Here is a 263,887-nt window from a genome sequence, read left to right as displayed (position 1 = left end):
ACTGAACACCACTGAATGCATTTGGTCCTCCAGCAATACTGAAAGCAAAGCCTTTTGTTTTCCCAATTTACAGATGAAGAAGAGGCAAAGAGAAGTCAAGTAACTTGCCCAGGGTTTCCTAACTAATAAGTGGCAGTGTCAGGATTTATACTATTTCAAGTCCTTGATCTTAATCAACTGTGTGCTGCTTTGTTAAGTTTTGTGAAAAACATTTCATCACTTCCTCTCTTTTCTGGATGAGAGGATTGAGACTCAAAGATTCAGTGACCAGAGGATGGGGGAGGTACAAAGTCTGACTCCAGAGAGCTTTCCTTAAGGTGTTCTGACATAAACATTGCTGCTGCTGCTGCTGCTAAGTCGCTTCAGTCGTGTCCGACTCTGTGCGACCCCATAGACGGCAGCCCACCAGGCTCCCCCGTCCCTGGGATTCTCCAGGCAAGAACACTGGAGTGGGTTGCCATTTCCCTCTCCAAGGCATGAAAGTGAAAAGTGAAAGTGAAGTCGCTCAGTTGTGTCCGACTCTTAGCGACCCCATGGACTGCAGCCCACCAGGACTACCTTGCTCGGTCAATGTTAGTATCAGGGATCAGTCACGTTGATGGCATGTGTCTCTGATATGATGTAACGACAAGGGCACTTCACGTCCTCAGAACCCATAATCCAGTCTAGTCTGAGCAAAACACCAGGTTAATTCACACTGAGGGATGTTCTACAAAAGACCTGACCAACACTCCTCAGAACTATCAAGATCGGGAAAAACAAGAAAAGACTGGGAAACTGTCAAAGACCAGAGGAGAGTTAAGGAGGCCTGGCAACTAAAGGTAGTGTGGTATTCTCGACAGGCGTTTGGAACAGACAGAGGATCTCAGTGGAACAGTGAAATCTGAATATGCTCTAGAGTGTAGTGACTAGTAACATATCAAGGTTGGTTTCTGGGAGGTGACAAATTACCTGGGTAATGAAAGCCGTTAAAAGGAGAAACTACGTGCGTATACACAGAGTCTCTGAACTGAGAAGGACAAATATTCTGATATTGCTTATATGCAGAATCTTAAAAAGATACAAGTGAACTTATTTACAAAACAGAAGCAGACTCCAGACTTAGAGAACGAATGTTATGGTTACCAGAGGGGAAGGGTGGCGGGGAGGGATAGTTCGGGAGTTTGGCTTTGACATAAACACACTGCTATATATGAAATGAATAGCCAACAAGGACCTACTGAATAGCACAAGAGGAAAAAAATATCTATATCTAAAAGACATCAGCAGCTGTTCGGCTGCTCTAGAAATCAAAGAAACGTAAATAAAAATGATGAATGTCTAAATAATCAAGAAACAAAAATTCTCTTTACTATCTTTGTAACTTTTCTGAAAGTATCAAACTATTTTGAAATAAGTTGTTTGTTGAAATATATACATAGGTACTTACATATATACTCAAATAGATAACAGATGACCTGGGAATTAAGTCACTAGGGAGTGAGTGACTAGAGTGCGGGTCCTTCCCCAAAATGGTTATTCATCTACAAACCACCAGGTGGCGGTAAGGACTTAGGTTAGGCCTTGGCCACACCAAAGGAGGGAATGGGATTATTTCTAACCTAAATGGCATCATGCCTGCCTCCTTCCAAGGCTGGAAGATTTCTCAAGGCTTTATGTGGAAAAATATGTAAATGCTCAATCTGGAACTGTGACTTCCTCTCTAATTCCATGACCCTTCTAGAAATATTTTTTTTTTAAATTGAAGTATGATACTGGGGCTTCCCTGGTGGCTCAGCAGCAAAGAATCTGCCTGCAATGCAGGAGAGGCGAGTTCTATTCCTGGATTGGGAAGATCCCCTGGAGAAGGAAATGGCAACCCACTCCAGTGTTCTTGCCTGGAGAATTCCATGGTCAGAGGAGCCTAATGGGCATGCAGTTGCAGAAAGAGATGGACAGGACTTAGCAACCAAGCAACAACAGCATAGTTGATTTACAATGTTAATTTCTGCTGTACAGCACAATGATCCAGTGATCTATATATATATACATTCTTTTTGTATATTCTTTTCCATATGGTTATCACAGAATTCTTTTCCTTTTGGCCACATCATTCGGCTTATGGAATCACTCTTTGGAAGAAAAGCTATGATCAACTTAGCATATTAAAAATCAGAGACATTACTTTGCTGACAAAGGTCCGTCCAATCAAATCTATATTTCTTCCAGTAGTCATGTATGGATGTGAGAGTTGTACTATGAGGAAAGCTGAGCGTCGAAGAATTGCTGCTTTTGAACTGTGGTGTTGGAGAAGACTCTTGAGAGTCCCTTGGACTACAAGGAGATCCAACCACTTAGTCCTAAAGGAAATCAGTCCTGAATATTCATTGGAAGGACTGATGTTGAAGCTGAAACTCCAATCCTTTGGCCACCTGATGCAAAGAACGGACTCCTTGGAAAAGACCCTGATGCTGGAAAAGACTGGAGGCAGGAGGAGAAGGGGATAAAAGAGGATTAGATGGTTAGACGGCAATACTGACTTGATGGACATGAGTCTGAGCAAGCTTCAGGAGGTAGTGAAGCACGCAGGGAAGCCTGGTGTGCTACAGTCCATGGGGTCACAAAGAGTCAGACACGACTGAGTGGCTGAACTGACCAGGAACTGAACCTGGCCAGGGCCACCTTGGTGAAAGGGCCAAGTCTCCTGACCACTGGACCGCCAGGGAATTCTCTGTCACAGCTCACTGAATACAGTTCCCTGTGCCATACAGTAAGACCTTGTTGTTTATAGAATCTCCTACGTAGGCAAAGAGGCCCGGCCATGACAAATGGAACGATCCATCTGCACAAGTGAAAAACATCTTCAGTGGGACTTCCTGGTGGGGCAGTGGCTATGACTCTCAACTCCCAATGCAGGGAGCCCAGGTCAGGGAACTAGATCCCACAAGCTACAACTAAAGATACAGCATGCTATAAGGAAAATAAAAAATCCTGCATGCTGCAACTAAGACCTGGCACAAGCCAAATAAATAAATATTAAAAAAAGAAAAACATTCTTAACGATTCCTCTTCATTCCCAGTCAGAGCATTTCACAGATTGGAAAGTAGCTGGTTTCAGAGATCAATTTCTGAAAGTCTCTTAGAGAATGACACTTAGACCAGCAGTACTAATGTTTAGCTGTCATAGGCTCCCCACACACTTCCCTGCCTTTGCTACCTGCAAGCCGCACCCTGCTGTCAGAGGTCTTGGTTGTCTTATGTTCATGGTATGTGTTAGTTGCTCAGTTGTGTCTGGCTCTTTGCAACCCCATGGACTGTGGCCTGCCAGCCTCCTCTGTCCATGGGAATTCTCCAGGCAAGAAGACTGGATTGGGTCGCTTGCCGTCCTCCAGGATACCTTCCTGACTCAGGGATCGAACCCATGTCTCCTGCGTTACAGGCAGATTCTTTACCTCTGAGCCACTGGGGAAGCCTAGTATGTTAAATAATTCAGTGTAAAATAGGGTAGTCAGGCTCTTAGTCACCGCCCAGAGAGGTGGTTTGGGAGTTGAAAGGCTGGGGTCTAAAATAGAATATTGCCAGTGAGGCAAGGGCAGCTCAGAGAAGGTGACTGGTTTGCTCAAGAACACACACTAGTTGGTGTCAGAGCCCAAACTTGAGCCCAAATCTGCACCTACTTCTCGTTTGTTCTATGGCCTGCAGTAAAAGCATTTAATTCCTCCTGAACTTCAGTTTACTTTCCTACAGAAGCTGTGATCCCTTGGTTTAGTTGCTAAATGGTATCTGACTCTTCCAACCCCATGGACCAAAGCCCACCAGGGTCCTCTATCCATGGGCTTTCCCTGGCAAGAATACTGGAGTGGGTTGCCGTTTCCTTTCCAGTTATATGATCCCTTATAACTCTAAAACTGTGTGACTCAAAAGACATTCTAATTATCTTTCTTTGAATATCCTTAATGTAAAAAGTGACTCTAAAGTCTTAATTTAGACTTAATTTAGACTTGAAATGCCTAATATTTGTCACTTAACATATGTTCTCAAATATTTTCAGGGTATTTTGATGAGTGTGCTAACTCGCTAACTAGATTCTATGTTTTCCCTGATATCCAGGCGCATTGTAGTCTCATATAGGCCCAACATGGTGTTTCATACTTTGAAGGTTATAATTAATTTCTTAATTGATCATAGTGCTCTGATGTAATAATACATAATGAAAAATTGTAATATATATAATGATATATATAATGCTGTATAATAATTAATATGATGGCATATATAATATCATTTGTTAAACTCTTCCTATGTACCAGTCACAGGGCTTCCTTGGGGGCTCAGTAGTAAAGAATCCGATGGCCAATGCAGGAGACGCTGGTTCAATCCCTGGGTCAGGAAGATCTCCTGGAAAAGGAAATGGCAACCCACTCCAGAATTCTTGCCTGGGAAATCCCATGGACAGAGGAGCCTGGCGGGCTACATTGCATGGGGTCGCAGAGTCAGACGTGACTTAGCAACTAACAGCAAGAGTAACATCAGTGTGTCAGGCTTTGTGCTAAATGCTTGACATTTGTTACCTCATTTAATTCTGACCACAACCCTTATTGGTATATTTCTATGCTTAATTTCAAAGAAGGAAGCAGACCTTTGGATAGGAAAAATGACTCGCCTGGAGTCAGACAGCTGGAAGCTACCAAGATCCGTCTGTTCTAGAGCCAGGATCTTAACCCCTGTGCCAGAGGGCCTCAGAGCATCTTGGCTCTGAATGGAACTAGCACTACTTCAAGAGTGGAGATGAGAACATGAATATAATTACTGGTAAAGCAGGTTCTGACCATATACCCTGAGGCCCTATCCATCACCACTCCCTGCTCCCTCCCTCTAAAATAAATGGTAATGACGCAACCCAGCTTAGGCTGCAGCAGAGACAATAGTTAGCTACCAGCCAGCAGCCATTAGCCCTTCCTCCTCTGCACCTAAATCCAAATTCGTTGTCCCACTTTACAGAACTGTGAGCTTCAGGGAAAACCTAGCTTTTCCCTAGCCCCTGCAGGCAGCGGAGGTGGTAACCCTTGACTTAGTTTAAGATGATTCAGTCCTCTTTACCAAATTGCTCTTTTTAGGTGTGGCAAGTAATGCAATTCTATCCAGTGAAATTTGAGCTGCAGTTTTTAAACCTTCATTTATGTCAGTGTGACTCTGGCCCCTGAGTACTTCAATTCAGATTCCAGCTTCACCATTTTCTAACTCGATGGGTTTGGACAAGTTTACTAACGCTTTCCTGGACTTCAGGTTCTTCGACTGAAAATGGGAATAATTATGGCACTCACTGAGTCAGTGTCAAGGCTCATAATGTTCCGTGCAGGGAACTGTACCTAATGCATAGTAAGGGCTCAGCAAGCAGCTATTGTATTTGTTCTCCTTTGTTGCACAACTAATTGCCCCCAGATTTAGAGGCTGAAAACAGTTGATCGGTGGATGAAGAATCTGGGAGCGACTGGGAGGCTCTGGCTGCCTGACAGAGGTGCTGGTCAGGGCTGTGGCCGTAGCCTGGGAAATCTTCCAGGCTCACCCCTGCGGGCCTCATCACATAGCTGCCTGTGACACAGCAGCTGACGTCCACCATTTCCACAGAAGCAGGCGATTCAAAAGAGACAGCACCCAAGACGGAAGCCACAGTCTTTTTTTATCTCCAAAGTGGCACCCTATCACTTCTGTCAAATTCTACCCATTAGAAGCAAGGTAGTAACTCTAGCCTATTTTCAAGGAGATGAGATGGCACGAAGGTGTGACTTCTAAGAGGTGGGACTACTGGGGGCCATTGCGGAGGCGATGACAGCTCCTGGTTGGTTTTTCTGCTTGTTTTACAGAGTCTACACTTTTGTTACTTCTCCTTTGTACTTGCCCTTTAAGTGATACAATTCCTCTATTAGATCCAGGTTTCAAAAAAAAAAGATCCTCCATGACAGTGCTTGTCTCCAATTTAACTCTTTCATGTATCAGAGTAATAAACAGATTTGTTCTTTGTCCCTTCTAAAGGCTGCCATGGGTCCTCTTAGGTTTTACAACCAGCGTATGTTCAGCATTTTAGAGCTACAAGCATAATTGCCTCCTCAGTCTCTTTCTACTCCAAGCAGTAAATACCCAGCTGCTTCCCTGTCTCTGATTTCCTTCTGATCTCACCTTCTTCCCTTTAGGGAGAAGCAATATCCTCCAGGGCCCCTAACACTCCCATCCTCCTGGGAGTGGAGAGGAGACTTTGTCCCGCCAGCTCTGGCTTCCCAGAAACTATTCTTTCAGTATGCAGTGAAAGCACTTTTCTTTTTTGTCACAAGCAACAGGTGGGATCTTGGTTCCCCAACCAGGGATGTAACCCACACCCCTTTGCAACGGAAGCTCAGAGTCTTAACCACTGGACCACCAGGAAAGTCCAAAAAAAGCTTTTAAAATGTGCATTCTTTTGTGGTTAGGGATAAATTGGTAGATTGGGATTGACATATACACACTACCATATATAAAATAGATAACTAGTAACAACCTACTGTATAGCACAGGGAACTCTACTCAGTACCATGTGATGATGATTATGGGATAAGAATCTAAAAAGGAGTGGAGGACTTTCCTGGCCGCCCAGTGGTTAAGACTCCACGCTTCCGTTGGAGGAGGCACAGGTTGATCCCTGGTCAGGGAACTAAGATCAAGTAACATGCCCAGGGTTGTGGCCAAAAAAAAAAAAAGAGAGAGAGAGAGAGAGAAGTAATACTATTTTATAAAAAATAAAATAAGAAAGAGTGGATCTGTGCATATGTATCACTGATTCACTTTTTTGGACACCTGAAACTAACACAACATTGTAAATCAACTTTGCTCCAATAAAAGCTAATTTTAAAAACAGTAAAATGTGCATTCCTTTAATCTAATGTATTCTGTTTATAGAAATGTATCCTAAGATACTAAGAATGCCCACAAAGAATGGTTTTCCATTGCAGTAATTTTTTTTTACTGCAGTAGGTCTTAGTTGCAGCATGTAGGATCTAGTTCCCTGACCAGGGATCAAACCAGGGCCCCCTGCATTGGGAGCTCAGAGTCCTTAGCCCCTGGACCACCAGGGAAGCCCCCATTGCAATAATTTTTAATCATTGTGAAAAAAATTGGAAACCAAATGCATCAATAAAAAGTGATGTGCATGTGTGCGAGCTCAGACACTTCAGTCGTGTCTGATTCCTTGCAACCCCATGGACTGTAGCCTGCCAGGCTCCTCTGTCCACGGGGATTCTCCAGGCAAGAATACCGGAGTGGGTTGCCATGCCCTCCTCCAGGGGATCTTCCAGACCCAGGGATAGAACCCATGTCTCTTATGTCTCCTGCATTGCCAGGTGGGTTCTTTACTATTTGCACCAAGTTGAGTACATTAAACCATGTGCCAAGGGCTATAGAATCTGCAGTGATTAAAACACAATTATACTGGGTGAAGCCATACGCAGTTGTTTTTGTAGTTCAAAACTGGTTAAATTTTGGTAATTCATATGGTTTAGCAAAATAGAAGAATATTTTTTGATATACAAATAGATTTACAGCCTACTGAGTGAAACTGAGTACCACAGTATTTATGGAACGATCTCATTTTTGTGTTGACAAACACACACAAATATATTTGTAAAGAAAAAAACCGGTAAAGCACACATCAAAATGTTAACAGTAGTTGTCTTTGGGTGGCAGAATTAATTGTCCTTGTTCCAAAAATGAAGTTTCTGCTTTTTTCCAATCAATACTTCCTACTGGTGTAATGTTTACAGATTTGTAAATGAGTAAACTAGAACCTCAAAAAAGCATAAGATGCTAAACTCCAAGAGGCCAACCCTGCATTCTTATTTTTCATAGTAATGGGTAATGCATTAAGCACAGCAGAAGCTAAACCGCTTTTCCGCAAGGAGCGGATGTGCCAGGCCCAGTCTGCAGGAGCGGAGTGTTCCCGTGCAGGGATGGCCGAGCCTCGGATGCTCCAAGGACAGGCTTCTTCTCTAAGTGACTGCTCCCGGTTTGGGAAAGCAGAGAGACAGAAGAAGTGTGCATGTCCCGCAGGACTTCTGTACCGCGTTTGCTCTCTCTTCTTCCAGCCATAGCCCGGGTTTTGCTTGGGGATTCTCTCCGCCATAGCTTAGCCATAGCCTAGGGGTGGATGCGTGACCCAGACTTGAACTAACCAGCGAGTCACATTCGTGCAAGGTGAGCACGTGACCCGAGAGAAGCAGCGCAAAGATGAACTCCAGCTCCTCGGCGCCCTCTGCCGGCCTTTCTGTTGAATTTTTCTTTATTTTAAAAATTAAAATTTTAAATTGACATATAGTTGGTGGCGGGTCTTCCCTGGTAGCTCAGTTGGTAAAGAATTCGCCTCCAATGCAGGAGATCCCAGTTTGATTCCTGGGTTGGGCAGATCCCCTGGAGGAAGGCGTGGCATGCCTGGAAAATCGCCATGGACAGAGGAACCTGGTGGACTACAGTCCACGGGGGCGCAAAGACGCGACTGAGCAACTAAGCACAGCACACAGCCGTCGGCTCAGTGGCCAAGAACTCGCTTGCCAATGCAAGTTCAAACCCTGGGTTGGGAAGATCCCCTGGAGAAGGGAATGAATGGCTACCCACTCCAGTATTCTTGCCTAGGAAATTGGAGCCTGGTGGGCTGCAGTCCATGCGGTTACAGAAGAATCGGACACTGAGCAAGTAAAACAACAACAGACAGTCAATTTACAATGCTGTGCCTGTGGGATTTTAAATTCAGTTATATTGCATTACTTTCTTCTCACTCACCCGTATTTTGTGATTATTCCACTTTTATTCATTTTCTGTTCTTATTCCATGGTTGTATTACTTTTACTACAATGATCGATTCCTGCCTAATTAATCACATCAAAACTTAGTGGCTTGAAACAATAAAGATCACGTATTATCTTTCTCACTTTCCTTGGGTCAGGAACTCAGACAGGGCTGAACAGGTATGGCTTGTCTCTTTTACATGATGTCTGGGGCCTCGGCAGAAAGACCCTGAGGCTGGGGACCTAGAATCATCTGAAGTCTCATCACGCCCTTGTCTGGCCAATGACACTGAGGTCAGCTCAGGGACCGATGGGCAGGTGGTGGCTGGTATCTGCCAGAACACAGCATTTTGTCTGCCAGGCCTTTCCAGGTGCACTTCCTCTAAATGGGAATCAGAACCCCAGACAAGACCACATACGACCCTTGGTTGTTATGCCTCTGAAGTCTCTCTCTATATTTTTTAAAACTATTTAAAAAAATATTTATTTTAATTGGAAGGTGATTACAATATTGTGCTGGTTTTTGCCATATATCAACATGAAGCCTCTGAATTTTCTTAATTAAAGTACCCCCTCCGTTTTCTCCATGCCATGGCCTTGTTGAATCTCAAATGTTAGAAAGACACATAAGAAACGCTTTTATATTCCCTAGACTATTTCAGTATGGCTTGCAGAGAGTCTAACAGGTGGCACTAGTCTTTGCTAGAAAGGCTGCAGATGTGACCTGAAGTCTAGTGGAGTCGCCTTAGGTCATCCTCAGATGTCAGACTGCAGCCTTTGACGTTTCATCCCCACAGCAACCCCTGTACTCTGAAATACAGACTTTTGATAGAGACATGTTTTCCTCCCAGACTTTTGAGTAACCCTATCCATGTAAAGTTATCTTTGGATCAAATGAGATCCAGGAGAAGGCAGGAACCCAAAATACTGAATTCTTTCTGCAGAGGCCATGGTGCCAGGGGACGCCCTGTGACACTCCCTTAAGCTGACATGTAAAGTGCTTCTAAAGCAAAAAGGCTGCAGAATTCTCTGCTTGAATTATTGTTTCAGAATATTACTGAGGTAAGTATGATAAAAGGGGATTCACCTTTGGTGGGGAGCCTTGTACCTCCTTCCTATCTGAGGATTTGCCCACTGCATTCCCTGAAAGCTCAGTTAGTAAAGAATCCTCCTGCAATGCAGGAGACCCTGGTTTGATTCCTGGGTCAGGAAGATCCACTGGAGAAAGAATAGGCTACCCACTCCAGTATTCTTGGGCTTCCCTTGTGGCTTAGTTGGTAAAGAATCCGCCTGCAATGCAGAAGACCTGAGTTCGATCCCTGGGTTGGGAAGATCCCTAGGTTGGGGTCCCTGGGTTGGGAAGATCCCCTGGAGAAGGGAAAGGCTACCCACTCCAGTATTCTGGTCTGGAGAATTCCATGGACTGTATAGTCCATGGGGTCTCAAAGAGTCGGACACAACTGAGCGACTTTCACTTCACTTAGTTTCCTAGGACAGCTGGAACAATGTCCTAAAACAACAGAAACAGATCCTCTCACAGTCTGGAGGCGAAAAGTCAAAAGCAAGGAGTCTGTACTGCCAGCTCTCTGAAGGCTCCAGAGAAGGATCAGTTGCACGCCGCATGCTCTCTTTTTTTAAAAAAATAATTGCATTTATTTTTATTTTTGGTTGTGCTGGGTCTTCAGTGCTGTGTGGGCTTTCCCTGGTTTCACAAAGTGAGGGCTGCTCTCTAGCCGTGGTGCATGCGCTTCTCTTGCTGTGGAGCACGGGCTCCAGGGTGCGTGGGCTTTAGTAGTTGCCGTTCTCAGTCCTAGAGCACTGGCTCGGTAGGTGTGGCTTAGTTGGGCTTAGTTGCTCCACAGCTTGTGGGATCTTCCCAGACCAGGAATCGAACCCGTGTCTCCTGTGGATTCTTTACCACTGAGCCACCAGGGAAGCCCCATGCCTCTCTTTAGCTTCTGGTGGTGTCCAGCAATCTTCAGCGGTCCTTGCTTGAAGACACATCACCCAATCTCTGCCTCTGTCATCACACGGCCTTCTCTCCATATATTTCTGTTTTCTTTTCTTATAAGAACGCCAGTCATTGGATTAGGGCCCACCCTAATCCAGTATGACCTTATTCTAACCAATTACATCTTCTTGTTGTTGTTCAGTCACTAAGTCATGCCCAACTCTTTGCAACCCCATGGACTGCAGCACGCCAGGCTTCCCTGTCCTTCAGTATCTCCCTGAATTTGCTCAAACTCATGTCCATTGAGCTGATGATGCCTTCCAACCATCTCATCCTCTGTCGCCCCCTTTTCCTTTATATCTGCAAAATCACTATTTCAAGTAAGATCACATTCTGTGGTTCCAGGTGAACAAGAATCCTTGGAAGACCCTATTCAGTTCAGAGCCCTGACCCTGAGTCCGATTAGAATGCAAAAGAAATGGAACCCACCCACTTTTACAAAGTCTCAGAACACCTGATATGCACTTGTCCAGTCTTCCTGTCAGGCACACATGTGCCTGGGCAGGGCTTTGCCAGTGGACATCCCCACAGGGGACTTTGTATCTGGAGCTGGAGTTCTTTTGTAAAGAATCACAGGAAGAGAAATTCTTCTAGCTGGTCATGTGTATTTGTCAGCTTCTATAGGTAACAAATATTGGGCTTCCCAGGTGGCTCAGTGGTAAAGCATCCACCTGCCAATGCAAGAGATGCAGATTTGATCCCTGGGTCGGGAAGATCCCCTGGAGGAGGAAATGGCAGCCCACTCCAGTATTCTTGCCTGGGAAATTCCATGGACAGAGGAGCCTGGTGGGCTACAGTCCATGGGATCAAAAAGAGTTGAACACGACTGAGCGAGTGAGCAAGCACAAAGGCATGGGTAACAAGTACCGGTGCTTAGTCCCTCAGTCGTGTCTGACCTTTTGTGACCCCGTGGACTGTAGCCCACCACCTCCTCTGTCCATGGGGAGTCTCCAGGCAAGAATACTGGAGTGGGTTGCCATGCCCTCCTCCATAGGTAGGGGATCTTCCCAACCCAGGGATCGAACCTAGGTCTCCTGCATTGCAGGCAGATTCTTTACTGTCTGAGCCACCAGGAAAGCCTCAACAAGTACCACCCCCACCCAATTAATCTCAGTGGTTTCCAACAGCCCCAAACATGGGTTTCTCATTCATGGTTCTGTGGCTGGACTGTTGGTAGACTGTGCCTTGGCTGGTTTCTCCCAGGAGCCCACGGGCTGGGCTCCAAGATGCTTGCTGGGATCAGGAGTGCTCCATGTTTTTCCAGAGCTTGGGCTGGAGGAACAGCAGCTCCCTGGAGTAAGCTCTTCTCTACAAGAAGGCAGGAGATCAAGAGCAGGGCAGACACACTGCTCAGAAGGGCACACAGTCAACTTTCCCAAATTCCATGCAACAGTGCAGGTCGTACAACCAAGCCCCAAGTCAGCAGGGCAGGCAGGCATAGGGTGGAAGAGGGGTGAAGGAATTCTTCCTGGAAAAGAACAGAATTGGACTTCCCTGGTGGTACAGTGGATGAGAATCCACCTGCCAATGCAGGGGGCACGGGTTCAATTCCTGGTCTGGGAAGATTCCACATGCTGCAGAGCGACTAAGCCTGTGTACCACGACTGCGGAGAGCTTCTCTGCTGGCTCAAACAGTGAAGAGTCTGCCTGCAATGCAGGAGACCGGGTTTCATCCCTGAGTAGGGAGGACCCCCTGGAGAAGGGAATGGCAACCCACTCCAGTATTTTTGCTTGGAGAATCCCATGGACAGAGGAGCCTGGCGGGCTACAGTCCGTGGGGTCGCAAAGAGTCAGACACGACTGAGCGACTCACACTTTGCTTTCACCACAACTACTGAGGCTGTGTGCTGCAGCTACGTAGCCTGCACGCTGAGCTTCTAAAATTCATGTGCCTGAAGCCTGTGCTCCATAACAATGAGAAGCCTGCGCACTGCAACCAAAGAGTAGCCCCCAGCTCTCTGCAACTAGAGAAAGTCTACATGAAGCAATGAAGACCCAGCACAACCAAGAAAAGAAAATAACAGAATCTACCACACCAGGGCAGCAACATAAGATGCTAGATGGCAGCAGTGTCCTTTCTGGTCTGGTTCTGGGCTGTGATCCTGCCAGTATTTCTGGACCAATTTCTAATTTTGGTTCTCAAGCCAGTTCTGTGAGCCTCTGGTTGGTTCCTCTTCACTTTCAATCAGTGGCGTCTGTGTGGCTTGTGGCTCAGGGTACTGGATGAACATCCAGTTAACTCCTCCCTGGCCTTAAACATGGCTTGGTGGTCACCAGCCTAGTGTTTCTCAGTCCCAAGCCCACTCATCTGCCCACTCTGGGGATGGAACTCTGAAAATCAAATTGCAGACCTTGCCAGCTGATTTTCTGCTGGGTCCAGCCCATCTAGAGAAAGGTTGGCAGGGAGGAAGAGAGGAGGGGTATCTTTCCTACTGCTTGAAGCCCTTGTCCGAGTTGTCTTGGAACTGCGGTTTGTCCGAGCCTCCAGATTTCTCCAACACCTCCGAGCCTGCTCCCTTGTGTCCTGTGCTGTGTTCCAGCAGTGGTGGGGCAGTGCCCCCTCCAGGGGGGTGTTTTCTGATGCAGTTTATTGGTGCTTGGATCATCGCTAATCATTGCTCCACGTTGCAAGCCTCCACTCAAGTTTGTCATGTCCCAGCTAAGTACAGCCCTGGACCTTCTTCCAAGCCCTGCCTCTGGGTGGCAAGGCATGCCCTTGGGGCCTCCAGCGTCCTGGAGCATTTCAAGGAGGCATCAGCAGTGCGTAGTCATCAGGGACAGAACGCAGTCCTGTGGCATTGCTGGGCGTTGTCCCTGCCGGGACCCTGATCGGTCCTGCGTGCAGACCACAGAGGCGTCTGTATCCAGAATCTCCCAGGAGAAGCTGGTGAGGTTCCAGCAAGGCCCCCGGGGATTCAACAGGGCTTCACACGCATCCCTTCCCACTTAATCCCTTTGCACAAAAGCCCTAGTCTCTCTCCCTTTCCTGATAGAGCCTTGATGGGCCAATAAAACTGGACAGTAAATCATTATCCACTGAAAAACTAGTTTCTCTTGCCCTGGAAGGACTCATTCTTCATCTACTACTGGAAAGGGAAGGGAAATATTCAGAAATATTTGCCCCGAGGGAATGTGCTTGGGGTAGGGGTGGGGGGAGACTCCCTTCCTAGACTGTGTTGAATCCTTCCAAAACAGGGAAGAAAAACAAAACTGTTAGATTTTCCTATTTAGAAAGTTCATATGCTGCCCCAGCTTTTAAACGAAAATAAACTTAAAAATACAAACAAAAAGTCATGAACTTCAAATTAACATTAAATCAACGTGATGGATGATGCTTTACCAACACTAGATTACTGTGAGTCACTGGTGTGTGGTTTACTGGGAGAAAGCTGTTTTTTCAACTTGACTCTTTTTTTGGATAATGGGGCATTATTTGAGTCACTGACATTTTCACTGTCGATTTTTTTTTTTTGCTTTGAATAATAAACTCCTTTTTAACCACCTATCTATTATTTTAATGAGTCAATCAATTTAATTGTGCACTCTGCCAAATATAATCAGAAAATATTTTTTAAAGTATTTAACGAAATTCTTTTATTGTGTTTACTACATTTAACTGCTAATGCATATTGTTGCAAGTTGGGTGGGAAGAAGATGAGAGCTGCAAAGTCCATCATCTTGTAAGACCGCACAATTCTCTTGCCATCTTTCTCTCTTTGAACTCTGGTGAAGCATTTGTCTTCAATGATATAGCACACTGATTCATCTGCCATGAACATGACCTTAATCCAAATGGGAAAGCAGGTTTAATATGGTGAAGCAGCAGTTGGTTCTGGTGTGGCCATCTAGGCGATCCAAAAGTGAAAACAGAACATTCAAAACTTTTGGTAGAACTCATAAACCCCCAGGAATATGCCTGTGGACCCCAAGTTGAGAAGCACCACCCAGAATTCCATAGGGGAAAGAAAAGAGGGATTGCTCAGTGGCTATGTGCATGAGCCTGGGAGATTCTCTCTGCTGACCAGCAGAAACAGGTTGGGAAGCGCCCAGTAGGTGGAAGGATGTGGGGGTGAGTTTCCAGCCACACGTGCAGACGCCTCTATACATCTGAGGAGGAGGCAGCCTCCTCCAGAAAGCCCGCTGCAATCCTGGCCAGAGTAACGTTCCTTGTGGAAGTAAGCAACATAAGATACACGATTGCCTTTCCACTGTCCTTCCTCGAAACTCAAGCTGTAAATTTCCCCAAGAAGGCTGAAATGAGTATGGTCTGAAAAAAAAGAAGGAAAATAAACAGTAAATAATAAAGACTGCTTTGACTGTCCATGACCAATACTTTCCAGAATGACAGGCAAACACATATGTCAGATTTTCTGGTTCAGCTCCGGTTCGTTCTTCCTTCTATGAAGTGTCCTCCCAGGAATTCCCCGACGGTCCAGCGGTTATGACTCTCTGCATTCACTGCCAAGTTCCTCTGGTTGAGGAGCTAAGATCCCATAAGTCGTGCAGCCAAAAAAAAAAATTGAAAAATACTTCTTGATTAGAAAAGTCAGATTCATCATAAAAAATCTGGAAAACACAATAAAGTGAATAGGAATCAAACATTTCCACAGCTCAGAGATAATCATCACCAACTTTAAAAAGTTTTTTTTACTTGAAGTACAGTTGATTTACAATATTAGTTTCTGGTGTACAGTCAAGTGATTCAGTTATGCACATGTATATCTTCTTTTTTTGGATTCTTTTCCATTACAGTTTATTACAAGATATTGAATATATTTCCCTGTACTATACAGTAGATCCTGTTCATCTATTTTACATATAGTAGTTTGTATCTGCTAATTCCAAACTCCTAATTCATCCCTCCCCTGCCCTTTTCCCCTTTGGTAACTATAAGTTTGTTTTCTATGTCTGTGAGTCTGTTTCTGTTTATCAAATAAGTTCAGTTGTATAATTTTTAGAATTCACATACAAGAGTGATGTCATATGATATTTGTCTTTCTCTGTGTGACTTGCCTCAGGTCCATTCATGGTGCGGTAAATGGTAGTATTTCTTTTTTTTTAATAGCTGAGTAATAGTCCATTATAGGGCTTCCCAGGTGGCTCAGTGGTAAAGAATCCACCTGCCAAAGCAGGAGACACAGATCTGATCCCTGATTGGGAAGATCCCCTAGAGAAGGGAATGGCTACCCACTCCAGTATTCTTGTCTGGAGAATCTCATGGACAGAAGAGCCTGGCGGGCTATAGTTCATGGGGTCGCAAAGAGTCGGACACAACTGAGCATGCTTGCAGGCATGTATATATATATATATTATATATCTCACATTTTCTTTTCATCTGTTCAGTTGTCAGTGGACATGTAGGTTGCTACCATTTCCATGTCTTGGCTATTGTAAATAGTACTGCAATGAACACCAGGGTGCATGTATCTTTTAAAATTAAAGTTTTCTCCAGATATGGGCCCAGGAGTGGGATTGCTGGGTAATTTGGTAACTCGAATTTTAGTTTTCTGAGGAATCTCAATACTGTTTTCCACAGTGAAGGTGAAGTTGCTCAGACGTGTCCAACTCTTTGCGACCCCGTGGACTGTAACCAACTAGGCTCCTCCGTCCATGGGATTCTCCAGGCAAGAATACTGGAGTGGATTGCCACTTCCTTCTCCAGGGGATCTTCCTGACTCAGGGATTGAACCCAGGTCTCCCGCATTGGAGGCAGACGCTTTAACCTCTGAGCCACCAGGGTGGGGCGTTTTCCACAGTGGCTGAACCCAATTACCTTCCCACCAACGTTATAAGAGGGTTCCCTTTTCTCCACACCCTCTCCAGCCTTTATTACTTATAGACTTTTTGATGATGGTCATTCTGACTGTTTGGAGGTGATACCACATTGTAGTTTTGATTTGCATTTCTCTAATAATTAGTGAATATTGAGCATCTTTTCATGTGCCTGTTGGATACCTTCTTCAGAGAAATGTCTACTTAAGTCTTCTGCCCATTTTTCCATTGGGTTGTTTGCTTTGTTGTTACTGAGCTGTTTGTATATTTTGGAAAGTAGGCCCTTGTCAGTCGCATCATTTGCAAATATTTTTTCCCCCATCTATAAGTTGTCTTTTCATTTTATTTATTGTTTCCTTTGTTGTGCAAAAGCTTGTATGTTGAATTAGATTCCACTTGTTTATTTATTTCTTATTGACTTGGGAGACTGACCTAAGAGAACATTGCTATGACTTGTCTCAGAAAGTGTTTTGCCCATGTTTTCTTCTAGGAGTTTCCTGGTCTTATCTTTAAGTATTTAAGCCATTTTGAATTTTTGTGTGTGTGTATGGTGTTAGGGAGTGTTCTAACTTTACTGATTTATGTGTGGGGTGTCCAGCTTTCCCAATACCACTTGCTAAAGTCACTGTCTCTCCTACATTGTATATCCTCGCCTCCTTTGTTGACGATTAATTGACCATATGTGTGTGGATACCACTAACTTTCCAAAGTATGTTCCTCCACTCCTTTGTGGTATGAATTTCCTTTCCTAGAATATAGTTATAAATCATACCATGAGTACCATTCGCTAGAACGTCCTCCTACCCCCACCAAGCACTATTATGACATAAGCGTTTCTCCCATGATTCACTAGGAAAGCACTCACATTTGAAAATAGATTTTGGAGATTCTATCTTTGTCAGTTCATTACGTAAATGCCAAAAAATGTTTTCATTGAGAAATAATCATAATCGCACAAGAAGTTGAAAAACAGCACAGAGCGTCCCATGTACTCTTCACTAACTTCCTCTAAAGCTGATATCTTATGTAACTACCAGACGATATCAGGAAACATATTGACATTGGTACAAATCTACAGAACTTATTCAGATGTAACCAGTTTTTTTCATGTGCATGTTATTACTTCAATTTTATTTGACAGAGAAAACCAAGACTCAGACTGGTTTAGTGTCTTCCCGAGCTGCCCTGCTCCTGAAGCTGGCCTACAAACCCAGGTCTGTCCGATTGGAAGTCTGCATATTTCTCACTTATTCTGAGGAGTAGAGGGAGCATCATGAGACAGATAATTTTTAGCAGCTGAGGCACTGAAAACTTAAAGAGCATCTCAGAATTGGTCTTAGTAACAAGGAGATCCAGGCTTGGTTCTGCCACTAACTGTAAGATATTGGCTTCAGGGTTCTGGTCGTGAGCTGTTGTAAGATAGATACGATGCCCACAGAAGGACAAGTGTATCTCACACACACACAAACACACTCACACACACACAGTTATTTTAATCCCTAAACATCGTAGCCCTCCCAAAAATGTTCTGGATGGAAAAATTTTAATAGAAACTCCTGAGTCTGGAGTTAAGAGGTTTAAGTAAATTGATTATAGTACGGTTACATTTTTTTTTTAATTTTATTTATTTATTTGGCTGCTCTGGGTTTTAGTTGTAGCATGTGGGATCTAGCTCCCTGACCAGGGATCAAACCTGGGCCCCCTGCACTGGGAGCTCAGAGTCTTAGCCACTGGACCACCAGGGAAGTCCCAGTACGGTTACATTTGATGTGAATTCGGATTGTGGAAATCTGAAATAATGGAAGAATATGAATAAAGCCTGATTCTATGTCCCATAGTAGAAATACAGAATCCCACCCAATTAAAATATTAGTATTAGCCAAGAATCCCTTCATTTCAAAATGGATGGGACTGGAGATTGTACACCATTCATGACTTGGCCACAGGGTGGCGCTACTTCAACGGGTAAGCAAACGCATGGTCTGGGTTACCAGCGTAGAGACCACCGCGGTGTGTGCGGGTGTAGTGTATTGGGACTTTGGGTTCAAGTGGTCTTAAAAGGGCTGAAGCTGAACAATACATTGATGTTGTAATCACTTTTGTGGAAAGGTTGGCTGAGATAGATTGCTATGAAGAAGGACAGTCACTGTGTGTGTGCGTGCGTGCTAAATCGCTTCAGTCGTGTCCGACTCTCTGCGTCCCCACGGACTCTAGCCGGCCAGGCTCCTCTGTCCATGGGATTCTCCAGGCAAGGATACTGGAGTGGGTAGCCGTTCCCTTCTCCGAGGGATCTTCCCGACCCAGAAACTGAACCCGCGTCTCTGTCTCCTGAATTGGCAGGCAGGTACCGCTAGCGCCACCTGGGAAGCCCCAGTTTATGGGCCAGCGTTCTGCACAATAATAGAAACGGTGCGGAGAGCAAAGGTCCAATGAGAGCACAAGGCTACAGTGGTCGTAAAATTTGTTTTCTGAGAACCACGCCCCCAACTTTAGAATGACTTATGTGGGGAAATAATTCTTCGAGTGCTGAGTGTTAAGTGATGTGAGTCTTTAGCAACCCATCATTCTTAGGAAATGTGATAGATCAGATTCTAATACCTAAGTGTGGATCAGCTCAGCTAGAAGGGAAGTTCTGACCTAGGAGTCTGTCCCAGAAAACCTAATTCCCTTCAAGATACAAGAGAAGAAGCAAGGAATTCCAGTGGTTGGGACTCTATGCTTCTACTGCAGGGGCCATGGGTTCGATTCCTGGTCAGGGAACTAAGATCTTGAAAGCCACAAAACCAGAAGAAAAACAAAAAGCCTAAAGACCACACGAGAAGAAACAGGTTTTCGCTCCATTTTGCGCTTATCCCCCTTCCCTCTGCCTGGTTCTGATTCCCACCCACCATTCACCTCCATGACCGATCTTCTGTCAGTGTCTTTTCCTTACCTCAATAATGAGGAAACTGAGGCTCAGAGAGGTTAAATAATTTCCTGAAGATCTCACAGCTGGCAATCAGTAGAGTTGGAATTGAACCTAAGTAAGCTGAGCACCAAGAATTGATGCTTTTGAACTGTGGTGTTGGAGAAGACTCTTGAGAGTCCCTTGGACTGCAAGGAGATCCAACCAGTCCATTCTAAAGATCAGTCCTGGGTGTTCTTTGGAAGGAGTGATGCTAAAGCTGAAACTCCAGTACTTTGGCCACCTCATGTGAAGAGTTGACTCATTGGAAAAGACTCTGATGCTGGGAGGGATTGGGGGCAGGAGGAGAAGGGGACGACAGAGAATGAGATGGCTGGATGGCATCACTGACTCGACGGACGTGAGTCTGAATGAACTCTGGGAGTTGGTGATGGACAGGGAGGCCTGGCATGCTGCGATTCATGGGGTTGCAAAGAGTCGGACACGACTGAGCGACTGAACTGAACTGAACAGGTGATGCCAAAGCCTTTGTTCCTGTACCACTTGGTGCCTCTACACTGTGTTTGTGCGGTTACCTCCACCAGCAAAAATTCAGCAGGAATAAACAGGTTGTCTGTCTGTGACGGAGGTGGAGGGAAAGTATTTCTCAGTGAGATATCATTGCTCTTTCGTAATCTATTTCAATGTGCCAAGCGTCCTTGGACGGAATGATTTTGACGACAGTTTAGGCGGAAGCGGTCACTCCTCTTCTCCAGACGTAATGCCACCATCTGTAGTTATCATAGCAATGGTATGTCTGTCAGCAAACCTCTCAGTCACTTGTGAGATTTTATTTTAGTTAAGTCAGCAGCCTTTTAGTTTCCTGGAGTCAAGGAGAGGTTGATGTAGGCGGGGCAGAAGGGGTAGAAGATTGTGACACAGCAGCAAGGGCTGAAACTGCAAATGCTTCCCCACTCTTTGGGAAATTGTAATGTTATTTTTTTCCATCCATTCACCAAACACAGATGAGGAAAGAGAAAGCATGCGACCCTGGATAATTTACTCATTGCCTGATCACAAGCCAGCACGTGCCTTATAAAAACAGCATCATTCTGAAACTGGGGTGGCTGTGTTCCTGATTGAACTGAAAGTAGAAATGCAATTGATTCTCCTAAGTATGATCATAGGGGATGTACATAACACGTTTTTCTTCTTAAAATGCTTTCACATCTGTTATCTTAATTTATCTCTGCACAACATCCTTGCCTTGAACACACTTATTATAGCACTTATCACCCTGTAGTTAATGTTTAGTGTTTATGTCCATCTATCTTGCTGGTTTATGACCTTCTTCAGGGCAGAGACCCTGCCGGATTTATCCATCTAAATAGCTCGAGCACTTGGCAAAGTATTAGTTAGGGCTTGTGCGTGCTCAGTCACATCTGACTCTTTGTGACCCCATACACTGTAGCACGCCAGGCTCCTTTGTCCATGGAATTTTCCAGGGAAGAATACTGGAGTGAGTTGCCATTTCCTACTCCAGTGAATCTTCCCAACCCAGAGATCAAGAACCTGCATCTCCTGCATTGGCAGGCGCATTCTTTACCACTGAGCCATCTGGGAAGCCCTAGTTAGGGCTTGTTTCATTGCAAAAGATAGAAACACACTGGGTGCAATTTAAGTAAAAGGGGGGCTTTGTTTCAAGGCGCCCCAGGGTAGGTGGACAAACACTGCTTGGCCTAACAGGAATCAGGCTCTCTGGCTATTCCTCATCTCTTGCCTCAGTAACACCTCCTCTTTGAAGAAGTACCTTTCACTCCTTCCTGGTTCCTTGGCTGAGAACCTGGCTGCCAGCATCTCCAGAGTGGTGGTGTAACTTGTCCAGTCCTGAACCAAGAGCCTTATCACCCTATCCCAACCTCACCCGTCTCCAGAAGTCAAGACTCTCATTGGTCCAGCCTTGGCGACATATTCACTTCTAGCCCAATCAACCGCAGCCAGAGGGGTGTGGTCCAATTTAGGAAGGAGATGGTTGGCATGGTAAGGCGCTTGGTAGCTGCAGGAAGGAACAAGGCACAGTTTCCTAAAAAAAAAAAAAAAAGAAAGAAACAGTCGGGGGCCTCATCTCGGTATACACTCGATGCTCTATAAATGCTTACCGATCCGCCTGGCTCTAAACGTGGCGGAACGCTGGGCTTCTAGTTCATCAAGCCTGCGGAGCTCTTTTTGGATGCCGGGCTTCCGGATGGCTCTTTCTCACCGCCATCCCCGTGGCCTCGCTAACTCCAGCTCCTGCTCTTTATCTAGATTCGGGTTCGCCGCTTCTTCATTAGATGGTCTTTCCTGACCCCGCCCAGAGTATCCTGCTCTATTTCTTTAGAACACTCAACACCTTGCAGTGACTTGTTTAATTCCTGCCCTCCCCCCAACCCCCAAGACTGTAAGTCCCAGTGTTCCCAGAGGTCCCAATAGCTCCTGGCCCAATGGACAGCCCCGCAACTTGGAAGTGGGGGCAGCAGGGGCGTTCATGCCCTATTGTTAAGCAAACCTCTGACCCATGGGAGGTGGGAGAAGTGAATACATTCTTGCCCTTTTACCCTCCATGGACCGTCCTGAGATGAAATTTGTGTAGCTTTTGAGAGGATGGCCCTGGAAGATTAAGTACCCTCACGTTGACAGTGTTTCCTCCTTACCCACCTCTCCTGTGAAGGGACAAGGATTTCCACTCTCTGGAATGTCACTCCCTTTTGAACTAGTAGCCAAAGCCTTCCCCTCAGGCTCTGCTTTCTGGGGAACTCAGACTACGTGGCTAGCTCTAGCTGCCATACATGCAAAAATTAAGTGTAGTGGCCTTTGGTTAGCACAGTGCTTAAATAAAGTTTCAGAACCCATCGGCTCCATCCCTAGGCCCTGCTTTTCTCCATTCTAGTTGTCGTTTTTTTCCTTTTGGCCACGCAGCACGGATCTCAGGTCCCCTACAAAGGGATGGATCCTGTGCCCCCTGCAGCGGGAGCTCAGTGTCCTAACCACTGCACTGCCAGGGAACTCCTTAGTTTTCTGCTTATTCAAGATTTCTCTGAATGGAGGCAAGGTTGCCGCCTGCAGCTCCTGCTTGTTCTCATGCATCAGAGTGCTTCTCTTACCTCCTGGCTTCAGGCTGAGACCAGAGTTGACCCTCATGGTCTGGGATGGGCCCAGGTAGGGTCACGTGTTTTCCTCTGACCCCATCACTATGGTGGGTAAGGACCAAGATCCTTCTCTGGGTATCCTCTCCTTTTAAGTTTCCGGAGCAGTGATAACGTGGCAGAAGGGGCAAGATAAGTTCCGTAAAATACCGTATGGGCTGTGGCAGTGGAGAAGGGAGCACCACAGATGCGGATGGCAAGGAGTCTATGACCCACTCCCTCTCCCTCATCCAGTACACACCCAGGGGAGGAGGAGAAGAGATCTGAGTGATCAGGTCCCCAAGCAGTCAGGATGGGAGGCCAGAGCTGGGGTGGACAGGCTCACTTCTACAGCGGGCTCTCCCCAGGGCAGCCTCTGCGGTCGGGGCCCTTGAATATAGCTCAGGCCTCTGCCCCCAACCATGAGGTCCAAGCTGGCACTGGTGGTCTGTATTCTCCACAGCAGCATCAGGGCCTGTCTGCCCTAAAACTCTCAGATTGGAGGCTTCCCAGGGACCCAGACATGCCCTCCACCAAGGGCTGAGTTCACGCAGGGTTGTGGACCCCAGGTAGAAGCAGTCTGGAGGCTCCTCATTTACTACAAGCTTTCAGCCAGGTAAACCCTCCCCTTCCCCTTGGGGAGACACTATCCTAGAGAAGTCTCCTTCTAGAGGTCAGCCAGGACTTTCCAGACACCAGGCCAGAGGCTCCTTCTGGGCTGTCTGCTCAGTCATGGGGTCATCACCCTCCATCGTGAGAGCCTTCTGGGCCTCAGTGCCGCATCTCTAGACACTCTTATTCCCACTGCGAATACAGTAGACACCGGGGCCCTGTGGAGTTGGTTCTCAGCCCCTGGTGCCTGCTGAGAAGTGTCAACACTCAGAGCGCTTACCACCCCAGGAACCGTCTAAGAACTTCACGATTATGGATTCATTTCACCCTTATGGGAAGACCCTGAGAACAATGTATATTGACCATGACTGGAAACCAATTTGAAGGAAGAGATCAGCAAAAGACATTTTGGTGGCCTTTAGGCCAATATGAACTGAGGATTAGATGATGTAAAGAATTATTGTTACTTTTGTGAGATATGATAATAATGTTGTGATTCCTGTAGGAGAAAAAAGTCATTTTTTGGCGTAACAAATAACTTAGAGGTAAAATTTGATGATGTCTATGCTTTACTTTAAAAATTCAATTAGATGACAATTAAGTGAAACAAATATGACAAAATATTAAAGACTGTTAAATCTGGGATAGTGATTCAGTTCAGTTCAGTTCAGTTCAGCCGCTCAGTCGTGTCCGACTCTTTGCAACCCCATGAATCGCAGCATGCCAGGCCTCCCTGTCCATCACCATCTCCCGGAGTTCACTCAGACTCACACCTATCGAGTCAGTGATGCCATCCAGCCATCTCATCCTCTGTCGTCCCCTTCTCCTCCTGCCCCCAATCCCTCCCAGCATCAGAGTCTTTTCCAATGAGTCAACTCTTGGCATGAGGTGGCCAAAGTACTGGAGTTTCAGCTTTAGCATCATTCCTTCCAAAGAAATCCCAGGGCTGATCTCCTTCAGAATGGACTGGTTGGATCTCCTTGCAGTCCAAGGGACTCTCAAGAGTCTTCTCCAACACCACAGTTCAAAAGCATCAATTCTTTGGCACTCAGCCTTCTTCACAGTCCAACTCTCACATGCATACATGACCACAGGAAAAACCAGAGCCTATAGTGGTATATGGGTGTTTATTATACTTATCTCTACTTTTCTGTACATTTGAACATTTTATAATAAAAACACTTGGGGGTACTTCCCTAATGGCCCAGTGGTTAAGAATCTGCCTTCCAATGCAGAGGATGTGGGTTGGATCCCTGGTCAGGGAACTAAGATCCCACATGCCGAAGGCGGGGCACTTGAATCAGCAAACCACAGTTAAAGATCCTGTTTGCTGCAACTAAAACCTGACGTAGACAAATAAATAAGTATTAAAACATTTTTTAAAATAGGAGGTAATTAGTAATCTCATTTTACAGATGAGAAAGCTGAGGCGTGGAGAGGTCAGTAGAGAGTGGCTGATCTGGAATTAAGCCCCACCTCACACACCCTGTTTCTCAACACAATGATGCATGCTCATGTTTGATAAATATTTGTTACAACAGTGGTCTTTAGGGTTTGGGCTGTTCCACCTCAGATGTGTTCCTGGAATGCATGTTCTACCTTGGGTCCCAGGTCACACATCCAGAGCTTTCCAAGTGGCCTCTGGATTGACTAGGCTCCTACCGAACTCCTAGTCTCCTAACAGTTTTCCACAGGGCAGCCAGAGGGACTTTTCTGGACTGTAGCCTGCTAGGCTCCTTTGTCCACGGAATTTTCCAGGCGAGAATACTGGAGTGGGTAGCTATTCCCTTCTCCAGGGGATCTTCCCGACCTAGGGATTGAACCTAGGTCTCCTGCATTGCAGGTAGATTACTGTCTGAGCCACCAGGGAAGTCCCCCAATTTTTTGTTTTTTTTATTATAAAATGTTCAAATGTACAGAAAAGTAGAGATAAGAGTACAATGAGCACCTATATATCCATACTTCTCTGGATATACAATATCTATATATCCATACTTCCATGGATATACATACTTCTCTGGATATAGAATTTAAAATTTAAAATTCAAATAATGACAAGAAAAAAATTTACAGAAAATACAGTAAAAAATGATTCTCTCCTTCATAGTCCAGTGGTTAGGACTTGGCACTTTTACTACAAGGAATCCAGGTTCAATCCCTGGTGGGGGAATTAATATCCCACAAGCCACATGGCATGGCCAAAAAAAAAGGTGATTCTCCCTGCCATTCAGCCACTGGGTTCCTGCATGGAGGCCAGCACTCTACCTAGTATCCTTTCAGAGCCGGTCTAAGTGTGCAATAGAAGCAAATAGGAACAGTGGAGGAAAGGCAAGACCTTCTGCTCCATCCCCTACCCTACCCTCCTCTAACCAGGGGAGCTCTGTTTTATCTTCTTTATAGCTTGGCCTGTTCTATAAGATTTTATTTGAAGAAGGGGTTCCTAGTGCTAAAATAAGGTTGGAAGTCACTGGCTAAACTGACACAGCAGCCCTTCCCCTGCCTGGTCCTCCTTTACAGCCAGTGGGCCCCCTTCCCACCAACTCACGTTCAGCCGCACCGAGGGACTCTCCCCCATTCATGCCCTGCGCTTTCTTATCTACCGCTTTGCACACGGCATTGCCGGAATGACTTTGTCTCTGGTTGGTGAGTTCATCCTTTAAGATCCAGCTCAAATATCACCTCCTGCATTAGTCGTCTGTCACCTCAGTCCATGCTCGACTCTGTGCAACCCCATGGACTGTGGCCCTCCAGGCTCCTCTGTTCATGAGATTCTCCAGGCAAGAGTAGTGGAGTGGGTTGCCATGCCCTCCTCCAGGGCACCTTCCTGACCCAGGGATGGAACACGCCTCTCTTATGTCTCCTGCATTGGCAGGTGGAGTCTTTACCAACTGAGCCACCGGGGAAGTCCGGTCATCTATCATGTTGTAACGAATCACCCTAAAACTCTGTAGCTTAAAACAATAAGTATTTATTATCTCCCCTCCATTTGTGAGGGTCAGATCTGAGAGTTGGATGATTCTGGCTCAGGGTCTCCCATGAGGTGGTAGTCAAGCTGTTGACAGGGCTCCGGTCTCCGCTGAGGGCCTGACTGCCTGCCACACTTGCCTGGCTGTCGGCAGACAGCCATGGGTCCTGGGTCCTTTCCTCAGGGCTGCTCATAGCCTGCCAGCCAGCTTCCTCTCGAGTGAGCGATCCAAGAGAGCAAGACAGAGGGGACCCAGCATGGAAGCCACGATCTTCCATAACCTGTGCTCAGAAGTTTCCTATCATCACCTCCACTTTATTCTATCGGTCTCACAGACCAACCCCAATGCCGTGTGGGAGGGAGCTACAGGGGGTGTGGATATCAGGAACGAGGCTCACTGGGGACTTCTCGGAGGCCGCCTCAGCTCTCCCATGTGGTCCTCGGGCGATTGGCACTTTGAATAGCCTTCTGTGAAGCTTGTGTTGTGGATGGTGGCGCTAGTGGTAAAGAACCCGCCTGCTAATCCAGAACATGTGAGGGACGCGGGTTTGATCCCTGGCTCTAGAAGATCCCCTAGAGGAGGCCATGGCAACCCGCTCCACTATTTTTTGCCTGGAGAATCCTGTGGACAGAGAAGCCTGGAGGGCTCCAGTCCATGGGGTCACAAAGAGTTGGACACGACTGAGGTGACTTAACATGCACACACCAGTCTCACTCCCAGATGGCAAACTCTTGGGGGACAGTTACTAAACAGTATTTTTCTTCCCCTTCCTTTTTAGGCCCACATATTCTCTAACAGAGTACACATTCAAAAAATGTCAACTTAATCCTGAAGGCATGCATAGATGAATGAATGAATGACTTAGTAACTCTCTGGATGGTTAATTCAAAAGACTAGAGGAGACGGCATGAACATGTGATTAATTTCCCCCATTTTCTGCCACAAGATACCTAAGATGTTGGTTGCTTAGAGCTTGCTTTCTTTTCCTCTGGTTATTTTCCTTCCCCAACACCTTATGGTTACAGCATCAGAGGGCTTGCTCAACATCTTGCTGTAACAATGGTTCGCCTCTCATAACAGCTGATTGGATCAGGGCCAAGCACCTGACCCAAGATGGGCCAATGGGCTCCAAGGAACTTGGAATGGGACTAAGAGAGGCCAAGCTTCAGTCTGGCTGCTTCCTTGCCAAAAGGGTTCTGGAAATCTGGAAACTGTTGGCAGTAGCAGTTCTTTGATCCATGGACTGGGGAGCAGAGAAAGCCAGTCTGCCCCAATAGGAGAGTGAGAAGGAAAAGAGAGGGGCAGGGTAGCCAAGTTTGCAAAAGCCCACAGTTCCTGCTTCCTGTCCAATCTGAACCTGGCTGCAGCTCTAGCTTGATCCCCATGAGACACACGTATATATTTTAAAAAATTTGTATACACTTTCAAAGGTTACTTTCTATTTGCAGGTATTACAAGATATTGACTGTAGTCCCTGTGTTACAAATACATCCTTAAGCCTATCTTATACCCAATACTCTCCCATCCCTAGATTGCTCTCCTCCACTTGTATTCTTATAATAAATGGGGCTCAAGCAATGCTGTGCTAGAGCTGGTTCACACTGGCTCCTGAAAGCTAATTGTACATCTTTCTCCATGGGAGCCCCTGGGGAGCTTGACTTAGACCATAGCCACAATAGTCACACCATAGAAATCAGAAGATGCTACAAATAGTATCCCGCAGTAATAAAAACTGGTTATTAAATATTAACAAGCACATCACTGGGTTTAGATAATTCCAGGGGGCTTCTGTAAGGTATAGCCCAAACAGTCTTTCTGACTAAAGCCTCTGCTGGACAAGCTCCTACTCAGGCTCTGTGGCCCAATGCATCTCCCGTGCGAAGGCTCTTCTGGTGTTTGTGGCAAGCTGGTTCTCCGTGTATTCCCAGAGCCTAGGAGACACTGTGAGACTATCCAGAACTCTGAGGGCTACGTGACATAGGCCAGGCATGAGACAGACACCCCACCTAGGCAATAATCGCCTATTGCCCTTGGAGTGAAGTCCAGGCTCCCCAGCAAGGCCGACTGTTCCTCTAAGCCGTGGCCCTTGCCCTCCTCGCATTTCATTCCTGCCCACTCCATCCCCACCCCTTCACCGCGCCCTGGCCTCCTCAGCTTTCTCAACCTCTAGCATAGAGTCTCTTGGAGAAGGAAATGGCAATCCACTCCAGTGTTCTTGCCTGGAGAATCCCAGGGACAGGGGAGCCTGGTGTGCTATCTTCTCTGGGGTCGCACAGAGTCGGACACGACTGAAGCGACTCAGCAGCAGCAGCAGCAGCAGCGTAGAGTCTCTACCCTATGAGCTGTCAGCCAGTTGGAGAATATGATAAAGATCACAGACCTTCGCTTTGAAGGAAGCATGCATACAGACACAAAGATTTGCCTATAATTTCAGGGCTTCATGGACCAAACAGCTTCTTTCCCTTTTAAAAAATTTTATGTGGTTGTTTATTTAATTTTGGCTGTGCTGGGTCTTCATTGCTGCACAGATATTTTTCTGCTTTTGGACAGTGAGAGCCACTCTCTAGCTGTGGTGTTCAGGCTTCTCTTGTTGCAGAGCACAGACTCTAAGGTGCAAAGCTTCAGTAGTTGCAGCCCTTAAACTCTAGAGTGCAGGCTCAGTAGTTGCGGCGCACGGGCTTATGTGCTCCGTGCAATGTGGGGTCATCCCAGATCCAAGGATCGAACCCATGTCTCCTGCACTGGCAGGCAGTTTCTTTACCACTGAGCCCCTAGGAAAGCCCCTTTCCTCTGAAGCCTTTCCTGACTCCTACACCCCACGTGCTCCACTTTATCCCAAACATAGCTCTATGTCAGCACCTTCAGCGCTCTTAAACTAACATTTATGTTTAAAAAAAAAATATTTACTTCTTTGCCTGTGCTGTGTCTTATCCGTGGCACACAGGATCTTTATCTTTATTGCAGTATGAGAACTCTTACTTGTGGCTTGTGGGACCTAGTTCCCTGGGCAGGGATCGAACCCTGGCCCCCCGCATTGGGAGTACCGAGTCTTAACCACTGGGCCAACCACCAGGGAAGTCCCACTTATGTTTAACTTGGAGTCTTGTGCTTCACTGGCTGCTCCTTGGGGAAGCATCTGTCCCCGTCTTATTTAGAGTACATGAGTGACCGGGGGATGCCTGAGGTGTGCCCTGACACCGAGTTCTAATCATGAGATCAGGGTGTCGCTACGGACACAGCCCCCTGCCTAAGCACAATCGTGTGTCCTTTGAGGCTGGCATCAAAACTGCTAAAGGGAGAAGATGCCAACCAGAGTCAGGCCAAGGCACCCATGGAGGGTGGAAACCAGGTGTCTCTGTGGCTGGTGTATTCCCAGCAACCAGGGCTCTGGGGGCGTGCCTTGGGCAAAGGAAGGGCGCCTCAAGTGTGGTCCCACGGGGAGAGCCTGAACTCTGGGTCTCAGAGATCCGCGTTCAGATTCTAGCTCTGTCACTCATGGATTTTGGCCATGAGCAGGTCACTTTGTCTCTCTGAGCCTGTTTTCTCACCTGTCAAACCCTATTTGACTGAGTCACTGCTGAGATGAAAAGAGATGGTCTGTAGGTTGTGCCTGGGACACAGGAGTTGGTCAATAAAAGTTAGCGTCCTCCTTTCCTGTATTTCTGTCACGTTGGTCATATGTAATAGAAATCAACTCTTAACTAAAGCCAAACGAGGAATTTATTTGTAATTGTGGCAGAGACTGCTTCAGTTCAGTTCAGTTCAGTCGCTCAGTCGTGTCCGACTCTTTGCAACCCCATGAATCGCAGCATGCCAGGCCTCCCTGTCCATCACCAACTCCTGGAGTTCACTCAGACTCACGTTCACTGAGTCCGTGATGCCATCCAGCCATCTCATTCTCTGTCGTCCCCTTCTCCTCCTGCCCCCAATCCCTCCCAGCATCAGAGTCTTTTCCAATGAGTCAACTCTTGGCATGAGGTGGCCAAAGTACTGGAGTTTCAGCTTTAGCATCATTCCTTCCAAAGAAATCCCAGGGCTGATCTTCTTCAGAATGGACTGGTTGGATCTCCTTGCAGTCCAGGAGACTGCTTACTGTCCCCCAATTTCTATTATCCCTTTCTCACATGGTAAAGTAATTTTTAGCTAGGAACATAGTTGCTTGGCTGAATACTGCATTTTCTCCCCCAACCTCCCTTGCAGATTGGCGTGACCCTGTGACAGTACTCTCTAGAGAATGCGATGTGACCAGAAGTGATTTGTACAATTTCTAGGTCATGTCCTTAAAGGGAAGACACATGCTCACCTCTTTCCTCATTTCTTCTGTCCTTCAGGGATGTGCTGGCAGGAGGCGGAGCAGCCATACTGACCTACGAGGTAGCAGCTGAGTGTTGAGGATGCAGAGAAAAAAGACAGAAAGAGCCTGGGTTGCTAATGAGTTATTGGAGGGAGGCAATGCACCAGCTCAGACTTTTAAGGGCAAGAGAATTAAACTGTTATTTGTTCAGCCATCATCAATCTTTGGATTTTGTTATAGCAGCCAAACCTATACTCTATCTAATACTCAGTGCTTTAGACTGTATACCCCTAAAATTTGTATGTTAAATGCTAACTCCAATATGATAGCATTTAGGGGGGGAGCTTTGGGAGGTGATTGGGTCATGAGGACTGAGCTTTCATGAATGGGCTTAGCGTCCTTATAAAACAGACCTCAGAGAGCTCCCTGGCCCCTCCCATCATGTGAGAACACAGTGAGAAGACAGAAAGTAGGTTCTTGCTAGAGACAGAATTGGCCAGAAACTTGATCTTGGACTTCCCAACCTCCAAAACTGTGAGACAGAAACGTCTGCTGTTTGCAGGACACTCACGCTATGGTAATTTTGTCTTAGCAGCCAAATAGACTGAGATACTCAGTAAACCATAAGGAACTCATGGTATCCAAAAAAGAGCCAGACAAATGTTTACCTGGTTTTGACTTTAACTATTGTCAGTTTGACGGTTGTCTTTGTGACAGTTGTCTTTGCGACTACTCAGTCGACTCTTGCGTTACTTTGATACACACACATCGTTTTGTTTGTTTTTTAGTATATCCTAACATTTGGCACAAGATAGTCCAGGCTCTTCTTGTAATTTCCATGCCTTAGCCTTGGACTTCTTCATTTGAACAATGAGTTTCAGTGGTTTAGTGGAGAATGGTGATTGGAAACCATGACCTGGGTGTTCTGTATGCTTATCGATACCAAGCTGACACTGCTTCTTGGCTTTCTGGTAGATCAAACTAGGCAATATACATGTATATGTGTGTGTGTAGGCATGTATAGGTTAATACACACATCTAATGCCAACTCTTCCATCTATACATCCTTTTAAAAACCATGAATTTATACCAGCATTTCTAAATCCAATTCAACACTCAGCATTTAGTCTTTCCTTCTTTTATTTTCTTTTTAAATATGGAATGCTTCCTGAACTGTCATATCATCCTTGCACAGGGGCCATGCTAATTTTCTCTCTATTGTCACAATTTTAGTGTATGTGCTGCTGAAGTGAGCACGCCCTCTTTTCCGATAGGACATTACTCTCGCCTCTGGTGGTGAGCAGCTGGATCCCATTATCTTCACTCTGTTTCCGTGTTTGCTTGCTCCCCTGTTGGTACCAATTCCTTGACCACTAGAACTCCCCGGCCCTGCTATGTTCTCAGCTTGGCCGAGGGAAATGGGGATACACCAGATGCACATCTTAAAATATTATCCATCCCTTTGCTTTCCTCCCCCAACCCCCCTCCCCATCAAATAGGCTCCTTGTAACAATTTGGGCTCCGTTTAGCTTGCTTATAGGTACTTATTTCCCAGGTGGCACTAGTGGTAAAGAACCCACCTGCCAACGCAGGAGACATAAGATACTCGGATTCGATCCCTGGAGGAAGATCCCCTGGAGGAGGAAATGGCAACCCACTCCAGCATTCTTGCCTGGGGAATCCCATGGACAGGGGAGTCTGGCAAGCTATAGTCCATGGGGTCACAAAGAGTCTGACACAGCTGAAACAATTTAGCTCACACACACACACACACACACACGCACACACATAGGTACAGAAGAAAGTAATCTCTAGGCCACAGGGAAGCTGAGATTGGATTTGCCTTCTGCATGAAGAAAGAAGGTGCTCATCAAAAGGACTGGACTGCAGGACGCCTTTGAAGGAGGACACTGGAAGCACAAAGCCTGGATGCTTCTCTAGCCTGAGCCCTACTGGGCAGACGGGCGCTCAGGTAGCTGCTCTTCAAGAGCATCCAGCTATCCTCAAGTACCATCACCACCACGCAAAGAGCATCCCTGCCAGTATCACGCTGGCAGCTTTGTGTGTGTTATTTCTTTTCAGTCCTCACAGTAATATTAGGGGGAGGCACCATAATGGTCCGTATTTTACAGATGAGGATAAGTCTTGGAAAAGCGAGGGAACCTGCCCAAGGTCACGTGACAAGCATCAGGGTCATTACTTGAGCCCTTGAAGTCCAGCTCCACCAGTGCCACTGTTCTGCCCTGAGCCCTTGACCTCGCACTTCAGTCTTCTCTTGACCTCCACCTGTCGTTCTGACGCTGCCCATGCTCTGACTAGTTCTAGCTTTGTCCAGGAAATTGAGTCCTGGGTGCACAAAAGCTGTCAGTGCCAAGCTTTTAAAAAAATACCACTGTGTGATATTTAACAAGTGCTTCCCCAAATATGTAACATACATGTGTGTGTGTGCTAAGTTGCTTTCATTGTGTCTGATTCTTTGTGACCCCATGGACTGTAGCCTGCCAGGCCCCTCTGTCCATGGGGTTCTCCAGGCAAGAATACAGGAGTGGGTTGCCATGCCCACCTCCAAGGACCTTCCTGCATCAGTAGGTGGTTCTTTACCACTAGCACTACCTGGGAAGCCCGATGTAACCTGCCTGTGTAAGTCATAAAGCAGTAATAAAAGAATCCCCATGCCCCAAACCTACTGCCAACTTAAACATACACTAACAAATGCTTTTTAATTAGGCTTAATCTTTTATATTTTTAGAGAGCCTTTGTGTTTTCAAAATGCAAAAGCTTTTTCAATTTAATCTCCTCACTGCAAAGCTGCATATCCCCTGTGGATTAGCCGGCTCCCTCCCTCTGTCATCTTTTCTCTGAGGGGTGAGTCCTTGGCTGCTGTGTGTTTTTCAATCACATTTCAGACAACAAGGCCTATGGGTCTTGTCCAACTTTACTTTCAGATACATCACAAATCTGGCCACCTCTAGCCTCCTTCCCTAATCCAAGCCACGGGCAAGGCTGGATCCTGGCAGTAGCCTCTTAGCTACTGTCCATCAGGTAACCACAGTGAGCTTTAAAAAAAAAAAAAAAGGAATCAGATTATGTCTCTTTCCTGCTTGGTCCTGGCCCCTGGGACATGTTTGCCTGCCGACTCAATCCTGAGTCCTTGCACTGACCTAGAGATAGGGTCAGAGCCACGGTCTTTGCCAAGGCTCACAAGGCTTACTTCCACGGGTTCCCCTTCACCCCCCACCCCCAACTCTGATAGCTGCACACATGACACCCTGTCCCTTCTGCCTGGAACGCTTTTCCCCAGGTATGAGCACAGCTCCTTCCTTCCTCCTATAGGGCCGCTGCTCACTGGCATCTTTGCTTCCTTTGGTCACTTTTTTTTTTGGCCGAACGGCATGTGGGATCTTAGTTCCCCGACCAGGGATTGAACCTGCACCCCCTGCACTGGAAGGGCAGAGTCTTAACCACTGGACTGCCGGAAGCCCCACCTTTTATCACATTTTATAAGCATAAGATAAATTCACAGAAAATAAAACCTACCTAAGCACATACTTAAAAAAAATTAATAGGATGTACTATAACATAAAGGGGAAATAAAAGAAAATGAATGTTTAATCATTTAATATGTATTTTAACACGTAGATCTTCTGGCAGCTCTCTGCACTTATACCTAGAGTTCTTATAAATGTGACAACCACAAAGATGCAATGTGTTGACTCAAATTCCACAGAGATGTGATTTCTTAAAACAGTGAAAAATTCTTGGTGGAGTCCCAAGCAAGACAAAATGTAACCTTCTCTCTGTGTATTAGATACATAGTTCTTGAATTCCTGAAGATGCAGTGAGTGATAAATCTGTGTACAAAATACTTTCTGCTTATTTATAAAACCATTTTAGGTTCTAGGCTCATATAATTATAAGCAGAGTTTTCAGCTACTTAGATGTCTGCTGGGACATTCCAGAGTTCCACAAAGGAAGCTGGTTTTCAATCTCTCATTCTTACATTTGTCGTGTGCACTGCAGGATGTCTGGCATGCCTGCTTGTTCTTCAGTTGCTAAGTCGTGTCTGACTCTGTGAACCCACTGACTGCAGCACCCCAGGCTTTCCTGTCTGTCAGTAACTCCCAGAGTTTGCTCAGATTCATATCCATTGAGTCAGCGATGCCATCCAACCATCTCATCCTCTGTCCACCCCCGGCTCCTGTCCTCAATCTTTCCCTGCATCATGGTCTTTTCCAAGGAGTCCGTTCTTCACATCAGGTGGCCAAAGTACTGGAGCTTCAGCTTCAGCATCAGTCCTTCCAATGAATATTCAGGGTTGATTTCCTTTAGAACTCAATGGTTTGATCTCCTTGCTATTGAAGGGATTCTCAAGCGTCTTCTCCAACATCACAGCTTGAAAGTATCAATTCTTCGGCACTCAGCCTTCTTTATGGTCCAACTCTCACATCCGTACATGACCACTGGAAAAACCATAGCTTTGGCTCTATAGAACTTTGTGGGCAAACTGATGTCTCTGCTTTCTAATACACTGTCTAGGTTTGTCATGCCTTTCCTTCCAAGGATCAAGTGTCTTAATTTTATGGCTGCAGTCACCGTCACCATGATTTTGGAGTCCAAGCAAAGAAAATATGTTGTTGCTTCCACTTTTCCTCCATTTGCCATGAAGTGATGGGGCTGGATGTTATGACCTTAGTTTTTTTTAATATTAATTATATGTATTTATTTCTATTTTTGGATGTTCTGGGTCTTTGTTGCCAGGAGGGCTTCTCTCTAGTTGTGGCGAGTGGGGTGACTACTTCCTAGCTGCGGTGCATGGGCTTCTCACTGCGGCAGCTTCTCCTGTCGCAGAGCATGGGCTCTGTAGAGTGTGCGGCTGCAGTAGCTGTGGATTTCAGCTCTAGAGCACAGGCTCAGTAGCTGTGGTTCACGGGCTTTGTTGCTCTGAGACCTGTGGGATCTTCCTGGGTCAGGGATCGAACCTGTGTCTCCTGCATTGGCTGGTGAGTTCTTTACTGCTGAGCCACCAGGGAAGCCCGATCTGTTTTTTTTTTTTAATGTTGAGTTTCAAGCCAACTTTTTCCACTCTCCTACTTCACCCTCATCAAGAGGCTCTTCAGTTCCTCTTCACTTTCTGCCATTAGAGTGGTATCATCTGCATATCTGAGGTTGTTGATATTTCTCCCGGCAATCTTGATTCCAGCTTGTGCTTCATCCAGCCGGCATTTCACATGATGTACTCTGCATGTAAATTAAGTAAGCAGGGTGACAATATACAGCCTTGACATACTCCTTTCCCAATCTGAACCAGTCCATTGTTCCATGTCCGGTTCTAACTGTTGCTTCTTGACCTGCATGCAGGTTTCTCAGGAGACAGGTAAGGCGGTCTGGTAGTCCCATCTCTTTAAGGATTTTCCACAGTTTGTTATGATCCACACAGTCAAATGTTCTAGTGTAGTCAATGAGGCAGAAGTACATGTTTTTCTGGAACTCCCTTGCTCTCTGCATGATCCAGTGAATGCTGGTGCGCCTGCACTGGCCAGCTAAACACCTGGTGTGCAAGCGGCCGGCTCCCCGGTTACTGTGACTGGCAGAAAAAGCCCGGGAAATTGTCAAAATGTCCACTAGGTGGCGCTATAATCCAGGGTGAGACCCATAGGTGGGCCTCCGCCCCCCCGTCCCACCATTTTGATTTTTCCTTTCTTCAAGCACCACCCCCTTATCTTGAACAGTGGTCTCTGTTTTTTGTCTGTGTCTGAGACTAGGGTAGGAGCTGCGGGAGGGCAGGGCTTGTGTTTTTCGACGCTGCATCCCCAATGCCCAGAGCAGCGGCTGGCACGTGGAGGGCACTCAGAGAGGGAGTGGGTACATGAGCGCTGCCCCAGACCACTCTGATTTCCATCCCTGGAATTCGACATTAAAGTGGGTGCAGAATCGGCTCAGGAGAGAGGCTGGGCAAGCTGTCACACATCCACCAAGCGCAAGGCCTGGGTTTTGAAAAGCAGGCGCTCTCTGTCCACACGCAGAACTGCCAGGCTGTGCTGGTCACACGCTGAGCTGTGTCCGACTCTTTGCGACCTCATGGACTGCAGCGCCAGGCTCCCCTGTCCTTCACCATCTCCCGGAGCTTGCTCAGCTTCACGTCCATTGAATCAGTGATGTTATCTAACCGTCTCATCTTCTGCTGCCCGCTTCTCCTCTTGCCCTCCTCCGGCTGTGTACCCCTCCTGATACACTCTGGGCAGGGCTGCGTGTGTGACAGCAGAAAGGAGTCTCGCTTAGGAGCCAGAGATCCAGGTTCAAGGTGTTGTTTGGCCACCCACTTGCTGTGTGACATTGAGCAGGCCACTTGGCCTCAGCCCCTTTATCAAAGGAAGTGGTGGAACCAGTCAAAAAAGCTAATTTGATGCCAGGCCAGGTAAACAGACATATTATTGTCTGTCTCAAGGCAAGAGATTTCGACTCTGCCTTGAGGCAGCCAGGAGGACCCAGGTGGGCCCGGGAGAGCCTGGAGCAAATTCTAAGAACATCCAGCCAGGGTGTGATGACCATCCGCTCCTCTCCGAAGGGCAGTCAGAGCCCAGAGTCCTGTTGGGTGTCCCAAGGGTGCCTGGTACTCCTCACCAAGGGTCGGGAACTGGAGGGGAGGCTGATGTCCACACTGCAGTAGTCAGGAGAGAGGGACTCCTCATGGTGACCTCTGTCTTAGGTTAAAGATGAAAACTTCTACAGAGGGAGTCAGAGGGAGTCTGAGGCTGGGTACTAAAGACAGAAGGGCTTTCTGGAAGTTGGGGTGTGGATGTAACATGAAAGACTCTTTGTGACCCCATGGACTATATAGGATTCATGAACTATACAGAATTCTCCAGGCCAGAATACTGGAGTGGGTAGCCTTTCCCTTCTCCGGGGGATCTTCCCAACCCAGGAATCGAACCAGGGTCTCCTGCATTGCAGGCAGATTCTTTACCAACTGAACTCTCAGGGAAGCCCAGATGGAACATGGGCACTGTGAATGAGCAGAAGTCAGCAGGAAAGGAGTCCAGAGAACTTCTGGCAGATTTTTAGAGTATTTTCATACCAACATGTTGGAGAGACGGTCCCTGACTTGTCTTTAAGCTTGGACACCCCCCTCCCGTGGCCCCTGACTGTCTGCTCTTAAGGCAAAACTGCTCCTGTCTCTTCTTTTCTCTTGCCACGGGGCCTTGAAAATCCACGAGAGGCTTTCCTCAAGGACAGCGTGGAAGAAGCTGCTCTGATCTAGCCCATCAGCCCTTCTGGGGCCAGGCCTGCCTGGATATTTCTGGCTCTCCCAAAAGAAAACAAGCTCTTGCCCAATAATATAAGCAGGCAAAAATCTTTACCCAACAAAACAAACAAACCCAGTTCCTCTAGGCCATGCCCAGCCTTCCTAATATGGCATCTGGGATAGGACCCTTGGCATCTGATCAACATGGATAGTCCCACTCCCAGGAGAGAAAAAAAGGAACTAACCCCAGGTGCCAGATAAAAGCCACATTCACACTGGGTTGGCTTCCAAGGTTGGATGGGCTCTTCACGGGTAGGGTTCAACATACCTGGATGAGATACAGAAGGCTGAGTTAAATTTGAATCTCAACTACAGATACTGTTTTAAAAGTATGGACTGCCCTGGTGGTATAGATCATGAGGATTCACCTGCCAGTGCAGGGGACACAGGTTTGATCCGTGGTCTGGGAAGATCCCACATGCTGCAGAGCTGTTTAGCCCGTGTACCGCGCCTACTGAGCCCAGCTCGGCAGCTACTAAAGCCTGCAAGCCTAGAGCCTGTGTTCCGCAACAAGAGAAGCCATCACAATGAGCAGCCATCACGCCACCTTGAAGAGTAGCCCCGTCCGCCCCACCTAGAGAAAGCCCACACGCAGCAATGAAGACCCAGCGCCACCGAGAGTAAAGTAATAATAATAAATAAAGGATAAGTACATCTCACAGGCCATTTGGGACATACTTATACCAAACACTTATCCATTGTTTATCAGAGATTCAAATTTAATTGGCTTCCAGTATTTTTATTTGCCGGATCCGGCAACATTTTGGGGCTGCATGTAAATACAGTGAAGAAGAAAACTGGGGTCTGACTGGTGTCTTAAAAAACAAACAAAACACCAAAAACATTTCAGGTAAACAGCAAAGGGACTCAGCCACACATACACACGCTCAGTCGTGTCTGCCTCTTTGCTACCCCATGGGCTATACAGTCCATGGAATTCTCCAGGCCAGAACACTGGAGCCTTTCCCTTCTCCAGGGAATCTTCCCAGCCCAGGGATCAAATCCAGGTCTCCCACATTGCAGGCAGATTCTTTACCAGCTGAGCCACAAGGGAAGCCCATACACGTATCCATTCTCCCCCAAACTCTCTCCTATCCAGGCTGGCACATAACATTGAGCAGAGTTCATACAATAGGTTTTTGTTGGTTATCCATTTAAAATGTAACAGTGTGTCCATGATCTTCCCAAAGTCCTTAACTATCTCTTCCTGCCAGCAACCATGAGTTTGTAAGTCTGAGTCTCTTTCTGTTCTGTAAGTCAGTTCATTTGTAATGGAAGAAGCCCCTGTCAAAGAAGGACTTCGTGCAGGTAACTCTGAGAGTTAGTACCTGATGTCATTTACATATGAAAACTCAGCCTCTTTGCACTAAAAATAGCTTTCACCATTTTAAAACCTACCCTGGAAGTTTGAAGTCAGTTTCAGCCTTTGGGAAATATGTTTGACTTTTGTTACAGAAGGAGTTTGAACCCGTCATTGCCCTCTGAGGAGTCATTTCCAAGGACGAAATCATAAGTAAGCTGTAGGGACCCAGCACTATCTATAATAATTGTAACATGTTCATAGCAGTGCTGTACATAAGAGAATTGCCGAATCCTCCCAGAAAGATTGAAAACCAGAGAATAACTCAGGTTCAATACCTGGGGACCAGTTATGTGAGTTTCTATGTGCCTAATTCTAGGCAATTAGGCAGTCATCAAAACCAATGCTTATTAAAGCTGTTACAACACAGAGGGTGCTTAAAATTTGATGGTGAGAGGGGCCAAAACAGAACACGGAATTAAAATAAAAGCTTGTTACTTGTCGAGAGAAAAGACACTGGAAGGAAATAATGCTAATTTATTAGGATTGTTTTATAGGATTTATAGGATTGCTAATTTGTTAGTGATTGTCAGGTAATTTTTTCTTCCATAGTTTCTTTTTCCTAAAGGCCCTTTAAAGAGTGTATTCATTTTATCTCATTAAAAAAGACCCTGATGCTGGGGAAGGCAGGAGGAGAAGGGGATGACAGAGGATGAGATTGTTGAATGGCATCACCGACCCAGTGGACCTGAATTTGAGCAATGTCCGGGAGATGGTGAAGGACAGGGAAGCCTGGCGTGCTGCAGTCCACAGGGTCACAAAGAGTCGGATAAGACTGAGCGGCTGAACAGCAACAACAGTTCATTTTATCATTAAAACAAAACAAAACTGAAAAGTCTTCCAGGATCCTCCCTGTCTTCCCAGATAGACAGGAAGAATCCAGAATCTACCCAAGGTTATCTCACAAAGGTCTACGCTGTGATTCTCTCGTCTTTCCTCCCTACCTTCCAGTGAATCAGGAGTACTTAAGAAATGCCTCTCGGGCACAGCCTTGCAAACAGAGTAGTTGGAATATTGAGCTGAGAATACCTAAAGTCTGCCCTTGAGGGGCTTAACAGCCACACTGTTATGCAGCACCTGCTAATTAACCCCTAGATTTGCCTCCTCCAGAATGCCTGCCAGGATACCCTCTTCCTATACTCTCTCAGGGCTCTACGTCCTCACCTGATTTCCCAGGTGAAGATCATGAGCTTCTTAAGGTCAAAGGCTGTGTCTCTTTCTGCTGACTCCCTACTGCTGCTGCTGCTGCTGCTGCTAAGTCGCTTCAGTCGTGTCCCACTCTGTGTGACCCCATAGACGGCAGCCCACCAGGCTCCCCTGTAATTGGCCTCAAGATAGGTGTGAGTAGGGCTTCCCAGGTGGCGCTAGTGGTAAAGAACCTGCCTGAGATGTGAGTTCGATCCCTGGGCCAGGAAGATCCCCTGGAGGAGGGCATGGCAATCCACTCCAGTATTTTTGCCTGTAGAATCCCTTGGACACAGGAGCCTGGTTGGCTATGGTCCACAGAGTCGCAAAGAGTTGGACACAACTGAAGCAACTTAGCAGCAGCATATGTGTGCTAAATGAATGATTCCTGTATCCTACAAATGCATGGAGATGACTTGGAGCGTACTTCACCTTCTTTGGTTTGTCATTTTGATTTTCTTAGCTGCTTGCCTCTTCCAGGCCTGGTCTAGCCTCCAGTTGCTACCTATCCAAATATGAGAAAGGTTAAGACTTCCTTTTGTTGTAAATGTGTTTATGGCCTCACACATCTGAACACTCAGTGCCTTTTCATTCATTTGCTTGAATGGATCCACGAGAAATCTCAGACAATTAGTTTATTGTTATATGACTCTATAAAAGCAACTTTATACATGCTCAAATTTAGCGATTTTGGGGATAAAAACAGTGCTTGTTTAAGTATAAAAAAGAAAAGTGGAGAATTTATAAACTGTGTAACTGTTTAGAGCAGGGGTCAGCAAACCTTTTCTGGAAAAGGCCAGATGTAAACATTTTTGGCTTTGCTGGCCATGCGGTCTCTGTCACAATCACTCAACTCCATTGTTGCAAGAAGGCAGGCACGGACAAGACAGAGAAGAGTGGGTGTGCCGAGAAACCTTGGTGTGTGCGCGCTGAGATCTGAATTCCGCGTCATTTTCACATGTCATGAGTTCTGCTTTGGATTTCTCCCTCCCCTGCCCCCTATCAAACATTTAAAAATGAAAGAACCATTCTCAGCTCATGGGCTGTACAAAGACCAGTGGCGGGTTTACTGCATGGGCCTTGAGGTCAGCTCCAGCCTCATCAGTCACTTACGCTTATCTTTTTTTTTCTCTTCTTATTTATTTTTTTAATTGAAGGATAATTACAATATTGTATTGGTTTCTGCCATACATCAACATGGATCAGTCATAGGTATACATATGTTTCCTCCCTCTCACCTTCCACCCTGACCTTTAAAAAAAATATATTTTATTTGGTTGCATCTGGTCTTCACTGTGGCATGCAAACTCTTAGTTGAGGCATGTAGGATGTAGTTCCCTGATCAGGGATTGAACCTGGGCCCCCTGTACTGGGAGCTCAGAGTCTTAACCAGTGGACCACCAGGGAAGTCCCTACACTGACCTCAGGGCAATCTCTTAAACTTTCCACTGCTCACCTTCCTTGGGTGTAAAATGGGAGAAAATAAATGTGAACCTAGCCTAGGGCTGTAATGAGGATGGACTGTGATTCCGCCTGCGCACTGTAGGAGCCTATAAGCACGTGCTTGGTAGCTATTGTTCTTTTAAACTGTGAAGAATACCTGATTTAAACTTTTAACTGTACCTGATTATAAAGAATGATGATAATATTGTGATTCATGTCTTTCCCGTATTTTGATATAGTGCTAAGTCCCCACATGCATCCAAATATTTGGAAGAAGACCCTTTCTCTGTCTCTCTTTCTCTCCCTGCCTCTCAGGAAGACTCTTATTTCTGGCGTTTCTTTATGTTGGTCTTAGAGGCAGATGATTTTAAAAGTATATTCTTCATTTCAGGACTTCCCTGGTGGTCCAGAGGTTAAGAATCCGCCTTGCAATGCAGAGGATGTAGGTTCGATCCCTTGTCAGGGAACTAAGATCCCGTGTGCCGTGCGGCAGCTAAGCCCATGAGCCCCAGAACCACAACTCGAGAACCCATGCACCACAAAATATCCTGCATGATGAAATGAAGATCCTACGTGCAGCAACTAAGATCGATGCACCCAAGCACATACATCAATTAATACTTAAAAAATAAAAGTATACTCTCCGCGTCATCACATAGTATCACCCACGTTAGGTGCCACTCATTTATCTTTTGGTCTCACTCTCTTTCCATGTTCCTCTCTCCCTCATCAAGAATTCTGATCCATTGGTCTGGGGTGGGGAACAGACAGAGGTATTTGTTTTTAAAAGCTCCTCAGTGATTCTAAGTGCAGTCAGGGACCCACTGGTCTGCATTTTATTACAGTTTCTAATGTCTTGCTCCTCTCGGTGGCCTGGGAGCCAGCATCAGGGGCTAGACCTGCAGGGTCTCAGGCACCACCCTGGGCCCCCTGAACCAGAACACGCACTTGAACAAGATTCCAGGGGATCGTCGGCTCAGTTACTAATAAGTTAAGAAGCACACAGCTCTTGTGTTGTGCGTGTATGCCTCCCTTTAAGTAACGGATGTATACTTGGAAGTGGTGTCTAAGACTCGATGCTGTAGACGGATTTGTGTTCTAGATCCGAGGTGGGGCTGGGAAAACGTCAACTGCTGAGGCACATGGGTTTTGTACTTGTTTATTTTTTTCCTTTTTAAATCTTGGTTTCTCGTAAAGCGAGGTCCCTTTGTCGTCCTCTGTCTGGCAGAGTGCAGGGGGCGGGACTGTGCCAGGAAAAGCAATTTAGGACCCAAGAGGCCACCAGGGGCCTCTTTCCCCATGACCCCAGAGGGTGGACGTCACCGGGGCTCATGGGGCTGTCAGGGGTGGGCTGTGGGTGGCATTTCTTAATATAGTTAGTCAATAGCTGTGTTTTCTAAGTGCCACAGAGGACTAAAAGAATGTCACTTAAATGTCTGGCGTGGAGGTTACTGATGACTTTGAGAGGGACATTTCCCAGGCCTTAGAAGGAGACCAGATGTCACAGAAGGGGCCGTCATGGAGACAGATCCCTGTGCTCAGGCCTGGTCACTGCTTTTCCACCACTTTGGCTCTGGGCATGAGTATAATCGTGTGAGCAGAGAGCTGGCATCACCCAAGGAGACTTTGACCTTGCAGTCCTTGGAACTTGGCCTTTCTCCGGTCAAAGGAAGAGCTGAACACTGCAGGCTTTCTTCTCTTTCCTCGGTTTATTGGCCTGTACGAAGGGCATGTTGCTGCAGCCAGCCGTGTTGCAAAACTCGATAGTATAGCCTTGTTTTTCTGGGCATTTCCTTCCTTCTTCCCACCTTAGGTCTTGAGAAGAGGCTTCCTGTCCTAGACCTCCCTGCCTCTTCCCAGGGAAACAGGGAATGCGGGGAGAGCACAGCACGAGGCGGCAGGTCGCACTCTGCCCTTACCCTGTGACCTTCGGCTAAGCATTTTGCCCATCTGAGTCCTCATTCAATATGAAAATGGGGAGAACACATCCCTTTTTGTAGGTGGCTATAGAAGTCTGTGAAGCAATGTATTGAAGAGTTTCTTTGGGGACTTCCCTGGTGGCTAAGAATCTGCCTTGCAATGCAGGGGATGAGGGTTTGACCCCTGGTTAGGGAACTAAGATCCTACATGCTGCAGAGCAACTACTGAGCTGGCAAGCCACAACTTGCCAGGCTCTGCAATGAAAGATCCCACATGCCGCAAGAAACTAAGACTTGTTGCAGCCAAATAAATATATAATTTTTTTTGAAAGTTCTTTGAAAACCAGGTTCACGGTTTCAGTAGCTGTGCATAGTCCAAATGATCATCTCTTGGATTGAATCATCTCTCTCCAACAAGACCTGCGATGTCAGCTTAAATCTCTTCCATGCCACTTTTCTTTTTCTGGGAATGACAGCTGACTTTAGAGTCTGATCAGTTCTGCAATCTTCAAGGAAATCAACTCAGGCAAGATTACTTACTGGTGTTAAAACTATTAGGAAGTCTATCAGCAGGGGGATGGACAGCACAACTGTGGCATATTCATCTGCTGAAATAAGACAATCATGGGGAAAAACCCTGATACCCATAATAATGTGCGCGCATCTCACAGACAATGCTGAGCGAAAGAGCTCATACTATAAGGTGCTGATTATACGAAGTACATCAAGATTGCCGGGAGAAGTATCAATAACCTCGGACATAAGATATGCAGATGAAAAAAAAAAAAGATATGCAGATGACACCACCCTTAGGGCAGAAAGTGAAGAAGAACTAAAGAGCCTCTTGATGAAAGTGAAAGAGGAGAGTGAAAAAGTTGGCTTAAAGCTCAACATTCAGAAAACGAAGATCATGGCATCTGGTCCCATCACTTCATGGCAAATAGATGGGGAAACAGTGGAAACAGTGGCTGACTATTTTTCTGGGCTCCAAAATCACTGCAGATGGTGATTGCAGCCATGAAATTAAAAGACACTTACTCCTTGGAAGGAAAGTTATGATCAACCTAGATGGCATATTAAAAAGCAGAGATATTACTTTGCAACAAAGGTCCATCTAGTCAATGCTATGGTTTTTCCAGTGGTCATGTATGGATGTGAGAGTTGGGATAAAGAAAGCTGAGTGCAGAAGAACTGATGTTTTGAACTGTGGTATTGGAGAAGACTCTTGAGAGTCCCTTGGACAGCAAGGAGATCCAACCAGTCTATTCTAAAGGAGATCAGTCCTGGGTGTTCATTGGAAGGACTGATGCTCAAGCTGAAACTCCAATACTTTGGCCACCTCGTGCGAAGAGCTGACTCATTGGAAAAGACCCTGATGCTGGGAAAGATTGAGGGCAGGAGGAGAAGGGGACGACAGAGGATGAGATGGTTGGATGGCATCACCGACTCAATGGACATGGGTTTGGGTGGACTCCGGGAGTTGGTGAGGGACATGGAGGCCTGGCGTGCTGTGGTTCATGGGGTCGCAAAGAGCCGGACGTGACCGAGTGACTGAACTGATATGAAGTACAGAAGGGGCAAAACTTACCTGTGTGAAGAAAGTCAGAAGGGTTTTCCTTTGCTTGGGGGCTACTATCTGAGAGGGGCATGAATGGGAGCCTGCTGGGGAACTAGGAACGTGCTCAGTCTTCATTTGAGTTGTGATTATGTGAGTGGGAACATGCATCAGTGTCTTAGCACAGCAGGAACTTCATGCATTTTCTGATAAACATAACGCTCTCTATTATGTGATTTAGTTGAAAGCTTTTAACGAGTCTTATCAAGACTTTAGATCTAACTTCTGGTTTCTGAGAAATGTAGGGACAGATGGACGAGCTAAATGGTACCTCGAGGAAGCAACTGGACAATTCCAGAAGGGTGGCCCTTCTGCAGGACAATCAGTGCAGTATCTTTCTCGAGGGTAGTTAGTTGAGGTCAGAAGAGCTCAAGAAACATCACGACCAATGGCCTTGGTCTGGATCCTGGTTTGGACAAACCAGTTGTAAAGGAAACTTTCAGAGGCGCATGCTGTGTGCTGGGTTTAGTTGTTCAGTCGTGTCCGACTCTTTGCGATCTCATGGATTGTAGCCCGTCAGTTTCCTCTGTCCATGGGGATTCTCCAGGCAAGAATACTGGAGTGGGTTGCCATGACCTCCTCCAGGGGGTCTTCCCAACCCAGGGATTGAACCCAGGTGTCCTGGATTGCAAGTGAATTCTTTACCGTCTGAGCCACCTAGGAAGCCTGCTTTACAGTATACAATTAATTAAAATATCAATATCTGTTGAAATTTTTTCTAAAAGAAAAATCTGTTAATTTTTTGATAGAGACTACAGTTTACCTTCTATGGAAATTGTAACAATTCAGCTCATATGCATATAGGCACATCAGAGGCTCAGTCATGTCCAACTCTTTGTGACCTCATGAACATGCCAGGCCTCCCTGTCCATCACCAACTCCCAGAGTCCACCCAAACCCATGTCCACTGAGTCGGTGATGCCATCCAACCATCTCATCCTCTGTCGTCCCCTTCTCCTCCTGCCCTCAATCTTTCCCAGCATCAGGGTCTTTTCCAATGAGTCAGCTCTTCGCACGAGGTGGCCAAAGGATTGGAGTTTCAGCTTCAGCATCAGTCCTTCCAATGAACACCCAGGACTGATCTCCTTTAGAATGGACTGGTTGGATCTCCTTGCAGTCCAAGAGACACTCAAGAGTCTTCTCCAACACCACAGTTCAAAAACATCAATTCTTTGGTGCTCAGCTTTCTTTATAGTCCAACTCTCACATCCATACATGACTACTGGAAAAACCATAGCCTTATGGCACCCCACTCCAGTACTCTTGCCTGGAAAATCCCATGGACGGAGGAGCCTGGTAGGCTGTAGTCCATGGGGTCACTAAGAGTCAAACACGACTGAGCAACTTCACTTTCACTTTTCACTTTCATGCATTGGAGAAGGAAATGGCAACCCACTCCAGTGTTCTTGCCTGGAGAATCCCAGGGATGGGGGAGCCTGGTGGGCTGCCGTCTGTGGGGTCGCACAGAGTCGGACACGACTGGAGCGACTTAGTAGTGACTAGACAGACCTTTGTTGGCAAAGTAATGTCTCTGCTTCTTAATATGCTGTCTAGATATGGATCAAGTTTTTGATGTCCTTAAGGAATTTTTTTTCCTGGTTTTGTTTTTCATGTTTTAAAGTATGATAATGCTAATTTGGTTCTATTGGAAAATGTTATTTTCAAAAGATTTTTGTTTTGTTCAGTCACTTAGTCATGTGACTCTTTACCACCCCATGGGACTGTAGCACACCAGGCTTCCCTGTCCTTCACTACCTCCTGGAGTTTGCTCCAACTCATGTTCATTGAGTCATTGATGCCATGCAAGCATCTTATCCTATGTAATCCCCTTCTCCTCCTGCCCTCAATCTTTCCCAGGATCAGATCTTTTCCAATGAGCAGGATGTTCACATCAGGTGGCCAAAGTATTGGGGCTTCAGCTTCAGTCCTTCCAATGAATATTCAGGGTTGATTTCCTTTAGGATGGACTGGTTTGATTTCCTTGCTGTCCAAGGGACTCTTAAGAATCTTCTCCAGCACCATAGTTCTAAAGATGTTTACTGGCAAAAAATTAGGATTCATTTTCAGGTTGGTGAAGGCGAGTCAACCTATAGGACCGCCTTGGAAATTTCCCTTTCTGTAAATAAACCTTTCAACAAGGAAATGGACGTTTACTGGGCTTCTGCTTATGCCAGCACTTCATGCATTTTCTCATCTCATAATAGCCATGTGTTTTTCCTTTTTATAATTAGGGTTAGTGGAAAAGTAATATAAATTATTAAAAAAGCAACATAAATTTGATGAAAAATATTTTAATCACTTAACAAATAGGCAATGAAACATGATTCCCCTCCCTGCAGGAAACTCTTCTTCCCAGTTCCTCTTCCAAAAGGCAGCAACTATTATTGGTTTCTTGTGTATCTTTTCAGAAACGAAGCTTTCTTTGTTCACACAAATATCTCTATGAATTGTGGTTCCTATATCAGTGGTATATTATACTTGGGTGCTTTGACTCAATATACCTGAGACTCTTACATATTTGCTCTTATGAAGGCCACCGATGGTCTCCCTGTGGTCAGATCCAAGGCCACCTGTCAGTCCCTCCCTTACCCCACGACTTCCAGGGCTGGTACTCTCCTGGGTTTCCTCCTACCTCCTCAGCTCTTTTGCTGGCTCCTTCACGCCTCCCTGACCTCCGAACGTCATACTACTGGCCGCATCCTTGAACTTTTCTTTGCCTACACTCACACCCTGGATGATCTCATCCGGGCTTGATATCACCCCTATACTGACAACTCCCGATTTTATATCTCTAGCCCGAGTCATGGCCTGAACCCCAGGTTTCTTATCAGATTGCCTGCTTGAATCACCATCAGATGTTTGACCAATGACTCAAATGGAAACTGTCCAAAATGGAACTCCTGACTTAAGCCCCTACCTTGTCACCTCCTGCCATCTTCCCCATCTCAACTCCATTTTTTTTCCAGTTGTTCAGACCCCAAACCTCAGACATCCATGAGCTCCTTCTTGCTCTCAAATCTCATATCCCACCTAATAGAAAATCCCATTGACTCTTCCTTCAAACAATATCTGACCAGTTCTCACCATCTTCACTGCCACCATCAGTCATTACCTAGATTATTGCAATAGAACCCTAACTGGTCCTTCTGTCCTCTAGCCTTGCTCCCCTGCCCAGTCTCTCCTCCATACAGCAGCAGAATAGTCCTGGTTAAGCAAATGAGGTCCTGTATTCCTCCGAGGAATCCTGTCTCTCTTACAGTGAAAGGCGACGTCTTTGCAGCGGTCCGGGAGCCCCATGTGATCTCTTGGTGGACTTGCCACCTGTTCCTCCTTGCTGCTGCTGCTGCTCCAGCGTGCCTCGCCTCCTGACTGCCCCTTGTCAACACCTTGTCTTAGACTGTTTGCCGTTCCTCTGCTTGCGAGCTCTTACCTCAGATATTTGCATGGACTCACTTGCTCACCTTTGCCACGCTTTTGCTCAATGTGACCTTCCAGTGGGATTTGCTGACTACTGGATTAGGATGGTGATCTGCCATCTCCCATCTTTCTTGTATGCTTTATTATTAATTTTTTGTAGCATGCATCACTTACTAACATAGTAGGTCATTTATAAGAATATAAGCTCCATAAGGACAGGCGGGAGTCGGGGGGAGGCATCCATCTGCCTCCCACTCTTGCCCTGTTTTCATCATTGCAGTTTCCCTAATGCCTAGCATAGTTCCCCACACATAGTAGATGCTTCATGAATATTTACTGATTGAATGATGGAACAGATATCATCCTATTGGATTGCTTAAATGGCCACAGGAGTCCACTATATGGATGATGTAACGACAGCACAGTGGTGGCTAATACTCACAAGGCATGTCTGATAAGGTCCTTTATGAATTCAGACTCATTTATACTTCTCACCAACCTTGTGAGCTAGGTTTGATAATCACTTCCACTTAATAGATGATGAAACTGAGGTTTAGACAGTTTTATCGTCTATTCCCCCAGTCCCACATGATGGGATAATACGTGATGATGCCATTCTGGCTGTCTTGAATAGCACATTTAATTTCTGTGCCAGACTGTTGCAGAATGGGTTTACTTAACCAGTTTCCTACAAATGGACACCATCTTTTGGTTCTCAGAGAGGCAAGCAAAGCTCAGAGAGGTTAAGAAGCTCGCACAAGGTCATACAGCTAGAATTTAAGTCCATCAGTTGAATCCTGGGTTGGAACTCTCAATCACTACACTGTCTCACCTCCCAAAGTCGCCTTCTCCCTGAGGAAAAGGATTGGGGTTAGGAGGACAGTCCTACAGCATATTCAATAGCAAAGATATTACTTTGTCGACAAAAGTCTGTATAGTCAAAGTTATGTTTTTTCTAGGAGTCATGTATGGTTGTGAGAGATGGATCATTAAGAAGGCTGGGCACTGGAGAGTTGATGCTTTCTAACTGTGGTGCTGGAGAAGACTCTTGAGAGTCCCTTGGACAGCAAGGAGATTCAACCAGTTAATTCTAAAGGAAATCGACCCTGAATATTCATTGGAAGGACTGAAGCTGAAACTCCAATACTTTGGCCACCTGATGTGAAGAGCTGACTCATTGGAAGAGACCCTGATGCTGGGAAAGATTGAGGGCAAGAGGAGAAGGGGGCAACAGAGGATGAGATGGTTGGATGGCATCACTGACTCAATGGACATGAGTTGGAGCAAACTCAGGGAGATAGTGAAGGACAGGGGAGCCTGGTGTGCTGCCATCCATGCGGTCTCAAAGAGTCAGATGTAATGCAACGACTGAACAGCAACAAGGGCAGTGGCCAGCTTCTGCCTCTTGGCAGTCTTCTCCCCAAGGCAGTCTCCTGCAGTTCCTCTCCCAGCTCTGAAATCCTCTCCCTGATGGCCCTAGGCCATGAACACACATTTAATCTCTCTTATTGGCTTGTCTGCCTCCCAAAGGGAACGTAGATGATTCTAGGCCTCCATTCTGGAGTGGGACACCTCAGAGAGGTCAGGGACCATCTGGAGGGCCTTACCTGATGTTCATTTAGTCACTTTTATTGAGCACATCTGCGTAGGGCACTGCTGGAGGCAGTTTGGCTTCCTTTAGAATCCAGAAAGCACCAGCCAGTATTATCTACTGCTATGTTACGGGAACAATGGTGAGCAGAGAAAAACACAGTCCCTGCCCTCAAGGAGCTCACATTAGTCAAGCACTCCACTCAAAGGGCTGAGAAGGCGATGGCACCCCACTCCAGTACTCTTGCCTGGAAAATCCCATGGACGGGGGAGCCTGGTGGGCTGCAGTCCATGGGGTCACTCGGAGTCGGACACAACTGAGCACCTTCACTTTCATGCATTGGAGAAGGAAATGGCAACCCACTCCACTGTTTTGCCTGGAGAATCCCAGGGACGGGGGAGCCTGGTGGGCAGCCGTCTATGGGGTCGCACAGAGTCAGACATGACTGAAGCGACTTAGCAGCAGCAGCAGCAGCCACTCAAAGGGGCAGCTGGATGGCTGAGATGCTAGGAAGGGACACCTGGGCTGAAAGCTGCTGGGTGAGTTAATAAGCAAAGAGAGGGAAGAACACTGCAGAAAAAACGACTGCATGTCTAAAGGCTCCAGGGACTGCAGGGACCACAAGAGGCCAGGGTGGGAGGGGAACGGTGAGAGGAAGGCGGTGGGAGATGAGGGTGGGAGGTCTTGACCATCTCAAGGAGTTGTGATTTTATCCCAAGCACAGTGGGAAGTCAGCTGGATGGGGTAGGGGGAGGGCAGTTAGGAGCCTGATTGGACTGATCAAATCTGACTTGCAGTCTGAAGTCTCTCCTGGCTGAGGTGCAGCGAACAGACTGGCCGAACTGAGGGGACAGACACGTGGGCAAGGGTTTGGGGGAAGGGTTGACGGGCTCCATGGCACTGAAAGAAAGGAGCAAGGAGTGAATCTGAGGAATATTTTGTCTGAGGTCTTGCCCCTCCCTTGTGTCAGCCATACTCAAAGTCTGCTTGATTGAGCAGGGGCGGGGACAGCAGAAAGGCCCACTGCCTTGGTCAAGGTGGGACAGCTCTGAAGGATGGTTCCAACCCTGGAGCTCCCTGGGGGATGACCAAAATCTTAAAACAGAGGTATAAATGCATAATTTCCGATTCTCGTGGAGACGAGGTTTGAGGCCAGGATCTGCCCAGGGTTCCAGAGACGTGTGTGTCGGTGGGTCCCTGCTCTTACCAACGCACGGGAGGATCTTGATTTTCCTGGGCAGGGGTCCTGGCCCTCAAAACACATTCCTCTCCTCTCACATCCCTCTCATCTCAAGAATGGTGGTGGGTCATGGGGGTGAGGGATCTCTTGACCTTGGAATGCTGGTTCAGGCTTTTCCACTTATCTGCTCTGTGACCTTGGCCAAATCCCTTTCCTTCTCTGGGTCCATTGCTTCATTGATAAGACAGGAAGTTGGAGTAATCAGTGACTCAGACTTTGAGGATTTGTTGAAAGGTATGGTCATGATGCATGTGATTTCTGGCAGCTTCAGGGGTTCCTGAAGTCCTGGGGTGGGGCAAGGAGGGGACTTAATTGGACCTCAAGTTAAGAATCCTTACATATACACACTACTATATATAAAACAATCAAAAAGGACCTACTGTATAACACAGAGAATTCTCCTCAATATTCTGTAATAACCTATATGGGGAAAGAATCTGAAAAAAAAAAGATATATTAATAGTATAACCGAATCACTTTGCTGTACACCTGAAACTAACACAAAACTGTAAATCAATTATACTCTAATATAAAATAAAAATTAAATTAAAAAAAGAATCCTTGCATGAAGCAGCCGAAGAGTCACAGATCAAAGGGTCAAGGTGTGGTACAGACCCACACACACAAACATTGCTCAGTCACAAGGAAGAATCCTACCATTTGTGACAAGACAGGTGAAGAGTTGACTCTGGCTTAGAGCGTAAAGCATCTTCCTGCAATGCAGGAGACCCGGGTTAGACCCCTGGGTCGGGAAGATCCCCTGGCGAAGGAAATGGCAACCCACTCCAGTATTCTTGCCTGGAAAATCCCACGGACGGAGGAGCCTGGTAGGCTACAGTCCATGGGGCCGCAAAGGGTCGGACACGACTGAGAGACTTCACTTTAACTTTAAAGGTTATTATGTAAGTGAAATAAGTCAGAGAAAGGCAAATACCATATGATTTTACTTATATGCTGAATCTGAAAAACAAATGAACAAAACTAGAAACAAACTCAGAGATAGAACAAACTGTGGTTGTGGGGCGGGGGTGAGAGGCAGGAATGGGCAAAATAGGTGAGGGAGATTAAGAGGGACAAACCTCTAGCTATAAAATAAATAAGTAACAGGGCTGTAATGAACAGCACAGGGAATATAGTCAATAATACAGCTGATAATATTGTAATCACTTTGTGTGGTGACAGATGGTAACTGGAGTTATTGTGGTGATCATTTCATAATGCATTGAGTCATTATGTTGTACACCTGAAGCTAATATAATACCGCAAGTCAATTATACTTCAATTAAAAAAAAGCAAGAGTTCTTGATGAGACAGTAACAAGCTCCATTTCTGATGACCTGCTGGGAGGACCAGTCTAATACCCTGTCCTGATCCTCCCCACAATCTTTTAAGGCAAGCATTACATTTTCAACCCGGAGATCAGAGGCAAAACTTAAGTGACTTGTCCAAGCTGGGAGGAACTGAACTAGGACCCCCCCCAAGCCAGGTCTTTCTGAAGCCAGAGACTGTTCTTCCCAATATAGTGAGCAGCATTGTCCCTTCTGTCCCCACTCTGCGCAGACCCTCTCATAACACCACACACTCTAGGCCTCAGAGCTGCTACTCTTCTGAGGTGCTTTCAGGAGGCAGGGCTTACCTCCTAAGGTAACAGGGAGGACCTGAGGCCCAGAGAGGCTAAGTGGCCTGCAAGGTCACCCAGCCAGGGTGTTAGGGGAGGGGAGATGGGTGAAGGGTGGAGCTAGCTGAGAGTGGAGACAGAAGACCTCTGTGCTTCCTCCTGGAATCTGGTGTGGACAAGCTTCACCTAGTTGCAGCTGGGAAGGCCTGTAGGAAGAGGGATGGGGAAGCTGTAATTAGGGGAAGAAGGTAGGCCCTTAGGGCTGGGCCTTAGAGAATAGGCTCCAGTCTGGTCACCCCTAACAACTTGGTTCTTCCAGTTCTCCCTTCAAGCCACCCTCAATTCTCAGGCCTGTCAACCTCATCCTTATTTTCCAAGGTCAGCTTAAATGATTTCCCTGAAAATTGGAGACCCTTTCCACCCCACCCCACCGCATTCATTTTTCCTGCGGTGGCCTGGGGAGTGATGCCCACTTTGCCCAAACTCTTTGAAGGTAGGATGCTCCCCTGGGGCCCTACAGGGGAATCAAGGGTGCTAGCCACCCTGATGCTTGAGCGGCTAGTTTCTCCCCTCCTTGCCTCTCCATTGGAGGGAACCCAGAGTGTGTCTAGTGGTTAACCTCCTTAAACCTGAGAAGGCCCTTGGGTGTTTATGTCCCCAACCCCAGGGGCCCCCATCCTGGGCCTGGGTCTGTCTCCTCTGGGGAAGACAGATGATCTCATCGAGTGTCTGCATCTGCCGCGCCAACCCCCGCCCGCCCCCCCCGCTTTTCTCGCGCCCTCTGCTGCAGTTGGGGCTGAAAACTGCTCAGGGTACTGAGATGCTTTTGATGAATGAAATTCAAGTGGCTCGATCACTCCGAAAGGACAGGCAGAGAATGCCCACACCGCGACTCCTCTCGTCCCTTTAAAAAGTAGAAGCATTTGGCAAGGATCGCCCTAAATCCAGCCCTGCTCCCTCCGTCCCCCAATCTTCACCGCTGAGCCTTTCACACAAACACGCACCAAAGAACCAGACCCGGGGGGAAAGGCGCGGCGCCTTTAAGAGGCGGCGGGCAGTGCTGCCCCCTGGCGGCCGACGCGCTCGCGCTTCCTCCGCCCCGGCGGGGTCCAGCGGGCCGGCTGGCCGGGTCAGCGCGGCGGTGGCGACGGCGGCGTGCCGCGCGCCGGGGCGAGGACCGGGACAAGGAGGAAGTGGCGGCGGCGGCGGCGGGTGAGGACGGCGAGGGGTGCGGGCGGCCGCGTGCGCCCTGCTGGGGTCCGAGCGCGTCGGGAAGGGCACGCGCTCGGCTCGGATCGGCCGAACGCGCCGCCGGGTGCTCGGACGGGAGGGCCTCCCGCGATCGTGAGCCAGAGGGAGGGCCGGGAGGAGGGACTTGGGGGCGGCGCGCAGCCCGAGCGCGGGGGCCGATCGTCGGTGGCCGCCGCTGGAGGGCGTGCGGCTCGGCTCCGAGCGCCGGGAGGGCGGCGCCGGCGAGGGAGGGCCTGCCTCCTCTCCTCCCCGGCCCGGCCCGGCGCTCGCGAACTTGCGCGCCCGGAGCCCCGCAGGCGGCGGGGGCGTGGGCGGCGGCGGCGCGGGCGGCCCCCGGCACGGTGGCAGCCAGTGGAATGCCGCGCTGAGCGCCGCTCCCTCCGCCCGGGCGCCCGCCCCGCCCCGCCCCTCCCGGCAGGACTGCGCGCCCGGAGCCCCGTTCCGCGTCCCCGCCGCCGGGAGGAGGTGCCCGCACGCTCGCGGCGCGCGCCGGGCCGCCAGACTCGGCCTGTGGGCGATTTCCTCCGGACCCGAGCTCCCCGCCCGAAGAGGAAGATGCAGACCTTTCTGAAAGGGAAGAGAGTTGGCTACTGGCTGAGCGAGAAGAAAATAAAGAAGCTGAATTTCCAGGCCTTCGCCGAGCTGTGCAGGTAAGGAGGGACGGGGCTCCGGCCCCCCCACCCCCCGGGGACCCCCGGCCTGAGCCCCAGGTTCAGCCTCGGGGGGCGGGGGGCTGTTTCCGGAGGTTAGAGCGAAACGGGAAGAAACGGTGCGTGGGGACCCTGAGTCCGAGTAGCCAGGTGGCTGTGGTGGCCGCTGGCTGTGTTCGAGGGAAGCGGTGGGCAGTACGAGCGGTGTGGCACGGACCAGGCTCTCAGGTGCACAGGGACCCCGGGTGGGGAGACCCCTGGCTCCCCCGGGCGTGGTGGGAGCGCTGCTGAAGGTGGCAGAGGGACCAGGGAAGTGGGGGGAATCCGCGCTGTCTGCCTGTGGCTGGAGGTTACTTTTGGACTGGAGTGGCCCTCTTCTTTCGTCCCCCTTCTCTTCGTGGAGGAGGGCACCCATGTTTGTGTGTTTGCGGACCACCTACTAGGTGCCCCGCCGGCGCAGCTCTCTTTGCAAGAATCTGTCATTGCATGTCACTGGATTAAGCCTGTTTGAAGCGAGTAGCAATACTTGGCGTGTAGGTGATTTGCTGTCTCATTAGAGCCTCGCACCAGCCTTGAGAATTGGTTGGGTTGGTGATTCTGGGCCACGTGTCTGAGAGAGGGGAATCCATCCGCAGAGAGGTCGGGCACCTGACCCGGGGTCCCACAGCCAGGGAGTGGCTGGTGCAGAACGTAAACGCTTGTGTAGAATGGCCTTCTTCCCTCGAGGTCCCCACCCCCCACCCCATGCAGTTCCTTAGTGGTGGAGACTCCAGGTGTTTTAATAAGATGGGATCACATTCTTAGTCCATTACAGATGCATCCAGTCTTGGGTCGGCTTTGCCTCACCTTGTTCTCCTATGGTGGCTTTGCCTTTGAGAAGCCCCTAGTTAAATCCGGTTCTCAGTGAAAGCCTAAGAGAATCTGGCTTCCCAAGCCTTTTGCAAACTCCAGGTGGAAAACCTTTTGTTATGCCGTGTCTCCACTTGGCAGATTTGATTCTCAAAAATGGGCCCCCCTTGCATTTTTGTCCCTTTTGGGTCACCAAACATAATGATGAATTGAACAATTGAGTTTCCTTATCTCCTGGCATACGGAGCGAGTGGCTGCGGTCTGAGCTGGCCTGTGCAGGCTGGCACAGCACCTCTATGCCCCTCTCATGCCTGTCCCCAGGGCCTGCTGCTCTTTGGCCTGTTCCAGCCCTGCAGGCGCTCTGCTCCCCGCAGCCAGAGGGGCACACCTTGTCTAAAACAGCTCCTGGTTGCGCATCCCTCGGTCTGGGTATGGAGTTGGCTGCCTTCTCTCCTGCTGGCTTCCCTGGGAGAAAGCACGCTTTTCATTTTCAGGAGGGCATGCCAAATGACCGGGGAATTCACAAGGAAACGGGGAGGAACTTGCAGCCAGAGCCTTGGAAGTGTGAGGACTTTTGCAGCATTAGAAAAGGGCGCTTGAACACACACATGTGGACGATGTGCCCTAGACACTGAAGACATGTGCAAAACCCCTTTGACGTGTTCTTGAAACCTGGTTTGGTGGTAGGTGCCCGAGCTCCCCCTGCAGTCATCTGAGACTTGGGAAATCCCCACTGATACCTTGCACGCTTTTTCCTGAGGTCTTTCTCTATTTGTGTCGTCCTGTGCCTGCAGCTGAAGCACGAGGCTTGTCATCTGGTTGGTATGTTTTGCTTGGTAATTAGGAGACTCTCGCAACACAGTTCCAACCGAGACTGAGACTCGTGGCTGGGTCCTCAGGCTGGACTTGCAGACTGCCTTTCCCTCCTCAGAGACCCTCCTGCCCTTAAACACTGGGGGGTTCAGGGCAAGCTGTGATGTCAGCCGTTCTGGGGAAGCTCCAGCATGGAGTGTTCATTTCTCTGAAAGAGTGATTGCGTTCAAAGTCTAGTTGCCTTCTTCTGGCCAAAATATTGACTTCAAAGAGAGGAAGGGAAATATCTGGGTCATTCGAGAACCTCAGGAAACCCACTTTGTGTTTTCATCAGGGGAGCTTTAGCTATTTTGTCGCTTAAGCTTAGGAAGGAATGGAAAACACCGAAAAGAATTTTTCTGTTTCTTCTCTCCTTTATTATGGATACTTTCAGGGTGGCGCCCCCTGGTGGCCGCGTTTCTGTACTGGGTGCAAAGTACTCCCACCTAGAGTGGCCAGAGTCCTTTGCCCGCTGGTGGGTGTGATGTGAATGCTGGTGCAGTTTCAGTGGCCGAGAGGGGCTGTGGATGGACATTGTCACGTGGGGTTCCCATTTGGATGGGTGATGAATCAACCTCGAGTTCCATAGTGAAAAAGTCCAGAGATGTTTGAAAATGGCTTGAGGCCCTGCTGCGAATGTTTGGGGCAGTATCAGAGCTGGAGAGGATGACTTGAACGCAGCAGGATGAGCTGTTTAGCCAAATGTCAGGCCTTGTTTAAAAAAAAAAAAAATCTTAGGACCGGAAGGGAGATCTTGTCTGCCTAGCCGCTTTGTTTCACAGGCACTAGATGGGCAGGCTCCATACTTCTGTTCCTTTTGTTCAGCTGCTAGAATGGGTGGACCCCCTCATCATCGTCACGGGGGTGCTGCCGTTTTGTCTCGGAGATTCTTCCTTGCGGTCCTGAGCTGTGGCCTCAGCAAGCATCGCCCCCTGCAGGTGTTTGTGGACCGTGGACCGCTGGAGCAGGTTCCACCAGGACACCTTAGCAGGGGGGAGGGCCTCCCCTTCACAGCCTGGTCCTGCCTTGTTGGTTAATAAGTTCTTTGCCCACATTAGGCCAGGGCTCTGGGAGGCTCCAGGAGGAGGGAGCTGAGAGTTTCCTGTTAACAGCAACTTGGCCTCTAGGGTAGCCCATACCTTCAGGGCCTACATTCCTTTATTTTAATTTCTTTTAATTTTAAAAATTCTATACTTTTTGACTGCGCAGCAAGACATGTGGGATGTCAGTTGCCAGACTGGGGATCGAACCTGCGCCCCCTGCAGTGGAAGCACTGTGTCTTAAAGGAACGTCCCTCTGGCTCCTTGACAGATGGGCCTTGAGTTGGCTTGTTTCTTGCGGGATTGTTCGTTCCAGACATTTGCCTGTGAGTCTCCCCCTCTCCACAGGGATGGCTCTGCTTGTGTCCCCTCGGCCACCCGCCTGCCGGCCCCTTCCCCTCACCCTGGAGCAGCCTCAAGGCTTCCTCACACCCAGAAGCGACTTTAGAGGGGAAGCCGAGAAGTAAAGCTGTTAGTTGAAAATGTTGGGTGATTTTTTTTTTTTAATGCTCTCAGTTCTCCACGGTGGCCCGTGCGGACGTGCTGGCTGACCTGGTTCGCTGTGTCCACGTTTTCTGTGTCAGCCCTCCAGCGCCTCGTCTCACCGTTCCTCTTTCCTGCAGCTGAACTTGTGGTACAGGCTGTGGTGGAAAGACACACGACGTCACGAAGCATTTTGGTGTAAAATGTGTCCTCTGTCCATCTTTACCTTCACGTCAGCTGACCCGAACGCTTTCCTTCCTGGAACCTCATCTCACATCATCCTCCCAGCAGCCCAGGGTGGCAGAATGGGGAAACTGAGGCCCAGACCATATGAAGGACTTGGATTCTAAGTGAAGGGCTTCCCTGAGCCCAGACCCCAGGCCTTTACACCTGAGGATGTGGCTGCCTTGTTTATTAATAAGTTCTTTGCCCAGGTTAGGCCGGGGGTTCTGGGAGGCTGCAGGAGGAGGGAGCTGGGAGTTTGCTGTTGACAAGAACCTGGCCTCTCGGGTGGCCCATACCCTCAGGGCCTATATACCTTTATTTTTAATTTTTTTAATGTTTAAAATTTTTTGATTTCTGGCCATGCCACGAGGCATGTGGGATGTTAGTTCCCTAACCAGGGATCAAACCTACACCCCCTGTGGTGGAAGCGCTGTGTCTTATCCATTAGACTGCCAGGGAAGTCCCCATTCCTTTCTTTAAATGATTCTAGGTTCGTTCTTTTTGCTGGGAGGATTTAGTGTGGTTCTATTCTGGGATTCTTTGGGGAGATTCATAGTGGGGAGGAAGGAGAATCGTTTCCAGGGTTAAGTGATGCTGGTCTGTGAGTGGGTTTTTTTTTTTTCTCCCGTTTCTCTTAATGATTGGATCTGGCACCACTTTGAGGGCATGGGGGTGGGAGGAGGTACTGACTTAAGTATCCTTTGCAGCTGCACACTGGGACTGTCCATACTTAGCCTTTCAAATAAACACGTTCCACCAGCCTGCTGCGGGGGCGAACTGGGCTTCCTGTGGGAGAAGATGGACCGCCAGGACCGCTGCTGTCTGTTGATGAGCCTGCCCGGGTGCCAGGCCTGCCTCGACAGCGGGCCACCCATGTGACCTGGGCTCGTGCCTCGGTGTCCTCATTTGTAAAGTGAGGCTGATGACAGTATTCGCTCAGGGTTTCTGGGGGACCCGGACTGTGCCTGGAACTCTGTGGGTGGTGGTTGCTGCTGTTTCTTTTTAGTTGGTCCTTGGGGAGTGGGTGAGTGAGTGGGCGTCTGCCCGCAAATGTCTGTCTATTCCTGGATCTTGGGCATTTGCAGATTGAGTGTTCCTGGTTGGGGCCGTTTTAGAGCAACCCTGAAGTCTGGGAGGGAGGCTGACTGCTCATCCTGCCTGGGTGTGGGTCTGGGGCAAGGCTGGGGGTGCGGGGTGGGGGAGCCTACCCTGCCTGCTGTCCTGCCAGTATCTCCCTACACACCCAGCCCTTGGGGATCTTACAGCCCCTTGGAAGACGGGGCTTCTGTCTTCACCTGTTTTATGCACGTGGAGCCTGAAGAAATTATGTTAACGCAAGATGATACTTTTGTTTTTTCAAGTTTGGAGATTCAAGAGGAGTTTGTACTAGGTTTCCTGAAAATGCCAAGTCTCCATGCCAATCATGCTACTGTTATTATTAGCTCACATTTATTGTTTTATCTTTTTGAATATTTAATACATGCCTATGTTACAACCTAGAGGACTTAAAATACATAGTGAAAAGGACTCAAAATACACAATGAAAAGTCAGTCCATTTCCTTCTTGTTCTTGAGTTCTGGTCACTCAGGGACACGCGCTGTCGGCAGTCTCTCTCTCTCTTGAGGTGTTTTTTTTTTTTTTTTTAAATTGAATGATTCTTGAAATTCTGTGGTACTTTACAGTTTTCCAGAGTTTCACACATGTGATTTTGTATGTGTGTGACAGGCGCTAGGTCATGTCTGACTCTTGCGACCCCATGGACTGTAGCCAGCCAGGCTTCTCTGTCCATGGGCTTCTCCAGGCAAGAATACTGGAGTGGGTTGCCATGCCCTCCTCCAGGGGATCTTCCCGACCCAGGGCTAGAACCTGGGTCTTCCGCATTGCAGGCAGATTCTTTACCATCTGAGCCATCAGGGAAGCCCCACATGATTTTGTATAATAATATAATAACCTTTTTAAAAAATCCCCTATTCCTATGTTGCCCTCCCCCCCTCAACCCCAAGGGTTTTGTGCAAAACACAGGGCCTGCATGCATGGATCTCGCCCACACGTACTGTTCTGTTCTTGGCTCCTTTCATGAATCGCTGTGTCTTAGAGAAACTGCCCGTCACTGGTTCTCTGGGGACACTTCTGTATCACTTACCTCCTTTCTTTAGGGCTGTGGGTTCCAGGTGTTAAAACAATGGACCCTGTTTCTTGCCCTGTGTTTGGCGTCTGCTGGTGTAGATGGTAGGCAGGGCGTGCTCCACCCCCTGGTCTGGGTTCTCATTGTCAGATAAGTGAGGGGGTACAGGCGTTTGACTCTTTCGGGGCAGGTTTGAAACCACTCACCAGGACAGGGTGCTGCTCAGCAGTGAGAGCGAGCGGAAGGGCCTGTCACCCACTCCCTCCCCGGCACAGTGCGTGGACATTTTTGATCTCAGCCACACACATGGGTGAGAAATGATACTGTTGGTTTATGACGGGAGGACTGAGTTCCCGTCAGCAGGGGTGGCCGTGCTTGCTCGGGCAGAGCTCTGCTCACTTGTGCATCAGGCTGGGGCCTCCCTCCCAAACCCTGGGCCCTCCTGCCTCCACTCCACGGCTTATTTCTCCTGGAGGTTTTGCAGGCTTGGGGCATTCAGCAAAGGCCCATGTAGTGAAGTGGCGCATGAGAGTTGGCTGTTAAAGAGGGTTTGTTCCTCGTTGTGTTTTGAGTTCAGTTGGTAAGCTGGCTTTTTGTGGGAATATTCTGGTACCTTTTTTAGAAAGCCAGATTCATTTAGAAAGCACGTGGTCATCCAGGAGCTGAGCACCTACTCCTTGCCTGGCAGAGCTACCGTGTGGGTCTCAAACACCATCCCTCTGGGTGTGGGAATCCGGTCCACGCAGCCGTTCCTGCTCTGCTGGCCGGCCTGGGTGTGTGCGGCCTTGCTGGGAGGGGAGCCCAGGCAGGGTGGGGCGGCTGGTCCCAGGTCCCACTGTGGGATGTGGCGGGGCGGGGAGTCTCACTCCTAGACCAGAGCCCTCTCCCCACCGCCTGCTTTCAAACAACGCTTCCTCCAGAGCTGTGAATGAGGCCATTCCCACTGGGCTGTTTGAATTTCCCCTGCTGCTTTGTCTTGCCGGCTCAGCAAGGCCCTGAGAAGGCAGCTGCCCCTGAGGCCCAGGGCCTCTCCCTCCAGCCGGGCCCACCCATTGTGGTGGCGGGGCAGAGGATCGTGACAGCCCCTGGGGGTGCCTTGCACCTCCACCGCCCATCCTGAGGGCTCTGGGGTGGATCTGACGCTGGCTGTGGGGATTTGAGAACCACTCCCGTGAAGGACCCTCCCACCCCACAACTCCTGCCCCTTCCCTCCCAGGCCCATGAGTGTGGGGTGCCCACCCTGTTAACCGGCCTTGGAGGTCCCCGCTGGCAGAACCCGCTGGGTCCACTCTGCACAGCCACCAGCTGTCCCGGGGGAGCAGCGGGACACACAGGCCAAAGTCCTCCCAAACACAGCTTCTGAGAGATGCTTGGTTTTCTTTTCCCTTCACTTAGGATCTCGAACCCTTAGTGCCTCCTGACTGGCCTCATTATTTCTCTCTGCTCCTTGTCCTTCTCCTCCTTTGGCAGGTGGATTCCATAAAGGTCGAGACTTGGGCAGTTCTGTTCCCTGGTGAAGCCCCCCAATGCTTGCTTGTACCAGTGCGCACAGTAGGGGCTCAGAGAGGGCATCTGTTAGTGGATGAGGGAACCAACCAGCGGATTTTGAACCCTTTTCCAGGCCGCTGTGACTCAGCCAGAGTTGCTTGTGACTCTGGAGTGCCCTGGGCCAGGAAGGAAACCCCAGGGTGAAGATGGTGGGTCCCAGGTCAGGTCATCGGCTTTATTCCTTCATTTTTTTTTTTCCTTTAATTTATCTTTTAATTGGAGAGTAATTGCTTTACAGAATTTTGTTTTCTGTCAAACCTCGAATGAATCAGTCATAGGTATACATATATCTCCTCCCTTTTGAACCTCCCTCCCATCTCCTGCCCCATCCCACCCCTCTAGGTTGATACAGAACTCCTGTTTGAGTTTCCTGAGCCATACAGCAAATTCCCGTTGGCTATCTATTTTACATATGGTACTCCTTCATTAAAAAAAAATAGTTTTATTTATTTACTTGGCTGTGCTGGGTCTTCTTTGCGGCATGGGCTTTCCTCTAGTTGTAGCGAGTGGGGGTTCCCCTCTATTTACGGGGTGCAGGAGGCCTCTTATTGTGTGGCGTTTCCTGTTGTGGAGCGTGGGCTCTAGGCCGCGAGGGCTTCCATACTTGCTGCCCGCGGGCTCAGGAGTTCAGGCTTTAGAGCACAGGCTCAATAATTGTGGTGCACGTGCACGGGCTTAGCTGTTTTGCGGCGTGTGAGATCTTCCTGGATCAGGGACCAAATCCGTCTCTTGCATTGGCAGGTGGATTCTTTACCACTGAGCCACCAGGCACACCTTATTCCCTCATTCTTTCATTCACTCAGCAAGTCCTGAGCCTCCACCCTGGCCCGCCCTGTGCTAGCGCTGGTCCCTGCCCTCCTGTGCCTAGAGGCTTGGTAAGGAGATGAAGGGAAACCAGCACAGACACATTTGAAGTGCTGCAGGGTGGAGCTAGAGCCAGGAAGCCTGCAGATGGGAGAGCCGTGGCGGGAGCAGCTGCAGCCACTTCAGCCCTGTGTGGCCAGAGAAGGCCTCTCTGAGGAGGTGACGTTTAGTAAGAGCGAGTGCCCATTCCTCTGGGAGGTAAAGAGCTACAGGGCGGGTGGGGTCTGCTGCCTGGAGGTCACTTGCCTGGCCTGCCTCTGCTGTGGCCCTGGGTGCCCTGAGGACCAAGGGCAGCCATCTAGATAAGGGCAGGTCTGTCGTGGTCAGAGGAGGCAGCAGTGTTTCCTCCAGTGGCCTTGTTCCCTGACAGTGTCAAAAGGGACCAGGTGGGTGGCCCTAGGACCTTCCTCCACCTGAGGCTGTGCTCTGGGGGCTGGACAGGAGGACAGATGCTCCCCTCTGGCCCGGTTCAGTCCAGCCTTTGTGTTTGGGAATGAGCTCTCCTGGGCCTTGAGGGTGGGCTGGGGTGAGGGATCATGGGGAACCCTTGGGGGTAGGCCCTAGGCCAGCCGAGCTTTCCTGAGGATCAGCTTAGGCCTTGGGTCCCCAGGGAGCAGGGGAAAGGATGCTTGTTCTCTTTTACACTTGTTTACCTTCCTCTAGGGGTTTCCCTGATGGCTCAAGGGGTAAAGAATCTCCCTGCAGTGCAGGAGACGTAAGAGACACGGGTTCGATCCCAGAGTCAGGAAGATCCCCTGGAGGAGGGCATGGCAACTCACTCCAGTATTCCTGCCTGGAGAATTCCATGGACAGAGGAGCCCAGGGGGCTACAGTCCATAGGGTCACATGGAGTCGGACGCAGAACTGAGGGACTGATCACAGCACCTTCCTCCAGGCCAGTGTTTGCTGACCTTGCCCAACAGAAGAAGCACTTGGGGCACCAGTGAAGAGCATATCCTTGAGTCCACCCGTCCCCTGCTTAAAAGCCTCCAGGGAAAGGGCCTGGGAGCCTCCTCTTAACAAGTGCCCTGACGATTCTTCTGGGAAACAGACACTGTCACTTCCGGAAGGGTGTTACTAGGCCTCACCCCAGAGCCATCAGGCATGTTTGGCGCTGAGTTAAACAGGCCAGAGCAGCCTCTTTACTGTGGGGCTTCTCTGGGAAAGGGGCCTCCAAGAGGGCGTCTGGGATGTAAAGGTTCTTGGGCTGGTTTGTCCTTAGAGCCGCTGTGTGGGACTCATGTTCCCTGGAGCCCACCTGGGTAGCTCTGGTGTGGCACCTGCCATCCACTGCCTTGTCTGATCCTCATCACGTGGGAGGAGGAACGGGGTGGTGGCACCAGGCTGCCTGCCAGCGACCCTACCTGCTGATTGCTACCTTGTGGGCAGTGTTCTCTCCCCCCGATGCTGGGAAAGATTGAGGGCAGGAGGAGAAGGGGACCACAGGGATGAGATGGTTGGATGGCATCATCGACTCAATGGACATGAGTTTGAGCAAGCTCCGGGAGTTGGTGATGGACAGGGAAGCCTGGCGAGCTGCAGTGCATGGGATCACAAAGAGTTGGACACGACTGAGCAACTGAACAACAACAGCTCTCCCCTTTTAAAAATGTCTTGCCTCCGGCGCCTGTTTTGCACTGAAATTCCTTAGAGGCGGATCCCGGGGCTGGGGAGGAGCTGCTATGGTCTTTGCTCAGGAGACATTCCTGGGGACTGGCTCCGCCAGGTGTGTGCAGATTATCAGGCAGGGGGCCGGGAACAGAGGCGGGTTGGGGGGTGGTGCAGCCCCTGGTCTGCAGAGCCCCGTGCTCTACAGTGTTGTCTGCAAACCCACTGGCTCCTCATCTGCCTGCTCGGGTCTTAGAGCCTGAGACATGAAACCAGACCTGGGGGCTCATCCAGGATGCCCCGATGCTGCAGAAGGGCTGTGTTCAATGCCTTCTGCTCCCTCCAGTGACTCACACCCAATTTCCAAGCAGAGGTGAAGCCTGCCACAGGCCGGGCACTGTTGAAGATGGGGAATCTCCTCTCCAAGACGGGTAGTGTGTCTCCATACGCTGGATGAGAACACGGGGGCATAGGGAAAGGCGAGATGACTTGCCCGATCACCCGGCTGTGAGTGGCAGGGCTGGGACTCAGCCTCGGGGCCCACTGACTCCTGAAACCATGCTGTTTCCACCCTGCCAGTTGGCATTCATCTCATCCGGGTACCACTGGCTTGAAACCCAGTTTCAGAAGAAGATCGAGGCGATCTTTTCTGAGCATCCTCTGAGTGTAGTGGTTGGGCCCCGAGGCGTGGTGGGTGGTGAGATGACTGTACAGTCAGAGCAACAAGACTTGCTCAGTTGGCTGTGGATGACTGGCGAGTCATTCCACCTCCCTGAGCCTCTGTGCTTCCCTCTGTAAAGGGGGGCATTAGTACACCGACCTCCAGGGCTACTGAGCATGGCGTGCTTCATATGTGCTGGGACGCGCCCTCCCCACTGGCCCCCCTACCCAACCAGGCCAGGGTCTGGGGCCTCTGACACATGTCTGGCCAGAGCCCCCAGCCCAGGGCAGACAAGGTAGCCCCCTGCCCCCTCCTCCCTCCTTTTCTGATGTGGGGGTCCTCCAGCACCCGTGACCAGAACACAGCCTCTCAGCTGTCTGCTTCCTGGGAGGGGCTGGGAGTGGTAGGTGGGTGCTGAGTGGAGGCCACTATGGGAGTTTTGCTTTCATTTCTACCTCAAACCCTTATCTATCCAACAGTCGAGGGCCGGGGTGTGGAAAACCCTCGGGCCCCTCCCTGGGGCACCCGTCCCGGTGTAGGTTGCTGGGTGTCCCCTTCCCAGAGGGTGAGTCTGGGTTGCCCCGGGTGTCTTCTCTTTGCAGAGCACCCCATTCATTCCTTTGTGCAGTCACACGGTATGTATTTATTGAGTGCCTGCTGAATGCTGGACACTCTTGGGCACTAGGATCCATGCAGCAGTGAGCTCCCCAGGGCAGCCTGGGGCTGCGGAAGGCTCTTCCTTGCTGTGCGCCGGGCTGGGTCTGAGGGAGGGAAGTGTGGGAGGGAGGGGCGTGCAGGTTGTGTGGGGCTCTCTTCCGTTCTCCCAGAGGGGATCGGGGACCCTTGGAGAGAACGGGGGCATGTTGGCACGTGTCGGGGTATTTGTGAGTCCCCAGAGGCTGTTGCGTTGGCTCTCATCCTCCCGGGGCCCTGGGCATCTTTCTGAGGACCATTCAGTGCTGTGGGCCTCTTGGGTTCTCTCTGGATGGAGTTTCCTCTTTGCACCCCAGCCCGGGTTACGAAGGCCCAGAAAGATGCAGAGTGAGCCCTGAGTTTTAGACCCAGTAGATGGGGCAGCTTGGATTTGAACCTTGCCTTGCTGACACTGAAGCATATTTTCTTTAAGATTTTATCCTGAAAGTCCTAGCACTCAAGCCCGTTTCGAGGGCTCCTTGAACAGAAAAAGAATGCTGGCCATTTCATCAGAGATCTTTTCCTGCCTCCGCGTAGGCAGGTCTGGGCAGGGACACCAGGATCCTATCAGGAAAGAGTTCTGCTTCTTTCGAAATCAGCCTGCAAGCCCCCCACCCTCACCTTGACCTGCACGCAGGCATGTTGCAGCCTGTGCTCACGAGATTGTGGATGCTCAGACCTTTGCTGCCTGACCCTCTGGGCATCAGAGCCCCTGCTGGTGAGAAATGTACTTGTTTTTCTTATTTCTTTGGAGGTGCTGCTGTGGCTGCCCTGGTGGGGAGGGGACAGTGGGCTCCTTTGCGTGAGGCTGTGGACATCATGGCATTGTTTCCAGTGTTATGAGAATAGCTAAACCCTCGGAATAACAGTAGCTCCCCATCCTGGAGCTCCAGTCACCAGCCTAATCCTGTGCTTTAAGGCTGTCATTCCACGTGTGGAAACAATCTCAGAGAGTAACTGACCTTCCCAGCATTTTATAGCTGGTCCCTCCTAGGGGTGTGAGTTGAACAGTACTTCCTGTGAATCCAGAGCCCAGACTCTTGACCATTAGAGTTTATTTTCTTTGTAAGTACAGGCAGAGGATGAGACGACGGCTTTCCTTTTGTCTGAGTTCTTTTCTAATGACCTGTCCTTAGGACCCCTCAGTTTTAAACTTTTCTCCTTTTCATTTTCAGTTTCATTTGGATGCATGGCTTGCTGGGAATCAGGAAATTTAGGTGTTGGCTCGGGTGATGTTCACTCAGGCTGGGCCTCAACTGAAATACCTTTCAGCAGCACTGTCATCTGTCTGTGGATGTTGAGTTTGGGTCTCCCAGTATGTGATGTGCTCTGTCCAGACAGTGTCACTCAGATTCCCAGGATCCCCCCATTCCTGCCTCTCAAACTCCTTCCTTGAAATGCTCTGAGCTCATGTGGATGAGGCCCCATGGCCTTGTTATTCTCATCTCTCAGATTTGCTCAAACTCATGTCCATTGAGTCAATGATGCCATCCAACCAGCTCATCCTCTGTCACCCACTTCTCCTCCTGCCCTCAGTCTTTCCCAGCATCAGAGTCTTTTCCAATGAGTTGGCTCTTTGCATCAGGTGGCCAAAGTATTGGAGCTTCAGCTTCAGCATCAATCCTTCCAATGAGTATTCAGGATTAATTTTCTTTAGGATTGACTGGTTTGATCTCCTTGCTGTCCAAGGGACTCTGCAGAGTCTTCTCCAACATCACAATTTGAAAGCATCAGTTCTTAGGTGCTCAGCCTTCTTTATGGTCCACCTCTCACATCCATTGCTTATGATGTTGACTCTGGCTTGGAGGGTAAAGCATCTGCCTGCAATGCAAGAGACCCGGGTTCAACCCCTGGGTCGGGAAGATCCCCTGGAGAAAGAAATGGTAACCTACTCCAGTATTCTTGCCTGGAAAATCCCATGGATGGAGGAGCCTGGTAGGCTACAGTCCATGGGGCCGCAAAGGGTTGGACACGACTGAGCAACTTCACTTCTCACATCCGTACATGACTACTGGAAAAACCATAGCTTTGACTAGACGGACCTTTGTCAGCAAATTGACTTATACTTCTGTTTAAGTTGCCATGTGTGTCCCTTTCTGGGGTCGCCTTGGGGAACCTCGGTGCTCTTTTTTCACTGAAGCTCAAGGGTTTCAGAAGCACCTTGGGAAGATCCCCAAAGCCCTGGAAGGCTCTTGGGAACATTCTTGTTGGAGCCAATCCTTGGCTTCAGAAGTGGGAAATGCTTGTGAAGGAGCTTCAAGAACTTGGAGGCAGAGGTCCTGTCTCTGTGACTTTGGGCCAAGCCACTTAACCTCTCGGAGCCTTTCACTTCTATACCCGAAATGGGAATTTTAGTACCAGCTTGCAGCAGAAGAACAGATTGGCTGAGCTGAGGCAGCTTGAGTTCTTTTTAGCAGAGCCTGGCCCCTGGTGGGCAAATGGTAAATACTGTTATTCGTGTTAGAGTCAGCCATTGAAAGTTGATGGACCTTATGTTTGAGCCTATGTGTGAGCAGCCCTCATATCTGGGAAGAAGATGGGCAAGCCGAGTTCCAGAAGCCTCTTAGGTGGGGCCGTGCTAGATTGCTTATGATGTCCCAGGGACAGTGTGTGTCTTGGTCAGTGATGGGATGTGAATGCTGACACAAACTTTTACTGCCTGGGTGGCCCCTCCCTGGTTTCATAAAGGAAATCAACTCTGACTATTCATTGGAAGAACTGATGCTGAAGCTGAAGCACCAACACTTTGGCCACCTGATGCGAAGAGCTGACTCATTGGAAAAGACCCTGATGCTGGGAAAGACTGAGGGCAGGAGGAGAAGGGGGTGACAGAGGATGAGCTGGTTGGATGGCATCATTGACTCAATGGACATGAGTTTGAGCAAACTCTGGAAGATAGTGGAGGACAGGTTAGCCTGGTGCGCTGCAGTCCATGGGGTCGAAAAGAGTCGGACATGGCTTAGTGATTTAACAAACAACAATTGGGCCTTGATTTCCTCCTTGATAGGAGTCAGCCTGATGCCTGTGCCTAGGAGGGGCTCAGCACACAAGCTTCTCCTTTCTTGTTTGGGCCAGAGACCATCCCTGACAGAAGCAGGGAGGGCTGCTTTTCGCTCCCTGAGCTGTAGTCAGGCCGTCTGTGTCGCCCGGTGATGGAGAGAAACCCCTCCCTTGCTGCTGAGATGCAGTGGTTCACCATCGTACAGCAGCAGTCTCCCCGCCCCTCGGAGCCAGAAGGGGCCCTTGCAGGTGAGGATTTGCAGCTCAGAGCGCCAGGCCATGCAGGTTCGAGCACACAGGGGGTCAGCCCAGCGTGCTGGGCCCTTCACGAACTGGCTTCCTTTGGCCCCCAGGGAAGTGCAGATCGAATGCGAGGCCAGAGTGTGTTCTGTTCTGTTCTGGGTCTTGGTTGGCAGATCTCTCCTTGACCAGGATGAATTCTTTTGTCCACAGGTCCAGGTAGTTGGTGTCCCCCTGCTGCCATTCCTGGTGGTCTTTCCTCCAACCTTGCCAGGAATGCCAAAGGGGCGAGCTCTTTGAGATGCTCCACTGGGAAGGGTAGGGGGGTGGCCAGGTGGGACACAGATGGTTCTGAGGGGAGGGGGAAGGATGGGGACTCCCCTGGGGGTGAGCCTGGAGGACTGGCCAGGTGCCTGCACGTCTGTCTGCATTGGTGGAGGACACAACAGGGCACTCTTCTTTCTCCATCAGCCGACGGACATGGAGAGTTATTGGGGTGAATTAATGATCTGAGCAGAAAAGCAGCTCTCTGACTGATTCCTACGAGTCGCAGCAGTGTCTGGGTTTCAGTAAAAACCTCAGGGCCGACCAGGTTCAGTCATAGAGCGGCTCCTGTAAGTGTTAGCACCGTGCGGAGGCGGCCTCAGGTCCAGGTGGATCCAGGGGCTCTCATGGCGTCCGCAGGACCTGGTCTCTCTCCTCCCCAGTCTCCCTCGTGTGGCTTCGTTCTGAGGCCCAAGTGATGCGAGATGAGTCCTCACAGCTGACCTTTATTCTGAGTGCCGAGGTCCTCTGTGGTATCACCTCTGATCTACATTACACCCCTTGGGGGTGTGGGCTTGGAGTGCCCCTGTTGCCTAATAGAAGGAGTGGAGGCCCCGAGGGGTTAAGGAAGTAGCTCAGGGTCACAGCTAGTGGCTGGTGGGGCTGGGGTGCGAACCTGGGCTGGGGGCTTGGGGGCCTCCCCTCCACCTCAGAAGGGTCAGCCTGGGCCACACCCTCATCCCTGAACCAGTTGTGGGGGCCGGGGAATGCCCGGTTCCTGACCCCATGGTCGGCGTGTGGGCAGGGTGGACCCCACATAGGAAGCTGGGTACTTCCTTGAAGACAGCAGGCTGGCCACTGGGCAACCAGTGGAGGTGGAGGTGCTCCCTGGTTCTGGGCTCCAGGGCGGCTGGTGGGAGGGTAGGGGCTTTCTGCCTGCCCGAGAGTTTGCACTCAGACTCCAGGGTCAGGGCGCTGTTCCCAAGAGCGGGGTGACGAGTATCCCTGCAAGTGGGCCCCTGGCTTCCGCTTTCCCTTCAAATAAACCTGAGCCTGATTTATCTCCACGGTCGGTTGGACCCAGGCAGATTCTGAGGGCCCTGGGCCCAGGGTCACACTGGGTCGTCCTGGAGGAAGGGCTTATGTAACCCTTCCTTGAGGGATGGAGTTCAGGGTGTGGGGCAGAGCTGCCTGGAGTCCAGGGCGAGGGCTGGTGTCTTCCCTGTTCCAACCGTCCCCATCGGGAGGAACTGTGGGGTTTTGACACCGAGTATTTGGGCTGAAACAGTCTTGTGTTATGTAAACATGTTGTCACCCTCTTGCCGTTTGGCCCTGTCCCACACTCACTGGGGAACATTGAGCTGTCTTTCACCCGGGGAGCCTGCAGGACTTCGCCCCTGTGAATTAGTGGGTGGGTGGGGGGTCAGTCCTGCTGAGGGGCGCGTCAGTGCAGGACAGGGCCCCCTGCCGGGCCCATCACGTCCCAGCAGGCCTGGCGGGAGGAGTTCCACCGGGAAGGAGAGGGGTTGACTGGTGACTGGTTGGTGGTCCCACACCCAGGCCCTTCAGTCCCGAGGGCCCCCAGTGAAGGGGTTGGGCCAGAGACTGGGAGAAGGCTCAGGTTCTGGGGGAGGGGGTCTGGTGAGGGTCTGGTTTTCGTTCCACATGGTTCCTTTCTGGAAGGACCCTTGAAAAACCAGCAGCCACCCTGCTTAGAGCCCTTGTCCTGCCCCCAGGCCCTCTTCTTGGCTGTTGCGAATTCTCGTGGGCCGGTGGTTCTTTCTCGGGGCGTAGCCTTTGGTGGCGGGTAGATAGTGGCGATGCGGGTGGGAACACAGGGGGCTGTCCCGGGCCCTGCCCTTTGCCCTGGCCACTGTGGGCTGCAGGCCTGGCCTGACTTTTGTCAGCAGGGCTTTCCGAGACTGTGCAAGGAGGGAGCGGGGTCAGGAAGCTCAGATCTCATTCATTTTCACTGTGAGCTGTTTGGCCTTCACCAGAGTCCCCTTCTGCGGGCCCCTAGCTCAGAGGCCCTGGCGAGTGAATTTGTGACCCGAAGCGTCCGGTTTAGCTGGCGGGACTACCAGCCCGAGCTGACAGCTCGGCAGGTTTGTTACATGAGGCAGCGAGGAGGGGTCATTTCAGTTTATCAGCTGATAAAAACAGCACTTGAAAACAAGCTAAGCTCGAGAAGGTCGGTCGTCTGCATGAAATTCCGCAGTCTCTTTTGGGCAGGTTCGCATCTGATTTGTGAATACCACTAAAACACTCTTATTACGAAGGAATAACGAACCTGATCAAAATTTAAACCACAGCAGGGAGCGTGCCGTGGAAAGCCAGTCTCCCTTAGGTCTCACCCCAGGCCCTTGAGGCAGCCATGTTGCCTTGTTTCTGCCTGTCCTCTGAGACATGTTATGTCTATACAAGCCTATGTTTATGCGTGCACACACACACACGCACAGCCCTCTTTTTTGTTTCTGAAACAGAGATGATCCATTATCCATGCTTTCCTACGATTAATGTGACTGGAGGGGGGAGGGGAGGAGAGCGATGGTAGAGCTGAAGCATCGTCAGCAGTAGGAGACGGAGGGCAAGCCGCAGCTTCACTCACACCTGACGCTGATGGAACACGCTTGCATCTTAGAAGATCTGCAACTTAAAAGTTCATATGTAGGGGACTTACTGTACCCTCACGTTGGGGGTTAGGGCTTTGACATGAATTTTGTCGGGAACGCAAGCACTGAGCCAGTAGCACCCCTCCTGGCAGGGGTTGTACAGGGGCACATCCACCTGAGGCTGGGGTCCTGCCCCGTCTGCATATATGTGGCCCTTAGTGCAGATGCTACTGGGGAAGAATGCTGACAGTTGTGCTGGGCCAAGCCCACCAGCTGGCTTCTGAGCCCAGTCCCAGTGCCCCGGGCATGACTGACCTGGGCAGGTGACAGACCTCCCTTTCCTCACCTGTAAAATGGGTGAGCATCTAATTGGGCAGTTTAGGGGGTCAGAGGCAGTGACAGCTGACTTGATGGAGGTGGTCTTTGACACATAATGGGGGGTCTGATTATAAATAATCTCCTCTCCAAATAATTTTTTTTTTCTGCTGGTAGATAAATAACTGGAAATCATCTTTGACTTCAAAATTGGTCAAAGAAAGGGATATCTGGTGTGGTTCCTTAAACTGGGAAGGACCTCTCTTGGATGATAAACTCCCGGCCCAGCACTCTTGCTGGGGGCACGTTGAGAGCAGGTGAGGGTCCTGTCGACGGCCTGGCCGAGTCTGGGTTTCCTCCTGTGTCTTTCTGCGGAGCCCTCCCATGTGCTTCTGGGAAGGGCCCCCCACCAGCCAGCCCCTCACACATGCTGAGCCCCAGCTGAAGGAAATGAAAGCATGTCATCTTTTTTCTTGGAACTTTTGGTCCTCTGTAAAGACCGTGTAACATCATGAAAGCAAAATTTGAAGAGACAGATCATTCCTCTAGTCCTAACCTAACCACCTCTAGTTCCTTTCTGTATCTAAAGTTGCAGAGTTTAGAACACTGTATGGGTAGCATTTTGCTTTTTGCTTTCCGCAGGCAGCCTTATAGCTAAACAAATTCCATGTTGCTACAGTCTTTAGAGGGATCTTTAACAAAATTTTGTGAACTTTTATTATGACCATTTCCAACATGTGTAAAAGAAGAATAAAATGACTCCCCCCAATACCAAGTATTAACCATAAGTTATGACTTCTCTTGTTTTATTTATTATTATTTAGGAGAAAAATCTCAGACATATTTCTTATGTAAATAATTCAGTATGATCTTTAAAAGCTAAGGACTTACATAATCCATATGATAATATATTTATAGTTTTGTTTTCCTTTTCGTACATGAAATATCTTAAAAGATGATAAAAGTGTCAGCTCACCACCATCCACTCTACCCCACCCGTGCTGGAAAAAGAGATAGGGACTTAGAACGTAATCCCGGTGATGCTATCACACCTGAAAGTAAAGTACGATAGAGGATGATCCTTTTTCATTGCTTCGTGATAGCTCTGTTGGGCGTCTATGCTGTGATATATTGAGCTGTAATCTTATGATTGACTATTTAGATTATTTCCAGTTTTCTTGCTGATGTAGATAATGCTGCGATGGATATCATTGTGAATATAATTGCCTTCCTACTTCGTATGTGTAGTTAAGATTTTTATCAATTCCATTACGTGTAAGAGTCTTATCAGTTATCATTGAATAACAGACCGTCCCCAGAGTAACCACTGTGAGTTCACTGTGTGGTGGGGTGGCGGTTTGGGCCAGGCTTCCCTTGTGTGTCTGCGGTCAGCAGCCGGTCAGTCAGGGTCTCTGCTCCTGGAGCTTGACCACTGGTCAGCCAGGGCGGTGGGGGTGACCTGGCCACGTGTGTCTGATCCCCTAGCAGGCTGCCTGGGTGCGCTCTGGTGGGCAGGGGTCCAGGACAGTGGGTGCTTCTGAGGCCCCAGAGGCATGGTCTCTCCACCATGGTCTGTTGACCAAAACAAGGCTCAAGGCCCACCCGGGTTCAAGGGGTGAGAAAGTGAACTTCGCCTCTTTTTTTTTTTTTTTTGAGGCTGTCACGTAAACCTGTTTCTGTGAAATGGTTGCTTCTTAACTTTTGTTGGAGGTTGTGCAGACCTTTGAGGTCCTGATGAAAGGTGTAGAGCCTATTCTGAAGAAACCACTCTGCACTACACGCTAATATACATCCACCAAAATTCAGAGAAGGCCGCAGGTTCTCCGAAGCAGAGGTCCTATGGATCCCAGGTGAGAAGTCCTTGTTCCACACCTGTGGCCTAGGTTTTCAGGAGAGATGGCATGTGAGCATCCTTTAGAACATGGTTTCTACAAGCTAATCCTCCAGGGAGCAATTCCGAGGTCACATGAATTTGGGGAGCAGTGAATTCCTGGAGATTTAAAATACACAAGAGTGTATGAAAAATCCTAAGATGTCTTGCCAGAAAGAAACCTTTTGTCTTCGTTTGACTTAACACTTTGCACTCGACATCAGAGAAGACATTTTAGGAGACACAACGTGGTCCAGTATCCACTCTGTGACTTATTAGCTGTGTGACCTTTGACAGAGAGCTTCATGGTGTGTGTGACCCTTGGTTTTCCAATCTGTGAAATGGGGACAGAGATGTGAATGCCACTCCATTGGCCTGGTCAGTGCAGCAGAATCCTTGCAAAGGATGTGGATACCGGGAGGGGTCATGGACTGGGAACCTTTGTGCAGATGAAGGTATGATCTGGCCTTAGTGTCAACCAGGCAGGCCATGGACCCTTGTTTAGGATCCAGGAGGTCCAAGCTGTGCTGTGCTAGGCAGGGTGAGGGGTGGCAGCTAGCTTGGGGGCCCTCAGGGTGCTCAGTCTGGAGTAGACTCTCTGAGGAATGAAAGTCTATCCTTCATTCATCCTTTATGAGTGCCTACTTTATGCCCAGCTCAAGCCAGGCATTCTGAGGCCTGGTCCTCTGGGAACACAACGTCCGTATAAGGAGGGGAGGCTGGTGTGACTGGCTGACCTGGGGAGCCCTGCAGGCAGGACTGCAGGGTGTGGGTGGGGGGCGTCTGGGCCCCTTTCAGAGACCTGGCCCCCCACCTGACGAGCTTCTTGTCTCAGCTGGAAGAAAACAAGGTTTGAACCTTGGTCAAAACAAGGTTCTTGAACGTTCCACCTGGGAGCGCCCTCGGCATGTCCGAAGGGGAAACTGGAGTGAATCAGGCTGAGGCTCTTGCTACCCCACCCCGCCCGTGCACTGCTGGGGTCGGTCACTTCCGGAGTGCTTCCAGGCCACTTGCCTATTGTCGGCCTGCTTCTGTGTATCTTCACCAGGACAGCTCCCGTGGTCCCCCCGCCCCGCCCCCAAGTCAAGAGTGTGTTCGCAAACATGCCGGGCCTCGTGGGAGACCACGAGTGTGTGAATCTTTCTGTGGCCAGGGTGGACAGGACCCCGTCCTTTGAGCTCTGGTGTAAGGGGGGAGGTCTGTGTGGGTAACAGACATATCAACCAGTGAGTTAAAGGGGTCAGTCCGGGGGTGAACAGGAAACGAAGTGAGAGCAGTGATGTGAAGGGGTGCGGGGACTGTCCCCAGAGAGGTCAGAGAGGGCCTTTCTAAAAGAGAGACTCCTCCTATGACGTGACTGATCAGAGACGAGTTATAATAGCTGCAGAGAGGCTGGAGCATCTCAGGCCAGGGGAGAATCAAGTACAAAGGCCCTGGGATGCCTCAGGGCAATGGGGAGGAGGGCTGGCCAGAGCTAGGTTTGTGACGTGTGAGGGAGGGAATGATAGGGAGGGAGGCGGGGGCCACATTCTTCAGGGCTGCCCAGGCCATGCATGGGGTGCAGTTTGACTTTTGTTTATGTGAGAGGGAAGGCACCCATCAAATCACCCCACAAAATAGTCCTTGAACCCCTTTAAAAGCTTCGGCAAGTATTCTGAGCTCTAGGCCAAGGTGTTGAGGCTGTGCACGTCAACTTGAGGATGTTAAATGTCAGCTGCAAAGCATCGCTTGCAGCGGCCCTGGGGCTGTGCTCCGTCCTCAAGTGGGTGATGGCCTGCGTGTGTGACTGTGTCCTGGAGCAGGCTGTCCTTCTGGCTGGTTGGTCACAGGGACCCGTCTGTGGTTGGGGACAGCCTGGGCTCCTCTCCCTCCAACTGAATAACAAACTGTCCAGAGTCGGCTTTGGGAAGGAGGGACCTCGATTTCAAGCTGCTTCTCACCCTGTCCAGCTCTGTGATTTGGGGCAAGTTGTTGAGCTTCTCCGAGCCTCAGTTTCTACATCTGTTGGATAAACAGAGCACTTTTTAAGCTTCAAGATTGGTGTATCAGTTGAAGTAATGGGTATAAAGCCCCGTCGTTCATTGCCGGGCACATTAATTTATTTATAAATATCAGCAAGACTCCATCACAGGTCCGTAACAAATGGGAGGTAGATGGTGTTATTATTGTGGGGGTGGGGTTAGCAGGTGGTGCTGTGGGTCTGGATCAGAGCCCATACTCAGAGCTGGGAGCACCGGAGCTCAGCTGGGCGGGGGAGATGGGAGCGTTGAAGGGTTAGACTAGTCACGTTCAAGTTTGGAACGGTAGTGGTGGAGGGGGACAGCTTTCTCCATCTTGGAAGACCCGGAAGGCTTGACCCTGCAGATGACCTTTGAGGGTCGGGGCAAGCTCAGTGGACAGATGAGTGAGCTGGCACGTGGGAAGGTGTGATGCTGTAAGATCAAGGGTTCTCACACAGGGGCTCTGGACGTGTTGGGCTGGGGACAGAGGGGGCTGCAGGGAGCCCCTGGAAGCCGGGCTGAGCATCTGGAGAGCACTGAGATGGGGTACAGGGGAGGGAGCACCCTGATTCTCCTCTCTCTGAGTGGCAGGTATGTATGGCAGTATAGGTGTACAGGTTGGAACCTGGCGGTGCCCCCTTACACGCGGAGCCTGGCTGTCCCTCTGGGAGGTCACTGCACGTCTCTGAGCTTCACTCGGGGTTGGTGAGAGGCCCCCTCTTGCAGGGCCAGCGGGGGGGATGAGAGGTTCGTGGATGGTACTTAGCACACGGCAGGCTCTTGATGATGAAACGTGGCTTTTAAACGGAGTCCTTGAAGCCGAGCCTGTCTGACAGCCTCTTGTTGGTTTAGGGGAGGGGTGGTGCGCGGGGTGGAGGGACATCCCTCTCAGCCTCCTGAGCTGTGGGCACGGAGCTGATACAGCTCTGCTACTTGTTTCCTTTCTTCCTTGTTCTCAAGCGGCTACAGGGCAGCTCCCTTCCTCTGTCTGCCTCAGTCCCTTGCCTAGCAGCCCCCCACCCCCCACCCCCACCCCACCAGCCAGTGGAGAGAGAAGGGACCCCCCCCCCCCAACCCGGGCCCTCAGACCTGAAACAAGGAGGCCCTCGCCGAAGTTAAGTGGCCTCTGCTCTAATGTGAGAGCTGGGTGACCCCCAGAGCCATCCCTGGAGGGATGGAGGAAGGTTGTGGATGCTGGAGGGGGCGTCCTAGGAACCCAGTGCAGTCCAATCCGTCTGGACCTTGGAATTTGGGGTGGGCTTGAGTTCAGACCAAGTGGCTCAGGACCCGGTGAGCCCCGCTGTGGCGGTTTGGGCTTGTCCTGAGGACTGTGAGAGCCCTAGTAGGCGTGTGAGCTGGGCAGGTGGAGGCCAGCTCGCCTGGAGGACATGCAGGGAAGTATCTTTTTTTTTTTTTTTTTTTATCTTCAGAGAATATAAATGTACTGAAACAGCCAGTATAGTCACAATTCAAATCAAGAGGCAAGCGAAAAGGTCTGGTCCTAGCCATGCCCTTTCAGCCCTATCTTTTCTCTTGGAATTGTTACTAGTTTTTGTTTCCAGGATATTTCAGCAAATGCAAGCAAACACGTTTGCATACCTATATCCGTATTTACATTTGTGTACTTGAACTGCAAGGAGATCAAACCAGTCAATCCTAAAGGAAATCAACCCTGAGTATTCATCGGAAGGACTGATGCTGAAGCTGAAGCTCCAGTCTGTTGGCCACCTGATGTGAAGAGCCGACTATGAAAAGACCCGGGGAGAGATTGAGGGCCAAAGGAGAAGAGGGTGGCAGAGGATGAGATGGTTGGATGGCATCACCGACTCAGTGGACATGAGCTTGAGCAAACTCTGGGAGATAGTGAAGGACAGGAAAGCCTGGTGTGCTGTAGTCCATGGGGTTGCAAAGAGTTGGACACGACTTAGCAACTGAAATTTGCTATACATATTTATTTATTTGAAAGTCTTGTTGTTTTGACCCAACCCATGTCTAGGCAGATCCAAATCCTTGTTCTCAGATTTCTGTAGCTCGGGGTTCCTCGGCCTTGGCATGGTTGACATTTCGGGCCGGATCCTTCTGCTAGGGGCTTCCCTTCTGATCCCCTTCTGTTAGGGGCTGTCCAGTGCATCATGGGAGGTAGCGGTGTTCTTGGCCTCCACCCACTGGGTGCCACCCCTCCCCCCTTGTGACAACCAAGGATGTTTCCAGGCGTGGGCACATGTCCCCAGGGGCAAAATCGCTTCCAGTGAGAAGCACTGCTCGGCTGGCTTTGTGGCCCCCCAGCCACCAGGTGTGGGTCTGGCCTGCCCTGGTGGCCCCTCTGGGGGCTCCCTGTCCTCACACACACACAATCGAGGCCCACGTGGCAGTGTGCTTGTGGGCACTTCACGTGGCTGGTTCTCTGGCCTGGGGGCCATGGCTCTCCTGTTCCCTTGATGGAGACCCTGAACCTGTCCTTTTATGCTTCTGAAGACCTCGATTTTCTCATCTTTGAAATGGGGCTGACACAGCCTTTTCCTTCCTTGGGTGCCGGTGCAGACTGGGGGGGCCAGAGTGTGATGCCCCTGCCCCCCTGCGCCAGGCTCATCCTGGGTGAGACCTCCATGTGACCTCAAGTCCCTCTCAGTTCCGGGCCTAGGTTCTCATGTATAAAACGGGAGGACCATCAGAGGCAGAGGGCCCAGGGCTAGAAGGCACCGCCTGAGGGGAGAGGGGAATAGTAGGCGTCAGCTTCGGTCGGAGCCTGCAGTGTTTTAAAACCCTGAGTCCCCGAGAGGGTCATGGGCTGAGGATGGGGAGGGCCGGGCTGCAGGCTGAGGCCACAGTGCACACAGGCCTGGCAACTATGCCAGGAGGGGCACACCGAGAAGCTCGGAGTGGCCCCTTCTCCACCATAGCCTCCCAAGCCCAGCTAAGCCCCCAGGGGGCAAGAGTGTGGAGTTCGGACCCAGGCCAGCTGGGTTTGCATCCCTGCTCCTCTCCCACTAGCCGAATGGCTCGTGGGGCCTTTCTGAGGTCAGGTTCCACGTCTATAGAGCCAGCAGTGCTGTTCTGGGGCTTCATGGGAGGTGGATACCTGTTGACTGGCTGCCTGGTCATCATTCAGTCCCCAGCACGCTATGGGTTACACTCCATCATCATGCCCGATTTACAGGTGGGGAAACTGAGGCACAGAGTACAGCTCCTGGCTGTAGGAGGCGTGCAAAGACTGAAGCCGTCCAGGTTATTATGAACTGGCTCTTCCTGGGATTTGAGTCTGAACATCAAAGATGAAAGACAGAGAAAGATGAAAGGAAAGATGTGCCTCTGGCTTTCTTGGGAAAGGCCCTGAGCCAGCTGTGGGGGGGAGCCAGGCTGGTTCTGGGCTGGGTTTCCTGGGCTGGTGCTTCCCCTGGGCAGCTGCAGGCCCTTCTCGGGGAGCTGCCTGGCCCTGGTGCCCTGGTTGGCTTCGTTATTTTTTGCCTGCAGGGGCCTGCATGATCTGTGCCGGCGATAAAACATTCCTCGGTTGACGCTGTAATCACACTGCAAGGGACACTTGAAATTGCGTTCGCATTTGGGAAGCTAATTTTAAAGAGCGTTTTTCCTTCATAATTATATGCAATCAGCCAGCCAGTGTTGATGGGGGTTCTCTTTTTCCCTCAGCCAAGAGACCATCTGCTTTTCTCTTCCTGCCCCTCCTTCTATCATGCAACCGCCTGCCTCCCTGGGAGGGGGACCCCCAGCCCTTGGCTGCCTGGAGACCCAAGTGAAACCTTTCTTTGGTGACTGATGGAAGAGAAGTGGAGGGTGCTGTGGGCTCTGGGTTGGGTAGCTGGATGGGTGGGAGTGTTGGCTTCCAAGAGTGAGGCCCAGGTTGTCGGAGAAGGTGAGAGAATATGATGCTTTGGTTTGGGTGTTGTAGGAGCCAGAATTCTTGTGGGTGCAAATGACAGGAAAACCCAGTTGCGACGAGCTTAAGCAAAGTGAAAATTTCTTGGACCAGGCGAACAAATGGCACAGAAACAGGCCCTCCGGGCCCCAGACGTGCCTCCTGCCCTTCTCGCTCCTCAGTGATGATCAGCCTCCATGATGTCTGCTGAGTTCTTTAGCTGCTCTAAATTCCTTCCTACCTCAGGGCCTTTGCATATGCTATTCCTGCTGCCTCACAGGCTTCCTACCCACCACGTCTGGCTGCTCCTCGGCGTTTTGACCTCCGCATAGTACCCCCTTCTCTGTCAGTCCCTCAAGCCTTCCTTTCAGAACGCGTCACACCTTGTTGTACTTAATTCTGTGGTTTGCTTGTTCAGCCGCTCTTCTGTGCTGGAGCTCCTTGAAGACAGGAGCCATTTCTGTTGTCCTCACTGTGATGTGTCCACCATGCTAGGGGCTCAAGAAACAGGCATGAAATAAACGAATGAGGAAAAGGCCACCTTGGATGGAAAGGGGGTTCTTGAGAAAGCAAGTCATCGGGAGGAATTTAGTTTAAGAAAAATCTTGGCTAAGAAAAGGCCTCGTCTCCCTACCTCCTGCAGCTTAGACCCATTCTTCTCCATCCTGAGTTCTTACCCTGCAAATTAAGGTCATCCCTGGAGAATTGTCCAGCAGGTTAACATCCTGAGTCAGGGAAGTGGGCCGCCGCCCCCAGCTCAAGCCACCCTGCCAGGGTTGGCACAGGGTGGGTTGTTAGCATGGACTTTAGTTCCAGGGGCACCCAGGTCAGGAGAAGACACTGTTTCCTGGCCCTTGCAGTCGGGGTTTGACTCCTCAGCACCTCTGCTGCCTTCCTCGTGGGCTGCCCTCGGAGAGGGGCCGTGCGAGGCAAGAGGCTTCGGCTGCTGTGGATGGTGGGCAAGGGGTGGGGTGTTCACATGAGGAGGCTGACAGCGAGGGCAGGTTGGGGGGAGGGCACGGAGCCAGCTGTGCTAGGAGCAGATGGGTGGGTGGGGAGTGGGCACCTGCTGCAGAGGTGTTGAATGCTGGGGGGCAGGGATGAGTCACAGCCTAGATGTAGAGGGTCACAGGCCAGACCCCTGGGGGTGGGCAGGGTCGGTGGGTCCGCAGCGGCCCTCAGGACCGAGGCCTGTGTCTGGGGTGGGGAGGCTGCCCTTTGCTGACCCAGAAGCCTTCTTCCCCTATGGCCGGATGGGCTTCCTCTTTTCGGAGTTTCCCACTTCTGCCCGGGGCCCAGCTCCCCTTAGCCTCAGATTGGCCACTGCCGTGACATTCTGCATGGGGCTGACTGAGGGATTTCTTGGGCTGTTTGGGGCCTGTTGCTGTGGCTGCCAGCTGCAGGGCCTGGCTGGGTGGGAGACCGGGCAGGAAGGAGGTGTGATGCATGCCTGCCGTCTGGGAGGAGGCTCTGGGGCTTCAGCTTTTGGTGCTGGGGTCCGCTAAGGCCCCAGGCTCGTCTTCTCCTCCCTGGGAGGCCCAGAGGACCAATTGCTTCTTTTCACTGGGGGTTAGAAATGCTTAAAGATGGGGAAGACCTCCTGAGATGTTAGCCCGTCCCCTCCCGCATGTACCCGTCTCCCTTCCGTGGCTCTGGCATCCAGCCTCGACTTGAATCCCTCCCACCCCTGGGCAGTCACCACCTACCTACCTGCCTGGACAGCTTTCCTTGGGAGGCTGGCTGCCCCTTCAGCAGCTGAGCCTAAACCGGCTCCCTCCTGCTCGGGAAGTGTGGCTTTGAGCTGACCTTGTGGTCAGAAGGAGGCGTCAGCCCCTTGGAGAGGGGAATGCAGGCCTCCCCTTGCTCCTGGGGCCTCGAGAGACCCAGGCATGTCCAGTCCCCAGTGCGCAGAGGTCTCGGGATGCCTGCAGCTACCCAGGAAGCCCCTTCTGGGCTGTTGACCCACGGGCCTCTCAGGGGAGATGGCACCCTCTCCTCCAGCCTCTTGGGGGTCAGGGGTCTGAGGAGGGAGTATAGCCCAGACTTGGGGCAGTGGCTGGGTGGTGGTGGGGGGCACAGGTGAGAGGCAGGTCCGTCCAGAACAATTCCTCCCCCTGGAAATCCCAGAAGCTTCACCCCCGACAGACCTGGCTGGACTCCACCCTCACAGGTCACTGGACGGGTATGGTCTTTGCTGACAGACCAGGCTTGAGACTGTGGTTCCGCTCTGGCTGATTTCCTATGGGTCTTTGGATGAGTTCCTTTTCTTTTTTCTTTTTAACACATAATGTATTTTTTTTTTTCATCTCTGTAGTTGACAAATAAAATTGTAATATATTTTTTAAAAAGGTGATATGACCTGAAAAAAAAACAAAACAAAACCCAGAGTAGAAATTGGGATGTATCTGAAGTCTCTGGTGTGGTGACTCGGCGTGTGTGCACGCTGGAAGGATGGACCGGGTCTGCCCGTCACATGCTTAATTGCTCCTCCTCTTCCTTTGCGGGGTGAGAGCAGCTAAGTTCAGCTGTATGAGGTTTCAGTCGCATAGCGGTTGTCAACTGCCGTCACCGCGTTATTCATTAGACCCTCAGCCCGTTTTCTTTGAACTGACACTTTGTCTCTACCAACCTCGCCCATTTGCCTCATCCTGCCAGCCCCTGGCAACCATTATTCTATTCTCTGTTTCTTTGAGTTTGATTCCCGCCTCCCCACCCCCCCACCCCCCCACCCCCCTCCCCCCGGCAAGATTCCACTTAGAAGTGATACTCTGCACTATTTGTCTCTCTGTCTGACTTTTTTCACTTAGCATGATGTTTTGGGTGAGTTTCTTGGCCTCTTTCAATGTCCGCACTTGCAGAAACAGGACGGTCACAGCTTTGAAAGTTCTGCTCAGTGGCCGTCATTGGGCGTCTCTTAGGCCCCTCCTGGCCCCCGCCTCCTCCCCTGCCTCTCCCCTGACTCTCCCCCTTTTCCCCTGAGTGGGGAGTGAGGGGCTCAGAAATTACTCGTGTTGCCAGTCCTTTGTTTGGGTTGTATCCAACCCCTTGGAGCCTTCCCTGAAATTTGAGGGTCTCAGAGGCCCCAGATGAAGCCCCTACCTGTTTCTAGAGTTGGGTGCTCAGGGCATCTGAAGGGGCCAAGGGGCAGGGCCGAGTCTTTTCTCGGCAGCTTGAAGCTGTGGCCTTCAGTGGAGCCAGGTGGCCTCGGCGTTGGGGGTAGGAAAGCCTCGGTGATTTGAGCACCTCTCTTAGGCCTAGAGGTGGACCCCAGGGTCAGGAATGTCATCCCTTCCCCCAGTTTATACAGCTAAGACTTCCAGGCCTGGGGCTTGAGGTCTCTGACACCCAGGGCCTGGGCCTTCTTCCCATCAAGAACCCTGTATTGATGTTTGGTTATACCCAGTGCCCCCTTTAGAGTCCCATGGGCAGTGTAGGGGCTTAGCTCCAGTTTCCCCCTTGTGACTGTCGAGGCCCCCAGTGAACCTCTGGACAAATGTCAATTTGCCACAGCCCACACATGGACACTTTGAGGGGGTGTCTGGGATGCAGGGGATGGCAGAGCTGCAAGAGCCTTGATGTTGCGATAATGTCTGGACAGAATGTCCGGCTGCCCTCAGGTGTCCTCAGAACCTGTGAATATGGTCCCTTATGTTGCAGAGGGACTTTGAGGTGGGAGAGAATCCTGGATTACCTGGGAGGGCCCGGTGTAATCTCATGGGTCCTTATAAGAGGAGGGTCAGAGGGAGATGTGACAGTGGAAGCAGAGATCGGAATGATGTGGCCACAAGCCAAGGAATGCAGACAGCCTCTAGAACTGGAAACCGCAAAGGCGTGATTTCTCCCCAAGCTTCAGGAAGGAACATGGCTCAGCTGCTGACCCATTTTAGACGCCAGATCTCCAGAGCTGCAAGAGAACACACTGGGGTTGTTCTCAGCTCTACTTTGTTATTTGTTACAGCAGTAATGGGAAATGAGTGCAGTGTTCCAATGCACTGCCTTTTCCGGAACCTCCTGCTGGGAGGGACCGGGTCAAGGTCAGAGCCAGGCTTTGGCTCCTACCCTTAGTCACAGACCCATGGATAAGGTTGGTATTTGACTCCCAGGGCCTGCTTTCCCACTCCCCATCCTGCAAGTAGATAGGGGTTGGGAAAATATTTGATTCAGGTGCTGTGGTTTAAGTTTTCAGTGATTGGGGGTGGGGCCAACCTCACCGTTGCTTTGATGTGATAGCAGCCTTGGTGCTTGAGGCAGAGGGGCCCAGGGAACCCCAGTGTCCAGAGGCCCTGGGGTTGCCCTAGCTGGTGCTGGTTCTTTGCAGCCACCCTCCTGGCTGTGCCTGGAGCTCAGCCCAAGCGGCAGTCTTCAGAAACCTTCCCCTGTCACTGCCATCTCCCAGAGGCTTGCTCTGTTCAAGGGCCCTGTGGCTCCCAGCATCTCTAGGCAGGGCTTGTGGCTTGCGGGGCGAGGGGGGCCCTCTGTTCCCAGGCCAGCCCAGCGCTGGGTGGAGAAGGTCAGCAAATGTTTAATGACAGAACTCTGCGCCCCTGTGCTTGGAGGCTCAGGACAGCACAGGGCACAGATACCTCCCCGTCCTCCCTCCTCCCTCCGATCCTCCCCCCACCTCCAGCCACAGAAGGTGGCCCAAAGAACCCTTCTCTTGGTCTTGGATTCCAGCCCTCAGGCCTGGAGGGAGCTTTCAGTGGTAAGGGAATACTAGCAGCAGGATCTGGGTAGATGGAGATACTTAATCTGCTGTGGAATGCAGCTTTTAAAAGAGTGTCGGCATCCCAGAAGCAGGTCTGGCTCAAGCTTGTGCAGTTATTTTGAGCGTGTGTGGTACCTTGAGGAGAGTTGCTGAAAACAATCCAGACCTTGGGCAGGCTTCTCCCTCCCAAAGTGAGTCCAAAGGACAGAAATATGACGCAGGGATTCTTGCCTCCCTTCCTGCTGGAGCTTACCTTGATCACTGGGCTGATGTTAAAATGACTTTGCATTCTTGGAAATAAGAAACTGCTCAGCAGAGAACCGACTGAGTCATTATTAGCCCCACGGCAAGTGACTGCCGGCCCAGAGCTGGGGGTGGCGGAAGGCGCTGGAACCAACCCTTCCTGATGCCCCTGTGGGTCTCCTGTTCCTGGTAACACCCTCCTGCCTGCAATTTAGGGCCCCTCCCTGATTATGAGAAGGAAAAATTATAGCACCTGCGTGCAAGGGGGTAGTCAAAGATCTGAAAAGAATTTCAAGTAGAGGATTTTTACACTGAAAAGTGAAGGTGTGTCAAGCGCCATTAAGGGAATTTCAACATTTGTTTTCAGATGAAAAGTCAGGGCTGTTTCCAATCTGAAGCAAAGACGGTTTGGAGGCAGCGGGGCACATTCTTGGGTTGTCTCCGCCCCTGCCTCAATTTCCCGACCCTGCAAATTGAGGAGTGGGCGTTTAGAGCGTCTTGGCTCCATACTGTCATGTGTCTCTGTAGCTAAGCCCTTTGGGCCCGGGCGGTTCTGCTTTCTTCCTGGAGGTGCGGGAAAGTGAGTCACTAACCCTGCCTCTCACCCATCTCCTGGGTTCACGAGGAAAAGCCACTTCTGGGGATCCCGTGGGCTTGTTCTAGGTCTGAAGGAGCATGCTGACTCATTCATGCCTCTGCGAGGACCCTCTGGCCCGCCTGCCTCCTCCAGGTGGGGCACCTCGTATTGGGGAAGGGCTTCAGTTACCCGAGTAGGTGACTGTCCAGTCTTGAGAACGGTTTTACACTCCCCCTTACCACTCCCCGCCCCCCACCCCCACTGCCCCCCAAGTAAAAAGACGTATGCTAGCTTTCAGTTCATCTGATTCTTTCTTGGAGCTGTCCAAACAATTCCAGTGTTTGTCCTGGCTGTAAAATTCTCTTCATATGTTGCCTTTGTATTGGGCCATTTCAGTTTCTGGCGCTGCTAAGAGAAGGGAAATCCAAATTATGAAACCATCGGTGAGTGAACCAGGTGAGTGAACCAGGCTGCAGCCGCGGAAGCAGACAGGCAGGGGTGCTCAGGGATGGAGTGGAGCCTGGTACCCTCATTCGGGAAGTACTTGCCAGTGCCTGCTGGGCATGTCGGGGAGGGGTCAGTGGTGGGCAGGAGCGGCTGGAATAAAGCACAGACTCAGATTTCAGGGGCTCATGGCCCCAGACTGAGCACAGAGTGGCCTTAAGTGTCCATGGCCTTGTGGCCAAAAGGCCATCGTTTCTGCCCAGGGAAGGGGCCAGGAACAGCCTCTCAGCATGTATGATGTTTGAGCTGCCCCTGATGGACGAGCAGGAGTTTGCCTAAGGATGGGAGTTTCACAGCGGGACCAGCTTGTGCAGACTCAGAGTTAGGTCAGGCCTGGGTGTTTTTACAGCACAGGGTCTCTCTTGGGAGAGTTTGATGAAAGGAGGGGCTTGCGCTACTCTCCCAACCCTTGTGTACGGCACCTCCAAATGCCTGTGCTAGGGATCTAGGGTGCAGATAGAGGACACAAGCCCTATTTCCTCAAGGAGCGTTTGTCTGTCGGGATAGGCCTGGTTAGGCTGCAGTAACAAGCCTCTGGAGAGGTTGGCGACAGCAGGCTTATTTATAACTCATTCAGAGTCCACTCTGGGCCCCAGTGACTCTCCAGGGCTGGGGGCCTCCCGGGGGTGTGGCCTCCCTGGGGGCGCTCAGCGCTGGTCCTCTGCATCTCGGCATCTCTCATATTCTCAGCACCATGGCCAGATGGTTCTTCGTTTCAGGGGCTGTTCTGTACATCGTAGGGCCTCTGCCTTCTACATGCCAGGCGCACTTGCACCAGGTGTGACAATCAAAAATGCCTTCAGGTGTTGCTAAATGTCCCCTGGAGGGCAAAATTGCCCTGGTTGAGAACTACTCCTAAGCTGAAAGTCTTCTTAATAAAAAGTCTTAAAAAAAGTTTTGTTTTTTTTTTCCCCCTGGTTCCCAGACTCTCTTCACGGCCACCCAGCCAGGTTTCTCTCCAAGAGTGCATCTGGGATGGCTTTGGGGGCCATCTGTGCCTCCATGCTCCCACAGTTTCTGAGCAATAGAAGGATAGGCTGGAGAGCCAACCACCAGCCATCAAATGGTTCTATTTGGGAGTGACATGGGTCACTTCGGTGCACATTTCCTTGGCCAAAGCAAGCCATGTAGCTGTGCCTAGCCTGGTGAGTGTGTGTGTGTGTGTGTCCAAGGGAGTGAGTGCCCAGGAGGAGAACTGTCATACTGGTGGACACCATTAATATCCACCTTACTAGCTGTTAGCTTAGTAGGGGTCAGCGGCCCAGAGCCAGGCAGCCTCCACGTCAGTGCACCGTGCTGGGGCGTGGGGGCTCCGAGGACGGTGGGAGCCCAGGAGGGACCCTCAGGAGCTGACCTGGGCCGTGGGTTAGGTGGTGATGCTGGTGTGGCATTTGGGGCCGTGGGACCCGAGTGTGCTTCCATGCACAGGTGAGAGAGGAGGCCCGGCCGCCCATTGGGGGAGCCCCGAGTCCTCAGGAGACATTTCGAGGACCCTGCCTTCTGCTGGCCAGGGAGAGATGGGGGTGTGGGGGGTTTGCCTGCTGGCCTCGTAGTGCTAAAGGGCGTGTTATTCGGGGATCCTGAAATCTGGTAATTACCGAGCTGGCTGGGGTGCGAGTGATGCCTGGGTTTGCACTTACATAATTACACACTTCCCATCTCCAAGTGGTTTTTAGCTATTTCTCCATGCCCACTGGGGGTGGTGGGGGAAACCCCTGTTTCCGGGTTGATCCCCTCTGCTGTGAGATCGCTGCCGGGCGGCCTGGCCAGCCTCCCTCCGCAGCGGGGTTCTCCAGCCTCCGCCATGCCTTGGGGGGAGGCCGGTGGCTGTGGCTGCGCCCGTTGTGAGAAAGTGTTTCTTGATGAACCTGAGGGCCCCCCTGTTTGGCAAACTTCGCTCTTCTCCTGCCGCTGCTGTGTTCTCTCAGAGCTTCTGAAATTCTCCTAGCTATCACAGAACTTTTCTTTCCTTGTTGGGCAGAGGACACCTCTGATGGGGTGTCATCCCCTCTCCCTTGCTGATTTTTCTCCCTTGCTTGTGCTCTCTTGCCTGCAGCCCTGGGTCTTATACCTGCCCTGGAAAGGTCTGGAAGGATTTGAAATTCCCCAAGGGTATGCTCTCCTTGGATGTCTGGGAACGGAGGTCCCTTTTGCAAAGCAGATTCTCCCTTCGTTGGATAGCCAGCTTTTGGGAAAGCAAGTTTATGAGTGGTGAGGTAGGCCTCTGTCCAAAACTTATGAATCCAGTATTTACCAAGGAAATGTCAGTTTTAGAGCTGGGATTTTCTTGAGGTACAGGTTTTAGGTAAAATTCTTTTATTATTTTTTATTGTTACTTTTTCCTATAATTTTAGAAGTGTTCATAGTATCTATGCTCCTTGTCGAAAACTTAGAAACTACCAGAAAATAAAAAGAAGCACACGTCACTTTACCGCTGTGTGTGTGCACGCTAAGTCACTTCAGTCGTGTCTGACTTTTTGCGACCCTATAGACAGTAGTCCACCAGACTTCTCTGTCTGTGGGATTCTCCAAACAAGAATACTGGAGTGGGTTGCCATCCCCTCCTCCAGGGGATCTTTCCCACCCAGGGATCGCACCCGTGTTTCTTACATTTCCTTCTTTGGCAGGCTGGTTCTTTATAGCTAGCACCACCTTAACGTTGCAGTTCCCTCCATATCTGTTTCTCAGATACCCAAGTAGTTAAGTGGGCTTAGATGTCCAGTTAACTGGATGCTCTGATGCCTGGCAGGCCCTGGAGAGGGTGACATGGCAGCTCCCTTTTGAGCAGCACTGGGAAGCTTTTCTAGATAAATCCTGAGCTCCTCTATTCCGCTTCATCAACTGGTTGATTGACCTGTGTCTACATCAGGCATCTTTATGCCGGACCTTGGAATGCTGGCAACTGTTTTGTTTTTTAATTGAAAACGTGCAGTTCTCTAGTTTGGGGGCAAGCCTTAGAGGCACATGGCACAAAACTCAAGAAGTGCATGAGGCTGCACAGTGAGAAGGAGGTCTCCTTCCCCTTACCTCTCAGACACCTTTGTCCTTACTCTTGACCAGAGGCCGGGCCACAGCTGTTTTCTGGTTCTTTCAGATTCGTTCTGCATGGACACAAGCATGCCAGGATGTTGTTCTGAACCCAAGTAACCATGTGCGGCCCACAGGGTTTGCATCTTGCTTTCTGATAGCAGTATCTTGGAGAGAATGCAGGCCTTCTGGGGCCCGGAGCACTTCCTCGTTCTTTTAAACTGCTGCGTGGTACTCCTTTGACCGCTTGCTATTTGATAGCGGCCCCTCTTGGGGGGTTTAGCTGCTGCGAGCTTTTGCTCTCTCGGGCAGTGTGGCAGTTAACATTTGCAGCCCCAAATGCTTTGCTTGTCCAAGAGTGTCTGTGGGGCGAGGCCATGGGGTTTTCAGGAGAAGCAGTTTCCTCAGTTGGTGGCAGCCTTGCTTTGTCTCCCTTCTCTCACTCCTGTCTCCCTCCCTCCTGCCCCGCCTCCTCCCGCTTCTCCTTTGGTGTCACAATTTAATTTCTGAATTTTCTGGTTAGGACCAGATTTCAGGAGCCTGCTGCTTGGGAAACGGGGCTATTGATACCTTTGTGCTGCAGAAATTCCAGGTGCAGAAGTCTGAATCCCGGCAGGCTTAGACCTTGTTCTCCCAAGTGTGAGGCGTGCTACCACCGTAGGGACGTGGTTTTCCGCACGCCTCCTTAGGCCCCCCTGTTACACTGAGGCCCTGGGGCATGGAGACGAGACTTGCCCCCCTTGGTGCCTCTGAACCAGCTGTGCCGTGACCACGCGGTGTGGGGAGACCGGCTGCTCTCCGGAGGCTGCTGGGTCTCAGCTTGCTGGTCAGAGTAATGGGCAATTGCTGTGGAAGGCGCTGAGAATGCTCAGTGGGCCTTCCCTCCTTACACCGTGAGCGTGTCTGGTGTACGTGTGGCTGGGTGCATGTGGAAAGGGGAGCCGAGCCCCCTCTTTCTGCCAGAAGCGCCGTTTATCCTGTTTCTGACACTTTAAGCTGCAGAGAAACTGCGCCGGCTCCTGGGAGCTCGGCCCCGCTTGAGGCTTTCAGTCTGTCCTCAAGACCACTTTTTTTGTTGTGGTTTGTTTCTTTTATTTTATGTGTTCCATCCATTTTCAAAATTGGAGTCCTGTTTGTTTCTTAGGACGGGGGAGGAGGGTGGGAACTGTCTGGGCTGTGTGATGTGGACAGATTGGAAGTGACCGTAGCAGCTGGCTTCCTAAGGACATGAGAGCCGCATGCCGGGGTAATCTGGATGTGGAGAGAGTCCCCTCAGAGGGAGAAGCCAGGCCGGGCCAGCGCCTGGAGAAACCCCGTCCACCTGGCGCAGGTTATGTGCACAGGAGCCCGTCTCCTCCAGGCTGTCCGTCTGTCTGTCTGGAGTCTCATCACCTGAGGCTTCTTTCTCCCTCAGCTGTTGGAGGTTTCCGTCCAGGCTGGGGGCAGGGGCTGAGCCAGGCGAGGAGACTCAGAGCCTAACCTGGCCAGTCACAGTCACGTGGCAAGTGATGGTGGCAAGTTACTGTTCCCGGTGCTTCTGGGGGGCCAGGACCGTCGGGGATAGAGGCGGGGATGCTGGGACTCAGAAAGGAACGGTGCAGGTTGCAAGCCAATGCCTGGAGGCGGCGCAGGTTCCGCGTGACACCATCCATCCCCTCCCACGGTCCCTGCTGCCATGTCCAGCCTGACCCCTCGTGAAATCAGGGAGACAGATGGACTTCGGCTGCAGTTCCTTCCAGGACTGCAGAGCAGCTGGCAGTGGGGACCCTGAAAGCATCAGCCGCTGTGGTTTTCAGCTGGGGTTGCTCGGGGCCCCGGGCCGTGGGAGGTGCTGTGGGTGGAGGGGTGGGCAGCAGGCGTGTCCCGCCGTGTGACTTGGTCACGCCTCTGCTGCATGTTACCATCTCACGTGGGGGCCTCCTTGTGCACTGCTGCTTGGTGCCTGGTGCTTGGAAGATGCTGGGCAATGCTTGTGGGAGCCGTTAAATGACAGATGCCAGGATTGGCAGGTGTCCCCTCCGCTGTGCTCTGTGAGGTGATGGGTCTGCTCGCCGTGGCCCAGAGGTTTCCCCAGGGCTTTGTGCCTCCCTCAGGCAGTGAGCCCCTTGGCGACCCGAGCCATGCTGTTTCATTTGTGTTGTCCCCTGCGGACCAGGCTGGGCACAGGAACTGACCTCATGTGCTAAAGTTCAGGGGGCGTCTGGATGCCGGGCAGGTGCAGTTAGTGAACTTGACCCCAACCCTGCTCCAAGGAGGCAATGTGGGCAAGGGAACCACAGATCCTTACCTTACCTGGTCACAGCCTCCTCTGAGCATCAGGGGGGTGTGCGGTGGCGGGGGGGGGGGGGGCTGCTCAGCCTCTCTTCTCAGGAAAGTGCACACAGGCTTGGCTGTTGTGGTGTCTGAGGTCCATGTGGGCTCCTCTCCCACAGGTGACAACCCACTGATGCTCCATAACCACAGACTGGGAGGGAAGGGTGCCCCAAGTTCACCCTGCATGCATGGGCGGGGAGAGGGCATCGCGAGTCAGGGAAGGCTTCCCGGGACGGTATCTGTCAGAACCGAGCCCGAAGGGCTGGGATGGAGAGTGAGGCCTGAGGCTTAGAGATGCCAGCCGATCCTGTGTGCCCCAAACTGCTTGCAGTAAGGAATGTGGGTGGGCGAGTGAGCAGGGAGCCTTTGTGTGCTTCTGTGGGGATCCGGACCCCAACCCTGGCTCTGCGGGCTGGAGTGAGTCAGGGCACGCAGTCCTGGATTGTGAGGGAGACGTCAGGGGCAGGGGGACAAGGTCCAGGCCTGGGAGGATACTGGTGAGGGCCGTGGTGGTTGAACCAGGGTCAGAGGGTGGGCGGGGTGTCAGGGGGCTGAGATGGCCAGCGGTGGATTAGCAGCCGGGCAGGACTGGAGGGCCTGGGGGCCTGGTCCTTGTGGGAGGGTGGGTGGGCTGGAGTGGGATGGGCTGAGGCAGACCTGGGGGTGCCCAGATGGGAGTGGGGTTGGGTGGTTGGCTTAAGGCCATCAGTGGGCGGAGGGTCTTCTTCTGGTGGTTCAGGCTGGAGCTGTGCCCACGAGGCCCAGGCTCCGGGATTGGAGTGGGGGACGGCTGGCTGTGGGCCAGATGGGCAGATGCCAGCCAGCCTCCTCTGGGCACCCAGCCCTCTCTCTCAGCCAGAAGGTGGCTCCGAGGACTGGCTGGGGGTTCATAAGCGTCCCCCTTGAGAGCGAGGTCATCCCGGGAGGTGTGGCCGCCGCCCTGCCTCCAGCTGGCTGTGGTGGAGGTGCTGGAAGGGCACTTACTCCCTGCCGGAGTAACCTGTGTTTTCTTTGATTTTCTCCGCAGGAAGCGAGGCATAGAAGTCGTGCAGGTGAGTACAGACCGTGCCCTCGCCGCTGTGCAGGTGGAAGGGCCCGCAGCACTTGCCTTTCCCGCTCTCGGAGGAGTCTGGGCGCTTGGCCTCTCTCCACCTGCTCTTGTTCTAACTTCTCTTTCTGTGGAATCAACGTGATTGCTGCCCAGGGTGGACAGGAGTTGGGGCTGGCTGTCTGGAGGGGTTGAGGAATTGCTGTGCTTTGTTGGTGGGGGAGCAGTGGGACCATAGGTCGGGGTGGGCAGCGTGAGGGGGCATAGCCCCACGTCCCGGTCCTGGGTGCTGTTGTGGCCCGTCTGTGCCATCCTCAGGGGAACTCCAGCCCCTGGGTGTCTGCCTCAGCTGCTAGCCCTCTGGAGATGAGCCTTCTCCTACCTGGACCATTCTTGTATCATGACCCAAGAGGTGTCATCTCCATAGACCTTTCTTCTCCCCGCCCCAGGGTGCGTCCCCTCCCCCTTGTCAGTCCTCCTCTGCTCTCAGTGGCCGCATCTGATCTTCGAGATGTTCCCCTGGCCCCTGGGGCATGGACTGAGCCAGCAGGGGCTCCTGACCCCCTGTGTCGCCTCACTCTGGGTTGGACTTGGGTCACGAGCTCACTGGGGCGTCCCTGATGGCTCTGCGGTGAAGAACCTGCCTGCAATGCAGGATTCGCAGGACATGCTGGTTCGATTCTTGGGTCAGGAAGATCTTCTGGAGGAGGAAATGGCAACCCACTGCAGTATTCTTGCCTGGAGAACCCCATGGACAGAGGAGCCTGGCGGGCTACAATCCCTGGCATTGCAAAGAGTTGGACGTGACTGAGCACACACACGCACACGCACGTGAGATGAGCTCATTAGCTGGAGAAGGAATGATGGTTGGAGAGGGAAGCTCTCCCGGGGTGTGGAGCTTGCCCGGTGGGCCCCGAATGGATGACCGGCTTGGACAGCAGCAGTGATGCCAGGAGGCTGGGTCTGTCTGAGAGTGGGGAGGGGTAGGGACATGCCAGGGGTGCCCGCTGACCAGCTCCGTTTGTCCTGACAGTTATGACTCGTGGGGGGATGAGAAGGGGGCCATTTCTCTCTGAGGGGACATGAAGATGCCCTCAGATGCTTCATGAGGGGCAGGCTGTGATGTTTGCACCAGAGGTTCTGCCTGGCACCTAACAGGTTCTTGGTGAGTCCTGAGGGTATCCTGGTTGGGCTTCCTGTCCCTTCCCAGGGTGAGTCTGCCTGTGTGTGCAGCTTGGCTGGTGGCCCTTCTTCCACCTGGGGCTGCAGAGAGGGGAACCCAGACTAGGGCTTCATCAGGGCTGATGGGAGCCTGCACACCCACTAGAATATCTGAGGAAGGCTTTTATACAGGCTGCTGAGAAGTTCTCAGAATCCACCTTGTTAACTTCAGCCCCCATCCCCCTCCCCACACCTGGCAGGTTCAGGGGGTGGTGCCCACAAGCCGCTCTGCCCCTGGGACCCACAGGGTGTGGGTGGTGGGTGGGGTGGGGCTGGGCACCTCTGTCTGGCCGCTGTGGTGGCCGGCTGCTGAATTCTTCCTCCTGGCCTCCCTCTTCATAGCTTGTGGGTTGAACTTGTCACCCCAAGGCTGAGGTTTGTTTTGGAAGAGGAGGTAGTTTCTGAAAGCTTCTCAGCAGCTGTGTGTTTTTCATCCTGCCTCATCTTGGCTCTGCTGTTCCATGATCTGCGCCGAACGCTTCTGTGGACCTCAGTTTCTCCATCTATCGAAAGGGAGAGGTCCAAAGGATACTCAAAAGTAATGCTTTCAGTGCCATTTTTGATTGATTAGTAGTGTCTGCTGGAGGGTTTTAAAGCCTGTGAATGGCTGAGGACAGGGGTGGATTGGTAATGCCTGCCTGGGGTCCAGCAGTGGGCAGAGCAGGTGCAGCTGTATTCATGTCCTGGAGCCTGGTGTCTCCTGCTCCAGGACACTTTGGCTTAATTTCTTCTCTTAGTCATCTTTGATGGTTTCCTTGGAAGCCCCCGATCCTTTGTAGATGCTGCGTACTCACCACCAAAGCCTAGACCCGTAGTTGAGGCTATAGCTGGAGGTCACTGTGAAGGGCCAGGTACTTCCTGGAGGTTAGCTACAGCCTCCATCAGGGTCCACGCGGAAATTTCTCTCGGGAGCCGTTTTTAGAGGCAATGAATTCATGTGCTCATGAACAGTCGCTGCTTAAAAGGTGAAGAAGTGGGCTCTGTCCCCAGTCCCTGATCCCTGTTCATACCAGATCCCAGACTATAACCCAGTGCAATGCCACCTCTCCCATAGGAAGGGACAGGAGGGGGCCAGGCGGAGGGAGCCCCTGGAGCTTCAGGATGTGAGGGCCAACCCAGGGGTCAGTGTGTTTGCTTTGCATGGCTTCCCGGGAAGACCAAGACCTTTAATCCACTTAGTCTCTGGGTGGAACGGGAAACTGGAGCCATTGTTTTAGAATGTACCAGGCAGAAGAAGAGTTGTGAAATCTTTCTTGATGGGTCTGCTGCTCATCTGGGCAATGACTTGCGGGGAGGAAGTGGCGGCTGGGGACCAGCATGAAGGCAGGCTGGACGCTTTCCACGCCAGCATCTAAAAATAAAACCCACCACAATGCCCCTCTGTTCACCTCCTCCTGGCATCCCTGTATGTTTGGAGAACTTGAAATTTCAGGATACAGAGTAAAAACTCTTTGAAGAAATTGGAAACCAAGCCATTTGGTTTTTGTTTTGTTTTGTTTTTTTTTTCAAAATCAGCCAAGCCTCTGTGCAGCAGACCCCAGGCTGGTGAGCCCCTGGATGCTGGCAATGGGCGTTTGCCAGTCACTGGGTGGCAGTGATTGAAGAGGAAGGAGCAGAGTGAGCATGCCACAGCTGCCACTCAGTATTTCCTGCGTCAAGTGCTCTGAAGGGCATGGTCCCACTTTGTGCAGCCACCCAGTGATGTGAATGGTGTTTTCATGTCCATTTTAGAGATTAGGAAACTGAGGCTCAGAATTTTCCCCTCAAGGAACTAGATTGGTTAAGTTTGTGAAGTTGAATTTGAGTGCGGTTGATTTGTCTGTAAAGCCCATGGTTTTTCTGGATTTTCTGCAGGTCTCTCCTGCATGTTTATAGATTGCTCTGCTTACTACATGCTTTCATACCTGTTGTTACCTGGGCTTTGGCTCCTGTTAATATTTTTTTAAAAAAAGGATGTTGGGACCTAGGTTCAGGAACCAAGACTGTAAAATGAGACCTGCAGTGTGTCCTGGTCACAAGAGTTGTTCTTCCTGCTGTTGAACAGCAGTAGTAACACTATGAGTGCTAACATTTATTGGGCACCACTGTCTACCAGGAAGTGATGCCATTTGCTAGAAGGAAGCATTTGTGTGTGACCTCTCCAAGGCAGGGGTGGGAACACACTGATGAGAGTCAGCTTTGCAGACCCTCGGCCTTCTCATCTGTTTGTTCCCACAGCTGATCTCATGGCCTTTGGCTCTTCCACATTCCAGCCAACACTTTGTATCCTCTGTCTTTTCAATTTTAGACATTTTAGTACTTGTTCTTCGGTATGACCTTGTGATTTCTGTTTTCATCTCCCTCAAAATTAATGACGCTCAGTACTTCTTCATGTCCTTCTGTGAAGTGTCTATTCAAATCTTTTGCCCACTTAAAAGTTGGGTTTTTTAAAAAAGTTAAATTTTAGGAACTTTCTATGTTCTAGGTACAAGTCCTTAGATGCAGAAAAAACGTTTGACAGAGTCCGGTGTCTATTCAGCATAAAATCCTAAGCAGTCTAGTGGAAGGAAACTTCCCTAGTCTGATAAAGGGCATTGTGCAAAAATTCTACAGCTCATATCATATGTAATGGTGAAAAAATAAACTTTTTTCCCTGGGTCAGGAATGGTGAAAAAACATACCCCCCCGCCCCACCCCCCCGGGTTGGGAAGATCCCCTGGAGAAGGAAATGGCATTCTTGCCTGGAGAATGCCATGGACAGAGGAGCCTAGCAGGGTATAGTCCATGGGATCACAGAGTCGGACACGACTGAGCGGCTGATACTTTCACTCCTTATATCCAATATTATATTGCAGGTCCTAACTAGTGCAGCAAGGACAAGAAGAGAAACAAATGGCATCCAGATTGGAAAAAAAAAAATTGAGTTTTGATAATAAATTACTGTAATTCTTGCCATATAATTCTGAAGGAATTCAGAGAATTTGCTATGGTAAATCTCTTTCCATCTATTTATTTGACTGGGTGGTTTCAGCACTATAAAATTTGAAAAATGGAGATAGAATTGATAATAAACTCTGCTTTATTCTGGCAGTAGGTAATAGTCATCTGTGGGTTTGTGAAATAATTTAAAAGCATTACCATTCATCTCTTCTAAGATTTATTTCTAATAAAGTTTACTTTTTATGATTATTACCTATATAGATTTACATTTCTGCTGTATTGATCAATTATGTGCTAATAGTAGTTGTACTAATAATTCAGTCCAGAAGAAAAATTTTGACACTTAGAGCTTTATGGTTACATGAAATTTAAAAATTGACATTTATATACATTTTTCTTTTTTTGTCTCATAGTATGTTAGACTAATCAGTGAAAAAGGCCTTCAAACATGAGATACACTAAAAGTAGAAATGTCTCAGGGATGTGGATTGGAAATTGGAGTTTGAGGAGGCAGAAGGAGCCTTGCTATCTTTCCAAGCGTTTAAGAAGCGTCCAATTCTGTGATTTTAAGATGGATGACGGTGGATCTTGAATTGCTATGGTATTTAGAATTCCACTGGGTCCATTTGAAAGAGACACAGTAACAGTTTTATTTTGAAATGTTAATATTTACAATATGTTGGAAATTACATCCTCTACAAGTATTTAAACTTATGATGAGAAATTTAGATGTCAGCTTGAAAATGTACAAATAGATACAGAGTTTTAAACATTTATTTTGGGGGGTTTGGATTGAAGGCCCATGCTTTAGAGTGTTACCCCGTTTGCTTCCCAGAACCAGGCCCTGAGGTGGACACAGCCCCAGAGAGTGGGGTCAGCAGCCTGGCTCTCAGGCCATCAGCAGCCCTGCCCCACTTGGACCCTAGGGTCCGGGCCTCCGCTGAGACTCAGAAAGGCCTTGGCAGTGGGCTCGTCTGCAGGGTAACTGGCCTCCCCTGACTGGGTCTGTTAGGCCAAGAGATGCTTGATAATAATGATCGCCTGCCGTTACCTGCTCAGGAAGCCTGAGAAGCCCCAGGTGAGCCCGAGTCCAGCAGGGCTGGGAGGACTGGGAGTCCTGCCCTGTGATCAGTGCTGGGACTCGGCTAGAACACAGTGGGGAGAGTGGGTCAAGAGCCCGGCCACCCCGTGTCCTCAGGGAGTGCCTGTCGTGATGGTGATGGTTGCAGGTCCCTATTTGTCTCAGTTTCCCCCTCTGTACTGTTGTAATGAGGGTGCTGGATACACAGACCCCGTTGACTTCTCCATTTCAGGTGTTGACAGGTGGCCTCACTGAGCCAATGAGCGTGAAGTGAAGTGAAAGTCGCTCAGTCGTGTCCGACTCTTTGCGACCCCTTGGACTATACAGTCCATGGAGTTCTCCAGGCCAGAATACTGGAGTGGGTAGCCTTTCCCTTCTCCAGGGGATCTTCCCAGCCCAGGGATTGAACCCAGGTCTCCTGCATTGCCGGCGAATTCTTTACCAGCTGAGACACAGGGGAAGCCCCAGTGAGCGTGAGGGTCCCTCATAGCCAGCAAATGCTGGATGGGAAGACTGCCCCTCTCCCCCACCCCTTGCAATAGGATTCAGCAAACCTTTCCCTGCTGGGTCCTAGGCTGTAGGTGCTGGGGACTCGCATGGGCCCAGGCCACATCCCTTCAGCTCTCTGAAGCCTATTGTTGGCATTCAGACCCAAAGAGGGTAGGGATCGTGGGCACGGATTGTGGGCACGGATTGTGGGCACAGGCATGGAGGAGGGTCCTTACCCCACTTTTGTAAATCAGGAAGGCTTCCTAGAGGAAGGCAGGGTGAGCCTGGCTAGTGGGGAGGAACCTCGTCCACCTGACAGAGCCTGGCTGAGAGGTAGGGTTAAGCTCACAGCCCCTTCTGCTCCGAAAACTTCTAGGTGTTGAGTGACCTAGGGCTGAGCGCAGCACGTTATCACGGCCTTTCCACTCAGTGAGCCTTTGTCGGGAGAAAACATGCCGCGACACTTGAGTCATCTGTGGCCTGGGGCTAAAACGTCAGCCTTGCAAGACGCCCTTCCAGGGAACATTTTTCACTCTGACCTGATCCACGGGGAAGGCTTGGGAGGGAAGCTGGTGAGTTTTCCGTCCCTGGACCCCATCTCCCTTTTCAAGGGCAACCTTGAATTTAGTGGAAGAAGTTCCGGTGGGAATATCGTGCCTATGTGGTCCCACCCGCCTTCAGCCTCAGCATCCTCAGGAAAATGTATTTTGCATCCCACCGTCTGCCCCGCCAGGTTCCGAGCGCTGTCTTTCACCAGTTATTTTCAAAGTGCAGGGGGGAGCAGGAGATGGGTGTTAGCAGGAGAGGGGTTGGAGTCTTATTTTAAAATGCAAATGAGCAAGCTGTAAGTGTGAGAAGTACAGTTGCTGATTGTAGATTCATGGTTCTCCTTCCAAATTCCTTGAGAATTCAGACATTACGAAACCCCCCGTCTCTGGAGCAGCCGTTCTTTCTCAAGCAGGTTGAGGAAGTAAATATGTTTTCCCAGCTTGCAGGAGTGAAGGGCGGGCGGCAGGTTCTTCCTGGAGGTTTCTCCAGAGTTGTTGCTGCCTGAGATGTTGGAGCTCTTTGTGTGTTCCTTTCCCTTTTTCTGCACAAACCATTCAGGGCAGGAGGTTGGGCGGCAGAAGCAGCAGCAGAAAGGAAAGACTAAGAGAGATCGATGCCAAGATCAGGCCATGTGCCCAGGGCACATGGAGGACTGGGTGCTGGGCATCTGAAGTTGAAGGGGTACTGTGACAGTGGCCCCAAGCTCACGGGCAAGCCTGGCGGGTGGGAGGACTTGTCTGTGCCTTCGTGGGGGCCTGCGAGGACACGGGGCGGGGGGCTGTGGGCATGGAAAGAGGGGAGTGGGCAGGGGCTGGGGGAGGCCTTACAGGGAAGTTGAGGCTTCTGGATACAGGATAAACCAGGCGCAGGTGTGGGTGGGGAGGTGAGGTATTGGAATGTCATTCTGGGCAGGGAGCACAACCTGTACAAGGAGCTTGGGGCTGAGAGAGGGGCTTGTTTGTCTGGCGGTGGAGTGGTTTGAAAGCACCGAGGCCTTGGCCACAAAGGAGTTGGCAAGCAGTTAAGTCAGAGAGGGGTGGTAGGGCCAGAGGAAGGCCAGGTGAGCTGTTCGTGGGCCGCTGGGTCAGGGAGCATCAGAGGGCTTCTCCGTGGGAGAGGTGATGGGGGAGGGTCCCGCTGGGAGGACATATGGTGGAGGGGGGCAATTAGACATGGCCAGACTGGAGCAGAAGAGCTGGGTCTTCTGGTCAGAGGCTGGGGCCAGGCCTTATCGGGGGTGCTGGGGTCCGGCCAGAACGGACGCAGTAGTGGATGGCAGGGGAGACAGATGGCAGGGTGTGGGGCCTGGGTGGGTGTGTGCGGGGGTGCCAGAGAGTGAGGGGTCAGTCCTTAGACTGGGAGGCGGGGGTGTGGGCGGTGCAGGAGGCGGAGCCGTGGGGAGGGGTTGCTGGTTCAGACAGTTATGCTCAATGAAGGCGGCTCAGGTCAGCAGCGCCTCTCCCACGGAGAGCTGGGAGGGGTCACATGGCTGGGAGAGTGGTGAGCTTGCCTCCAAGGATTAGAGTTGTGGAATTCTCCATTCAGCTTAAAAAAAAAAAGTATGTTATTTAGATAATAGTTTCACATGATTTATGATTCACATGATGCAAAAATTGTTTTAAAAAGCATGGAGTTAAAGGTGTCCAGTGATTAATCCCTAGCTGGGTTCCCTTCGCCACCCACACTCTCTCCAGGGTGGCCCAGCTGGCTGACCTTGGCACCTCCTGGTTTTATTTCCTGGTAATTGGGGCCCAGGTAGGGTTGGACACCTGTGAACATCCTTCCTTCCAGCTGCTCCCTCTCCTGGACCCTCTGGAGCCCCTGTAAGTGGCGTGGGGAATATCGGTTGCCTTGGTGTTTCTTGGAGTCCTGACATCCCGGGAGAGCCCAGGGCACCCAGCTGGCCAGCTCCTCATGGGCAGGGACTTCCTGAAGGACACCTGAGTGTGACCTCGACCTCTGACAGCAGACCCTAGCACCTCTGGGGAGAGTGGCCATAGGGCTGGGAATTGGTTCTGCATAGCCATGTTTTCACATGGCTGTTTGGGTCCATTGTTGGGATATATGCGGTGCTGGAGAGGACTCTTGAGAGTCCCTTGGACAGCAAGGAGATCAAATCAGTCAGTCCTAAAGGAAATCAACCCTGAATATTCATTGGAAGGACTGATGCTGAAGCTGAAGCTCCAGTACTCTGACCACCTGATACGAAGAGCCAACTCATTGGAAAAGACCCTGATGCTGGGAAAGATTGAAGGTGGGAGAAGGGGATGACAGAGGATGAGACGGTTGGATGGCATCACTGACTCAATGGACATGAGTTTGAGTAAACTTCGGGAGTTGGTGAGGGACAGGGAGGCCTGGCTTGCTACAGTCCATGGGGTTGCAAAGAGTTGTGCATGACCTAGCATCTGAACAGACTGCAATTGTTCTTGGCTGAGCACAACCTTCCGTGGAGCCAAGAGGTCTGGGTCTGAGTTGCCATAAATCTGTTTTCTGACTGTGTGTGATCTCAATTTCCTCATCTTTGGAATGGGATGACCCTTAGCACACAGGACCTAAGATGCCTAATAGAAGCTCAAGGATTATGGGCTTATTTTCCCTCATCCTTGAGGGAATGGTGTGGTCTTTGTGTGTGTGTGGTAGGGATACGGCTACAGGTGAAGCTGTGCTGCTTAGAAAAATATGTTGTCTTGTGCAAAAGGATGGGATTTTTGTCCCCTCACCTAAGTTAACACTTTTGGGTTTTTAAGTTTTGTGGATTTTTAACTTAATTCCTTTTTAAAAGATAGATTTTGTTGTTAAAAATTTGAGACACAGATATTTGTATCATTTTCAAAACACTGAAAATTATTTTTATTCTCATTTTACTTAACATACATTTAATGAATGAAGTTAGACACATTTATCTGTAAGCATAATTATCAAAAGTGTTTTTTAAAAATATATAATCATGATACATGGGCCTGGGGAAGCATGTGTTGGGGTCTGAGCATGTCAGATGTTTTTAGTAGCCGTGAAACAGAGACCACATTTTGGAGGGCCGCGTGGGAAAATGTTCACAAGTCGATGTAAGTGCTGTCAACGTCTGCTGAATGGTTTCAGTTCTGCCAGTTTTATTTTTATTCTTGAGCTTTTCAGGCTTGCTGTTACAAATAGAAACCATCTCCAGCATCAGAGCAGTCCTGTGTGGCTTCAGAGGGCTGTGGACCTCAGTTCTGGGGTGTTCTTTCCTGGCCTTTGACTCGCTGAGTCAACTTGCGTAAGTCCTTTAAATAGAAAGCACTCCAGTCAGGGAAGCTGGGCTCTGGGGGAGCCAGCCCCTCCACACTGCTCCACAAGTCGGGGTCCCGTTGGCCGGCTTTCTGATTTCTCTGGCCACTTTGGGGATGTAACAAGCACATAAAAGCAAAGAGACGCAAGGAGCAACATGGGGAAATAGGAAGGGGTTAAAAGGGTTAGAGAGAGCCAGAAGCTAAGATTCCGCTTTGAAAGTAGCCACCTGTATCTAGGTTGTTCTGGAGTGAAGTTGTCTATAGAGTGTTACTCAAAAGTGTGATCCACCAGCCATCGGCCATCGCCCGGGATTGGGTTAGAATGCCAGCCTGGAGCTGCTGAACCCGAAGCAGCACCCCTCATTGAGCGGAATGCACCTTATAGTTGCAGAAGCTCCAGTGCAAACAAGTGGCGCCCGTTTGAGTTGGGGAGGAGGCGCCTGCTGGGGCTGAGACTCTGTGAGATGGTGAGTTGACGTGAAGGTCCCGGGCACACAACTGGCTCTGGGAGGAGTGGAGACGGGCGTTGTCTTCTGCTCAGTTTCACAGACCACAGAGCATCCTTGCATCTCAGAAGCTGGCGTCTCCCTCTCCAGCCCCCTCCCCAATCTCATGCTTCTGTTTATGGGGTTAGACCCGTCCCCTGCTCCCCAGCAGACCTCCTTCCCCCAAGCTGGAGCTGCCTGTGGACCTGTCTTCCTGGGCCAGACCCTGCCGTCTCTGAGAAGGGCAGCACCAGGCCCTATGTGTGCTCTGGGTTTGCTGCACTGAGCTGAGAACTTGCTATTAGGGAAGCTCACGTGACCTAGCCGAGTAGGGAGGGGAGTATAGGGCACCTCTGTGGACCTGTCGCTCAGCTTGGTGTCCATGACCTCCTGGCCAGTGTCACTTCCTGGAGACCTTGTTCCCACTGGATGGTCTGAAGCCAGGCTCATCATTCTGTCAACTCATGCGTGAATGTGTCTCTGCAAAGTAAGGACCAGCCCTTATTCCTAACCTCTGGGCGGGCCATTCAGGGGTGGGTTGGGGTGCTGCCAGGTGATGGGTCTGGTCCCTGTACTGTGGCAGTTCCCTGGCCTCTGGGAGGCAAGTGGGGGCAGCGCTATCTTCCTCTGACCTCTGGGCCGAGGTTGACTGTTAGAAATCTGAGACGTGGGTTTTCCCTGGTGGTCCAGTGGTTAAGATTTTGCCTTCTAATGTAGGGGGTGCGGGTTCAGTCCCTGGTTGGGGAGCTTAGATTCCACATGCCTCGTGGCCCCCCAGAAAACAAAACAAAACAGAAGCAGTATTTTAACACGTTCAATAAAGACTTTAAAAATGGTCCACATTAAAAAAAAAAATCTTAAAGTCTGGGATGTGTATGAATTGATTGGGTCCCAGGAATTGTTCAAATTGGTGCCTCCCTAGGAGTGTTCATTATAAGGGAGTGAGAAAGTGAAAAGAAAGTGAAAGTCGCTCAGTCGTGTCCAACTCTTTGCAACCTTATGGGGACTATAGCCCGCCAGACTCCTCTGTCTATGGAGTTTCCCAGGCAAGAATACTGGAGTGGATTGCCATTTCCTTCTCCAGAACATTTTCCCAAACCAGGGATTGAACCCACGTCTCCTGCATTGCAGGCGGATTCTTTACTGTCTGAGCCACCAGGGTGGGGGAGTTGTTCAAAGCAATGTGGACACAGCGTCACTGTGTTCCGGGAAGTTCTCTCAGCGCTTACGTTAACTAATTTAATCCCTACAACAATCCAGAGAAGGACTGTTATTAGCGCTATTATTAGCTTTATTTGATGGATAAACTTTATTTTTTTTTGGTGTTCTGATTTTGGCTGTGCCGTGTAGCTTACAGGATCTTAGTTGCATGACCAGGGATTGAACCTAGGCCATGGCAGTGAAAGCGCAGAATCCTAACCACCGGACCACCAGGAAATTCCCAACGGATCAACTTTTATTCTCCATACAGCTGAGGAAACCGAGTCCAGGAGAGCTCGCCCTGGCCTCGCAGCTGGCATGAGGCAGAGCTGAGCCCAGCTTACTGGTGCCCTGGTCCCTCTCTTAACCTCCACACCCCGCTGCTGGTTGTGGATCTTTTCTGAAACCAGTGCTTCCTTGCAGCTCCTTTGCCCTGGTGTCTTGCTCTCTTCTGCTCTGATGCGTCTGATGCCCACATGCTCTTTCTCAGACAAGTCACATCTTGTCACAGCGTGGCTGCAGTGCCCAGGCTACAGGGGAAGACCCTTCCTTGGAGGGGTCCATGGAGCCCTTGGCAGTTGGTTCCTACTCCAGGATTCCAAACTGGGCCACAACCCTCAGGTCCATCCCATCACACCCTGTGCAGACCCTTAGCCTGCTCCTCTGTGTACCCTGTCCCGGCAACCTGCCTTACCCCTCCTCCTGTTCAATCTCTCGTAGACAGTCTTTCATCTGTGTGACCAAGCTCACAGCTACTAGGTCCTCAAAGCCTTCATGGACCACCCTACCAGGCCTAGAGAGTCTCTCCCTCATCTCTGCCCACCTCTGCCCTGTGGTCCCAACCTCGTAGGCACAGAAGCTCCCATTTCATGGCGTAATTACATATCTGGCAGCTTTTCCTTTTCTCCAGAGGCTCCTTAATGCCGTGGACCATGTCTTCTGGGGGCTGTGCCAGCCTGGCACGCAGTCTGGCTTGCAGACACTACTTATCAAGGAATCTTTGGAAGCCAGTGGAAAATAATTCAGTAACATAGAAATATGTGAAATAGAAAAATTCCCTATCGTCTTATTCTCCAGAAACAAGCACTGCTAACTATTCCATTTTTTTCCCCTCCCTCCATATGCCTATACTAACTTGTTCAGTCTTCAAGTCGTGTCTGACTGTCTGCGACCCTGTGGACAGCAGCGTACCAGGCCTCCCCGTCCCCTATTATCTCCTGGAGTTTGCCCCCCACCTCCTTTTTTTCTCTTTTTGTTCTCTAACGCCTAATTAAAAATCTTCTAATGCATTTGAAATTGGGATGTGAACATTTAATGTGCCTTTGAGTGGAGGAAGTAGTGTAATAACATATTTGTACACTGTGGAGGGCTCTTCACCTGGGCTTGATAGTGTGTGAAGGCTGAGGCCAGGTGAGAGGGCTTGGTGGTTTTTCTTTTTTCTCTTTTCCCAGTAAGGCTGCTGTATCACGTGGCACCACTTTGAAAGGTCAGAAAGTATACGTAAGCCAGAGAATTCGCCCTTACACTCATGAAGCGCTAGTTTTTACTGGTCTGCCATTTTAACTATCCCCAGAAAGAGAAAGCTGGGCTTCTCTCATTGCTTCCGTAGCCTGGGGGTGTTCCTGCCGTTTACTGTTCTGTCTGCATCACACAGCTTTGTAAGATCGGATTAAGTCAAGGCTGAGGAATGGAGGAGGATCCATGTTGACGGTCAAGCCCACTGCTGTGAGGGTACACCGGGGCGGTTCTGAGGTTCCTGGTAGTGAGAGCAGGCAAGGAAATGAGATTGGCTGCCAAGGAGGAGGGGGACTCTGAGTCCCTGGGAGGGGAGTAGAAAGCCGTGCAGAGGACTGACCCTTCCTTCCTAAAATGTTGAAGAACCTTCTCAAATAGGAAATTTTTCTCTTGCCCTGGACAGAAAGGGGAATTAAAGAGAAGCAGAAGTTTGGTGTCCTAAGTACATCCTCCATGAGTTCCTGGTGCAGGGTCATTGTCCTTTTTTGGGGGGCTCTCCTGGACCCCACTTCCCCACTCCCTCTGCCTGGCCAGTGCCCATTCTCCAGCACCCTGTCCACCTGCAGCTTCATTCTGGACCCATCAGGATTGGCATTCAGCTGCCAGTAGCAGGTTGAAAATAACAGTGGCTTAAAATATATTTATTTCAATCTTTTTGGCACCAGGGACCGGTTTCGTGGAAGACAATTTTTCCACAGACGCGGGGCGGGGGGGGAGGGCGCGGATGGTTCGGGGGTGATTCAAGCACATTCTATTTATTGTGCACTCTTTTACTAATCTGATGCTGCCACTGATCTGTCAGGAAGTACTGGTCCATGGCCCAGAGGTTGGGGACCCCGGGCTAAAATGGAATATTGGATACAATCCTGTGGAAAAATCCTAACAAACTCTTTTGGCCAACTCAGTACCATGTTTATTTCTCTCTGTGTCAAAGAAGCTGGATGTAGGGACCTAGGGCTGGTGTGGGGGCTGCATAAAGTTGCCCGGATCCCTTTTCCCTTTGTGCCACACCGTCCTCTGCTCTGACTTTTAGGCTCCAGATCACCTCCTTGCTGAAAACGGCTGCTGGGGCTTCTGCCATTTCGTTTACATTCCAGGCTGTAGGAAAGTGATCAGGGAGTAGGGCACGCCGCCTCATACCTGAGTCTGTTTTCCCTCAGTGACCTCCCCAGAAGTCCTACGTTACACTGCTGCCTATATCGCCTGGGTCAGGAGTGTTCTAACAGGCACTCGATCCTGGCGGCCTTTTTGCTGGGCACGCGGTCACCTCGCATGAACTCGGAGAAGAGAGTGGGCCTGGATGTTGGGCTGCAGCTAGTTCTGCCAGCTTGCTCAGGCTCTGGAATTAGTTACCCTCAAACTGGACAAGTTACCCTCAAAGAGACATTGACCAAAAGGCAGTACAGTAAGTCCCCTACATACGAATGAGTTCCATTCCAAGAGAGTCCAATACAGTTAACCTAGGTAACCAACTAACAGAATCGGCTATATAGTACCGTACTGGAACAGGCTGATAATTCTTTTTGCACAAATAATACATAAAAAAAAACAAAAGTAAAGAAAACACTGTTAATCTTACAGTACACTAGTACAGTACAACAGCTGGCATACAGGGGCTGGCATCGAGTGAGCAGGCAAGAAGAGGTACTGGCAGGAGGAGGGAGAGGAGGTGGGAGACGGTGGAGGTGAAGGGTCGTCAACAATAGGAGCTGAGGGCCAGCTGCGGTTTCACTCACGTCTGACATTGATGGAACGCACGCTTGTATCTCTGAAAGTTCGCAACTTGAAGGTTCATACGTAGGGGGCTTACTGTAGTACTGGAACCAGCCTCAGGGAGTTGTTGTAAGGCTGAGCTAGTGCCACCAGAGAACAGCGCAGAGCCTGGTACGCAGCCGTCCTCGGAAGCAGCTGTTCGTTATTATTTACTAGAACTGTCATCCTCGTCGTCCTTGGGGCCCATGGAAATTAATACGAGTCTGAATGTTGTGAAGGTGAGCGATTGGATTGGTAGATGAGCCAGAATAGAAGGATCTCCCTTGTTTGATTTGTTATCACAAGTAAAGAAAGAGACAGAAGCCAGAAATATCTACAGTGTAAGTTCCATTTGTCTGGTTTGCTTAGAACAGGGCTGACGGGGATGTTTTTCCTGCTGGGGTCCTGTGGGGTCTCTGCTTGGGGTGCTGTCCTGGACACGGCAGCCCAAGGTGTCTTCTTGGTGCTGGGATGGGGTGTCCTCTGAGGTTGGAGCTGAGTTTGCCCTGGCTGGGAGCAGGCTGACTTACTTCCTCTCTCTAGATCTCCTTGCATTCAGCCATCGTCGGGTGAAGGCATCACCTCTGACTCCTGACCCACCCCCCCCAACCCCACCAGCTTCCCCAATCCTGCGTGCTAGCTTCCCACTGGCTGGGAGAAGCCCCAGGAGGCACGCACACTGCTGAGATTTCATGGCTGTCCCAAAGTTTGTCAACCCAGAGCTACAGCTTGGCTCCCTTTCAGCCACCCCAACCTCGAGAAGGCCCCTGGGAACCCCGTGGTCCCTGCGCCTCTCTCCCAAGGTCTCTGATGGTCCTGTATGAGTGACAGGCAGGGGCCGCCCTTCCAGGGACCCAGTGGGTCTGGCTTTCCTGTCCCCTTCCCCGCAGGCCGGTTTTCCAGACCGACGAGCTGCCTGAGTCTTGCTCTCTTTGAACGTTCTCAAGTGCCCTCAGAGCATACCCTATAAGGAGATTCCAGCTCACGCTGTGGCCCGGGAACTTGGCGTGGAGCGGGGCTCACTCACCACTTCCATGGAAGCCCCTTGGGAGGTGCTCAGCGGTCCAATGGGAGTGGGAGGGTGCTGGCGTGGCCTTCATCAGGTGTCCCGGGAGGATCATTTAGGGCCACCAGCCTGGGCACTTGGGCAGCGATCAACCAGGGAGATTGCTCCGGAGCTCTGAGATGCTCATAGAATGATTTCCACAGTGCCCCGATGTCTCTGCGCTGGGCCTCTGTGAACCAGCCCGGGCTGCCGCAGCGATAGTCTGGGCCTTGCCTGCATTCCCACTTGCCTGGCAAGAGCACCGAGGTTTAAGCGAGTGGCGGGTCTTTACCCTATGCTGCCCAGAGGATGGGCCGCAGAGCTGGGACTGGATTCTAGGGAGCGCAGTGGCAAAGCCAGCACCTGCTCTGTTCCCCCTTGCCTCCCCCTGGACTGAGAACTCAGTGACGGGCCCCATCCCCTACTCCGACCAGCTCCTCCCTTCTGTAGCTGTGCAGCCCTAGGCAAGTGGCAAAACCTCTCTGAGGCTCAGCTGCCAGATGATGAATGTGATGAGACCAGAGTAGGTAGGAAGGCCTTGCTGCAGGAGAGCCGTGAGCACCCTGAGGCCAGGTCGGGCGCTGGTAAGGACCTTCTCACAGCTCACCGGTTTTCTTGCTCCTGAGATTACTTGAGGGGTCTTTTGAAGCCCATCCCTTTGTCCGACGGGGCAGAAATTGCCCTGGACTCGGAGTCTCTCCCATCCTCGGGGGGTGGGTCCGCTGGGTCCCTGAGTGGGTAGGGTGTGGATTTCCTGGCATGGAAGTGGCCCTTGGCTCACTGCGTGCTCCCTGCCCCGGGCAGTATTTTTGCTGCAGGCCCTGCCAAGTGGAAATACGTTATTTACAGTGTTTTGACAGGAGCTCCAGAAGGCTGGATGAGAAAGGATGCCTCTGGGACTGAGCTAATGGCCTGGGAGTGTGGCCTGAGGGGAAGGGAGCCTGGCACAAGAGGAGGGGGAGATGCGTGATGGGGGTGAGGGCACCCATTCCTTGAACTTGATAAATGTGAGGTCCAGCCCTCCTCTAAGCCCAGGGCTTAATAAGATTATGTTTGAGTGAATATCCCAGGCTGCCCGTTCCCGGCCCCCACTGCAGTAAGGACAGGGGTGTCCCCAGGCCACCTCTGGGGCTCTGCTTTCTTCCTTTGCTGTCTGAGGTCTCAGTGCTATCATTTGTCTGATGAGGACGAGGACCCCTGATAGGGAGAAGATGAAACACGCCGAGGTGTGATGAGGCCATGCCGGTCTGTCCACAGCCCCGTCTAGGAACCTTCTATAACTAAGCCGTTCTGAACCTGTTTGCTGCCTCAAAGAACACGAGTCTGCCGTGGGACCTGGGCCACCTGCCAGGGCAGCACCTCCATCCCACGTGACTCTCTGATCCTCCAGAAGTGGCTTGAAAATGTCTTTCAAAACGGTCCGGGGCAAAAAAAAAAGAATGGTCCAGAAGAGCCTCCTTTGTGGCTGGTGGAAGCAAAATGTATTTACCCGAGGCCCAGAGATAACCGGCAGTCACCTTCCTGAACATCCTTTGAGTTTTTTTTTTTCTCCCCGTGTAGAAATGGAATGTGTTTATACACTTTAAACAAAATTGTTTTCTGTTGACGTTTCCCCTTTTGTTAAACGTTCTGCTTAGGCTTGCTTTCTTGATGGCTGCATAATATTCTGTCTGTCAGCGAAGTTTCTGAATTCTCCCGGTGGATGCTGGCCATGGTTCTGGTTTGTCACTGTTGTAAATAGTGCTGTGGTGAACATCTGGTTCTGATATTGTTGGGGCAAGTCGGTGATTATTTCTTTGGGCTATATGAAAAAATAAATCTTATTTGTTGTTTTTTTACAGCTTATGAAAAGTAGTGTGTATGCCTGGGGGAGGAAAAAAAAGCCAAACATCCTCGGGAATTGTAGAAAGGGACTGTGTTTGGAGTGTGTCCTTCTGGATTTGTGGTTGCACTTAGGTTCTGCTTCTCTCTCATGCATCTCCTCTCTCCCCTCCTTTCATTTCTCACCCATCCATGCCTGGAGCAACCCCCCACCCCTGCCCTCCACAGCTGGAGGTTGGGGTGGGGCTGCAGCCCTGCTTACAGGCCGTTTGCCCTGTGCATGTTCCTGATTTGGGGAAACACACAGAGAGCGGGGACCAGTGCAGAGGCGTTGGCCTCTGGGTGGGTGCCCTCCAGCACCGCCGGCTGCAGGCGGCTTCCCTGGGCCTGTCCGTCTACACCAGGGTCCTCCCGCCGCCTCCGCCGCCCCTCTTGCTCGCAGGCGCTCTGCTCCTCTTTGCGTTTGCTTGCAGTTCTCCATCCAAGGGGAGGTTCAGACCACTTCTGAGAGCAGAGCTCCTGTCTCCCTAACCTCACCCTGCTCAGAGGCGGTGAGGATCCTGGTCAAGGGCACAGCCTTATCCTCGCATGTGCTGGTGGCCCCGTTAGCCGCAAGGCTGTGTGTGAGATATTTGGCCTCTGACTCCAGACTCCTCATGTGGAATGGGGTTTTCATGGCGCCTACCTCGGAGGTCGAGAAGATTCATTGAGCTGGAATCAGAGCATCTGCTGCACAGCCCGGCACTGAATCTGTGTTTAGAAATCTGTGGCTGGTGGCCGTGTGTCAGGATTCACCTCTGTCCTTTGGCCGCCAGCGTGTTTTTGGGGAACTGAGGACTGGAAAGTTAGTTCCTGAACAAGAATATCAAACACCCACATGCATGTCAGGTTCACTTCAGGGTGGGCGAGTTGAGTGCAGCCCTGAGGCAAACCCTGCAGTGCTTCCCTGGTGGAAGGGGTCCAGCCTGGACTTTTCCGGTGTGGATATGGGTCAGTGTCCTAGGGAATCCTGGCTATGTGACTTTGAACCAGTTCCTTCTCATCGCTGAGCCTGGGTCCCTGTCCTTCTTGGGCATTTACACTTTTATCTTGGTAGTTCTGTGACGTGGGATCGATTTACCCTTCTCCCCATTTTGCAGATGAGGAAACTGGAGGCTCAGTTATGTCACTTGCTTAAGGACATATCTAAGGTCACAGAGCTCGCAAGTATCACCCACTGGGGTCTCTGAACCCAGATCGACCTGAACTTCATGGGTTGCTCTAACCACACTCCCCACCCTCCCCAGTGCCCACTGGACCTCCCTGGTTTCCCTTTAAAAACCTATTGTGCCTTTCGTGAATTTTCCAAGGGTGCTACGAACCCAGCCCCAGTGTCTTGCAAGGGTTTTTGCAGCAAAGCAGTCCCCCTGCTCCTGAGCTTGGTCCACCGTGCCCCATGCTGCTGCTCGCCGATTCTAGCCTGTCACCCCTTCCTGCTGAGAAGGCCCGCGCCTGCCCACCCTGCGTGGTGGTTCTGAGCTCACCTCTCCCACCCACGTTTGTTCCTGTTGTTCTAATCCTATAATGTTCGGTGACTTGGAGCGTCTGACCAGGTGGCACCCACGGGCATCCTCGCCTTGTGTGATGCCTGAAGTCAGGGTGGCTGGCACCAGAGGCCCCAGGCCTGGGCAGCGGGGACCCTGGGCCCATTCCGCCCAGGAGGCTGGGCTGGCTTAAGTTCCTCCTCTACGGAATGGGCTGCTGGCCCTGATGGGATCTCACTCTCCCTTCTGTGAATCTCTGACTCTTCAGAAAGCAGGGGGTGGAAAACCTCACAGTCATCCTCTCCATTTCTGTCTCGTCACTTCTCAGCCTTTCATCTTGAAGTCAGTCTGCCGAGGTTGCCACGCCTGCCTTGCAGAGGCGGAGAGCTGAGCCCTCCTGGGTGGTGCACGAGTGTGTGAATGAGAATGTGTTGATTTGTTTGAAGCAGGCCCCTTTGATGCTCTTTAAATAGGGCAGCTTTCTCAAGAATTCAGCCAGCTCCCCACATCAGTCCTCACTTGGGTGCAGCTGCTGTTGTGTGTAGCAAATGCACTTGCGGCTGCTTCTGTGTGCGCAGTGGTCTGGAGTCAGCTGCCCCAGGTTCCCAGCCTTTCTGACTGTGACCAGCTGGGTGACCTTTGGGCAAGTCACTGTGCTTCAGGCTCTGTGCCGACAGCAAGGCTCATCATCGTGATGGTGTCGGTCAGACTCACCCCTTTGGGAGGATCAGGTGCTATATAAACTGTAAAGCACCCTGTGAGGTGAGCGGACGTGCGGATGCACTTTTTCCAACAGCATCCAGCTTCGGAGGCTCAGGAAGCACTCCTGGCAAAGCCCGATTTTCAGCCTCGTGGCATCATGCTCAAAAAATGCTCGCACATGGTTTATTCAACTTTAAGAGGGGGCACATTCTGAAATGGGTTGTTTATTGTCCAACTTGAATTTTTAATTTCTCATAAACTCCCCACAAATTGCTGTAGTATGTCTATATTTATTGAATCTGTCAGAGTTGTTTATGGCTCTGAGGCCAGGGCTCCCGTGTTTGTGGGCCGTTGCCCTGACGACACCAGGGTCTGAAGCTCTGGAGGGGAGGCCCTGCCCCCAAGGTGGCCTGGAAGGTTCTGGAAGGGTGGGCGGTGTGAAGTGGAGCCATGGCTGCTGCACTTGGGTCAGGTGAGGTGGTCAAGACTGCGGGTTCCATGCCAACTTTACCTGCCCACCGCTGGCTACCCCTTCCCCTGGGGGTGTGCTTCTCCAGCCTTTTAGCTGTGCCCCCTGGTCCTTGCTGCTCCGAGTGGGTCTGGGGACTGGCAGCACCTGCCCTGGCGGGGCACCTGAGGGGAACAAATACACACGCTCCCCAGACCTGCCGGGTTGCCGTCTACAGGGCAGCAAGACAGCAGGGGCCCCCTCACCTGTGCCCACCGCAGTGTCATTGCATGACCTCCTTGGGGCACCCCCGGGGTTCCAGTCCTTAGGACAGAGCCCAGAGGCCTTAGCTTGGCAGTTCTTTGCCTCTACCACCACCCTAGCCTGAGATCTTTCCAACTCTATCTCCCCCACTCCCCTGTGCCCTGCTGCATCTCTCCCCCCGTACCCACCCCAACACCCCTGTCCCTGGCTCTGCACACGCCCATCTCCACTTGCCATGCCTACCCAGCCTTCTCTCTCTGTGGAATTACAGGCATCTTACAGACAGCTCCTGAGACATCGCCTCCTTGAAGCCCTCTCTGCTTTCCCCAGACTGGGTCAGGTCCAGCTTCTCCGGACCCGTTGTGATCCAAAGGGCAGAGCTGCCCCAGCCCCAAGGGCTGCTTGACCTGCTTACCCGGCTCTCTCCCCTCATTCTGGGTGCTCTGACTGCGCCTTCTCCCGGGGGCTGGGCCTGCAGCCAGCACTCAGGAATGCCCTGCAGTCAGTCACCTTCACACGGCCGAGATGTGAGGCTGGACTTCTCCCAGGAGCCTGGATGCTCTGTCCTGAGGAAGGGCCATGGCATATCTTGAGTTTCTGAGGGCTCTTGGCCTTTAGTTGAGGCCTGATTGACATCTGGGGCTGAGGACTGGGTGAGAACAGAAGGGTACCTGCAGGAGGAAAGACAGAGGGACAGATGTCCCGACACCCACGTGCAGATGGGAACTCAGGGGATGGCCTGTGTGCATTCATTTGAGGATCTGCTTTCATTGAGTATCACTCAGCAGTGAACAGTCCCTGCCCTCTTGGAGCATCCACGTCCAGAAGGCTAAGAGACTGGAAACAGATAAAACGCATGAAGCGCGTGAGATGGCGCAGAGCGACAGGGAGAGAGAGAAAGCAGGGTAAGGTGCTGGGGATTGGTGTAGGATTTTGGAGCATGGCTTGCTTAAAGCTAAGCATGTGCCTGCCCTTTGACTCCCCCAGTTCCAGCCCAGATATCTCCCCAAGAGGAAGGACCACTGTGCCCATCAAAGGACAGGCATAGGCTGCTCAAAGCAGCAGTCATAACAGCCTCAGAGTGGAAGCAGCCTCAGTGTCCATGCAGTGGAGAGTGGGCATCACAGTCACGTGGTGGAATCCTGTGCAGTGATGACGAGGAACCAAAGGCCACCATGTGCAGAACACAGGAGTCCCATGGATGTGCAGCTCGGACCCGGTAGAGCACTGCTGGTAAACAGTGCTGGGGGTGGGAGGGGAGGTGTGGGAGGCAGACTAGTGACCTCTGGGGACAGGGACCGGTTGGGGACCTAACGGGGCTGCTGGGATCTTGCAAATGTTCTCTTCTCAGCCTTGACCTTGGTCGTCCTTCTGTGAATATTCACCAGGCTGCTCACTGTGATAACGCTTTTTTCCTTACCATATAGTATACTTCAGTAAAAGGCTTATAAAAGCTTATAAAACATAAAAGGCAAAAAACAAATGATGGGAGACAGAGCCTGTGCTATTTTCTGTAACATGCACCCTTGGGTTCTCTCTAGAACGTTGGTGAAGGAGCAGGGACATGGGTGTCCCTGTGGGGGTTCCCTTGGGAGAAGGGGCTCCTCTCACCACAGTCATTGTCTCCCAAAGTCCACAGTTCACACTGGGGTCCTCTCTTGATGTGGCGCATTTGGTGGGTTTTGACAAAGGTATAGTGACATGCGGGGTTCCCAGGTGGCTCAGTGGGAAAGAATCCTCTGGCCAGTGCAGGATATACAGGAGACTTGGGTTTGATCCCTGGGTTGGGAAGATCCCCTGGAGTAGGAAATGGCAACCCCACTCCAGTATTTTTGCCTGGGAGATACCATGGACAGAGGAGCCTGGCGGGCTACGGGCCATGGGGTCACAGCAAGAGCTGGACACGAGTGAAGCGACTAAACAGCAGTATCAACACCGTGGCGTGTATCCACCCTTACGGTGTTGTCAGAGTATCAGATGCTATATGCTGTCACGTCGCTTCACTGCCCTAAGAACGTCCTCTCTAGAACGTCGGTGAAGGAGCAGGGACGTGGGCGTCCCGCCGGGATTCCCTTGGGAGAAGGGGCTCCTCTCACCACAGGTATTTATTTTAAAGTATTTAAGGAAAAAAAATTCACACGGATACTGATGAGGCAGCGTTAATTAAATCAAGATCTCGGGCTGGGTCCTGTATGTTTATGGTTCAGTTGGTCAGTTGTGTCCGACTCTTCGCAGCCCTGTGAACTGCAGCACGCCAGGCTTCCCTGTCCTTCAGTGTCTCCTGGAGGTGGTTCGGAAAGGCAGCCAGGTTGAGGCTTGAGGCTGGCTGTGATTCTCAAACTTGAATGTTGCCAGAATCCCCAAGAGAGTGTCTTTCACATACAGCCGGCCACATTCCAGAGTCTCTGAACCAGCAGGTCTGAGGGGCTGAGAATTTGCGTCTCTGATAAGCTTCCTGGTGATGCTGATGCTGCTGGTCTGAGGATCCCCATCTGGGAACCGCTGGTTTTAAGCAGTGGTGGCAGAGGATGTGATGAGGCCTCAGAAGCTCCGAGTCCTTTGGGGGCGTCTGTGCCCAAGGCCCTTTCCTAGACTGTGTGTCTGCTGCCAGAGTGGGAGACTCTGGGCATTTGCTCTGTGCCTGAGCTCACTTGCTCCTGCCATCAGCCCCGTGGAGATCCTGGGTTTGGGAGGAACGTGGTGATGCAGGCAGGCATTATGTTGAGTGCGGGGTGGGCCAGGGGAAGGGGTGGGTTGCTCGGTTACTTCCAGCTCTCTGGACTACTCTCAGGTAAGCCCTGGGGGTTTCTTTTTGTACTTCCACCAGGATAGATGGGACCCCCACCCAGAGTAAGGATACCCCAGATCAAGCCTCCCTGGGTGGGGGTGTCAGCCAGCATCTGACACCAAGGCATAAACTTTGTACAGAGTCCAGGATCCCAGGATCCTGGTGGGAGAAGCAAGCTGCCATAAATCTGCTTGGCATCTGTAATAAAAGACCTTCAGGAGAAACTCAGTCTGCTCTGCTTGGCCTTCTAGAAGCCCAGCAATAAAATCAATGTAAATATAACTAACATTTGGGAGTGGTTTATAAAGCACTTGAAAAAAATCCCTCATGTAAACCCCAAGTCAGTCTTACAAGCCGTGGAGGTGATTAATTACGCTGTCAGATGTGGAGACTTCAGACTCACAGAGCTGCTACCTGGCAGAGCTGGGGCCTGAACCCGTGGTGCTTTCTGCTCTCTCAGCCCTCCCCCACCTCCACATGAACCTCCAGGCAAAGAGGAAGGCTCCTGCCCAGCAAGCTCCAGTGACCGAAAGGGTAAACTGAAGATACTAGTGGTCTCAGGAGAGGAGTGCACTAGAATTTCTCGTAACAGGCTTATTCCTGACAGTCCTCACTCAAAAGGTATAGAAACCACCACCCCACATGTGCGACAATGGCAGAGACTGGCAGGTTACTCAGCTCTCAGATGGAAAGCTCTCAGATGGAAAGTTTCCATTTCCCACGCTGAGGAATTCTGAGGCCCAGGGTGGTTTCCAAGCTCGTTGGATGAGGGCTGGCAAGCAGGGATACAGCCCAGCAGTTTGAGTAGAACCCTCGAGAACCTTGAAGGAGCGCCTACTTTTTTGAGGGTGGTGTTTCTGACCCCCATACTCAACAGGCTCCCTGTAGTCCTAGATGCAACTCTTTTATCTGTTTTTTATTTGAGGGGGCTTTTCTTTCAAGCAAGACATCGCAGGTCAGGGAAGGTTTGAAATCCACGGGTACAGGGAGCAGGGTGGGGGAGTTTGGAGGTTCGGGTGCAGCAGAGCCAGGGCGCTGGAACCGGTAGCCCTCTCCCCCAGGCCTCAGGCTTTCAGATACTGTGTGTGCAGAGTGCTGTTTAGCGGTGAGGTGGAGCGGCACGGCCAGGACAGTGAGGCCTGGGGCATGGAGTCTGGCCGTTGTTGGCTTGATCCATCCGTCCAGCATTCATTCATCTGTGTCCTGGGCCAGCGGGCACTGGGATGTAGTTGACAGTCCTCGGGGAGCTTCCTGTCAGTGGGAAGACAGAACCTGGCTTTGGGAGACCCTGAATCTCTTTCAGCACCTCTCGGCACCATTGTCCAAGAGCCGAGCGTTTTAATCTCCTGTGCAGGTACTTTCGCAGGTCTCATGTCTGCTGACAGGTCACCATCACTTAACTTCATCCAAGACCATGGTGACACCACCTACTGGACGCTGCTGGTCACGGTGGCTCTGCAGCAGGGTCTGCTGTGGAGTCTGTCCCCACCTAACCCCATCTTCCAAGAATTACACTTGCCAAACCTCTCCAGGACTTTGATTTGCCATCTTTCTGAATGGGAGAGGGAATAAAAGGTGGAAGTGTTATCCATACGAGGAGGGGCACGGGAGCCAAGTAGGACCTCGCAGTATGAATGGAGTGAAAGCTTTCAGAGACCAGCTGCAGGAGATGCCCCCCGGAGACCCCGACTCCTGGTGTCAGCCTTTGGTTCTCCTGTGGTGGACCTGGCTGCAGGGGCCACTTGGGAATCTTGGAGAACTGTCTGGAACGAGTGGTGCTCATGAGCGCAGGGCTCCGTGTGCAGGACAGGGACCTGGTGGATTACAGGGCAAGCTGCCGTGGAAGGACGTGCCACCCCACTGCACAGACATGGCCCAGATAGAGGGGGCCATACCCTGTGTGCCCGAGGCTTTTGGAAGACAAGGCGTTTACAAACGCCAGTTCAGTTTTGATTTTACACGCTGGCAGCAAAGATGGGAAACCTAGAATAACCACTGGGCTTTCTTTAAAATGTGCTTTGTGGGGGCCCCCAGTGCAGCCCAGCCCTCCTTGTATAAACTTGCATAAACTTGCAGATCAGCCAGAGCAGTTTGCTTCTATTTAAGGCAGTGAGAGGCTCTCCTCCAGTTCGGCTGTCTCCCTGGCTTCTGCTTTGCCCCAGGAAGGCTGGTCCTCACATGCTCCTTTGCACCCGGGGGAAGCTGAGTGGGGATGCACTTGTCTGCCCCCACCCCGAGCAGGCCTAGAATGTCTGGGGAATATCTCTGTTTGGAGGCACATTTGTTGTATCTCGACTCCCCACCGTCCCTTCCAAACTTGCTTCCTCTCCTGTTTTCTTGGATTGTCACGAAGGTGCTGCCTCCCGTCTCCCACCCAGGCAGCCAGCCCAGGTCCCTCTGTCCCTCCATGTCCTACAGCTCGGCAGTTTCAGGCCCTGTTGATTTCTCCCTTTGCGTGTTTTCTCGCCCATCCCCACCTCCATCCTTCACTCGCGGGTCCCCTGTCTCCCCTCAGCCAGCACCGCCGCCCCTCTGACGGGCGTCCATGCCACTTGGCCAAGCCCTTACCTGTGGAGTCATCACTCATCAAGCCCTACCTGTGTCACACCCCTGGTCTCCTCGTCTTCGGGTGAAAGTCTAGCCCTCAAGAACCGCTTACCACGCTCTTCCCAGTGTTGCCTCTGCCACTCCCCAAGTCACACGCAGCAAACCCTTAACAGCCCCATCTCTGTGCCTGCACACACCTGTTGTGGCCTCCCTCGGCACACCTGTTTACATCCTTCAGATGCAAGTCAGGTGTGACTTCTGTGCACCGCTCCCCCCCAACACTAGGAGACCATTTACTTCTGGGGATGGCTGCTGGCCTGGCCCAGAATCCCTGGTCTCTCTCTGGACCTTTAGCCGTCTAAGGTTGACCAACACCACCCCCCGCCCCACCACCACCATACCCCTGAGGTCCTCAAGGGGACTCATCTTAGTACTTAGTGAAGAATGGCATGTGTGGGCATGGGGAGAGGCTTGATGAATGATTCTATTTGCTGATTTTACCCTAAGGTCACTTAGAAGCCACAGAAGTGGTTTCTTAGGACTTGTGAGGGGCCTGTGGACTCCATTTTTCTTTAGCATCTGGCAAGTTGCCTTCTTGGCACATCTTCACTCTCTGGCTTCCACGCAGGTGGCGTTGGTGATTAACCTAGGTCTGTCATGACAACATAGTTCCCTTTGCCCAAGACTTGCATCCCAAGCTTCTCTTGCAGCTAGAGGCACCCACGTCTTGCAGTTTTGACCAGTAAGATGTAAGGGGGGGACGTATTTTCCGTCTTACAAAATGGCAGCTGTTTGACCTTTGTTTCCCTTCTCCTGCCTCCCAGATTTTCTCTGGGAACAGGATACCTAGAGCTGTGGCAGCAATTTTGTGACTATGAGGTAAAAGGCATGAGGACAGATATGTCTATCATAAGAAGCATGGCGGAATAAAACCTGAAAAGAGCTTGGGTTCTTGCTGACATCAAACTGTTGAAACCCTCTAGAGACCCACCTTCCTCTAAATTTTCTGTCTTTAGGATTCAAGCCATTTTAGTCAACATTTCTTAAAATCAAACGTACTTTCACTGTTTATTCTGAACTTGGCTGAACTGTATTTTGTTACCTAAGATCAAGTGCACCTTTGGGATAAGGAATGGCCATTGTTGAAACAAAACTTTGAGGGCTGAAGGCATGTGCCAAGGAGAAGGATACCAGTGCTGTTAGTGTTGAAAATTTGGATGCCTTGGGGGTTGACTGTTGGGACTTGTGTACATTTGGACATATGTTAAAAAAAAACAAACTGTCCTCTGTGTATGATAAAACTTAAAGGCTCTTTGGGTTGTTAAGCAACAGATTTTCAACTTGAAAAGAGACTTAAGAAAATGAATGAATATTGGGTTGGCCAAAAAATTTGAGTTTTCTCATTATGTCTTACAAAAAAACCTGAACAAACTTTTTGACCAACTCAGAGTTTATTAGCATGGATGTCTCCAAAAATCCAGGTGTGAGGGGGGTTAGGCCATCAAGGACTCAAATTTACGTCATCAGAAGTGTTTCTTCACTTTTCAGGCTCTTTGTGTAGGTTCTTTCAAGGCAGGCTTTGCCAAGACGTGTGAAAAAGATTGCCAGCAACTCCATCCCATAAGCTCAACAACCTCATAGGAAGCAAGTATGACTTTCCTTTTGCCCTGAGTTCTGGCAAAGCTCCCAGGCCTGGCTGCTGTTTGCTGGTTCTGATTAGTTGGACTTGAGTTACGTACCTATTATGCTCCTTACCTGGGGCTACCATAACAGATTAAAACAGAAATGTATTCTCAGTTCTGGAGACGAGGAGTTGGGAATCCCAACTGTCGGCAGGGCCATCCCTCTGGCCCCTCCTTGCCTCTTGTAGTGGCCCTAGGAGATCCCTGGCTGATGGCAGGATCCCTCCAATCTCTGCCTCCATCTCCATGTGCCCTTCCTGCCCCCGTGGGCCTGCGCCTTCATGTGGCATATTTCCTCCTCGTAGAAGAATGCCATCATGTCGGATTGGGGCCCACCCTAATGACCTCATCTCAACCTGATGATGTCTATAAAGACCCTGTAACAAATGAGGCCGCATTCACAATATGGGGATTAGGACTCAGCCTGTTTTTTTAGGGGGCACAGTTCAACCTGTCACACCTGTTCTTGAATCAGACACTTGGGTCTGGATGAAGTGATGCTGTGAATTGGCCAGGCCTGAGTCCCGCGCCCATCCTGACAGTGAGTTGGGGTCAATCCCCCGGAATTAGGTGGCGTCAAAGTGGGAGGGAGAGAGAGGTTCTCCTGGGACTACGTAGAGGGTGGCTCACCAGCCGCCTGCCTCTTCTGAGGACCCAGACTTTTTCCTGGGTGTTTTCTTGCCCATTTCAGTACCTGTCTCTGCCCTTCCGTTTTCTGGCCTCAGGGAGGGGGTGGTTAGTTCAGTTGTGGGGAGGTTGGAGAGAGGAGGCAGAGGTGCCATGCAGAGGCCACAGTGATCTCTCTACTCGCCGTTCACCCTGGACCGAGGCTCACAGTGGACATCTCACGGCGTCGGGTGGCTGGACACTGGGCGCTCTACACTGCTTGCCTGTCCACGCTTTGAGCTTTTTCCCTGACAGGAGTTACTGACGTGGGGACCTGCCAGTAGTCGGACTTTGATGGCAATGAACCATCCGTTTGCTGCTGTCGTTTGCCTGAGGGTTTGTCAGCTCCCTTGAGAGGCCGAGTCATGGGGCAGAAGGTGGTTGGGATGTTCCGTCCACAGAGAAATGGAAAAGTACCGAACCTCTGACTCTGCCCCTTGCTTTCCGGGTGACCACTCACTTAGAGCTCCTTTGTTTTGTGCTCTTTCCCCCGCTCCCCCCCAGCCTGTCAGGCTTGTCCCTCCCAACCTGGCCCTTCCCCAAAGGTCCCAGAGCTGCAGAGCACCCAGGAGCCTCTGGGCACTAAATCGCGTCCAGCCGTTTCACCACTTCCTGTGCGCTGGGCTTATCTCTTTTATGACAGGGACATGGTTCATGGTTTCCTTTTATCGAGGGCACCCAGTGGAGGACACGTGGGGGAGGAAATTTTAGCCAGGAGGACCCAGCGCAGGTCCCGGTGCCCCCGCCCTGGGGCCCTGGGTTAGCATGATTCCTCCTCTACCAAATAGGAAAGGAATGAGCCGTGGTTTTGCTCGAAGATTGTGGCTTTCCTGTGAGCGACTTCCTGTGAGCAAGCCTGTGCGTGTCTGGGACCCTGAGCAGAGCTCACAGAGAGGCGTTAGGTTGAGCTTATGGTCAGCCTGGGAGATGAGATCAAGACGACCTGAGAGGACCGTGAGTTGTGTTCAGACCACACACAGGCAGAAAAGAGCCTGGTGGGGAGTGAGGGTCAGAGAGGCTGTGTGTGCAGGCTGGGACTTGGGGCTGGGTTCAAGGACCAGGAGGGGGTCCTGTCCAGCCAGAGTCGGGAGCTGCTGTGGGAGGCAGTGAGGGGGAAGTGTGGACAGGAAGCTGAAGGCAGTGTGGCTCTTTGTTTAGGGACCCTAGGGAGCTGTGGAAGGTTTTTGAATGGGTGAGGGGACCCTGGCAGTTCAGGCCCAAGGTGGACCGGGTTACCCCCAGCCTAGAGACTGGACTCAGAGTTTAGTTCCACAACAGTAAACAGTCTGAGTTAGAGAGTTTAATGAACTGTAGTGAAAATATAATTTAATTTTAATTACGGGCTCTTGTTAATCAGTTCCCGGATTCGCCTGTAACCAGGGTCCCTAATTAGCCCTTAAGTGCTGTCATATGTTTCAAGAAGAGGCCCTGTCTCCCTTCCTCTGACCTTTCCCCCCCTCATGGTGACTGGTTGAAGAGCCTTGGCCAGCAGGCAGCACAGCTTCTTCAAGTCTTGAGGTCTCTAGCAGTGCCCTTTGGGGTCATTAGAGGAGTTGAATTCAGAGGCTACACTGAAATCTGCCCCCGCCCCCCCACCCCCAACACACATACCCTGTTTCTTGGCTGGCCCAGGCCCGTAAGGAGCTGTGGGAGGTGGATGCTGGCTGCAAGGACAGAGGAGCCTGAGGGTTTGCCCAGAGATGTGCCAGGCCTCTCCTCTTACTTCTGAAAGGCGAGGCTTAGAGATTTGATCTGATCTTGAAACCCCTTGCGTGCCGAGGCGAGGACCCAGTGCCTGGTGAATCATCGTCATCAGACCTGGGACTTCAGCTGCACTGTCATCTGGGGCTGAAAGGCCAGGTGGCCAGAGCTGTGAACTCAGGGTTCTTTATAGGACAACTTGCAGGGATGGGAGCCTTAACTGTGCCTTCCCCCACCTGCTGGCCTCCATAGCTGGACCAGTTCCAGCCCCAGAGCTCTAGAGCCTGCCCTGGCCATGGTCCTCAGGGCTGGACCCAGCTGGCACAGTGTGAATCTTCTTTCTTCCTCTTTTTTAAAAAAAATACTTATTTAATTCTTGGCCATGCTGGGTCTTTGCTGCTGTGCAGGCTTTCTCGAGTTGTTGCAGTCGGGGGCTCCTCTCTGGTGGCCGTGTGCGGGTGTCTCGTTGCCGAGCACGGGCTCTAGGGTGCCCAGGTATCAGTGGTTGCAGCGTGCACACTTTAGAGCGCAGACTCCATAATTGTGGTGCATGGGCTTAGTGTCCCATGGCTCGTGGGATCTTCCCGAACCAGGTATTAAACCTGTGTCCCCAGCATTGCAAGGTGGATTCTTAGCCACTGAGCCACCAGGGAAGCCCAACCCCCCCCCCCACCCCCCGCCCCCCGCCCCTGCTTCCTTCTCAACCAGCCTGTGTGCCCAAGGCAGTCCTTCCAAATGGTGTGAGACCACACCCCTCTTCTCACTCCACAGTGCTGCCTCCCCCAACCCCTGCTTTTCTTCTTCCAGAATCTGCGACGCACCCACCATGGAGTGGGGGGATGGGCGGCATCGATTCGCTGTCACATGTGTTGAACCCCAGGCCCTGGGTGGCAGCTTTCAGTCCTTTACCTGGAGGCCCCATGGATCACCCACACCCCGGAGTTTCCACCTGCTGCCAGCTTTATGCCGCAGCTCGGCAGGTGGAAGGGGGAAGGTGGTTAATTAGCCCTGGCCCAGGCTTCAGGCTCAGTGTCATCGGGAGTAATTAACTGCCGGGCCTTTGTCCTCTCTGTGGCCTCTCTGCCTCCGCGTCTCTACAGAGGGGGGTGGGCTGGTGGACTTGGCCTGCAAGCAATACACTTTGCCCACACAGGAATTTTTACGTTCTTCTCTTGGAATTTGTTGCCAGGATCTAAACCACTTGCCCAACAGACCCCACCGCTCCCTGTTGCCCCATGTGGCCACCTGGTTGGCTGTTTACGTGTCCTCTGTGGGGCATTTCGTCTGTGCTCCTCCATTTGGCCCCAGGCCTGTCTCCACGGAAACTGCCCTGTGGCCTCTGGCTCTGACTTTCTTGGGCGATGGGGCCAAAGAGGGGAGAGGCAGCAGGCTGGTCGTCCACAAGACGGATTCCAGAATGATGGAAGCAGAGGGCCCTGGGGGAGGGGAGAAGGTTCTCCGTGGGCTCAGCACTCAGGGTGGGGATGGTGTCTGCGCGCCGGGCTCTTAGTCACCGACTGTCTCAGGGGCAGAGTTGAGACCACAGGGCTGTAGACAGGTGTACATGGGCTCTCGGGGGTGGGGGCTGTGCAGGGGATGCCCTGGGCCACTCCCTGCAGGATCCTAGGCCGGTGTCAGGCCTGCCCCGCCAGGTCAAGAAGAGATTGTGGTTTGCACGTGGCCCCCTGAGTCTTGATACGCTCCAGGAAGAGGCACCTGATTATAGCACCCCTGGCCTTAGGGCTTAAAGATCTTGGACATCCAGTCTGGTTTTAATCAGGGTACAGATAAGAAGTGGCCTCTCCCAGCCTGGGGTGCATGTTCCCCACTGGTGTGTCTTGTACTTTGCTCTTCCAAGTGGGTAGGGCTGGGTGGGTGGGGCTGCTGGCTAAGACCCAGGATGGCTTTTCCCCTGCTTGACAGGGCTGTGGGCAATTGCCTGGTGGTAGCAGCCCCAAAAGGAAGAATGGTCAGTGGGTTGAGCCATGCATGTGTTCAGTGTTTCCTGCAGTGACCCCAGGGAGCACATGGGCTTTTGTGACCTCTACCCCGACTTGTGTTGTGCTTTCCCGCTGACCCTCCTTCCTTCCGAAGTCCACCTGGGCTGGGGACTTACCTGGTGGTCCAGTGGCTGAGACTGTGCTCCCAACGCAGGGGACCTAGGTTCAATCCCTGGTCAGGAAACTAGATCCCACATGCCGGAACTAAGATTCCACATGCTGTAGCTAAGACCTCAGGCTGTCAGTTCAGTCGCTGAGTATGTCCAACTCTTTGCGACCCCATGGACTGCAGCACATCAGGCCTCCCTGTCCATCACCAACTCCCGGAGTTTATTCAAACTCACGTCCATTGAGTCGGTGATGCCATCCAACCATCTCATCCTCTGTTGTCCTGCCTTCAATCTTTCCCAGCACCAGGGTTTTTTCCAAGGAGGTAGTTCTTTGCACCCGGTGGCCAAAGTATTGGAGTTTCAGCTTCAGCATCAGTCCTTCCAATGAATATTCAGGACTGATTTCCTTTAGGATGGACTGGTTGGATCTCCATCATTTAGGATGGACTGGAGATCTCCTTCTCCAACACCACAGTTCAAAAGCGTCAATTCTTGGGTGCTCAGCTTTCTTTATAGTCCAACTCTCACATCCATACAAGGTGCAGTCAAATAAATGAATGTTAAGATAAATAAAATTAAGTCAGTTTAACCCCCAAAGTTCAAATCATTTCCTGGACCTATGGGAAATGCGCTGGGCATTTCTTGGGCAGCCTGCCTTGGAGGGGAGGTGCTTCCCAGCATGGTTGGAGCAGGGGACACCAGTATCTGCTCTCACCCCATCCAGAGAGGGTTCAGTTCGGGGTCTGGGGAGCTGGGGGGAGAGGTGGTGGGTCTGCAGAGCAGGGCCCCCTCCAGAGAAGTTGCTGAGGGCAGAGGAGGAGGTCCTGGAAGAGAAGTGAAAATGCCCCCTTTCCTTTTACCCCCAGCTTTGTGGATGGCAGTGGGGCAGCCCGTCCAGTGATATTGAGGCCACACACCAGCCTGGGCACTGCCGACCTTTTGTTTGGTGGTGCCCCCCGCCCCACCCCCGCAGGAGCTGCACGTGAGAAGATGCCGTAGTCCGCTGATGGGGTTGGACACAGATCAGTGGTAGCCCAGGGAACTTACTATAGAGCTTGGGGAACATCTTCTGGGGCTCAGTTCAGAGAAGAGTTGAGCAAGAAATAGGTCACAGGTACCAGGCATCATAGTTGCCAAACTTCTTATTTTCTGGCAGGACCAAGAAATGAGGCTTTCCACTAATTCCATTTCTTAGGTAGTTGCTTGGAGCTTTGTCTTCCCTTTGTCTTCCAAAAAGTGGTTTTGCAGGTTTAACCATCTATTCCACCCCTCTTTTCCTTTTAGAAAGAGAGCATATGGGATGCCGTTTAATCCTTTTTCTTATGTTTGTTGTTGTGTTGTTGTTTAATCACTAAGTTCTGTCTGACTCTTTGCTACCCTATGGACTGTAGACTGCCGGGCTCCTCTGTTCATGGAATTTTCCATGGAGTGGGTGGCTGTTTCCTTCTCCAGGGGATCTTCCCGATCCAGGGATCATTATTGTACAATTAGAAACAACCAGATGTTCAGTGATAGGGAGTTGGTGAAGTAAATGATGCTTCATTGGTCTTTAAATGACAGTGACTTAGAAGAACAGGCAGTGCCATCGGAAAGCGTTCATTACAGCATGCTTTGTTAAAAAGTAGGATCCGAACCTGCTTATGTAGTATGATCCCAGTTTTGGGAAAATAGATCTAAGAATTGGAGGGATGTAAACCAAAATAGAATCAGTTACCTCTGAAATCAAGGACAAATTTTCTGATGTGAATAAGTAACTTGGAACTTAAACATCTCTTACAACGAGCAGATATTAATTTGATCAGGAAGTTGCGTTACTTTACAGCCACACCTGGTAACTTTCTAGCCTGTCTGCTTTTTTTCTGTCTTCATGGTGGAACACTCTAGCATCTGAGCTTTTGGCAGGCAGAGGCTCCGCATCCCATTTGAGCTTCATGGGGTGCCAAGTGGCATTACTGTCTTGAACTTTCAGACCACACCCTTCTGAAAGATGTCCGTGTATGTGTGTGTGTGTGGCCTCGGCACCTGTAGTTGCTGTTCTTGAGTCCCAGACCTGGCTCCCTTGCGTGAAGGGACCGAGCCCACAGGTGGCTGCAAAGTTCAGGGGCGTGTGTGTGTGTATGTGTCTCCATTCTGGGCCTAGACAGAAGCCTGAGGTGGGCTTTCACCTGCAGCTGCCATTTCGTTCCAACATTGAGACCCAGCCTTTATATTTCTTGAAATATCTTAAAGAATCCTTACTAAATTTTGAATTTTTAAGAGTCAGTATGAGTTTGACCCCCAGCCGTGTTTGGAATAAAGGCAGGCGCCCGCTCCCCGCCCACGCAGGCAGGGGGGGGTCTGACCTCTGGGGTAAAGAAGAGCTCTGCATTTGTTTCCCTGTCATTCTTGCCCCACTGACCGTGCAGGGGACACAGAGGTGGCATTGTCTTGGGACCAGGGGCTTGGCATGAAGGTGTGCTGAGGTTGGGGAAGGCTTTACGGCCCCCAGGGATTGGGACTGACTCAGCGGGACTCTGTCCCAGAGTCGGGAGCTACCCGGGAGCCAGGACCAGACCTCAGGGCCAGCCTTGTCCAAGAACAGCCCTGACAAGTGGGGTCACTGCCCGAGAAAAGGAGCGTGGTTGGGTGGAGGAGGGTGGGGAGAGCGTCGAGTCATCACTAGCCCAAGGGTTTTCCCACTCCCCAGTCATCCCCACTGTGGTCTGGGCCTCACCCCTGGCAGGTACAGCCTTGTTTTCCCTTTGTGGTCGCCTTGCTCCAGTAGCTGCCCATCTCTCCCAGCTCCCCTGGCTCTACTCCGGGGAGATTTTTCTTAGCATGTCCCTGTTCTGAGAGCTGTCCTCCCCCTGCCCCTTGGTGCTGAGATGAGTGGGAGAGAAGGCAGCTCGTGTTTTTGGTCGTGATCCCGGACCAGAGAGAATAGGGTCAGTGTTCTCAGGCGTTGGGTCTGAACATGGGGGTGTTGGTGGGGGAGGGGGTAGTACAGAGCTGGACAGGGAGTCCTCCACCACACAGTTGGGGCTGAACCTGAGGGGTCACACCGCTCCCTCTCCAGGTGGTGGGGGCTCAGCAACCTGTGGGGGAGGAGGGGGCCAGTGGTGAACAGAACAAGTTTGGAGGGTCAGATGGGCCTTGGGATGCCCCCCCGCCCCGCCGAGCATCATCTCCAAGGGAATCGTGTTTATTAATTGTTGGCAATGTCAGAAGAGCATGTAATCAGCTGCTTAAAGAAGAACCTGGGCTCCATTTCTGTTCTCTCTGTGCCTTTGAGTTTATTTTAAACCTCAGTGAGCCCTTTGCAGGTTTTCTCACTGTGGCCTTGACCACGCGCCCTTTGACCCAGCAGTCCTCCGCACCCCGCCTGCGTCCTGGGGCGGGGCTCCCAGCGGGATGGAGACAGTGTCTGTCTTGTGACCCATCGGCTCCCTGCGGCCCGCCAGGTTGCTGATGGTGAGCTCTTTGGGGAGGGGGCAGATCTCACTGATTTCGTGATTGAGGCTTGGGGAAGGGGTGGCCTCGGTGAACACCCCCTGCCACCCATCTCCATTCTCTCTTAGGAGGCTTCTCGGGACCCAGAGAACCATGAACTGGTCATCAGATGCTCAGGTCAAGGCTGGGAAGGGACAGACACCTGGCACCAAAGGCCTGTTCCCCCCAGATTTTGTCTGGGACACCCAGGCCCACGGTTCAACGCCATGGGCCCCAGACTCGTAGGGACCCCTGGCTGGGCCACGCTCTGGATCCTGGCGTTCAGGTCCCAGATTGACCTGGGTGAATTCTGGCTCTGCTGTCTTCTAGTACCAAGGAGGGCGAGACGGGTGTGGTGGGGTGCTGGGGGCGCCAGTTACCACTCAACCAGCGATTATCGCTGTTCTGGGTGGCCTCGGTGGTGCCTACTAGACTACTGCTTCCCACTTCTGGTGGCAAGGTCAGGTGTGCCGGTTTCTGCTTCATCCCCTTTTCTGACGGCCCTGCTCTGCAAACCCTGTGTCCAAGGCAGCACCGCCTCAGCCAGCTGCTGACCTCCCATTCCTCCTGGACTCAAGATGCAGGCTTTCCGTAGCCCTGTGCTCTGCGCTGCTGGTTTGGGACTCCTTGGTACACATGTGCAGGTGTGCACCCCCAGGTCTGCCTTCACGGCTCAGCTCACCAGCCACCTCCTCCGAGTGGACTTCCTGAGCGCCCCCTTGAATGACCGCATCTTCCTTGGCATCCCTGCCACACTGTTGGTCAGTCTGGAAGAGCTGCTGTTCTCATCCTCCTCACGGCCCCCTGGCGACCACATCTGCCCCTGAGCGCCCTCCCCGCTGCCCTGGCGTGGGCTCCAAGGCACACACGCCAAGTGCCCGGTTCCTGTGTGTTGATTGAATGATGGTGAAGTGGCCTGAGCAGGTCCCAGGAATCAGTGAGCGGATGCTCCCCTAAGGCCCAGGGGAGACGGGCGTGTGCTCTCCCCAGACTGCCCTGCAGGCCGCAGGCCCTCAGAGAACCAGCCCCTCAGCACTGCCTGGGCTGGGGTGGGGAGGGAAAGGCCCGCGGAGGAGCTGCCAGGCCTGAGGGGTGAGGGCTTTGCAGGAGGGCGGGGATGTCCAGGCAGAAGGGTGAGGGCCCCGCGGTGAGGGCCCACCTTGCCTGTGTCGGAGCCGTTCAGCCGCCTCTGCTGCAGGTGTGACTTGTCCTCTATCCTGGGTAAGCCCACTCCTAACGGCTGTCGCCTCACTTTCTGACTTGACCTTGCTGAGCGGGTCAGCGTGCATCCATTCAAGCAGCACGGACATTCGCCAAGTCCCCCCACCTCACTCAGGTGACCGGGACACACCCGCTTTCTGAGGGGGAAGCGGAGTAGACAGATCCTCCCCACCCAGGACAGTCAGAGCTGTGGCAGAGCCCACCTTTCCAGAGTCCATTCCTAGTGGAAGGTTCTGGAAATGCACACAAATAAATGAGCGGAGGCACAGCCAGGCAGACGGACCAGAGTCACCTTCTGAGGACGCTTGTCGGCTCCCCAGGGAAGGAGTTTTCTGGGTCAGGATCGAGGAACTCAGGAGTCTCCTTGCCTTCTAGGACATCCCGCTGCTTCGCCTGTGGGTATTCCAGAGTCTCCCCCTCCTGCAGCGAGGGAGGGGTGGTTGCCATAGGAACTGCTGGCTCTCCCTCCTGCATCAGCCAGCCTCTGGGGCAGGATGCTGAGGGAAGGCACTGTGACCAGGTGTTGGATCAGAGGCTTGGGGGGATCCATGGGCAGAATATTAGATCATTTTGGGGGGCTCACACCTTGTTTGGGGGGCTGAGACCCTGACGTTAGAGCCCACTTCTGGCTTTGGAGAAAGTCTGGGGCCGGCACCCCCTACCCCCTTGCTTGCCGGGATCTGTCCTTTGTGCACATTCCCACCCCATCCTCAATCCCTGGCCACTAGGTCATGGCATAGTCCTGCTTCCTCCCTCCCTGCTCCATCACGGTCCTAGTTCCACACCATTGTCTTTACCCCCATGCTGCCCAGGAGCCCTCCTGTGCCCTGGTCTTAGCCTGCTACACACACACACACACACACACAGACACACACACAGACACACACACAGACACACACACACACACACTCTCCCCTTCACATTAAAAACCCTCCTTGGCTCATGAGTCCTTTGAACTGCAAGAAGATCAAACCAGTCAATCCTAAAGAAAATCAACCCTGACTGCTCATTGGAAGGGCTGATGCTAAAGCTGAAGCTTCAGTACTTTGGCCACCTGATGAGAAAAGCCGACTCATTGGAAAAGACCCTGATATTGGGAAAGATTGAAGGCAGGAGGAGAAGGGGATGACAGAGGATGAGATGTTTGGATGACATCACTGACTCAATGGACATGAGTTTGAGCAAACTCTGGGAGATAGTGAAGGACAGGGAAGCCTGGTGTGCTGCAGTCCATGGGGTCGCCGAGTCAGATATGACTTAGCAACTGAACAACTGGCTCCTGAGGCCCCTGGGGATCTGTGTGACCTCTTTCCAGCTTCTCCTCTGTCCCCAGGCTGTCTGACCTTGGCCCCTCACACACACTGGCCCAGTGTCCCCTGCTCAGGATGGCTTCTGATGTGGCCTCTGCCCTGACAAAGCTCACTCTCTTTCGGGTTACACCTCCCCACCCCCACCTCTCCTGATCTGATCCCTTGCACAGCCCTGCACTCCTGCCCTGTCTACCCCTGTGGTCACTGGGTCCTAATTCCTGGTCCATTTTCTCTCTGCTCTCAGCTTTGGTCCTTGTGCCGGGACCCAGAAGGGACCAGGCCCAGAGGAGATGCTGGGGGATGTTTGATGGGCACAGTGGCCCCTGTGTGCTTGTGTGCATGCTCATTCATATCAGACTCTTTGTGACCCCGTGGACTGTAGCCTGCCAGACTCCTCTCTCCATGGGTTTCCCAGGGAAGAATAGTGGAAGAAGAGTGGGTTACCATTTCCTCCTCCAGGGGATCTTCCCAACTTAGGGATCAAACCCGTGTCTCCTGCGTTGGCAGGTCGGTTCTTTACCTCTGTGACACCTGGGAAGCCCAGGCTTCTCTGTGGAACATTTATAAAGGCTCCTGCTAAGATGAGAAAAAGGAACTGTGCTTTAGGTTTGGCAACCCCGTGAGTAGATACGAGGCTGTTCCTTCCAGTTCCCCTGAGGTGCAGCTGTGCTAACACAGTCTGAGCTCGATGTCACCTCCTCTGGGACCTTCCTGAACCTGGTTGCTACACCCCCAAGTTTCGTGTAGGGGACCCTCGGGTTCCCCCCTCGCATCTAGAACCGCAGGAATCCTGGAGTCCACTTAGTCATCAACCTCTGAGCAGAAGTTGTAATAGTATGTTTGCATTTGCTGATTTAATCTGTAAACCCCGGGGGAAAAACCCACTGGGGATTTCATTCCTCCACCCCACCTCAGAGAGCAGCACCTTTCCATGCTGGCGGGCGTTCCCATCTCCCCGCTTTCGCTCTGAGTCCCTGGGTGTCTCTGTGTCAAGGCCTCCCGAGCGCCTCTGAGTGGCTGGTACCACAGTGAGATGGAACCACCAGGCCCTTTGTGGAAGGCCCGGGTCCAGACCCTCCCCTGCACAGGAGGACTGGCTTCGCAGGCTGCGTGAACCGCCCTGTCACCCACCGCTGTCACTCGTTGACCTAAGCTTAAAAACAGTGCTCAGAGCCATGGAGTAACTGCATTGCAGTCTCCCCATCAAGGTCACCACGTGCCCCTTGGGACACTGCTCATCACAGGTGCATCAAGCTGCCCCGCACGCGTGGCCCTTGGGGACTTTTTTCCATTGCACAGAGGGGCTGGGTGGACGTGTTGGTTAGGATGTCCCGTGGTGGTTTGATCAAGTTTCTACATTTCTGTGACCTGCCGTTATTCTCAGAGCTCTCCAAGCCAGTTCAGGAAGGGTTCCAGTGCCAGTGTCTCCCTTTGTCCCTCGCCAGAGCACATGAGTGTTTTATGTATACATGTATGTATGTGTGTAGTTGCGCCTGGTCTTCGTTGCCACATGTGGGGTCTAGCTCCCTGACCAGGGATTGAACCCTGGGCTCCTGCCTTGGGAGCGCAGTGTCTTAGCCACCAGACTAGCAGGGAAGTCACCACATAAGCATTTAAAAATACCTGAGCCCTGCACCAAAGACTCCAGTTTGACTTGACACAACCCAGCTCCTTTTCAAGCAATTTGGAATACTGAACTTTTCTTTTAAATGGGATGTGTTTAATTTTTTTAAAAAACTCCTTCATTAACATTATATCAAATACCAGTTTAGAAACTGCCTCAAGGGATAGGAATGCTCTCTGGGCTGGAAATAAATGACTGTAGAAAGGGAACTGCTTCAGGGCTTGAAAAATAATCTTTGCAGGCTTTGCAGAAGTTTGACTCAAAGTTTTCCTTCCTTATTGTTAAGAAGGATGCACAAAGAAGATGTATTTTTGGCCTGGAGAATTCTTAGCCACTTGTGACACGGCTTCCAGTTGTCATTCCAGGAGGAAAGTGGAGATAAAAGCAGCACTGAGATGTGTTTTCCATTGTCAGCAGGGAAAAAACCCTCCAGGGCCAGGAGCCAGGGCTGTGCAGGGAGGGAGGGAGCCTGGCTTGGGGATCCCAGCTGGGATGGGCAGCCAGTCTCATTCCACCAGCTCTAGATGCCGACCTGGGGGTCTCATATTAAAGACGGGGCCCTGGAGCTTCCCTGGTGGCCAGTGGTTAAGACTTCGCCTTCCAATGCGGGAGGTGTGGGTTACATACCTCCTGGCCAAAAAACCAGAACTGAAAACAGAAGCAGCATTGTACCAAATTCAATAAAGACTTAAAAAATAGTCCACATTAAAAAAACCCACAAAAATCTTTAAAATGATACAAGTGAACTTATTTACAAAACAGAAAGAAACTCACAGAATAAACTCATGGTTGCTGGCGGGGGCGGGGAAGGATGGGAGGAAGGGATAGTCAGGGAGTTTGGGGTGGATGTACACACTGCTACATTTAAAATGGATAACCAACAAGGTCCTATTGTATAGCACGTGAACTTTGCATACTGTTATGCAGCAGCCTGGATGGGAGGGGAGTTTGGGGGACAATGGATACATGCATATATACAGCTGAGTCCCTTTGCTGATCACCTAAAACTCTCACAACACTGTTTGTTAATGGGCCATACCTCAATCCAAAGTAAAAAGTTAAAAAAAAAAAAAAAAAAAACTTAAAAAAATAAAGACAGGGCCCCTAGGTTACACACAAGGAGAGTGATGGCCTCTGTCACCTGGCCAGTCAGCGCCAGGCTCCTGAGCTGCCCTCTTCAGAGCATCCTGGTTTTGGAAGTTCTTTCTTAAGCCAGCTATTTGGTGAGGCCACCGAAATGACAACTGGGCATATTAAGTGCTTACAACACGTATGAGGCGGGGCACTGACGCCTCATACGTGTTAACGTCCAGAGTGGTATCCTCAGAGAGATCTGAGACCTGACTCCCTGCCCAGCACCCTCCAGGGGCTTCCCCTCCCCCAGGGGACATCTTCCCAATTCCTTCCCGCCCTTGGAGGCTCTGCACAACCTGCCCCACGTCCTTGTCACCCTTCCCTGGTACCCGCTGAACGCAGCCTGTGCTGGGGGCCCCACCTGGCTTTCCCCGTTCCTTCTCCTTGGTCGGGTCCCAGCTCAGATGGTGCATCCTCAGGCCTCTCATGAGTTCCCTTGGCTGCCGAAATGAATTCAGGACTGTGCGGCTTATACAACAAACATTGTCGCCCAGCTCTGGAGGCTGGAAGTCGAGACCAGAGTGTCAGCGGGGTTGGTTCCTTCCGAGGCTGTGAGCAAGGGTCTGCCCCAGGCTCCTCTCCTCGCTTCCGTGTGGCTGGTGATCTTCAGCGTCCTACGCTGGTAGGTGCAGCACCCTGATCTCCGCCTTCATCTTCATGTGACAATCTTCCTCGTGTGTCAGCACCCAGATTTCTCCTTTTTAAAATGATGCCAGTCATGTGGGGTTAGGGGCCCACCTTACTCCTGTATGATGTCCACTTAACGAATTACATCTGCAATGACCCCATCCCCAAATAAGGTCACATTCTACGGTACTAAGGGTTAGGACTTCCATGTGACCTATTTGTGAAAGTGAAAGTCGCTCAGTCATGTCTGATCTTTGCAACCCCATGGACTATACAGTCCATGAAATTCTCCAGGCCAGAATACTGGAGTGGGAAGCCTTTCCCTTCTCCAGGGGATCTTCCAAACCCAGGGACTGAACCCAGGTCTCCTGCATTGCAGGCAGATTCTTTACCAGCTGAGCCACAAGGGGAGCCCTGTAACCTATTTGGGGGGACAAAATTCAACTCATAATGGGCTTTCTCTGCTGAGTGCCCCCCCGCCTCCGCATCATGCTCTCTACACTGATTTTATTCATGTTGCGATGCTTTATTTGTTTATTGTCTGTCTTCCCCCATGAGAATATGAGGTCTTGAGACAGGAACCTTGGCCATCTTGTCCACTGTTGTCTCTTCAGCGCTTGAGCAAAGCCAGGCACAGAGCATCCACTCACAGGAACTGCTGAGTGAGTGGATGAGTGCCCGGCTGGATGCAGGGGTGGGTGGGTGAGAGGAGGAGTGGAGTGAGTGGCTGAAAACAGCCTACAAAGCAGGTGCTCTCGTCATCCCCACTCCGCACCCCCGCATGCTGAGATACGGAGAAAACAAGCCCAGAACAGAGAACAGTCTTTTGTGTCGGGTTCGTGAAGCAGTGGCGGTTTCTCTTCTATTTAAATCTTAAAAGAGCAGACGAACAGATCGGTGTTAGCACCTTCTAGATGTGTTGAGGGTTTGTCAGATGAGACACACTTCAGCCCATTTGCTTTTGCACTCCCTGCAGTCCTGTCCTGCTCCCTGCAGACGCTCACCCTTGTGGCCTGTGGGGTGCCGTGCTCTCACACCTCCTCCACCTCACTGGCCACACATATTGCGTGGAGGATGTGCACCACGCTTTGGGTATCGACTTCAAGTTTACCATCCAGAAGGGAAGCTGGGGTCCAGGTCAGTTCACGCTTGATCTAAAATTCTCAGTAGGAAGTGCAGGGAGGAAGCTGAGAGCCAACGTGTGTATAGGGTGGGTGGGGAAGGGTCTGGAAGAGGGGTGGTGGCATTTGAATCCAGCTGGCTGGAAGCTCAGGTGAAGCGGCTCGCTTCGTCTCAGCCCAGGCTTTAGCTCTGGGAAGGTCAGGGGAAGTAAACGGGAGCCTCTGTGGGGGGGCTGTTGTCTCTGTGCCTCTTTTCCTCATTTACCCTCTTGGATTGTTGAGGGTTAGTGTCTGGTGACTAGCTTCCCCGTGGTGCTAGCGTTAACCCACCTGCCAGTACAGGAGACACAAGAGACACAGCTTCGATCCCTGGGAAGATCCCCGGGAGAAGGGCATGGCTACCCACTCCAGTATTCTTGCCTGGAGAATCCCATGGACAGAGGAGCCTGGTGGGCTAGAGTCCAGGGGGTTGCAAAGAGTCGGACACGACTGAAGGGTCCTAGCAGGCACATGTCTGATGCCTCTAATACTATATTCTCCTTGGCTGTAGACAGACACCCTGAGGCAGGGGCCCTCTGGATGCTCACGGGCTGCTGGTGGGGGAGGGGCGTGCAGGACTCAAGCCTGGGAAGCCATTGCGGGTGGCTGAGGGGCGGTTCCTCCTCTGCGCTCTTGTGTTGTGGGTGGAGACTGGCCTCTCGAGACCCCCCTGCTAGCCTGGCTGAGAACACAGCTGCGGTAAGACCTCCGGCCTCCTGGGCTCCCTGTGGAGGCTGGGCCTCCCCTCTGGAGGGTGCATGTCCTAGCACTATGAACTGCATCACCCTGCTTGTCCCCTGGGCTTGTGACCTTGTCTGCTCTGTGGCCCCAAGGCACCCTTGACTTTTTCACCCTCCCTGGCAGGGTGTGTGCAGCGTGTTCCTGAGGCCACTTGGGACTTTTCAGCGGGGACTTTGATCGGGGCTTACGGTGGGCCATGTGGAACACTGCCTCCCTGAATCCAATGTAGGCATAATACACTTGGGGCCCTTGGGGGTCCCAGCCCCTGCCATGGGGGACAGATGCTAAAAACAGAACGAAGGTGGTGGCTGTGGGGAAAGGAGCACATAAGTTTGGGGTCAGAAATCCCTTGGGCCTGCCCCCCACTGGCGGTGCCCTTGGGCAGCTCACCTTGCCCCCCACTGTCTCCATTTTCTCCCTGCAGATTGGGGATGACATTGACTTGGAGGGGTGGATGTGTAAGTGCTCAAAAAACCTCGTGTGAATGGGTGGGTAGGTGGACTGGTGGATGGTCTGAGTCTTTAGCCTCTGGGAAGAATTTCTGCACAGGCTAGCTGGGCTCTGGAACAGAACGCAGTCCCGACCTCAGTGAGGGTGCACTGGCTGAGAACTCTCTTTCTGCAACTAACCAGGTGGGTAAGCGTCCTGCCTGGGACCCAGGAAAGAGCAACCTGAGCCTGAAGGGCAGTTACCTGTTGGTGTCAGAGGAAGAGGGTCCAGCCAGACCTGAGACCGATGGGGGTCTGTAGGCTCCAAGAGCGGAGAAGACTCTAGGAAGGGAAGGCTGACACTGCTCTTTGGGACCATGACTGCCCGAGGGCCACTGGTGGGCCTGGCATGGTGCCAAGGCTGTACTAATACCCTCGTCAAGTCCTGGAGGCAGTGACTTTTTTGGCTCTCTGAACCAAAGTTGACTTGCAAATTCCCAGAACTTTGGAGCTGCACACAAGGGACTTTCATCTTCGGGCTGTTGACTCGAGTGCACCCCTCATCTTCTGGGGGAGAAAGGTTATCCACGCTCTGCCTTAACCAGATGATGGTTTATTATGTTCATTATTGGAAACCGACTACTGAGAATTGGGGGCATTGGGTCAGGGAGTTCTGGGGCAGAGGCCGCGGGGGCGACCTGTACCGTGCTTGGCCCAGCCTGCGGTTTTTGGGGATCAGCCCCATGTGATGTTTAGCTCCTGACCCCTCTGAGGGCCACTTGGCACTCCTTCGGGAGGGAGAGTCACTCTTGCCAGGGAAGGACTGCTTGCCCGTCGAGTTTTGGATCCAGTCCCACCAAGAAGCGCAAGACCGGGGCAGCATCCTCCAAGGCCAGGCGACTTTTTGCAGCCTGTCCCCAAGGCACCAGCCCAGACTTGACTTTCAGGAGAGCGCTGCTCCTGCCTGCTGGGGCCTTTCAGTGTTGGAGATGGCAGTTCTGTTCCATCTTCAGACCTTGGAGAGTCCAGAGAATAAATTGGATCTTCTGCCCACTTGCTTTTCATTGGGGCCATTGAGTCAGGACCTTAGTTGAGACAAAAAACTTTTCATCTAGTGACTTCCAGCTGAAAACACGCCATCGACATGGTGTGAACTGAGGGAGAAAAGGAACAGAAGGAAAGCCCCAGGTGCCCGGGACACCCTTTGGCTTAGCGGGCAGTTGACTTTGGCAGGAGAGAGTGCAGGTTCCCATGCAGCTATGACGGGATGACCCTGGACAGGCTACTTAACCTGTCTTGTGACCTGGTGTCCTCACGTGCACCTGCTGTGGTCACTGCTTGTTAGCTGGTACGTGAACCAAAGTCAGAACTCTGTGTTACTTACTGTCATTAACAGGGACGGTCCATTTTAATGTGGCAGCAGATGTGCTGAGAGGCCTAATAGGAGCCAGGACAAGTGACCTAGCTCTGCGAAATGCAGATTCTGGTGTGTCTGGTTAGCAGTGCCTGTGTGCTGCATGCTAAGTTGCTTCCGTCGTGTCTGACTCTCTGCGACCCCATGGACTGCAGCCTGCCAGGCTCCTCTGTCCATGGGATTCTCCAGGCAAGAATACTGGAGTGGGTTGCCATGCCCTCCTCCAGGAGATCTTCTCGACCCAGGGATCGAACCCAGGTGTTCCACATTGCAGGCAGAGTTTTTACCAGTTGAGCCACCAGGGAAGCAAGCGCCTTGTTAACAGAACTCAGGGGAGATTTCACTGGGCAGTAATAATGTAAAGAGTAAGAACAGAGAAACAGTAGCTGAGCTTTTTGAGTGCACAGTTGTAGGGAAAACACGCCTCCTGGGATTCACCGTTACTCTCACACTTCTGCACACTCGCCATGTCTGATGGCAGTTGGCTGGGGGCTTTTCCCATACCACATAAACCCGCAACACCAGGCTGGGAGTCCTACAGTTTAACACAGTTCTGACACTGACCACCTGGAGATGAACATCAGCTCTACAGGTTAAAGACTCCCCACCCCTGCCCCATCAGATGCCAGTTGCAAGTTTAGATTCATATCCGTGCACATGAGCCATCAGCGGTAAATCACAGGTTCCCACAATCCCCTCCTCTAGTTTCATTAATTTGATGCATTGGCTTCTGGAACTTGGGAAAACCGTTTACTTAGTATTTACCAGCTTATTATAAAAGGTCTATGGGAAAGGGTACAGTTGAACATCCAGGTAGAACAGGTGTATCGGGCAAGAGATGTGGGGAAGGGCTTCTGCACCCTCCGGGCGACCCACTCTCCGAGCTCCTCCTCGTGCCCACCAGCCAGGACGCTCCCTGAACCTGTCCTCATGGGATTTCCTATGAAGGCTTCATCACAAAGGCATGATCTGTCACTAACTCATTTTCCAGCACCCTCCCCACTCAAGGATAGGGAGTGGGGCTCCAAGTTCCAAGCTTCTAATCATGCCTTGATCTTGCTGGTGACCCACCCCAATCCAGCTCACCAAGCATTGTCTCGTTCAAATAAAAGACATCCCCGTCACCCAGGAAGATCCCATTTGAGGACAAGCCCGTGTGGTCACCCTACTTCGGACCCCGCATTTTCAGGCTAGCAGCCATGGTCTGGCATGAGTGCACGTCTCCAGCACCCCCCGCTCTGTGTCAGGCTCTGTCCTGACTAATTATACACATTAACTCAATTCTCACAGCAGCCTGAGGTGGGGACCCGTGAGAGAGAGACAGAACCTAAATAACATGCCAGGCCTCACAGCTTCACAGCCACTCCTAGAGGACCCGGCCACCGAGCATGGTTGTGGAATAGTAACCACACCTGCCTGATGTCCTCACTGGCTTCACTTGCAGCCTTTGCAGTAGAGAGGGCCATTGCAGCCTGTCTGGCTGTTCAGAAAAGCGTAGATTTTTCTCAGCAGCCCAGGTCTCTGCTAGCATACCTTGCGTGTTGCAGCCAGAGAGGATGAGTGGCCCCCAACGTGGGGTGGGGGATGGGAGCCAGTTTTTCTGAGTCCCCAGCCTTCCCGATGCACATGCTTCTTTCACATCTAGCTGGTTGTTGATCACTTCAGGGAAGCACATGTGGGAGTTTGGGAGCAAAGGGATAGCTGGAAGTACAGCCCAGAGAACCCCCCAGAAAGCTGGAACCCTCTGCCTCTCATCTCATCTTGGCATCCCCCCACCCCCGCCCTCCCCCATCCATGATCTCTCCTGTGGGGACTGCCTTCGCGTAGGCTCACAGACAACCCCAAACTCTTAGTGGCTTAATGCACTCAAGATTTGCTCATTGTTTATACTACAGCCGAATCCCGGTCCCCTAGGCATTGGAATCTTCTACAGGCTCCTCCGCTTCCAGCCCACAGATGAAGCATGAGAAGGGGAGGTGGAGATGGGCCACGCCCTGCAAGGGGCTAGTCAGCGGTCAGTGCTGTGGGAGAAGCTCTTTCTGCAGAGGCGGTAGCTTAGGGCACCTGAGGCATTTGGAACTGATAGATAAAGGAGAGGGTTTAATGCAGATGGCACATCCTGCGTCTTTGCAGCTGCCGCTCTACTTGGATTAAACCTTCCTTCCCCTGCCCATCTCTGGAGGTCCCATTCTTCCCTCTCCCTTCCGTGGCTTGGTCTGGACACCTCCTCCTCCGGGAGGCCGTTTCAACCCCCTTTGCAGGAAAGAGTCACCCTGCTCCGTGACAGGTCCCTTCTGGGTCTGCGTTGCTCACTCTGTTCTTCGAAGCTGCCAGTGCGCTTAGCAGACATCTGCTGAGCTCTTAGGCTTCCTCGGTGGCACACTGGTAAAGAATCCACCTGCCAGCACAGGAGACCCGGGTTCAATCCCTGGGTCAGGAAGTTCCTCTGGAGGAGGAAATGGCAACCCACTCCATTATTCTTGCCTGGGAAATCCCATGGACAGAGGAGCCTGGCAGGCTACAGTCCATGCCGTCTCAAAGACTTGGACGTAACTTTAATGACTGAACGACAGCAACAGCCTAGTTCTTGCCTGGGGCCTGGTTCCAGGTCCTGGGGAGGCCAGGCTGCAGCCCTGGTCGTTGGGGAATCTCAGGATCTTGTGGAAGAGACAGAAGGTTAAAGAAACGACTTCATGCCTGGAAGTTACGGTGCTATCTTGGAGGGATGTGCATAGCATTTCAGGGGCACCGGTGAGATGAAGCAGCCACTAATGCTTCCTGTTTGGGACAAGAGGAGTTCAGAAGTCTGGAAAAGGATCAAACTTCTATCCTGGGACTTGGGAGACTAGTAAGAGCTCATGTGTGGACAAGAGGCTACAGGCTGTGTGGGTGGGCACTCCAGGCAGAGGACTCACTGTGGCAGGGGAGCACGGCCCCGTGCAGGTCTGGGGCAGCTGGGGCTGTGTCCACGGTGAACAGTCCCCCTGAGGCCCTGCGATGAGAGGGCAGGGGGCGTGTGTGCCTGGTGCACAGGAGGGGCCTGGAAGATACTTGTCAAGTTAGCGAGGGATCAAGCTGAAGCGGAAAGTTGTCTAGAGGGCTTAGGTGCCACATCTATAAACGGAATGTTCTAACTCACAGACCAATCCTGGAAGGCGTAGTCCTGACATCCTCATTTTATGAAAGGGGAAACCGAGGCACAAGGCAGCTGAGCCAGGAGGGGCCTCCAGGTGCCCACTGTCTGGTCCTGTCCTCCTTAGCCAGCTGGTGGGCGGGAGGCAAGCGCCCAGCTCCCCTTGGATCACGACGGGGTTGCTTGTTCCCAAGGTCGGAGGTGGCTGTTGGGCCTCTGGGGTCTGTGGGCCTCTGTCGCATCTCCTCCTGGGCCTCCCTCCACCCTCGTCTGCCTCATTGCCTTCATCACCGAGGAAACAGTGGGCCCTTGTTTTCTCCGAATCCCGAGCACTCAGGGCGGCGTGACTTGGAAACGTGGCGCCTGCAGCCACCGCAGGGGGGCCCTTCATCCGGACACCCTGTGACTGGCTGAGGGGGCCCAGTCGGACCCTCTCTGAGGAGGAGGACAGGTCCCCTGGGAGAGTTTCCTTTTCTGTGAGCAGACTGTGGTCAGAAAAACCGAATGACACACTTGAAGTGAGTTCACTTCCGCCCTGGCCCCCAGTCCCGCCCCATCTGGGAAAGGAAGCTTCTGAGGTGCCTCCCCCCACCCCCCGACCCCGCTGGCCCCAGGATCCCATTCTCTGCAGCACCCACCCCCCACCCAAGGGCCCCTCTTCTGGGACCCCCTCCCTCTGTGAGGGGTCCCCTCCTTTGTGGCACCCCCAACCCCCTCTGAGGGTCCCCTCCTCTGCAGGGTCCTACATTCTCTCCCACGTGTGCCCGGGGCCTGCTGACCGACAGCAGTTTTGGCTCCCCTGGGATCTGAGGGTGCAGCCCCGGAAGACCTTCTCCCCCTTCCCAGCCAGTGGGGAGGGACCGCTGGCTCCTTGGGGTAGACCCCCTCAGGGCTTCCGCGGCTCCTCTGGTCCTGAGGAAGGCTGGTACAGGAGGGCCTTTTGGAGCCACGGACAGCTCTGCTTAGGCCCCAGTGAGGATGGGGAGCGGGGACTAGCCAGGCCTGATGTGTGTCCAGAGCCGCGGCTCTCGTGAAAGGGTTTCACTGGCACAAAAACGCTTGGAAAATACACAAAGGACAGTGGCCAGCTTCCAAAACTCAACTGTTTACCTTCAGCAGAGTGGCCGGGAGCGCAGGGAGCTTATTTTGCAAACAGCCCACAGTTGTCAGGTCTACAGACCTTGGGTGATGCAGGGCGAGCACGAGCCCAGGGCCTCTCCTGCCCACCTCCTTCCCCAGAGGCGTGCGGACCCCCGAGTCCTTCAGGGGCTGGCTTCTGTCCCTTCTTGCTGCACAGGAAACATTCTCTCTGGGATGGGGTTTCTGAGGCCTGGGGCGCCCTGCCCAGCCTGCCACGTGACCCAGGCTCTTCCGCCCGTAGCCGTCTCGGTCTGAAAATGTTGGCCTCTTGCTTCGGTGCCTGTCACAGTGGAGCCGCTGGTTACAGGGCAGATGGGCACCTCTGAGAATGAGCTGTTCCTTGCCCGTGTTCCCATTTGCCACTGGCTGCTCTGCCTTCCTTCCAATCCTGTGTTTTGTCTTTTTCTTTTGTCTTCTTGGGAAGTGGCATTGGATGGAAATTAATAATGAATGTATGGAGAGAACCGGAAAGATCCTTAGCATTTCCTGTTTTTATCGAAGGGGAAACTGAGGCCCTGGGATGCTGCTAGGCTTTGGCACAGGCCCCAGGACATGGGCAGCTTGGCTACAGGCTAAGCTCATCTGTGTTGCTTTTTGTCCAGGTCCCAGTGGATCATTTCCCAACCATGAGGCCTTACCCAGCCATTTTTTCTCCTCGGCTCTTGGGGTCCTGGTCTGTGAAGGCGTAGCTGTCACCTCTAGCTCCTGGCCCTCCTGTGAGGACAAGTACCACATCCCTTCCCCTTCTAGGAGTCTTGGAAGATGGGTAGCTGCTCAGCTGGTCTGATTTTTGCTATTCTGTTTTGTACACAGGCTAGAACATCGAGAGATCAGTGTTCTTCAGTATTTTCCTTTTGTGAAGTCCATGAAATTTTTTTTTTTTTTTAATAGGGAAAATCCCTTAACATCTTTCCTGGCAGACAATAAAAAAGAGGAGTTAAGGCTATCAGCAGGAAAGGCCTGGTGCATTCTGAAGATTTAATGGAAAAAGAGTTTGAATCAGGAGCATGACATGGCATGGGAGGGGTCAAAGGAGCTGGCAGGAGGTGGTGAGGTGCCCCCCAAATGGTGGGGTGTCACCACCCCAGGCCCACGGGGATGAGGGGAGGGAAGAGCCTAGAGACAGTGGTGGTCTTGGGAGAGGGGCAGCCTTGCTCAAGGGAGATGTTGGGGCCGTGAGGATGGTGGGGACAAGCACCCAGACTCCTGTCCCATCCTCTCTCCCATCTACTGCTGGTGCCTCTAAAGGGCCAGACGTGGCCAGCTGCCAGAGGGCAAGGCACCCAGGCGGTCGTGGCTCTGGGGCACAGCGCGGGCACGGGCCTCGGGCTGGGGGCTGGGTGGCCGGCCCAGCTTCAGTTCTGGCTCTGCTTTCTCCCTGTGAAATCCTTGGCAGGTTCCAGAAGTCTGTGTTTTCCACTGTCATGTGTGGAATTGCCTCTCACTGTGTGGCTGGAAAATAAAAAGAAACAAATGGACATATGTTTTTAGCACTGAGCCTCCCTAGAGCTGTCATCACGATCTCCTCCCTAATGACTTTGAAATAAACAGCCTGGAATCCTGGAGGGAGCCCCACTGGGGGAGTGGGACGGAGGGCAGGGGTGGGGCTGGTGGCCTTCCCTGACCTCCGCTGAGGCCACTTGAGGGGTCAGCCAGGTGATCGGCTGGCGCTGCCGCCTCTAAGAGCACAGGCCCTGCAGGTGGTGGTGGCCGCGTGCCAGGCAGTAGACATCTGGCGGCCAGGAAGCGTAGTATCAAAAGGCCCTGGCTGTTGGTAGGTGCTCCCATCTTGGGGGTCTGGGATGCCGGCTGTCAGCCAGCAGCTCTGGCTCCCCCGGGACCCAATCTTCCAAACCCCATGCTCTTGAAAAAATAAACACGTTCCCCCAGTGGAGCAGGGCGAGCCGGGGACTCGGGGACTCCAGGTGGCCCTGCATCCCTCGCTTTGTCGTCAAAGGCCAGCTCTGATCTCAGTGTGAAGTGCCAGCGGCCAGCCTCGCAGAGTGGCGGCTCTTAGATTCACACAGATCACAGCTTTGCCGAGACCGTGGATAGTTTCATGGGGAGAGTGTCTGCTTGGATCTCAGTTCTGGTCTGGCCTTGTGACTTCAGTCATTGAACTTGACCTTGCCGGACCCTGGTATCCCCACCTGAGAGGCCCTGGGTGGTGGGGCAGCTGCAGGGTAGCCAGTAAGCGCTCTCATAGTGACTCTCGCTTGACCCATAGGTCCTTAGTCACCCCGACTCCACCTGTGTGTCTTTTGTGTCCTGGGCAGCCTGGCACTTGGGGCCAGAAGCACAAACACGGGGCCTGCCCTGGAGGAGTTCCAGGGCCTCAGCGGGTCCTGTCCTGTCCCGTCCTGTCCCGCGAGTGCTGGCCCTCCTCGCGCTCCGTGCCCTGGGGACGTGCAGAGGGGATGGGGTGGACGAGGCAGTGGGCTCATGGGCTCAAGTTGTTCTTTCTCTCTCTGTGCCTCCCTCTCGCAGCTGAACCTGAGCCGGCCGATCGAGGAGCAGGGCCCCCTGGACGTCATCATCCACAAGCTGACTGATGTCATCCTTGAAGCTGATCAGAATGACAGCCAGGCCCTGGAGCTGGTGCACAGGTTCCAGGTGCGTTGGGGAGGGGGTCAGGGTGGTGGTGAGGGGCTGGGAACAGCTCTGTGCCTGTCTGAAGCCGTGGAGCTGTCCTGCTGGGTTACCCGTAGACACGGCTCTGCCGCTGCCAAGACGTGGGCCTGTGGTCGGGCCCTTCCCTCCCGGGGTCTCTGTTTTTGGAGGTGAGATGGGCCTGCTTGTAGCCGCCCCCATCTGCCGTCTACCCTTAGAGATATGATTTACTGATCAGGGTGCTGCCCAGTCCAATCAGGCCCTTGCCTCCTCCATGCACACCTGGCCACAGCTGCAGGTGCTGTGTTGGCATAGAGGTGGGAACCCTCTTGCCACCCTTGAAGAAAAGGTCTCTCCCAGGGTGTTTGAGCTGCAACGGCCACCCTTGGGCCCATGAGTCCTGCCCCGGTGGAGAACCCCCTCTGCGTGCTCATGGCTTTGAACCTGTAGGCGCGTCTCTGAGCTCCGACCAAGTCTCCCTGGCTCTTCGCTCCTCCCTTCCCCCTGTTCCCCATTGTCCTGGGCCCTGACCCCACAGTGACCTGCTCGCCGCCTTGAGCGCCACTGCCGTCGCCCCCACTGACTTGCCCTGTGTTTTCTCTGTTGTGGACAAGAGCATGATTCATTCCTCAGGAAAGCGGCTTGGGGTCATGAAAAACAAGGTCATGTTATCAGTGAAAAATGCACTTGAGATCCAGGGCCTTCCCAGTGGGAAGGATGCTCAAACCAGCACTTTTCAGAGCGTGATGACTGGAGGGGTGACATCCTGTCCCTCCTTATCAGGACAAAGGGGAATCTCTCCGCCACACAGCAGCCCTCCTGCTGACAGCATTTTCTTTTGCCCTTGTGTCCCGGGTTGGTGACCTCAGCCACCCTCGCTCCCGCCTGGACCGACTGTGTCAGGCTCCCGGGAGCCCCAGGGGCCCGTGTGTGGCCCCGCTGGTGTCCCCTCCCCTCCCGCACGCACCTGCAGAGGTGTGCTGTAAAGTGGCACCCTGCAGTGACTTTGGCCAGCAGCCTGACATGATCCACTCCCCCCGCCTCTCCCAAAGGGCTGGGGGCCGTGGAGGAAGGTGTCTGGGCTCCTCTGAAGCCTCAGTTTTTGTATTTGCACGGTGGTGTCAGTACTGTGTTGGGAGGAGTGAACAACACCATGGCCATGAAAGTGCTTTGCACAGTGCTCGGGGCCCAGTGAGTGCTTGGTTGGAAGGTCAAGGCCAGTGTGAGCATATGACCTTGAGCCTTCGTCCCCTCTTCTGTGAAATGGGGTTGCTGCTAGCTCCTGCTTCTTGGGATGCTATGGGAAGGTTGCTGTGAGCGGAAAGTGTCTGAGTACATAGACGGGTCTGATGTTTGTTGAGTTCTTCCGGCAGCTCCACCACTGTCATTATTTTCTTAGATAAAGGACCGCAGCCCCCAGCCCAGCCCATTGCCCTGGGGGGTTATAGAATGACCAACCCTGGGGCACCTCCCATCCCCTGCTCCCCACAAGCAGACACACAGCCCACAGCCCAGGGCAGGTGGTGGTGAACAGTAAAGGGGAACTGGGTGCCCTGAGTTCCCGTTCTGGTGCGAAGAAGGTGAGCGAGCGCATCGTGGGGGACGTGGGGACATGCCGCTTCAAGGGTTTCAGCCAACAGCTGCGTGTCCCAGGGGGGTCTCAGCTGGTCTCGGGAGTCTGTCTCACCCAGGGCACACAGAAGAGCTGCCCTCAGATGCCTGGGGTGACCTCAGGATAACCTTCCAGCCTGGGTATCTCTGGGATAAGTTTTCACTGCCATCTGTGCTTGAGCATGAGGCGGATATCTGATAAGGCCAGGACGTTTCCTCTTTTGTGAAGAGAACAATCCTTTGGGGAGAAGGATGACAGGCCATGCTTCGTCCAGGCCCGGAGAGGAGAGGAGATGGGCAGGGGCTGGTGGAGAGGAGGGCTGAAGGGTGCCAGGTGAGGCCACTCAGCATCATGGGGCCCAGTGCTGTCGGCACTGCCCTGGTCATCCCACCCTGCACGAGATATGAGGTTCAAGTTCAGAGCCAGGCCGTAGACTGACAAACTTGACCTTGACCATGCCGTTATTTTCAGACACCTGTTTTAATGCTTATTCTCGAGACATGATGAGGAGGCATGGGGGGAGGGGCCCAGGGCCAGTAGAGGCAGAGGAATGTTGAGACTTCAGTAGCCGGGAAGCAGGGCCCTGGGGCTAGGGGTTTGCAACCCTGGCCTTTCTGCATTTTGTCATAAGGAAACAGAGAAAGGTGATATGGCTCAGAAGGGGCGCAGCTCAAAGGGCCTCCTCCAAAGGCACAGCTCAGGTCCCTAGGGAAGTGGCCTGGGGCTGCATAGGTCAAGATAGATACGTTTCTGAGATGTTTTTGGACAACTCTAGAGCATTCTGCTTGTGGGATGCTCCTACTAAGCCTCCAGGGCCCAGGGATTGAAAGGAATTCTCAGAGCTGAGAGGTTATGCTTTTTTTTTGGCTGCCCTTGAGGACAGGTTGGGGACTGGGGGTCTGGGGTTTATACAGATCACAGAAGCTGGTTGCCATAGAAACCAGCTCCCAAGCTGCTGCCTGCCTCCTCACCATCCCCCTCCTTTAAAAAAAAATACTGGCCTCAAGAGGGCTTGGCTTGGAGAATCATGGGGATGATTCAGTTGTTTTTCTGTGCCAAGGTTCTCTTGGAGCCAGCAGCCTGGTGCCGCTGAAGCCCTGCCCCGAGATTCAGTTATCAGTGAACCGACCTGGGCAGAGGGCCCTCGGGGGCCGCGTCCACATGGACGAGTGGGGTTAGGGTGGTGTGAAGGTCCTGGTCCCAGCGCTCAGGGGTCTCCTGGCATCTAGAGCGGCTGCCTCAGGGGAGCAGCGAGAACCGACTCACCGCGGCATCCAGGGCCGGCTGTCAGCTGTCGCCTGGGGCATGGTTCTGCTGCCCTCCTGGAATGGATGAAGCATTATGGCGAGCGATCATCTTCCTCAGGGCAGGTGACTCCGGCCAGGTAGAGCTACCTGGGGTTTTCCCTGAACGAGCTTGCGGGGAAGAGGTTTGAGTTTGAACTGTCACCTTTTCTACTCATCTCCACTAGCTGGGAGGACGTTAAGTCCTTCTAATGGCCCCCAGACCCCCAGCGTGGACTCAAGGACCGCTTTCTCCGCAGCGGCACTCTACTACTTGCTGAGCCCATCCACCCTCCAACCCTGCCCTCCCGCCTGGAGGAGAGGTCTGGGCAAGCCAGGAACTGCCTTTGTAGCCCCCCGAATGATGAGCTAGGAGACACCCCGACCTGGTCCCTGAAAGCCCTAGCTAGAAGCTATCTCACTGCAGTGATGATAATAAAGACTGTAGGCTCTGTCATGGCCCATGGGGGCTGCAGTCTGGCACGGCCTCCCTCCCTGCTCCCCAGCTTCATCTTGTCCCACCCGTCCCTTCCTTGCTCAAGCTCTGAGCTCTTTTCCACCTCAGTGCCTCTGCACAGGCTGTTCCCTGGGGTGGAATTCGTCCCCACCCCCAGGATCAGGTGCCCTTTCCTGGAGTAAGTCTCTCCGATTAGCCGACTGCAGGCACATTCCCTGAGGCCCTCAAAACTTTGCACTTTTCCGTCCGTCTATTTGGAGGTTTGTAATTCTTTATGGGTTGTTCTGGCCAGTTTCTCCATTTGGGGATCTGCTTCAAGCTCCCCTGGTCTCCCCTTTGCTGCACTCAGCCACGTGTCTGTGAAATTGAAGAGCATCGTGGGTGTGGGCCGCACAGGGCACCCTGGCGGGTCCCTGGAGGGAGAAAGCGGCTCCAGGGGGGCAGCTGGGAGCAGGCCTGAGGAGGGAGGGTGCTTGGGCCGGCTCACCAGGCTCTGTTGGCTGCATGTGGGCGTGCCCTCGGACCTGGGGACCTGCACGGTGGCAGAGAAGAGTGGAGAAGAGTGCGTTTCACACCAGGCTGCAGGGCTTACACTATCCTGCAGACTGGGGGTGGGAGTGATAAGGTCAGATTTAAGTGGAAAGAGAAGCCCTGCTTGGGAGGGGAAATTGCTAGTGCAGGATGAGCTCGGGGCAGTAGGGACCCTGCAGTCGTTGGAACCTGGCAGTTTTCTGAGATGGAGAGGGCATGCCATCCGAGGCTTAGCAGTGCCCCCTGCTCACCCTGGGGCCCCACCGTCCTCGGCATGCCTTGCTCAGCCATGACTGGCCAGCCTCTGAGCAGCCTAGGCCAGCGCAGCCCGCATGCTCCCAGTCCTGGACAGCCACCAGCTTCTGTCTCTGTCTCAGTTTTCACCCGTCCAGCCCCCTCCCTCCTCATGCCCGCTCCCAGCTGACCCCCAGGGCCTCTTTCTCCCTCCAGGGGTCCCTGCACTCACCCACACCTGCGATGCTCTCTTTCCCTGTTCTGGACTTTGATATTCATGGAATCATATAAGACTCCATCTTTGGGAGCTTCCTGGTGGCCCAGTGGTTAGGACTATGCATTTTTCACTGCCTAGAACACCTCAGAGAGGCTCGTCTTGGCTGTTAGTCTCTACCGCAAAGTGACAGGTGCCCGGGACTCTTGACAGTTCAGTGGACACTCGGATCCTCCAGGCCCGTGAGTGCCTGCTGGGATCAGAGGAGTAAGAGCCGCCTGTAGGCCCAGGAGCCGAACATGGCGAGCAACAGTACCTGGGGGCCTTTTCTTTGAAAAAATAAGAAAGGCGCTGAAACATGTTAACAGGCATGATGCCCTCAAGACGGGTGCCAGTCGTGAGCGTGTGGAAGCGTTCACCATCCTTATTGTTAGCACCTGGTGTGTGAGAGCAGGTGTAAGGCCGTCTGCCCAGGTGGAGCCTTTAGAGACCCCTGAGTCACATAGGCTTATTTTTATTGCTATTACTATCCCTTTTAAAAATTTTATATTCTTTATTTCTTTTAAAGGTATCTTTTAAATGCATCTTTTAAGTTGTTTGTTTTTAATGCGGCCCCTTCTTAGAGTCTGTATTGATTTGTCTCAATGCTGCTTCTGTTTTACGTTTTGGTGCTTTGGCCGAGAGGCATGTGGTATCTTAGCTCCCCAACCAGGGATCAAACCCGAAACCCCTGCACTGGAAGGCGAAGTCTTAACCACGGGACCGCCAGGGACATCCCTGTTATCATTGTTATTATTCCACGGCAGTAGTACTGCTCTAGCAGCCTTATCTGTGACTGTCGGTCCCAGCCAACTTGAGAGCCCTTAACTGTAATTGGAGTCAATGAGACCGTGATTTCGAAAGTGTCCCCAGATGGAAGCTGAGCTCTGTGACAGCAGAGCGAAAGAGTGGACTGATTGTAGCCTTTGAGGCAGGGCCGGGTGGGCTTCAGGGGGACCCTGGGTACTGTGCTAGGCTCCACTCTTCACCAGCTGACCCACCGGGGCCTCGGTTGCCTCCTGGCCGCACCGGGAAGATGCCAGAACGGCAGCAGAATACGTGACCTGAGAACAGGGGTGCAAGCCGAAAGGCCGTTGCTGTGAACAGCGGCGATCACCTCTAAGACCCCAGCTCCGTTCTCCTCTGGCCCCTGTGGCTCTGAAATGATTCACAGCTGTGTTGACTCCAAGCCTGTCACCCTCAGACGTGCACCAAGCCGCCGCCAGCACGGGGCTGTGTACTGTGTGTGGTGGGCACCCACTGGAAGTAGCAGAAGCAGCAGATTTTACTGTTGGCGGCCTTCTAGTCTGATGAAGAAGATAGCATCTGAACCGATCAAAGGTTAAGTGAGCTTCTGTCCATTTTGGGGGCAGGACCTGGTAACCTGTGGACCTTCAGGAGGGGGCTCAGAATAGGAACCCTGAGCACCAGTGAAGGGTTTAGGCGGTCACCATGGAGCCACGGGAGAGGCCACAGTTTCTTGAGCACATCCCAAGGGGCCCTCTCGGCTATGGGCATTGCACATCTCATATCTTGTTTGGTACTTACATCCATCCATGGAAAAATGGAATTACTTCCCCATTTTTCATGTGACAAAGCTGAGGCCCAAGAAAGTTATTAAATCACTTGCTTGCAGTCACTGAGGAAGAAGGTAGCTTATGTTCTTTTCAGAGATGCCTCAGAGGGGCCTTGGCTGCCCACTGACAGACCCCTGGGGGCTGAGGGCCAGTGATGCCCAGTCACTGTCTGGCTGTGCCAGACTCTGACCCTGCTGGTGCCACCCGATGATGAAATAAATGTTGGCTGGATGGAGGCCAGTGAGGCAGAGCTGGGTGGATCTGGTAGCCCTGACCCCAGGACAGGATTCCTGGGGTGGCTGTGAGGTCAGCCTCCCCGTGACATCTATCCCAGGTCAAGAGGCCCCTCTTCCCGTGGCGGAGGTGGCCACACAATCTGGCCATTGTGCACCCAGGCCAGGCTGCGGCTGTGAATCGCTCTTTCTGCCCCGGGGAGCGTGGTGCCCTTTGGGGCCGTTAACTGTCTGCAGGGCCTTTCTCTGTGGAGAGGGAGGCCGGCCCTCTAGGAAGACGCTCAACTTTATGACCCTGTTACCTGCCCAGAGCAGAGCTGGACTTTGTACGGCAGGGGAAGGGACGCCGCCCCAGGGCCTGAGCTCACTCCGGGAGCTGGCCGCCTTCCCTCTGTGTGTGTAGACCGTTTTTCACAGCACCGGGTTGGCGGTGTGCTGGCTTTTAGAAGGTTTGCTAATAGTACATTTTCCTCAAATGGTAAGGAAAACTTGTGTACAAGTTTTGTGATGTGTACAAGCGTGTACACGTTTTGTGTTTGTGTACACGTGATGTGATGTACACATCATTTCAGGGTTCCTTAGCTTGGTCCTGTGGATGTGTTGGGCTCCTGAGTTTTGGGTTTTGGAAATCGAGAACTCCAACCAAGAGGTTTGTAGTCTGGTGGGTTCGTCATTTCAGGACCATCTAGGGCAGGAAGGTCTCGTCCATGCTCCTCCTGGCCTGTTTGGGGCCATGACCTGCTGACTTGCTTCTGTGCAACCCGTGTGGTCTGTGTGCCCACGATTAAGGCCTGTGCGGTTTCTTTCAACTTCGTGTAATAAATCACAAAGCCTCTCACCAGCCAAGAGTAAAGCTGCTGTGGTGGCCACATGCTGGGGCTGCTGACCTCTGTCCTCTGGGGATGGACAGAGTGGGGCAGGAGGACCTTCCCATGCTGGCTCGGGTCCAGGTCCCTGCCTCAGGCCTCGCACACCCGCTGGCTTCCAGTCCCTGTCCTGGCCTGTATCTCTGTCTCTCCATTGATTCGTGAGAGCATTTGTCAAATAACCATAATATCATTTATTCCACAAGCCTCAATTAAGCACTTACTGTGTGCCAAGAATCTTAAAAGACATCACAGATACAAAAAATAAGACAGATCAGGTGGACACAACCCCTGTCCGCACAGATGTGTATTTGGTGTGTGTGTTGGGGGGAGCTTCCCAGGTGCCACTACTGGTAAAGAACCCCCCTGCCAATGCAGGAGACATAAGAGACGTGGGCTTGATCCCTGGATTAGAAGATTCCCTGAAGAAGGGCATGGCATTCCAGTATTCTTGCTTGGAGAATCCCATGGACAGAGGAGCTTGGTGGGCTATAGTCTATGACTGAAGCGACTTAGCTCACACGCACACATGTGTGTGTGTGTTTATTGCTATAGGTGAGGCAAGGGTTCATACTAACAAAAACATAAGTAAATGGAGGAAAAGTAATATAGTCTCCAGTCATGATTAAGTTCCGTGCTGTGTGTGTGTTCAGTTGCTCGGTCCTGTCTGGCTCTTTGTGACCCTGTGGACCGTAGCCTGCCGGGCTTCTCTGTCCATGGGATTCTCCAGGCAAGAGTACTGGAGTGGGTTGCCATGCCCTCCTCCAGCGAACCTTCCTGACCGAGGGATCGAACCTGTGTCTCTTGAATCTCCTGCATTGGCAGGTGGATTCTTTACCACTGTGCCACCTGGGGAAGCCTGTGGTAAGTTCTCGGAAGAAGAAAAATCAAGGCCTGTCATAACCTGGAGATTCTTACCGCCTCTCTGAGGAGGTGACACTTGAGCCGGGGCCTAGAAGCCTGGTAAGCAGGGAGAGGTTGTGGAGCAGGCCTAGGGGCTGTGTTGCAGGACGGCACGGAGGCCTGTGGGCCTGGAATAGGCTGGTGCAGCCCAGCACAGCAGCGGGCGAGAGTGTGCAGCCTGGGCCTGCGATGGCCACTGCTCAGGAGAGGGCGGAGATGTGCAGCGGGAAGTGAGACAGTGGTCTGCAGCACCCGGGGGCACTGCCAGGGTCACGGCTGGCAGCCGCAGCCGTCTCTGTTCTCCTGCATCCAGGGGCTGGGAAGGCAGCTGAGTGCAGGGGTGAGGGGCCTCCCTGGCCTGAGTGGCTCCGGGTCCCAGAGTTCAACGGCACCCTGCAAACTCTGCTGTGATTCCAGGCAACCCCTGTCTCCCCACTGACAGTGGCATGGGCATCCCGAGTCCTGGCTGTAACCTGGCACACCCAGCAGAGCAGGCCAGGGACCCCGCAGGCCTCGGCGAGCCAAGAGTCCGACTCTGGCTGGAGGCTGCAGCCTTGGGTGGGGCGGGCAGAGCCGGCCTGTGGCCTGGTTCCTGGGACGCAGCCCGAGGGCAGGGTCTGCTCCAGCGGCTCACCTGAACAGGTGGGTGGAGAAGGCGTTCAGGGTTAGGACAGGTGCTTCGGGAGTAAGGGGGCCGCTGCTAAGCTGGGGTGACACTGAGCTCCTGGGACCAGGCGGCCCCTCTGTGGTGCTCACTGTGCTCAGCTGTGATGCCGCTGGGACCCCCTCCAGTCCCACCAGTGGCCGCTGAGTGGAAATGCCAGCCTGTCCTGGCTGAGAGTCAGCCCCTGAAGCGGTGCCTCCTCCCGGCCGCACCCAGCCCTGCACATCCCCCACTGGCCCCAAAGCTGGTGTGTGGCTGCGGTCTCTGCTTGCTCGAGGGCCTGAGCAGTGCCCTGGCACTGTGACAGGGCATGTGGCATTGGTCAGGTGCACAGCCCACCTTGCCAGCCTCCCGCAGACGGGAGGTAGAGGACGCCTACAGATTCGGTGCTGAGGTCCAGGGGCAGAAAGAGGGGTATTGTTCTAGTCCGGAGCCTGGGAAGGAGGGGAGAGGGTGTTTGTTGTCCCAGATGGTAAAGTGTTCCGTTTCCTTCCCGCCCTCTCTTCCTCAGCGTTCAGGGGTTATCCGTTGGTGGGATCACTTTTCTTCGTGGACTTACCATCAGTTCTATGAACAGCAGTGTCCCCACCATAGGGACCACGGTTTTCTCTCTGATGGCTAAGCGAGGCGCGTGACGCTGCCGACCGTCTGGGAAGATGACCCGGGGGGTGGATGGTTGTGGGTGGGATCCAGCTTTGGGATGGGATGAGGGCCTGTGATTTGGAGGCCACTGGTGGGCACTTGGCACACCCAAGATGTTCAGGCCCATCTCGCCCCATCTAGCAGTCTTCCTCTAACCCCCCACCTGCCTGCCCTCTCCCCGTCTAGAAGGGATTTCCCTCAGCTCTGTCCGTGGCATGGGTCACGTACAGTTCAGCCCGGACTCCTCCAGTGTCTTGCCCTTTCTGAAACCCTTGTTCTGGGGCTCGTTCCCCAGCAGGGACAGGTGGGGGTTATGGCTGGCATTCTGTTGCCAGGAAGCCTCCTGAACACTCCAGTGTTTCTCCCACCTTCTCCCCTTGGGATGGTGAATGCTACCAGTCTGTCCATGCACAGTGGCCCTGGTGGGTTCCTTAGGTGTGACTTTCCATGTGTCCTCTCTGTCTGGCTCTCCACCATCTGATGTAGCTAGCATGTGCAGCAAATTTAAGGAGTTTTTTCCTCCCCCTGCTACCCAGCCATCCAGTCCCCGTCTGGGGGCTGTGGGGCAGCAACCCAGAGCCTTTTTGGGGAGTTCTGTGTTCAGGAGCAAAGGTGGTCATCCCATCCCCTCACAAAGCCACTGTTCTGTGTGGTCTGTTTTGGAAATGATTCTATAGCAGTCCTTCCTTCAGGCTGCCGTATTCTTTTTAACGGCTGCATAGTATTCCACCGAATAGCCTTAAATCCTTTTCTTAACCCATCCTCTACTGCTGGACACTTAGAACGTTTCCCATCATGTTTTGGAAATGCTGCAGAGAGTAAATATCCTCGAACGTACATCTTTGCATGCCCATGTGGGGAATTATATGGGGAAAATACCTAGAAATAGAAATGCTGAGTTTATGTCTTCTTAATTTTGGCCATTGCCCAATGTCTCTCCATAGAAGTTGTGCCAGCAGCACTCCCACTAAGCAAGTCCTGGACCCTGTTCCACCCCTTTGGGAGGTGTTTCTAATCAGTTTCATTTGGCACCAAGTCAGAGAGAATCCAAGCGTGCCGGGACCTAGTACTCACCTCCTCATCCTGTTGTTTTTTTCCTGCCGGGCACTCAGGGTCCTGGGAAGGGCAGTGTGTGAGCCAGGCTCACTCAGCCTGCCTGGGCCTTGAACCTGCTCACCTTGCTCCTGTCTAGTGCTCGTGTACACCCGGCCTTTCTACTCTGTACTGCCTGTGTGGGAAGGGCCTGGCCACCTGGCCTGAGCTCCCAGGTTTAAATAACAGGTCTGAAGAGCAAAATAGGCCGAGGGGTAAATTGCACCGCGTTTTCCTTTCAGTACCTCTGCCAGATCAGACACGATACTGTGCCAAAGGTCAGGCAGCATCTCGGTTCTTCCTGCCCAGCGAAGCCTGGCGCACGTGCCCCCAAGGCCAGTGCTTCGCCTGACGTGCTGCCCAGGACGCGTCCCTTCCAAGCTTAGCCGCTTAGCCTCGCACACCGCTGGACGGGTCACCGCCAAGCTCAGGGCTGGCTCGTCACTCCTGGGCCCAGAACCTGTTGCTTTAGGATCAAGTCCAAACCCCGTGGCTGGTCCGTCTCCAGCTGTCTCTCCCTGCTGTCTTCACGTAGCCTCCCCTTTGAGAGCTTTGTCCACCCAACCGCGTGGGCGGCCTCACCCCATGCCTCTGTTTTTGCTGTCTCCTCTGCTTGGAATGTCTTTTCGTGTGTCCCATGCCTGTGACCCACGGTGTCACCAGCTTCCAGAAACCCTCTCTCCTCCCCCCTTCCCCTCTCCCCCATAGCTGGATTACTCCCCCTACCCACACCCCCACATGGGAACACGGCCCTACTTTATTATCACCAGTCACCCCACATCTCTGTCCACTTATGAGCCCCCTGTGAGAGGGGGTGGGGTGTGGCTGCTCTGTGGCTGAAGACACCACACACACACCACACCCCCCCCCACAAACCCCCCCATACCCCCGACACACCACACACAGCACACACACACACACACACACACCACACACACACACCACACACACCTCCCCCCCCACACCCCACACAGCCCACACACACACACACACAGCCCACACACACCACACGACACACACACACACACACCCACACCCACACCCACACACACACACACACACCCCCCTCCCCCCCTGCCCAACACACACGGGCTGTCACTCTCCCTGGTCTTGTGCTCTCTGGGAGGCCTCAGGCTGGGCGCTCAGACACTCGAGAGCTCTCTGGAATACAAACGAGGTTTCACTAAGACCGAGGCGCCTGCTGGTGGGAAGCCCCGCTCTCCCGGGAAGCCCTGCTCCCCCCGGAAGCCATTCGGGCAGAGTTAGAGAAGCTGCAGTGGGTGCAGGGTGTCGTCTGGATGCCCGGCTAGCTAGAGGGGGGAATGGAGAGGCATCTGGTGATGGCAGAGGAAAGTCTCGGGGTGCGCGTGGCCTCAGCTAAGCCAGCGGGTGGGCATCTGTCCCCCACCTGGAGCCGTCGTCTGTCTGTCACTCGTGTGCCGTCCCTCTGGCTTTCTTCCCTCTGCTCTGTCCCACCGCCCCGGCAAGGTTGTCCTATACAGTCACCGTGCTGTGCGCAGCTCAAGGGCAGCAGGCCCGGGGCCCCTGTGTACCAGTCTGGCTCCATTCAGTACCTGAAGAGCTGTCTTCTTTGTTTATCACATCGTGGAACCAATGAATCCTAGAACTTAAGAGTCAGAACGGATGTTTTAAATGTTATTCTGACCCTTTGGTTTCTAGATGTTATTCTGACTCTCTGGTTTCTAGATGAGAGAACTCAGGTCCAAATAGCTTATGACCTTCAGAAGCATATGTAAAATTAATGGTGATTCTAGGACCTGAACCCAAATTTCTAGACTCTGCCTGTGCCTTGACTTTCACAGTGTCTCAGAGTCCTGGTGCTGAGATCAGGACTGTCCCAGTGCTGTGGCTGGCCTGATGGGAGTGCTCTGCCAGTGATTGGAAGGGACAAACCTTGGCCGGCTGTCAGGGACAGTCGCACAGGTTGTGCACTGCACGCACAGTAGGTTGAAAATGACACTGCGTGACCGGACTTGGTAGTCCATTGTATATTCTGGTATACATATATTCTGGTATATTCTGGATGCTGCCGCAACCTTCTCTTGGCTCCTGGGAGCCCACTCTCAAGGCTTAGCTGCAGGAGTCAGACCCAGCCTTGTTCCAGATCCCATTGCCTCTTTAGACCCTCAGCATATGCTTGTTGAGCAACTTCGCATGCTGGGGTTTAGCTCGGGCCATGGCTGCCTGGCACGTTGTGTGACATCACAGCACTGGGGCCTAGTGTGGATTCTTCAGGAGTTATGTTTGATACGTGGTTTTCTGTAAGCTCTAATGAACAGGAAGGTATTCGGAGTGGTGTCAGAAGGCTTTGCCTGGGGGGACCTCAGGTCCTGGCCTCGGTTGATGACAGGTGTCAGTGGTTTGCCCAGAGGATTGGTTGGTGGTTCTCCCAGAAAGCTCTGCTCAGCCCGGCTCATGATCTCATCGTCACCTGGAGCCGCCCTCCCAGTGACAGGTCTCACTCTCTGCCGAAGCGCGTGTGTGCCTCTGAAGGGGGCGTTGCTGCTGACGCCGCTGTAGTCTTAGACCTTCCTCTGGGGGCCCATTCCCTCAGCCCTGCAGTGCCCATAGCCGCCTGCCTGTGCACCCAGAGTGAGTCCTTCCCTCGGTGCCACGCAGCTCCTCCTCACAGAGGCCGCGGTGGACTCTGGCGTCCGCTGTGTCATTTGCCTGCTCTCCCAGGAAGGGTCTGTCTTCAGTTGTGTCAGTTTGTCTGGACCCAGGGTTGGGGACAGATGCAGACTGCCCGGGTCCCTGGGGGCCATTAGAAGCAGGGCGAGCCGGGGTGCATTCCCGGGGTGGTAGGAGGAGCAGGTGAGCCCACAGCCTTTCCTCTTTTCTTTAGCGTTTCCCTGAGCTGACCCCACGTGCAGGTGCCCGGCCTCACGGCGGAACCACCAGGCTAAAGGCCTCAGCTTGGCTTGGGAGAACATGAGAAAGGCTTATTACTTTTTTCCTTTTAACATAAATTTTAAAAGAAAGTTTTCAGATCTGAGAAAATGTGTTTTTTTTTTGGCAAGTCACAGAATTAGTTCCTGACACCAAGAGTCGAAGACCCTGGGGCCCTCGATTCCCAGTATAGTTTTCTTTCCACTAAACCATCACGACTTGATGCTTAAGGAAAGGTTCCGCCTCACCTCCTGGTTATCTGTGGGCCCATGTTAAGAGTGCCCAGTCTTTTCTGTTTTATGTAAATAAATAAATAATGGAAAATTCTAAAAAAAATTCTAAAAAAATTAATGAACCTGAGTGACTCGGGCTTGCAGCTAGAACTGAGATGCTTCTTTTTGTTTACCCAGGTTTACCACACCTTGTTTCACTGACTGGGAGAGCTCTAGAGCCAAAGAGCATTCATTCAGATCCTAGCTTGGCTACTTCCTAGCTGGGAGAGCCTGGGCAAAGTACTGAGGGTCTCTGAGCCTCAGTTTCTCTGTCTGTCCAATGGGGCTGCTCATAGGACCTACTGCATAGGGTTGTTGTGACGAATAAAAGGTCAGTTCCTGCAAGGTGTAGTACTTTGCCCTGCACTTGCTGAGTGTTTAGGAAAAGTTAGCTGCTCTCACGATTACTGTTGTAACTGTCAATAATAGTAACACATCCTAGCATCCTGCCAGGACCCCCATCATGATATCAAGACCAGAGGAACCAGAAGCTTCCTGGCTTTCACCCACCACTTGGTGTGGAAGGAGCCCGCTAAATGGCCAGGCTTTGTGGCATCAGCTCAACCATCTGGGCTCGGGTCATGCTCTCAGGAAGAGCCAGAAGGAGTGAGATTATGCTGAGTAAGCCCAAGGTCACCTCCGTTCCTGTAAAAACCCCCACAAGTAATTTTTAACAGCCACAAGGAAGTAATTTCAGTTCTTCCTCAGTGTTCGTTTGGTGGCTGTTAACCGAAACGCAGACCTTGACTCCTGGGATCCTGGGAGTCTGCCTAGAGAGTGTGTTCTGTGCGTGGCATGTTGAGTCTCTCTGATGCCGATGCTTATCTGCTTCTGGAACCACGTGATGACCCGGATTCTGAAATCCCCCTGGGGTCAGCACAGAACGTTATTGTCCCTCCCAAGGGGTCACTGCCACTATCGGTTGATAGCTGCCAGGGCCATGGTGGGGCTGTGCATGGTGGAATTGGGTCCCATTTTTCCTTTTTGATCCACTTTACGTGGGAAGTGGAGTCCTAGACAGGGTGAGCACCAGGCAGGCCACAGTGCAGAGCAGGAACTGCAGCCAGAGCCTTGCTGCTGAGTCCAATGCTTGCTTCCCAGCTCACCCACGCCCCCTTAGGAACTGAAGTATATCACACATAGAGAAAAGTGTACATGTTGTGAGCACTTTGATGACTTGTTGCCCCAGAGATAGGCCGTGTACCTAGCATCCCATCAAGCAGAAGAGCAGTGCCACTCCCCTGAGCCTGGTCCAGCCCAGCCCTGCCCGGCTCTGCCCTCTCTGTCCTCAGCCTTGGGCAGTGAGCTCCCTTCCTACTCACGGTGCAGAGCTCCTGTCCTCCCACGTGACATCCTCTTCCCAGGGTGGGGGACAGGGCCGCTGGAGGGAAGGAGGCTGATTACCAAACCAAGAGATGGACTTTCTCTAGCCAACTGGGTGCTGTCAAATCCCTTGTTTCAGGAATGGCTTCCAACCTGGTTCCACCTCCCACCCCCACCCCCGAGCCGGCCACTTTTCCTGGCCAGCAGGAATTTTTCTGAAATTCTCCTAAAAAGCTCCTCTGTCTCTCCCTCCAGGCTGCAGGTTAACGTGCAGAGTGCTTGGTGAGGGAGTGGGCACTTAACTCACCCAGCCCTGCACGTGCTCCCCTGTTAGCATCCACGTGCTGTCCTGTCCAGCCTCCGTGGAGGTTGAGAGCACCCCGAGGACAGGGCCTCCGGCTCCTCCCACTGTGGGGCTTGCCTCAGTGTCTGCTGGATGTGACTGCCCAGGAAATCATCTTTCAAACAGCCAGCCACCTGGAGACCCAGTAGGAGACCGCTCGTTCGTGGGAGGTCTGGGCAACTCCCAGCCTCTCCATGCTCCTCCCCCTCGCTGGCCCCAGGCTTTGGTCTGTCTGCTGTTCTAGAACTGCCCAACTCAGCTGTGCACAGATGAGGACCGAGGCTTACGGAAGCCCAGCCTCGCAAGTGGGGAAAGCAGGATTGTACCGAGTCTGGCAGCTTCAGCTCTCTTAACACGTGTAACCTCTTCCCAGCAGTGACCTTTGCTTGACAGAGAAGGAAGCTGAGGCCCAGAGAAGAGCCGGGATGCCCAACTTGCTGTGCGGTGGCCCTTCCTGCATCCCAGCTCCCCCAACCCTCAGAGGTGTAGATTTCCATCTGTCCATCATGTTTTGTGGGGTTTTTTGCCTGTACTTTTCGTATCATATCTCGGAAACCATTGTCTGATCCAAAGTCTCAAAGATTTACACAGATGTATTCTTCAAAGAGATTTATAGTTTTAGCTCTTACCTCATACGATTTTTTATGTAAAGAAATGATACTTGTGAACCACTTTATCCAGTGGCCTGCATGTAGCCAGTCCTGGGCAAAGAGGAGCTGCTAGCATTTCGAATTATGATCAATTATTTTATTGATTATCATCTTTACCCCGTCATCTCTCATTGTGTTTCCCATCTGGGTGGCTGCCTCCCGCTCCTTCCTGAAAGTTCGTGTTGCTGTTTGAACTCATTTCTGGCACAGTTAGGGGGATGGGGAGTTGGAGGATTTCATTACTTCCCCCACTCCCCCCCATGTCCCCCCAAACTTTTTTTTTCCTTTTTTTCAAGTTGATTTATTTATTTATTTTTTTTCAAGTTGATTTATTTTTAATTGGAGGATAATTGCTTTACAGTATTGTGGTGGTTTCTGCCATACCTCAACATGAATCAGCGATGTGTACACATGTCCCCTCCCCCTTGAGCCTCCCTCCCACCTCCCTACCCACCCCTAAACATTTTGTTTTGGAAAATTTAAAAATGCTTGAGAGGCTGTGGCAGTGTCCTCCCCCGTCCATCACTGGCTTCATCGGTGGGCCAGCAGCTTGTGGGCGCTCCGCTCTCACCTGTGTCTCACCTACTTCCCTCCCCTACCCCCTGCACCTGGTCATTGTGAAGCAAATCCCAGACATCGTGTTTAACCTGTAAATTGTTTTAGTACACATCTCTAAAATATGAGTCACCACTTTCTCTTTTTTTCATTGAACTAGAGTTTATTTTCAATGTGTTGATTTCTGCTCTACAGCACAATGTAGAGCATATGTGTATGATGTTCAGTTCAGTTCATTTCAGTCGCTCAGTCGTGTCCGACTCTTTGCGACCCCATGAATCACAGCACGCCAGGCCTCCCTGTCCATCACCAACTCCCGGAGCTCACTCAGACTCACGTCCATCCAGTCGGTGATGCCATCCAGCCATCTCATCCTCGGTCGTCCCCTTCTCCTCCTGCCCCCAATCCCTCCCAGCATCAGAGTCTTTTCCAATGAGTCAACTCTTCGCATGAGGTGGCCAAAGTATTGGAGTTTCAGCTTTAGCATCATTCCTTCCAAAGAAATCCCAGGGCTGATCTCCTTCAGAATGGACTGGTTGGATCTCCTTGCAGTCCAAGGGACTCTCAAGAGTCTTCTCCAACACCACAGTTCAAAAGCATCAATTCTTCGGCGCTCAGCCTTCTTCACAGTCCAACTCTCACGTCCATACATGATGTTATACATATATATATATATATTCTTTTTAAAAATTTTTTTCCATTATGGCTCATCACAGGATATTGAATATAGTTCCCTGTGCCCCTGCTGCTAAGTCGCTTCAGTTGTGTCTGATTATTTGCATCCCCATGGACTCTAATCCGCCAGGCTCCTCTGTCCATGGGATTCTCCAGGCAGGAATACTGGAGTGAGTTGCCATTCCCTTCTGCAGGGGACCTTCCTGATCCAGGGATTGAACCTGGGTCTCCTGCATTGCAGGCAGATTCTTCACCATCTGAGCCTCCAGGGAAGCCCCAGTTCCCTGTGCTGCCACTCTCTAAAGAGACCTGGGGCGTTTGGGAGAAGTGGCCCAGAGCCCTGTTACCTCCTGCCCATCCTGGGGGCGGGTACTGGGCGCCTTGCCTGCTGCCCTGTGAGGAGCAGGCAGCTGGGCTCCGCCAGGACCCGAGCTGCCCGTGGAGGGTGGCTGCTATGGGTGGGGGATCGTGTCGTGTCCCGAGTGTCCATGGGGCCAGCCTGGGCAGCCCAGTTGCTCACCCCCAAGTGCAGAGCTGACCTGGCCCCTCAGTCTGCAGGACGGGGCAGGGCACAGCAGTCTCAGAGGCCTCCAGTCAGGTTGGGCTCTAAGAGTCCCTATGCCTCAGAGTCATGAGCATCCTTTTTGTTTTATATCTACCAACTCTTTTTTTGTTGTTTTTTTGAATTTTTATTTATTTTGGTTGCACCATGTAGCTTGCAGGGTCTCAGTTCCCCCACCAGGGACTGAACCTTGGCCACGGCAGTGAAAGCACCGTGTCCTAACGATTAAACCCCGGGGAACTCCCCGTATCCTTTTCATATCTGTCATCTCCTTGTTGTCCACGCAGTTTCCTGAGAGAGGTTTTATTCAGAATGTACATTTACCCACAGGAAACGGAACATCAGAGATGTAATTCCAGGTTGTTCTTCACGGACATAGAGTGGCAGAGGCAGGATTTGAACTCAGGACTCCCACCTGCATTTTGTCTTCAGAGAAGAGCAAATCCTCGTGTTGCACTTCTGCTCCTTTCCAGGCTGTATATGCGGAGGAAACAGGATCTCCTGTGTTCATCTCAGTCCTCTCACTCGGCTCAGATTCTCTGCGGGGAAAGCTCGACCCCAGCCTGCCTCCTCCCCCGCCCAGCAGAGGGCCAGGTGCCCCTCTCAGCTTCACAGCCTCTTGGGCCTTGGGGGGCTTCTGGCTGGTCTGCGCCCCTTTGTCGGTATTATCTAAACCTCCTCCTGGCCCTGCTGACCCCAGGCTGTGTATTTCTGCATTTCTTTTGCCTTGGCTTCTCAAAGCCAGGCTCCCCCTAGTCAATTTCCAGAATCCCTTTCTAGGTGTTCGAGACAGGCCTTCTAACAGAAATGTGTTTACCATTTGCCATGGAGATGGTGTGGGCCTTTATTCCTCCAAGTGGTGATAAAATGATACTGAGCGCTCACCCTTCCAGCAGTTTGTTTGGTAATTCTAAGAGACTTGTGAAAAATGCATGAGGCCCGTGATACAATAGATAAGCTGAAAGCCTTGGAAGAAAATCCGCTTGTGGATGGTGGACTGATTGGAAAAAACTCCTTCTTTGTCCTGAAAGAGATCGTGTTCAGAAATAATTCTTCTGTTAATCCTGACGCTTTCATCCCGGGTCCAAAGCTTGCTGGCGCCTGCTTGTCAGATCTTTCCCACTTCGGTTTCTTCTAGCGTCTTTGGCTTCGGTTCGCGTCTTAATGAGCCCGAGTTCTCTCTATAGAGGCCACTGCCCTAAATGAACAAAAGTGGGACCAGAACAAGCCTTGTGTTATCTGGCAACTGTGCGGACAAGTCTTCTCGGTACTGCAGTGGGGACATTCAAGGGGAGAGGGGTCGTGGTTTACTGGACCTTGGTGGTTGGGGGAGAAGTGGGCCAGCCTGGCGGGAGCAACGTCTCCGATGCTGCCTCCCCTTTGAAGGAAGGCAGAGAGCCTGTGTGTCCCTGCTGTTACTTGTAGTGTCTCTACCATGTGACTGCCCGTCTTGTTGCAGAACAGCCTCACGTGTGGCCTTGAAGCATGCCGCATAAACACTGCTCCTAGGCTTCTCCAGCTTAGACTCGCAAGTCACAGATGAGGAAATCGAGACGAGAGATGCCAAGTGGCTCGTCCAGGGTGACAGTGGGAGATGACAGAAACCGGGGGCCGGGCTTTCTCAGTCCCTTGCTCTTCCCTCTGTGCCAGGCTGCTCCGTGCAGGTTCGGAGATGGGGAGGTGGGCAGTGGTGGTGGGGGCATCACGAACTTTTAGTTCCTAACTCAGAACATGAATACATCAGCCAGATCGAGTAGGGGAAACCCTCGAAGGCTGTCATTTGTCCATTGGTGTTTGCAGGACAGGATGCTGCTGGGGGTGGTGCGAAGTTTGTTGAGTGGATAACCTTTTCTTTTCCTTTAATCCTTAGTGTAGAGTTTAATCTGCTTTAATTGAATCTTAAAGTTTGTGTGTATGCCTGTTAAGTCGCTTCAGTCATGCCTGACTCTTTGTGACCCTAGGGAACGTAGCCCTCCAGGCTCCTCCATCCATGGGATTCTCCAGACAAGAACACTGGAGTGGGTTGCCACGCCCTCCTCTAGGGGATCTTCCCGGCCCAGGGATTGAACCAGCGTCTCTATGTCTCCTTGCGTCGGCAGGCAGGTTCTCTACTGCTAGCGCCTCCTGGGAAGCCCTGATCATAAAGTTCACCATAATCTAATTCCAAGTAATCTCTCAAAGTTTACTTACGTTATTCTCTTAGATTTACCCATCAAACTGTATTTTTTAAAAAAATATTTCAGCATTTCATTTTTATTTATTTTCATAATTAAATTGTATTGGAGTCAATGTAGTTGCTTTACTTGAGTGGATGACCTTAAGGACACTGGTCTGATTGCTATCATGTATGTCAGTCTTGGTGTCTCCCAAATGACAGGCTCTGGTGTCAGTGTAGGCCTAGTTCTGAGGGACACACTCTGGGGAGGGAACCGTGCCGACAGGGAGAGTTGTCTCTGGGGATCCGGCAGCAGAGAGGTACCGGCGCACGGGTGAGGCCGCGGCCGTAGGAGAGAGAACGGCCCCTTGGCCTGAGGACAGCCCTGGATAGACCTTCCTGAAGGACACCTCTGAGCTCGTCCCCCTGTTCCCTCTGGGCCCAGACGTGGGCTCTGCCTTTCCAGTGCTGGCCCATCTGTGTGAGCCAGGCCAGCGGGCCAGGCTCTCAGAAAGAAGAGGCACGAAGGCAGCTTCTCTTCTGCACTTGGGTCTACAGACGCGTGCTGGAGAGGACCTTCCCAGGGCAAGAGCGTATAGGCCCTGTGGACCTCACAGGTGTGAGGATGGAAAGGCGGCCTCCTCAGATGTGTGTACTGGCCACCCCTCGGGAGCAGAGACATTAAAAAAAAAAAAAAATTCAAAGACACCAATGAGCCCATCACCAGATACTCTGGCACACCAGGCAGGAGCAGATTGCAGAGAGGGAGATATGAATCTCTGGCTTTTGTGTTGAGAGCTCTTAAAAATGATTCCTAGGAACCAAAATAGGTTCACTGGGAAAAAATAAAGAATAATCCCAATGCGCACTCTTTGCTGATAAGGTTTGCTAGAAAAGAAGCATTATGGCTTTTCCCCTGGCCCCTGCTGACCTCACAGAGGGAGCTTGTGGAGTTGGAGGGGAGGGTGAATTAAGCTGGTGTGTTTATTCCCTGGGGATCCCACAACAAAGTACCACAGACCGAGCGGCCTAAAACAACAGGTTATTCTCTTAGGTAAGGAGGCTGGAAGTCTGAAGTCAAGGTGTCTGTGGGGTTGGTTCCTTCTGAAGGGCCTGAGAGGGAGGGTCGTGGTGGCTGTGGCCATCCTTGCCTTGCCGCTGACCTCACTCGTGGTCTCCATCTTCACACAGCCCCCTCCCTCTGTGTCTTTGTGTCCCCATTTTCCTTGACTTGAAGATACCAGTCGATGGATGAGGGTCCCTCTGAATCCAACATGACCTCACGTTAACTCGATTCCCTTGTGGCTCAGCTGGTAAAGAAGCCGCCTACAATGCAGGAGACCTGGGTTCGATGCCTGGTTTGGGAAGATCCCCTGGAGAAGGGAAAGGCTACCCACTCCAGTATTCTGGTCTGAGAATTCCATGGACTGTATAGTCCATGGGGTCTCAGAGTCGGACGTGACTGAGCGACTTTCACTTTCATTAACTTGATTCCATCTCTGAAGACATTCTCTCCAGACATGGTCACGTTCCCAGGGAGCAGGGGTTAGGACTTGAACAGATCTGGGGGTGGGCGTGCACAGTTCAACCCACAGTAACAACAGCTGGTGAATGGCCTTCCTTACACCCAGCCTCCTCTCTGAGCCCATCTCCTGTTATGCCAGTGTCCCCCACTTTTGTCTTTAGCATCATAGTTTTAGGGCCAGAGGGATGGTCTCTTCTACTTTGTCTGCCTGACAAGCTGCTCTCCCCCACTGACTTGGGGCTCCTCGAGTCACAGAGGTGCCCCATGGCAGGGCCATGGTCCCTGTGTTTTTTTTTTTTTCCTGGAAACACCTTCCTGTGTCTTTTGTTGAATTCCTGTTACAGATAATGGTTTCTTGTTCCTCGTGTGCCTTAATGTTATTTCCCTGAGAAGACTGTAAAGACTAACAAAGACTGTAGAGACTAATCTTATCACAGTTCTGCTTGCCTGTCAATGGTCTGCTGTGAAGCTAGTGGGTACTAATAAGCACTTGTTGAAGTGGGCGCCCGAGGGTGAGGTGGCTGGCCCATGTCACGTGTCTCATCACCTTCTCACAGACCTACAGAATCCTGGCATCCTACTCCCCCTGGCCCTGCCTCAGAAGCCTTATCAGGGCAGGGTCCTGGCTACTCTCAATGAGCATAACCCACCCTGGGAGCAGGTCTGGTTTCCCAGCTGATCAGAACCCAGTGGTTCTCCTTTTCTCAGCTCTGGTTTCTCAGTTTGGGCTCTGTTTTGAGCTTGGCTCCATCGGGCCTGTCTCCTTCAGATCTTAGATGACTGCTCCCAGCTGCCCAGTCTCCCAGCTTCCTCTTGTCCTCCAGGAGGGAGTGTGTCCCAGCATTCCCAACAAGAGTGCTGACCCTACCTCTGATTGGACGGACTCTCGTCACATGTCCTCTCCTGAGACAGCAGCCGCAGGAGGTAGAAAGCGCTGATTGGTCTAATCAAAGTCATGTGATCCCAGTGGGGCTAAGTGGATGGAGCCTGTGTCCTGAGACCAGGTGATGCCTCAGCCAGAAGTCAGGCCTGGTGGGAGGACGGAGAACAGAGGGATAGATGCGGGAGGGCACATGGGACGAAATCTTGCTTATCACCCGTTTCAGCATCAGTCTCCCTTCTCTAACCAGAAAAAGTGTGTTTTCCTTCCAGGAATACATTGATGCCCACCCGGAGACCATTGTCCTGGACCCTCTTCCTGCCATCAGGACCCTGCTTGACCGGTCCAAATCCTATGAGCTCATCCGGAAGATCGAGGCCTACATGAAAGGTACGTACTCGAGTGGCTTGGCCCTGATGGCAGTCGGCCCAGCTCGCGGACATAAGGTGGTCCTTGCATGGGTGAGAGATGGGGTCTGGTTGTTTTAAGCACTTTGACAGAGGAAGCAGTTGTACATTCTGGGGAGGGCCTTTCCTTCTGCCTCCTTCCTCTGACTGGCAGAGTTAGGTAGTGAAAACCCCAGGGTGCTTTTTGGGAGAGTAGCTCCAGCCACTTCAAGACAGATTTGTTTTGCTGTCTTAAACCCATGTGTGTGATGAAATGTCCAGATAACACAGTGGTTAGAGAGCAGAAGCGTGTGAACAGCTCAGCGGCAGACAGGCAAGGGGAGTTATGTAACCAGGCAAGAGAGACAAACAGAGAAATTAGAGGCCTTTAATCAAACGCGTGGAGATATGTCATGTGGCGGCTGGACCTCTCGGGGGTACGTGTTGTTCTCGCAGGCCAGAACCTCCCTCTTAGCTGCGAGAGTGTCTCCTGCCAGCTGCCGGCTCCTGCCCCAGAGGACTCACGCTCCCCGCGTCCCCGGGCAGGGCAGCGCCAGAAATGTCAGACCGCTTTCCCAAGGTGTCTGTTTATGTGAGAAAGGCGTTTCAGAAAGATTCACACTCAGTAAGCTCTTAATTCTCCGCCTGGTCCGCACAGTCCCTGCATAGAGTTCTTAAAAGAAAAAAAAATTCTTTTTTTTAAGTGCTTTTCCTGGACCCTGGGGCTGGGTGAGGATTCATCTCTGAGGAGGGAGAGGCAGCCCCCGTTCCTGCTATCTAGGTCCCATGTGTGTGGCCTCAAGGGGCTGCCTTGAACCCTGTCCAGGGTGGTGACTTGCCCCCAGGTGTGTGTTGTTCATGTGATGCTGGGTGCCTTGGCTCACAGGACCAGCATGGCAGATAGGAGCAGCGTTTTTTGGGTATGTCCTGAGTGCCCAGCACTGGGCTTAGCCTTCCTCTTACCTTCTCCCTGCTGGTGCTCATCAGGGTGGGCTGGGTCATCCTCCCTGGGTGGCAGAGGAGGTCCTGAGAGGTTCGCTGATGTACCAGCATCACACAGCCTGGAAACCTCCCAGTCAGAATCTAGCCAGGCCTCTCCCCCTCAGGCTTCCCAGCTCCTAACACCTAAGCTTGACTTCCGTGTCTGTAGTCAGAAGGCCCTGGATCTACTAAGCCCCTGGCATGGGTGCAATCGTGGACCCTGGCCAGGGGAATCAACGCCCGCTTGGTTCTCTGCTCTGTGCAGGAGCTAGGTGCTGGACCTGGGCATCCTGGAAGAGGTCTTAAGGCCCCTTGCTCTGGGTGGCTGGCCTTTGCCAGGAAGCACAGGGAATGGGCATGAGCTTGGGCAAACGCCGGGAGATGGTGAGGGACAGGGTGACCGGGCGTTGCTGCAGTCCATGGGGTCGTGAAGAGTCGGACATGGCTGGGCAACTGAACAACAACACAGAGCATGGATGTGACTTCCTAGAAGGCCCCAAAGCAGTCAGGCTTCTTCAGCACGCTAGCATCCTTCCATCCTTGGGTCTGGAGTGATCAGTGACCGTGTCAATTTCTGTTCTCTTTGCGTTCTTTCCCTGGGTCCAACCAGTACTACTAGAGGAGAAGGAAGATCCATAGTGATGTCTTGGCCAAACAATGCTAGAAAGGAAATCTGCCTCTTCCTAGGAAGAGTGTACATTGGATGCCAACTATTTGTGAAGGGACAGGAGATGACCGTAAAAGATGAGTAGGCCCAGTTAATGGGCAGAGTTGCAGGTCAGCAGAGGCAACACATCCATTAGAAGAGTGATGCTTTCTGATGGGATTAGGGAGGGTACCACTGAGAGGGCTTTTTTAGAGCAAAATGCTCAGACTTTGAGGAGGGGACAGACTAAGGTTGGTTACAAATCTTGCTGCCTTGTGGTCTTGGCCAGGTCACTTGCCCTGACCTTGCCTGTTTTCTGTAAGATGGATAAAAAGTAGTTTATCCACAGGGCCCAAGGTCGGAGTACCTGGGATGATGTCTGAAGTGCTCTTAGCTTGGGCCTTAGCCCATGGGGTCACCCAGCAGTAGGGTCCACTCTTCCTGCTCCTGTTACACTGGAAAGGGCTGAGCTGACTGGATTGGCTCTTAAGAGTCTGTCTCTGTTTTTATGAGCAGAGAAACAGGGCTGGGGGTCAAAGTGAGCCTGGATCTAGTGTGTGAGCACGTGAGTTTGGGGGTGAGACTGCAGGGCGCACAGGAAGCAGGTCTAACTCTCGGGAGGGCGAGTATTGAGGGGGTGACAGCCTGGGCCTCCCAGACAGGGCAGAGGTGTGAGCAAAGCAGGGAAGGAGCTGAAGTGGGTACTTGTGTCAACTTGTGGACCACTGGTCAGGGGTTGGGGGGCTTGGAACACCTCGGGCAGTGGGGGACCCCATTCATGAGCAGCCTTTGAAGGTATGTGAGCTGGTGAGTGAGATGAGGATGCATGTTAGACAGGCAGTGCAGACACGGCCTAGGGATGGATCTTGATGACCATCACCTGTATCCTGTTGTGGAGGGTGACCCCCACAGGTGTGGGGGGCGGGTGACTGGCTCCCAGTGGGGACACAGGACAGACCCCACTCAGCTCAAACACAAGAGAGGTCAGCGCAGGGGTGTCCCGCTAGAGGGCCCAGCAAGAACTTGTTGACCCAAGTCTCAAGACCGGCTTGGTCCTGGGCCAGCAGGAATTGTGTGGGTGGGCCGTGACCGCTGCACCCGAGGTTTTCCTTATCGTGCGCGCCAAGCCGGGCTGGTGTTCTTCCAGGAGGGTAGGCAGCGGCTGGGGCTTCCTGGAGCCTTTTCCTGCCCGCCTGGGGCGGTTCACTGCTGGCTCCCACGTCCCGTCCTCCAAGGCGAGGCTGCGTCTGTGAGATGCAGAGCACCTTCTCTGGGAAGTGCATCCCCGGCCGCCCCCACCCTGCTCCGACTATTCCTGGAGGCCCTGCAGTAAAGGGCTGTAATTACCTTCTAAGTTCCTCAATTGCAGCTGTCCAAGTGACGCCGCTTTTGTGTTGGGAGAAGGGGCTTGGCAGAGGCTCCTGGGAGTTGTCACCACCCCCCTGTGCCAAGGTGGCTCTCCCTGTCCTCAGAGAGCCTGGATGGCGGCACAGAAGACAGGGCGGTATGAAGGAGGTGCTGCAGGGAGGGACCAAGGCCCCCTGCTCTGCAGTGGGGGTGGCCCAGTGGGCTGACACACATGGGCAGGGTCCCCCAGGGAAAGCGGACAGAGCCCTGGACTGAGGCGGCCATCCCTCTCCATGCAGAGCATCGGCTGTGGGGAGCTCCCAGCCTCACCTGTCTGAGGACCTCGGCATGGTTCACACCATCTGAGTTCCATGCTCCCAGAGTTCATTTCTAATTCAGAGCTTGCTGGGGGAGGCCGGCTCCTTCCTGCCTCTGACCTGTCCGTCCCAAACCCACAGACAGTTGCTGCCACAGTAGAGACCTGGGGGAGGGTGGATTAAATGAGAGGGGCTTCGTTTCTCTCTCCTGTAAAAGCCCAAGTTTCCCCAGCTCCTTTGTTCTTCTGGTGTGGCCCCTCCTGGTCCAGGGTGGTGCTGAAACTCTACCAGCCACACCCACAATCTAGACATTAGGATAGAGAGGGACTAAGAAAGAGGAAGCAAAGGGAAACAGCTCTGGGTATCTTTGAAGGGAAAGTTCCGGAAGCTATGGTGATGCTCTGTTCATATCTCAGTGGCCAGAACTGAGTTACCTGCTGAGGTGCAAAGGAACTGGGAACTGTGGTCTTTATTCTGGGCAACCATGTGCCCAGCTAACATACAGCATGAGGTCGGTAGGCTTACAGAGGGACCCACCCCAGGGTTCTTGGGCCACAGGTTTCCCACATGGATGATGCCTTCTGGGTGTGGCTGCACCCACACCCTTTACCAGAGGCACAGATGGCCTTGAATTTGGATCCAGTTCAAGCCAAGGACAGGAGCTTCCTGGAGGTTGAACATTGCCTGCTGCAGGCCTGAGGGGAGGTGGGGAGGCTGAGTCACCAGCCAGGATTGCTAGACTCGCATCTGCAGGCGTTGTCTCTCACGGGCACCTGCTTTGCTGCCCAGGGCTGGGGTTTTGAGGCGAAAGTCCAGAGCCCAAGGCCTGGCCCTACCGCCCCAGGCCACACAATCCCAGGCGAGGCTCTCGCCGGCTCCTAAACTGGCTGGAATGATGGCTGAGAAAGCTGGGCTGTGACTGATGAGGTGGGTGTGTGTCCTTGGCCCCGGGGGCAGCAGGCGGTGGAGGGTCTCAGACCACCTAGTGGAGGGCGCAGAGGCCCTTCCGAGACGGCTGTGGGTACAAGGCAGTTCCCCCGGCAGCTCCCGCATACGCATACTCTAGGGGGTGACAGATGGCCATCGGATGCTGGGCCTCCCCGGGGAAGGGGGGTGCCCTCTGCAGATCGAGCGTCTCTGCCTGTGGGTTTTGTGGGAATTTAATCAGGACTCATCTTGGAGGCCATTTAGGGGCTAGGTTAAATTGGAATAATCTAGACACCAAGCAAAGAGAAAATAACTTGCTGAAGAGCCTAGAAAAATGATCCCTGCAGAGCAGCTGCCTTGGGTGGGTGTGTGTGGTCAAGCTGGGGGGCTCTCACTCAGGGTTGGAGGCTGGCTGTCCACCCTTGGGGAGCTGCGCAGGGCTGTTGGTGGGAGAGGAGACAGTGAGAGAGGCCTTGGAGTCGAGGCCCAGGCCCCGGGTCTGCCTGCAACCCCTGTGTTGTGTGGCTTGCAGGTCCCTATTCCTCTGGGGCCACTTTGTCAGCGCTCGGGTAGCTGACCCTGACAGTGCTGGGTGCATGCCAGGCACTGTATTAGCTAATTTAATCCTCACAATGACCCCCGTGAGAAAGACACTACGGTTACCCCCCAGAGCGGTGAGGTTACTGGTGTCCCTTGAGTCTAATTGGCTAAGGCCACAGAGCTGCTGCGTGCAGAGCTGGAATCTGAACCCACAGCCTTGGGGTATCGTCTTGGCCAGTGGTTCCTGAATCTGGCTCCTGGCCCCTCCGTGGACTGCCTCTCTTCACCTTTATTTGGGTTGAGGACTTCTCTGGCCCCGCTCCCGGGCGCCCCCTGGTGTCCAGGCGATGGCATTGTCCAGGCAGGGTCCCTGCTTCGGTCATGGAGTCTCTGCCTCCTACAGTTTATTGAGGAAACAAAAGTCCTGTCCTTTTTGAGGTTAGTAACACATGGTAGTGGAAAAGAACAGGGTTTGGCACTGACAAGCCTGGGCTCAAATCTCAGCCCTCTCCGTGTGGCCTGGGCAGTCACCGGGCCTCTCTGAGTCGTCTGCTCATCTGTGATGCGGGGGTTGCCTTCCCTTCAAGTAGTGGGGGTGGTGGTGGCAGCGGGGGGCATGGGGATGGCCTGGTCCTCCCTGCCCGCTGCAGGGGGTGCGGCCCAGAGCTGGCGCACCCCCAGCTCCTCTCCTTGGTCCCACAGGGCGCCCGGGGCTTGGGTGGGAGGCATGTGACAGAGCTGGTGGTTAGTAGGAGGGCCTGGAGTCTTGGAGGACGAAGAGGAGAGCGGTGTAGCCCCTGAGGACCGTTGCTTCCGAGTCAGGATCAGCCCTGCTTTTGTGCAGGAGGCTGGAGTTTTGGATGAACCCTCCAGGAAAATGCTTCACACAACACCTCGCGGGTGGGCTTGTGAGGAGCTGACCCCTGAGACAGCTACCTGCCCTGCCCTCCAAGTGTCGGCCTGCCCACCCAGCAGGACCGGGGTCTGGTGCCAGGGAACCTCCAGCTCAGTCCAGGGCTCTTTCTGGGGGAGCCACACCTCCAGTGTTTAGCCCTTTCCACCTCGTGGGTTATGGGTCCCCCTCCTTGTTTTTGTTGTGCTTCTGAGAAGAGGCCTGCCCCACGCAGCACACCCCAGGAATTGCTGGACTGGAAGGCCGCTCTCCCCCAGGCCTGCACAGTAACTAGCCCTGAGTCCCCTTTGTCAGCAGGCAGGGCCCTGATTGTCGGTGACTCTCACACCTGTTGATCCCCCTCCTTTCTTCTCAGAGGCCGCCCATCTTAAATATGGAATCCATCCTTCCAGGTCCTTCTCATACATGTGCAAATACATGTGTGCTTTGAAAAGAAAAAAAAGAAACAGCATCCTATGTGTTCTCATATAACTTGCTTTTTCTCCAGTGAATATATGTCTTGGCTTCTTTCCATGTCAGCCCACAAAGATGAAGAGAAGTAGGTCTGATCTGCCCTTTTTGATGGCAACATCATACTTCTGCATGTGAATGGGAAAAAAAAATCATAGTTTATTCAATTATATTTGGATTTTTTCTTCTAACCGACTGAGCTGCAGTCAACACAGGTCTCTGCAGAGTTCTGTAAAATTAATCCCTAGAAGTGGAATTTCCCAAAGTCTACTGTAAACATCTCTCACCTTGTGGATATTGCTGGATTGTTCTTCAAAACGTTTGAACAAATTTTTCGCCCCATTGTACATGGCTGCTGGAGAAATGATAACTGTCTGACTTTCATTTACATTTTTTCTGTTATTGACAAGATTGCACAGTGCTTCATGGGCCTGTTCGCCCTTTGCGTTTCTTCCAGGTATGAATCTTTTCATGTTAAATTGCCCATTTTTCTCTTGGGTTGGTGGTCTTTTTCTTATTCATTGGTTAGAGCCACTTTGGGGATTAAGGATATTGTCTCATTTTTTAATATATTTTTTATGGGGACCATATATAAAGTCTTTATTGAATTTGTCACAATGTTGCTTCTGTGTTATGTTATGGTTTTTTGGCCAGGAGGTATGTGAGATCTTAACTCCCCAACCAAGGATCGAACCTGCACCTCCTGCATTGGAAGGCGAAGCCTTAACTAGTGGACCACTGGGGAAGTCCCATGTGTCATTGTTTTAAAATATGGACTGTTTCGTTGCTGGCAGCTTCATCTTTGCACTGGGCCAAGCTAACATTTTCTGTTCTGCTTTTAGAATGTGTATGGCCAGAGAGAGCACTTCAAATATTTTTTAAAACGGTTTGAAATGAAAAAGGCTGCTGCGTTTTGGGAGTCAGAACTGAGTGGAGCAGCAAGCCTTTGGGTCCGGAAGGGGCCATAAATCAGTGCAAACAGCTGCCACAGAGTTAATCCGCGTTTCCAGCAGCCGTTTCCATAAGCTGGAACGGGACTCAGGAATGTCCCTGTCTCCGCCAGCCCGTGTCTGGCTTCCTCGATCCTGGCCTCAAGCATACCCGGGGCAAGTAGCACTGTGTCCCCTCAAGATGAAACAGGTCATTAGCTGAGTCAGACGGGAGGGAGACTGCTTGTCCAGCTGACCAGGACCATATCAGACAGGGTCTGTCAGACCTGTGGCCTTTGTTCCCGTCTATCTGCCCAGAAGCCACCCCCTCCAATAATTTCAAGCTGGTTCCCCACAGCAAGCCTGTAGCTGGCGAGCCAAGGATCAGGCTGCTAGCAGGGAGGTGGCAGCCACAGCTGGGCCTAAGGGAGGCCCTTCAGAAGCCTCCAGGGAGCAGGGTAGGGACTGTAGCCACTACTGAAATGCCCCCACCCACTACCTAGTGTCTCCAAATAGCACCATGAAGGTCCCTCTTTGCAAACTCTTAGTGACCAAGCCTATGCGTTTCCTACTGCTGCATGACAGGTCACTACAAGCTGAGTGACTTTCAGTAGCTTCACCCCAGCCTGCCCCCAGCCTGCACTTGCTATCTCACAGTTTGGTAGGTGAGAATTCTACCTGGCATGGTTGGTCTCTGGTCTCAGGAAGTCACAGATGGGAATCAAGGTGTCAGCAGGGCTGAGTTCTCATCCAAACACCCTGAGGAAGAACCTGTGCCCGGGCTTGTGCTTCTTGGCTGTGAGCACCCAGTTCCTTGCGGCTGCAGGACTGAGGTGCAGTGTCCCTGCCGGCTGTCATCAAGGGGCACTCTCGGAGAGAATACAGGCTCCCATGATCCTTCTCATGGTCCCCTCCACCTTCACGTGGCCTTGGTGTGTCCAGCCATCCTGGTGCCTCAGGCAGCCCCAGGCGGGGCCCCCGCACAGCAGTCCTGCTGGGCCCCCTCTCATCCCCTCACCCCCTGTCCTGTGTAAGTGGCAGGGAGACAGTGTGAGCCTGTCTACACCTGGGACGTGCCGCTTCTCTCTGCCTCCCCTCAGAGGGCTCTGGGTAGGGGCACCGTCGGAGCTGGTTCTGGGCCCTGAGGCCCCGGGGTCACTGCCTGGTCTGCGTGACCAGGGACCCGAGTGGACAGAGCCCAGGCCCTTCCTCACACGTACTGTCCTCATGTGACCTTCCAAGGTGTCAGGCCCTTCTTCCCCTCAGACATGCCAGGTGAACTGGACAGTGAGCAGTGCCCAGTCGTGCCTGGGGAAGGCTCTCCCCAGGCTGCCTCGGGACCCAGCTCCCTTGCAGGGCTGGCCGTGAGCCTTGCTCATCCTCCAGCTCCGTCTGAGCCCCTCGGGGCCTGAGCAGTGGACAGGGCCTCTCTCCTCCCTTTTACCAGAGGCGGTACCGCAAGCGGCACCTGAGATAGCCCTCGCTCCAGAGGGACCCTCAACCCCATTGTGGGTTCAGAAGGGATGCCCAGGCTGGACCTCAGTGCCCAAGGAGGAGCAGACCCAACGCAGACTCACAGCAGTCAAGCCTTACGTGGCGCTTCTCCCTGCACGGCCACTCACGGTGACTCAGCTGGTCCTCACATCTTCACCAGCAGCCTGGGGAGTAGGTACCAGTGTTATTCACCACCCCATTCTTGGAGATACGGAAACAGAGGCACAAACAGGCGGCTAGCCCAGGGAGAGATTAGACCTAGAATCGGGACCCAGGCACCCTGCCCCCCACTGTGTATATCCATGACCTGCGAGGGGCTCTGTGGATGAGGGTGGGCCTCTCCTGGGATCCAGCCCAAAGCCCTGGCAGATTTCCATGTGGTTCTCGTGAGTCAGGCTCCCCAGTCCCCGCATCCCCAGGGCACGCGGCTGGAACTTTACTGTCTTAAAACGTATTATTGCAGTCTCATCTCACCTGGGGCTATGGATGGGTCTGAAGAGGCGTGATGATGTCACCATGGTCCAGGTATTTCCAGCCTTTTGAAGCCTGACACAAATCCCCACACAGATCCAGGCCCCTGCGCCTCCAGGGGCCCTCGGGCTACAGGCAGAGCTGAGTCACCTTCGGTAAAGGGAATGCAGAGTGAACTGGAGTAGGTGCTAGGGGTCGTGCTGGGTCAGAGCAGGGAATAGTTCCTGAGTGTCGCTGGAGGGAATCAGCAGAGATTGGTTTAGTCGGGGGTGGGAGGGGGGTCATGGGGGTCATCCCAGGAAGCACGCCTCCTGAAGAAAGCAAGGTGAGGATGGAGCCCCACCTGGGGAGGCATGTAGGGTGCAGTGACTGGACACTGGAGCCCTTCCTGGCCAGGCCAGTGGCCGGGACATTCTAAGTGGACAGCGGGAGCAGGAGAACCAAGGTCAGGACAGGCCAGTGCCCTCCTGATGCCCAGGCCTGGCTCCACATCAGAGATCTCACTTCTGTCTCCTCTCGTCTGTGGGCCTGTCATCCCTGCCCTTCCTGACCGCCTCCTCCTGGCCCGGGCCTGTGGTGCTTTCGCACCTCCCGCCTGACTGTCCTGAATTACTGGGCGGCTGCCATCGCCACAGGCCCAAAAGACCATCAGTTGTTTTCAGAGCTGCTGTCAGGCTGAAACTTGGTTCTCCCAGAATGTACAGAGAGCGTCTTTCCCCATCTAGGGTTCAAGAGCACGGGGCTCCTGCCCTCTTAACAGCATAACGGCAGGGGGAAGGTGACTTTGGACAGTCTGGCACTGGATGAGTCATGAAGACTGGAATCCGCAGGTTGGCAGGCCAGGCCCAGCCCGCAAGTCCAGTGGCCACAGTCACCAGGGCTGTGCCAGGCTGACAGCGCCACATGGCGGCCAGTTGAGGAGTTGCAGGCCACTGCCGCCTTTCTTACCCTGTGCTGGTCAGTTGTGCCCCTCCGTGCTCCCCTCCTCCTTTCGTTTCCAGGCTCAGCTCACTTTTAATCCATCTTCAGTTCATCTCACGCATGTGCACTTGTCAGAGAGTTTTTTCTGAGGGCTGCCTCCTCTGAGCAGCACTGGGCTAGAGGTCAGGCCAGGTCCCAACCGCAAGCAATATACCATCTGGTTGCAGAGTCAGAACCCAAACATGTGGGCATTTAGTAGGGTACCAGAGATGAGCAACTGAGCAAGGTAGCGATACAGGAGAGAGATGATGGTGGAACAGGCGGGACTGCGGGTAGAAGATGCTGGGGCGTCTGTTGGGAGGTATCATTGTGATGAGACAGCTTGTTCTCAAGGGGTTGGGCAATGCTGGCTGAGTAGGTTGTTGCCAACTGGTGAGGGAGAGAGGAGTCCCAGGGGTTGTGCCAGGGGATGACAGGGAGACCACTCTGCTTGGCTTCGGGGTTTGGCTGGGAGTGAACTTGGTTCTGCTTTCTGAGAGGAGGCGGGAAGTGTAATTGCCAGGGCCACTTCAACAGAGCACCACGGACTGGGTGGCTTAAATTAGAGAAGTTAATTTTCTCACAGTTCTGGAGGCTGGAGTCCAAGACCAAGGTGGTGGCAGGGCTGGTTTCCTCCGAGGCCTCTCTCCTTGACTCATAGTCTTCTGTCTGCGTCCTGTCTCCTCTTCTCAAGGACACTAGTCACCTGTGTGACCTCATCTTCACTTAATCCACCTCTTGGAAGGTACTGTCTGCAAATAAGAGGCACGTCCTGAGATCCTGTGAGTCAGGCCTTCAGCATGTGAATTTAGGGGGACACAGTGCTGCCCATGGGCTTCCCAGGTGACTCAGTGGGAAAGAATCCGCGTGCAACACAGGAAATGCGAGTTTGATCCCTGGGTCAGGAAGATCCCCTGGGGGAGGGCATGGCAACCCACTCCAGTATTCTTGCCTGGAGCACCCCATGGACAGAGGAGCCTGGGGGCTACGGTCCCTGGGGTCGCAAGGAGTCAGGCAGACTGAAGTGACTGGGCGTGCATACATGCAGTGCAGCCTGTAATACAGGTTTCCGCGACCTGGAAAGGCTTCAAACCTTCACTCGCATCTGACTTGGTTGATTATTGAGCCAAGGGCTGCCTCAGTATATAGGTGGGAACTTTAAGAAGACAATCCAGGATCCAGCCGCTGTGCACAGCGCAGGCTCGGTGGCGGGCTCGGTTGGTGAGGTGAGCAGAACACCAGGACTCTGGCGGTGTGTGGTTAGAGCAGCCGCAGTGGGGAGATGGTTCAGGGGTGAGAGTGTCAAGAAGGGGGTCCCTTGGTTAACAAACCCCAGCAGCTAGGAAGAAACCCCGGCGCTGGGCCACTGATTTTTTCCTGTCTGTCCCAGGGGATCATCCAACCTTGATCCTGGGATGGGTTGTGTTGGGCGATACAGCTGAGGCCGATACTGCTACCCAGACCCTTGGGGTGGGACTGCTCCTCCCAGAGGAAACTGTATTAAGGAACTATTTCATCATTAAAATATCTGTTGTTGTTTAGTTACTAAGTCATGTCCGACTCTTGCAACCCCATGAACTGTAGCCCACCAGGCTCCTCTGTCCATGAGATTTCCTAGGCAAGAATACTGGAGTGGGTTGCCATTTTCTTCTCCAGGGCTTCTTCCCAACCCAGGGATCAAACCCACACCTTCTGCATTGAAAGCATATTCTTTACCACTGAGTCACCAGTAGATACTATTGCTCTTGTCCTCTTTTCAGTGAGGAAGCTGAGGCAGAAGTAGAGTTACTTGGCTGGGGTCACGTGGCTGATACGAGTTAGAGCCAAGATTCAAACCCCAGGCACATAGGGGCCTGGTGAGCCCACTGGGGGTTGGGGGGAAGGGCTCCTACCAGGTGCGGGGAAGGTGATGCTTAGAGGAGGGAGGTGGCCTGACCCAAGGCTTGGAGGACAAGCCAGAGCTTCTGATGCCAAGAGGGGCTAGCTTGCAGGGCTGAGGGCCTGGTGTGTGCAGAGGCTTCAGGGCCTGTGAAATCAGTGTGTTAGGCTTCGTTAGTTGCCCCTCAGCATGTGGAATCTTCCAAGACCAGGGATCGAACCGGTGTCCCCTGCATTGGCAGGCGGATTCTCAACAGCTGGACCGCCAGGGAAGTGCAGGAGTTTGCTTCTTTAGTGGGTACAGACTCCACAGTGCTTTTTCCTCTTCCTTGCAACTCCAGCAAGTAGACAGGAGTGATTAATCATGACCGTCAGTCTACTACTGATCAGGAACCCAAAACCCGAAAGGTTGGGTCTTGCCCAGGCTCAGGGGAGAGCTGCTGTAACTTGCATGCAGGTCTCTGGGTTTTTGCTCCCTGGGTAACGCACGGGCCTTGCCCAGGGCTCCCCCTGACCAGCCTGGTTCTCTGTGCCTCGCTCCCTCTGCCACGGGGCCTGCAGGCCCCAGAGTGACGTGTGTGGGGGGTGGGACCACTCACTATGTCACCGGTCACCCTCCCTCATGAAAGTTCTGCCCAAGTTTCTGAAAGCGGGGCTCTGCAGGGCTGGATAAGCATGGTCAAGACCCCTCATAGCTGGTTCCCCAGGAAACTCACCCATGGTCCCTCTGGGGAGCAGCATGGCTCTGTGGCAAGAGCCACAGAAATGCTGATTCCAGGGGGCCCCGGACCCCCAGCTCCTGGGCACATGGCTGCTGGAAATGATTTATCACAAGCCCCAAGCCTTATCATGCGTGAGAGATGTTTAGCCCTGTCTACGGTGGAGGAAAATTGGCACAAACATAAATGTCTGACCTGAGGGGAAACGTCGGCAGTTGGGTTACCAGGAAATGCAGAATCATGGGAAAATAGTGGCAGCAGCGTTCAGTGGAAAACAATTAAAAAGGAAAGTCCAGTCACGGTTACAGCAAAGCCGATAAACAAGGTGCTTCTGCAGGGGAAAGTCCTCCGGAGAAGCCGGTGGCCAGACTGAGCGGGGTCAGCTGTGAGGGCTGTTGTGTTTTCAGACGGAACAAACTGGGGGCGGCCGGGGGCGGGGCGGGCCTCAGGGGGAGCGGGGTGTGGGGGCCCGGCAGTGGCCAGAGGGCCGGATGCCGGCAGGCTGGCCCAGAATGTGGGTCGGCGGCACCCAGGCACGCCGACCACGGACTCTGCATCCGACCAGATGTGGCCAAGATACCCGAGGAGCCGGCCTTGTGCACAGGGCGCCGTCGAGGGTCAGTCTGTTCACTCAGCAAGCCGCTGTTGAGTGCCTACTGTGTGCCTGCAGTGTTCTAGGTGCTGGGCCCACAGGGGTGAAAAAACGCACCGGTCCCTGCCCTCATGGAACCAGCGTTCTAGAGAGGGAGACAGAGCCCTCGAATGTAGTGACTGCTCCCGACACGTGCCAGGCAGGTCCTCCCTGCTGCCCAGGACCACGCAGCCAGCTCCGGGCCCCACGGGCTCTTTCCCTGGCCTGTCTTCAGCTCCTCTCGCCTCAGCACAGCCCTCACTCGTGGGCGTCGTTCTCTGGGGTCCCACCCTTCGCGGAAACGTCAGAGGATTCCAGCCTTTGTGTGTCCTCGGGGACCGTCCCTGCCCCTAGGTTTTGTTTCTCTAGAGTATTATCTGGAAGAAATGGACTGAGGCAGAGTCCTGTCACACCTGTGCCCGGGCCCTGCCAGAGCCCCACCAAGGCTTCCTTCACAGCCTGGTGTCGGCACCATGCTGGACGCAGCCAGGAAGCCATGGAGTGGGAGACCCGGCACTGTCATCCCCAGAAACTGGACGTGGGTCGCAAGCCACCATTTAGAACCTGCCTGCTCTCCCGTGGGCCGCCCAGCTGGCCTCGCTCAGTGTAGTAAGAGAAATCACCACTGCTGTTATGCGCCAGGCCTCCCAACAACCCTCTAGGGGGGCCTTGTTCCCATTTTACAGATGAGAAGAGTGAGGCCCAGCATTGTTCAGTCATTCGCCAAAAGTTGCAGCTAGTTTACCCCAGGCTCAAAGCCAGGCTGCAGAGCTGCACCTTCAGAGTGCCGTCTCCACCTCCCCCGCGGTCCCCTTGCGGCGCCTGTTCGCCACTGCCTTCGCTCCTCTTGCTGGCTCTGGAGCGTCTGCCCGCAGTGGCCTGGGAGCGTGGCCACCTGGTGCAGTGGGCAAGGCCGGGCTGTGCCTCGGACACCTGGGCCCTCACCCTGGGCCTGCCCATAACTTGTGCGTGACCTTGAACTCTTCTCTTCCCCTTTCTGGACGTGATGGGACTTGCCATGTCCCGGGACCTCTGACTTCACACTCTCTGATGACGGTGGCAGACAGGGAAGAGGGGGGTGTTTCAGGTTCCCAGGGGCTGCTGCTTCAGCTGTTAACCGAATACAACCCACCACCTAACTAAAAAAGGCTTCCTTTCCAACTCCCATCCAGAAATACGATGACAGATAAATAAGTAGCATTTTTCGGGGAACCAGAAATAGCCTCCTGGGCTCCCAGTGCTGACTGATAGGAAGAGTCTTTATGCTATTTGGGGGAGAAGAGCTGCTGGCACTGTTGGGGTTTTCCTGGGGAGTCGGGGGACAGCTGCAGGGGCTGCTGCTGTCACCGACCCTCACATGGGACAGGGCCAACGTGTCCCGTGCCCCCAAGACGCTGGCTCAACTGCTGCAGGGTTTGGCCCCTTCTTCAGCCCTCCCACTCAGGTGACCTCTGAGTCCACAGGCTACACGGATGTCACCATCCTCCTCTCCAAGGCTGGGTCAGTGTGTGCACCCGGGGAACACCGTGTCCTCAAGCAGGGCCTGTGCAGCGGCCATTCTGTCTGCCAGGAGTCCGCATGCCCCAGATGCCCGGCCTGCCTGCTCGTCGTGCCGTGTCTGGGCTCCGCAAGGCACTTCCTGGGCACACCCCACCTCCACAGGCAGCCCCTCGCGATCCCCAGGTCACCCGCCAGCCCCGTCAGGCTGTCTGTTCTACTCCTCCGTCTGGCTGTGGCCTGGTCCCTGCACCTGGAGCGTGGGCTCCACAAAGCAGCACACCTCGTATTCCTGGAGCTGGATCTTGGGCTCCTGGGACGAGACACATTTTTGTTGTTGTCGTTGGTGGCTGGTGGTTGAGAACCAAAATAGGAACAGTCGTAGTTCCTAATTGACTGCGATCTCACAGGTGTCGCGGGTGGTTTTAGCTATAAGCCACCAGAAATTGGGTCAAGCTACAGTCATCATGGTCTACAGTCCGTGAGTCAAGTTGGGACAAGCCCTGGGCGTGGAGCAGCTGGCAGCCCAGCAAGGGACACGGGTCCCTTCTAGCCTCTGCCCTGTGGGGCTCAGGACTGCCTTCCCTCAAGCCTGACCCTTCGGAGGGTGACCAAGCTTGAACTGTGGGCCTTTCAGGCAGCGTGACCTGGATGGTCTCCAGTCCTGGGCCCACCCTGGAGAGGGCACGGGTCAGCAGCTGGTCACGCCTGCTGCTCCGGGTGTGGTCAGCCAGCTTCAAGTTAGGATAAGGGAAGAAGAATGCGGCGCTGTGCATGGCCCCCCTTTCTTGAGGCACTCAGTCCTTTGTCATCTCTGCTGGGCCCTGCTGCCACCTCTGACACCAGAGCCTGAGATTCCGGAAAGGTGCGGGTGTCTGGTCTAATGCTCACTGCGGCCCGTTCATTAGGAATGTCTCGTCTCTGTATTTCATCTGGACCGCAAACATCTCTGGGGGAACGCTGCCCTCGTCCTCCTCTGATTCACCCAGGACTCAGCGGGGTCGGTGGTGTGGGACGGGACTCTGCAGGTTTGCTGGAAAACTGAAGGAGACCCTATACCTAAAGCATTTTTTTTAGCCCAGTTTCTTGAACAGGTCAAGTGTTTGCACCTGATGGATCTCAGCTGGTGCCACTGGGGTGTTTTCCCTTTTTTTTTTCAATTGGTATAATTACATACCATAAAATCCACCTTTTTTAAGTGTAGATACAGTTCAGTAGTTTTGAATATATTCAGAAAGTTGTGCAACCATCACAACTATCTAATCCCAGAACATTTTCATCACTCCAAAAAGAAATGGACCCGCCTGCAGTCACTCCCCATTCCACCTCCCCCCCAGGCCTTGGCAGCCGCCCGTCTCCTTTCCGTCTCAACGGAGCTGCCTGTTCGGGACGTTTCAGATAAATGAAGTCATGTATTCTGTGGCTTTTCTAACTGGCTTCCTTCAACTCAGCATGATGTTTTCAGGGTTCATCTATGTTGTAGCATGCATGAGAACTTCATTCCTTTTTATGCCTGAATAATATTCCATTGTGTGGCTATATCGCCTTGTGTTTACCAGCTCGTCAGTTGATGGACACTTGGGTTGCTGCCACTTTCTGGCTGTTATGAATAACACTGCTGTGAATATTCCCAGACAGGCTTTTGTGTGGACATGTGTTTCCGTCCTCTTGGAAACAGCTAGGTGTGGACTGCTGGTACTATGTTTAGCTGTGTGAAGAACTGCCAGAGTGTTTCTCAGAGCAGCTGGGCCATCTCACGTCCCCACCAGCAAGTGTCAGGACACTTGTTACTGTCTGTCTTATTTGGTTGTAGCCAGCCTCGCACGTGTGGTTTTAATCTTCATTTCTCTGATGCCTCATGGTGTTGAGCATTCCTCCCTGTATTTGCTGGCCTTTTATGTGTCTTTATTTTGAGAACTGTCCATTTTGGGCCCTTGGCCCATTTTTAACTTGGGTTACTGGTCGTCTTTATTGTTTGGTTGTTAACAGTTTTTCATGTATTTTGGATACTAGACTCTTGGCAGATACATGATTTGCAAATATTTTCCTCCGTTCTTTGAGTTGTTTTCTTGATAGTGTCCTTCAAAGCACAGAAGTTTTAAATTTTGACAATGTCAAATATGTCTATTTTTTACTTTGGTTGCTTGTGCTTCTGGTGCCTAAGAAACCATGTCTAATCCAAGGTCATAAAGACCTACACCTGTGTGTTCTTCCAAGTGTTTTATAGTTTTAGCTGAAATGCTTTTGCTGCATCTATTGATAGGATTGTGTGAGTTTTGTCCTTTTATTCTGTTAATAGGAGCAGGCACTTTTCTGCTAGGGAGGCCGTGGTCAGTAGCCTGAACTTGGGATCCAGCTGCCCAGGGATGAGCCCCCCAACCACACCCCTTACTCACTGTGTGACCCTGGACAGGGAACTTCACCTCTCTGTGCCTCATTTCCCATATCTTTAAAATGGGGGTGACAGCACCTCCTTATGGGGCTCTCATGAAGGTAAATGATTGTTTTGCAGACTACGTGGAACAGTTTTGGCATGTTAACAAGTGGGGTTTCTTGACTGTTGGCCATTAGCCGTGACATTAGGTGGAAAGCTTTGATGACCTGGGGTGGGGAGGGCATTGAAGGCGAATCTATAATAAAAGCCTAGACAGCGTACTAAAAAGCAGAGACATCACTTTGCCGACAAAGGTCTGTATAGTCAAAGCTATAGTTTTTCCAGTGGTCATGTATGGATATGAGAGTTGGACCATAAAGGAGGCCGAGCGCCGAAGTATTGATGCTTTTGAACTGTGGTGCTGGAGAAGACCCTTGAGAGTCCCTTGGACGGTAAGGCGATCCAACCAGTCCATCCTAAAGGAAGTCAGCCCCGACTGTTCATTGGAAGGACTGATGCTGAAGCTTCAATTCTTTGGCCACCTGACGCAATGAGCCAGTTCATTGGAAAAGATCCTGATGCTGGGAAAGATTGAGGGCAAGAGGAGAAGAGGGCGAGAGAGGATGAGATGGTTAGATGGCATCCCTGACTCGAGGGACATGAGTTTGAGCAAGCTCCGGGAGATGGTGATGGACAGGAAAACCTGGCGTGCTGTAGTCCATGGGGTTGCAAAGAGTTATACATGACTTAGTGACTAAACAACAAATGATAAAAGATTCACCTGCTCCAAAAAATCTGGAAGCTCTTAACAGGACGCCGTCTGTTTGCCTCCAGGGATCTCTGAGCCTTCCCGTGGGAGGGCTGGGGCCAGGATGGGTCCCCTGCCAGACCAGGTGGGTGCTGCCGCAAGCCTGCCTGCTGCCACACCCTTTAGTTTGTTTGGCCTGGAGTCTCACACCCCGTTAGGGCCTGGCTAGAGGGTATACAGCAGGGAGCCTTTGCACAGATCACCGCCTCCCTCCCTGCCTGCCAGCCCCTCACCAGTGTCTCCACCCCGGCTCTGACTCTGGGCAGGGGGTGCAGAAACAGGGCCCCATTTAGATAATGGCTTAGAGCTAAGAGCCAGGACACCGCACTCCCTCGATGCTCTGATTTTCCTGGCTTCTCTCTTCCTGACCTGCCATGTGAGCCCAGCTCCTTGTCCCACCCTGGATGTGACTGTCCAGTGACCTTGGGCAAGGACTGCCTCTGTTTCAGCCTGTGTGAGGAATATGAGTGCTCCAAGCAGAGGGCCCGCCTCGCCGTCCACCAGGCCTCCTCCCTTCCCTGGGTCCCCGAGAAACGCTGCCCACCCCAGAATCTGCCATCACTCTGTGCCTGTTTGGACTTTGGACTTTGCTGGTGGGGGACGAGGAGGGAAATGAAAGCACGTTTAATATACCCTGTGTAATTCTTGGCACTTGCTTTTTATGAGATATGTGAAGCTGGATTGTACCTTGGTTTTAATGTTTTAATGTACTGACCTGCTAGCCAGCCAAGTAGCTAGAAGCTGTTGGAGACAAGCTGCTTTGTTGTTTGGTTTCCAAGTTTGTGGGTGTGTGTGGGGGGGGGTCACCCCCCATCTCACTAATGCTCAGCCTTTCCCGGCCCCTGTGCCCAGAAATACAGGGTGGTCTTACCTCCTGAGGAGCCGGTGCCCTGACTGGGGACGGAGGTAGACAGAGTAGTAATAACAAGCCAGTGGTGCGATTTAGCAATCCGCAGAGAGATTCAGAATGCATTTTGTTTCCCCATGGATGGTTTTTTCTGCCTTCACTTGGTGCCCCTGGCTCCAGGATCGTCCTGACAGAGCACACCCATCTTTCAGAGGTTATCAGAAAACTGAACACGCCAGGAACCCACCGGGTGGGTGTGCAGAGAAGGCGGGCAGCCCCCTGAGACTGAGGACTTAGGAAAGCAGAGGCAGGGGATCTGGGTGGGGGCTGGGCGGAGCTGGAGTCTGGCAGCCGAGGAGGTCGGGAGTGTGTGCTTGTCCGTGGCCCATCCATGTGACGGCAGTGGCAGAAGCCCCTCTGTTAGGCACGAGAGGCTCTAGGAGAGGGGTCCCTGTGTGACAGCGAGCCCCTCTTTAATCCCTACCCAGTCTCAGCATCTCCTCCGCCCCCGGCCCTCCCGTCCCCATAGGATTATTTGCAGACTTCAGACGTGATGTATGCAAAGCCTTCAGCAGTGCGGGCTTTAGGCTAAGAGCTGAAGGGCTGGCGTCATCCTCCGATGATCATTAAGCCAGTACTGTGTATGGAGGGGCATCTTCACTGCCCCTGGAAAGTGTTCATAGTTGATGGAGTGCAAATTCGAGTCACAAAACAGCATCCCGTTGTCAAGCGCTGTGTGTGTGCGTGCTCACAAGCCCAAGTGCGGACTGAGGAGGTGGAGTTGAGTCAGTCTGGTTTTCACTTTTCTTTGATCTTCAAGCTTTGCTGTTATCACGTGTCAGTCCCGTCCTTACCGGAATGCTGTTGACAGTAGTTAATGACTGTGCCCTCGTTCCTGGGGCACGTGTGCGCGTGTGTGTCTGCACACCCACGGGTGACTTCCGGGTGTGGGCTGCTGGATGGGGCGGGCAGGGGTGCTGAGGGGCCCCACGGAGCAGACAGTGCTGACACAGGCTTCTTCTCCGTCCTCAGATGACAGGATCTGCTCGCCGCCCTTCATGGAGCTCACGAGCCTGTGCGGGGATGACACCATGCGACTCCTGGAGGAGAACGGCCTGGCCTTCCCGTTCAGTGAGCACCTGAACTCCTGGGGGTGGAGGGAGGCCTCGGCCGCCTGGGGAGGGCACAGCCCCGGTGCCTGGGTGGTAAGGGCCTGGCCTGATGGTGACCATCTAGCGCCCCTGAGGGCAGATGCTGGCCCTGGTGGAGTCAGCCTGTCTCCTCAGCTCCCCACGAGCCCCCTCCCTACCCCAGGGGCCGCAGGAGGTTTTGAGAGTTTCTCTCCGTATCTGCCAGGCTGGGTTTTGTAGGGGAGTAACCTTGCTAACTCCTGTTTTTCTCTCCCCCACCCACAGTTTGCAAAACCAGAGTGGCTCATGGCACCAACTCTCACGAGGTGAGTGGAGGAGTTGACGACTTGATAGCCCCGTCCCCCTCCAGCCCCCTCGCTCCCCTGCCTCCCCGCTCCACCCGGCTCCTTTCAGCTCACAGTGTCTCTCTGGGAGCCTGACAGCCCTGCTGCTGGATCCCACTGCACCAGCTGGTGGCTCGGTACCCTGTCTCCACCTGCACCTTGGGCCTCTCCTGCCCCAAGTCTGGGATGGGCGTGCCTGCCCTCTTTGAGCCCATGCGAGCCACACCACCATCTGACCTTCCTCTGGCCCGTCAGTGTCGGTCACTTCCTGCTCTGGGCCGGGCACAGGCCTGCCCGCCCCCCAACCCCAAAAAAGATCCCGTCACTGCCCCTAAGTCTGCAGGTCCTGCTGAATCGGGGAAGGGGGTGGGAGGAGGAAGGGGCTCTCGACCTGCTGTGCATGTGATACCCCCACCCTCACGTTCATCCTTGTACTCACCCAGTGGCCATTCACCTTGGGTGCTGAGGGAAAGATGCCTGAGGTGAGAGTCCTGCCCCAGTGGGGAAGACAGGGTCCCAGAGGCAGAGAGTGCCAGCGGGTATGGTGTGGGAGGCCGGGTGGAGGAGGCCTTCTCGGGGCAAGTGGAGCCGGTGGCCAAGGAGGGGCTTGGCTGAGTCTGTCACCGTCTTGGGGAATCACGTCTGGGACGTTGCCTCCAGGGGCACAGCCCAGCCTGGGGACCCCTTTGTGAGGCGCGTGGGCGGTAGAGGTTTGACCCTCCTGGAAGGCCCTGTGGGAGAGCCTGTCCTGGGCAGCCCCACCATCAGAAATGCTCCCCCATGACCTTGTGACGAAACGTGGACAAACCCAGCAGCGGCATGTAGATTTAGGTCGTGTCTTTGTCCCTGGCGTGTATCTATGGGGAAACGACTCTAAACAGAATATGTGTCTGAGTGGTGTGGTATATGCTGTGACGAAGCCGAGGGTCCCTTTGCTTGTGGGCAGGAAGGTGGGGGCAGGAAATCCCTGCCTGCGGCCGAGGTCGGCTGTCTCCTGAGGTCTGGAGCCCTCGTGGAGCCTCCCCGTCTGGGCCTGCCTGGGCTCCGTGCCTGGGACTTGCTCCTGGGCCAGACCTGGGGGTGGGGGGGACAGGAAGGCTTCAGAGCAGCCAGACCATGGCCCTGGAACCCACAGTCCCCTCGCCAGCACCGGACCCCCAGCCTTCCACCTGACCCATCACACCACTGGACAATCCCTCTGTTGGTCAGTGCCTTGGGGTTGTTCAGGACAGAAGGGCAACTGCAGTCATTAGTGTGAGTAGACCATTGAAATGCAGAGCAGGTCAGCCTGCTGGGAGGGAACTGCTTCTGCTGTTGACACAACGGCTTTAGAGTCACTCCCACCTGGGACCGGGTCTGGCTGTGTGCACTGCCAGCTATGTGACTTTGGGCAGATGACCCAGCCTCTCTGAGTTTCTGTCCTGCACTTGTAACTGGGGATGTGATGGCTGATGTGAAGGGTAAGGGAGTTGCCAGTACTGCTGTGCTGCCCTGGGCTCTGGGCCAGGCAATATTTGATGCGTTGTAGTTAGCAGCAGCAGCAGCGGCGGCTTCCCAGGTAGCTCAGTAGTAAAGAATCTACCTGCCATGCAGGAGACAGGAGCTCGATCCCTGCTTAGGGAAGATCTCCTGGAGGAGGAAATGACAGCCCACTCCAGTATTCTTGCCTGAAAAATCCCATGGGCAGAGGAGCCTGGCAGGCTACAGTCCAAAAGAGTCACATGTGACTGAAGTGACTAAAGAGGTGTAGCCAGTTGCCCTGCAGCCTGCTAGGTCTTTGCAGAAGGGGCAGGGGTCTGCTTCCTTCAGGAGAGTCTTGACTCCATGGGGTCAGCTTGACTTAAGGTGTTTCACCCCTCAGTCCAGCTCTCCGGGTCTGGCTTGTAGATGTGCACGTGTGTGCCATGGCCCCTTCTCCCCTTTCCCCATCCCTGGGGCTCCCCAGCCCACTGTGTGCTCTTTCTGGGGGGAGGGGGTTCCTCTGCTGGGTGGGCGTCAAGAACAGAGCTCCAAGATTGGGGTCTGGAGTGCTGCAGGTTCCTGGGAGGCTGGCAGCATCCGAGCACTGCCCCCTCTGGTGGGGCGCCCTCCGTGGCATGAGCCCAGAGGGGGCCAGGCTCCATCCCACCTCAGGGGTGCCTGGGGATGTTGAGTGCAGTGAGGACGGAGGACACCTCTGTGCACATGGTCAGCTTTACACTGGAAAGGGGGCTTTCCAATTGGGGTCCTCACCCGGACCCCAGCCTGCTGAGCCCTGCTTCTGATTGCTCAGTCCCTAGCTCAGTCAACCAAAATCAGGACTTTTTGTTTTTAGTTTATGTTCATGATTTGATTTCTTGTTTTGGTGTAAGCGCTTGAGTTTGTTCCACAGTGAAATACCACTCCTCCTTAAAAAAAATATTGAGGCCAAAGCTCAGAGGACCCCCAAAGCTACCCCGTGGTGGCTCCTAATGCTCTTTTACGGGGGATAAAAATGAACCTTAAACGGCTTGCACAGCAAGTGCCAGGTACAGGACCTGAGCTCATATCTGGCTCTCCACTCTCATCGGCAGGCTAGGGAGCTATTCACTGTGGTGCGCACGTGCACGCGCATACACACACACTTGTTTCACTATGGTATATACACACACATTTGTTTCCCCATGTGGCCTGGATCTCTACCCCTGCCCCACCCAGCTGGGCACCAGGCATGTTGGGGTGGTGCTCTGTGACGGTTTGTTGAGAGGCGACAGCTAGTGTGGGCAGCCAGCTGTTCAGGCCTGTTATCCCCTCCCTGGGCAGTAGCCCTGGGCAGCCGGTGGCTCCTTGCTGTGGCCCTGAGGCCTGGATGAAACATTCATCATGGCCCCAGCACTGGCTGCTGGCTTTGGTGGGCCCTGGGCAGACCCAGCCTCAGCCCAACACAGGGAGGTTTTGTCCAGTCGCCCCTCCCCTCCCCCCACCCACCTTGACCTCTGTCCCCTGCCAGATCCTCTTGTTGGAGGCCTTTGTTCCGAGAGGAGTCAGGACCCAGGAGTGGAATGTTCCCATTCCTTAAGAGCTCGTGTGTAACGTGTCTGGGGCTGGGGGCTGCTGGACTTCATCCCTTTCTGGGCTCTGTCACTTGCCAGCAGCCTCAAAGTGCCTCAGGGCCTCAGTTTCCTCATCTGTAAAAGGGGCATGATGTCCGTGCCCACCTCGGGGCAGGATGTGAGGATGACACCAGGTGACTCAGGTAAAGTGATCATACCAGGGCCAGGCGTGTCATGAGTTCTCAAGAGGCAGCTGTTGTCATTGTATAGGCTTTAAACCCAAGGCCTCCCAACCCCTGATCCCTTGTCCTCCGCTTCTTGCCCGCACCCCCTCGGTGGCCCACCTCCCACCGCCAAAGTCTTTGTAGAGGGATCTCTACAAAGAGGTCCTAAGGGGTGAGTAGTACACAGCCCAGGGGGGCCCGTTCCATGGATACAGTGTGAGTAGTGGGATTGTGCAGTGCACAGCCAGCTCAACTGTACATGGCAGGCCTGACAGTGCAGGATTTACAAACCCCCCACAGCAGGAGTGGATGGATGCCCAGGTGTTCTGCTCGAGGCTCACCCCACTCACTCTGGGTTGAGACTCTTCCTGGGGAGGCCTCGTGCCACCGGGCTGGGATGGCCCTTGGTGGTGATGCTTTGGACAGTGATAAGGCCGAGGAGGCGGTAGACTCTGACCAAGCCCTTGGCCCCCTGTCTCCCCAGATGGCCATCGTGTTCAACCAGGAGGGCCTGAGCGCCATCCAGCCGCCCTGCGTGGTCCAGAATTTCATCAACCACAATGCTGTCCTGTACAAGGTATTTGTGGTTGGTGAGTCCTACACCGTGGTCCAGAGGCCCTCACTGAAGAACTTCTCCGCGGGCACGTCAGGTAGGTGGGCCTCACACTGTCCAGGATGCCTATGCTCAGGGGCGCGGCTGGGACACGGCACCGGCCTCCTGTCCTTCGGCACTGACCCTGGTCGCCCTGGGTTATTTCTGGAGGGAGGAGAGGTGATCTGAAGGTTGGCAGAGTTGTGTCCAGTAGGTGAAGAGGTCTTGGAGCATGAGTGGGAAACCCGTGTCCCAATCAGGTCCATCGAAGGGGCTCCGTGCACCTCAGCTACCATAAGCTCGGGGAAGAACTTGAGGGCTTTCTGTACCCAGGCCGCTTCCCGGGGCCCCTCATGATAAGGAGGCTCACCAAGAACACGCTGGACTGGGTGACGGGCTCTTCAGGGCAGCCGGGAAGGGAGGGGGCCCGGTGTTTTGAGGGCCAGAGCACTGGCTGCTTTACCGTGTCTCCTTTTTCCAGCTGGGAAACACTGAGTCACCTGCAGCCTCTGAGGTGGACGCGAGCTCTGTTAGGAGTTATGCTGGGGGCATGGGACTTGCCAGCTGTGGGCCCCGGGCGGGTCAGGAGTGGACACGGGTGGGGACCATATTGGTGAGCATACTCTGGACCAGTGAATGATGGCCCCAAGTGTCCCTCAGCTGTCACACAGTGGTGGCATTTGCAGGGAGCTGCCCCATCTGAGGGTGTCCTCTCAGGAGGCCAAGGGGCTCCAGGCCCTCAGCTTTTCTTCAGCTGCTCACCAGCTCCAGGTGATCCTTGGCTATCGCAAAAACTGACACTTAAGGATTTGGTGGTATTGGGGCCACTCAAAAGACTGCTCTAGTGGTTCTGGAGGCTTCCTCAAGGCCAGTTCCAGGAACCTTTGGAACAGGGGCAGCGTCTCTGGAATAAGCCTGGTGATCTCCTGGATGGAGGACATGGGTCACCCCTGGTTTGCTCTCAGTCACTGTGCGCTTCTCTCTGCACGGAAAACCCGCCGTCAGCAGACGTGGTCCCGGGCTGCTGAGCAGACAGACGTGTCCGTCCAAAATCCCTCTGCCCGGGACTGCCTGTCACCGTCCGCTCCTCGTGGCTGCAAGCCACTCCTCTTGGACCAAGTCCAGCTGTTCCCGTCCTCTCTCAGCCATTCTTCCCGTTAACACAACCCAGAGAGCAGACACTTTGGAAACGCGTGTCTCTCTCCCCTGACCTTCTGAGTGCAGGCGGCTCTCCCTGCTGGGCGGGGCTTTTAGGGCATCCACATACCAGTCCCTGCTTCCACCCACTGGGGTGATGGAATGATTAGGGGTGGGGGACCAATGTCGGGAAGGGTCTTTCTGTATGTGACTGTATATTAGCAAGAAACATTGTTAGCAGTTGTGGGCAGGATAAGGCCAATATTTTTTAATCCTCTTTATATTATTTCCTGGTTTTTGAGAATATGTTTAAATCTACAGCAAATGTATTAAGGGAAGAATAAGTTTACCTTATGCAATTGTTTCCCTTTTTTCTTATTTTACCCTAAATCACTCCATCTCTTAAAGAAACATACCACCTGGTTTCCTTCCTTTCCACGCAACAGTTGTCCCCCACTTTCCCCTGGTTGCTAAGGGCTGGCTAGTTTCCGTCTGGGAACCGCCAGTGGCAGGGCATGAGCTCTGAGTGCTGTCTCAGAACGAGGGCTCCACATCTGTGTCTTCTCGTGGCCATTCTGGGCTGCCAGTTTACCGTAATACGCAGGCTGCGTGCTCAGTCGTGTGTGACTCTTTGCGACCCTAGGGACTGTAGCCAGGCTTCTCCGTCCACGAGATTTCCCAGGCAAGAATACTGTAGTGGGTTGCCAGGGGATCTTCCCGACCCAGGGATCAAACCTGCATCTCCTGTGACTTCTGCATTGCAGGCTGGTTCTTTACTGCCGAGCCCCTGGGAAAGCCCAAATGCGTTGACCGGAACCGAGCAGATCAGTGGAGAAACACAGGGCTAGCGGAGGAGTGTTTACTATGCTCAGGGAAGCTGAGTGGCTTTCTGTGTGTCCATCCCTCCATCCCCAAAGCTGATTCCGTGGCCACCATCTTCAGGGCATCAGGCCATCCAGCTGGTCTGGGTTTTGTCCTTTTCACACGTGTGCTCTCTTAACAGATGAAAAGCACAGTGTACCAGTGGCCCTTTAAGCTGGACCAGCTGAGCAGGGGGCTTTGGGCCTCTGGCTGTTTCCAGCCCTCTCCCATCTCTCTGGTCCCTGCTGTCCTGCATGGCAGGCCCTCCAGGCTCCCCATCTGCGCAGGGAGGTGGGGGCTTCTCGAGTGGGGTTCTTTTGACCTGCGGTCATTATGAGGATACCACCTCTCCCTCCACAGCTGTGTTCTTTTGGTTTTCAGGTGTCCTTTTGGTTTGCATCTGTTAGCACCTCTGAAGTCAGGTCAGACAGCCAACGTCTCGCAGTTGCCTTGGCTGGAACCGAAGTGACGTTTTTACCGAGAGAGTTGAGGCTGGCCTGTGCCAACCCCTGGCCATGTTTCTCTGTGCCGCCTCCCCCCGCCCCCGTCCCCCTCCCCCCAGTACAGTGGGAGAAATATTTCCGTTTCTTTTCCCCTTCAGACACAGCGCCTTTGTTGTCTCCGCTTCCTGGGCCTTTTTTCCCTTAGGGGTATGTACATAAAGGAAGGATACCGATGACCACATAGGGCAGGGGTCACCAGGCTTTTTTGCTGGAAAAGTCCAGAAGAAGTATTTCTAGCTCTGTCATCAGTCACGTTGCCTAAGAGCCCCTGGAGACAACATGTAAGTGAATGGGCGGGGCTGCGTTCCAATAAACCTCTGTTTACAGTCGCAGATGGCGGGGCCAGATCTGGTGATCTTTCATCATCGAGAGCCCTGCAGGTGTAGCAGAGGCTGTATTTCCTTGAACCTGCCTCGTGCCCAGCCCTGTGCAGGAGTGAGGATCCAGCAGGGGACTGGATAGTCAGCCAGGTGTCCCGCTTAGATTCTAGTGGGAGAAACTGCCCAGGGAAGACGTCGTGAAAGGATGAACTGTGCACAGATGAGGGGCCCCGGAGGAAGTGGGGGGTCCTGGGACACCGCTGGATGAGGGGACCACTCGAGCAGGGCAGCCGGGGCTGGAGGTCTGGGAGGAGGTGTGGACCACTGTCTGTGGCGCTGTGACATGCTACCCGCCCCCTCCCCCAAGGAGACATGTGAAGACGAAGCAAATGAAGCTAAGAAGGTGTGGCCGCAGTTCACAGCTGCACTAGAGTCGCGGGGATATTTGGGGGCTAGACGTGTGCCCTGCTCTTCCTCCTTTGAACCTGTTTTCCTCATCTGTAAATTGGGCACAAAGACACCCATATTCCACTTATTGTCTCCCCTCTCCTGTGGACATTCGTGGTGGTTCTTCACTGGGCTCTATGTGTCGCGGGACTAGCCCAGGAACAGAGAAGGGACGAGCTCCCCACGTCCAGGGTACTCCTGTGATCAAGGTGCAAGGGCCCAGCCAGGTTTATCAGCAGGAGATCTTGAAGCTGCCCAAGAAGCTGGTGCCATGGGATGCTCCAATCCTGCCTGACCTGTCTCGGCTTCCACTATCTTCCTGGATCACCAAATGGCTGGAAGCTGCTCCCTCTCCACCTGGGCCTGCTCAAGCTGCACGTGGGGAGGGTTCTGAGCGAAGGGCAGCTCCCATCACCCTGCTGAACAGTCCTCTGGCTGGAGCCCCCAGTTCAGAGTTAGCCAGGAGGAGAAACAAGTCCCCTTTGAAATGGTCCACTTTGGATCTTGCCCCAAGAAGCTGCCGGCTGACATGGTCAGTCCCATTCAGTGGGCGCTGGGTACAGCCCTCTGAGCACCCAGTTCTTTCCCTTTCTTGCATAGCTAAGCATCCACGTTGTTCTCTGTGGCTTCCAAGCCTCCCTGAACTGGCTGTGTCCACTTGCTCTGGGTGGCCCTTCTCTCCCCAGGCCTACTCTGCCACTCTGGCCATTGCCCTTGGGTCCCACCTGGTGGGTGGGAGACGCCCTGAGCTCAGCGGGGCCAGGCTGGGCTACAGGCTGAGAAGGTGGGCAATGCCTGCAGAGTCTGGAAGGCCCATCCCAGCTGCTTAAGCCCTGCTCTGACCTCTGGCCCATGGGGCTTGCTACCCCCGAAGGCTCAATCTTCTTGTTTGTCGGCGCTCAAGAGTAGAGGTCAGTGTGGCTGCTTGGCGCAAGTCCTGCAGGGTGTTTATTTTCCCCAGGCTCCTCCCCAGGACCGTCTCTCGTGCCCCCCGTCTGGACTGGCTCTGGTCGGAGCGGTAGGAGGACTGTCGGGCACACCGGGGCGGCAAGGGGCCTGTGTGCCCCGCTAGCGGGAAAGATGCCAGGTACATCTCAGCGCCTGCCTGCTTGGCCTCCGCCCGAATCACTTCCTCATGCATGATTGTTGCGGCGCTGTAACCCTGGAGCTGGCAGTGGGGGCGTTGGCAGCCAGAGCAGGTGCCCCCACAGTTCAGCCCCCGGCACACAGCGGTGCCCAGCGGGGCCGTTCCTGTCCTGGGTCTCAGGGCTGAGCAGTGTGTCCTGGGGGAACGGGAGCCACAACGCCTCACCCGGAAGGACCAAAGCAGAGGCTGCCGGGGCCACGTGGGGGCTTGTGGCCCGTGTCCTTCTCGGGGTGAGGTGGGGTGGGGTCCTAGTGTGATGATGGTCTTTACCAGGGCTCTCAGCCCTGAGGCTCCTGGTTTTGTGATCTGTGCATTTGCACACTTCCACGTGCTAGAGAGCATGTTTCTGACCAACTGGTGTGCCTCTACTCTGCAGGGCATGAATGAACAACCCTACTGCTCATCATTCTAATAGTCCTGGGATTGAGATGATTACTCTGCCTCTCCATGGGGCTGAGGGGGTCCCGGGGGCAGTGGGAGCTGGGAGAGATGTGCAGGAAGATGTGGAGGGTACTTCAGGTGGCTGTGCCTGTTTCCAAAGCCAGGCAGAAATTATTCTCTATGCTTTCTTGGGTGGATCCTACCAAAGCCCAAGTTCTGATTTCCTATTTTTTTTCCCCTAAATAACTGGGAAACAGCAGAACCCTTTGTGTTTTAAACATTCACGTGCCCTGTGGCAGCCTAAACGTGCCTGAAAAGGCATTCCATGGGCAGAACCAGGAGGGGTTGGGGATGCTGGATTAAGTGGCATCAGTCGACCTCTTTTCTCTGGGCCTTTGATGTTCGCCTATGCAGCATTTCCCCTTTCTCACTCAGCCCCCCTTTCTGGTGCCACGTCCATAAGATGCGCTGGACACACTCTGGGGAAGGGGCCTAGGTATTGGGGAAAACCAGGTATGATACTGTAAGATGAGAGTGGAGAGGAGGTGGGCTCATCAAGCCATTCGTTGTTATATGGGAAGAAAAATTGAAACAGGAGCCCTGACTCGGCACGTGTCGCTCCATGGTGTCCTGTCTCTTCAGGGTGGGAGGGGGCCCAGGTGGCTGCTGCTGGACCCTGAGCCCTAAGGCACCACGGCCTGTGGCTGGGGTGGTGCTGCCCCCTGGTGTCAGATGCTGGAATTGCTGTCTCTGCCTCGAGCTTCTAACTCTGGCTCCTTCCCGTCTTTGCATTTCAGACCGCGAGTCCATCTTCTTCAACAGCCACAACGTGTCGAAGCCAGAGTCCTCATCGGTCCTGACCGCGGTATGTCCCTCCCGCTGAGCCTGGGGGTGGGGTGACGTTGGCTCTCCAGCGGGGCAGGGTGGCAGGACCTTCCCCGCCAGGCCGGGGACCCCGGGGGGCTCCAGAGACCCCCTCTTCCTTGCTTGCTTTGCACCTCCGTAGCAGCAGCCGTCACAGCCGTGCCCGCTCACCCCTCACTCAGGCGGATGGTTGTCTAACTTCTCCCATGTGAGGAAGCCCCCCATTTGTGAGGAATTTGAAGACCTGCTTTCTAAGCTGCCTTGTCCTGATTTACTAAAAAAAAAAAAAAAAAAAAGGAGGCAAGAGACAGCAGCATGTCAGTTTCCCTTTTTTCTTTCCTTGTCCGTATGAGTCCAGTAAGCGCTTGCTGAGCTCCTGCTGTGTACTGCTGCAGCTGCCGGGGTCGCTCACGGTGGGGAGTGGGCTCAGGGCTGCTGTTCTGTCAATGGTGCTGGGCATCAGGCTCCATCCTCTGGCCCGAAACAGCCTTGCAGGGGTGGACAGATGTCCCTGCTTTCCTGAGGGGAGAGCTACGCTCAACCAGGTTAGATAACTTGTCTAAACCCACAGGGCTCCTCATGCAAGGACAGAGATGAGAGCTGACCCCAGATTAGTCTGATTTCAAAGCTGGGTCTTGCAGGAATTCAGGGATTCTTACCTCCCTGGCACTTGAGAAATCAACACTGTGCCATGCCCTGCTGTTCTTCCACGTCCCCAGAGCCGGTGGCCTCTGCCACCACTGCCTCTGAACCGAGCCCTCCGCCTGGTCTCCAGCTCCCGTATGCCACAGCCCTCCCGGCCGTTCTGGAAGGGTTCGCCCGTGTCTCCTCCGCAGCGGACCCCTGCCTCTGGGCCTCATTCCCCTCCGTTCCATGCTAGGGCCTGTGCTTGCCCACGACCCGCTGTCCCCCGACCCAGGCCACCGGTCCCATTTCTCGTTTGTTCCTGGTTCCTTTGAGGAGCCAGCCGTGTACCAAGGGTTCAACGGAGCACAGGCACGGCAGGGACCTGGAGTGAGCACCACCCTCCCTCGGGATGTTGATAGACGTAACCCGGGGACAAGTTCTGTGGTCAGGGACGCTTAGAGAACAACCAGATTCTAAAGAGAACCCCTCGGTGCCTGGCGTGCACATTCTAAGACTGAGATAGGTGTTCTGTGCGAAAGAATGTCCTGGTCTCATGAAAGCTCAGAAACCTCAGGGTGGCCTCCCTGCAAGGCTCCCAGACCTTATTTAGCCAGTGACTCTTGGAGGGGGTCAGCATTCCACAGCCTTACAGAGAAGCTGTCCCTGCCGCCCCCCCCCCCCCCCCAGCACAGTGTGGCCCTCATCACCACGGGGCTGTTAACAGAGGCCAGAGGGTCACCGTGAGGGCTGGAAGCAAAGTTGTCTTCCTGGTTTATCACCCGCCTGTGACTGAGCCCGTGTCTGCTACGTGGGAAAGGTCAGCCTGGAGACATCGCAAGGCCTACTCTCCACCTTCCAGCCCTGGTGTCATCTCTCCCTTCCCCTCAGCTCGTGACTGCTGTACGGGGGTCCTCCAGGGCTGGTAACACATAAATGAGGAAAGGGAAACGCAGTCGGCCATCCCCTTTCCATTCGGGACGGTGGGCCCTCCTGCACAGACAGGTGCATTCCCAGGTATGGGTGTCCAGATGAGCCTTTAGCATCCTCCCACCCTGTGGGGTCCCTCCAGTCCCCTTTGTGGCCTCATGCAGGTGCAGGGAGCCCTGCCTCCCTCCCTGGCCGGACGCCCCTGAGGGTGGACGCCGCTCCCACCCGCCTGGCAGGCCCCCACACCAGTATGGGCTACTAGTTGAGAGCAACACTGAATGAGACGGCCTGGAGTCAGAAGCTCCACAGCCTTCCAGCTGTGGCAAGTCGAGTCGTGTTTCTGAGCCTCAGTTTCCCCAACTTGCCCCTAGAATGGTCCTGGGACTCAGGGAGTCCCTGGATGAAAGCACCCCACACCATGTCAGGCTCAGTCAGTGTCGCTGACGGGGGTACCCAGGGTTTCACCTCAGCACCTCGGTCGCCTCCTCGTTGCAGACAGGCAGAGGGCTGCAAAAGGATGTCTGAGGTCCCTTTGCTGAGCTGAGAACGCGCTTTTATAAACAGCCGGTCACGTGGCTTTTGTGACGGAGCAGCGGCCACGGGTCCCCTTGCTGCCAGGCCTGCACCGCGGGCCTGACTCAGGAGCTTTGTGGATCCTCACCACAGTCCCTCGGTGGCAGTGTTTTTAGTATTCCGTTTACCGAGGCAAGAAAGCAGGACCCGGCAGGGCCCATTACAGCTCGGAGCACACGGCGGAGGCTGGGCAGTGCCAGGCATCCCCAGGACCAGTGGCTGAGCTGCTGAGCCCGCACCGCTGAGCACGAGTGGGAGGCAGGCACGGGGCGACCTCAGCAGATGCCAAGCGGCCAAGTGCCTGTCACAGCCAGGCTGATGCTGCCCCCTAGAACGTGGCTCCCCAGGGTGGGATGCCGAGGCAGCAGGGCCATGGGCAGGGGGACCTGCAGAGCTGGGACAGACGGCTCTCACGGTAGAGCATCATGGTGCCCAGGGGTGGGCTCCCTGCTCTGTGCATGTCTGGAAGCTCCCCATCGGCCACTCGGCTTCCTGTGCCAGGGGTGAGGGCCACGTGTCCTGTGGGTGCTGCCCAGACTCTGTCCCAGACTGGCTGACCCAGCCTCACTTCTTTTTTTTTAAATCCAGGTGAAAGTCATATAATATACAATTGTTTGTGGGTTTTTAAAAAATATTTATTTACTTGGCTGCACCAGATCTTCACTGCAGCATGTGGGATCTAGTTCCCTGACAAGGGATCGAACCTGGGCCCCCTGAAATTGGGAGCATGGAGTCTTAACCACTGGACTGCCAGGAAGGTTCTCTCTGGTTAGTTATTTTAGCGTGGACAGTTCAACGGTAGTAAGCACATTCACAACGTTGTACAACCACCACCTCTGTCTAGTTCCAGAGACCATTTTCCTTTCAGGCATTTTCATCACCCGAAAGAGAATCCCGTACCCACTGAGCATCCCTCCTCATCCCCCCCTCCTCCCGGCCCCTGACAACCACTAATCTGCTTTTCGTCTCTATGGATTTACCTCTTCTGGACTTTTCCTTTTAAGGGAATCATACAGAAGGTGACCTATTGCATCTGGCTTTTTTCACCTGGCCTAATATTTTCAAGGTTCCTCCACATTGTAGCAAAGGGTGGCAGAACAGTCTGGGTAACCCATTCTGTTTATCCAGTCATCTGTTGATGGACATTCGGGTTGTTGCTGCCTTTTGCCTGTTGTGAATAATGCAGCTGTGAACACTGGCGTACAAGTTACACACCTAGGGTGGAACTGCTGGGCCATGTGATAATTCTCCATTTAACTTTTTGACCCAGCTTCTTTTTTTTATTTCTGGTGGATCAGCCCCTGTGCTTCCCCTTTGACCCCATCCCAGCAGCCTTAGGACGCTGGTATCTACTGGGTACCACGTATGAGCCCTATTCTGGCTGACCTAGGGCTGACACGCTGCCATCTGTGCCTTAAATGCAGGTGAGGCAGCTCCTGCAGCCAGACCAGTGCTGTCCCCACCGCTTAGACGACCTTGTGACTCCTCCCAGCTGTCTGGGGTGGAGGCCTCGATGGCCCTGATTGGCAGATGGGCAGACTGAGGTGCAGAGAGGCCAAGCACTTCTCTCTAAGACCACAGAGCTAGGAAGTCACAGTCCGGATTCAAATCCAGAGCCATCTGCCTCAGTCCTTCCCAGGGTGATGTGCTGCTTCCTTCCAGGGGCCAAGCTTGAGCCCATGAAGACTTGCCTGTCCCAGGCCAGCTGTGATTAGAGCAGAACGTGAACAGTGTCACGGCGGGGTCCCGGGGCCAGCCCCCCAGCTCTGCATCGCCAGAGGCTGAGCTCAGACCCAGGAGCTGGGCAGGAGTGGCCGAGTAGACTCTGGAGAAGCTTGCTGAGCATGGGGGGTTAGGGTGGAAACACCAAGGTTAGCAACTTGTCTGGAAGGGGAGAACGAGTCCCACCCAGGAGCCCTGTGTCCAAACCTCTCCCCACCCAGTACCAGCTAGTAAATGAAGGCTGGTCCATGGAACCCACCGCCTCACAGCCTTGAGGTTCTGCCAACAATGGGCCAGTGCAGTGATGCTAACAAAAGCTCCCCCCACTGCCCACATCCTCCCCGACTTTTCCAGCCACTCCCAGCTCTCTTCCACGGATGGTTGCCTTGCGCCTTTGCTTCCACTGCGCTCTCACCGGGGTCCCTTGGCCCAGCCACTGCAGTCTTCCCTTCTTCAAGGTGCAGCTCTTAGGTGTCCTGAACCACAGAGTCTTCCTGGGGTCATAGCAGACTCTCCCTCTCCTTCCTTCCTGCTAAGAACCGTGTCTTTTACAGGCTCAATACCTGTGTGCTAAGTCACTTCAGTTGTGTCTGACTCTCTGCAACCCCATGGACCGTAGCCCACCAGGCTCCTCTGTCCCTGGGGATTCTCCAGGCAAGAATACTGGAGTTGGTTGCCATGCCCTCCTCCAGGGGATCTTCCCAGCCCAGGGATCGAACACGTGTCTCTCATGTCTCCTACACTGGCAGGCGGGTTCTTTACCACTAGTGCCACCTGGGAAGCCCATGGCTTTTACAGGCTAAATCCCTGGGTCCAAATGCAGCCCTAAGCTGTGTGGCCGTGAATCAGCCCTGACCCTGAGCGTCAGCTCCTCTCTGTAAAATGCTGGTAATGATGCCCGTCTCCCCGGTGGGCATGAGGACTAGGGGTCACAGATGCCATACCTGCCCCAGTGCCTGCCCAGCCAGTGGCAGGACTTGGAAATGGCCATCCTTGGGCTGATTCTAGTGGGTCTGTCCTGCCTCTTGCCTGGAAATAAGACTCAGCCTCGTGGCACCGCAGTGGGGGTCTCTATGGGCTAGTGTCGCGTCTCCCTGCCCGAGGTCTGACTCCTGTCTGTGTGTGTGGTGTATGTGTTGTCAGCTGGACAAGATCGAGGGCGTGTTCGAGCGGCCGAGCGACGAGGTCATCCGGGAGCTGTCGCGGGCCCTGCGGCAGGCGCTGGGCGTGTCTCTCTTCGGGATCGACATCATCATCAACAACCAGACGGGGCAGCATGCCGTCATCGACATCAACGCCTTCCCTGGTGAGCGGCGGGGCCGGGGGCTGCCCTCCCTCGCCTGGAGACTGGTGGGTGGGTGGCGGGGCAGGATAGCTGGCCTGACCGACCCCATCCCTCACTGTCTGGGGCCTGGGGTCAGAGCAGCGCCCGCTAAGCCTTCACCCACCTGCCAGTGGATTTACAGCGCTCACAGTGGGCCCGCTCCTCAACGCGTGTCCTTTACCTCGCTTCTCCTGACCCAAAGAGTCGGACACGACTGAGCGACTGAACTCTCCTGACCCTTGGCCATCAGCAGTAGCCTTTCTTGGCCAAATCTCAGCTGACCTCTCGGGCCCTTGTAGATTTACTTAAAGAGCTGGGAGGATTCTGGAGGGACTACAAAGCCCAGTTTCCACGAAGGAAGGGAGGGAGAAATTGTCCCAGGTCACACTGCAGGGTGGTGGCAAGGCCTTGCTCCTTCCCCGCCCTGAGCCACCGTGTGGGGGACACACTCAGATCCGGCCGGCTGGGGGGCCTGCTGCATGCTGTCTGCTGAAGCCTTGAGGCGGGAAGCACATGCCAGGCCGTCTGGGCCTGCTGGCACGACCAGGCTCTGCCCAGCACCCCTCAGATCCCCACTCAGCGATGGCTTCATAGGAGTCATCACAGAGACCCCTCAGCGGGACCGTTAGCCACAGTGGTGACTGTGGGGCGGGGGGCGGTCCTGGGCTGGGTTCCTTCACAGAGACATGTGCTGAGGCTGGGCGACCCCCTATCCTCACAGCAGGTCAGGGACAGAGTGACACTTGGCAGCCCCAGCCCGGAGCAGCCTGGGCAGTTACTTCTCAGCGGTCGTCCCTGTCTCGAGGCCTCGGCTCTCACCTCTGTCAAGCGCCCGCCCTGGAGGTAGGGCAGCAGCCCTGCTCAGTGGACTGTTAAGAAGGCAGGAAGCCATTCCTGAGTGTGAGAGCCTGGCTTGCTGGAGGGGACTGCTCCCCTGGGGTTTGCAGGGGCCGGGATCCCCCATGTGTGGGGCGTGCTCACGGGCCACCAGACTGGGTGCTTGACATGTGTCCCCTGCATGGAGGGTATGCAGGCCGGGCCCAGCCAGCACCGCAGTTCACAGCCAGGGAAGCCCGGGCTCAGGGCAGGCCCTTGGCTCCCTCAGCCACGCGGTTTATCTGAGGCCCCCTGCATGTCCCAGCTACTGCAGACACTGGGTGGCATGCACACGGTGGCTGGGGTCCTGCCTTCAGAGGACAGGGGCTCCTCTGGGAAGCAAGCGTGGGGGCAGGGCTGGCAGGGAGGGAGGGCGCCGCGCAAGGGCCTGCAGAGGGGCCCTGTGGCCCAAGGTTTCATGTGCAGCAGAGAGGTCAGAGGTCAGAGGGGAGCCCAGCACATGGCCATTCACGCCGAGCAAGATGGAGCGGCCATCTGAGGGCTGTGTTTGTGAACAGAAGTTGGGATCCTGTGGGACAGTGGCCTGTTTTTCTGTAGTCACCCTAGGTGCAGCCTGGATGGAGAGGCAGGTTTTTGATGAATGCAGGTGAGAATGAGAGAGCACAAGGGAACTGTGGCTACGTCAGGGGAACAATTATAACAAATCGGAGGATCTAAACCAGGGAGGAGATGGAGGGGATGAAGGCAAAAAGGTCGCCGGGTTAACGGACTCGGGGGGCAGGGTGGGGCAGCACCGGGCTGTTGGGATGGAGGTTCTAGAAGGAGGGACAGAAGAACTCACAAACCACTGAGCTGTGGGTCTGTGCCAAGTCCTGAGTCTGCCCACCCAGCCAGGGCCTGTGCGACTCGGGCCAGCCCTCCCGGGTGTTCAGAGGAGGGACAGTGAACCGGCATGGACAGGAAGCCATGAGCAAGCACCCCCCTCTCCCCCCCCCGCACAGCAGGCCAGGCCTGAGTGACAAGGCTGAGCCCCCCAGAGACTATGGAAGGGCGCCTGGCCCACGTGGAGGAAGACTCCGAGGAGGGCGCGCAGCCCAGGGCCCCAGGGGAGGCGGTGTCCAGGAGACAGCTGCCTGGGGCCCGGCTCTCTCCCTGCTCGATTTATGAGCCTGGGTCTGGGGTGCCCACTGGTCCTGGTTGGTTCGCCCTGTGCCTCAGGCTGTGGGTGTCCTACAGTGCCCCTGCCAGCCAGCCTGCAGGTTGGACAGTCACGTCCGCCTTTGGTGCCCAGCCTGCCTGGGGACCTTTGTCCCCAGCGCCTCATCTCATCCTCACAGCCACACAACGTGCAGAGAACTGAGGATCTCCATTTACTGACGTGCATGGAGCCAGGAGGTTGGGTGACCCGTCCAAGGTCATGTCCCAGTAGCAGGGCTGGATCTGGGGGCCTGACCTGAGGCTTCGTTCTTTTCTGCTTGAGTTGTGGGTTCAAATCCTGGCTCTGCCCCCTGATGAGACGAGCCTCCTACCCGGGCAGCCTCAGTGTTCGCTCGTGCGCAGTGGGAAGAACACTCCCCTCCTCGCAGGGGAGATGATGTGTGCACAGCACTCAGCCCCACAGAGCTCTTCATGCCTCAGCCCACCCTCCCCAGGCTGCATGGGGCCATGGGCCAGGCCTCGTCTGGGGATGGCAGAGCCGTTGCTGAGGGAACAGCTGATGTTCCCTGGTGGCCCATCAGCGGGTCTCAGCACTCCTCCCTGATTGCATCCCGACCCTGGAAACCCAGCAGCACGTCTGCTGATGGCCCCCAAGGGGCTACAGGCTGCCCTGCTGTTCACCCCCACCCCAGGGCTGAGGACGCCCCCAGCGCTAGGGTGGGGGCCCCCGCATCACGCGTGTTCAAGGCACAGCTGGCACCAAAGGGCCTGCAGATCCAGTGCTGAGTGTTTCTATTGCTCTTGTTCAGTCGCTTAGTCGTGTCCAACTCTTTGCGACCCCACGGATTGTAGCACACCAGGCTTCCCTGTCCATCACTAACTCCTGGAGCTTGCTCAAACTCACATCCGTCAAGCTAGTGATGCCATCCAACCACCTCATCCTCTGTCACCCCCTTCTCCTCCTGCCTTCAATCTTTCCCAGCATCAGGGTCTTTTCCAGTGAGCTGGCTCTTCGCATCAGGTGGCAAAGTACTGGAGCTTCAGCTTCAGCATCAGTCCCTCCAATGAATATCCCCATCTGTAGAATGGGGCCAACCCTCGGGCCCCGCTCCCTGGAACATACCCTTCCCAGGATGCCACCAGGAAGGATTGTGAAGCACGTGGCCAGGGGCAGCACTTAGCCTGGGTGGACCCCAGCCGTGGACGCTGTCACCCCATTCGCCCTCCAGTGGACACGTATCCACCTGCTGCTGGCTCTTGAGTGTTTGGGGCTGGTCACTTAACTCTGTGCCTCCACTTCCTCATCTGCAAAATGGGGACAGAGGGTTGTGATGATTAAGTGAGAACACATCAAGCAGGGCAAGTATGGTGCATGCCAGCTATCTTGCCCACTCTTGTTTTTACTCTGGGCACCTCCACTTGTCCCCTCTCAGCCTCGGGCTCCCTCAAAACCACAGCATTGTTTGCTGAACACATAAGAGCATGGGCAATGAGGCAGCCCCATCCGACCGGCCCCTGGGCAGCCATTGCTGTACGCGATAGTGCATGTCTGAACCCCCCGCTGCTTGTACCAACAGCCGTGAAGCCCATCCCGGAGGCCGTGAGAGGGAGGGGTCAGTGCCTCTCAGCATCAGGCCTGGTGTCAGTGACGGGGTCACATCCAGAGGGTGGTCCCTGCGGCCCCTCCCGATGCAGGCACACTGTCCCATTTGGGGACATACTTCCTGTCCTGATCATTGTTCTTGCAGCTGTGTGCCTGGTTCTCATCCCTGCGAATTGATTCGAGCAGGCATGGTGTGGGGCACCCACCCCTCGTTGAATTTCTTTTGAAGCCGTTTTCAAAAGTCGGCAAAATCCTCGCCCTAGATCTGAAACGTGCTTGGTGGGAGGCTCCGAGGACTATTTGCTGACAATCACAGTCTGTAATTGGGATGGGAAATGCAGGCCCCTGGCAGTTTGTTCAGGAGACCCAGGCCCACTTGTGAGGGAAGCGGCGTCCGTTCGATGGCCTTGTCCGCGCTGCCCAGTCTCTGCCCCTCGGCTTTGCGGGTCAGGACGCGGCACTGGGGGCCTCCTTGCAGGTGCTTGGGGGAGGGGAGGTGGAATGGACTCAATTCCAGGAGCAGCTGCTGTTGATCAGGTCTCACTCATGTTCCAGCCCCTTCTGGCCCTGCCCACAGGAGCCCCCAAACCCGAATCCTCAGTTTACACACGAGGAAGCTGGGGCCAGGCCACGTGGAGACGAGAGGCGTTTATGATTCAGACCTGGAGGAGTGGGCCTTCGGTCCTGCCCCTGCAGCCACCCCACATCCCCACTCAGGGGCATCAAACCACATGTGCTCCGTCACTCAGTCGTGTCTGACTCTTTTGCGACCCCGTGGACTGTAGCCCACCAGGCTCCTCTGTCCATGGGATTTCCCAGGCAACAGTACCGGAATGGGTTGCCATTTCCTTCTCTAGGGGATCTTTCCAACCCAGGGGTCAAACTCACATGTCTTCTTTTCCTGCTTTGGCACTCGGATTCTTGACCATGTGCGGCATCTGGGAAGCCCACCAGACCACGTAGGGAGGGTAATCAAATGAGACCCTGAAGCTGTGCCGAGAGGGACAGGGTGCAGGGCGCTTTCTCATCAGCCTCCTCTCTATAGATACTTGTATCCCGGGGGTGCAGCCAGAATTCAAGGATTGGCCCTTGGGGCCACACGCACTTGGGGTCTGGGCTGTGTGTGCTCCACCAGCTCCCCCCAACCCCACCCCGGGTCCCAGGAGCCCCTGAGCGCACCTCCCACCCCCACCCACCTGGCTAAGCCTGCCGTCTGTCTCTCCCATCCGCAGGCTACGAGGGTGTGAGCGAGTTCTTCACTGACCTCCTGAACCACATCGCCAGCGTGCTGCAGGGCCAGAGCGCGGGCGCGGCGGGCACGGGGGACGTGGCCCCGCTAAGGCACAGCAGGCTCCTGGCGGAGCAGGCGGGCGGCCTGGCGGCCGAGCGGACGTGCAGCGCCAGCCCCGGCTGCTGCAGCAGCATGATGGGCCAGGAGCCGCCCTGGACGCCCGAGGCCGACGTGGGTGGTGTGGGCGCCGGCAGCACTGCCAAGTTGCCGCACCAGAGACTCGGCTGTACCGCCGGCGTGTCGCCCAGCTTCCAGCAGCACTGCGTGGCCTCGCTGGCCACTAAGGCCTCCTCCCAGTAGCCTCGGAGCCCGGGACCCAGAGAGATGGCGCAGGCCGCAGAGTGCGGCCACTGGGCGAGCAGCTCCTGATGACGGTGACGCTACTACTAAGGATTCCCAATGATCTGATTCTTCTTCTTCTACTTCTTTTTTTCTTAATTTTTAACCTGATTTTCTGATGTCATGATCTAAATGAGGGGTGGGGGTGGGGGTGGAAAGGAACCCCAAGTGGTCCAGCCTCGCGGCAAAGGGACGATCCCTCCTGGTTCCTGCTGGTTCGGTGTCTTCACCGAGTTTACACACGCTGTGTTTTCAACACTAGGTCTGAATGTGAGGTGGGGCGTGCGTGTGTGTGGTTGTGTGTGTGTATGTGTGTGTGAGTGCCTGGGTACGCCCACATCTGTCTTTCTCAATGGCTGCTGTGGGCCGGGCCTCGGGGACCCTGGAGCAGGCCGTCCCGGGTCAGGTCATTGGTGGCTGAGCAGAGAGAGTAAACGGTTCCCTGTCTCTTCCCTCCCGGCCCAGCCCGTTTCTCTTACCGATGGCCTCAAGCTCCATCAGGCGTGCAGCCACCCCTCCCAAATGCGTGACCCCGAGGAAGCCAGAGGCCTCAGTTCCCCTTTCCTTAGGGAAGTCCATGCAGCAGGTCTGTGATCCACCTGCTGCCGCTCGTGAAAGGCAGGGAGGAGGATGCTTCTCCGGGAAGGCCACAGCCCCGGGCTGGCTGCCTCTTTCCACGTCCCGCTCCCCGGAGTCCACTGGGCCTGTCAACACATGTCCTGTGCCGCCATGCAAAGGGTCTGCCCTTCCCTGACCAGGGGCCGCCGCTCCCTGGACCTGGGAGGAGGCTGCCCGGCCGAGAGCCTCTGGGCTGATCCTGCCTGTGCCAAGGATTTGTGCTGTGACTTTGGGCAAATCATTCCGAGAGTTGCTGGGCACTCACGACCGAGAAGTCAAGGGCAGGCTCGGCGCCGTACCCCTGCAACGCAGCCTGTCCCTCTGTGAAGCCCACCCAGATGAGCCTCCCCTTGGCATCCAGGCGATCGGGGGGCTCTCTTCCCAGGCCAGACGAGGCTGCCGGTTGCTCCACGCCTGCGCAGAAGGCCTGATCCACACCCCTCCCGTGTTCACTGCCCACCCCAAGCACTGAGCCAGCCAGGTGCGAGCAGGCTGCAGCCCCAGAGGTGAGAAAACGTTACCTGCTTCTCCCGTCTGAGTCTCCCAGCCCCTGATGGCAGCAGACCAACCGACCACCGGCTAATCAGTCCAGTCCCTCAGTCCAGGCGGCCCAAGGGGACCAGTGAGGGGCCTGGTCAGCCCTCTGTCAGTGGGACCACTGGTGGAAAACAGCAGACCCCTGAAGCATGAGCGTGTGTCTTCAGATATCAGGCACTCAGAGGGAGGGGAACAGGCCTCTGGGCCATCCTGCGAGGCCCAGAGAGGGTGCCACGAAAGAAGCTGCTGAGCCTGGCGTTTGGAGGCACTTTCAGGCCTGGTCAGTGGGGATGTGGGGGTCGCCTGCCTCTAGGAGAGGAAGGGCTGGGGTGAGGGGTGCTGCCCTCAGAACTGGCCGGCTTATCCTAGAAACCGAGGGCCTGCCGATAACCGTGTTTACACGACTTGAGTGTTGAACCCCGATGATGATGTCTGTGCGTCGCCTTTCCTCGTCTGGCCCCCAAGCCCCGGGGGAAGCAGGAAAGCGTGGCCGGCCTCTTGCACTGCTTTGCCTCCAAAATAAACTACTGAAATCAAACTGCATTTCACACGTGTTTACAAAACGTTGCTGAACGTTTCTGTCCTCCTGCCGTCTTTTAATAAAACAACTTTACCTTTTGGAATAAAATTCCAGTCCCGATCGCCTTAGGTCAGGTCAGGAGTGCAGGGTGACCCCGTGTGCCTGGTGGGGCCCCTGGTCGTGTCATGTCCAGAACTGATGCCTCCCCCACAGGGTCTCACATGTTAGCGTCCAGGGCCCAGATACTGAGGAACTTTTCCAGTGACGTGGCGCTTTCCACCAGCCTCGATGCGGGTGGCCAGCAGGGTGACTACCGCCTTTCCCAGGAGTGGAAACCAAGGATGGGGGTCGGCTTCATAAAGGCCCAGGAGCTGCACAGCAGTGGAGAAGGGACCAGTCCACTCGAGAGCATGTGCGGGCCTCTCCCCAGCTGGCAAACCCCGTCCAACAAAGAGTAGCTGACTCTGCAGGGGTGAAGGGATCTGCGTCAGGGAGCAGAGACTAGGAGCGGGGCTGTGGGCTGCAGTGAGGCCTCACCAAGCGACCCCCCACTCAGTGTCACCGGATGCACACTGACTGGGTCCCAGGACACACGCCATGAAGCTGGCCTCCCCCAAGCCTCAGTGTCCCTGGCCTTGGGGCTTCCTGTTGGGGAAGACAAACCCCCCGAGAATGCTCTCTGCCTTTGCAGCCTCTCCTTCGCCACGGCTTGTGCTGCCACCTCTGATCAGTCTCAGAACCTTCAAGGGCCGTGGGGAGGGACTGCTCTGGTGAGCGCACACACCTGCTGGTAAACCAGGGGTGGTGGGACTCTCCTTCCCCAGCTTCTGTTTGCTAGTTGATGGGCTTGTTGGGGCCTTGGCCCTGTGGCATCTCTCTGGGTGTGGTCCATAGCTGGGGTTGCTGAAGGCCCTCTTGACTCAAAGGGCTCCGGGAGCAAGTGCAGGACCACGTTTTGCCTGAGGCCTCGGGTAGGTTCAGAGGGTCGCTTGCAAGGTCTCTACCTTGGGCAGCCTGGAGCAGTGGCCACAGGCCGAGTTCTACTAGCAGGTTATAGCGTAATGTGGTTTGACGCGCTCAAGCCCCAACCGAATGTGGGTGCTGGATGTCTGTCCGTCTTCCCCAAGAGAGCCTGGGGGCAGGAGTTGCCATTGGCATGAAGGTGTCTGAGTTTGCGGAAGGAGGCAGGGTAGCGGGGGTGAATAGGGTTGGGCGAGAGGTCCTGCAGCATCACTTGCAGGAGGCAGACACAGCTGGAGTTCCCGAGGAGTTTGTTCTTCAGTCGCTCAGTCGTGTCCAACTCTTTGCAATCCTATGGACTGCAGCACGCCAGGCCTCCCTGTTCTTCACCATCTCCCGGAGCTTGCTCAAACTCTCATGTCCATCAAATCAGTGATGCCATCCAACCATCTCATCCTCTGTCGTCCCTTTCTCCTGCTTTCAATCTTTCCCAGCACCAGGGTCTTTTCCAAGGAGTTAGTTCTTTGCATCAGGTGGCCAAAGTATTGGAGCTTTAGCTTCAGCATCAGTCCTTCCAATGAATATTCAGGACTGATCTCCTTTAGGATTGACTGGTTTTATCTTGCAGTCCAAGGGACTCTGAAGAGTCTTCTCCAACACCACAGTTCAAAAGCATCAGTCCTTCGGCGCTCAGCCTTCTCTATGTTCCAACTCTCACATCCATACGTAACTACTGGAAAAACCATAGCTTTGACTATACAGACCTCTGTTGGCAAAGTAATGTCTGCTTTTTAATATGCTGTCTAGGTTTGTCTCCCAAGGAGTAATGTGGGGGCATTGTTTAAGTTAATCTCATCAGTGAGGGAGAAAACAACCTTGAAAAAGGATTCTTTTCTATCCAGAGGACTGCCAAATATGGTTTATGGCAGATTGAAGGATCCTGGCAGGAAGCTGTAGTTTTCAAGCCAGCTGGGAAGAGCAGCTGTTGTCTGCCAGGTGGCCCCTCTGAGACCAAGAGAGACTGTATGTTTTGTCCTTGTTTGGGGGCCTGGGCCTTGGCTCAGGGAATCGCATTATGCACAGAGAACCCACTGAATGGCTCCTCTGGTGTCCCTGGGGTTTGCATCTGCCCTCTCTTCTCCTGCTAGAAACTGACCCTTCACCCAGTGGGACCCCCGATAGCTCCTCTCCCTTCCTGGGCCACAGCTCAAGGGCCCCCATGCTCCAGAGACCCTGAGCAGAGTGTCCTAAAGGAACACCCCCCCTGCACGTGGCTTACCACGAGACAGAGGAGTGCATCCAGCCTTGAAGGTTCTGGGCTTCTGCCTCCTCAGGGAGCTTGGCCACGCCCTGGGGGAGCCTGGCCACGCCCTCAGGGAGCTTGGCCACGCCCCGGGGAGACTGGCCACGCCCTCGGGGAGCCTGGCCACACCCTTGGGGAGCCTGGGCACGCCCTGTGCTGCAGGCAGTCCTACCCAGGCCAGAGCCTGAGTCTAAGATGCTGCAACAGAGGCCTCCAGACAGGTGGTTCTCCCGTCAGTCATACCTTCTGCAACACAGGCTCGGTGCCCCGCCTCGGAATGGCCCTCCCCCGACACGCAGTTCACTGGAGAGCTGTCTGTTGGCATGGAAGCACCAGGCCCTCTTCCTTCCGGTTCCCACCACCAGGTCCCATCCAGGCCACCTGGGGCCTTTTCCGGAAATGGTCGCATTTTCGCTCTACATCCAGTTGTCCACAATCTGGTGACTTGGAAGGCACTGTCTCCTTCCCACAGCCGAACCCACCTAGGGTTCCGGTGTGGAGCCCAGTTCTCTGCAGCAGGCTTTCTTTGGGAAAGCTTCTCCCAAGACACTGGCAGCTCGTTTCAGTGGTAACACCTGTGCTTTCTGACAAACGCTACTTGTTTCGATCCCGTTCATGAGCCATGCTTGTCAGAACCCCAAGCTGGCTTGTACTTCATTTGTGTACATATGTATGTATATAACGTTTATATGAATCTATACATACTGTCTATAAAATCATCGCTTCTGTAAAAACCAAGAACCACTGGCTCTTTTGATTCGGCTGCATGTTTGCCCCATGTGATGACGGCACAGGTGGCCCTTCTCTGGGAAGGGGTATTTCAGGGACGAGGTGTCCCCTGTTCTATTTGTACTGTTCCTGGAGGTGGATGTTGTGACCGTTGACTAGTGGAATACATTTAGTGTCGTGTTTGTTATTTCGGTAACTGTCAGAGTTGTGGGGGGGTTATAAACCTGTCTCATTGAAATGTGAATAAACACCTCATGGTACCAGCTCGTTGGAGAGTCCCTCTGTGCTTCACGGACGGGTGTCAACAGCAGTGGGCCCGCTCACCAGGTTAGGAGAGGCCCAGACTTGCCAAGACCCCCTCAAACGACTTGTGTCGTCACTGCAGTGGTTTTCTGGTCCAGGCTCTCTAGACCCCTCGAATCCTTGCCATTATCTGGTGAGAAGCTAAAAAGTATTATCCCCATTTTGTAGATGAGGAAACTGAGGCTGCAAGAGCACCAGAAATGCTCATCCAAGCTCTCTAGCTAGGGGGGGATTCCAACTGCAGTCTGATGTCAAAACCCACGTTCTGCAGGCAGTGGATTTCATGAAGTCAGGGCTTATCCAGGTCATTTCTGTGTGCCCAGGCCTGTCAGGCTCAAGGCAGTGGCTCACAAGTGTTTGATGAATGACTGAACGATTGGCCCTGATATTCAGCTAGTCCACTCCGGTCCAGCAGAATAGCCTGTCTGTTCTGATTCATAATTCTACAGCCCCGTGTTTACATGTTTGGGGCATCACTCTTGCTGAGACTTTGATGACTCAACTCATCCTCTGAGCCTCAGTTTCCTTGTTCTCCAAGCTGAGACCAAGACTGCAGTGCTATAGTGAACTGTTAAGTTCAAGAACTTCAAATGCCCCAGAGCCCCGTGCATGTTCAGGTCAGAGGAGATGACAGATTTGTGCCGAGAAGGGGCCTGCAGCTCAGAGGCCTGAGTCAGGAAGTCCAGAGCTGGCTGGGCCTGTGGCCTTGCTGGCGGGTACTAACCTGGGACTGTCAGGATCTACCCAGCACAGAGCAGAGGCTGTTTCCCAAACCAGCCCCGTCCCTGCCTGGCCTGGCTCACGTGTGGCTGGGGAGATGGGGGAAGTGTTATTTAATCCTATACGCACTTTGGGGCAGGTGTCAGCACCCTTACTTCACAGATGAGGAAACTGATGTCCCAAGCAGCAGTGTCTCTTGCTCCCCAATCACCGGGCTGGAAAGTGGCCCAGAGTCACCCCAGGGGGACTGAACCTCCCCTTGTCCTTCTGCCTGAATCCATCCATCCCACCCTACTTGGAGTCAAGATGGGGCAAGTTCAGAGAAACAGGAAAGAGCCCAGAGCAGATTTATTTCCCTTAGATAAATGTCATACACAATATAGTCAGGAGTCCTCAGCTTTCACCTAAAGGTCAGTACTTATTGCAGTTAGGCCCAGTGGTTCTAGGAAACTTTGAGAAGGCTGCCTGTGTTCAGAGACAGGATAATCGTTGAAAGGCAAGGGGTCTGCCCTGCAGCGGGGCGCACTGGGGCAGGGGTCAGGAGCAGGAGGAAAAGAGCGTGGGGGCAATGGGGTGGGCTGGGCTTGGGCAGGCTGGGGGCAGCCTCCCTCCCGGAAGCAGCGCCCAGGGCCGTCTGGCCAGGACCTGCAGGGGGGACAACAGAGCCGGGACCACGGGGTTTCTTGGGGCCCTGGCTAGTGGGGCCAGTCGTCGCCTCAGCCCCGCCGCAGCTCCTCCAGCTGGTTGGACACCTTCTCCAGCTCCGCCTCGATGGCCGACAAGCTCTCCAGCTCCTGGTCCTAGGAGAGAACCCCCAGAGTCACCCGGGCGCTGGAGTGTGGAGCGCACAGTCAGTGTGGTGGCTCCTGGCCCAGCTGTGTGACCTTGGATGGGTGGCTTTGCCTCTCTGAGCCTCATCTATTTCATGGGGGCAGTGAAGCCGCCCTGCTGCACCGTTCTGAGAAGCTGGCATGCAGGAGTGTGTGCCCTGACCCCATACTTTCCCTGGTGGACTCTTATTCAGGCCCACCTCCTCCTCAATGGCTCTGGGTAGGCATGTGGGAAACCAAGCCTCTGGTGCCTTTCAGAGCTGCTTCAAGTCCCCCAACCCCAGGCTAAGGCTGTGACTGTGGCTTCGAGGGTGAGGCCATGCCTGGGTGTCCTGTCTGCTGCAGGCCTCCCTACCTGAGGGGCAGGGTAGGGATGTGAGCACTGCCTGGACGGGGCCTCCATCCTCTGTCCCCGTCACTGGGTCCCCAAGCTCTGGCTACCAGGGTGGTCCAGGGCAGCCGGGGACTCTCTGGGACTGACGCCCACAGGAGCATGCCCTCAGAGTCACAGCAGGAGTCAGCCAGACCCCAGCTTTGACCGAGAGGGGTGGTTTTCCAGGAGTCCTTGCCTGAGGCCCAGTGAGAAGAGACAGATAATGGTTGCCAATGAAATGGGGACCCTAGTGGCTCCCACCTTGGAGTAACCCACCAGGCAGGAGTTCTGTGATTCTGGGGTCATTTTTTCTAAGACCTTTGGGCTGAGTTGGAGGGCCCTGCCCTGTCCAGTCCTCAGGACTCGGGTCCCTATTTCTCCTGCCTGTGGTCCAAGGGCCCCTCTGCCCGTGGAGAAGGGAAGCCAGTCAGTCCCTCAGGGCCCCTGGCTCTCCCCAGCTTCTGTGGATGGGGAAGGCAGTGATGAAAGGTGCCAGCCTTGGGGAGGGCTGGGAGGCAAGCAGCTGCTTCCCAAAGCCCTGTCCCCTCAGCCCCTGGGGACACAGGCAGATGAACTCTCACCGCCAGCTGCCAAGGAGTCATCTTCTCCCTCTCAGACTGCTGAGACCCAGTCCCAGGCCCAGAGAATGGGTTGGGGACCTGAGGAAAGGGCCGTGTTGTCTTCTGGGTGGGCAGAGAAGAGCACTGGGGTCAGGGCTTTGGATATGTCCCAGCCCCCATAAGGCCCTGATGCTCCTCTGAGAACTAAAGCCTGAACCATGGACCACCCCTGCAAGGCCTCCCCCAGCTCCAAGGTGGTGTTGCCAGCCTGCCCCAAAGTCCCATCCCATACCCTCCCATGGTAACATGTCTCCACACCCCTCTGAGTTTCCCAAGTAGCCTGGGCACGGCTAGGGTTTCAAAGCTCGCGTGCGTTCTGATCATGATGAGGTGGGCAGAGAGGAATTCTTACCCCCATTTCACAAATGAGGGAACCGATGAGGCTCAGAGAAGGGGAGCGACCTGCCCAAGGTCACCCAGCGAGGAGGAGGTAGACCCCGGGTCTTCTGGCACACGCCCGTGCCTCCCCCACCCGCCACCACCAGGCCCTCCCCACTTTGCCGTTGGGGTGGGAGGCAGGGACTGAACCTGGGAAGAGGGTGTGGTTGGACTGCCTGGAGGTCAGGAGGACACAGCGGGCCAATGGTAGGGCCTCCCCAGACACCACCTGTCCCTTAATGCCCCCTCCTGTTCTGCCCTCCCAGCTCGCAAGGCCAGTGGTGCCCCGAGCCTGGATTCCCCCAGGCAGCAAGTGGCCCTCCCAGGTCAGCCCCCGCCAGGTCCTTTCGTTTCCAGACTCTCTCTATTCAAAACTCCAAGCAACATCCATCCATTCTTGTCTTGCTTCCAAACCTGCAGAGGCTCCCTACGCCTTTCGGACAAAGGTCCCTCCCAGGGCCTCTGGGATCTGCTTTACTCGCCAGCTCTTCAGCTTCTGTGTGCTGATCTGAATGTTTTTGTCTCCTGTCTGCCTGTCTGCCAGCTTTCCTGGGTGCCCCCTCCCCGACACGCCCTTTCTCCTTGGCCTTCCCAGTCTCCTGAGCGGCCCCTGTCCAGGCGCCTCTCCAGTCCCGACTCCAAGGGGACAGTGTCTCCTCGGTGATGTAGGGCAGCACGTCTGGGTGCAGCTGCCCCACAGCAGGGCCCAGGGCTGGCTCCCACCCCATACCAACCTCTGGCCTGCGGTTGGCACTGCCCTCCTCCTCCTTCTTCTCCTCTGGGTAGCCGCGCACCTGGAGGGGCAGGCCGGCCTCCACGCTGTCCTCCCGGGAGTTTGGCCTCCAGCCTCGCCGCAGCTGCAGCCCGGGGCCCCTGAAGCCGTAGCCCCGGGCCTGGAAGGAGAGCCTCATGGAGCGGTCGGGGTCCTCCTCTTCCTCCGCCCCCTCCAGCCGCTTCTCGGCCGTCAGCTCCTTGGCCAGCTGGTCCATCTTGCTCCATCGCTTGGCGTCCTCCCACTCCTTGGAGAGCTGCTCCTCCTGCTCGGGCTCCCCGCTCTTCCCACCACGGAAGAGGACTTGGGCCCCTGCCATCTCCTCTTCCTCCTGCCGGGAGTGTGCCCACTCCCCCTTCCCCTCACGGGACTTGGCCTCCTCAGCCCCCATCTTCCTGGCTCCATCCACGGCCAGAGCCTCGGGCCAACCTGGAGCAGCTGGTAGACAAGAGCAGGAGAATAAGGGAGTGGCTGCCACCTTTCTGGGTCCCTGCCGCTCCCTTAGGTCTCTCTGTGGCCACTGTTGTGACCATAGACCCTGTACACCAGATCCAGCTCAGCCTCTCACAACAGACACCCCTTGGAGGGAAAGGCCACCTCGACACCAGGCTTTACAAGACCCTCTAAAGCTCCAAGTCATCTCTTCCTTTAGCCCTCTCATCCCAGAAGACCCAACCCAGGGATGGCCCAGCTGGGGAGGAAGGAAAGACCCTGATCAGGCCCTCAAGAGGAGCCAGGACCTTTTCCTAAGCCCTGGTTGAAGCTAGCAGTGTCCCCAGACCAGCCTGTTCCCTCCCATCATGCTGCCCCTCGGTTCCCAAATCCCACCCACTCACCCTGCTATGTGGACTAGTGGGAGGTGCAAGGTTTTGGAACCAGACAAACCTGGGGATGGAATCTCTGCGTGTACTACAAATCAGCTGTGTGACCACGGGCAGATTACTTAACCTCTCTGAGCCTTGGTTTCCCATCTGGCAGATGGGAATAATACCTACCTTTCAGGGTTGTTGAGAAGGCAGAATGAGATTACGGATCAGGGGACCTCCCTCCCACCCATCCCCCTCTCCCCAACGCATCCGCTGAAGTCTCAGACATCATACACAGTCTCACCCCTCTGCGTCTCCTTGTTGCCGAGGCTTGGGGGTGGTTTAAATGCTGCGGTGGTGGGGCTTTCTTCCTCCGGGACGGCCTTCTCTCCAGCCTCAGCCTCCTCCCCCTTCTCCTCCTCCTCTTCTCTCTCTGTCTGCCTCCCTTGCTCTGCACTCAGGCCCTTCTCCCTGCCGGCTGGACCTTGGGAGGGGCCCTCGCTGTCCTCCTTGGCCTGTGGGCCTGGGTGTTTCGGGCTGGGGAGGCTGGCTAGGGGGTGGGCGTTGGAGGGGGCCTCCTCCTCCTCCTCCCCAGGGGCCTGCTTGTCCTCCTCAACCTTGAACCCCGGCCCAAGCTCTGGGGAGGCCTGAGGCCTGTCTCCGTCCAAGTCTTCATCACTCTTCTCCACCTCTTTAGAATCGTCTCTTTTTTCTGCAGCATCCTTGGAGGACACCTCTTCCATCCCCTCTACAAAAACAACAGAGCAAAGTCAGGCCCTGAGGACCAGGCTGCACATCGGATCTCCCCGGGGCCCAATTTCAGATCTTAGTCACTGTATCCCTAGGCTTCCAGCAACCCCAACCCAAGACACACATGAGAGAATTAGGGTTGCCCTCTCCACATCTGGGTTTGACCTCAGCACAACGGGACTGTGTTTCTTTCTTTGTAATTCTACTTCTCGAAGGAGGATGTGATGACCCCTTGAAAATGACCCCAGAAGATAGAGCCCTGAATTTAAAATTAAGACAGCAGTTGAACTGCGGTCTGATCTTGGGCAAGTTAACCTCTCTGTGTAACGGGCACCATTACTGTGACTTCCTTCTCCCTTCTGCAAGCATTCTATCTTGAGCGTCCTGTGAAAGTATTCTATTCCTCAGTATTTGTCAGCTTTCATTAAAAGGTATTTACTTGTATCTGCTTTTAAGACAGCTTTTCATATAGTAAAAATCCCTCCCATTGCTAGAAATGATTACTGTCAAACAAGTCACCACCAAGTACATTCCACCATTTGACTCCAGGACTCCAGGTGGAAGTCCTCCCATGCCCACTTTACAGAAACTCAAACCAATCCTTAGAAAGGTAGGGTGACTTGTCTGTGCTCACAGATGGCAGAGCTGAGCCTTGAACCCAAACCTCCGAATGCCAAGTACAGGGTACCCTTTGCACTGACATGTGGCTGTCTCCCCAGTGAACGCTACACTATTCCCCCTCCTACAGCCCATGGCAGACAACCAGAGTCAGCCAGACACTCGTTTCCATGGAACCAAAATGTGTGAGTCCCTGCCGAGCCTCAAGCAGCCACTAGGGTGAGAGCCCTGGCCCACGTGAGGGCACATTGGCAGGTTTCCCCTCTCAGCCCCAACGGATGACCGCTGAGGTCCCTGCTTCTAAAAACTGGCCCTGTTCACTCACTTTCCACGTGCAAAGAGCATGGCTGCGAGGATAAGTGTGTGACTGTTTCTAGGCAGAAAGGTGAGTTTAACAGAGCATCCCTCTGACCAAAGCCATGATCTCTGTGACCCCTAAAAGCTCTCTGTTCTCAAGAAGGATGATCCAGGACTTTCCTGGTGGTCCAGTGGTTAAGAAACTGCCTACCAGTGCAGGGAATAGGGGTTCAATCCCTGGTCCAAGAAGATCCCACATGCTGTGATGCAACTAAGTCCATGCGCTAAAACTATTGCACACGGCAACTTGAGAGAGGCTGCCACTGACCCCACCTGGAGAAAGCCCGCACGCAGCAACAAAGACCCGACGCGGGCAAAAAAAAAAAAAAAGATCCAGATTCAGCTAGTATTTCAAACCTACTCCTCTGGGATCTTGCTGCCCCTAGGCTATGCCAGGGCACCACTAAATTCCCCGGAGGACAGGCACTGGGGGCAGGGGCCCTGCCTCAGTGGCCACTGGGAAGAGTTGAAGCTGCCCACCTGCCAGGCCTCCTGCCCGAGAGTGCCAGCACCTGGGGTGGGCAGATGGGACCCATCAAGGGCTGCGGAGTGAGACGTTCCATCTCCAGTTATGCCTTGGAAAGGTACTTCAACCTCCCTGGGTCTCAGTTTCCCCATTCGGAAAGAGAAGGAAATAACAGCTTCCTTATGGGACCCAAAGGAGGGGCTTCTGACTGCTCGGGAGCCTCGGTCTATTGTAACTTCTATTCTCTTCATTCTCCCACTCCTGGTCTCTGGCCAGACGGGTCGGCACTGACCTTTCGGCTCGGCCTGGTCGTTCGGCTTCTCGAGCCCCTCTGAGAGTTCATCCTCATAACTGCTGCGCTGCTTCTGCTGCTGCGTCCGCTCCCTGGCTCCTGGATAAGAAGGCGAGAACAGCGTCCCATTTGGTCTGAGCCCCGCACGGCTGGCTGTGAGAATGGAGGCCTCTGTTTCCTCATTCGTAAAACTGGGCACGTCCTGTTCTGGGCCTGCCCAGTGAGAGAATGAGGGGGCAGGAGCTGGTGGGGGTGCTGGGGAAGGCTGGCTGCCCTCTCCCAGCTAGGGCCCATCACACGACCCCACCACCTCTCCACTTCTCACCTGCGAGGTAAGAACACGCCCTGCCTGCTGCCTCACGGAGTAGTGAAGACTCAGAGTCGAGGGCTCCAGGAGCAGGAGCAGGGAGTGGGGGACCCTTAGGACCTGGCTGGTAGCTAGGTCAGTGGTCCCCAACCTTTTCGGCACCAAGGATTGATTTCGTGGAAGACAATGTTTCCATAGATCGGGTCGACGGGAGGATGGTTTGGGGATGATTCAAGCTCAGTAGGGTTCGAGCTTTAAAGAGAATCAAATGCCGCCACTGATCTGACAGGAGGCGGAGCTCGGACGGTAACATGAGCGATGGGGAGCAGCTGTAAATACAGGTGAAGCTTCACTCGCTCACCCGCTGCTCACTTCCTGCTGTGCAGCCCAGAGATTAGGGACCTCTGGGCTGAGGGACCCTGTAGCAGGAGGTAACAGTGACTGCTTGTCCCCTAGTGGCGGCTCTTGATTCAGGCAACACCTGCCCTCATGGACCCCCATAAGCCCAGGCAGAACACCTGTCTGCATCAACCCAGGCTGCGCTGCCTCCTCTGACTGTCTCCACCCACCTCTGGTTCTTGACGGTGGCCCCGGCCAGGCCAACTCTGCAGCCAGTGCTGGTTTCCCTATGATGGGAATTTCTGCAGTGGCCAGAGGTGCCTGACACGGTGGCTGTGGACCAGGGATTACGCCCAGATCTGGCCCCTGGCCGAGCAAGCTTCACACCTCCTGGTTAATCCTTTGCCCTGTGACCTTGGGTGACCTGGGCAATCCAAGACTTGGGTGCTCATCTATAAAACAGGGTAGCTGCATCGTAAATGCTAGGACAGAGGTGTGCAGAAGGCATTATGAGAATGCAGAAGAGGGAGTGGGTGGATAGGTAGATGGGTGGATGGATGGACAGACATGTAGGCTCTATCTCATCCTCTTTTAACAGAGAACAATAATGTACCTGTATACTGGACACCGTTTATACTGAATACACACACGTGTGTGTATATGTGTAAACAGATGTTTTGGGACACATCTTCCTATCATAGTCTTCATTGACATTACATTTAATTATTTAAATATGTCATTCAATAATTAATTTAAAATTACCATATTGTATCCTAGCAACCACGTGCAGTGGATGTCTCTTCCAGGACAAGTGAGGGAGAGCACCAACGGTGTGCTAACTTGGGGAGGGCCTCAGGGAGCCTTCCAGCTGTGATTATTTTCACTCACCTCTTCCCCCAAATGGCTCTCCATTCATACATGTGGCCCAGTCTGCCCCAGAGGCCTCAGAGTAGGGGCCTTCCCTGAGCCTGTGCAGCCTTGTGCCCCAGCCCACCCCACCCAAGCCAAGCCCTGAAGATGACCCTTTACTTCCTTTGCAGGGAGATACGAGACTCCTGCTCGAGGGCCCATTCTCAGAGAGAGGCACAAGGGTGCCCATGCCCCCACCCCCACGTAACCAGCCAAGTAAACCCCCAAGTAAACAGGAGGTGCAGGGTCAGGACCCATTTCTTCTAATTTTCCAGGAGGCCTTCTGTGCCTCACAGGAACCCAGGAAGGAGCCTGAGGCTGGGCAGAGTAGCTAACTCCATGGGATGACATCACCCTAACCCTCCACTCCCAGTATCCTATCTGGGCTCTGCTTGAATATCCTCAGTGACAAGGAGCTCACTACCTCACAAAAATCACTCCATTCCCAAGAGCATCAGTGGATTTTTGTTAACCTCTTGGAGAAAGACACACCTCACTCTGAAAGCACACTGGAAGTCTTGGCTGTGTTTTGGGGCAAGCAAGATCCTGCTTCTCCCATCTCCCCTTTGAGCGGAAGCTCACAAGGGGAAAGGGGCCCCTCCTCTCTCCTGGAGACCAATTTCTTTCCCATTAAACAGAATAGAAGTCCTCTCTGTAACCTAGTCTTGAAAGTGCCCCCTCTAACATGGCTGAACTCCAGAGACTACAGGTTTTTAGAAGAGCTGCATCTGGTCTTGGGATGTCCTTAACTTATTGTGTGATCTTGGTCAGGTTACTCAACCTCTCTGGGCCTTGATCTCTTTAAGTGCATGAATGATAGACTGGGCCAAGTGGCACAGAGGACCCAACCTTACCACCCTATAACGAAAAGGTGGTAAGTGAGGATCAGAAACAAGACCTTGCTCAACCTTCCATCATGATTTTTCTGACTCTCGGTTACTGGAATTCACCCAGATTCATGTGCAGTGGTTGGAAAATACCTTGGAGAGCGAGGTCTTGGAGCTCTTTCAGCAAATTCTGATGTCGCAGGATTGAGAGGATCCGTTCATCTGCAATGAAGGGGAGTCGTTACGGGTGGTTTCCAGAAGACAGCTGAGAAAGAGATTGCCATCAATATTTTCAGCTGAGCACAAGGAACTTATTCTGGAAACTCAAAACCCTGGTGGTAGCAGCAAGATTGGGTCTGGAGATAACACTTCTGAAATGACTTCCTTTCCAAGTTTGCTATTGTATCAGGAAGGTCAGCCACTGTCCCTGCACCTAGACTTCTGCCAAAAGATGGCATCTCCTGCAGTGATACAGGAGTGTCTCTAAACACAACCTGTTTTCCCATCTCCATGCCTTTGCTTGAGCTGTCTACTTCACCTGGAGTACCCTCTTTTTCATTTTTCTACCTATTGGTTTCCCACTTTTCTCTTAAATCCCAACCCTAATGCTAATGTTGGATCCAGCCAACACTGACTGCCTCCTTGCAAAAGCTTTTCCCTTCTCATGCTCATCCACCCCCAGTATTCCTTTATTCATCACACAGGGCACCTACCAGGTGCCAGTGGTTGTCCTCAACACTGGGGATTTAGCACACAAAATCTTCACCCACAGGGAGCTCACATTCTGGGGGCTTGTTGTTCTCAGCCCTGGTTTCATTCTGCCCAGAATTCTAGTTAACTGTGTTCATATCACTCCCCTCTGCTAGACTGTAAGCTCCAGGCACACAGGGCTGTTAGCGCTTCATCTCTCAGTACCACTCAGAGCTCAGCACAGACCTGGCTGAGGTGGGCACTTGGTCAGTGACTGAATTGTTGATTTCCATCAAAAGCCACACACCCATGTCCTTGCCTCCCAGCCCAGCAGGCAGCAGCCCCTCATCCCGAGCCTGGCCCATACCTCCTCGGAGTGTCTCAAAACACTCCTTGCTGACCGGCATGGGGCTGGGCTTGGAGAGTGTGTCAGAGATGACCTCGACGATACACTTCATCACCTGGGAACAGAATGGGGCCAGTTGGGGCTGGTTTGGGTGTGGGGCTCAGCCCCTGGAAGTTCCAAGGCAAATTTCTAAGAGGACATGAGCATGCTCACTTTTGTTTTCAGGACTCCATGGATGCCTAGCTCAGGGGCACAGCTGTGCTTCCTAAGCTGGACAATAATAGCAGTAATACTAAAAATCCACATACAGTGCTTACCAGGTGCCAGGCACGTCAACCACTTGGCCAGCAGAAGCCCCTCTAAGGTGGGGGTGGGTACCCCGCACCCTCTCACCCCAAGTGTTTCTCTACAGATGGGGAAGCTGCTCCTGGGCATTAGAGGTGTAGTCCCACAAAAGTACTTTAGTCTTGCAGATGCCCCAAAGGTCAGCTATTGCCAGGAAGCCTTTCTGGACCACCCAGAGGAGACCACCCACCAACCTTTCCTGGCTCTTTCCTACTGGAAACAAGACTTGGAAAACTGTCTCTAAATATCTATGGGGTTGTCCCAGGCAGGGAGTGACAGCCTCACAGCCTGGCTCCATATTCACCGGCTGAATTCCCTGGCTGAATGTGGGCATACATCTACTACATTCGGGTGCCCATCCCAAGCCAACAGCAGCCATTTCTCTGAAAATCGTGTCCAGGGCCCAGCAAGGTGCTGTGGATAATCAGACATCTGATAAATGGATGATATCTGAAGATGGTGCCAACTGTAGGGTGACATCCTAGCTGTGTGATCTTGGGCAAGTGACTCAACCTCTCTGAGCCTCAATTTCCTCCTCTATAAAATGTGAGTGAGAAGATCTGACTCCCCTCCCAGGGTGACGGGGCACAGATGGGAAAATACTCTGTAACGCATGGAGTGCCACACACAGTCAGGGATGGATTCGAAATTTCCAGCCTGCTTCAGCTGCCTAGAGCTGGGCAGAGGAGCAGGAAGTGTCAGACAAGCATCAGGCAACACAGTGAGGAGTGAGGGGGTGGAAGGCTATGTCTATGGGATGCCAAGGCAACCCGTTCAAGGATCCAGGATAGCAAACTGGCAGACAGGCTCTACGGTAGTCATGGCATCCTAGATAGAACATGCGGGTCTTCACCAGCTGCTCTGGTGTCTCTGACCCAGGCTGCTGCAAACAATATGATGGCCAAAGTATCTCCCATAAGGAGCCTGGCAAGGAACGGCTTAGAGCCTGCCCCCTTCCTGCAACCACAAACCTTGCACTGGGAATATCAGATAACCACAAGTCCATGAGGACAGATTCTGGGAGAGATGAATTGGGTATGGGTCCCAAGAATGATGGGGAGGTCAGGAAAGGAAGCTCTAGGCTAGGAATAAAAATGCTTATTTACTGAGGACCAACTATGTGTCAGCAATTCGCAGGAGTCCTATTCCTTACCAGGGCTTCCCTGGTGGCTCAGCTGGTAAAGAACCTGCCTGCAATGCAGGAGACCTGGGTTCGATCCCTGGGTATGGAAGATCCCCTGGAGAAGGGAAAGGCTACCCACTCCAGTATTCTGGCCTGGTCGCAAAGAGTTAGACACAACTGAGTGACTTTTCTTCTTTTCATTCCTTACAACTTCCCTCAAAGGAAATGTCATTATAGCAAGAAAAGGGAAAGCTCAGATAATTCAAGGGATTTGTCTCAAGATGACACAGCTACAATGAGTGGCAGCGGATTTTTCAATTTAGGCCTGTCTGTAACTAGTGAATAGGAAATTTTAAATGAGCACATTGAGGTTGAAATCTCTCTGATGCTTTGGGTTTCAACTATAGCCTCTCTAAAGAAAATAGTTCCTGAAAAGGCAGGGAGTAGAATTTCTCTAATTCACAAGTGAAGATATCTGTGAACATCAGAAGCTGGAAAAACAGCCCCAACTCAGACTTGAATCAATTTTGGGTATATGCCCAACACAGTGTCTCTTGCTAGCTACAGAAGCCCCCATCAATGTCTTCCAAGTCCTTTCCTGGGTGACCTCCACCAGAAGCCCCAGCTGGCCTGGGTGCAGGAGCCATGATCAAGAATGTTTTCGTTGTGGACCTTTGAGAGAGCCAAGGCTTTAGCAACTGTGGGATGGGGTAGGTGTATTGCTGGCAGAGCCTTGGGGAAGAGCAAGGCGGGAGGCCAGAGCCAGGCAGATGAAGACTGTTCTCGCAGGGCAGTGGACAACCACAACCTCAGAGCAGTCACCCCCACCAGCCTGTGGTGGGCCTACAAGATTTGGAGTGTTCAAGACAGTGGGCCTGGCCCCTGGGCCCAGTGGGTAGGACACAGGTCCCACCAGGTTGCACACCCAACTCACAGGAGGCCAGGGACGGCCCCGCAGCAGGCAAGAGGGGAAATCTAGCAGACTTTGGTGTCTTCTTTTGCAAGCGGTCCCCAGGCTCAGCAGCCGCAGTGCTGGCTCCTGGATTGCTGCCAGACTCCTGCAGCTGCCCAAGAACTGGCTGTGAGGGCTCCACTGGGGTCTTCTGCCCCCCCCATTCCGGGGCGTCCCCATCCCCCTTCTTACCTCAGTGTCCCCTTTATTCATGGGGCTGTTCACAGGCAGGGCAATGACTGGGAAGAAAAAGAGAGCGGGGGTCACTCTTCTGCTCTGAAGGGAGAACCCAGTCCTTCCAGACCGGGTTCATCAGGGGCCTGTTCACCCCAACGCTCCTCCCTAAGACCAGCCCTACTCAAATGAGATGCGGAGCTGATTTTATTTCCCTTCCCAACTGCTACCCTCATGGGGGTGGCTCCCACAGGCTGCACTGAGAGCCTTAACCCTTCCCTTTGTGAATATGCTCTGGAGGGGCTGTGGGGGCAGAAGCCAAGAGCTATGAAAACAGGCCAGTGGCTGGGTGGGACTGAGGCAGAGAGACCCCAGAGGTGATGGAAAAGAGGGTGAGGTGAGCGGAAGAGATGGAGGAGGAGGACTGGGAGCGGTAGAAGGCAAGGGCAGACAGACGGTGGGGAGCAGGAGGAAGAAGGGAGAGAAAGGGGAGCCAACAGCGGTCCCCCCGTCTCCCCAGATGACCTTGGCCAACCACAGCGCAGAGCCGGCGCTGGCCCCAAAGCAGCCCAGACTTGGGGTGGGGGCGATAGGGAGCCCTGTCCCGCGGGGTCGAGAGTCGGAGTCAGAGTCAGGTCTGCGGGTTCTGCGCCGAGGCCACTCTGCGGGGTCAGGTGGGAGGCGGGGCGCTGTCCGTGGCGCTGAAAACTCGCCGCGCCGGAGGGAAGGCATGAAGGGGCACGCGGCGCGGCGCGGTGCCTGGACCTCAGGGCCGTCAGGGGCGTCCAGGACCCTCTCCCCCAAGGGCCCGCGCTCGCTCACCTTGCCCCGCGCAGAGCAGAAGCGCCAGGACCGCGGCGGAGCGCATGGCGAAGCCGGGGCGCCGAGCAGCTGGCGGTCTGGGGCCGGCCACGGCGCGCGCTCGGGCGAGGGCCGGCTGGACTGCTCGCTCCGGGCAGGCTGCGGCGACACCGGCGCGGGGATGGGGTTTGGTGGTGCAAGGTCTCCGTGTGCGTCTGTCTGTCGATCCGCCCTCCGCACTGGGCTCGGGCACTGCAGCACTGGGGCATGCTCGCGCCCCGCTTATATACCCTGACCCCGGAAATGACGTCATCGGATCCGCCCCTACCCCTTTCCCCATCTCTCCGGGGGTCTGGCAGCAGCTCGCCCCGCCCCCCACAACCTCCACCCCTACCCCCTCACCCCTGTCCCCGTTGCGGGTGGCCCCCATTGCACACAGTTCTTGGGTGAGGCACCTAGGCGGACATGTGACTTCAGGAGGTGGCACAGGAGATTCAGCTGATAGTCCAACTCGAGACGGCTCCACCGACCTGCTGTGTGTCCGTGGGCAAGTCACTTCCAGTCTCTGGACCTCCTGTTCCTCCAAAGTGCGCTGAGGTCCCCGCCAATTCTAACACGTCACTCCTTGCTTCTGAGGGCCTTTGGAGGGGGGCTCCCTTCCTCCATCTCACTGGCTGGAGGCGTGCTCACCATTCTGGGCTCCCTCAAAAATCTAGGAGGTCCCCTAGAGGTCCCTGACCCCTTGTCTGAATTAGGTCTCTCTCTGGCAACCCAGTTTGTACTTTCACAGTTTCTAGTTGTATATGTATTTATTTATTTGAATAATGTTTAGTCTTCATTGCTTTCAAAGTCCTGAGCAGGACCCTTGACACAGAGTAAATCCACTTAATTGGTAACTGTTGAAGGCACTGATTAAAAGTTCATCCCAGGAACAAGTGAAGCCTGGACTCTGGCCGTTGGTGGACAGCACTCATGGAGGGTGCAAGGGCGGAGAAGAACAGTTCTTGACACCAAAACAAAATAGGAGCCCTTGTGACTTCTACTCAGGAGACCCAGTGCAACCTCCTAGGGTCACCTTCTTGTGGCTGGTTACCCATTTGTGTGTTTGAGAACAGCTCTTACCTTCTCTTGTGTGTATATCTGTGTGCCTGCTCAGTTGTGCCCGACTTTTTGTAACCCCATGGACTGTAGCCCACCAGGTTCCTCTTCCATGGGATTCTTCAGGCAAGAATACTGGAGTGGGTTGCCATGCCCTCCTCCAGGGGATCTTCCCGACCCAGGGATTGAACCCGAGTCTCCTGTGTCTCCTGCATTGCAGGCAGATGCTTTACCACTGAGCCACCGCGGAAGCCGCTACCTTTTCTTGAGTGTTCTCAAAACCCGGATGCTTTGTGTGTAAGGCTAGTTTCCTGGTTTAGTTCTCTCTGCCCTGGGGCCCTTATGTTCTGGTCACAAATATTGCTCTCAACCTGAGGGCCACACTGAGAGCCCTTTGCACCTGCCCCCCCCCACCCCCCGCCAATATAGAGAAGCTGGTATCTGGCCTTCAGTGTGACATCATTTAAGAGCCCCTTCTTCTTCCTGTAACCCTCCCCTTCCATCTGTTGCTGCTACTTCCCACCACCTGCCCCACGCCTGTGCCCACTCCCACCCCAAAGGAGAACCTGGCAGAAACCAGAAGAAACTGAAACGGTTCTGTTCATGCATTTAGTCATCCATTTAACTACTTGTTAGTCACCTACTACACGCTTAGAGCCTGGTGAGCTACAGTCCCTGGGGTTGCAAAGACTCTGCACACACACACATAGAATAGCACACACGTGCTTAGAACACCTTAGAGCAGACTGAGCGACTTCACTTTCACTTTTCACTTTCATGCATTGGAGAAGGAAATGGCAACCCATTCCAGTGTTCTTGCCTGGAGAATCCCATGGACGGAGGAGCCTGGGGGGCTGCAGTCCATGGGGTCGCGCAGAGTCGGACACGACTGAATTGACTTAGCAGCAGCAGCAGCAGCTGTTGTAGGTATGCAAAGTGTGTCAGGTGGGAACAAATGCTATGGACAAAAATGAAGCAGGGAAGTGGGGACTGTGAGCTGAGGGAGGAGTTAGCTTATATTTTAAATAAGGTGGATCTAAGGAGGCCTCACCAAAGAAGTGACATTTCAGCAAAGCCCTGAAGTTGGTGGGGGAAAGGTTTTGTGTTCCAGGGGCAGACGGCTCCAGGTAGAAGGACCGCAAGTCCAAATGCCCAGAGGGAGGAATCGGAGGGAGACAGAGGGCAAACAGCCTGGAAACCAGAGCTGAACAGTACTTTGGAGTCTGTCTCAAAAACTTGGAAATGCACACAAATACAGAACATCACCGGTGCTCCCACGACCCAGGCAGTATTGTCATTTTAAAGTATATGTTCTCTACACTAAATAAGTAAGTGTTAGTCACTCAGTTGTGTCCACCTCTTTGCGATCCCGTGGACTGTAGCCTGCAAGGCTCCTCTGTCTATGGAATTCTCCAGGCAAGAATACTGGAGTGGGTTGCCATTCCCTTCTCAGGGTTCTATATACTACTGTGTATAAAATAGATAACTACTGTGTATAAAATAGATAACAAATAAGAACCTACTGTGTAGCACAGGGACTTCTACTCAGTGCTCTGTGGTGACCTAAATGGGAGGGAAACCTAAAAAAAGAGGGGATATGTGGGTACGTACGACTGAGTCAATTTGTTGTGCAACAGAAACTAATGCAACATTGTAAAGCAACTATACTCCAATACAAATAAATTTTAACAAACTTTTGATCTATGACTGCTGGTGGGAATGTAAATTGGTGCAGCCACTATGGAGAGTTCTTCAAAAAACTAAAACATAGAGTTGCCATGTGATCCAGCAACCCGACTCCTAGGCATATACCCAGGCAAAATTATATAATTTGAAAAGATACATACCTCCCAGTGTTCAAAGCAGCACTATTTAAAATAGCCGAGACATGGAAATAAATGTCCACTGACAGACGAATGGATAAGGAAGATGTGATATGTTTACATAATGGAAAGTTACTCAGCCATTGAAAATAATAATGCCAAAAATAAACAAAGTGTATGTTCTATAGTCTCTGTTTAGGCTGCTCCATTGGTGAAGGGCAATTCCCAGTGGAAAACGCCGGCTGAACACTCTGAAAGCCTAAGGACCTCAGGCCCTTCAGATATAGGTCATCCTGAACGTGGTGCAGAGGTTTGCGGCATGCAACCTGGTGCAGGAACCTCTGTAGCATCTGCAATTCTTTTGTATCATTTTATGTAATAGAGCTTCTTGGTCAAAGAAAATGGACATTTTAAGGATACTTGATGTGCATTGCCCAAAAGCCATGAAGAAAGTTGAACCACTCTCCAAAAAGTGGGTTTTTCTCTTGGGAAGTTTCAGAGCCCCTGCCACCTTCCTCGGAGCACTAGTTCTCCCAGAGCCTATTTGCCTCCCTGAAGCTGAGCATAACCAACCTGCAAAAATGTCCCAAACTAGGCTTTACAAGTGACGATGCCAGTAATTAGCATTTGCACCATTCTTTATAAGCTCTTCAAAACGTTCCATCATTGAGCCCTTACAGTACCCCTAAGCCTAAATTAGAGCAGGACTTTTTTATTCTTCTTTGCAGACATGGAAACTGACCCAGGATATTAGCATGAGCTTCCAGGGTGCTATACGGCCAGTGAATGATAAAGTTGGACCTGGAGCTTGTTTTGCTCAAATGTCCATGTTTGCCCGCACCACCACCATCTCTCATGATTCCTCACATGCTGTTACCACTCCCTGGAATGCCTCCCATTACCATCCCACTCCCTCTCCTATAGCCTGGCAAATGCTTCCATCCTTTTTAGGACCTGAAGTAATTGCTCCCTCCTCTCTGCCTCCACAACACTTGTGTGAGCATTTATCACAGAAGGCTGGCATTTTTTTTGTCTCTCGATCCTTCTATCTAATTACACGTTGAATTCCTTGGGGTCTGGTCTGCATACTACTCATCTTGTGATTTCAGTTTCCAGCACAGTGCTGGGCACATGGTCAACACAATGGGTAATTGAAAGAAGACAAAAATTCACATCCGTTGACCCCATATTTGTCTTTGGGCTGGTCAGTTAAGTGAGGAGAAGCGACTGGAAGGAAAAACCCTAAAATACTATGAAATAAGATGGGGTCTTATTTATCCCTCCCACAACAGCCCCAAAGTGAACAGTTAGGATTTGCGGGGTGGCTCGTTATCCTCAACATACATTTTGATATCAAGACAGCTGTTCCAGTTGCCATTATTTCTCTGCCATCTCAAAGCAGGCAAAGGGTAGATGGAGGCCAAGCAGCTTCTTTGTAAGATTCTGATGCAGACCCTGCCTGTATCACTTCTCACAATCCTTTGGCTAGGACTTGGGCACATGGACACACCTAGTTTTCAGGGAGACTTGGCAGCCACAGGTTCTGATTACTAAAGAAGCTGGGATACTGGAGGACAATTTGCATTCTCTACCAACCAACCCCATGGGGGTGATGCCAACAACTCACCATTGCTGAAAACTTAGAACCAGACACTGTTCTAAGAGTTTTACACAGCAGCCCTACAGATGGAGTTTTAACAATAGAATGGAGCCCAGGGATGGGAGAGCCTGGTGGGAGGCCATCTATGGGGTCGCACAGAGTCGGACACAACTGAAGTGACTTAGCAGCAGCAGCAGGAGGAGCCCAAATACCCTAAGGCATTCCTCATGAATTAGTGTCTCTTGCATACATCTAGAATGATATGAATTATGCACTTCCATTGGGAGGATTGAGAAAATAACCACTCAAATAATTTCTGGGCTGTGGTTCTTAGGAGGAACCCTGTATGGTGCTGGTGATGGGTCCCTTTTAAGGAGCCAGGCACTGGGTTTGATGCTCGTCTTTGTTTGGGTTTCCCCAAAAGCAGACCCTAAGACCACAATCTGAGAATGCATTATTTGGAAATGATTTCATCAATAAGGGAGAAGGAAAGTGAGACAAGGAAAAGAAAAAAAAACAAAGACAATGAAATCAGTATTGATAAGCAAGTTACCGCTGAGTGCAGTAGAGATTCAGTCTAGCTGGGACTTCTTGAGAAACTGTGTAGGGCATACCCCAGGATTTTTCCACTGGGGCGAGGATGCTGGGATATTACCTGTTGATTCCTTTCCCTCACCGAGGGCCTCTCCTGGAGATGCTGACTTCCTATCTGCTCTAAGAAAGGCCCAAGCAAACCACCACTGCCAAAGAATACCTTCAGGCAGAGAAACACTGGAAGCTGTTGGCATGTATGGGAACTGTCTACAGGTAGCCTTCAAAGTGGCTCAGAGGTGGGACACTGACATCTGCTATAGGGTTTTATGCATGTTTTATTTCATGTTTACAATAAACCTATGGCTAAGATATCAACATCTCTGCTTCTCATATGCAGAAGCTGAAGCTCAGAGAGATAGAGGAACTCTTCCAAGGTCACACAGCTAGGAAATGGTAGAGTGTGGGGACCAGCCATCTGTCTTGTGCCACCCACCCTCCCTTTGCCATGCCTATGCCCTTCAGCAGCCTTATATTTAACTGGTCTTCAGCAACCCCCACCCCAAACTACTTCCTCCAGGCGCTCTAAGGCTTCTCAGGTTTGAGAGAGGTGATTGATGTTTTTCCAGTGGATGAAGCATGGAGAAAGGCTCTTTTTTATTGCTCCAAGTCTATACATGCGATCTCCATAAAAAGCAGGTCATGGCTTTATATCTAAATCTTCGAACAAGTTCTCTAGCCAGCAATCTGATTTCTAATCAGATCACTGCTCCTGAGAGCCTCTTGTCTTGATTTTCTGGAACTGCTTCTGGTTAAAGCAAATATCTCTCATCGGATGCCCATGGTCAAGTCTTTGTCTTTTCCCCTAGACAAATCTTCTCTCTGTGAATCACTCCTGCTGAAATGCAAAGACCTGGGACAGAAAGCCAAGATGTGGTTAACTCTCCATCAGTTATGCAGTAAGAGGGAATCAGAGAGGAGGGGGATCTGCTCTGAAGGCGGGCTTAGCAGCCCATCTTAGGCTCATGTTGGAGCACCAGGGAACCAGTATTTCTCAAGCTACCCACTGCTCGTGGCTTCCCATGACAGTTTCCCAGATTTGCTGCCAGATTTTGATCCACGCACAGAATGTGTTATGATTATAGCTAAGTATATATACAGCCTTGGTTTTGTATGTTAGATGAAGCAGTGAGCTGAGTGGGTGGCGGGAGCTGTAATATAGCTCACTGATAGCAAGAGGCAGGGGGCAAAGCAAAGTCAGGAACTCTTTACCTTGTGAGCATATGGCGAGCACTGTGGATTAGACTGTTCAATTTCCATTCCAACCCTCTCGGCTAGGGGTTGAGGGGGTAGAGGTAGGAAAACTAAAAACTACATTTCCCAGATCCCCTTGCAGCTAAGGACCTGGATGTGACCTGTTCAGTTGTTGAGTCACGTCTGACTGGTTGCAACCCCATGGAGCATGCCAGGCTCCTCTGCACTATCTCCTGGAGTTTGCTCAAACTCATATCCATTGAGTCAGTGATGCTATCTAACCATCTTATCCTCTGCCATTCCCTTCTCCTTTTGCCTTCAATCTTTCCTAGCATCAGGGTCTTCTCCAATGAGTCAGTCCTTCACATCAGGTGGCCAAAGTACTAGAGCTTCAGCTGCAGCATCAGTCCTTCCAATGAATATTCAGGGTTGATTTCCTTTAGGATTGCCTAGTTTGATCTCTTTGCTGGCCAAGAGACTCTCAAAAGTCTTCTCCAGCACACAATTTGAAAGCATCAGTTCTTTGGCATTCAGCCTTCTTTATGGTCTGACTCTCACATTCATACGTGACCATAGCTTTGACTATATGGACTTTTGTTGGCAAGGTGATGTCTCTGCTTTTAATACACTGTCTAGGTTTGTCATAGCTTTTCTCCCAATCATCAAGCATCTTTTAATTTCATGACTGTGGTCACTGCAGTGATTTTGGAGTCCAAGAAAATAAAATCTGTCACCACTTACATTTTTCCCCCTACTATTTGCAGTGAAGTGATGGGGTTGGATGTCATGATCTTAGTTTCTTGAATGTTGAGTTTTAAGCCAACTTTTTCACTCTCCTCCTTCACCCTCATCAAGTGGCTCTTTAGTTCCTCTTTGCTTTCTGCCATTAGAATGGTATCATCTGCCTATCTGAGACTGTTGGTATTTCTCCCAGCAATCTTGATTCCGGCTTGGGATTCATCTAGCCCAGAATTTTGCATGATGTACTCTGCATATAAGCTAAATAAGCAGGGTGACAGTATACAGCCTTGTTGTACTCCTTTTCCAATTTAGAACCAGTCAGTTCTTCCATGTCTGGTTCTAACTGTTGCTTCTTAACCTGCGTGTAGACTTGTCAGGAGACAGGTAAAGTGGTCTGGTACTCCCATCTCTTTAGGAATTTTCCACAGTTTGTTGTGATCCACACAGTCCAAGGTTTTAGTGTAGTCAACGAATCAGAAACAGATGCTTTTCTCGAACTCCCTTCCTTTCTCTGTGATCCGTCAATGATGGCAGTTTGATTTATGGTTCCACTGCCTTTTATAAACCCAGCTTGTACATCTGGAAATTCTTGGTTCAAGTACTGCTGAAGCCTAGCTTGAAGGATTTTGAGCATTACCTTGCTAGCATGTGAAATGAACATGATTGTACGGTAGTTGGAGCATTCTTTGGCATTGCTCTTCTTTGGGATTGGAATGAAAACTGACCTTTTCCAGTCCTGTGGCCACTGCTGAGTTTTCTAAATTTGCTGGCATATTGACTGTAGCACTTTCACAGCATCATCTCTTAGGATTTTAAATAACTCAGCTGGAATTCTATCACCTCAGCCAGCTTTATTTGTAGTAATGCTTCCTAAAGTCCACTTGGCTTCACACTCCAGGATGTTTGGCTCTAGGTAAGTGACCACCATGGTTATCTGGGTCATTAAGACCTTTTTTGTATAGTTCTTCTGTGTATTCTTGCCACTTCTTCCTAATCTCTTCTGCTTCTGTTAGGTCCTTACTGTTTCTGTCCTTTACTGTGCCCATCCTTGCATGAAATGTTCCCTTGATTGCTCCAATTTTCTTGATATCTCTAGTGTTTCTCATTCTATGTAAAATAGATAAATAGCAAGAAACTACTGTATAGCACTAGGAGTTAGAGTCAATATCTTTTAATAGCTTATAATGGAAATAATCTAAAAATAAACAGATACAGATTGATGAATAGTTGAATCACTTTGCTGTACACCTGGACTAACCCAGCATTGTAAATCAACTATGCTTCAATTTTTTAAAATAGTTAAAAACCAATAAAATGTAAATAAGCACATTATACACTAGGTTAGAAAGTAGTGATGCTGGGGAAAATGAAGAAGCAGAGCAGAGTAAGGGGCTTAGGAAAAGCTGGGTGGGAGGGTAGGCCCCATCGAGATGGTCAGGGTAGGCCCCATTGAGATGGTAACTTGATTGAGGACTTCAAGGGAGAGAGCCTTGTGGATATCTGGGAGAACATTCTAGGCAGAATGAATAGCCAGTGCAAAGGCCCTGGGGCAGGAGTACACCTGGTAAGTTTGAGGCAGATCAAGAGGCCAAGGCGGCTGGAAGGAAGTGAGTGAGGCAGAGAGTAGTCGAGGATGAGAAAGAGTGTTGAGCCAGATCATGCAGGGCCTAGGGAACCTTGGTGAGGATTTTGACTTTTACTTGGGGGAAAGTGGGAGTCCCTGGGAGAAGGCGGGAGTCGCCCAGAGGCTACCAGGCATTGTGCAGATATGCCTGCCAAGCCTCGCAGGCTCCTGGCAGCCCTAACCCTCCGCTTCACCCCAAGGTGCCTACAGAGATGCTTCTGAACCAGGCATCAGGGAAAGAAGAGAAAGCTGTTGCCACTATCTGCCCCAGGTGCTACGAAATGTCCCCTTTGTTAAACACCAGATCCCAGGGAGTGACCGACTGCTCCTCTGGCTGGGGCTCGGGACACGTGCACCTGGGAGTCCCTTCCAGGGGGTCCTTAGGAGCAGCTTCCTGACTGCACCCCAGGGAAAGTGGCAGCTGCTCATCTTATGGGGGGTGCAGGGCATGGGCAGAGTCAACATACCCTGGGCCCTGCTTACAAAATCATATTTTCCAAGCACACAGCTCCTCCAAGCCCCTTATCGGGCCTCCAGGTAGCAAAGCTCCGTTGCTGGGCAATGGTGTTTTATCTGTGAGGTCTGCACAGGGGCCGGTACAAGGTGATTTCATTAGATCCTCTCCCATCTGTCTCTGCAAACATCTCCAGCGGCCTCTAATTAAGGTTTTGCTTTTCTTCTGTGGCAGATGTTAGTTTTGATCTAATAAAGTGGTTTACAGGCCTCATAGGTGAACGAGGGGTTTGGTGGGCTCCAGCCCAAGAGGGTGGTGGGCAAGGCAAGGGCAGGGCGCCATGGGGGCCAAGCCCTGGGGGCTCAAGGCACACAGAGGAAGTTGAAAAGAAGGACCTTGCCTGGGCCAAACTGAGACCCTAGAGGGCTTCCCCGTAACCCACATCCTTTCTGCAACCATGCTGCTACAGGGAGCCCCTGCGGCACCTGACTCCAAGCAGGATGTTTTTTTAGGGTGATGCCTCGAGATCGGAGATGCCCAACTTCTCAATTCTATAGGCCCCCAAAAGGTTGACCTCTAGGGCTTCTCAGGAAAGAGTCTTCAGGTGATTTGGGGGTGATCCTGGTCCCTAGAGCTCCTGACCAACTTCCAGAAGTTGCTTAGGATGGTCGAAAGGACTATACTTCAGAGTCCTGCCTGGGTTTGAATCCTGACTCTGCCTGTTTCTCCTGTGTCACGTTGCAAAAGTCACTTAACTTTGCTGAGCTCTTGTTCCTATTCTACAAAATGGCCAAAATAATTTTTGGCATGATTTTTCTGAAACAAACTGAGAGAATTCATCCACCAACATCTATCAGTGCTACCTGGGTCTGGAGTGTCTTGGGATTGCTGAAAACAAGAGGGAAAGCCCCAGCACAGTTCCTAGGGGTCTCATAGTTCTTGGCCTCGGGCTCTATCCTCTGGGGGGGGCACTTGGTTCGTGTGGTTCCATTTTGTATTTGATTGAGTAAATGAGCCACGTCCTTCAAGCTTCGGCATCAGCAGGGCTGGGCAGTTCAATGTCTGGAGTGCCTCTGTCTTCTCATCTGTAAAATGGGTGTGTTGATGATCATTCCTACCTCCTGGGGCTCTTGCGAGGCTCACAGAGTTGCTGTATGCTGGGTGTTTTGACACAGGGTCTGCCCGCAATAAGTGCCAAGTCACTCAGTCTGTCATTGTAATTTTGGGAAGTCTTCCATCAGGTGACTGAGTTTCTCAATCTCCCCACGGCTGCATCTAAAGCTCTACAAAGTGGGGGCCCGGAAAAGGAGTGTTGGAAGTGGGGGCACTGGAGACATGAGTGGTGCTGATTCTGCCCTCCAGAGACAGGCAGGTGGTGAGCAGATGCCCCAGCATCAGGCCCTGCTGCTCCCCAGGCAGCCCAGCTGGGGACAGGGGGCTCCGGCAGAGGGGCTTCTGGGAGCACCGGCCTGGATAGATGCCCAGGGAGCACCTAGCTGGCTGGGGCCTGCAGGCCACGCGAGCCACTTCTTTGCTGCCCAGTGCTTTTCCAGATTCAAGTAGCAGAGGCTGTTCACTCCCCTAGCCCCCCAGGCTCAGAGACCACAAGCCGTCAACACTTCTCCAGTCCTTCTCCAACGAGATTCCACTTCTGTGCTTTTCCCCCTGCTCTCAAAGCTCTGCTCCCCGACCTTCACTCCCTGAGAGGAGGCACCAAAGACTCTGCTCTGGAAGCCGAGCATACTCTACAGTATGGGGGATGCATGGAAGTGGGGTGATGGGACACCCCCAGGGGAGGGACGATGTATCACTTAAGGAAGAGAGGAACTAAGAATATGACGGTATGCTGAAGTTTCACCTTCCAGAAAAGGAAGGAATTCTCACCCTCAGAAAGGTCCCCTCGTATTTCTTTGGCTTCTCTTTTATTATTCTGCTCCCACCCCCGTCTGCCGCACTGCCCTAATACTGCCCTGACGCCTCTCCACCTCCCCTGTGTGTCACATGCTCCCCTGCGCTGTTGCCAAGAATGCCTTCTGCTCTTGCTTGTTTTCCCCAGACTTTCAGACTCAGATCACCTCCTCTCAACACCTTCCACTCCAGGAAGATCTTTTAGCCCTTATTATAGGCACCACTATTTTGACCATTATCAGCTACCACATTAGCCAGAGAATTAACTTCATAGGCAAATATATCTCTGCTCAACTGGATTTCAAACCTATGGAAGAGAAAGACATTACTTCAAATCACCCTCAACATTACAGTCATAGGAACATGACCTGTGTGTGTGTGTGTGTGTGTGTGTGTGTGTGTGTTTATGGAGATGAAAAATAGTTTAACTCGAATACTAGGATGATGGTGGAATTTCTCACAAGGTGGAATATTGGTTGGGGAGAGATGTCTGGGTGGCCTGGGAGCTTTAAGAACCCCATAGATGTCTGGAGTGCCTCCGTCTTCTCATCTCTAAAATGGGTGTGTTGATGATCATTCCTACCTCCTGGGGCTCTTGCGAGTACGCCACCCTGTGAATATGCTTGTCCCGACTCTTCATGTAGAGGCAATTGAATTCAAATGATGCTCTACAAACTCTCTGATTTGTGCTACTGCTGTGGATGAAAGGTGGAGTTTTCATGAAATGAAGTTGCTCAGTCATGTCCGACTCTTTGCAACCCCATGGACTGTAGCCTACCAGGCTCCTCAGTCCACAGAATTTTCCAGGGAAGAGTACTGGAGTGGGTTGCCATTTCCTTCTCCCCAGAGATCGAACCCGGGTCTCCTGCACTGCAGGCAGACGCTTTACCATCTGAGCTACCAGGGAAGCCCAGGAGTTTTCTTAGAGGAATTCATGTAACAAGGGCAGCTTCCTGGCCGCTGTCTATGGTCCTGAAGAGTCAACTCCCTCCAGGGAACCCAGGACACTGGTTAAGGATTTTTGTTTGACACGCCGCAGGGGGTCATACTTTTTAAAGTTTTTTCCCCCAAGCTTGTTCAAACTTGAAATTTTTAGACAACCATGGAATAATTAGAATTTCTGTTTTCTTTCTTAATTGATGTAGTTGGTTTATCTCATGGAGTCTTATTTCTGAATAATCAGACATTTTCCAGCTCTGAGAATTTGGATGGTAGGGGATTCATGTGCACACTCCATCAAGTCCCTGGCAATGATATTTTTGTGGTTAAGGGCCCTCCTTACTTCATGGGACTAGTGCACTCCCACATCTTGCCTCATTTTAAGAGACATTGTCCAAGCGCTTCCTCATAATGACTGGATGAGGAAGGCCCATCCCCGTGTCTGGGCCTCCATTTTTCCCTCTATAAATGGTTGAAATGATGGAGAGAGGGCTTTGGACTTGATTTTCTGGGCAATTGCTTTCTTTGCTGAAATGGTGGCTCCTGAGTCACTGGCTATGTCTCCCATTCCTCCCAAGCTCTTTAAAATAACCAAGAAAATCTAGGACATTTCCCACATGAAACTCAAGACAGTTTTTTTGTGGGTGGCCTCACTTCCGACTGCTAAGAATAATGGGAGGGTTCAGTCTGTGATAGCTACTGTATCATATTTTTTAAATTTATTTATTTTTAATTAGAGGATAATTGCTTTACAATATTGTGTTGGTTTCTGCCATATGTCAGCACGAATCAGTCATAGATATACATGTGTCCCCTCCTTCTTGAAGCTCCCTCCCACCCCATCCCACCCCTCTAGGTTGTCACAGAGCCCCAGATTGAGGTCCCTGAGTCATATAGCAAATTCCGCCCAGCTAACCAATTTGACATAGGGTGATGAACATGTTTCCATGCTTCTCTCTCAATTCATCCCAGCCTTTCCTTCCCTCTCTGTGTCCGCAAGTATGTTTCCTATGGCCCCCTGCATCTTGGAAGGACATGTGAGACCTCCCATTCTTCCACTCTTATTTCCAGGTGACGTTGACAACATCTCAGCTTTCTTTCAAGTGGGATGCCCTTGGTGAGAAGCATTTGGGCTGAAATGTAAACAATGAATTTTGTTCTACACCTGCCAGCTCTTCTGGAGAAGATCTGTACCTGGACAGGTTTCAGGGGCAAAAGCCTACTAACTTGGCCTTGAACCAGGAAGCCTCCCTGCTTGGAGAGCATCAGAGGCCTTCAGCTGCTCTCATACCCATGACGAGGATACTCTGAAGAAGCCACAAGCCCACCACAAACCCAGACTTCTTGGCTCCAGGCCAGGTGGTTCAAGCTACTCCACCACCTCAACCTGGAATCCCAGCAAGAGACATTATTCCTGAGGCATTGAATGCCAATAAATAATAAATGCCCAACTGGACACAGGGCAATGATACTGAGAGGCCAGAGAACTTTATCAAAGATGAGAGCTTGGTCTCAGATGCATTTTTCCGGAATCCCAAGGTACAGCCTCTTCACTAGCAGAAGGGAAGGATGAAAGGTGCAAACAGAGAACTCCCGGGGTCTCCACGCCATGCCTCATCTCCCAACTAAGAAAGAGAACTTGGCCTTGGGCAGGGGGCCTGGGAACCCGGGTGTTTCTCTGGGAACATCATACTGCAGTAAGATGCTACCACACACCTTCTGGAACACCTAAAATTAAAAAGACTGATTGCGCCAAGTGTTTGTGAAGATGCGGAAGAACTTGAACTCATACACTGCTTTTGGGAATGTAAAATGGTATGACGGCTTTGGAAAACAATTTGTCATTTCTTGAAAAATTAAACAAACATCTACCATATGACTAGCCATTCCACTCCTAGGTATTTACCCAAGAGGAACGAAAGCATCCAACACTCATACATGAATATTCACAGCAGCTCTATTTGTAATCACCCCAAACTGGAAACAACTCAAGTATCTATCAACAGATAAATGAAGAAAAGTGTCGTAGCTGATCCATTAATGGGGTATGACTTAGCAATAAAAAGAAATGAACTGTTGAAATACACAATATGGATGAATCTCAAAATAGAAGCCAGACCCAAAAAAGTACATAGTGTATAATTCCATTTCTATAAAATTCTAGGCCATGCAAATGAATCTCTAGTGATAAGAGGCAGATGAGTGGTGGATTGCCTGGGATGTGGAGGTGGGGAGGGGAAGGAGGGGTCACAAAGGGCTGAGAGGAGATGCGGGGAGGAAATGGACGTGTTCATCTTACTGCAGTGATGGCTTCCTGGGGGTACACACACGTCAAAACTTACCAAACCATACAGTTTAAATGTGCATGTCAATAAAGCTGTTTTAAAGAAAGAAGCTGCCACAAGAATCCGGAACACACTGAGAATACATGGAATACACGAGGTCTTCCAGTTCCAAGGTGGCTTGATTATCGTGTAGGAAAGAGTTATTGTCCCATCTGACCCATGAAAAACCTAGAGCCCAGAGAGGTTAAATGCTGTGCTTGAAGTCACACAGCGAAGCCTGGGGCAGAACCCACGGCACGATGCACACTTCCTCCTCTGGATCCAGCGCTTCTTTGGCAGGGCTCTGGCCATGCTCCCAGGAGTCCCCCAGGGCCTGTCAGCACGTCCTGACCCGAGGGACAGGGTGTCCCTGCCACCTGAAGATGTCATCTCCCCTCCCTGACAGTGGTCCCTTGGCTTGTACTCGCAGCCTGGAGACTGGCTTAATTGGCAGAGAGACCATGGTTACAGCACCTCCCTGGGGAAGTAATAAAGAGTGAGAGGGAGATAAGGGCCAAATGCAATTACCTAATGCTGCTGTTATCTGTGCTGAGAAGACACAGGCCAAGCCAGTGATTCCCACCCCTGTCCCAGTGTCCTGGAGAGGCTGACAGGAACACCACCCCAGGAGAGCACCCCAGGGCAAGAGGTCATAGGTGGGGGGTGGAAGGAGCAGGGGATGAGTCAGGGTGGGGTGGGGAGGGGGTACCAGGCGGGGCCAAGCGCCCACCTGGCTTCTGTCCGTGTGTTCTCCTCCAGGCCCAGGGGGACCCACACTGCATTTGGAGGCAGAACCAAAGAGGGATCCTGGTTGAGCTGAGCGAGCACCGGCTTTGAGCACGAATGGGCCTGGATGTGAAGCCCGGTGCCAGCAGGGCCTCCGTGACCCCACCTGTGAAATGGGGGTCACGATAACGATAGCGACCTCCTCGGTAAGGGGGGGTCACCCTGTTCCCCCTTCCCTTGCTGTCCTTCTGGTGTGTTCTCTCCACACATTGTGCAAACTAAGACTGGACCGGCTGAGACAGGAGGACTCCCTGCCCCCCAGACCAGGTGGGAGAGGGAGCAGTTGTGGGGAACTGGGCGGGGGGAGCCAGCCACACTGGCTGGGTGCTGCTGTGCCCCAGGACCGGGGGGACTGAGTGCTTCACAGGCTTGTTCCAACCCCAGCCCCATCAAGTACTCGCTGTCACACCACCTCATCAACAAGGGAAGGGCACTGGGGCCTAGTGAGGTGAAGTCACTGCCAGGGTCACAGACTGTAGAGAGAGGCAGAGGCAGGCCCTGAAGCCAGGCTGTCCGCCTCCTGAGTTCATGGCCTTGCGGATGAAGCTCCCCCTGGGGTTGCAGGTTTTTCCTTTGCTGAGTCCTGTACCCGTTGGCTGGGCAGCTTGCTTCAGCCAGGCTTCAGCCTCGGGTTCTCTCTGCTACTCCAGCCATCCTTACGATCCTCACGTGTGCACCACACTCTGCAAAGAATTCTGCCATCACACACACCATACGTGGTTCCAAATCCCTTGAGAAAGCAGATTTGCTTTCTCCTTCATGGGATCTATAATCAAGTGCCATCACCCCCACCCCTGGTGGAGATGGTCACAGGAGTATGAGAATACTAGTTCTGCTTTGCCAAAAATCAACTTGCTAAGAATCATTTGCCAAATAGCCTATTGGGCAAATTGACCAATTCACTCAAAGCTTGCTTCTTTTAACCACGTATACTACTGACATAATTTGTATTGAATAAAACAATTTTAAAGGGGAGAAAAAAAAAAAAGATATGATTCCCTTCCCAAGGGGACCAGCGGCTTTGCACAGCATCCCTGAGAAGCAAGTATCTTCAAGCCTAGTTTATAGATGGTGAAACTGAGTCCCAGAGAAATTAAATAACTTGCTTAAGTTTTACAAAGCTGGGGCATGGCTGAGACAATATTTCCTCCTAGATTTGATGGACTCCAAAGTCCAAGCTCTTCACCACTTTGGAATTGAACTGAAACACAGCCTACCCCAGTTTCAGTAACTGGAATCATTCTAACATCTAATCTAATACAATTCAAGGAGTAGTAATTAACCCCTACCTTTCCCAGCCCCTTCCAGGGCCAGGCTCTCAAATCCTTTGTTCAAGGTTTAGTCCTGTCATTTTCTGAGTTAATCAGGCAACATTCATTCATTCATTTAACACAAATTCATAAGCAGTACTGTGTTCCAGCAACCATGCCAGCACTTAGATTTGGAGTGCCCATGAGTTGTGGTCCTTGCTGTGGAAGAGTTTACTGTTTGGTAAGGAGAGAGATGAGCAAGGCGGGTAAGGAATCTGCCCCTTTTGTGGGTTGCAAAGTGCAGAAGCCACACGTGTACCTTGGTGTATTCAGTACAGACCAAAACCTTCTATTCTGAGCCTCACTATTCAGCAGTTTCCATGGATACCAGATCATAATAAGTAATCAGACCAAATCAGTGTCTGTTTCAATCTTTGATGTCATTTGCTGCTAACATTTTATCCACTTGCATTTATTTCAATCATTCATCCAACACAAACCAAATACCTATAAGGCTCTGGACTTGAATGAATGTGTTATTAATCATCATCATAACAACCATCAAAAAACAACTAACATCCATTGAGAATTTATTACATGCCAAACGCTGTTTTATGCACGTCACATGTATTCGTTCATTCATCCCACAACAGCCTTTGGAGGAAGGTACTGTTATTATTCTCTGTACAGGATGAGGAAAAGGAGACAGAGAAAGGATGAGGATTTTGTGTGCTGGGGTTGTATTGGACAGCTGTGCGTCATCACTGGATCTCTGGCTCATCCAAATATGACCTGATCTGAGAGTTAAGACCCTTCCCCAGGGAAGGTCACCTCCTCCTTTCCCTGGTCCCCGACTCCAGCATCAGTCTTTCACAACTTTATGCCTTTTGTATAAGGCTCCACAAACACATTGCCTTGGCTCAGTGGTAAAGAATCTGCCTGCAATGCAGGAGACTTGGGTTCAATCCCTGGGTCGGGAAGATCCCCTGGAGAAGGAATTGGAAACCCACTCCAGTATTCTTGCCTGGAAAACCCCATGGACAGAGGAGCCTGGTGGACTACAATCCATAGGACTGCACAGAATTGGACACGACTGTAGTGATTAAGCAACAGCAACCACAAAAACAAGCATGGGTCCATAGACCTGAGGCCTGCTGCCTGGCTCCAAAGCACAGGATTAAGTGCTCAGGATTGAGGTATGTGGCTCTGGGGGGCCCCCCCCAGCAGCCCCGGGACAGGTGGAGGTCTCTGAGAAACATTCAGGGTGGACCTGTGGCTCCCTTCTCCGCCAGCCTTGTCCCACCACACAGCATGCCCCTTCGCTCCTACACAGTTGTATGGAAGGTAGGCGCTGAGCTGGGTGAGAGGGTCATAGGATGTGAGCAGGATGGCATGCCAGGAAAGCCCACTTCTCGAAATCCAGATGTGGTGGAAGTGAGAAGACAGAGCTGGCGGGCCTGCGCTGCTGAAATGGGCCTGGGCTCTTTCCATTTCCTCTAGTTTCTCTGGAGCCCTGGGCCCAAAGATGTCTTCCCTCCCGCTACCCATCAAATCCAAAGGTCAACTCCCCTTGGAACCTCCCCTGAATCTCCCGCCCTACTGACCTCAGACCTCATCAACAATAAGATCATGGACTCCCATGGGCCCCAAAGACCACCTTGATGGGAAAACCAAGACCAGCCCAAGAACAAGACTTCTTTTGCCCTCCATGGCCCTGACCTTCACTCCCTGGCTCTTTCTGAGACCCCTCGAGTCTTCTGCACTTTTCCAGGAACACGGCCTGGTCATGTGATCACCACGCCTGCCTAACCTTATCCTGGGGTTATGTCGTCAGTGCAGGGGTCTTCCTGAGATGTCCCCATCTGGAGAGCTGCCTTTGAGCTTGTTCCAGAACCACGGGATCAGAAAAACTTTGGATTCAGAGGGACTTAGGGATGCCTGCTCTGAAGGACAAGATCTGGAACTTGCCTCTGATCTCAAGCACCTCCTCTGTAGAGTGGAAACTGAGCCTTGCTCTGGCAAGGATCAATGGCAACTCCCACTGTTGCTCTCAACAGGGTGCTTCACACACAATCTTCTGATCTGTCCATCTGTCTTGGCGAGTGTGTGGTTAATGGTGGTCTCAAGACTTGAACCTGGAGCATCTGCTCCCGAGGCCGGAGCTCTACTGCCTGGACCACATGGACTCTCCCCATAGAAGGCTCTCAAAGAAGCTGGAGGCTTCAAACCCAGGGGCGGTGTCTTCTGACTCCCAGACATGCTAACCACGGGAAGTGCCCTAATAGACCTGTTTCTGGGCCCTTGTGTGTCCTACTCACATCTTCCTGACTCCTGGACAGGCTGTGTCCAGGCCAGCCTGAAACACAGGGCACCTGTGGCTGCCCGCCGTCTTGTCCCTGTGCCCGAGCCAGTTGGCACCACAGTGCTGCTGTTTCTCCTGGTTGTTTTCATGTGGAGGAGTTACCTCCTTCCAAATTGGGAAAGGAGGTTAGAAGAAAATATCTCAGCAGCTGGCCCGAGCTGTGCTCTCCCCCATTGTTTGGCCAATGCAAGGCTGTTTGTGTTGGGTTTCCATATGGCTTCATGATAGGCATGGCTTTTCCATCAGCATCTATAGTGGCTGCTATTGGTGCCCTGAACCTTGTCACTGCAGCCCCAATCGGACCTCAGCAGCAGCGCTGTCCCCAGTGAATTGGGGGTTCACTACCCCAGAAACAGCCCTCCCTCTGCAGGGGGGAATGGCGGTCAGTGGGACCAAGCCCCAGCCTCCTCCAACTCAGGACAGTTCCGAGGTGCCCTTTACGCAGGTCCTCAGAGAATCGCTGGTGGGATGGAGCCCACGCCGATGACTAGCTATCGCATGGACATGTGTTGGAGTCCTTCCTGCCTTGTCTCTTTCTCACTCCCTCACTGTAGCCTCCCAGGCTCACTTCTCAAGTAAATTTCCTCTCCCCAAATCCTTGTCTCAGACTCTGCTTTAGGGAGAAGCCAGACTGAGACCAAAATGTGAGCCAGGCTGGCAGAGAGCATGACTAGGAGGAGGGTGAAGACCTGGCTTAGGAGCCAGGAGACCTGAGTTCCAACCTTGTAGCTCTGTTTCACCAGCACTTTGCACAATAAAAATCAGTGGATTGAACACATAGATGTATGAATGAGTGAGTGAAGGAATGATGGTAGATATTATTCTGCCTACTTTTTGTTGATCTGGAAACAGTGGTTGGCAGGTTTAGGGCTCACCAACCATTTCTGGATGTACGCTATCATCCTCCTATGATCCCAGTCTCCCTTCTTGAATTGTGTGACCATGTGACTTTCTTTGGCCAATGAAATGTGAGCAGAAGTGGCATTAAGTTTTACTTCTGAATGAAAGCAGTTCAGGGCCAGTCTCCCTATTTTCTTCCCAGCCCCCACCAACCCTGCAGTCGAGTGTTGAGAAGGAAGTGCCCGAAGATTAAAGCAACCTAATTGCTGAGTCGCTTCACAGAGGACAGTGACCCCAGAGTTGCCCAGACTGGCAGTGGATTTTTGTGTATTAGAGAGAAATAAACTTTCGATGTTTTGAGCAGAGATTTGGGGGATGCTTGTTATTGCAGCATAACCTGGCTCATCCTGACAGACACAAACCAAACCCAGAGTGAATTGGTCTGGGAGCCTGAAACCCAGGCATTTATTCTCATCCAGGTAACTCTTGTCCTTGATAGAGTGCTCTACTCACTTCCCTATGTTTAGAAGCAGGGCAGTGTGGCCAGAAGGGAAGCCATTCCCATCCTATTCCTTGGGGCCAATCTCAAGTGAGCTCCTTAAAGTTTCTGCCCCTAGTCCACCATCTGGCCTCGAGTTACCCATTTCTCCAAAGAAGAGTTTGGACGAGCTCAGTGGTTCTGAAATTGCACTCTGTTGAGGCCCTGGCTGCACAGAAGTGTCATGGGTCAGGGCTGGTGGACAGTGGCCATGCTTTGAACAAAGCAGCTCCTCTGGTTTCCGTTTTGCATTTGTGCGCTTTCACATTAGAGAGAATCCACTGAGAGCAGTTTGATAAATGCAGGCTGGAGGATCTGTGACTTCAAGATGAGGGCATTTGACCTGCAGATACCTGAATTCAACTATTCCACCCAACTCTGTCCGAATATGAAATTCCAGGGCCCGCACCCCTGACTCCCAGTCACCCTCAGATCCTCAGTGAGAACAGTACAATAAGGACACTTCCTGTGGACATGACCTGTGTGTCCAGGGTGTGTGAGCCACCAGACACCTGCGTGGCTCCTGCTATGTCAGCCAAACACAGAGCCTCCCCTTCACCTGTTGGCTTTACCCCCTTTCTGTGGGTGAGGCGCATGGAACTGGGGTGGCCTGGAGATCTGGTCTCTACTCCCAGCTCCATCACCCTCTCACTGTGCAGCTCAGCTTCCTTTTCTGTAAAAGAATAATAACAAAGAGTCAGCACCATGCTAAGCAGGTGATGGGCCATGGTCAAGAGGAGTGGAAAAGGGAAGGTTGAGGGCTTTTGCCTACAGGAGAAGTCAGAGACGGGGTGAGAACAGGCTTCAGAGCTCCATGAGACTTGAACAGGAAGCTGGGTCAGACATTATTTTTCATCATAGCAATTATCAGCACCAAACAATGTTTTCTATGTGTTTATCTAGACTGTCAGCGCTGTGAGGACAGGTAGGGACCTCGTGTGTTTTGTTCGATGTCATGTCAAGAACAGAGGTGGTACACAGTAGGTGCTCACTAAATATTTATTGAATGATTAAATTTGGCCCGTGTGGCTTCCAAGGGAGTCCACTGACTTCTCTCTGCCTCTCCCGCTGCCGATAACTCAGTGTTCCTTCTTCCCCCCTCGAGTCAGCCGCTTCCTCTCAGCTGGAGTCCAAGCCCGACTTCCTGTTGCTTGGACTGGCTTAGATGAATCTAATCAGGGCTGATGAAAAGTGCAGGGTTAATTAGCTGGGGAGGCTAAAGGTGGCTGGTTGTTGAGCTGAGCAGAGAAACAGAAGGAAATTATCCCCAGAAAGGGAAGAGTACACCCCACCCCGTGTCACACCCTTCACTCAACACCAGGAGCTGTAAGCTGTTGGCCTTGACAATGTTTATGTTGCACCAACTGGAGGTGGCGGGGAGGGCAGGATCAATTGGGACTTCACGTTGCAAATACAAGATAAATTCAAAGTATGATGTGGAGACTAGGCTCTGGATCAGGGAAGCTGTCCTGTTTTGACCTAGAGGTAAGTGGGATTGAACTGATTCCACAGCTGGGAAGAGGAAACTTCAAATTCAGGGCCATCGTGGGTTGTATTACTAGAATTCTATCATCAGACACAGGGGAAGGGATATTCCTCAGTGGGCCAGGCTGATTAAACTCTCACTTTGCTACCCTCCTGAGAAACCCAGGACACTTCAGCTAGGTCTACACAGACTTAGTGTGTCAGAGCTGAAAGCTTTTGGAGTTCAACAGACGTGGAGTTTGGATTCTGTCTCCATAAAGTCAAAAACTTTCTGAGCTTCACTTTCTAAATGTAAATAATGTGTGTGATAATATTCACTTCCTATCGCAAAGATTAAGGGAGGTAATGTAAATAGTCTAGCCCAGTGCCTGGCACAGACAGGTGCCCCACAAGTATCAGTTCCGTTCCTCACCCCTCCGTTCTGGGCCAGACTTACTCTCTGCCCATAGCCTACTTGCACTTCTCTCCCTGTCTGTTGCCTAAAGTGGGTAACACCATCTTTTTCCATCATCAGGGCTTCCCCTGGCTGCCAGCCCTACTCTGTCCCTGCCCAGGCCGTCCTACAGCTGCTGAGTAGTGGGGCTAACATCCCATTTCTGACTCAGGACACTGTGTTCATAACCACTCTAAAAACCAGCCTGTGGTAGATTCAGCAACAGCACCTAGAAAGGAATGATGAACTCTGGGGCATCCAGGAGGACTTCTTGGAGGAGGGGACTCCAGAGCAGAGATCTAAAGAATAAGGGGGAGTGCCATTGACAGATGAGAGTGGGGAATTAAATTTCAGGTGGAGGGACTTCCTTGGTGGTCCAGCGGCTAAGACTCCGAGTTTTCAATTCAGTGGGGCTGGGTTCGATCCCTGGTCGGGGAACTAGATCCCACATGCTGCCACCAAGAGTTTGAATGCCACAACTAAAGATCCCACATGCCGCAACTAAGACCCAATGCAGCCAAATAGATTAAAAATATTTTAAAAATAAATAGAGGCTTTCCTCGTGGCTCAATGGTAAAGAATCCGCCTGCCAATGCAGGAGTGTGCTAAGCTGCTTCAGTCACGTCTGACTCTATGTGATCCAATGGACTGCAGCCCGCCAGGCTCCTCTGTCCATGGGATTCTCCAAGCAAGAATACTGGAGTGGGCTGCCATTCTCTTCTCTGGGGGATCTTCCTGACCCAGGGACCGAACCCACATCTTCTGTGTCTCCTGCATTGGCAGGCGGGTTCTTTACCACTAGCATTACCTGGGAAGCCCTGCCGACGCAGGAGACACGGGTTCAATCCCTGACCTGGGAGGATCCCACATGCCGCGGAGCCACTAAGCCCATGCATGCCACAACTATTTAAGCCTGTGCTCTCGAGCCCAGAAGTCACAGCTCCTGAAGGCCGAGCACCCTAGAGCCCGTGCTCTACAACAAGAAAAGCCGCCGCAATGAGAAGCTCACGTATCACAACTAGACAGTAGCCCCCGCTCGGTGCAACTGGAGAAAAGCCCGTAAAGCAAGGAAGACCCTGCACAGCCAAAAATAAATACGTAGATGTCAGGTGGAGTGCATAGCCCTGGCCAAGTGATGAGGCCGAAGTAGGAAGCAGCAGAGTGCTGTGTGGCAGGGAGAGGGGAGAGGCAGGGAGGTACGACTGGCAGCGGGAGGCGAGCTGGGAGATGGTTATGGTAATCCGGGACGGAAGAAGTGACGGCTTGGAGCAGGGTGGAGGCAGCGGGGCAGAGTGTGGACAGATCGGGCGGGGCGGGGATGGAGGGAGAAGGAGGAGGTGGGGAAGAAGTGACGATTCAGACTCAGATGGCTGGGTGGATGGTGCTGCCTTTTGCTGCAATCCAGAAGGCTTGGGGTAAATGAGGGAAGTGTTGGTCATGGCAAGGATAAGGGCCAGTGGCCCTGGGCTGGGTGGAGATGTCCAGAGGTGCTGGACACAGGAGGTACTGATGCTAAGGGGGAGAGGTGGAGTGAGCCCGGGAGATGGACAGTGGAAGCTTGAGAACATGGAGATTTAAGGAACAGGTGGGGACAGCCCACCGGTATGTTGGAGAAGACCTCCATTCTCCTGACCTTGGAGAGGGGCCTCTGCCACCAACGTGCCATCGTTTTCTGAGTCCAGAGGAAGTTGACTGGAGATTCTGGTTCCCTGACCATCGGCCCACTCTCCACTCATGCCCTGGCACTTGCGGGAGCCTGGACGTGTGTAAACCCAAATCCCACCATGCCTACAGCTAACTACTCCATTCTTCCAAGTCACGCCATCTAATGATAAGTCCTCACTTACATTTTCTATTTGCATAAACTCATTAGTTAATTTTCTATATTAAAAAAATGTATTTATGTATGTGACTGTGTTGGGTCTTAGTAGCAGCACGTGGAATCTTGTGGGATCTAGTTCCCTGGCCAGGGATCAAACCCAGGACCCCTGCACTTGGAACACAGAGTCTTATCCATTGAACTGCCAGGGAAGTCCCAAGTTTCTGTCTTTTGTAACAGAAAGAATTCTCTCTAATACATCTACCAAGGTTAGTGTCTCTTGGGTGCCATTCCTGAATTCTAATGTAAAAACTTTGTTTTAAAGATTTTTCCAGGATGACCCAGACACTTACAGTCCCTGGACTATAGCAGTTTCCCTAAGGAATTCTGTGTTTTTGTTGTTCAGTCGGGAAGTCATGTCCAGCTCTCTGCAACACTATGGACCGTGGCACTCCAGGCTCCTCTGTCTTCCACCATCTCCTGGAGTTTGCTGAAGTTCGTGTCCATTGAGTTGGTGACAGTCTCTAACAATCTCATCCTCTGTTGCCCGCATCTCCTTTTGCCTTCTATCTTTCCCAGCATCAGGGTCTTTTCCAATGAGTCAGCTCTTTGCATCAGGTGACCAAAGTATTGGAGATTCAGCTTCAGTATTAGTCCTTCCAAAGAATATTCAGAGTTGATTTTCTTTAGGATTGACTGATTTGTTAGTATTAGTCTTTTATTACTGTGTAACTAATTAGCTCAACATGTAGTGGCTTCAAACAACAATAAACATTTATTGTCTCACAGTGTCTAAGGGTTAGGAATCCCAGAATAGTTCTGGCCCAGGGTCTCTCTTGAGGTTGCAGACAAGATGGCAACCAGGTCAGAAGACTTATCCGAAGACTTGACAGGCGCTGGAGGATCCGCTTCCAAGGTGGCTGCTTCACACAGATGGAACATTGATGCTGGCTGCTGGGAGGAGGAGCTTCCCAGGTGGCACTAGTGGTAAAGGGCCCATCTCCAATCCAGGAAGCGCAAGAGATGCAGGTTCAGTCCCTGGGTAGGGGAGATCCCCTGGAGGAGGGCACAGCAACCCGCTCCAGTATTCTTGCCTGGAGAATCCCCATGGACAGAGGAGCTCGTTGGGCTACAGTCCATAGAGTTGCAAAGGGTCGGACATGACTGAAGTGACTTACCACACATGTGCACGTGTTGGTGGGAGGCCTCAGTTCCTCACTCCCTAGGTCTCTCACAGAGCTGCTTGAATGTCCTCCTGACATGCAGCTGGCTTCTAATTTTGACCTGGCCTCAGAAGCCATTCACTGGACCTTTTGCAATGTCCTGTGGTTTGTACAGGTTGGCTTATTCAGCCGAGGGAGATCTGCACATGCAGGTGAGAATTACTGGGGACTCTTTTGAGGGGTATGTACTTCCCTGATAGCTCAGTTGGTAAAGAATCTGCCTGCAATGCAGAAGACCCGGGTTCAATCCCTGGGTCAGGAAGTACCCTGGAGGAGGAAATGGCAACCCACTCCAGTACTCTTGCCCAGAGAAGTCCACGGACAGAGGAGCCCGGCAGGCTGCAGACCATGGGATCGCTAAGAGTTGGACACGACTATGTGACTAACTTTTTATTGAGGGGTACAGAACCAGGCCACCTGGTGGCTGTGACAAGGGCAACTTTCTAGCACCCCTGCTGTTCTGGCGAGAAAGACCGGCCCCCCCTTACCCTGCGAGAGCGAATCTCATCCAGTAGGAAGTTGCATCATCTCTCCCACCCCTGCAGGTGGCTGCTCCACCCCCTCCCCCAGAACCACAGCCAGGAGGACCCTGATAATAGCTTCAGGTTCAAGGTTAACACCATGGCAACAGGAGGGAAAGGTGGGGAAGGGACCGTGGCTGGAGCTGGGGGCTCCGGGCAGTGTGGGTGGTGGATGGTGGTTTAGTCACTAAGTCATATCCACTTTTGCGACCCCATGGACTGTAGTGCACCAGGCTCCTCTGTCCGTGGGATTTTCCAGGCAAGAATGCTGGAGAGGGTAGTCTTTTCCTTCTCCAGAAGATCTTCCCAACTCAGAGATCAAACCCATATCTCTGGAGTCTCCTGCATTAACAGGTGGATTCTTTACCATTGAGCCACCGAGGATTCTCTGGGCAGTGTGAGAGGGGGCTTATTACCTAGAAACAGAGTCTGAGGGGGTGGGGGTGGAGGCTACCATTTGCTCTGGCCTCCTCTCTGAGGCCTCCCTCTCACAGGTTGCCTGGCAACCATTGTTCATTTAATCCCCACCGACTGTGAAAATCAAAATCAATTTCCTTCATGACCTGAGTCAGAGAGGCCATATTAACCCCCAAGTTTGAACAGTCCCGTTTTATTGCTCAAAGCTTTATGAGCAAGGATGTACACGGAGCTTTATTTATACGGGAAAAGTGTCACGGGGGGTGACCCTAAATATCTGTCAGTGGGGATGAGATTCAGTCAAGGCCCTTTCCCAACACAGAATAGTCTTCCCTTGAGAAACAAAGCTGCTGGAGATCTAGGTGTGCTGACTAGTTTCACAATGTAACTGAAAAATAACAAGCAGTTCACAGAACAGACTGTATGCTGTGCTGCTGTTATTGTTTCACACACACGAAAAAAGGTGTGTGTGGGCGTCCACATGGGCCTATCAATGAAAACATTCTGGAAGGATGCGCAGCAAGATGGTAACTGTGACTTTCCAGGGAATAGGATTGTAAAGAATTTAAATTTCTTTTCTATCTTTCTGGATCATTTGATTTAGAAAGTAAAACAAGCACTTTTTGACTTTTTCAAACTGTAAATAAAAAGTGAATCTCATTTCTTTTTGAACGTGGAAAATTCCCACTCTGGGGCTCAGGAAACTTCAAAGGCCCAAGGGGGTTGAGATGCCTTGGTTAGCAAGGGCAGGGCCTGGTCAGGGCAGGCCAGCAGGAGAGGGAAGGAGATGGACGCACCCCACCAGGGTGATGAGACCCTTCCTTGTAATGAGTTCCCCTCTCTGGTCTCCTGGTGGTCCAGGCTGAAGCTGGATGCTGGAGGATGGGAGAGGTCTCTGCAGGGATGGAGGCTAAGCCCAATGCTTTCTGGATTCCAGGAAGAGAGGAAGGTTGAACTGACTCACTGAGAAGGAGCGAGAGGGTGTGGACCCCAGGCTGAGACCAGCAGGACTAGGTCTCGAGGCAGCAGAGGACCCACCTCCTTTGACCACTTGTCCACCTCATCCTCTCTCCAGGCTGGCATGCCCTCAGGTCCTTCTTAGCTTTGCGGTCAACACCCTTCTGGATGGTCTCATTCACACCTGTGCCTTCAACCCCCTCCTGGCCAGGGACCATGTCATCTTCTCCACACCTGAGCCCACCCTCCAGGCTGCCCCCTCTCCTGAAAGCTATGCTTTATCATGTCACTCCCTTGCTCAAGGTCTTTCATGGACTTCCTTGTGTCTGGCAAGAAGGGATGCAAGGCCCTTCAAATCTGGCTCCAATCCAAGCCCTCCCCACTACTATGCCTGGGATTCCTCTCTGTGTCTACAAAGCTACCTTTCCTTTGTCTACATGACAAACTCCTATTTTTTCTTTAAGACTCAGCCCAAAGGTCAACAACCTCCACGGTGAAGCCTTCTAACCACTCCAGGGATTCCAAACATTTTGCTTCTGTAATCCTCTGTAACTTACTCTCCTTTGTCATATGTTGCTTTCTCCCTCCATCAGAATACTAGCTCCATCAGGGTAGAGGTTGGGGATTTTTGCTCCCCGCTGCTCCCTTGGTGCCTAGAACATGTCACAGCACATGGTGGTTTCCTTATAAGTGGGTATGAATGAATAAATAATTTTATAAATCTTTACCATTGGTGTTGTTCAATTGCTAAGTCATGTTTGACTCTTTGGAACCCCATGAACTGCAGCACATCAGGCTTCCCTGTCCTTCACTATCTCTGGAGGTTGCTCAGACTTAAGTCCATTGAGTCAGTGATGCCATCCAACCATCTCATTCTCTGTTGTCCCCCTTCTCCTCTTGTCTTCTATCTTGCCACGCACTTCTCCTTATTTTTTGAATGAGGAAGCAGAAGCACAGGGAGGTTAATTAATAATCTTGGCCACCTGACCTCAGTATACATTCTAAATACCAGGTGCGACTATTCTGAGCCTCAGTGTTTCCATCTGTCAAATGGGGAAGATAATAATACAGCTGCCCTGAAGTTGCTACGGGTTGTTTGGGGCTCGTATGAAATGATGTTTGTGAGTGTGTGTTCTTTCAAACTGTGTTGACTATTATCATTTCTCTCTTAAGAATTAACGTCACAAGGGAAAGAACTGAAATGAAGACCTCAGGGATCAACTGGTCTAACCCATTATTTTCCAGGGAGAGTTCAGGACTCCTGGTCACTTTTAGGCAGATGTTGAATGACTCCAGAAAAAAAAATTAGGGACTGACCTCTCAGATTGGTACCTCCCTGGGAGGGCCAGTTTGCAGGCATCCATCCATCTTTCAGTTCTTTCCTCCTTCCACCCATCCTTTTATTCTTCTTCCTTCCGTCCATCCTTCCAGCCAACCATCATGTATCCTTCGATCCATCTACCCATCCATCCTTTCCCTCTCCACCTGTTCACCCTTTCTTCTTACCATCTGTCAAATCCATTAACCTTCCCACTCATCTATTTATCCTCCATCCCTGCATTCATCCATCTATCCACCCAAAGTGAAAAAAGTGAAACTGTTACTTGTTCAGTCATGTCTGGCTCTTTGCAATCCCAGGGACTATAGCCCACTAGGCTCCTCTGTCCATAGAATTCTCCAGACAAGCATACTGGGGTAGCTAGCCATTCCCTTCTCCAGGGGATCTTCCCAACCCAAGGATAGAATCTGAGTCTCCTGCATTGAAGGTGGATTCTTTTACCATCTGAACCACCAGGGAAGCCGTGAACCCAGTCATCTCCTCAACTATGCATTCTTTCTTACTGTCATCGTTTGACACAGATCATTTCCTGAGGCTCTGCTGTTGTGCTAACACTGGATGGAGATCAACAGACCCTCTATCTTTGGAGCTGCTGAGAGCCTTGAGAAAGAAGTGTAATATGCGAGTGCAGGAAGGCACCCAGCAAGGCTCTTGGTGCACGTACGTGCTTAGAACTTGGAGCTCTCCCTATGATTAAGTCACTTGCTGGAGGTCCCACACTAGTAAGTGGGGGCACTGGCTCCAGAGCTCAACTCTAAGTATTCTTCTTACCCTACCTTGCTGCCTCTTTCCTGAAAGACTTCCCCGAACCCTGTCAGCTCTGGGGAGAACATGCTAACTGGGGGGCCAGGACTTCACACAATGAGATCATCCTCGTGGTGGTCTACGACACCAGAGACCTCTGTCCAGGGGACCAGGTAGGGCCAGGCAAACAGCCTGGGTGCCAGCAGGCAGGAGGCTGCAGGGAGAGGAACAGTTAATTCATTAGTCATGCAGGCAAGCGGAGCATTGCACATTAAGCCCCTTCATCTCAGAGCAATTGCATCCATCAAGGCAAGAGAAAGCAATTTGGTTAAGTGGTGAATTTAATCACAGTGCAGCCATTCAGAAACCACTTAACGCCTTTGACGGCAATTGTGCCCTCCTTACCTGGAAAGCACACTTCTTTAAACACATGGCTTTTATACTCTCAGCTCCTGGTTTGTCAGATTATAAAAACAGAATGTCGGAGCTGAAAGGCAGCTCCAGGAATGTCTTTCTGGTTCTGCCCTTCCAGTTTGAAAGGATGAGAGAGCAGAAACATGATGAACCCTGTGTTTCTCATCTATTCCTCCCAACAGTCATCAGGGCCCAGGTACACCTTCCTCTCACAGATGCTGAAACTGTCGCCCAGAGAGGTGAACCTCCCTGCCTGAGTTCAAATTCAAGAATGCTTTATTCCTAAGCCTTCACTTCCTGTTCACTGGAGTCATTTCTGTAAAACTGCATCTTCATGTATTATTTTTGCAATCGCAACTTTTTCCATTATACTACTCAAGCTCCTGAGCCTCTTGCATTTTATCTCCTAATCACTCTTTGTAATCTTCTCCCCTCTCCTCCCCCCCAGCCACCAAGTTCGGGCCCACATAACTTTGTGCCAAAAGCATTGCCACCCCCACTCGCCCCTATGATCTCCGTCCCCAGTCTTGATATCCTCCACGCTTGCGCTGCATGCTCAGCTCTCAGGTTCACAGCATAGCACACCACCCTCATCCTGCCTCTTCCTGGCTCAGAACTTTTCCTCAGCTCCCACCACCTACAAGATAAGCTCTAAGGATACTGGTACAGGACGCTGCCCTGTCTTCCCTCCCACCATTTCTCAAACAAATCTTATTTTCAAGCCTCAGATTTAGCAAGCCTCTTCCTACCTCAGGGCCTTTGCACATGCTAGTCCCTTCCCCCTCCCCCAGTTCAGCCTTTCTCATCCCCTCCCTCTCTGTTTTCTTTCCCTAACTGACTATGAGGCAGGAGATAGATGGGTTCCAGGTTACAAATTGGCCTCCTGTTTGCATTTCATGGGGCATGAAGAAGTGGCTTCAGGCTGGATACTTAATAACTGTAACATTTCCTAAGAGAAGAGATAGGTAGGCTCCAGTTAAGGGATTTGCAATCAGCCTTCTGCTTGCCTTTCGAAATGGAAGTAGCAACAGAAACAGGGTATGTAGCTAGTGTTTGTCTCTTGTAAACACCTTAAGGTAATAGTCATGGTAATTAGTCAAGGTAACAGTTATGGCAAGGACAAAGAGAGGCAAAACCCTGTTTGAGTAAAAGGGGGATCTCTGCTCCCCCTTCTTTTGAGACAAGGGAGACACTACACAGAAAGGCTCCTTGTGGGTCAAAAGTCAAGGAATAATGCCAGGCCATAATGTTGCTGGCCAAAATCTTGGCATTTTCTGCTCACCAAAGCAGAATAGAAAAATACAGAAACAGAGTTTGGAGGAAATAGAAAGGTGGCTTTAATCCTCAGCTCACGGAGGGGAGAGGATTGTGCCTCAAGAACTGTTTCCCACTTCCATGAGAGGGCTAGGGGCTTATATAAGATGAGGGCTTGCAGTCAGGGCTCAGTGAGAAGGAAGAAAGGGTCTTGCATTCTTTCTTCTGCTTGCACTGTTTCAAAAACAGTCAAAGGCTGGCGTCAGATAGTCCAGTAGTTGAGTCTGGCAGTTTGGTAGCCCTGGGGTCTTCTTTCTGTAAAGCAAAAAGAGAAAAACTGCAAGGGTTGGTTTGCAAAGAGAGTGCATTAAAGGTGAACACCAGATACAGGCTGTAATTAACATAGAGTCAAACCACAATAGGTGCAAAATGTCACTTGTGCAGAGTTAGGGGGCAGAAAGGCAAACGTAGTTACAAACTACAGATTAGCAACAGCTACAATAAAAGCTGGGAATGATCAGGCCTGCTCACTGTTCTCTTTGCTTTCTTTGTTCTCAGGAAAGGGAAAGAAAAAAAAATTCATTCCTCTTTTTTCCTTCTCACTGTAACAATAATGAGTCTTGCTCCTCCCAGAAGCCTTCACTTCAAGATCCATCTTAGCTGAGGGCCCCAAGGTAGGTCAGGTGTGGGAAAAGAAATCAGCCTACCTTTAGGCCTAAAAGAAAACTGGCCTAAAATAAGCAAAGACCTGGAAGAACTGGCACATAAATGACTTAACCACCCCTTTACTGAGCTCCTCCTCACTAGGGGGGACACCCACAGCCTTTCTCTCCAGGTGTGAGTCTCTTGCTTCTATCTTACCTAAGAAACCATTTCTCTGTGTGCTCTCCCACTTGTTGTTACACTGCGTCTCTAATAATAAACTTTGTACCTGCATTTGCAATTTCTGCCACCATGATAAATGCATTCTTCACTGGGGGCAAAGATTCCCGGAAAAAATTGCTTCTAGCCTCTAGCCCTTGCTGGTCTGGTGGCTAGGATTCCTGGTTCTCATCCAGGATACCCAGGTTCAATTCCTGGGCAGGGAATTAAGATCTCAATTCATGCCACCACTCACTGCTGTCTCGCCGGGATCAGCTGCTTCTCACACCTTATGTCTTGGCTTCAGAATCATCTGCTCACAGGGGCTGTCATAGTTCAGGTTCACAGAGAGCAAGCCCTGAGATGGGACGGCATGGGTGAGCGATTAACCAAGCAATGCTGGAGTGGGGAAAGGAGACTGAATGGAGCTGGGGATACAGGCTGGGCAAAGGGGAGACGCTGAGCAAGTGTGTGATGTCAGGCCTGACCCCACGGGGGCCCCTGCAGAGTAAATTACAGCTTGGAGTTTCCCTTGACTCCAGGCAAGGGGTCTGGCTTTCTACTCCTACAGTCTCAGGTTGAGTCCCCTGGGGGAGGGACGTAAGCCCCAGGCCCTTTCCATTCCAATAACCCAAGGGCACTTCCTTAACAAAAGCTTGTGGAAGCCTTGAGAAGCAGTGTCCATGCACAGGGATGGGCCACAGACCAGCAGATGGGATCTGAGGGTATCTGGGCACAGTGTTTGCCCAAGAGGTTATCCTCAACTCCTATCTAGAAACAGGCCTTCCTCTATTCATAGTCTCAGCCCCTTTGCTTCTTTCTTTCTTTCCTTCCATCCTTTCTCTCTCTCTTTCTTTCATTTCTTCTTTTTAATAATCATTTGCATTTCTTTCTTTCTTCTTTTTTTTGGCCTTACTACATGGGTTACAGGATCTTAGTCCTCCTAACCAGAGATGGAACCCAGACCTCCTGCAGTGGAAACAGAGTCCTAACCACTGCACCACCAGGGAACTGCCTTCACTTGCCTTTTCTTGTCTCATTTCTTTGCCTGTTTGCGGTCTCTCACCCCTTGAAGACTGTGAGGGCCCTGAGGGCAGAGATTCTGTTTATTTTGCCCATAATTCCATCTCCAGCACTCAGCATATGCATGCGTGCATGTGTGAAGTCACTTCAGTCATGTCCAACTCTTTGCAACCCCATGGACTATAGCCCACCAGGTTCATCTGTCCATGGGATTCCCCAGGCAAGAATACTGGTGTGGGTTGCCATGCCCTCCTCCAGGGATCTTCCTGACCCAGGGATTGAACCCGCGTCTCTTATATCTCCTGCACTGGCAGGTGGGTTCTTTGCCATTAGTGCCAACTGGGAAGCCCCGTTAGTGTTAAAAGGTGGTAATAGAATGAGTGAATGAACGAACGAACATAGGTAATCAGTGATAAAGCTTGTACCCCAATTCAGGACTCCACTCGAGAAAAAGGAAACCTGAGTGGACTCGTGGAGAGGAAAGAAACTGGCGAAGTTATTATTAAAAAAAAAAACAAACTCAAAATGGACTAAAGATCTAAACGTAAGACCAGAACCTATAAAACTCCTAGAGGAGAACATAGGCAAAACACTCTCTGACATAAATCACAGCAGGATCCTCTATGATCCACCTCCCAGAATACTGGAAATAAAAGCAAAAATAAACAAATGGGATCTAATTAAAAGTAAAAGCTTCTGCACAACAAAGGAAACTATAAGCAAGGTGAAAAGAAAGCCTTCTGAATGGGAGAAAATAATAGCAAATGAAGCAACTGACAAACAACTAATCTCAAAAATATACAAGCAACTTATCCAGCTCAATTCCAGAAAAATAAACGACATAATCAAAAAATGGGCCAAAGAACTAAATAGACATTTCTCCAGAGAAGACATACGGATGGCTAACAAACACATGAAAAGATGCTCAACATCACTCATTATCAGAGAAATGCAAATCAAGAGCACAATGAGGTACCATTTCACACCAGTCAGAATGGCTGCAATCCAAAATCTGCAAGCAATAAATGCTGGAGAGGGTGTGGAGAAAAGGGAACCCTCTTACACTGTTGGTGGGAATACAAACTAGTACAGCCACTATGGAGAACAGTGTGGAGATTCCTTTAAAAACTGGGACTAGAAATAGAACTGCCATACTACCCAGGAATCCCACTGCTGGGCATACACACCAAGGAAAGAAGAATTGAAAGAGACACGTGTACCCCAATGTTCATTGCAACACTGTTTATAATAGCCAGGACATGGAAACAACCTAGATGTCCATCAGCAGATGAATGGATAAGAAAGCTGTGGTACATATACACAATGGAGTATTACTCAGCCATTAAAAAGAATACATTTGAATCAGTTCTGATGAGATGGATGAAACTGGAGCCGATTATGCAGAATGAAGTAAGCCAGAAAGAAAAACCCCAATACAGTATACTAACACATATATATGGAATTTAGAAAGATGGTAACGATAACCCTGTATGCGAGACAGCAAAAGAAACACAGATGTATAGAACAGACTTTTGGACTCTGAGGGAGAGGGAGAGGGTGGGATGATTTGGGAGAATGGCACTGAAACATGTATACTAGCATGTAAGGAACGAATCGCCAGTCTATGTTCGATACAGGATACAGGATGCTTGGGGCTGGTGCACGGGGATGATCCAGAGAGATGATATGGGGTGGGAGGTGGGAGGGGGGTTCAGGATTGGGAACTCATGCACACCCATGGCGGATTCATGTCAATGTATGACAAAACCAATACAGTATTGTAAAGTAAAATTAAGTAAAAATAAAAATAAATAAATAAATAAAAATGCTTTCACTGCAGATGTTCTTATGGATGAATTCTTCCAAACTGTCAAAGAACAAAATCCCAAGGAATATGTACACTTGCTGGAAACATTGAAGAATAGAGAGTTTATTTTACAAGGCCATCTTCCCGACCCAGGGATCGAACCCAGGTCTCCCGCATTGCAGGCAGACACTTTAACCTCTGAGCCACCAGGGAAGTCCTAACATAACCCTAGACGATATCTGAAGTAGACAAAGCAAAATCTATAGACTGGTCAAGAATCTAGAGAAATATATTCACTTTTCCTCCCCCCTTTATAGTAGATTTTTTTAGCTGATCATATTGATGTCTGGGGGGTTTCCCTGGTGCTCAGTGGTAAAGAATCCACCTGCCATGCAGGAAAGCGAGTTTGATCCCTCAGTAGGGAAGATCCCCTGGAGGAGGAAATGGCAACCCACTCCAGTATTCTTGCCTGGGAAATCCCCTGGACAGGGAGTCTAGTGGACTACAGTCCATGGGGTCGCAAAATAGTCTGACACAACTTAGCGACTGAACAACAAAAACAACATCAATGTCTGGAATAAATGTCGACATCTCTCAGTAGTTACGATTCAATTATACATTAAAAGAATATTATGAGATAACCAAGTAGGATTTATCTCAAAAATTGAAATCTATAAAGTATATCAGTATTAAATACATACAAGAAAAAGTATACTGTACACTATTTTAGTAGATACCTCAAGAGCATTCAATAAAAATTAGTCTTTATTTTAGAACCTAAAAATTCAAAGTATAAGGAGATTGTCTTAACACAATAAAGAATAACCAGTTTAATTTACATGCTTGTATCATATTTTATGATGATTGACTAAAGTAATTCTCATTAAAATCAAGATTAAAATGAGGTGGTCTCTATCCCTCTATCAAGTATTATGCTTGTGAATTAACAAAGACCTGAAAAATAATGTCTTATACAAGAAAAGAATTTTTTTGTCAGGCGAAAGAAGCCTGGAGGTAGGAAACCCAGGGCAACTCCCCTGGGATTAGGGAACAAAATTTCTGCTATATTTTCCAGCATCTTGGTGCTTGCCTTCCAGCCTTAGGTCTGCACGAGTCTCTTATTGCTGCTTTAACAAAATGCCGCAAACTCAGAGGCTTAAATCAACACAAATTTATGGCCTTGTAGTTCTGGAGGTCGGAAGTCCTAGCAGGTCTCACTGGGCACAAATCAGTGTGTCAGCAGGGCTACATTCCCTCTGAAGCCTTTATGTGAGAACCCATTTCCTCGCCTCTTCCAGCTTCTAGAGGCGTTTGGATCATAGCTGCATCATTCCAACTTGTCATCTTCACACTGCTCTTTCTCGTTCTGACTCTCCTGCCTTCTTTTTTTCTTCATAAGGATCCTGGTGATTCTGATTAAATCCATCTTGATAAGCCAGAATAATCTTTCCATCTCAAGATCTTTAACTTAGTCATACCAGCAAAACTCTTTCTGCCATGTAACTAACAAATTCACAAGTTCTAAGGATTAGGACATGGACATCTTTAAAGGTCATTAGTCTGTCTGCCAAGTGGCCCAAAATGGCAGCCAGAGTGCCAGCCATCACACCAACATTTCCAGTCAAGAGCAGATAGAAGGGAGCAGAAGACAGGGACTGTGAAGGAGTTACACACAACACGTATGCTGGCATCTCATTGATCGGAATTTAGACACACAGTCCCATGTAGCTGCAAGGAATGTTGAGAAGCAATGTATTCAGCTAAACGTTAGGGTTCTATAATCAAATTTGAAGGAGAGAATGGAGGTTGGGGTAAGTGATTCAACAGGGTCTACTGCAGTCACCATTATTATCTGACAGTGTTTTGGAGGTTCTGACCAATCCAAAAAACATAAACAGTAATAAGAGGTATAATTCCCAGAAAGGAATAGACACAGTAGCATTATCTGAAGAACATACAATTTAATTACTTAGAAAACCCAAGTTCAGTGAATCTCTGTGGGAATGGGAACTCCTTAGAAGGTTATTGCAGAATCTGTAGAGAATAAATGTCATTTAAGAATACTGAATGAGGGAAATTATTTTTAAATTGTGAGTAGTGAATGAATTGAATGAAATACCAGTAAAGTTCTGTGTCTTTAAATTATTTTAAAGTTAACATGGGAAAATAAATGTAAAAATATGGTTTAATAAGTTGAAAACAAAAATGAGTCTTACCTAGTATGAAAATATAAAAGGACAAGAATTAAGACAATGTTGTTCTAGTACAGGAGACCAAGCAGATCAGTGGCCTGTGCAGACATTACTGTAGTAACTCTAATGGATGGTCTGTAACCATAAGGGACCCAAGGGAGACATTTGAACAGGGTAAAGAAGAAGGGAGTGCGGATTTAGGGCTCTAAAGGGCCATTAAGCTTGGAGTCCTCTTGACCTGGGTTGAAATCCTATCACACTCCAGCTGAGGAAACTGGGATGTTGTGCAATTTATCACAGACTTGATTTCCTCATCTGTATAAATGATCTAAACATACCTTATTGCTGGAAGATGACAAAAGCACTTTAAATGTTGAAAAGAAAAAAATGGTTCGTGACAAACGACAAGTATCTTGAAGTCAGGGTCTGAGTCTGTGAGGTTAAAAGGCGTCTGAGTTCTTATTACCAGCAGGAAGTGGATTTTTCTGAAATGCAGTCCTTACCCTTTAAACTGCAGTTTAGTTCATTTTCATTTATTGAGACTAATGATGGTTTAGATTTATATATAATCCTTCATTTCCAATGTTCTATCTACCTGACTATTTCATCTTTTTTCTTTCCTTTGTGTCTTTCATTGGATTGATCAAATTTTCTTTTTCTGCTTTGTTCTTCTACCAGTACAAAGTTATGCATCCTATTTTCCTTCCCCAGTGGTTACTCTTAAGGTTTTAACCCACTTGATTTAAATAAAGTCTAAGGTTAGCCAGAATTTATCTTTTATTCCAAATAATAAAAAGACCTTCAAGTGTTTTCCCTCCAATTCTGCCCTATGCGTTGTCTTAAGTGTCTTCATTGATCAATATTTCTATTTTTTAGCTTCCTCAAATGAGTCATTTTTGTGATTGTTGTTTCCTACAGTGAATATTTGTTTAAATGTATCCAGGTTTCTCAACTGATTTGATCAAGATTCCTTCTTATAGCTTTCTCAATCTCTGTATCTCTCATTCTTAAATCAATGCTTGTTTTTCCCCCATCACTTCAAACTATTGTTAAAATAGCATTTCATTATCTTCTAGATTCCGTTGCTATGGGTAACAGTCTGTTGTTCCTTTGTAAGCAGTTTGTCTTTTCTCTTTGAGCGTCTAAGCTCTTTTCTTCTGCTTTAGAATGCTGAAGTTTCTCTGCAGTGTTTCTAGTTGTAGGATCATTTATTTTAACCCTGCTCAAGACTCGCGGTGCTTCCTCAACTTAAGGATTCAGAGCTTTCCTCTATGATGGAAAATTCTCAGCCACTATTTCTTCCATTGGAAGGAAGAAGGGAGGATGACCTCTCCTCCATTGTCATCTTTTTCGAATGGAGAAGATATTCCTGTTGTATAAAGATGAGCATCCTTCCTGCCCCCCAACCACCTTCCCCAGCTACCCGCCTCAAGCAGGGTGAGGTCTCTCCAAGCCCAGCCCCAGTTGATCGGTCA

The 263,887-nt window shown here is 52.3% G+C and overlaps 2 protein-coding genes and 2 non-coding genes across 5 annotated transcripts; 2 read left to right on the top strand and 2 right to left on the bottom strand.

The window, feature by feature from the left end:
* The first annotated feature begins 25,326 nt into the window (after positions 1 to 25,326).
* TRNAK-UUU (transfer RNA lysine (anticodon UUU)) lies at positions 25,327 to 25,399 on the top strand. Its single transcript has one exon. It is a non-coding gene; the product is annotated as a tRNA-Lys (tRNA).
* Positions 25,400 to 31,639: 6,240 nt separating this feature from the next.
* On the bottom strand, positions 31,640 to 31,746 carry LOC138095654 (U6 spliceosomal RNA). The gene has a single exon (XR_011146398.1). It is a non-coding gene; the product is annotated as a U6 spliceosomal RNA (small nuclear RNA).
* Positions 31,747 to 54,907: 23,161 nt separating this feature from the next.
* On the top strand, positions 54,908 to 208,646 carry ITPK1 (inositol-tetrakisphosphate 1-kinase). Its single transcript, XM_068991174.1, has 10 exons — positions 54,908 to 55,081; positions 92,602 to 92,626; positions 144,290 to 144,415; positions 166,882 to 166,999; positions 186,757 to 186,855; positions 187,140 to 187,180; positions 190,918 to 191,083; positions 196,619 to 196,686; positions 201,678 to 201,840; positions 206,689 to 208,646. Exons 1-10 carry the CDS (start codon positions 54,987 to 54,989, stop codon positions 207,045 to 207,047), a joined length of 1,260 nt encoding a protein of 419 aa, XP_068847275.1. The 5' UTR covers positions 54,908 to 54,986; the 3' UTR covers positions 207,048 to 208,646.
* A 4,835-nt stretch (positions 208,647 to 213,481) lies between these two features.
* CHGA (chromogranin A) lies at positions 213,482 to 225,918 on the bottom strand. Of its 2 annotated transcripts, XM_068991327.1 has the most exons (8): positions 225,873 to 225,918; positions 225,069 to 225,115; positions 222,478 to 222,571; positions 221,574 to 221,642; positions 219,039 to 219,137; positions 216,843 to 217,303; positions 215,712 to 216,167; positions 213,482 to 213,576 (listed from the first exon to the last, which is right to left on the bottom strand). In XM_068991327.1, the coding sequence occupies exons 1-8, from the start codon at positions 225,916 to 225,918 to the stop codon at positions 213,493 to 213,495; spliced, it is 1,356 nt and encodes a 451-aa protein (XP_068847428.1). In that variant the 3' UTR covers positions 213,482 to 213,492. The 2 variants fall into 2 exon arrangements, with proteins under 2 accessions (XP_068847428.1, XP_068847429.1); XM_068991328.1 differs by lacking the exon at positions 216,843 to 217,303 and having other exon boundaries at positions 215,712 to 216,178.
* Positions 225,919 to 263,887: the final 37,969 nt, after the last annotated feature.

This window comes from Capricornis sumatraensis, chromosome 19 (genome assembly GCF_032405125.1).
Source record: "Capricornis sumatraensis isolate serow.1 chromosome 19, serow.2, whole genome shotgun sequence".
Lineage (NCBI taxonomy): Eukaryota > Metazoa > Chordata > Mammalia > Artiodactyla > Bovidae > Capricornis > Capricornis sumatraensis.
The sequence above is the reverse complement of the archived record's forward strand: the minus strand, read 5'-3'. Positions and strand labels throughout refer to the sequence as shown.

What these genes read in the sequence shown, in the direction of transcription:
- ITPK1 (XM_068991174.1), top strand. Translation starts at nt 54,987, where the DNA reads ATGCAGACCTTTCTGAAAGGGAAGAGAGTTGGCTACTGGCTGAGCGAG. An exon ending in GCCTTCGCCGAGCTGTGCAG is followed by an intron (nt 55,082 to 92,601) that starts GTAAGGAGGGAC and finishes TTTTCTCCGCAG; the next exon opens with GAAGCGAGGCATAGAAGTCG. An exon ending in GAGGCATAGAAGTCGTGCAG is followed by an intron (nt 92,627 to 144,289) that starts GTGAGTACAGAC and finishes TCCCTCTCGCAG; the next exon opens with CTGAACCTGAGCCGGCCGAT.
- CHGA (XM_068991327.1), bottom strand. Translation starts at nt 225,918, where the DNA reads ATGCGCTCCGCCGCGGTCCTGGCGCTTCTGCTCTGCGCGGGGCAAG. An exon ending in TTTTGAGACACTCCGAGGAG is followed by an intron (nt 221,643 to 222,477) that starts GTATGGGCCAGG and finishes CCTTCATTGCAG; the next exon opens with ATGAACGGATCCTCTCAATC. An exon ending in CCAAGACCTCGCTCTCCAAG is followed by an intron (nt 219,138 to 221,573) that starts GTATTTTCCAAC and finishes CTTCTTATCCAG; the next exon opens with GAGCCAGGGAGCGGACGCAG.